General features: G+C 43.3%; 3 protein-coding genes across 3 annotated transcripts; 2 read left to right on the top strand and 1 right to left on the bottom strand.

The window, feature by feature from the left end:
* The first annotated feature begins 4,507 nt into the window (after positions 1-4,507).
* Positions 4,508-14,954, top strand: C14H15orf40 (chromosome 14 C15orf40 homolog). Its single transcript, XM_075897141.1, has 4 exons — positions 4,508-4,635; positions 5,862-5,988; positions 7,752-7,879; positions 13,539-14,954. Exons 1-4 carry the CDS (start codon positions 4,543-4,545, stop codon positions 13,629-13,631), a joined length of 441 nt encoding a protein of 146 aa, XP_075753256.1. The 5' UTR covers positions 4,508-4,542; the 3' UTR covers positions 13,632-14,954.
* Positions 14,955-56,179: 41,225 nt separating this feature from the next.
* RAMAC (RNA guanine-7 methyltransferase activating subunit) lies at positions 56,180-63,759 on the bottom strand. The gene is made up of 3 exons (XM_006139242.4): positions 63,608-63,759; positions 59,503-59,678; positions 56,180-57,737 (listed from the first exon to the last, which is right to left on the bottom strand). The coding sequence occupies exons 2-3, from the start codon at positions 59,667-59,669 to the stop codon at positions 57,554-57,556; spliced, it is 351 nt and encodes a 116-aa protein (XP_006139304.1). The 5' UTR covers positions 59,670-59,678; positions 63,608-63,759; the 3' UTR covers positions 56,180-57,553.
* Positions 63,760-96,829: 33,070 nt separating this feature from the next.
* Positions 96,830-226,089, top strand: HOMER2 (homer scaffold protein 2). The gene is made up of 9 exons (XM_075897142.1): positions 96,830-97,272; positions 161,015-161,171; positions 188,475-188,606; positions 201,966-202,058; positions 206,352-206,491; positions 210,176-210,332; positions 213,547-213,657; positions 218,810-218,890; positions 223,563-226,089. Exons 1-9 carry the CDS (start codon positions 97,184-97,186, stop codon positions 223,749-223,751), a joined length of 1,149 nt encoding a protein of 382 aa, XP_075753257.1. The 5' UTR covers positions 96,830-97,183; the 3' UTR covers positions 223,752-226,089.
* The last annotated feature ends 33,657 nt before the right edge of the window (positions 226,090-259,746 follow it).

Below are 259,746 nucleotides of genomic sequence, written 5' to 3' on the forward strand. Positions count from 1 at the left end.
CAATATAGTAATAAACAGTTGTACATGGCCATGCCCCCTGGTCGTGTACGTCAGCGTCCCGCCCCCTTCCCCTCGCTCCGTGGCAGCAAGCAGCTGCAGGGACCCCCGAAGGCCCCCCCCCCCGCCAGTGCAGCTTCCCTTCCTCCGGCCTCCCCCCATCCTCCCCTCCAGCCCCCAATCCCCCCCAGCTCTGCTTTCCACCCCCCCTGCCCCCTTCCGCTCCGGCCGGGCCCCGGAGGGGGAGCAAGCGGTGGCAAGCGGCCCTTTGGGGTCCGCGCTCCCCACGTGTGGGGAGCGCAGACCCCAAACGGCTGCTTGCCGCCCCGGGCCCAGGTGAGCGCCGCTCCCGCCAGGCCCACCTTTTGGGGCTGCTTGCCACTGCTTGCTCCCCCGCTGGGGCCCAACAGGAGTGCCACTCAGCTGGGACCAGCGTAGTGTGCCACGGATGGGAAGGAAGGGGGATGGGGCGCCACGCAGGGAGGGGAAGGGGGCGGGGTTGGCCGGAAAGGGGTGGGAAGAAGAGCTGGGGGATATCAGGGGCTGTAGGGCAGGATGGGGGGATCGGGGGCTGTGGGGCTGGAGGGGAGAACGGGGGTGGGAAGCAGACCTGGTTGGGGGGGGCGGTGTTGCAGCCACAGGCTGCTTGGTGCCGCTTGCTCCCCTGCCGGGGCCCAGCTGAGCGCTGCTCAGGTGGGCCTGGTGGGACAGGAAGGGGCGGGGCTGTGTACGTCACCACCCCCCTTCTGCTGCTGCTGCTGTGGCACTCAGCTGAGTGCTGTGCCTCTCAGCCACACTGCCAGGGGAGCCAGCAGCGTAAGGGGCTGTTTGGGCTCCCCCAGGTGGGAGGGGTAGGGAAGGCGGTGATGTACATGGCTACAGCCGTGTATGTCACTGTCCCCCCCCCCCCCCCCCACCCCCCCATGGCAGCCTGGCTGAGCAGGCAGCACTCAGCCAAGCACCACGGTGGGGGTAAGGGGAATGGGGGTGGGGAGAGACGGAGGCAGGAGGAGAAGAGAAAGGGAGAGTGAGAGGCAGGAGGGGGAGAAGAGAAAGAAAGACGGGGAGAGAGGCAGGAGGCAGAGGAGAACTGGGGGGGAGGGAGAGGCAGTAGGAAAAGAGAGAGACAGAGCGAGAGAGCTCAGGAGAAGAAGACCTGAAAATCCTTTCTTATGACGGGCTAATTGGCTAGTATCAGTATATATTAGGTGAAAAGAGAAATGCAACATTTACCATGTAAACCATGGCTTGTGTTAGCTTTGTGCTCTTGAATTTTCTTTTGGTACAACCTATATTTATAGGTGTGAAAGAGAGCTGGAGAGAGCATTTTACAGTTCTTACTTTCAAACTGTACTGTGTATTTTTGTTAAAATGGTGTACTGATAAATACACCTGAGCTGAGACTTACTATATTCAGTCCTTGATCCTCACCATAGAGCTCCACTGTGCCAATAGGCTGCTATTGGCCTGGTAGTTCTTTAGTTTGGTGTTAATAAGGGATCACATACATTTTCTTCCAGAGTTATTAGAGAATATAGAAAACCGTATCTAGATCTCCTTTTATTTCATAGAATCATAGAACTGGAAGAGACCTCAGAAGGTCATCAAGTCCAGCCCCCCGCTCTAGGCAGGACCAATTCCAACTAAATCAACCCAGCCAGGGCTTTGTCAAGCCGAGACTTAAACACCTCTAGGGATGGAGACTCCACTACTTCCCTAGGTAACCCATTCCAGTACTTTACCACCCTCCTAGTGAAATAGTTTTTCCTAATATCCAACCTGGACCTCTCCCACCACAACTTGAAACCATTGTTCTTTGTTCTGCCATCTGGCACTACTGAGAACAGCCTTTCTCCATCCTCTTTGGAACCTCCCTTCAGGAAGTTGAAGGCTGCTATCAAATCCCCCCTCACTCTTTTCTTCTGCAGACTAAACAGAGCCAATCCCTCAGCCTCTCCTCATAAGTCGTATGCTCCAGCCCCCTAATCATTTTGGTTGCCCTCCGCTGGACCCTCTCCAATGCATCCACATCCTTTTTGTAGTGGGGGGCCCAGAACTGGACACAATACTCCAGATGCGGCCTCACCAAAGCTGAATAAAGGGGAATGATGACATCTTTGGATCTGCTGGCAATGCTCCTTTTAATGCAACCTAATATGCCATTAGCCTTCTTGGCTACAAGAGCACACTGTTGACTCATATCTAGCTTCTCATCCACTGTAATCCCCAGGTCCTTTTCTGCAGAACTACTACTTAACCGGTTGGTCCCCAGCTTGTAACTATGCTTGGGATTCTTCCGTCCCAAGTGCAGGACTCTACACTTGTCCTTGTTGAACCTCATCAGATTTCTTGTGGCCCAATCCTCCAATTTGTCTAAGTCATTCTTTACCCTATCTCTGCCCTTAAGCGTATCTACCTCTCCCCCCAGCTTAGTGTCATCCGCAAACTTGCTGAGGGTGCAATCCATCCCCTCATCCAGATCATTAATAAAGATATTGAACAAAACCGGTCCTAGAACCGAACCTTGGGGCACTCCGCTAGAAACCGACCGCCATCCTGACATCGAGCCATTGATCACTACCCGCTGGGCCTGGCCTTCTAGCCATCTTTCTATCCATCTTACCGTCCATTTATCCAATCCACAATCCCTTAACTTGCAGGCAAGAATATTGTGGGAGACTGTATCAAAAGCCTTGCTAAAGTCACGGTATATAACATCCACTGACTTCCCCATGTCCACCGAGCCAGTTACCTCATCCTAGAAGCTAATCAGATTGGTCAGGCACGACTTGCCCTTTGTGAATCCATGCTGACTATTCCTAATCACTTTCCTCTCATCCGGGAGGAAGACAAACATGGCACATGCTGTGCAGGTAACAACAGCAGACCCATCACAAACCATCGCTACTGTCCTGGAAAAGGGATTTTAAAAAGAAAGGCAAGAGAACCTGCCACCCTTCCCAACTCCCGGTTAGCACTCATCTGTTTGCAAGCTCCTTGGTTGCTTGCCCACTGTCTTATAAAGCCCCTCCCCCTACCAGGGCTCAGCCAATCTCAGCAGAGGTTTCTATAATTCAAACTTTAATTAGAACAGTTTCCACCTGCCAATCACAGCACAAACTCCTTGGGGGGGGGGGGGGAGCCTCACTCTCAAACACAGGGGAAAATAAATAAATAAACAAGAAAGAACACACACACAACCCTCACTCACAAACACAAGCTCAGCACACAGCAAGAAAGCCCCAAAAACAACACCCACTTCCCCCAAGACTCCTGTATCTGCTTCTCCTCTACCTCGAGAACTCCCTCTCTAAAGCCTCATTCAAACGGAAAGATCTTTTAATCTTAATTTTAGCAGAGGAAAATATAATTGAAAAGTGCAAGCAGCCAACCTGCTGTGTAGGGGCAGAGACATTAACAAAAACTGTTTCCTTCTCAGCTGTTTTATGGAAAACAATGTTACCACTATCTAGATGGGTATAGAACTTACAGAAACCTAATAATCAGGTTGGAAATTGCCTTTTCTCCTTAGTGTTACTTTTATCTATTTTTATTACCTCAAAGGATAAATCATTGATGTGTATACTGCACGACTAGAGAAAATTCATCTGCATAGAACCCTGGGATAATGTTGAATATTCCATACTAGTGTACCTTGAAATGTAGTAAGCTATTAAATCAGTGAAAAGTGGAAAGAAATATCTAGTTCTATCATGCTGACAAAGTAATGTATTTTCTTCAATGCCTATTTTTCTGATAATATATTAGAAATAGTTCTGCTCTCTTCCTGTCTGACAAGTGATAAATTACTTGAGTACATATTTGATACAGAAAATAGCAAATGTGGAAAGTCATTTCTCATATGAAAGTAATCAGTTATCTTTTTTTTTTTTTTTTTTTTTTTAAAAAAGGCCTGGCCAATCCTCTGCCCTTCACCATGCCCTAATTTTGCTGTTAAATATTTGATGACTGCTTTTTACAGCGGCTGGAGAGCTAAATGGAGGAGGCACCGGATGTGTGCACAGGTTGAAAATTGGTCAATGGGATCAAGCAGTTCGGGGTAGGGTTAAACGGGCTGAAGAGCATAATCGGCGACGGGGGAGAAGCAGGAGCTAAACTTTACACATACCAGGGTAGGAGAACTGCTGCATCAGGTAACGGTGTCTTATACTCCATAAATCCGTGCCTGTGGCAGGGCTGCTGTAGCCCGACCCCCGTGGCTTCCTGTCCACTCACCATTTGCTACATCAGGTAACAGCGTCTTATACCCCATAACATCGGTCACTGCTCCTCGTGCCACATCCCTACTGAAAACACGTTCTACGCTGCGACAGCGGGGAGTGGCCTCCAGCTAAGGTCGAGGCCAGACTAAGCCGCCACCACCAAGCGGAGCAACAGCACTTACAGCATCTTGCTTCGCTTGTTCGGTTTGCGCGTGCGCAGCACTCTGCCTGACCCCGGAAGCCGAATGGTTTTCAGGCAGGTCTCGCGGGGCACAGGCAAGGCCGGAAGTGCAGCTCGGAGCCGCCCACAGTTTGGTCTGGGATGCTGCTGGCCCTGATCGGACTCCGTCGGAGCGCCGGTTGGAGGCAGGGTGCCGCCAGTGCCTGCGTGCGGAGCGGGGCCATGCCACGGAGGGTCAGTCAGCAGGGGCGGCCCGGCCCGGGGCCTCCGCCGGGGACCTTCCTATTCGCTCAGTCTGCTACTCGGAGACCTGGCCGGGCGGCCTGGCTTCCTGTCTCGTAGGGCTGCCAGCTGTCTAATGGCGCCCCGACCCGTCCTTTCTCTTCAGGCCCCGCCTCACTTTCGCTGGGCAGGGCAGGGGGTGGCGTGGGGGAGGGGCTGCAGACGGGGAGAATGGGGACGTGAAGCTTGAGGTACAGGGGGTCTCGGGGCTGGGCTGCATGAGGGGGTGCAGCGTGAGGGTTCCAGAAGGGAGGTTGGGGGAGGGGTGGCATTAGGGATGTTAATGGTGAAACGGTTACCTAGTAAGCATCACCCTTAACCGATGATGCTTGCCAGCTAACGGTTGTTAACCGGTGCCCAGGAGCAGCCAGGCTGGAACAGCCCCTGCTTGTGGCAGGGCTTCTGTATCCCGACCCATCCACTCACAAATTAATTGGTTAAATGCAGTGTTGTTGCTCTGTTTAAACATTTAACTAATTAAATAGGATTTTACATCCCTAGTTAGCATGTGTGCTTTGGGAAGGAGTTATGGTGCAGGAGAAGGTTACATGCTGGTGCAAAGGTTGTGGCAGGGGGATTTGGACACAGATTCCAACTGGGTGGCAGTTAACCTCAGTAGCTCTAACTCAGTGGTTCAGTGGGGCTAAGGTAGGCTCCTGGTTCCATGCAGCTCCAGGAAGTGGGTGGCATATCTGGCTTCTAGGTGGAAGGTCAAAGGGGTCTGTGCACTTCAGGACCTCCACAGCTCTCATTGGCCTAAGGCACCTGGGATATGCCAGTGACTCCTGGGAGCTGTTTGGAGCTAGGACAAATAGGAGCCTGCCTTAGACCTGCTGTACTGCCAACTAAACTTTTAAGGGTTCTATCTAGAGCTGCCAGGATCCCTTTCTGACCCAGTGTTCCAATAAAAAAACGGACACCTGGCAACTCCAGCCAGGTGACATGGCTAGCTGTTTCCCTACTGGTAGTGGGGTTGATTACACAGCATCTGGAAGGAAGCCTCTTGGAAAACAAAAGCATATTAACAATTAAAAGCGTAATTGTTGTTTGGGAGCCAAGGGAAGACTCTGAAGCAGGAGTAGTGGCTGAAACTAATTTTAATCTCTGCATTGGTTGGCTGGATTTCCAATGTACAGTCTTGCTTTAACAGCTGCTGGTGTGTTTGTTTGTTTGATCAGGGAAAAGAAAAGTGTAAAGACTCAGTAAAACCGACTGTTCCTTCAGGTCCAGTTGTAACCGACAAAAGTGGTTCCATCACTATTGCTATTCATGCCAAACCTGGATCCAAACAAAATGCTATAACAGGTATACCCCCCCATGAAAATTGTAATTATGAGGGAAATAGTTCACTTAATTAAACAAATAAAGTTATTTAGGAAGGCAAGATTTTCCTCTTCTCCCTACACCCATTTCTTTGTACAAATTATTGTTCCTCTAAAGGTCTAAGTGATTGTGTAATGTGGCTTCATGACCAGTAAATTAATTGATGTTTCTTGCACTCCATTTGACTAGGTGTAGTGGATTGCATTGACAAAACTGGAAAGATGTGTTGGAGTAAATTAATCTTTTTAAAAGCACAAAGAGTAATTCCTGGTAATCACTTGATTTTAATTATATTCCAATATAACTCCTTAAACTGCATTATTGGAATATTTCACCTATCTTCAGAGGAGGGCAAAGGAAGAAAAAGACTAGTTATATTGGTAGGAATTAGAGGTTTTTTTGTTTTTGTTTTTTTTAAAGCTGATGTGTGTAAGCAAGTGTGTTAAATGAATAATGAAAATAAATTATATATAAAAATGTATAAAATAGACTAGTGCCATCTTATGAGCACTACAGGCATTTCTGGAACAACAAAGGAACATTTCTCTTGTTCTTTTTCTCTTCCGTTCAGCAGGGGGAGCCTACTTACCATTTATGACAAAACAAAACCAAAAAAAACCCAAAACTCAATCAAGCCTGATCTCTTTGTAGTGAACCATGCTTTGTTAAAAAACTACAAGCATTGTGATCTTTGTTGTTGTTGGTATACACACACATTCTCCTTTCTTTCCTTCTCTTCTCTCCCCCCCCCCCATTCTTTCCCTCCCTTCCCACTGTACATACAGGAAGAATCTGATAAAAATAAAGTAAAATTCAGCATGCCAGATGATGATCTTAATTGGAAAGTTCCCCAAAGTAGTCAAAACTTGAACTTCTGCAATGAAAAAAGCAAGGAATTAGAAACAACAGAAAATATGCTTCACATTTTCTTTAAAATAAACAATACAAGACAAATTACTTTCCTTTGCAGATCACCTTTGATGCCTGATGCATGCTTAGTTATGTTGACTAAATGCTCAAAATATGTTTTTAAAATCTTTAAATGCTTCAATCCAAGGAGCAACTAATAGAAGTCTGACTGGCCATCATCTTCATGCTTATAGGCAAACAAGAAGCATACTTACATAAAGAGTGCACACACTACACTCATTAGATAGGTCCATTATCTTTGGTAAAACATATGCTGATTATCCTACTTAGATGGACATTAGTAGGTATTGTCACAAAAAAGATGATAAAAATCAAAGCTTAATGCAATTATAAAAGCTACTGGAATATTAATATTTCAAAATCAAATTGTAGATTGAACTCAAGTTGGGAAGTAGGAATAGCAGTAGAAGTGGCTGTGAAGGGTCCAGTACCCCGCATTCACACTTGGAAGAAAATTATGCAGCGTCTGCAGCCTGGCTATGCCTCATTGTATCCTACAGACTCCTAGAATGGATTACAGATAACTGCAACAAGAAATTTGTCAATTCTTAGGACCATCAGATCACTCGCTCTTCCCTGTTTATAAGGACTGCTTATTAATACATTCTTCTGAGGAATTAACTAGGCTTGCTTGTAAAGGGAAAGAACAGGCAGTAGAATTAAGTGGTTGTTTCTGATACAATAGAAGTCGTAAGATCTATCATCAGCTGGAGTGTTCTAGGAGTTGTCTACTTGGTTTCAAATAAGCCTTTGTTTATAAATTACAAAAGTCTGTTAATGCTTTGAAGATAAAAATCCTAAAATATTTGTTATAGATGTGACAGCTGAGGCAGTAGGTGTAGCTATTGCTGCACCTCCATCAGAAGGGGAGGCAAATGCAGAGCTGTGTCGCTACCTTTCTAAGGTTCTAGAAGTGAAGAAGAGCGAAGTTGTTTTAGACAAGGTACAAAGCTTTTTTCTTTTCTGCTACAGTTAGATTTCTGAAACTTATGCATTGTAAGCTCCTTATTCCGGGTGTCCCTAATGGGAACACCCATGGTATGGACCCTGGTAGGCAGAGGTGGAAGTGGCTCTGCATGCTGCTGCTCTCTCCCCGTCTGGAAGAGCAGGATTGCAGTGAAGCCCCCTGCCAGAGGCTTTTCCCCACGGCTCCAATATCCATGGAGGGCTTATGCCTGGGGGCAATGGGATGTGGAGCACCAAGTACATGCCCTACTTCTGTCCCCCTCCCTAGCCCAGAAAAATCTTTTATTGGGCAAACCCTGTTTCCCAGAGTTGCTGGATTAAAGAGGTATTGTAATAGAGACGTTTCCACCTATAGCAGACCAAGTTTTTAGCTTTCAGAAAGCAAGCATGAGGACATTAAGGTATGTAACTCAGTTATGGAAAATAACCTATTTTAGTCTTTCTCAATCAGTTTTTCAGATCAAGCATGCTGCTACATGGTATTTTCTAAGTCAGTGTGTGGTTCATGTGATCTATGACCTTTAAAGTTTTCTTCAAACTTAGTCTAACTTCCTAGAAAATGAGGACATCTTGCACAGAACACCTTTGCAAATGATTTTTGTTCTCTTTATCTTAGAAAGATTTTTTTAAATATTTGAAGTAAAAGGTATCTACCAAGTCACTCAATTCCACAGTGGTCAGCATGTCAATTCTTTGATAGCTCTGCTTCTGTTGTGAAAATGATAGTAACATCAGAACTTCTATATTGATTTCTCTACATGATTAAACAGAAAATGCATTTGTTTCTACCACTGTAGCTTTTGTTTAAAGTCAGTTTTCTCCAGTATCTCTCTCTCTTTTATAGTTAAGATCAGATTTGGACAATGACGTCCTCTATGCCAGTGGTTCTGCCAACCACCGGTCTGTGGACAAGTGTCAGGCTATGAACTGCTGGCTCCCAGGCTGTGTCACACTGCCAGGTCATGCCCATGCCTTGACGGGCCCGTGCGCAGGGTGGGTGTGAACACGCCTTCCGTGGTCCCTGTGCTGGTCTCTCCCCTGACTTGATGGGAGTGCTAGGCCCTTGGCTACCTTACCCCCTTTGGTCAGGTCAACAGAGGGCAGGAACTGCTGGGGCGGAAACAAGCGAGAGGCCGGCTCGCAGTGCCTTGCCTGCACTGTGGAGCACTAGCTGCCACAGTTCTGCTCCTGTGGCCAAGTCTTTACTCCAGCAGCTCCTCCCCATGGAGATGTGAGACTTTCCCGCCTGCCCCATATATGTCCTTCGGTCCTGGAGGTGGGTGGGAGCATCCTGCCTTCTTATGTTGCAACTGCTCCTGCCTTCCTCAGGGGCATCAGGTAGGCTGGAGCCCCTCTGCCTGGTTCATGTGGGGCATGCAGGCTGAGGGGCCTCACTGTGCGCATCTCCCTCTCTCCAGGGGTGGGGACAGAGGGGAGTTTGGGGTGTCTAACTTGTTTCCCTGTGGGCTGCAGACACAGAACAAATGGCCTCACTCATGACATTTGCATGATTGCGTTTCACACAAAGTTTACATAGGTGTTAATGGCTCAAGATAAGAAAGGAAAGGATTCTTTTAACAAATTTTTTTTTAGTGTTGTAAGAGATCAGAGTTTGCAGATCTCTACAAGGACATATGTGTGTGTACAGATGTGACGTAAAACAACAAAAGGCCTCCTAAAATTACCATAATGGAAATACTATGTTACTGGTCTGCCAAAGTTTGTGAATGGGTTTGCCGGTACATGGTACAGTAAACTTCCGATAATCTGGCACCTTTAGGACCCAGGGGCTGCTGGATTATCAGATATGACGGACTATCAGAAGTGGGGGCTATAAGAGGTCTGGGGTGGAGTGGGGGGGATACAGTGCTATAGGACCAACCCCACAGCACCCCAGCTGCTCTGCCCCTAGCGTCCCCAATTCAGCTGCTGGTCAGTTTCAGCAGCGGCTGAATCGGGGAAGCCGGGCACAGAGCAGCTCCAATTGTCTGGCTGCCCGGAGCACCTCCAACTTCCCGATGGTGCCGGACCATCAGGAGTGCCGGAGCATTGGATGCCAGACCAATGCAGTTTTACTGTATAAAAAAGGTTGGGAACCACTACTCTATGAATTACATATTGATGTAGATGTTTGTGACTGAAAAGATTAAATTCATTATCTTTTGAAAACAACAAATATTGAATCTTAACCCATTGTAGGCAGTAGAACTTCAGTATACAAATAAATTAAGAAAATAGCAAATAGTAGAATTGAGGTTAACTTCTGTTGCAGTCATGCTAGGAAGATTATTGTTCTACCACCCAATAATGAACTGTTCAGTTAGGGTAGCAGCAACAGATAGGACATTGAGAGGAAATAGAAAAGTCTGTGTCCTGTTTTGAGAAGACTGCCAGTTAGTCTTGTATGAAAAGTGGATGGAGAATGAGCTATCAACTAAATGTATTCATTTATAGTGTCATGAAGATAAAGAGAGTGCCTGGAATGGATGCTTTTTTATGTTGTATTTAAACCTAAATACATAAGATTTTTTTTAAATAGCTATTAGAGGCTACATTGTCTAATGGACTGAGCACTACTTGGCTGATAGATAGAAACTCCAAGATTTATATCTTGGCTTTGCTGCAGGCTGGACAAGATACTTAACCTTTATTTCAGTTTATCCCATCCATAAAAGAGGATAACACTTGTTTATCTACCACAGAGCCATGTTGAGGATTAATTAGATTACACTTGAAAAGCACTATATAATTGCTAAGCAGCATCAGGCATAATGAGGAGCAGCACTGTTCAACCTTTTCCAGTCATCTCTGGTAATTCTAGTCTGGCCTGCAGCACTCAGGCTATTTTAAATTTGGACTTGTCAGCCACAGACCTTCAATCATTCTGAACTGTGTCTAAGTTATGAAGTGTGTTGGTCTTGTGACTTCAGCCAGATTTTCAACCTATGTGAACAGGCTAATGCCATATGAATACTGCTACCTAAGTACTGTTTTCTGAGCTGAAGGAAGGACGAAGAAGCGCTGGGGGCCAGAGGAAGCGATTTAAGGACATGTTGAAGGCAAACATGAAGCAGTATGGCATCGGTGTCAACACTTGGGAGAACGGTAAACTGTGAGGGGGGTGGAGCAATTTGAGAGGTCCCACCGCAGCACAGACGAGGAGAGGCAGAGAAGAAGAAAAGAGCAGCAAAAACTGCCCCATGTTTCTCCAATAGCCACCAGCACCTGCTCCTTCTGTGATGAGATGTGTGGCTCCAGAATCGGGCTGGTCAGCCATCAACGGATCCACAAATAGGAGGGTGACAGGAAGACATCCTACTCAATATTAAGTGATCGCCAAGAGAAGAAAAGAGAGAGATTGCTTCCTAGCATTCTCTTACCTCTCAGCTATTGTATAATCATTCTTAGCTGGAAAAGTAGGTCCAAGCTAAAATTGAAAATGCAGAAGTACATTTGTTGCCCTTATTTGTCTTACCTTAAACAGAACTTTTATCCTATAACTCCCCATGGCTAAGCCACAACTTGAGAAACTGCTTTCAGTTTCTCAACAGTGATTATCTTAACATACAGGAAGAAATTGTACTCAGTAGATTTGTGGGCAGTCTCTTTAAGATGGAAAACTGCTAATTTGTACTTTCAATTGAACTTTTATACAAGATTTAGAATCTTTATAAAAAATAAACATCTGTTGGCCAAACTATTAATACTGGGTCCTGCCATGAGGGCAGGGGACTGGACTCGAGGACCTTTCGAGGTCCCTTCCAGTCCTAGTGTTCTATGATTCTATTATTTAAATAATGCCTCATCAAAGTCAAAAGGACAAGCACCTTAGAAATGTAAAAACAAAATTTCATACTAAAGATGTCATGAGATTGTGTTCTTTTCGCATGGTTACTTTTTTAGTTGTTTACAAGATAGTGAAGAGAGCTCTATGTGTACACCTGTAATAAATTTTAACTTGGCATGAGCTATTCAATGCATTTGTACAGAAAGGATGTGAATAATGCACACAACTTAACTGCTCTGATTTAAGGCAGCAGTTACACACAAACAACCTAGCTTGTTTCTATATTTCATACAATGCAGTTCTTTTTTATATATCAAACTGAGAATTTAGATGCAAAGCAACAAGTATATGTGAAGTATATTCTCAAAGTAGGGTTTCTAGCTTTCTAATGGTACAAAACCAAACATTTGTCCTGTGCCTTCCCGGAGGCCCTCCCCCTTTCCTCTATCTTCCCTTTTGCTTCCTCACTTTCACCAGATTGGGACATGGAAGGGGGTAAGGCTCTGGCTGGAGGTGTGGGCTCTAGCATTGGGCCAGCGATGAAGGGTTTGGAGGCTCTCAGGGTTGGGGCAACGGGTTGAGATGCAGGGAGGTGAGGCATGAGAGCTTTGCCTAGGGCTGTGGTTTCCAGCCAGTGGGAGCTATGGAGCTGATGCTCGGGGTGGAGGCAGTGTGTGGAGTCTCTCTGGCCCCCATGTATGCCTAGGAGCTGCAGGGACCTGCTGGATGTTTAGTTGGAACTACACAAAGCCAGAGCAGCAGAGAGGGAGCTGGCCTTTAGGCAGCCCCACGGGGCCACCAACCAGACTTTTAATAGCCCAGTCAGCAATGCTGACCAGTCTCATCAGGTTCCATTTTTGACCAGGCATTCCAGTTGAATGCCATACATCTGGCCACCCTAGCCTCAGGGTAAAAATAAACTCAGGTATTTCAGTATATGCATCTGTAGGTGACATCTGCATAGTCCCACATGCAGGATGCATTGCTGAGCTTTTGGAGATCATCCTATTTCTCACTCTAAAAAGCCTGCCTGCTTGCTTCAAAATATGTAACAGATGCAGCAACTCTGCTCCTTCCCATCTTCGGAATAACTAACAATGACATTGGGTCCCTGTGCCTATTCAGCCCCCTTTACCCAGAAAGAAAATCTTCTCTCCCTGGATAAGCACATAAGTGGGTTTTTAAAGCCTGTCTTGAAGTTTGTTCTGCTAAGGCCAAGCTGGCATCCAAGGCCTGCTTCTGTAACATTAGAAAAATTTTAGACATTGCAGAGCTACTGCCTGCATGTCATTCACACATTTACTTAGAACACTTAGTCATCTAGATTCAATGTTTATTTCAGAAGAGAAGAGTAGTTCTGCCATTCTTGTTGAATTGCACACCCCAGTCTGCTGCTTGTTAGACTTGCATAAGTCAGGCAGCAGCACCTTGAAGAAGAAAAATGTTACTTAGCAATAAAATCTAGTACTTTGAGAGTGCTTTTTGTGGCGTTTTTTACTAACTGTCCATCATCCTCTGAGAGCTCTGGTGATGGAAGTTGTGGCTGCTGCAACTACATGGCCCTCCTATAACCCTCAACTTAGAAAGTGTGGTGTCACAAGAGGGTGCACACACTTTCCATAAAGTCTCTGAAGCCCTGTTGCACTAGAGAATGTTTCACAAATGTGACTATACCGAGGAAATAACTGACTAGAGTTACTGGTAAATAACCTTTTTTCACTATTGTTGGTTGGGTATAAGATTAGTACTGTTTACAAAGTACCCACTATTGTGACTGACTGGATAGTTTTAAACTGTGTACTTGGAAGCAAAGAAATAGTTCTCTGAATTCATTTTTGTGTTGAAACAGGGTGGTAAATCTCGGGAAAAAGTGGTGAAGATTTTGGTGTCGATGACTCCAGATGAGGTTTTAGAAAAACTGAAAAAAGAAGCTACCAGTTGAGACAAAACAAAAGCAGGCACTGGAAAAATGCTTTTCATGTAAAGAGGAGGAAGCACATCCTTAAATGAGGGCATACATTAAGAGAAACAAAGATTATTTTGTGTAAATGTATTGATACATTTAACTACATTGTAAATTATGAATCTCTTCCCTATTATTCCCTATTCTGAATTTTGGTTTAAATAATCCCACAAGAGTGAGGCCCAGACTAGAAGCTGAAGCAGGATTTATCACTGGATAGGAAAGCCATTTTACCCTGACTGATAGCTGAATCTACATCATGAATTCAGCATGACTTCATGGGCTCTTTGTCCAGAGTTATCTTCAAAATAGCATCTGACGCATAAATCCAGCCCTGATGAGTATTTGGGCAGTGTTTTTGAATGCAGGCATAATTATTTTTGGTTCACAAAGTAAAAGGCTTGGAGTGACAGGCTTATGATAAAGCACTGGAACAATGTCAAGAGAAATATGGTGCAGAATGAAAAATCAGTTTAGATGAGAGAGTCTAAAAGGGCAATCAGTGCAATGTATAGTGGCATGCCTAGGGTGCAGTTCTACTTGTATCTACACCACTGTAAATCCAGAATAATGCCTTTGATGCCAGTGGCATTGCCCTGGATTTACATAGGAGCAGAACTTTTTCCCCTTAAATAATCAGAATAATTTGAGCCTGCAATATGAGAAACTGATACAGTATTTAAGCTTGCTTTGAGTCACTAGGAATCTATAATCAAAGAATGCCTAATAAAGGTAGAACTTCTAATAGAATGGTCAAAAGTGGTATCTTTACCTTATGTGTGAAATTTAGCTATTTGTTTTGTTTTAATAAAAAAACACTGAGCATTAAACTTTATCAACTTTTTTTGTATTTTCAATAAGAGTGGATTTTTTTGGCTGTGACTTCATTAGTAAAACATAATTGTGTTTTTTAGACAGTCTTACCAAGAACAAAATAAAATTGATGATCTTGTGTTGATCTAAATAAATTAGATGTGTTCAAGAATCAGTTTCTAGCCCATAGAAATTAAGTCTTAACCTGGGATGATGGTACAGAGAGCAAAGATTGTACATGAGATGAAATGGGAAAAGTAGATGTAATGTCTTAATAACTCTTGACAAAGTACTGGACTGCAAGCTTGTGTTCCCCACTAATATATATGGTGTCACTGTATGGAGCTGCTTTAGCAATCCTTCTAGGTTGCAGCTGTAATGGGTTAGATTGTATTATTTTCTACTTTGTTTCTCTCCAACAGCTGTAACGTGTAAATGTGATTTTGTAATTTTAATGCCTAAAAGTCAATAAACAGGTCTAAAACCCTACTAATGTTCTGTGTTTTTCACTGGAAAAAATCCACATTTTAAATACAGTTCTATTATTTTAATAAGGTTTGCCTGCTGTGCATAATGCAACAAGCTACACATCTCAAGTTTCAATTTTCTATGATAAAAAACTGCTTTTCACCTTAACAGTCTCTCCCACCCCCTTCCATTTTTAGCAATGTAAAAGGATATTGCTAATGGTTCTGTCAGGATGTTTCTATGTATGTGCTACTAAGGTTAGTTGCTACAGGAATAAAGGCTGTAAATATGATATACTGCTGAGTTCATGTTTTGCTTCCTCAGGCTGCTGGCCATATATTTACTGTTCGACATACATCTCCTCATTTCCCACATTGCAGTCCTGTCACACTGTGTCATTTCAGCTGAGATCATTTGCTTTTTTCCTAGCCCAGTTGGCATTCTACTCCTTAGCTTTACATTGATGCTTCTTGTTGCTCCAACTACTTTGTCCATCACAGGCTTCTTCAAGGGGAAATTTAAAACAGATACATGTTTGCTTTCATCTGTAGTCCTCAGTGATACATACTTATGTTCTGGGTGCTGCTAAGTACTTGCTAGAGTGAAGTGGAAATGCCCTACCTAGAAAGAAATTAGGGAGTTCCCTCTGCATAACTCTCAGCTACTTATCTTGCTAAATGTATTATGTCTGAGTTTTCCATCAGAGAAAGAACTCTATCACAAAAAACTTTGCAGTAGTGATTTACATCTTGGTTATATGATTTTCTCCAGTTGCAGGTAGCTACATACATGCTGTTTTAAAAGAGGGACCAAATTCTCCCCAGGCAGCAGATCTACACCATTATTTCAAAATTCCACATTTAACATGTTACATTTTTTTTTTACCACTTTATGTCCCCAAAGGTATGTTTAGTCTTGGAAGGAGATCAAATCCATTAATATATACACGATTGATCTTTTAACAGATATCTCACTGCAGCTTTAGCCAACATAAGCCTCCATACTTTTTTTCTGAAAGATACATTTATTCTGTCCTAAGAGCGTCAGCAGCTTCTACTGTGGAGAATTAATGTGTCCTGAACTCCTCAAGCTGGCATTCTGCATTGTTTCTTCCCAATCATTCAGTCTCTGCCTTCTATGCCTTGAATACAGCAAAGGTGCCTTAGTTACCGCACTCCAGTTTATGTAATATGGGCCTGACACTTACTGACATGTTGATCACTGATGTTAGTCAGACTTGCCCTATCCAGCAGGGAAGATTATTAGTTCTTGGGAAATGAGCATTCTGCCCCGATCTTTGATCCATTTCCTCCTTTCCTTCTGAATCTCCTTGTTTGCGTGTACTTAACACCTACCAGGCTCTCAGCCCCACACAACTGCAGAATATTTGACAGCCTTGGTACAGGTCCTAGTGTCTCAGAGCCATGACAAATGACACCTCATCTCAGCAGAGGCATGGAAATTAAATTCACTTTTCCCTAACACTGCTGTCTTCTGCCGAAGATTGAGATGCCCATGATGAGGGTGTGGGAGAGCTTGCACTGTGGCTACCTACCCCGTACTTGTTCTGTAAATAGAAAATGTCTTTGGCATGAGTAAATGAAATTACATATTTTAGAAATCAGTATTATACATACTGTACATTGAAGTGTGGGTGCACCTTTTCTCATAGATGAAAGCCTCTTGCAGTATCAAAAGACACGGCTGCATCTCTATCACTATTCCCCTTGCAGTATCAAACTTTGTGTGTGAAAAAAGAGATGATACCCACTTTACCAAAATTAAACACCTTCCATTACCCTTGGGGGGCGGAGGAGTGGCAATCCTTCCCTAACCGTCCCTAAGCAGGGTAAATTCTTCAAAAGGGTAACACTTTACATTTCTATAAAATTGTTCATTCAAGGACTTTACAGACTTTATAAATACTGTCCCAACATGTCTTTGAAGCAGCTTGTAAAATTTGCACAGCTGCTACTATCCAGGATTAACCGTGTCTGTCCCCATTTCAGATGAGCATTTAAGCCATAAGACTGAATACCTGCTTAAAGTTAGGCATGCACTTGAGTAAATACCTGTCAACTAGTAGGAGAGAAAAAATGAGTATCAGATATGTCAGACAATCATGTGCCAAATAGTATTTTAGCAGTTACAGAGCTGGCCAGCTACTGCAGAACTGCATTTTCAAATAAGTTATTTAAACATGGATGTAACGCAAAGATTATATTCCCTGAGCGAGTGCCATGCCAGCAGTCCTGCTACATACAGCTGTCTTGTTTTTTTGCTAAGACTCTGTCTTCCAGGCCATGTACTCTCCGTTTTCTGATTTCATAAGATTTACTTTCTGAAATTTGACTTTGAAGGGGTTTGTGTGATTATATTACCCTGTTCTAACCTGCTAATTAAGGATATTTAATGATACACTAGCTAGCTGGCCTGTTTGCTCCTTTCCTTTGAAGTCCAGTCTATTTATCATCTGCAACTCATTTCTACCCTTCCCATAATCCCATGTGTCTCTAAATCCACATTCCCTCCACCTTCATCAATCTAAATAGTCTTGTATAATTGACAGCTTTGTCAATAACTGGCAGTGGCAATTTACCAGAAAGCACAGTTTAATATCTTCCTTCTTCTAGCCTCCAGGAAGATAGACACACCTGATATTTCTCCTCATTACTTCAGACTCCTCTTGCCCTCATTATTTCCCCTCTCCTGCTGTTTTGGTGTGCATGTAAAACCTGAACCAGCTGAGACCTGATTGTTATCCCAACCTACTGTATTTCTCCTCTTCATGTTTTTAACTTTTATTTCAGGCAGATGATCCATTGCCATATTAGCCAGTATGAAGATGCACCACTCAGTTTCCCTCTGGGAGCACAGTGCCTTCCTTGTTTGTAAAGCATATGTTGCTTATTATTACTCTCTGCTATAAAAGGCAGAAGCCTTTTATCAGAGTCCTTCACCGGGCCATTGTAAGCAACATTTAAGAAATGAAACACTTGCTGTATGTGGGAGTCTGATACTGCTGTTGTGAATTCCTTTCCTCTCCCTCCTTTGGTTTTTAGTCGTTTGAGGAGTCTTATATAGCTCTTTAATCTTCAAATACTGTATTTAAGTGGTGTTGATTTATATGTCTGTGTAAAAGCTGGGAGACCTTGAGTGAAATATTTTGAGAGGGAGATTCTTAAAGAAGCCCAACCATGGGCTATTTCTAAAAATGCCAGGCAGATGTAATTTGGGGCTACCTTTTTGGAACATTGCTTAAATGGTATATTAGCTTTTCATAGAATCCTAGACCCAAATAAGAGCCAGAAAGAGTAACAGAAATGTTTAGACTTTCCTCTGAGTAGTCAATCTCTACAGATGCAGTGAAGATAAATCACGGTAACAATAGATGAAGGTTTGTGGGGTGAGAGGGAGGTTTAAAAAAAATGGCCAAACCTTGTTTTGTGCTGCTGGGTAAGACAGCTGGAAAGTTAGTCTAAATAAAGGAACAATAAGGGACCCTAGTATAAACCTGACAGTTGTGTCTACCGCTCCCCCATTACTTACCATAGAGAGAGGGCCTGGAACACGGCACTCTGGCCCTGTGGGTGTGGTGAACCCTGAGCATTATTATAAGTCAGTAGGAAGTAGGGCACTAACAGAGGTTGTGCATTTCCTAGAGAAACAATGTCAATCAATGAGGTCCCAACCGTGCCTACTTTAAGGAAGCACATACCTGTTTATCACCTCTTCAGTTTTGCTCCTGTTCCTGTTGCTACAGGTAAAAGCACCCTCTGCCTTCTTATTGTATTGTAAGTGGCTGTAGCTCTTTCCATTGATTCTTTCCTGTTTCTTCAATATTACAGGTGATGCTCAGGCCCTCTAGATGTTTATATATTTTAAAGGTTATTTTTGCTATCCAGTGTTCTAGGCCCAACAGCATTTTGAAATGTTTTGCCTACGGGAAGATGAAGTCTCCATGCAACGTATTCATTACAAACACAGGGCAGCCTTATTCCTTCTGGCACCGTCTGGTCATGTAAAGGATCTGCAGCCCCCTTCGCATTTGTCCTTTTAATAAAATACCTCCTTCTGTCTTCAGTAATTCTCAGAGCCATAATCCTGAGCTCATGGGAGGTCAGTTTCCTGCAGTGAGAAAAATTGCTCTTAGCTACTATGATTAACTTCTCAGCAGAGATTTTCTTCAGTATTTTAGTTGGTTCTTGGTAGTCTTTTTACAGAGAAAATGCAAGTCTGCTCTTAATAAACTTGATGGATTTTCATTTCTTTTGAAGGCCATAAGTGAGCCCATCACAGATGGAAAAAGCATCAGCGCTAATATTCATATGGGACCAGTTAGGCAAATTGTACTTAGGTAGTTGTTGCTTAATAAGGATGTCTCATTCTGCTCAGTCACCTCATTGCCAAGTTTAGGTCAAGCTAGTGAAAGTAAAGCAGACCTAAGGAACCCCAGAGTTTTAAGAAGGACATTTTAAAGAGATAATTAGCAGATTATAATGATAGCTTTGGCCTGCCTGCTTCTCCAAGGTCATGATGTTTGTGACTCCTACAAATCAGAGTCACTGTCTATACATGGTGGTGCCATGCAATATTACTGGCAACCAGAGTCTCCGTTGTGAAATTAGAGCAGGGCTTCTCAAACTTCGTTGCACCATGGTGTCCTTCTGACAACAAAAGTTCTTCTTTGAGTAATGTCCCCGTGGGTGCTCCACTGTAGGTGCTGGGCTTGCCCCAGCGCGGCAGATCGGAGACTTTTCATAGCAGTAGTTGGCCAGACTGCGCATGTGTGGAGACGTCTCACAGCGTTTGCGCTCTTTTGCATCATGCGGTCCGGTTCTAGCCAGTTCCTCTCAACCACCTCAGGCTGCAGACTTAGTGAACTGCTCTTCTCAAGTCAACATTTTTGTGAGAGAATTCCAACTCTTTAGTCTGTTAATATCATTGTTTCTCTTGTTCTTTGTTCCCGACGGTTCTGAGTTATTTAAAATATATATGTGTATATATGTTAATTAGTCATTGTTAAGTCTTAAGTTCTCTTCCTTAGTGTACATAGTTGATCCCTACCAATAGATAACCTCATATTTAAAAAAAAAAAAAGGAAACCAACTTTTAAAAAATGCCTGGCTACCCCGGGTTTAAAAAGTGCGAGGCCTGCCGCGAGGCCATGCCCGCCTCAGACGGACACTTGGCATGTATATGTATGATCCTCTTTGACAAGACTCTTAAGCCAGAGGGATCAGCCTCCCCCTGCCCCCTACCCGGTCACATCAACAGGGTCAGAAGCATAGAACCTCATCCCAGACTGCTGCTTCGTCAAAAAAAATAAACCGTCTCCGGCGAGATCTCTGCCTGCTATTTCTCAGAGCAGATTGAGTATTGGCAGCAAGCAGGGGTGGCCCATGAGCCTAGGCAAACTAGGCAGTTGCCTAAAGCGCCGCTGGCCCGGGCACTCGATGATGACGTCACGGGGCGCTGGGGCACCCCATGATGATGTCACAGCCATTACTGGTTGTGCGGGGAGGCACCAATTGTGCCACCCGCCTGGGGCGCCAACTGCCGAAGCCAGCCTCGGGCCGCTCCTGGCAGCAAGCCTGGCATGTCTGGCATGGCCATTCCCCATACCAATTCAGTCGTGGCCTCCAAGTCAAAAAAGACGGACACAGAGGTGCCATCCGCATGCCTTTCACCGGCACTGACAAAGACTATGGCACCACTGGTTCCTGCACCAAAACTGCCGGCACCGTCATCAATATCGGTACCGCATAAACAGCCGGCACTGATACACACTGAATCGCCCTCACCGGCACTGACCTCGGCACCGGAACAGGCGACACTGAGGAAGGCACTTCCAAAAACGCATCGGCACTTGAGTCTTGCACAATGCTCCCCATCCCCGGTGTTCTCGCCAGCGCTGGCACTGTCACCTTTGCCACCGTCACTGATGTCACCAAGGATATCACCCCAGCTGACCAGACGGCACTGATCTCAAAGATTACCATCTCCCTTTTTCACTCCACTCAGGGAGCAGCCTCGCTATTCTCACCGACGTTTCTCTGTTTCTCCATCACCACCTCCAAGGAGGTCTTACACCCCCTCTCCTCCTCGCCATTATCACCGAGATCTGCTTATTGGGGGGAATAACAGACAATCTCACATGTTCAGATGTTCCCCCTCACATAGTTCATATTATCACCATGATGACCGTTATGACTGCCATGATCACCGCAGGTGCTATTCACCATACCACCACTCCTATCACTACACATCTCAGTGTGAATGCACATCTAGACATTCAATTGCTCCATCTCCACCCACTTTGGACCAGAACCCTGCATCCCCATAGCCTCCCCAATCCGAACCAGAGGAACCCTCTGTAGTGGAAGTACAGCCACCAGATGTATCTCCCACAGATCAATCATCCTCATCACCCGATGAAACTGTCATAGCAGGAAATATTCCTCCTTCTGATGACCTTAAACAGTTTCAGGAGTTATTTAATTGGGTGGCAGTGAACCAGGAGGTACAGCTCATGGAGATAAAGGAGAAACAACATCTCCTCCTTAAAAATATTCAGATATCACAGAGCTCTAAATTAGCCATCCCATTGGATGAGGCTATTCTCGAGGTCGCTGATGAGCTATGACAAACTTCAGCATCTGCTCTACCCACCAACAAAAGAGTGGATAAAAAGTACTTTGTGCCACCCAAAGGCTCTGAGTTCTTATTTATACACCCTCAGCCAAATTCTTTGGTAGTGGACATGGCGCAACAGAGAGCAAAAACGCCACAGTACAGAAACCACACAGCAGACAGGAATACTAAAAGTTTGGAGTTATTTGGTAGAAAAGTTTATACATCCTCCACATTCCTCCTCAGGATAGCTATTTACTTGGTGCATTTATCGAATCACAACTTCGATAACTATACAAAACTGACAACACTAATGGAGTCCCTGCCTGAGTCCAAGAGGCCCATCTTAAAAGCAGTTATACAAGAAGGCTACGCCTCCATGAGAGCTGGTTTGCAATAGCTGTGGATGTAGCAGAGACAGCAACACGAACTACAGCCACCACTGTAGTAATGAGACGGGTGTCCTATCTCCAGTCAGCGGGAGTTCCTAGGGACCTGCAAAAAAGATAAAGGATTTACCTTTTGATAAAGACAAGTTGTTTGCAGAGAAGAGAGATACAGTAGTTCACTCCAGCAAGGACTCAAGAACAACCTTACGCACCCTGGGAATGTACACCCCACCTTGCAGGAGAAGACATTACACCCCCTTTCAGAGATGTTACAACAGCAGGCAGCAGTGGCAGCAACAGCAGCGTCCTTTTGATCCGTCATGCTTGCGTCAGAGACTGCAGAGACGCTGCAACCAGAACAACCGCTCGCAGAACCAGCCCAATAACAAGCAGCAGATTTGACTCCTTGGTCGAGAGCACGCAAACAGTCACACATGCTCATCGAACCGATTCCCCCACCCACTTGTTCCATCACCGCCTCCGTCCATTCTACCATCAATGGGCTGCCATCACCACCGACAAGTGGATTTTGAAGATAATACAATTTGGCTATATGATACCCTTCCTCTCCATCCCTCAAGGCAAGGGGAGACAATGCCTTCCCAGGATCTTAGTGCTCAACCCCTTCCTATCCCTGTTCATAAAATTCTAGGGCTGGAAGAGACCTCAGGAAGTCATTGTGTCCAGCCCCCTGTCCAAAGCAGGACCAATTCCAACTAAATCATCCCAGCCAGGACTTTGTAAAGCTGAGACTTAAAAACCTCTAGGGATGGACATTCCACCACCTCCTTCGGTAACCCATTCTGGTATTTAACCATCCTCCTAGTGCAGTGGTCCCCAACGTTTTGGGGCTGCCGGGCGCCTGGGGGCGGGGCCGCTCACACGCTGCGCGTATGGGGGCGGAGCCGCTCACAGGCCACGTGGCTGGGGGCGTGGCCAAGCATGAGCCGCACGCCCAAGGTCGGCACTGTCATGTGCCGCGATCCCAGGCAGAGGCTGCCCAGGTTCCGCGTGGCACCCCCGGGGGCGGGGCCAAGGCCGGCACCAGGGCCGGCAAGGGCACGTGTGAGGGCCGGGGCTGGCGCAGCGCCCCCGGGGGCGGGGCCAAGGCCAATGCCAGGGCCGGCAAGGGCACGCGTGGGGGCTGGGCCCGGGGGTCAGGGTCGGCACCGGCACGCGCGGCGCACCCAGGGCCGGGGCCGGCCATGTGCCCGGGGCTGGCACCTGCCGCACGCTCAGGGGCGGGGCCAGCCCAGATTGCTCCGCGGGCGCATGTAAAGGGCCCGGCGGGTGCCATGGCACCCGCGGGCACCAGGTTGGGGACCACGGTCCTAGTGAAATAGTTTTTTCTAATATCCAACCTAGACCTCTCCCACTGTAACTTGAGACTGTGTTCTGCCATCCGTCACCACTGAGAACAGCCTTTCTCCATTCTCTCTGGAACCTCCCTTCAGGAAGTTGAAGGCTGCTATCAAATCCCCCCTCACTCTTCTCTTCTGCAGACTAAAGTCCAAATCCCTCAGCCTCTCCTCATAGGTCATGTGCTCCAGCCCCCTAATCATTTTGGTTGCCTTCCCCTTGAACCTTCTCCAATGTGTCTACATCCTATAGTGAGGGGCCCAGAACTGGATGCAGTACTCCTGATGTGGCCTCACCAATGCTGAATAAAGGGGAATAATAACTTATCTAGATCTGCTGGAAATGCTCCTCCTAATGCACCCTAATATGCCAGTAGCCTTCTTGGCTACGAGGGCACACTGTTGACTCATAGCCAGCTTCTCATACACTGTAATCCCCAGGTCCTTTTCTGCTGAACTGCTACTTAGCTATTCGGTCCACAACCTTTACTTGGGATTCTTCTGTCCCGAGTGTCGGACTCTGCACTTGTCCTTGTTGAACCTTATCAGATTTCTTTTGGCCCAATCCTCTAATCTGTCTAGGTCACTCTGGCCCCTATCTCTAGCCTCCAATGTACCTACCTCTCCCCGTAGCTTAGTGTCATGCGCAAAGTTGCTGAGGGTGTAATTCATCCCCTCATCTAGGTCATTAATAAAGATGTTGAACAAAACTGGTTCTAGAACTGATCCTTGGGGCACGCTGCTAGAAATCGACCGCCAACCTGACATCGAGCCATTGATCACTACTTGTTGGGCCCGACAGTTTAGCCAGCTTTCTATCCATCTTACAGTCCATTTATCCAATCCATACTCCCTTAACTTGCTGGCAAGAATACTGTGGGAGACCATACTGAAAGCTTTGCTAAAGTCAAGTTATATCACATCCACCAACTTCCCCATGTCCACAGAGCCAGTTTACCTCATCATAGAAGCTAATCAGATTGGTCAGGCATGGCTTGCCCTTGGTGAATCCATATTGACTATTCCTGATCACTGTCCCCTCTTCCAAGTGCTTCAAAATGGATTCCTGGAGGATCCCCATCATGATTTTTCCGGAGACTAAGGTGAGGCTGACCAGTCTATAGTTCTCTAGATTGTCCTTCTTCCCTTTTTTAAAGATGGGCACAACATTTGCCTTTTTCCAGTCATCCGGGATCTCTCCCGATCTCCATGAGTTTTCAAAGATAATGGCCAAAGGCTCTGCAATGACATCTGCCAACTCCCTCAGTACTGTCAGATGCATTAAATCCAGGCCCATAGCTTTATGTAGGTCTAGCTTTTCTAAATAGTTTTTAAACTGTTCTTTCTTCAGCAAGGCCTGCCCACCTCCTCCTCCACTGTTTTTCCTAGTGCATTAGTCTGGGAGCAGACCCTGTCTGTGAAGACAGAGGCAAAAAAAGCATTGAGTACTTCAGCTTTTCCCACATCATCTGTCACTAGGTTATCTCCTTCACTTAGTAAGGGCAAGGGCCCCACACTCTCCGTGGTCACCCTTTTATTGCTAACATGCCAGTAGAAACCTTTCTTATTACCCTTCACATCCCTTGCTAGCTGCATTTCTTATTGTGGTTTCACCTTCCTGATTACTCCCCTGCATTCTCGAGCAATATATTTATACTCCTCCCTAGTCATCAATCCAAGTTTCCACTTCTTGTAAGCTTCATTTTTGTATTTAAGCTCACCAAGGCTTTCACTGCTAAGCCAGCTGATCACCTACCACCTTTGTTTTTCTTACTGCGCATCGGGATGGTTTCTTCCTGTGACTATTTTAATAAGGCTTCTTTAAAATACTGCCAGTTCTCCTTTCCCCTTCATGTTAGCATCAGTTCTCTGAGGGAGTCAAAGTCTTCTGTTCTGACTGTTCCTGAAGGCTCCCATAGCAGGCTGCTGCAGACTAGGGTTGTAAGAGTTTAACTGGTTAACCATAAGCATCATCTGGCTCCTGGCATGCCCTGGCTGCTAGCCCCGCTCCTGGGATGCTAGCTGCACTGCAGGCTCACTTGCAGCTCATGTGATCATGTAACCACTAGGAATTTTAATGGCTACTTGGTTACTTTTTTAATGTTTTTTTTACATCCTTAGTGCAGACTGGTAGATATTTCCCAGAAGTGGATCTATTAACTTAAAAGTGAAGTCTTGCAGCTTGCCAGACTTACTAGCATAACACTGGACCTGTGAAAGAGCCATTAAGTGGTAATGAAGCCATTTATCAGGCATCTACCAACCCTGAAAGTATGGACAGAAACAGTTGTGCATTACTATGTCTACAGGACCTTCAGTTTAAAAATTGCTTTAATTATTCCATTAGTTTGTTGCTGAATATTATACAATCACATCTCTCAAAATCCTTGCATACATTTTTAGATACACAGTCTGAGTATTCATCTCTAGCCTTAAACATTTGGATCTTCAGACATATAATTTTTTTAATAAATTCTTCAAAACCCCATCCTTATCTAAAATACACATTTTAATTATTATAATACAAGAACTTGCTTCCAAAGTCTCTCTGTCCTTTCTATTCATCCTTTCTCTCCTTTCACCCTCCCTTTTGAAGAGAACTATTAAAGGGACAACATTCCTTTTTTTTCCGGATAGCTGGATGTGTTTCCCTTTCTTTACTTCTGATTATTTGATGACCTAGTTTCAAGAGAACCCTCCACCAAAATCAGTGCCTTATTAAGATAGAAAAGTCTTTGTCATGCCTAAACTCTTTGGAAACCCATTTTTAACATAAACAGATGGAGAATTTTCATGAACATGCTTATTGTTATGGAGATCACACAAAATAAGTTAGAATTACCTTTTTCTAAAAGCAACAAACTTTGTTATCACTAAATCACTCTAATTTAAAACAATGGTTTTGTTTCAGTTCATTAAATATATAGTAATCTGAAATGATTACTTTATGAAGGTTTAAGAGTATATTTAAAATCAGCTTAGAAATACTTTTAAGAAAATGTAAAACAGAGAAGAATGGCATCATGTATTCCATAATATTTAACATTGTATTCAGCAGGACAACTGACTTGCCCTTACTGCAAAGTTTTTGCAAATACATCTCTGACAAACTTCAGGATATATCAAAAACCCTGTGACTGACATTTTTTTTATTCCCAAAGTTAGTGCTTTTAATTAGATACCTTCTGCACATCCGGTCTTCACAATCTGGCATGCAGTGGAAAACATGCTCCATTTTCTTTAGAAAGAAATTATAGATGAGTGGTTTTTTTCAGATGTTATTTTCTACATTTGGGTTCAGGGATTTGTCTGCAAGAGGATGAGCAGGGAGGGTGAAGAAAGAGAAAAGCAAGAGAGTGGGAGGGGGCGGGGCCTGAGCAGAGCAGGGGTAAAGTATGAGCAGGGCCATAGGCTGGGGAGCTTGCTTCCCCAAACGGCAGCTTCATCAACTGCCCCTACCCAAGGACTTCAGTCTCAAGTAGGGGGCGTGTAGCCTCATCCTTGCCGGTCAGTGCTGAAGTTCTCAGACTTTGGCTTTTACTTGTGTGCCAGCAAGTCTAAGCCAGCCCTGTCAACCCCATTAAAATTGGGTTGCAACCCACTTTGAATCCTGACCCACAAGTTGAGATTTGCTAAATCAGAGCATTTGAAAACACTAATTTGATTATAGCTGTCAATTCAGTATGCTGTGTACATTGATAACAGTTAAGGCTGGTCATTCAGTATCCAAATATCTGTGTGCAATAAGCAAGGGAGAGCTCTAATATCTCCCCGAGCTGAGGAAATGCATCCCCAGCTTCAGAGACATCCAAGCTGAAATCCCGGACAAGCCCCCACTTGCAATACTGGTAGGCAGGACCAAACCTGAGACCTCTGGAGCTTAGTGCATGAACCTCTACTGCAGGGGTGGGAAACCTTTTTTGGGTCGGGGCAGCTGACCCACAGGAAAATCAGTCAGGGACCACACACAAGTAAGAAGCAAAATAATGATAATAGATAATAGATCATTATTAATTAATAACAACACAAAACAAACCTTGATTGACATAGCCCCTGACTGAAAAGGAGAAAGACACTCCCCACATTCCCCTCACACACCAGAGCCTGGGGGGCCCAGGCTAGTAGATTTTGTGCGCTCCAGCCCTATGGTGAAACGGTGTAGGAGTTGAAGCACCAAAATGGACTCCCCAGTGCTGGAATGGAGCCCTGAGCCTCAGGAGCCAGATCCAGGCAAACCTGGGGCTGCGTCCAGCCCCTGGGTTCCCCACCCCTGCTCTACCGCTTGAGCTAAAAGCCAGCTGGCTATTAGCTAAGGTTGTAAAGCCGACTCACTATTCTCTCTCTGTAAGGGTATGTCTACACTACAAAGTTAGTTTGAACTAACTTTGATAGGCGCTACACTAGCGCTCCGTTAGTTCGAATTTAATTCAAACTAACGGAGCGCTTAGTTCGAACTAGGTAATCCTCATTCCACGAGGATTAAGCCTAGTTCGAACTTACTAGTTCGAATTAAGGGCTCTGTAGCCCCTTAATTCGAACTAGTGGGAGGCTAGCCCTCCCCAGCTTTCCCTGGTGGCCACTCTGGCCAGCACCAGGGAAACTCTATTGCCCCCCTCCCGGCCCCGGACCCCTTAAAGGGGCACGGGCTGGCTACGGTGCCCGTGCCAGATGCAAGCCTGCCAGCACCCAGCCAGCAGACCCTGCACCTGGCACGGATCGAGCCACCCACCCGATGCCCCCCAGCCCTCCCCCTCTTCCCAGGACCAGGCTGGCGGCTCCTGGGAGCTTGCCCAGGACCGCAAGAGGCGGGCACCCGCCTGGGCTAGTGCAGACATCGTGGACCTCGTCCACGATCTCTGCACTAGGCACAGGAAAGTGGCCGGCTAGGTTAGGAGAGCTGCCAGCCTGGCCACCCAGGAGCAGGTGTGCAAGAGAATCAAGGGGGTCCACTGAGACCCCCGACCCTGAGCTCTGAGCTTACAATGGCCGTACTGGGTCAGACCAAAGGTCCATCTAGCCCAGTAGCCTGTCTACCGACAGCGGCCAACCCTAGGGACCCTGGAGGGGATGGACCGAAGACAGTGACCAAGCCATTTGTCTCATGCCATTCCTCTCCAGCCTTCCACAAACCTTGGGCAGGGACACCACTCCTACCCCCTGGCTAATACCACTCCATGGACCCAACCTCCATGACTTGATCTCACTTCCCTTTAAACTCTGTTCTAGTTCTAGCCTTCACAGCCTCCTGCAGCAAGAAGTTCCACAGGTTGACTCTTTGCTTTGTGAAGAACAACTTTCTGTTACTAGTTTGAAGCCTGCTACCCATTCCTTTCCTTTGGTGTCCTCTAGTCCTTCTTTATGGGAACTAATGAAGAACTTTTCTGTATGCACCCTCTCCACCCAACTCCTGCTTTTAGAGACCTCTATCCTGTCCCCCCTCCATCTCCTCTTTTCTAAGCTGAAAAGTCCCAGTCTCTTTAGCCTCTCTTCATATGGGACCTGTTCCCAACCCCTGATCATTTTAGTTGCCCTCCCCTCTCCTAGCCTCTCTTTTCCCCTCTCCCACCTCCTTTTCCCAGTCTCCCCCAATTTTGTTCAATAAAGACAGAGTCAATGTTGGAAGACACGTTATCTTTATTTTGTACATCAATAAGAAGGGGCTAGGGAAGGGTAAGTGGAAGGAGGTGAGGGAGGAATGGGGTACGAGCCCCCGATGGGGAGGACTGGGCTGGCTCTGCGGGCTTCTGGGGGTGGAAGCTCTCCTGCAGCCCCCCAATTGCCCCCTCTCCCCAGATGGCAGCCTGCGGCAAGTGCAGCCGGGCTGATGGCCGAGTGGTGTGATGTGCCCAGTGTGGGTACTCCGGGCACTCCAAGCCAGAACTTCTTTGCAAGCGGGGCACCCCTTAGAACTGTGTGTCCGGGGTGGGGGTCGGGATCCTTTAAGCGCAGCCCTCGGCTAGCCTGAGACAGCATCTCCATGCTCTAAGTCCTCCTCTTATGCCCTGCCGGCACTGCTTCCGGCCATCCTTAAGCCCTGGTCAGAGTCCACTCAATGTGGACTTGCTAGTTCGAATTAGCAAAACGCTAATTCGAACTAGTTTTTAGTTCTAGACGCGTTAGTTCGAATTAGCTTAGTTCGAATTAACTAATTCGAACTAAGTTAGTTCGAACTAGCGCTGTAGTGTAGACGTACCCAGAGAGACACTCAAACAACAGGGGAAACTGACTAACTCACTGAGGCCTAGTCTATACTAAAGGGGAAAGTTGTCTTAAAATATGCAACTCTTGCTACGATAATTACCTACTTGGAGTTGAATTATCTTAACTCCTGTTTTGGTGCCCTCCACACAGCAGGACTATCAGCACCGACAGGAGCACCCTCTCAGTTTGAATTAGCGAGTTTTCACTAGACCCGCTAATTTGAATCCCGGAAGATCAATTGCGGTTGTGTTGATTTTCTCCGTAGTATAGACAAGACCTGACTTTACAGCAGGACTGGCTGCAGTATAGCCACTGAAATCATTTTAGATGGAAAACTGGGTGTTTTTTGTGCACAATATTTTTTCTCGGAAAGTATCTCCTGTCCATGGAAAACACTTGCTTTTTAATTAAAAGGCGAAACACTTGAAAACAAACTTTTTTTCAGTGTGAAGCAGAAATTTTCTGCAGGAAAGGAACCATTTTCTGACCATCTCTACTATATAGCGAGAAGAGTAAAACTGAGCCTATGAAGTGTCAGTAAAGGAACGAAGTAGAGGGGTAAAAGACATTTTATTCTACTGTCCTTCATTTATAGTTACTTTAAACATTACGAACAGTTACAGGTTAAAAAAAAGTCTTTAGAACAATGTGATTTGAGGTTGAAAGGTACCCTTTGAAATATTTAAAATGAAAGCTAGGAAGCTTGGCTTTCACACAGATGTTCATTAGGTGGTGCTATGCTGAGATGTCATTAGACCATAACACTATATTCATCTGGGAATTTTAATCTTACGGTTGTTAACAGCCTTTTTAAAGCAGTTAGTGCAAAGGAAAGAAACTTGTGAAATGAACTAGTTACTAATGGTTACCCACACTGCTAGGGAACCACTCCCTTTGTGTCTGGGAAACCTTCATTTCTGTCTCTAGCATTCAACAAAGCAATGTTGTTATGTATTTTCTTTAGGAATTGGAACGGGGGAGAGGAGACCTACCCACTTTTACTTTAAAGAGCAAATATCAGTTTGCAAAAAGTTACATTTGAGATGCAGTAAAGACAGCTTATGCCAAGGCTACCATAATTGGGCAAAGATTTCCTGCAAAAGATAAAGCCCCTTTTTAAAGTTGGTCTGTTCTCAAATCTTCCTGGACATTGGAGCACATTTTAAAAAGTTGCTTCAGTTTCATGTGGAATACTTTCTGTCTTGCCCAGCAATGAAAGTAACTTAAAATTTCTTACAGGTACTGTCCTGTTGCAACCCAGGTCCCTGTCAGTTGTTTAAAGAGCTCCCTGCTGGCTTTTGCTGCAGCTCAACCTGCTCTTGCCAGAGCTGCGCAACTGGGCACACCTGCTTACTTTCACCTCTGCTCTTGCCAGAGGAACTGAAAGCCACCTTTGCTAAGAAACTTTACTCTTGTACAGTAGTTTGAGAAGGCAGTAGGAGCTCCTTAAAGTCCAGGTAATCTGAAAGAAAAACAGAGGGGCTGGGAGTTCTTCTCTGTCATTCATTGGCCTTCAGAATGATTTACGCTTAGATAGCCCTTGACAATGTTAGATTTCATTACACCTCTGCAAGACAGGTAAATATTACTATCTCCATGCTTAAAGATGGGGAAACAAAGTCAGAGCATTTGTGTGTGCCCAAGGTTCTTGTCAGAAAAAGGGTTAGTTCTGATTTTCATCCCTATACATGCTCCATTAGTGCTCCCTAGCCAAGGCAAATAATCTCCCTAAATCATGGTCTTCCCATCTGGAAAACGGGGATGATGAGATTTACCAGGGGTGAAATCTGGAAGAAGAAGGAAAAAAGCCACTGGATTTGAGATGTTAGCAGCCTCCGATAGGAGGTAACTATCATTCCCCTTTTACAGCTTTGAAGAGAGACTCCAGACTTTCAAATCCCTTTCTCAAGAGCTAAAATCCACTTTAAAACAATCAGGTATCAGCAAAACCATACACAGTTTTGAAATGTGGTGTTTGGAAATACTGCTCTGAAGACTGTCCAGATTTCAGACCAAGACTCTTAGTTCCAGTCTCAGGTGGTTTTATTTGCTATTCTAGTGTTTAACTAATTCTCACAAATTGGCAGCCTAAACATTGTGAAGGTAAATGATTCAGATTATATCCTACCAAAGCCATCTAAGAAGTGCTTATATATAATCATTTTTCCATAGTAAGTTGGATGTTTGACATCAATAACTAATAGAGTAGAATATTCATCTGGACATGGAGACATTTGCTCTGTCCATTGCATCTAGTCATGTTGCTAACACTAATAATGTAGGTTGAGAGCTGCAAACCTTTATTCAAAGAGCTCATTTAAGTAATCCCCAGGCATTAAGATGGCCAAATGATGACACTTTTTTGAGCAATAACTGCTCACAGGGATAAAAACATGCTGATCAAAGCTAATTAAAGATGCTAATATTTCTTCATTGTCTAGATAAAATCTTCAGGTACGTCTACACTGCACCCTAAGCTTGAAATAAGCTACGCATTTTGAGCTACACAAATTGCATAGCTTATTTCAAATTAATTTCGAAATAGTTTATTTAATAATTTGGTACTGTGTACACAGTGCCAAATTTCAAAATAAACTACTATTCGGAAACATCCCTTATTCCTTGTGGAATGAGATTTACAGGGAAGTCAGAATAGCGAGCCTGTTGTATTTCAAAACAACAGGCTTGTTCAAAAGATGTGGAATAGCTATTTCGGGTTACCAGAAGTATCCTGAAATAGCGCCGCAGTGTAGATGTACCCTGATTGATTTATGGGCTCTTGTTGCAGTATGTTGTACCCAGCAAGGGTTAACTTCATTAGGCTTTATAGCAAGAATCTGCTTTTGGATTGCTTGTGCTAGCTTAATGCAGGAGTGTGTGATTTAAAGAAATATAATAGCTTATTAGGGTGGATGGAATTCTCCCCAACTCCCAGGTGATTGAGCTGCTAACAGTTCTGGGTGTCTGGTTGGAGATAGCTTTGGCTGCATGTTGCTTTGGCTGCACTGTGCCAGAAGGAAATCTGCCCCATACAGATGACATGGTGGACAATAAAGTCAGAGTAGAAGAAAAAGAACGTGTCACAGGAATAACATGTTTCTAGTCATGTTTTCAGTGGCCTTGTAAGACTAGTAACTCAGTTCAGCATCAGGTAAGTTGCTTTTGTACATGTTCTCCATTTTAAAAGAATAATGATCAATTGTGTTGAAAAGTCAATTTTTTACTGCAGCTCAACTGGCTCTATGGATATGTGATTAAAATGCTAATATCCCATGTATATAGTCATTTGGATAGAACACTTTGCTCACACAATGTCATATCTCAATGCCCTTCACTTTCAAACAGTTGAATCACAGTGACCTCATAAATATGGGAAAACACTAATTTAACTTTTTGATTGGCAGATATTTGTTCAGGTGTATTATGGGATATAGGATCCTATTAGCAACTATTTTTATCACACTTCCAGGGTATTTATTTATTGCATACTGTGAGGGGGTGTACCAGCCCCACTCTGGGAAAGTCAGGCTCACCTGGCTGAATAAGCCCTGCCCCCCAGCCCTGCTGGGTATGCTCAGACTGCAGCCCAGGCATAAAAGCTTGGAGAAAAGCTCAGTCAGGGCTGGCTACTGAGGAGGCAGGACCAGGGCTGGGAACCAGCCAGCGAAACATGCATGTCCCTGGCGAGGATTAGGAGGAAGGAGGCACTGCTAGAACTCCTGCAGGTGAACCACCAGAGAGACCAGCCCTGGAATCCAGCCAGCAGGGCACCAGTGCTACGGAAGGGCTGGAGGAAGGACCCTGGAGGGCATTCAGCTGAGTACGGTAGGAAGTAGCCCAGGGCAGGAGAGTCCTGAGAAGGTCAGTGTGTTGTGGTAGGATTCTCCACTGAGTGAGCAGTGGCCTGCACTTCTGCTATTAGGGCCCTGGGTTTGGACGTGGTAGAATAGGGAGGGCCTGGGTCCCCCTACCCCCTTTGCCTCATTGCCCTAACCAGTGGGGCCTGCACCTGGTTTATACTGACTTTGGCTATGAGACCACACTGCCCCGTGAGAGGGGTGACTCTGGCTACTGGGCCGCACTGCTCCAGCAAGAGTGGTTTATTAGTGACTCCTGTTATTGGGACGCACTGCCCCAGCGAGACAGGTATTTGTTACTGACTTCAGCTACTAGGCCACACTGCCCCAGTGAGAAGGGTGTTAATTCGTGACTCTGACCTCTAGGACATGCTGCCCCAGTGAGCAGGTTGAGTACTAACTGCTGCAGTTAGGCCCTATGGTTGTAACAGGAGGGCTGGGGGTTGCGGTGTAACTTTAAGAGTCCTGGGAATCAAGTACTTCTCCCGGGGTGGGGTGAGTGTACAACCCTGTGACACATTCACAAAACAGCATAATCCCAAATTAAACCAGGACTTTTTGGCTCCAGGAAAAGGGCCTGACAGGCTGAGCAACAATGACAAGAACTGGCAGGAGATAGGGACATCACTTTTGGAGAATTTAAAGCTGTGATGTTCTGACAAGTCTCTACTGAGCAGGTGGAAACTGATTTTTTTTCAAAGGATGATACATTCGCTGGATTTGGGTAGATTTTCACAGGGACAACAAAAGGCCATGCCCTGCCAAATCTCGAGTCCCTGCTCCAATGCAGGATAGAGGTCCTAGAGCTTCTCAGAGAAGATCTCCATAACTGTTTAACCTGGACAAAACAATGTGTTTTAGCCTAGTCTTATTCTCAGAAATGGTTGCACCATTCAGGCTGAAATGTTCCAGAAGAAGTCAGCCTGAGGCAAACACCTGGCTTGGGAAATTTCAATGCAAACACTTAATATTTGGCTACATTATAAGCAACTGAAAACAGAGTATTATAAGGGGAAATGTTGGGCAGGGGCAGATAGGAGCACAATCTGGGGCAATGTAGCTGTACCAATAAAAGGCCATTTTCGTGTGTTGCCCTACTGTAGGAGAGAGTGTTTTACATGACAGGGGTTGGGGGAATGGTTTATGAACCCCTCAGAAATATTTCCCCCACCTGATCTAAGTTGCTTGAATCTTGCTATAACCTAAGGTTTTTCCCATTTTTTTTCCTGGCTGAACTGTTATCTTTCCCAGCGAGGCAAGTCTAAGCCCCTGTAATTGCTGTGAGACACTGGCACATCCCTCTGCTGCACAAGCTTGCCCTCTGCATCTCTCTCTAGGGTCCTGTCTCATCAGCAGAGCTGCCAGCAAAGTGTTGTGAAAGCTTCTGCAGATTCCCATTGTGCTAACTTGGCAACTCTGGGAAAAGCGCCCCAAGCCACTGGCAGAGGGAAGAGCTCCCTCCTGACATGCTGATTCCGTTCAGTGGACACTGGGAGAGCCTGTTCAGCAAAGGGCACATAGCCTTGGACAATGGTACAAATAAGTTGCTGTAGCATGGGAACACCCTTCATTTCAGGATCTGTGAAAAGACAGCTTTACAGCCCTACTCATAAAGCAGAGCACGGGGAATCTTACCACAAATCTGCCTTCAACCAATCAGTTTCAGATCCACCCTTTTTACTATATTAATCCGCCCTCCCCCATCACAAGAGTAAATAGCAAAAGGTGACTACGCTGCACAGTTAAGGTGAAGTCCCGGAGGAATGGTAACCTCAGGTTTTGGGATGAATTCGTGTCTCTAAATAATCCCAGGTGCCCAAGAGAAGATCAGAGACCATGTCTTTCACTCTGTTTTCCACTTAGACAGCAACAGAAATGACATTGGTTTAGTGCCCCATCCAAAATGCTGCTCAGCCCATAGTGCAGGCCCTGTCGTTCTGTGATTCAGCATGGTTCTGAGTAGGCATCCACATCTGTGTATGGGAAATTAAGCCAGGGTTTTTTGGCTCCAGGAAAAGGCTCAGACCGGCTGAGCTACAGTGACAATAGCAGGGAGAACTAGCAGTAGATAGTAAACTATGAGTCTATTGTAAACTGTTGATTGGCAGCAGCGCCAATTACTCTTTGTTTATGCATTTTGAAGGGGGGCTTGTTTTAAACCAGTAGTCAGCACCACTAGATGGGGATCTAGCCTCTGACAGGTTTAGGGTTGCCAGGTGTTCGGTATTGGACCGGACAGCCCAGTATTTGCCGCATGTGTCCAGTAAAACAAACAAACAAAAAACCCCCAGAAAATACTGGACATGTAAAATGTCTGGTATTGTCGGTTTTTCTCAGACGGAAGGTGCTTGGGATATTCTCCCCCGACTGAGTGTGGTGGGGGCTGGGTGAGTGTGGGAGTGTGTGGGGATTTAAAGGGGATGTGACTTCTTTTTTTGTGCGGGTTTTTTATTTTTTGTTCAACCAATTTTTTTCCCGCCATGTTCGGTATTTTTTGCGAAACTATCTGGCAACCCTACAGGTAATCCCGACTGGTTTGTCGGGAAGGCTCTGAGTGCTGGCTCTTCAGGTGCTCTTCCCTCCCCTCACTGCTGTGCTACTCCTGCTCTCTGCCTTAGAGCTGCCTCTTGGGAACTCCCTGCTTGCTGTGCAGGGTGGAAGAGGCAGAGAGGAGAGGGGAGCTGATGTTAGGTGTCCCCTCCCCATCCCTGTCCCCCATCTACACCAGGGGAGGGGGCATGACAGGACTTGGGATGGAGGGAGGTTGCTGGCAGTTGCTCCTATGTCTGAATGCCCCTTTTAAGTATGCTGAGCACAATGCGAATCTCTGTCATTCACACACATTGTGTATGTGTCTGTCACACACACACACTCTGTCTTTCACACTCACTTCCTGACCCAGTGTGAGCAGAGTGGGCCCTTGCAGAAAGAGTGGGGCGGGGGGGGGACAAGGATACGGGGTGGGAAAGGAGGCAAGGAAAGGATATTTGGTTTGAGGTAGATCCTGGGTTGCACTTAAATTCGAACGGTGATCTTGTGCTTTAAAAGATTGGAGACCACTGTTTAAACAATACATAGCAATCAGGTTTCAGAGACTGGTACTGTCGATCCGCTTTGTTTCCAACTTCATGAAGGATGGAATTGTTCCCAGAGAAGGGTTTAAAAAGTCAGCAGTGAGAGGATCAGAGGATATAAAATGGATGGCAACCCACTGTCCCCTTTGACTTCCTATCCCTGTTCCTCTCTAGAGTGTTATACCCCCTTATGTAATCACTTTGAGACATGCTGTTGTTCTTTTTGTGTACAGCATGGCTTTGAGGTCTTTCGGCACAAGTGTAATACAAATAATTATTAATAATGACACCATAATCAAGGCTGTATTAGTTTTGCGTGAATGCTGAACATTAGAGACTTACAGTAATTATAATGCCATTAAATAGAATGTGAAAATAAGTGAATGCAAATCATAGGACTCTAAGAAGGAGCTGAAATTCCTATTTGGCATTCTTCTATTACACGCACATTGGATGCATGGCCTGGAAAATAACCTTGAATCGTTTTCAAAAGGTTGGAGCCAAGATTAACTCTTCTGTATTCTGGGCCAAGGGGATTGAACAAAATACAGTTGGTTATTCACTTGGGAGATATTAATCTGTTCTGACAAGGAAGGATTACAGATGACTCAAAAATGCCTTCCTACTTCTTAGTATTCTGGGAGCAGTTGTCTCTGGCTGCATTTAGTAGTGCCCAGGGTAAAAATCATTTTGAAAATAGAAAGACTTCTGTGTAACTATTGACCTTACACAGCTGAGGCCATGTCTTCATTACAAAGTTTGACTGACTTGGCCGCTTTGATGTTGAAGACCATTGGTCCTGCGCCAGGTGTAAGCTAGCTGAAGGCTGTCACTGTGGTTGCTTTTCTCCCTATCCTTAAACAAGGTTTTTAAAATGTGCTTACTTTGCAAAAGCTATGTTGGGAATTAGAGACTCGTTGCATGTGTTGTGTGTAGAAAGGTAGGCACCTAGAAGCCAGGTACTTAAGGATTCTGATCCTGCCAAGGTCTAGTCTAAACAGGCTTGTGTAGAGTTTACTTCTATTTAGATTCTCTTGTGTTCATCTGCGATTGTCTCTTATACTTATACCAAGTTAGCCCATGGAATTCATGAACCCTGTGTTGTAGCCTTTCACACAACTCAGTTTTAGTTGCAGAGCTTGGGGCCTTTCCAGGTTGGTATTTATGCTGTAGAACTAGCAGGGAAAAGAAGTGAATCTAACAGAAAAATAATCCAATTGTTCAAATTGTTCGTGTGCAGTAAAGCATCAGATAGAACAAAATGTTCCTGCAGTTTATAACATCCTTCCTGATGTTCATCTTAATTCCTGTGGCAATTCAATGTCTCCTTCAATTTAGAGTGAATAAAACCATTCATGAGATTAGATTTTGGTTTGGAAATGACAAGAGTAACTGTTTCATTGTAGGCTAAAAATTAAATGGAGGCCACAAAATTATGCCGGCTTTTTTCAGTTGTAGGTTGACAGCTAATGTCCTGTTGCTGTCTGAGCTAAAAGCTGTGTCAAACACTGCTTTATGGAGTTGATATAGCCAGATCAAGACCATGAGGCTGCTGAGTTAAGAAAGAATCACAGATGTGAAACTGCTCCTTATTTCAAGATGCTGCTGTAGAGCAATAGATTAAATAGCTTCCTTATAATCCCTCTTTTAATATGATGGACTCCCTCCTTCTGCCTTAAGAACCAGATACGCTAGAGTCTCAATTATCTGACCTAAATGGGACCAGAGGATGGTCAGATATAGGAAATGTCAAATAATACGGAATACTAATAAAAAACATGGGTACAAATATGTATGAACTCAATGTGTTACTAATTCTAATGAAAAAATAAAATAGAATATTTCATCGAACAAAAATAGAATTTTCCACACTTTTGTGAATATAAAAAAGTTTAGTTTTTAAAGAAATGAGTGATCGGGAATTGTTTTTGGCCATCCTTACTTTTCTTCGCGGCAAGATCACGCCAGTGTCTGAACAGCAGTAAGTCTGTAGCGGTCGCTTCCCACTGTTGCTCAACGTAAATTAGTTTCCATTGAAACAACTACTCTCTTTTTCTTTTCACTTGCTATGCTGATAAAGAAATGTCAATCTACAGTATTTTGTAAGAATACAGTACTGGTGTCATCAAACAAAAGTATGATTGCGCTCACATGCGCGGTGTGGATGCATGGCACTGATTGTGATTGGCTATTGTACGTGTGGGGTTCTTTTTCGTCAATTTGTCACGTTGGCTAAAATGGAATGTTGGATAAGTGAAGGTCGGAAAATCGAGACTCTTCTGTATGTTTATTTGGAGTATCAGAAAGTCCCAGCCACTCCCTCAGTGCCTTAGGGGTGCTAACCTCCAGGATTGGCCTGGAGCATCTAGGAATTAATGATTGTCATGTGATTAAATCACCAGGAAAGCATCCAACCAACACTGGCAACTCTACAATGCCCTTATTAGAGGGGAGTTATTTATTAACTGCCTAAACAACTGTGTCAGGGAAACTCAGTTTTAGCCTGGCTGGGACATATGTGTCTCCCAACTCCAGAGAGAGGATGGAAGGGTCTGTCAAGCTGAATACCTGTCTGTTCCTCCTATAACATGAATCGCAAAGTCAGGAAGTGGTGCCTTCTGCACTACCTCTTGATAGATGGAACTGGTGACCATTCCTTTCCACAATAGAACTGCAGCTTCACCCAGCCCTCAATACAGGCAGTCCCCGGGTTACGTACAAGATAGGGACTGTAGGTTTGTTCTTAAGTTGAATCTGTATGTAAGTCGGAACTGGCGTCCAGATTCAGACACTGCTGAAACTGACCCCAGTTCTGACTTACATAGAGAATCAACTTAAGAACCCCAGGCGTCCCCAAGTCAGCTGCTGCTGAAACTGATCAGCAGCTGATTCCAGGAAGCCCGGGGCAGAGCAACTCTGCCTCGGGCTTCCTGTAGTCAGCGCTGGTCAGTTTCAGCAGAAGCTGACTTGGGGACGCCTGGGGCAGAGCAGCTGGGGTGCTACTGGACCAACCCAGCAGCACCCCATCTGCTCTGCCCCAGACGTCCTGATTCAGCCGCTGCTGAAACTGACCAGCAGCGGCTGAATCAGGACCTGGGGCAGAGCAGCTGGGGTGCTGCCGGGTTGGTCCAGTAGTGCCCACGGGCGCTGCAGGACCAATCGGCAGCGCCCCAGCTGCTCTGCCCCAGAGTCCAAAACAAAAGCCTGGTCTGCAGGGGGGGGGGCACACTAGCTGCGCCCCCCCCCCCAGCAGACCAGGGACACGGGGAGCAGAGCCGCAGCGGCAGCGGGGTGCCGCGCCTCTGAGGCTTTGCTCTGGCAAAGCCTCAGAGGCGAGGGACCCCGCCACGGCTGCGGCTTCAGTCTGGGTGCCTGTGGTCTGCTGGGGACGGCCCCCAGCAGACCACAGGCACCCGGACTGAAGCCGCAGCCGCGGGGGGGGGGTCCCGCGCCTCTGAGGCTTTGCCAGAGCAAAGCCTCAGAAGCGCGGGAACCTGCCCGCTGCTGCCGCTTGGGTCCCGGTGCCTGTGGTCTGCTGGGGACGGTCCCCAGCAGACCACAGGCACCGGCACCCAAGTGGCAGCAGCAGCGGTTCCCGCGCTTCCGAGGCTTTGCTCTGGCAAAGCCTCAGAAGCGCGGGAACCCGCCCGGTGCCCCTGGTCTGCTGGAGACGGTCTCCAGCAGACCAGGGGCACCGGAGCAGCTTACCAACGGGGCTTTCTCACCCCGACTTCCGGGGCGAGAAAGCTCCGTTCGTAAGTGCGGATCCGACGTAAGTCGGATCCGCGTAAGTCGGGGACTGCCTGTACTGACATGCTGGCATTCATGGATGAGAGAAGTCAGGTATTAAAATGGGTGGTTTCTAACTTGGAGGCTGGCTGGTTCAAGTGCTTGGTAATAGAATAAAAGCCTTGTAACTTGAGGCTCTGGTCATTCAAATACATCCCGAGCTGGTGGTAAAAAAAATCATTTCTCTCAGCAGCTGTTCATATGGGTCACTGCAATCGTTTGTTTTGGTCTTTGTCTACATTGGAAAACCTGCTGGTCCAGAAAAGAGGAATTAACTGGCACCCTTGATTGCAGTCTCACCAGAGGTGCCAAGGAATGGCTGGGGTATGCAGTTACTGAACTGCTTTTGGTCCCAGGGCTGTTCTTTCCATGGCAGCAGTTCAGTCTGGCAAGTCTGCCATGAGTTTAAAATTCACATGCACATGCAGAAAGGAGATTTCCCCCTTCTGTAAAATGAAAGAAACTACTTGCTGCAAGGCTTGCCAGGAAATACCCAGCATGCCACTCAGGCCTGTCAGGGACTGCTAGAGGTAGAGAAATTCCTGCAGGATATGGAGTGCCAGATTTGGTGCCAGGTGGCAGATACCTGAAAATAAGCAGTAGCATTGCTGCACCCTTCCTCTCTTCACCTCTTCTATGGGGGGGGGGGGGGTTCGCTGAGTGACATGTTCTAAGGATAAGATTTTCCTTGGACAGTTCAGTCATTTCAAAATTAGTATCATCCTAGGGGATTTCTTGAGTGGGCCACAGACCATCTGTCTTGTATAGCCTCAAATAGATCAGGCCCTTATTCTACAGCGTGTGTAAGGAAATACTTCCCATCTCCATCCCACGAGAAGGGTTTTTTGTAAGAACAAAGGTTTGGATCCCTGATCCTCTAATGCAGTGTTTCTGAAAGTGTTCCACGGAATCACTCTCAGAAACACATGGGCCAGGCCACCACTTCCTGCAGCTCCACTTGGCTGCAAAGGATGAAACAGAGCCAATGGGAGCCGCAAGGCTCCATGGCTGCGGCGCCAGTAAATAAACAAAGCGGGGCAGCCAGTTAATGTGTTTCTGAGAATGATTCTGCGGAACACTTTCAGAAACACTGTTCTAGTGCACAAGCTGAAACAAGCTCCACAGGATAGCAATAAGCATGTTAGAAATGTTGCACACACCTTGCACTGCACAGTTAAAAGAGCAGCCTCATGGCAAACATGGAAAATGCTATTTTATTTTCCTTCCGTTTTTTCTTTAAAGATTGTGCTGCTTCAGGGTTCATGGAGGTTACCTCTATTAATCAAAAATGTCCATTATTACGGCTTCTCCAAACATGCGGAGTAGGGTTGGGCTTTTTAGTTAATTTTATTTCCCCTTCTCTTCAATGTTTTACATTGGAGTTTTATGGCAGCAGGCCAGTGGAGAGGAATTATAAAGTTGTTTATTAATTTAACCCCATTTTAGCACTTGCCTGTATTCAGGTCTCTATCTCAGGTAATATAATAAAATGAAACTGAAGCTAGGTAAGTCAAGGATGCAAGATAAAAGATAATTCATTGGATTAAATCATAAAAATAAACACCATTCTATTCAAATGTTTTTCTGGCACACAAGCTTAAAATGTAAGTTTCCCATATTGTGCTGGAATTCTTCATTTAGCTTCATCTCACTGGTAATTGGCTCCATTATATAAGTCTCCAGTCAACAGTGCTGCTTCCAGGCCATCAGCATAAGACAGGTAAGCAGGGCAATCACTAGTCTAAGTAAGAAGGTATTGCCTGTGTGGTACTTCCCATCCCAAACTGTGATGCAGCCCTTACATGAAATACACAAGTGACTGCATATGAATGGAGTGGAAATTGTTTTGCCTGGACCCAAGAATGATGAACTATGTCAAAGTCTTGAACATATGTTTTGCAAGATGCTACTTTTACTTGTAGCCTCACTCCATGAGCCATGCCATTTTCCCTTCAATAATGTTCTCAAGATTGAATCCCTAGCTGCTCAGAGTGAATGGTCGTACAAGGTAACCTGACAGTGTGATTAAATAGTTTGCTGAAGGGCTGAGAATAGATGGTAGAGTAATGCAGCTAGCCTGGGTGTTGTCCTACAATTTCATGATGAAGTTGGGAGTGTAGCAATCTCAGGGGATCCTGGAAGCCAGGCAAGGCTGATGGCCCTAGAGCCCAATCAAGTGCATTGTAATGTTCATTTAGGTATCCAGGAGACTGTGTTGGGCTGATTGACTTAAGTATGGCTGTGTATAGTACTTACATATTCAAGATTCTAGTCTTACTGAAAAATTTCATTTAGCAATTTACAAATAATCAGAATTAAAATAATAAAATTCTGAACTTGGGACCCCTTCTAATCAGGGGAACCTCTTCAGATTTTGGTCGGGGGGGGGGGGAGAGAGAACTGTGCATTCAGTGATGGGGGAGGAGAAGAGAGCGAGAGCATGGGGGGCAGACTTAGGACAGAGGTTTTAGCAGTGTTACTGAGCATGCTCAGTACAAGCCGAGCACCAAATCGGGGTGGGGGAGAACCAACCCATCTTCCCTCCTTCCCCCTCCCACCCTACATACATAATCTTTATCAGGGGCTGCTAAGAAACCAGAAAGCTCAACTTTCTTGGGCAGACAACTTAGCAATTAACTGACAGGAGCACTGTATTTAATTCCTATATAAAAGAAAGAAAATTATATAAAAGACCCACTCAGCTTTAATACTAACATGTTCTGACATCGTGTGACAAGTCACTTGAGGGACAGTGGTTGGCCTTACATTTGTAATGTATATTCTTACTTTGATACTAACTCTCTGGAGAGACAGCGTCTCCGTCAGGACTCCTGCGCTCTATCTCAGCTCTGGAAGGGGAATGAAGTCTAGTGTGTTACAACTCAGATATATTTGGGCTCTATACAAGAACATCAGAATGGCCATACTGCATCAGACTAATGGTCCTTCTAGCCCTGTATTCTGTCTTCCAACAGTGGCCAATGCCAGTTGCTTCAGAAGGAATAAACAGAAGAGGCAATCATAATGATCCATCCCATCCCCCATTCCCAGCATCTGGTAAACAGAAGCTAGGGGCACCAACCCTGCCTGTTCTGGATAATAGCCATTCATGGACCTATCCTCCTTATTTTGTTCTTATTGAAACCCTGCTATGGTTTGAACCTGTCCATCCTCTCCTGGCAAAGAGTTCCACAAGTTGACTGAAAAAATCATGTAATGTATTTGTTTTAATTTTGCTGCCCATAAATGTAATTGGCTCAGCTTCTTGTGTTATGTTAGCAAAGGAATGAATAACATTTTCTTATTCTACTTTTCCACACCATTCATGATTATGTAGACCTCTAACATATTCCCCGGCCCTCATGCTTTAGTCATTTCTTTTCCAAACTGAAAAGTCCCAGTCTTGTTAATCTCTCCTCATATGAAAACTGTTCCTTAACCCTAATCATTTCTGTTGCCCTTTCTGTACCTTTTCCAAATCCAATATATCTTTTTTTAGGTGAAGTGACCAGATCTGCAGACAGTATTCAATATGTGGGCATACAATGACTTTATATAGAGGCAATATGGTATCTTGTCTTATTATCTATTCCTTTCCTAATGATTCCCAATAGTCTGTCAGCTTTTTAGTTTTTAGACTGCCACTGCACATTGAACAGATGTTTTCAGGGAACTATACACATGGGCTACGTCTACACTGGCCCCTTTTCCAGAAGGGGCATGTTAATTTCAGCTATCGTAGTAGGGAAATCCGCAGGGGATTTAAATATCCCCCGCGGCATTTAAATAAAAATGTCCGCCGCTTTTTTCCGGCTTTTAGAAAAGCCGGAAAAGAGCGTCTACACTGGCCCCGATCCTCCGGAAAAAGCGCCCTTTTCCGGAGGCTCTTATTCCTACTTTGAAGTAGGAATAAGAGCCTCCGGAAAAGGGCGCTTTTTCCGGAGGATCGGGGCCAGTGTAAACGCCCTTTTCCGGCTTTTCTAAAAGCCGGAAAAAAGCGGCGGACATTTTTATTTAAATGCCGCGGGGGATATTTAAATCCCCCGCGGATTTCCCTACTACGATAGCTGAAATAACATGCCCCTTCCGGAAAAGGGGCCAGTGTAGACGAGCCCAAGGATTCCAAGATCTTTCTTGAGTGGTAACAGCTAATTTAGACCCTATCATTTTTGTATCTATAGTTAAGATTGTATTTTCCCATCTGCATTACTTTGCATTTGTAAACACTGAATTCCATCTGCCCTTGTGCTGCACAATCACCCAATTTTGTGAAATCCCTTTGTAACTCTGCAGTCAGCTTTGGATTAGTCACCGTTTACCACTTTTTCAAGAGCGTTTATAAGTTTAACAGCAATGGTTCAAATGTAAATCCCAGCAGCAGAACACTCATTCCTACTCTATTTTTCCCCCTATCTTTTAAGTGGAGTACCCAGAAATGTTTTCATGATGATCTAACAATCCTTCAATAACTTGAATGCCCAGCATTTTGCTCTTCATAATCATCTGCCCTCCTCTTTTTATTAACAAACTCCCTGCCCCAAAGGCAAAGTTGCAAGCACCTCAAACTCTGTTGCATTTAGAAGAGGCCTCTGGAGTCAGGACATGGGCTTTAAGCAGACCTCCAATGTGAAATCCTGCTCCCTCCCCACCAAGTCCCCCATAAATAGCACCCTTGCTTCTAATATCTATCTTGCTGACACTGATAGCAAAAATAAGAGACAAAAAGAACCTTCCCTCTGAGGAAAGATTAAAGAAACTGGGAATGTGTCATGAGAAAAGAAATAGTCGGGAACATGAGCATAATGTTCCTGCAGTAATGGATATCATAGGGAAAACAAATTGGCCACTTTTGGGTTACTTAGACCACTCTGGGTTTTCTTAACACATAGACACCATTATAATAGGCACATTTGAAACAGGTGATTTCTCAGGTACCGCCAATGTGAAATCAGACAAATCTCATTGATGTGATAGTGACAGTTTCTTCAGACATTTTTATTTGTTTTTAAACAAACAACTTTAGACTCATAGAACTAAGGTGCTTAAGAACATTAAAAAGAGGGGGACATTTTAGGCAGAAGAGGCTTTTCTTTAAACGTCAGTAGATTCTTCAAGCTTCATTTAGTAACTTCAATTTTGTGTGTGTGTGTTTTTTAAATGTTATTGTGGTGCCCCACAACTTTAGATTTAGAGCTATACTCTTGTGAGGACCCATGAACACATGCTTCTTCCTTATCTGAGGAGATCTGCAATAGAGCCAGCCTGAGGTTAGGTCTACACCTCAAGCATGTTTTTGCGCAAGTAAAACGAAAGAACCGAGGTTTTTTTCTGGTGTAAGTATTCCTCCTACAAGGAGTAACTCCTTTTTACGCAAGAGTTCTTGTGCAAAAAGGTGTGTATGGATGGGCAACGGGGGTTTTGTGTAAAAACAGGAAAGAGGAAAAAGCGCTTTCTTTTGAGAGACCATCCGTGCAGTGTGGACGCTTTCTTGCGCAAGAAGTTTTTATGGAAGATCTCTTCCACAAAAAGCTTCTTACACAATAAGGCTGTAGTATAGACATAGCCTGAGATACAAAGAGTACTTTATTTCAGAGATGTCTTTTATTGCAGGGAATGCAAAAGGGAAGACCGGACCCAGCTACAGCAAACATAAATACAAAATAGATTTTAAAGCGGTATTTGATTATGTGTTAAGAAGACAACCATTCTACTTTCCTCTGGGAGGAGTGGTCAGATGGAGGTTGATTCTGTGTCATATCATGGCCCCTGTGCACTAGAAGGAAAAAAACCCAGAACTATGAAAATGCCTTTTTGCTCCCAAACAGTCCGCTGCAGGAACACCAGTAATTTATAACTCTGCAAGGAAGCTAACTCATTTTAAGAGTGAAATCCACTAGAGGACATGAGAAATTCGATTTAAATAAAAATAATAGCCTAAACTCAGCCGTTTGCAATAATTAAACTAAATTGTTTTGAAGTCACACCTATATACTGCCTTAAAAATTGTGTTTGCAAAGGAGCCCATTAGATCAGTCCATCACTGACCAGAAGTTACTGATTCATTAGTCCCTCTCTCTGGGTATATAAATCTTTCAAATATAAGCTTTAAAAAAAAATCCTGCACTATCATTGCCAAACTAAATGAAGACACCTGACATGTAGAGCTGGATTTTATTTCAGGTTAGAAGTTTTCTGAAAAGTTTGGACATAATTCGGGAGATGAGACTCCAAAATATTAGTTTGTTGGTTTCTTTTTTGTGTGCTTTTTCTAATAATTAATTATAGTGTTTGTGCAAACTCGAGGAGTCCCACTTGGGCCCGAGCAGCCTCCCTAGAACATGCACTGGGAGACTCACCTCCTAGCCAGGGAGCCCCAAGGAATATTTACAGGCTACTGCCTTTAAAAATGTGTATTGAGGTAGGGCCTGGAAATACAGAAATGGATACTTTGAGGTCATTTGAACAACTTGCACTCTGTCGTGTGTGTGTGTGTGTGTGTGTGTGTGTGTGTGTGTGTAAGTAATCAGTGGAATTGTGCCAAAGAGCAGCTGAATTTGTGGAAGGTTTTGAATCCAAATCACAGAGGGAATGGGTGGGAGGTCTAGGAACCTCCCCCAGAGCGTTCGTGAAAAACAGATGCAATCTGGAAGGATTTTTATGCCAAGGCAGCGTGACGCCATCCCTTTCTCTTCCAGTTCTCATTAAACATATCTGGCTTTTAAGCAGATTTGTATTTTATAGTCAATCAGACGATTCCGTATTCCCTACTGCTCCTGGCAACTCTTTGACCTTGCTATAGACTCTTCTAGAGACAGGACTTTTTTTATTTCTGGCAAGAGGCAGTTTTTCAGGCATGCTGGAGCTCCATCATCCCTCGCCCTCCCTTTCTTGTCCAGTTTTCACTTCCTTTCCCTTCCTCCTGGGCCAATTTTTCCCTCACCCATCAGATTAGCTCTTCTTTCTGCTTGCCAAGGAGACAAAGGTCAGTCTTAATTTTCACACCGCTGACACCTGAATGTGTAACTGTGCAAACTTAACATGTTGCATTTACATGCTTTCTTTGCATCCAATTATGTAAAATTGTCATAACTCATGCAATACAGATAAGAATCTTAGACACTGTTTTAGTCAAGGACTCCCTGCAACAAGCAGGAACTATACTCAGTGGTGAGGACTGTAGAGATTGCAGCAGCATCATATAACTTTTAAATTATTTAAAATAAAAATAAATAGTAGACTCAATGAAATAGTCTGTGTTATTTCCATTTATCTTAATTTCAGTTTGTTTATGTTGGTCACATTTCTAGTTTGCATTACGTCACATTTGTTTGTATTGACAATGCTGAGCTGAATTAGAGTGGCCACTATTCCATCTCCTCTTCATTGGAGGGAATGAAGATGCAAAGCTAAGAAAGAGGCATTGGTGACTCATGCTGGCACTTGGAAAGTGCATTGCTCCCGTATGCTCCCACCAAAATTTTAATTGCTAAATGGGGTATCCTTTCGTGCCCCCTCCCTGCCTCTCTGGGTAGTCCTCCCTGCATCCCCTTCTCCCACAGGCACCCACTCATCCCTGGATAGAGGTTTGGGACTTTTGGCACCTGGGGAGACAGTTTGGGTTTGTGGGATATTCACTGCTACAACAATATTTCTGCTTAAATGACTAGCATGAAATATAGTCAAGCTTTAGTTTTCAATTGACTGCCAATACGTCCATTCCTGCCTCTCTGCTACTGCTTAGGCTGTCTGCAGATGCCTCAAGACAGCCCCACCCTGACATACAGTATGGTAGTTAAGGTATTTTCATAGTTATTTTTAATGGAAGCCTGGTTCAGTGGTACAGTTCTGCAGGAGGGGATACATTTTGCAGTAAATTTACTGGCTACAGAATCATGGCTGCACAAAGCCTTATCTGCCATGCACATGCTATAAGTTACATGCCATACTGTTGTGTAAGACAGGCTGCATTTAGATCAAATCCTTGGTCTGCATTCAGTTAGGAGATGAGAAATACAGGGTAGTGATTTTCCTTTCCCCTCCCCCACCAAAATTTCCCTCCTGGTTTTATGGTGTAGCCTATAGACCCTAATTAGTATTAGGATCAGTTGTGGCAAACTCTGTACCTTTGGGACAGTTGCTGTCCCAAAGAGCTGACAATCTATAAGACAGACAAAGGGAGAAAGAAGGATTATCATCAGCATTTTACAGATGGGAAGCTGAGACACAAAGGCATTCCATGACCTGTCCAAGGTCACACAGGAAGACTGTGGCTGAAGTGGGAATTAAGCCCAGAGCCCCAGTCCAATGCTTTAATTACGTGACCAATATTCTGCTTAACCCTTTTATAGAATAGGGATAACTTGCCTTGTTATGAAGTCATCTTTTTAGAGTTTTAAAATCCTACATCTACAATAGAATCAGTTGAGCTGTTCTAATTTGTATAAACAAAAGACAGGACTATGCAGCACTAACAAGATGGTTTATTAGGTGATGAGCTTTCGTGGGCCAGACCCACTTCTTCACATCAAATTGTGGAAGAAAATCGGCATGACCATATATAAAATTGGTCATGCCAATTTTCTTCCACAATTTGATGTGAGGAAGTGGGTCTGGCCCACAAAAGCTCATCACCTAATAAACCATCTTGCTAGTTTTTAATGTGCTGCATAGTCCTGTATTTTGTTTCAGCAAGACCAGACTAACATGGCTACATCTCTATTACTAATTTGGATAAGGCATCATTGGGTTACAGAGAAAAAGAGTGACTGGCTCTATAGTCCAGTGATTCAAAGATCCAGTTCCAAATCAGGAAGAGCATGGCCTAGAACAGCTGACAGGCCGCATGCAAACCCCATGGGGTTTCATATGTGGTCCACACACCCCCTCTCTGCCTCCTTCCCCCATGCCTCACACTGGGGGCCCCTGCACTTACCTACTGACATTGCACTCTGGTAAAAGGCTCAGGATGCTGGAAGAAATGGCCATTTGATCCATGAAGCAGGGAGAACAAAGCAGTTGCATGAGGTTTAAAACTCCCCTTTATCACCACAGAGAAAAATTAATTGGGAAATGTTTAACTGGTTTTGTTGATACTGAAATTTTGTTGGAAGTCTCATATGTCCAGGATATGTTTGACAGAACAAACACACTTATCTCCAGAACAGCCAATAGCTCAGTGATTAGGGCACTGCCTCCAATTGGGAAACACACAAGTTTCTAGGCCCTGCACTTCCTGATTTGGAACTCAGGCTTGAACCTGTCTCTCTTTATTAGTTCCATTTATCCCATAGTTTGGCAAATTCTCTGGTTCAGCATCTGCCAGGTCCCGAGGGTGCCAGACTAGAGAGGATCAACTTGTACTGCAATTCTGTTGCAGGGAGTGCCCTCTGCAACCACAGGGAGAGAAATATAAGATTTGCCCTTGATAGCAATTCAAGGATAAGCCTCATAGGATGCATCTACCCAGCACCCTTAGCTCAAAATAGCTTATTTGGTAATTTGGCACTTTCTACACAGCGCCAAATTTTGAAATAACTCGCTATTCCAAAATGCCTCTTAACCTTCGTGGAACGAGGGTTACCGGGATGTCGGAATAAGCTGTCTGTTATTTCAAAATCTATTTTGAAATAATGGGCTGCTTCAATAGAAGCAGAATAGCTATTTTGGGATACTTCTGGGATCCTGAAATAGCTCCACAGTGTAGATGTACCCATAGAGAAGTCTAGCTGCAGCAATAGATTAGATCAATTCAAAGATACCCTATTTCACAGCCCCCAGTGTTTTAAATGATCTCGGGCACTGACTAGATCTAAGCACCTAAAGGTTTCCATTTGCTGAATGCAAATGTTCAAGCCATTAGAACTGCTGAAACAATATTCTTCAGACTTAATTTAGTTCATGCTATGAATCAAGTGAAATTGAAAAGAAATCAGATAGTAGACTTAAAATTATCAATACAGGCAGTCCCCGGGTTACGTACAAGATAGGGACTGTAGGTTTGTTCTTAAGTTGAATCTGTATGTAAGCCAGAACTGGCGTCCAGATTCAGCCGCTGCTGAAACTGATCAGTTTCAACAGCGGCTGAATCTGGACGCCAGTTCTGACTTACATACAGATTCAACTTAAGAACCCCAGGCATCCCCAAGTCAGCTGCTGGTCAGTTTCAAGCAGCGGCTGACTTGGGGATTTCCGGGGCAGAGCAGCTGGGGTGCTGCTGGGTTGGTCCAGTAGCGCCGCCGCTCCTCGGCACTACTGGACCAACCCAGCAGCACCCAAGCTGCTCTGTCCCAGGCGTCCTGATTCAGCTGCTGCTGAAACTGACCAGCAGTGGCTGAATCAGGACGCCTGGGGCAGAGCAGCTGGGGTGCTGCCGGGTTGGTCCAGTAGCACCCAGAGCGGCACTACAGGACCAACCAGCAGCTCCCCAGCTGCTGTATCACAGGTGTCTGGAGCAAAGCCGCAGAGCACGGGGGCAGCGGGACAGCCCAGACGCGCCGTGGCTGTCCTGCTGCCCTCGGACTCCACGGCTTTGCTCCCCGTCCCCCTGGTCTGTAGACCAGGGGGACGGGGAGCAAAGCAGAGCAAAGCGGCGGAACACGCAGGCAGCGGACAGCCTAGACGCGTCTGGGCTGTCCGCTGCCCGCGTGCTCTGCCGCTTTGCTTCCTCTCCCTGATCTGCTGGAGACCAGGGAGAGGGCCCCGTTCGTAACTGCGGATCCGACATAAGTCGGATCCGCGTAAGTCAGGGACTGCCTGTACTTAAAGATAATGCACCTTTAACAAATGCATCCAGAAAACACTTTCCAAAACCTGCACAGGCAAACTCATTTTGGATCAACAGCTTCCATTTTCCCTAATAAAGGACTTTTTTTAAAAATGGGGAGAGAGGGAAATTATATTAAATATTTTTAGCCTGTAAATTTATATTCCTTTTCCAAAAGAGGAATATAAAATAACATGTTGCCAGACAGGAAAAAATGCTGATATATACTAGTTTGTGTTATGAGCAGACTAAAGGCAAATGTGTTTGAAATTTTTTTCACCACCCTTTTTAGTACATTTGCATTTAATAAAACAGAGATATACTTAAGAGGTCAAAGGATCAGTTGTATAAAAATAGCATTTTGGTATCTACATTAAGCAGAACAAAATGAGCCCGACAATCAAGAGTCAGTGCTTTGGCATAAGTTTTATTCTGTGGAAAACATGAAAATAAATTCAGGTCTGCATGGAATAATGAAAAAATAATCCTGAGAGGAAAGAGACCATTATGCATCACTAACGTTACCATTGATAATACAGTATTGACAGTTCCAGAGACAGTGGCCCTTGTTTTGATCATTTGGATTTACGTGCATATGTCCTGGATCAAGCAGCATTTTTCCTAAGCACTCTGAAGGACTCCTAAGCTGTCCATAATCTTTCTTATTTGGTGAGTGGCAGAATACCAGATATGCCTAATTTAAATAGGGATTATACAGCTCTGCTTTAAACAGAGACATGAGGATATAGTACATATTGTTGATTGCCAGGGAACATTAAGTCATTATTCACTGAATTTCTATAGTTAGAACTGAACACAATACTAAAAATGTTAGTGGTGGGCTGATTTACATACTGCTTAATTTCAACAACAACTTTAAATATACAAAATAATGTTCATTTGTCTATTGGCCAGTCAAATTATTTCATAAACTATTCAGTTTTTTCACAATGAAGGTAATTTTGATGTCATTGTCAATTTCATAATTCAATTTTTAAACAGAGGTGTCCTCGCTTAACTTCTCGTTCTGAAGAATGATGCAAATTAAGGATTCCATTCACAAGAGAATTTCTTTTAATTATTGCTAGAAGTACTGCAACTTTTTCACAAAGACCAAACAGTCTACTATTTGTGGGTAGCTAGGAAACACCTAGAAAAACACCAGCACAATTTATCTTAAATTACTGTATTTGTTTATATGAAGTTGAAGTTATTCTTCCTCCCCACCTACTCTAATAAAGACCGTAAGACGTTGTTAGTAAGCTAATTAATAAATACATTAACAAGAGAACACTTAAACAGCAAACTAATGCTTCCACTGTATTACAATTCAAATACATTTTTCTGGGCTAGAAGTTGAAGTGCATCCTTACACAGAAATTGTATGGAACAAAAATGACTTCCATCATCCATATCTTTTAAGAGGCTCTTGTGCCTCTTAAAAGTAAGTCAGCTTTTAGCTAAATCTTCCAGGAATGTCTGCATATTACAACAGCCACTTGAAGAATTAAACCAAAGAATATAGAATCAACAAAGGCTAAATATCAAAGAATGCTTGTATAACTGTAACTCACAAAGCATAATGTGAACTCTGCATCTACAAGTGTTCTCATGTTTTTCAGTTTCTTCCAGCTTGGAAAAACTTTGAAGACATTTTTTATATTTAATATTACAGTCAAGAACTGACAGGTACAAAGAACAGAGAAGTCAACGTTATAGGTCTCTCAACATCTATAATAGGGCATCATGTCAGTTATACAATATTTTGGAGAATAAATGTTTTCCAGTTACTACATATGTGCAAAGGGGCAGTTAGAATTGGTGTAGGAGCCACAGTTGGATCTTCCAGTTGCCTATTGTAACTAAATCCTTTATAATATGGCATTAAGGCACTTGCACTAACAATAAAAAGTTATGTATAAGTGTTTTATTTTGAACATTTTTATTTAGTTTCCTCCCAGACATCTGAACAAAGGTCTATAGGGCAGGCATCTTTCAAAATCAGATTCCAGACACTGGTATTTCAGACTAACCCTATGGCATATTAAAGGCAAAGTGTTATATAAACACTAATCACTATGTATCTTTAGTATCTGAAGTTGCAAGACATGTTAAAAAATGCCAGACTCGAGTTTCATCAGCAGTAACAATAACCCCAAGCAGAGGAGAAATGCTTTTGTCACAGTGCACACTTCCTAGATGGATTTAACGTGATAGAGAACGAAAACGACGAGAGAGTGCAGTCTGTCAGAAACATTCACTCATGTTTGCAACCCTGGCTGCCAATAAACTAATCTCAAGATGCCACGGCCTAGATGAGGACCAATTATATTTCAGTTCAGTGTGAGGCTAGCTTAGATTTGTTTTGAAATGTTTTATTCATGCACAAAATTAGGTTTCAGCTCTATTAGTTTACAGAAGCTTTTCACAGCACGCAGACATTTACTCTCTACTCTGACTTTGGAGACGCAGCAAAAGCTTTAATGCTGAAGAAGGTTATATGAATAACACTATTCAGACTTGCAAGAACAAGGAGAAAACAGAGTCTAGGGGACTGGATTTTAGTCCTGTGCCTGGGAACTCCTGAGCTGTGCCAGTAGTTTGGGTGATCTTTAAACAAATCACATGGTCTCTGTTTCCCCATTTATAACATAGTGTAATAGCAGCTACCTACCTGCCTACTTAATAGGGAATATTGTGAGGGTTAACTGTTGGTATAGCTGTTTGACAAAGTAAAGTACTATCAGTTCAGAGCATTATATAGTGACAGTCTCTTCACTGGACCAAGGAGTTTACAATGTAGATGAACAATAGACAGTTCTGTATGTTTTAACTATTCAAGCACTTGAAGTTACGGATTGATACATTCAAATTATATTGAAATGAGTGTTGCATGAATTACGTCTAGCTGGCTACGTCTACACAACAACGCTATTTTGGGATACTGAAGTATCCTGAAATAGCTATCCCGCGTCTTCACAGCAGCGTAATTTTGGGCTCACTATTCTGACATCCCTGTAAACCTCATTCCATGACGAGTAAGGGACATTTCAGAATAACTCTTTACTTTGAAATTCAGTGCTGCGTAGACAGCACCAAATGACAAAATAAGCTATTTTGAAATAGCATTAAAATAAGTTATGCAATTTGCGTAGCTCAAACTGCATATATTATTTCGCATCACAGTACAGTGTAGATGCATCCTCTGAAATCAATCCATCTAATTCTTAGGGGGGAAGCACCAGAAAAAACAATGGAGACTTTATCAGCTCCCCTCAACAAATTTGCCTGCTGCTTACTCACAGAGCAGATCATAGTGTCAGGAGAGAATTGCATGGAATAGAAAAAGACTCTAGGCCTTGCTGGATTCTCTATACAGATTCCACAGCCAGAAGAGACCAAATTTTGAGCGTACGTTTTAGAAAAGCTTCCAGTCTCTTAAAGAGGAAGAGCTGCAAGCTAATTGGTGAGAGAGTACAAGGCTCAGAAGAGACCAGAGTTTGGTGGAAAGTACCTACCTTTTGCAGCAGGTTCAGCAGTTAGCTACTCTTTACTTTGTCAATGAGACAGAATCTAACCATGGTAAGTATCAGGACATCTATTCGCCTCCGATGCGACAGTTAGGGCTGAGGTCTTAGCTGGTGTGACAAACTTTGAAAAATTTAAACATGTTCAGGTTCATAGGGATTATGGGCAGAACTATTCTATAAATTGGAAAAAAGTTACTGGCACATGAATCCAGTTAAAGGGTTTATTAATAACATTTTTAACCAAGTAACTCCTGGCTTAAAAGTTATTACTAAAAGGATTGCTAAATCATTTAAAATCAAAACAGACTTCCACTAAAATGAAAGAATAAACACAATTAACAGTTGAACTAATTCCACCTACAACTGGGTCACAGCTATCTATTTTCCCCTACCCAAATCTTTTATTTACTATAGGTGAAATTGGGTAATTCCACCTAATAAAGTAGGTGGGCCTCAGACAAAGAACAGATGATGCATAATCCACTACCTCCACTCAGGCTGCAGTGTATCCTTTTTGACATGCCACACCAGCCTATGAAATAGAAGAGTAACCTGGCCCACAGTTGCACTATGGAGGCCTGATCCTTGCAGATGAGACACATCTTAGTTCCCATTAACTTTGAGTTCTGGATGTTAAGAATCTTGCACAAGGTGAATCTATACAACAGTGAATCCTATGGTACTGCTGGTGACTTCCAGAACAAATGCTGAGAATTTATCTGCAGCATGCAGAGAGCAAGGTGGTTCCATTTATTTTCCCAGCTTCCCCCTTTCCCATGCAACTGTTCCACTGACAGCTGTGATGATTTGATGTTTGAGGAGAATTTTCTGCAGGCCACATAGAGGTTAATTTTACCTTCTGAAATATTTTATGAATAGGACTGAGGTCTAAACTAAACTGGATGCTAGAGAACTGAATGGGTAAGAGATTACACAAGCAGAAATAAAATTCAAGATGATTATTATGGGAAATAGACTAATAGTTTGCACCAGAAAAGGAAAGGAAAAAGATAGAGGAATAAAATAGAAATAAAAATAAATGCTTACTAGTTAGGTGCTAGACATTTGAGGTCCATAGCTTCTTTCCATCCTTAATTTTATATAATTACCCACAGTTCAGATTTATAAAATTGTAGATAAAAATAAAATTACTTTTAAAATAATGTAAAAAGCATGACTTTTTTTGCTAGTATGAATTATGCATTTCCTCTATGTTCTATCAAGAGGCTTTAATATTTTTTCTTATTACTAAATATCACAATAGTTTAAAAGCAGTGTGTATCTTTGTATGATAAGAGTGGCCTGATTGGATTTGAACTCTGCAGAATAGCTCAGTGAAATGTTAAATAAAGAAAACCCACTCTTCTCCCAACACATGTGCTTATCAGATAAACTGAAGGGTTGTGACCCTAGTATAATACAGGGTAAGGTAGTAGATTAGCACTCCAGACTTCTAATCAATTACAATGTCTCATCCTCTTAATGGTAAGTCTGCCTTAATTAGTAAACCATTTCTTTCAATCAACCGCTGCCCAGTATGAAACATTCATCAGTAAATGTCACTTCTTGTGTAGCTGTCAATCTAAAATGCCAGTGTTATGACATAATAGTATTCTAAGAGCAGGTTTCATAAATATTATTCATAGCAATTCCTGAATCTTAAGTAATGTTTATTTTGTTGTTATAATCCATTTTTCAGCAAATACAAGAGTTCAATTAATAAAAAAGTGTAATAAGTATACTTCCTTGTATTGTACTTGCTTTTTTTTCTCATGCAAAAGACCATATGCATTCATAAAAGAAAACTACCAAGAACAGACAAAAGTGATAGGACAACCACACAGAAGGGAAAAAACTGTTTAAAATAGCCATCACAATCTCATAGTTGACATTAAAGGAAACAAGACTCCCAAAGAGACCTGTACACCTACTGAGTTTATTTTAAAAGTATGTCAACTCATTATTGATATGTCACTTTTAAGTAGGGATGTAAAAACTGCCTAAATTATTTAACCAGTTAACTGAGGGAGGCTGCTTTGGTAACCATGTCAGTAAGGCTAATGCTTACCAGGTAACTGTTTAAAAGTAAGGATGTAAAAGGTTAAAGTACATATAAAAATAGTTCAGTGATGATCTATTGGAACTAGAAAACAAATACATCCAAACTGAGTTATTTCATTTCACATTTTAGGCTGTTTTTAAAGAAAATACTTATGCCATTGAAAATATATAACAAAGGTTAAAATGGAGCTGAATTTTTAGGTCTATGTATTTTCTCCATCAGTGTGCCATAGGAAGCACTGTCATGCAGAAAAATATTGCAGAAAGGTAGTGCTTTAAAGAAATAGATGAGGAACACTGGATACAACTTTAAACTACGGATTCAGCAGGGAGAAATACATATCATATAAAGAGTCTTGTTTCACATCTTTTACAATTCTTCCTCTTCTTTGCTTTTTTGGTCAACATTAGTTAAAACACAAACAGCAATGTCTTCCTTGAACTTACATGAACTCCCACACTGTTAATTAGCTCAGTAGTACTAACAGTTGAAAAACAAATCCCACCCAGATTGCATGCTTGTCTTTTATTATGGATGACCATAATAAGCAATACTCCTCCAAAGCAAAGGACACAATATGCATCAGAATTTCAAGACCCCCCTGGTATGTATGCACAGTCATTGCCATGTCCTTTATGCACAAAGCAAACATCTGTTTATCTGAACTATTAATTTTAATAGATGTAATATAATGAGATGATGTTCAAAACAAGGTAGAGGAAGACACTGTTGTAATGTGCACCTACCCAAAAGAACTGGAGGAAAAATTTAATCATGTCTGTGGGCTCAACAGATTATTTATAGAATTTTTTTATTACTCACAACAAAGGTCACATCTGTGTTAATTTGAACTACAAAATGACATCAACAGGCTCTCTAAAACCAATAACCATTATTTAAAGTTACAGAGAAAATACAAGAAAATTGAGCAATCTGGCATTCAAATGAAATGGTTTCAATGAATATTAATAGCGACCATAATGAGGCCTTGGATTATAGGAGTTGTAGCCATATTCATACTGGGGGTAGTAAGACTGTCCTTGTCTGTGCTGTTGGTAGTTGTTACCCCAGCTTCTTCCCGGCCACTGATTATGTCTATTACCACTTTGCCAGTCCCCTCTGCCTCTAAATTGCCTGCCATCTTGAAACCTGTAAAAAAAAAAAAAAAAAAAAAAACTTGCATGAACACCAGCTCTGAGATTTTAAAGAGAGAGGATACTGAATTTCATAAACAAACTATTTCAGTGCATTTCTAAAATCTGGCTCCTGTTCTTTGCATCCACTAACAACTGCTAATTCTCTTTAGGACAAAACATATGTCTAAGATGTAATTATTCACAGCTATCCTAGTACCCAAGATAGGAAGACAGATCAACTACTTATACTACACAACAAATTACTGGCTGTCTTGTAGAGGAAAAAATATTAGCTTTCAAATAAACAATTAAAAAGAAAGTCTCAGAGGAGTAATGATTTACTAAAACTTAGCATAAAAGTTCACAAGTAATTCATAAGACAGATTTTGAAAAAGTAATTTCTTCAACAATCACTAGTTTGGGTAAAGTGTAATTTACGACTTAAATGTGAAGACAATGACAAATATGTAGAATAATGAAAATGTTGGATTTATTGTTAGAAAAATAAGGCTCCAATTCAGCAAACACTTAAGCACTTAATGCATATGAGAAATTTCACTGATGTGTCTAAGACTATGCCTAGACTACAGGCTTCTTTCAGAAGCTTTTCTGGAAGAGATCTTCCAAAAAACTTCTTCTGAAAGAGAGAATCGGCACAGCAAAAGCGCATCAAAAAAGTGATCTGCTTTTTCGAAAGCTAGCATCCATTCAGTGTGGAGACACTCTCACATTTAAGCTCTGATTACTATGGACAGAATGGCCACCAGGGCACGTGTGCTTTTTCTTCTTCTTTTGAAAGAACTCCCTGTTCACATGTCATTTTCCGAAAGAGCTCTTTCGGAAAAAGGCTTCCTCCTTGTAGAAAGAGTTTTACCAATGTTGGAAAACCCCCTCTGTTCTTTTGATTTTTTTTCGAAAGAATGCAATTGCAGTGTGTTACGTAAGTGAAGTTTTTTCAGAAAAGCGGCCATTTTTACGAAAAAAGCTCTGCAGTGTAGATATACTTAGGTCCCAGGTCTGCAAACACTTAGGGTAACTTAATATGAAATCCAATAGCAGCAGAACTTTAAAAAAATTGCCTGAACATCAAATGCAGGAATGTATACTTTTTTCAATACCCCAAATCATATGTCAGTATCCAAGATTAAGTTAAGAGTAAAAAGCAACTCTCGCAGCCTGAAGAAAAACAGTATAATTCAAAACATTTTTGGTAGGCATATAATATGACCTTCCAGTGCACTTGCAAGAGGGAGATGTCTATAGAATATATATACATGAAATGCAAGCTAGCCTAGTCACAATATTTCAACTATTATCTGGGTTGCAAATAATATTTTTGCTAGTTGTAGAAAGAGTTATCGTGTCTCTGGTGTGTTAGTTGGCAGACTGTTTTCTGTTGACAATTATACTTCCCAAAGACAAGCTGTTTGTGGTTGAGCAAACAAACCTCTGATCTTTCCTCTTAAAAAAAAATCAGTTTGTGGACAGTTTGTGGGCCCCAAGGGCAATGATTTAAGTGGTTCCAGCTCATTCCTTACAGAATAGCAGTCTGCTTCATACTCTTATATAGAATGAAAAAAACATAGTATCATTTTAGAAAAATCCTATCTGTTACCCTGGAGAGAGATGAATTTCTTTCAGATCAAGAAACCTGCCAAATAATAATCTGGTATATATAGCAAACCTGCTTTTTACTCAGAAGCAGATAAATATCTTAGAATTCTAGCTATGACATCAGAGTGGTTTGTGAAACTAACAAAAATTTTAAATATTAGTACCGATCTCTATTTCTCTGGTTACCACCAGATCTATTTTTCCATTCTTCTACTAAAGGAGGTGGATCTGCTGGGCGTTTCAGATACTCTTGATAGTCCTCATCATCCGGTGTGAATCGATGGGAAAACATCTCTTCAAAATTCAGAGGAACTTCGAGAGTGGAAGTCATTCTGAAATCCTATTAGACATAAAATGCAATTGCAGCAGCTTAAAAAACACATGAAATGGACAGCGACCAAATCCACTTAATGAAAATTGAAGTAATGAAATTTGTTAAATTTAAATTATTAGTTGTGTATTGGATTGACATTGTCTTAAGTATCTAAAATTCAGGTAAGTATTAATTTCCTTTCACTGCCTCAGCTTTGTATTGTACAGACCACTTCTAAGACGGAAAGAGTAGTCCAGTCTCCATGTGTTTACAATAGCAATGGGCAACCTAGATTAGTGAGTGGGGTACATGAATGTCCCTCCTTCATTTCAGTGGTGCAGAAGATTGTTGTAAAGAAGACAATCTCCAGGGCTAGGGTAGTTTTGTGTTCCTAGAATTTGCACGGTATGCCAACTGAGCCATAACAGTGCTTTGACTGGATGCAAAGGGAGCATATGGCTCTCATAGTCAATGTGTACAATCAGCTTTCACTTCACATGACTTGTTTTTTATGTGTGTGTCACTTTAGTAATATGAGTAGGGGAAAAAAAATGATGCGGACGGAATCCAGCAGAATTTGGCAACCTTTCACATGAGGAACAGTAAACAAAATGTTTCATGAGCTACACATGGAATCCCAATGGGTCACATGAGGCCTTCAGTCCATAGATTGCTCACTACTGGTTTATAAGCTTTGCCACTTACAGCGGGATTGCTACCAAACATTCCAACTATAATGAGAGGTTTTTGAGGGACAACAATCTACTAGAAACAGAACTGAAACCAACTTATTACACCTCAGCCACCTAATAGGAACAACTATTATATAGCAGTATGTTTAGTAGGTATGTCAAGGTATAGTTGACTATATGAATAACTGATAAGCCTAGGCTTATTGGCTAATCTTCTCGATTACATGCATCCCAAGGGAAGCAGGAGCCACCTTAAAAGCCGGTTCACCCCCACCACACTGGCTCCACAGTGCCTCCGTTGCTGCCTCTATCAGAGACAGCAGTGGTGAGTGGGAGGGCACCTGTTAAGGCTGCTGCTAAGCAGCCTTTGGCCGTGGGAGGTCTGAGCTCCCCGCGGATGGAGGTTGCTCCTCATCCTTCAGAGCAGCCTCTGTGTGGAACTCAGACCCTCCACGGACAGGGGCTGCTGCCACCCTGGCAGGCAGCCAGTCTGCATGGGGTGCTGGTTTTTAAACTAATTCCTGTGGTGGACCAGCTTCCCCTGCCACCATGCACTGCTGCCTCTGATACAGAGGGGCAGCACGGGATAGCAGGGGGCTCCCTGGATGTGGGCCAGGCAGTGCACTGGCTGCCAGACCCACCCTCAGGGACTATCAAATAGTTGTGTAACTGCAAAGATTTCTTGCAGTTACACAACTATTCAGTTACCCAATATCTAACCATAGAACCATAGAGCTGGAAGAGACCTCAGAAGGTCATCAAGTCCAGCCCCCTGCTCTAGGCAGGACCAATCCCAACTAAATCAACCCAGCCAGGGCTTTGTCAAGCCAAGACTTAAACACCTCTAGGGATGGAGACTCCACTACTTCCCTAGGTAACCCATTCCAGTGCTTCATTCCTAACGTTTAGATCACTTCTGACCTGGGTTGTATTCCAATCAGTCAAAGGCCTCAAAACTGGTGGGCTCCAAGCATCACTTCTGACCAGCCCACAGTAAGAAGTGTGGGGAGGGAAACAGGAGTCAAGCTGAGACAACCACAGCTAGCAATGCATGGAGTACATAAACCAATAGCAGATCTTAGGTAGAGATCCCTCTTCATGCCCCCCAGCATCCTCCCACCAGACCCCATGACACAGAACTGCCCACCCCCTCCAATCCCCATAGACATAATGCCCCTGCCAGTCCACAGCCTCCATATCCCCCCCTCCAGTATCCACACTAGGGATGCAATAGTGTAGTTGATTAAACGATTAACCAATAAGCAAAAGCTGATCAGTTAATACTATTGACTATATACATTTCTCCCTCCTCCTAACAGTAAATTTTTTGGATGGCTGTCCATCAGCCTGGCTCTATCCCAGCTTGTGTTGGGTCCCAGGAGCTACCCCTGCTGCAGCTGAACCGGGTTGCCTGTCTTCCGGCTCCTAAATTACTTTTACTGCAAAGCTGCAGTGGAGGTAGCTTAAGCCAGGACCAAATACTTTCAGTGCTAACCCTTATCGATTAATCGTGTAGTCCACAAAATTTGTTGACTACACAATTAACAAATTACATGCTTAACATCCCTACCGCACACACAACCTCCCCCTGCTCCCTCTAGAACCCCACAGCCACAGAATCCCCCATCAGGGGAAGTGAATTACATGGGCCCATGGTGCCCAGGCATCAGGAACATTCCTGGTCTGGGAGCTCTGCTCTACCAAAGTTCAGGGCTGGGTCTTTGCCCTGGGCCCACTTGCTGCCCTCACATGCTCTCGTAGTGCACCCCGCTGCCTCCTTGCCACCCTGAGGTGATTTAAAACAACCTGGCGGCCCCAGCCACGACTGTCAGCAGCACAGCGGGGCTAGAGCAGTGCTTGCTCTGCATGCCAGCCAACACATGCATCCTGCAGCCCCAATGGGGGGGTGTGTGTGTCTTTATGCGCTGTCCCCACCATGAGTATCCCTGCTGCCACTGGAAGCTGTGAGGGTGGTGCCTGTGGGCAGCAACATGTAGAAACCCTACCCCTACCTAGTAGCCACTTCCAGAGGGGGGTACTCCAGGTAAGTGCCACACCTCCCACAGACTGCCCCTTTCTCCCAGCTCCGTCACAGAGCCTGCCCCTCCCACTCTCTCCTGCATTCCTGCCATCTGCCCCAGCCAGAGCTTGCACCCAAACTCTCTCCCTGAGCCTGCAGGCCTCTTGCACCCCAATCCCCTGCACCCAAACTCCCTCCCAGAGCCCACAGGCCTCTTGCACCCCGATCCCCTGCACCCAAACTCCCTTCCAGAGCCCACAGGCCTCTTGCACCCCAATCCTCTGCGCCCCGATCCTCTGCACCCAAACTCCCTGCCTGAGCCCGCAGGCCTCTTGCACCCCGATCCCCTGCACCGAAACTCCCTCCCTGAGCCCACAGGCCTCTTGCACCCCAATTCCCTGCACCCAAACTCCCTCCCTGAGCCCGCAGGCCTCTTGCACCCCAATCCCCTGCACCCCGATCCCCTGCACCCAAACTCCCACCCAGAGCCCACAGGCCTCTTGCACCCCGATCCCTTGCACCCAAACTCCCTCCCTGAGCCCGCAGGCCTCTTGCACCCCAATCCCCTGTACCCCGATCCCCTGCACCCAAACTCCCTCCCAGAGCCCACAGGCCTCTTGCACCCCGATCCCCTGCACCCAAACTCCCTCCCAGAGCCCACAGGCCTCTTGCACCCCGATCCCCTGCACCCAAACTCCCTCCCAGAGCCCACAGGCCTCTTGCACCCCAATCCTCTGCACCCCGATCCACTGCTCCTAAACTCCCTGCCTGAGCCCGCAGGCCTCTTGCACCCCGATCTCCTGCACCCAAACTCCCTCCCTGAGCCCGCAGGCCTCTTGCACCCCGATCCCCTGCACCCAAACTCCCTCCCAGAGCCCACAGGCCTCTTGCACCCCGATCCCCTGCACCCAAACTCCCTCCCAGAGCCCACAGGCCTCTTGCACCCCAATCCTCTGCACCCCGATCCCCTGCACCCAAACTCCCACCCAGAGCCCACAGGCCTCTTGCACCCCGATCCCCTGCACCCAAACTCCCTCCCTGAGCCCGCAGGCCTCTTGCACCCCAATCCCCTGCACCCCGATCCCCTGCACCCAAACTCCCTCCCAGAGCCGTAGGCAGCTCTAGGCACCTTCAAATTTTCTGCAACCCTGCCCCCCCATTCCCGTTACAGCTTCCCCGCCTGCTCCAGTCCCCCCCAGCGCCCACAGACACAACGAGCGTCCCCCCGCCCAGCTCCCGCTCACCCGCCGGCCCTGCAGCCAGAGCGCGCAGCAACCCCCGTCCGAAGCCTTCCCGCAGCACGAGCCCTTCCTCTTCCGGGCCCGGCCTCGCCCCCGCCGCTTCCAGCTTCCGCCGCAGCGCGGGGAGGGGAGGGGAGGGGGGCGCGGCCGGGCGGGGCTGTCCGTGGCGCGCCCGGCTCAGGCCGCAAAGTGGAAAGGCCTTAGGGGCGCGCTGTGCGGTTCCTAACGCCCGTAGGCTGCAAACCCCGGTGCGGGTGGGGGTGGAGGCGCCGCAGCGGGCGTGGCTGCTCGCGACTTTCTCTGCACTCCCGTGACTTGGGTCATTATTCAGTTCTGCGGCACTTACACGGCTCGTCACCTACCTCTGCAGAGCTCGCGGGGCAGCCCCGGGATAGCCCCGTACAGACAGCGGCGTCTCCGCTTGGCTGTTGACTCTTCCCCTGGGTCTGTGTGATGTGGGACTTCTCATGCCAGTCCCGCCACCGTGTGAACTGTACGTGAAGGAGAGCGCTGATGTAGGCAGCTAGTTGCATGCGCTTAAGGAAGATAGTTTTCACGTCAGCATTCCTTGAGAATAGCAAGTGTAACCCCTATTTTAATGGCAAATGGAATTTAATGTGGATAAGTGTAAAGTAATGCACATCGGGAAAAATAACCCCAACTATACGTACAGTAGGATGGGGGCTAATTTGGCTACGACAAATCAGGAAAGGGATCTTGGAGTTATCGTGGACAGTTCTCTGAAAACTTCCATGCAGTGTGCAGCGGTGGTCAAAAAGGCAAATAGGATGCTAGGAATTATTAGGAAAGGGAAAGAAAATAAGACCCAGAATATCTTACTGCCCCTGTATAAAACTATGGTACGCCCACATCTAGAATACTGTGTACAGATGTGGTCTCCTCACCTCAAAAAAGATATTTTGGCCTTGGAAAGGGTTCAGAAAAGGGCAACTAAAATGATTAGGGGTTTGGAACGGGTCCCATATGAGGAGAGGTTAAAGCGACTGGGACTTTTCAGTTTAGAAAAAAGGAGACTGAGGGGGGAGATGATAGAGGTCTATAAAATCATGAGTGGTGTGGAGAGGGCCGATAAAGAAAAGTTATTTATTAGTTCCCTAAATAGAAGAACTAGAGGTCACCAAATGAAATTAATGGGTAGCAGGTTTTAAACGAATAAAAGAAAGTTCTTTTTCACACAGCGTGTAGTCAACCTGTGGAACTCCTTGCCAGAGGAGGCTGTGAAGGCTAGGACTATAATAGAGTTTAAAGAGAAGCTAGATAATTTCATGGAGGTTAGGTCCATAAAAGGCTATTAGCCAGGTGATAAAATGGTGTCCTTGGCCTCTGTTTGTCAGAGGCTGGAGAGAGATGGCAGGAGACAAATCGCTTGATCATTGTCTTCGGTCCACCCTCTCTGGGGCACCTGGTGCTGGCCACTGTCGGTAGACAGGATACTGGGCTAGAAGGACCTTTGGTCTGACCCAGTACGGCCGTTCTTATGTAATGGAAAACCTTCAAAAACAATGAATAGTCTAGTAGCACCTTAAAGACTCAAAACATGAAGGTGGTATCATGAGCTTTCAAGGGCAAAATCCACTTCTTCGGGTGTCTGGAGTATTAATCTGGACTTTTAATACTCCAGTCATCTGAAGAAGTGGGTTTTGCCCATGAAAGCTCATGGTAAGGTATAGATGTTTTGTTAGTATTTAAGGTACTACTAGACTATTAATTGTTTTTTAAGTTTTTCCAGTTACAGACTAACTCAGCTACCTCTCTGAACCATATGTTAATGTTTAGCTTTCATTTAGTGTACCCGTCTTACATCAGCATAGCAATAGTGCACGTGTCTGTCCATCTTCTGTAAAATAGTAAAAATGATTGAAACAAAAAGCAATGACTAAAACATTAGTATTTTCCAACTCTGTTTTGTAATTCTCTGAACTGAGAATTTGAGAGGCTAACCCCTTTTAGCAGCTTACATTATATCAAAGGACATTCATTACTACTTAGAGAATGAATATATATTTGAGGCTGAGGTGGGATGATGTAATTTATCATGTAAGGTCTAGAAGAAAGTGCAATATTTGTTGTCTTGGCATATTTTGAGATCGCGCTAAGAGATGGGAACAAATAACGGGGATCAAATTGTGAACAGTTATGCTTGTGGATAACACACATACCAACACGTGGAGACATATTGAAGTTAATGGAATTCTACATTGGAGTAACTACTCACAGGAGAAAATAGCCCCCAATCCTGCAAACATTTGTGCACTATGGGCCTGATCTGAAATACTGTGAAGTACAAATTACGGATGTTAACTAGCAGTTAATTGACTAGTCAAGAAGTCAATGGAATTTTCATCGACTTCAAACGACCGCTGGGGCTCTTGTAATTTCAAAGGAGGAATGTGGAAGTCCACGTGCAGCCCAGGGCCAGCAGGAAATCCTGCTGACTCTGGGCTGCACTCAAGTGCCAGCTTTGAAATGCATAAGAGTCCCCTGCTGACCCCAGGCTCCTTGCTGCGCTGCCTCTGTGAAATGCCACACAGAGCCGTGGTCAGCTGGGAACTCCATTTCTGCAGAACCCGCAGTCAGCTAGGGAGTCCCAAGCTGATCCCAGGAGCCACGGCATTTCAGCGGAACCCAGGATCAGCTGGGGATTCCTCAGCTGACCACGGGTTCCACGCAGCATTTCCCCAGAACCCAGGGTCAGCTGGGGAGTTCCCAGCTGATCCCGTATTCCGCGGAAATGCCACACTGGAGCCCGGGATCAGCTGAGGAGTCACCAGCTGATCCCAGACTCCACGTGTGCAGCACCACATAGCTGAGCCGGGGATCAGCTGTTTGGCACTGCCCCTTTGAATGCTGCCTCAGCATTTCAAAGCAGCAGTGCCGCACAACTGACCCCGGGTTCAGTTTGTCGTGCTGCCACTTTCAAGTACCCTTCACTCCCTCTGCTTCCTCTATGTGATAGAGGCAGCAAGGGGAGGAGGAATCAACTAATTGACTAGTCAACTGACTATCAAATAAGCATTTGCTTCTTGGATAGTTGACTAGTCTTTTACATCCCTAATACAAATAGGACTTGGAAATGTTGTTTTTTATGGACTATTTGAGTGTAATTTCTTTAAAGGGTAATATACAGTGCTTGATTTTAACCAGAAAAAAATATTCAGATTGATAAAATTAGCAAAACATACTTATAACAATTCTAATTGCATATCTTTAAAAGAACTGATCCTTTTGCTCAATCCTACAGAGTTCAAAGGGTTTATGTATAGAAATTTTTGAAATTGTGTGAAGCATGATTTGTGTTTGATGGCTAATTTTGTGTTAGCACAGTAGAATCTGTTTGTTGTGTACATGACCCTGCTTTAGCAAGCTACTTACGAAACAACCTAAAGTTAAGCATTGCGAGATGTCACATTGACTTCAGTGTACTTAAAGTTTGGCACATGCTTAAGTATGTTCCTGACTTTAGTCCTAATTGCATAAATACTTCAGGCAGAGAACTAATCCTTCTCTTATTTAGAAGCTGCAGCTCAAGTAAAGTTATTGTTACTAATGTATGAAGTGTTGTACGTTGACACTGGACTGTACAACAGTAAGTTAGTGCCACAATGACCACAGCTTCCTACCCCCCTAAGGGTTTGCAATATAGGGGTTTGATTTTGCTCCCACCTTCTAAGCAGGAATGTTAAAGTGTGTTTAAGCAATCATGTAACTGCTGAAAAGTTCAGTGGTTACACAAGGTGAGCAGGCAGCTCCCCCTTGCCACCTCATGCTGCTGTCTCTTATACAGAGCCGGCGGGGGGGGGGGCCGGCTCTGCGGGAGCTGGTGTGTGCAGGGAGCCAGCTTAAAAGCCTGATCCCCATGTGCATAGGCTCCCGCCTACCTCCCTGCACTGCTGCCTCTGATACAGAGGCAGCGAGGGGGCCTGTGTGTAACTGCATGTTAACTGATGAGCCTGGGCTTATTGATTAACCAGGTACAGGGTTACACTTTCACTTCCCTATTTCTAAATGTATGATTTAACCGAGACTGTAAGACAGAAGAATAGGGTTGCCAGGTGTCCGGTATTCACTGGACAGTCTGATATTTTCACCTCCTGTCCAGTAAAAAAAATTCAGAAAATACCAGACACCTACGATGTCTGGTATTTTCTGATTTTTTTTCCCCCCGGCCAGGAGGCAAAAATGCTGGGCACCTGGCAACCCTACAAACACTCAGCACCTGGCCTCTCCCTCCCTGGCCCCTAACACCTCCAATCACCAGACCCTATGCTTACCTGATTCCACAAGGCTGCCAGCACAAAATGGCTGCCGGATAAAAGACCAAGGGGAAGCAATGACTCCCATGAATCTTAGTGCTCAACCTTTCCCCTGTTCCTATCCCTCACTCACTCTTAAAGGGGACATGCTGTTTTATTTTAATTTTTTTTTTACTTAAGTCTTGGAGTCTTCTTTTCTTCAACAGAATTTTTCCCCGGTGTTTTTTTTTGGGGGGGGGGGGGGGCGGGTCTTCGGTATTTTTGTTTCAGCCATCTGGCAACCCTACAGAAGAAACTGTGCCCATGCCACAGGTGTCCACATCACTCTGATCTACTATTACTCTTTTTCCCAGATTCTTTCCCCCTCCACTCTCTCAAGCTCCATTTGAGAAAGTGTTGGGGGATTAGAAAATCCCCTCAATGATTTCTATAAGTTCATAGTCCCAAGAGTGTTACACTTGAGACTTTTCTTTATTGCTCCCACAGTAATAAAGCACAAAAATTTATAACAACATATAGTATCTAAAAAGTCTCCACCAACAATGATATTAGCCACCTGTCCTCCAGAAAGATAAGACTGCAGTAAAACTGTTTGTGGTTTAATATAAACAGAAATGTCATATGTTGCTGTCCTGCAGGAATCAAAATAGTATTGCTCACTCAGTCATAGAATAAAGAGGATGACCAGGATCCAAATAGCCTGTAGGTCTGTGGCTCTAAGCAAGGATGAATTTTAATTTGAAAGATTATATCCTTACTTCTGTGGCTGCCCTTTTAATTGAACAGAAAGCACTGAGGCTTTTATTTCCTCTCTGCACATCTTTCACTTGAACCAACAGGTATTATAATTGCAAGTATAAATAGAGGCCATTTTGTGTAGAAAAATAATGAAATGGTCTTTAATAACAAGCAACAATAATAACAAAAAAGACTATACCTTCAGAAGGACTGTGTCTAGACTGGCCAGTTTTTCCGGAAAATCAGCCGCTTTTCCGGAAAAACTTGCCAGCTATCTAAACTGGCATCCTGAATTTCTGCAAAAGCACTGACTTCCTACTGTAAGAAATCAGTGCTTTTTGCGGAAATACTATGCTGCTCCCGTTCGTGCAAAAGTCCCTTTTGTGCAAAACTTTTGCGCAAAAGGGCCAGTGTAGACAGCTGAGATTTATTTTCCACAAAAAAGTCCCGATCGCGAAAATGGTGATCAGGGCTATTTTGTGCAAAAGTGCGTCTAGATTGGCCACAGACACTTTTCCGCAAAAAGTGCTTTTGCGGAAAAGTGTCCATGCCAATCTAGATGCTCTGTTCTGAAAATGCTTTTAACAGAAAACTTTTCTGTTAAAAGCATTTCCGGAAAATCATGCCAGTCTAGACGTAGCCAAGCTGTTTAGGGAGTTACCATATCAAGTTGAAGATAAGTTCTAGTTAGGTAACACCTTTCTTGTCATGTACTAGTATATTTATGCCTGCCTCTGTAATTTCCAATACATGCATCTGATGAAGTGGGTTTTTGCTCAGAAAGCTAATACCCCAAAAAATCTGCTAGTCTTTAAAGTGCCACAGGACTCCTTATTGTTTATGTGATTTTATAAGGCTCTCATTTTTCAATTAAAGAAAAAGTAAGTTTTTAACTCTCATGTCATGCCCATGTTGAAAATCTGGAAAATGTGATCTAAACATGCCCTGATGACTCAAATGCTACAAAGGCAAATAAAAAAAACCCTGAAATATGATTTTAAAATGTTACTTGTTTAAAATATCATGGTTTTTATGCCAATCTTATATGAGTTCTGACTCATGATATTGGAATAGTTAGTATGTTTAGAACAGGCATTCTAATGAAATGTCAACTTGGTACCAGGAAAAAGGAAATTGCCATTTTTGTATACTTCTGTAACTTCCAGCAGGAGGAATCCTTTTAATCAAGAATAACATGTACTTTGAGAAATCAATTAAAAATTAATATCACTGGCAATTGTGTCCTCTTTGATCAAAGGAGAATTTCCTTATATATGAGCAAATCCATGTAAGTAGAGATTTCTACAAGGAAAGTGTAATAGATCATTATGGTATGAGAAGAAAGAAGCAGCATTTTCTTCTATCAAATATTTTTGTATTGTATGTTTATTTATTATAAAAACTAAGATTTCCTTTTGTTTTCCAAATCTTTTCACAGATTTCATGTTAATTGTTTAAATGCTTGTATTTTCTTTGCTTTTTTTCTGTTGTCTATTTGACGTTAAAAGTTTATCTCTTTTGTAACATCAAAAGTGGACTCATTAAATTATTTTACTGTGAGAAACGGCAGTGTCTGACATGTAAGAGAATGTGATCTTGTGCTTTGGCGATGCAAGTAGAAGAGGTAAGAGTGAAACTTCTTGCTGATTATGAGCTAAGAGAGTCTGGGGTTTCTGCATGAGATGCCATAAGAAGACTAAGTGAATAAATGACCATAAGTTATTGATTAAAATGATATAACTACACTGAAAGATATCAGTAGTAATGCAACTCTGTAGTCCAATACCAGAAAAGTATTCAGAATTGTTTTCTTTAGAGCCTTTTGCACTTACAAGATGGGTTCTCATTGTTGGATATTATTCCCTTGGTTAGAAAAGATCTTTGCCTGGATGATTCTCATTTAAGTAACAAGAAAAGTTGAAATATGGTAGATATTGACTGATGTGTCAAAGGTTGTATAGTTATTCTATTAGATCACTCTGTTGTCTGTGCCATTATCTTGTATTACCAGTGAGCTTAAAATGTCCTTCCCAAACCTCCATATGATATTGTAATGTGGAGCATCCAAAGGAACGGAATGCATGGTTCCCAACTATGCTCAGCACAAGAACATTTCTAAAAGGGCACTTCCTTCCCGTAACAATGACCTTTAAATGTTAACTGCCTTAAAAAAGTTGCCTTTGTAGTAAAACAAACATATGCACAGACACACACACAAAGCAATTCCTGATGTCAGCTTTTGTTACAAAGAACCCATTTAGGCTTTTGGAGAAACTGATTCCTTTTCCACAAGTTTTACACTTATTATTTATACTATAATTCTTGACTTTCAGTGAAGTTACTCTTGATTTACCCTTGATTTCAGAAGGGCTGGGTTTTTTTTTCATCAGTTTCTTCACATGATGGTAATTTAGAATTGGTATTGTTGGATCTTGTTTCTGGTATTACCCTGCTGTCAGTTTTTTATGAATATCACCAAAGTCTTGCTGCCTTCTCTTATTTTCAGTTTTTAAAATGACTAAGCCAGCTGTGCCCTCCTAGTTCTTTAAGAATGATTCATTTTTATTATTTTTGCTTTCTGAGACAGTAATTACACACTGTAGCACACTGCCTTATTTTTTCTTAATATTATGGTGCCAGTTTAATCTCTGATGCAATACAGTGACTTCAGCAGAGTTACACTACAGATGAATTTGCCCCTATGAGACTTTTCCAAATGTTAAATTCCTCATCATTACTCAGTGGAGCTGTGAAGACCAGGGCAAGAAGATGAGTTTTTGACAGAAAGAAAGTAGTTCAGTGGAGCTGTGAAGACCAGGGCAAGAAGATGAGTTTTTGACAGAAAGAAAGTAGTTCAAAAAGCCTCCCTGTTGCTGCCACTCATGCTGCTCCATATGTTGCTCATATGAGAGGGAGGTAGATTAGCTCCAGTGCAGCTGGTGCTGATATGCATGCTGTGTCTCTGAAGGATAAGAAAAAGCATTCACCATAGAAAATCTGTAGAGCCCTGTGTGAATATAAAATTTGTATCGGCGCCTGTATCCGCAACAATGAGCTGAGGATGCAGAAACCTATCGATATAAAGCAGATATGTGCAAATTTGCAGGGTTCTTCAAATCTGGTGCATACTTCATGAAATGTAGACAGTCCAAAGGAAACTGAGCAGGAGTAGTATTCAGATATTCATGTAAGCACTATGCAGAATTTGTTTGAAAGTTAGGAAATATGGTAGCATGTCTACAAGCCAGACTTACCATATTTGTCAGAGATTTGCTCAGGTTCCAAAAATCAAGTTCCAATTGCAGTTTAGATTTTGGGGAAACCCAAGGTTGGGCTGACTTGTTTTTTTATTTTTTGATGATATTGGATCAGCGTGGGAGACATTTGCAAAGGTATCTGGATTCAGATGTTGTTCTTGCCCAATTTTTGTTTTTATTTGGAGTGCTGATTTTAGTTTGGGCTTATGCCTAATATCCATATCCAAACAATTTAATAATATAATAATTCAGCAGCTCTGTTAGAATATGGAAATATTGACATTCCTGTTAGAGCCAGGTTGATGGTATCAATCTACATCTGTGAGTATTAAAAGAAAATTCCCCCTCATACTTGAAGAAGGTTTCTGGTGTACTTGAATGAGAAACTGTGTGGGAGAGCTCATGAGCACAATTCTGTGGGTCTACTAGTAGGTCACAGACTATAGCCATGAGGGAGTGTGGAATGGTGGATCCTACCTCAGCACAGACAATGCCCACAAAGCTACCAATTGTAGGAGACATCCAACTTCTCCATTTGGTTCAGGCTTGCTATTTTACAGAGGCATAGCCATGGGTTGGCCTGAGCAGGCCGTGGCCCACACTTTGCTTCCAGCCCCCTCCCCTCAGCCTGCCTAGTGCTTCCAGTCGGATAGCGGTGTTGGGGCACTGGAGTTTACTCTGCTCCAGTATGGTGCTCCGGCCAGGGCATCAGGGCTCATCCTGCCCTGCTTGAAGCTCCAACCCAGGATCTGGGGCAGGTGGTAAGGCTTACCCTACTCCAATAAGGGCTCCAGATGGGGTGTGGGGCTGGGGCCAAGGCTTGCCCTGGTCCACCTGGCGCTGTAGCCATGGAGCAAGGTTAGGGGCTTACTCTGTTCTGCAGCTGGGGAGCACGGTTTGGGACCTAGGGCTTAACCCTGACCTCCAGCATCGCCTTTCCATTGAAGGCAGGGCCTGCCCAAGCGAGCCCTTCTTGCTACACCACTGCTATTCAGAAAGAGGCACAGGAAGTTTTCTGAGAAACTAGCTGAATTCTTGGTTGGCTGCCCCGTTGGACCCTGCTTTCTCACCTGACTCCTTATTGCTCTGGTCCAGTCCTGATCCAGGTTCCTCCCATGTTCCATATCTCTCCATTAAGGCTCCACCCTTGGCTACTGACTCTTCCCTGATCCCTGACTATGGCTCTGACCTTTGACTCTGACTCTGTCTCCCTATTTGATCTCTGTTTCCTAGCTCCTGCTCTGCCCCCTAGACCTGACCATCTATGTTTTGGTCTGTGTTACTTAGGTCCTACCAAAAAATCCTAACTATCTGTTTTAGGATATAGGAACTTTCAGATTACTATAACCATACTTCACATTATTATTTTAATAAATCATAGAGGAGTTCACCCATATTCAATTAATTTATTAAACCTGAAAGCAGAACTGAGCATGGTTAAAATGACCTTTCCAGCAACTCACAATGAGCCAATGATAGGACCAAAAATATAACCCAAGAGATCCGGGTTCCAGTCATGTACTACATGGCCAGACTGTGCTTCCTGTGGCATGACAGAGAAATATCTGCCATGTGCACTTGAATTTAGTTGCTTTTTCTTTTATAGTAAAATTACAGTACAGGCAGTCCCCGAGTTATGCGGATCCGACTTACGTCGGATCCGCAGTTACGAACGGGGTTCCTCTCCCTGGTCTCCAGCAGACCAGGGAGAGGAAGCAAAGCGGCGGAACACGTGGGCAGCGGACAGGGCTGTCCGCTGCCCACACGCTCCGAGGCTTGGCTCTGCTTTGCCCTCCCCCTCCCCCTGGTCTGCAGACCAGGGGGAGGAGGGGGGGCAAAGCAGAGCCAAGCCGCGGAGCGCCCGGCCAGCTGACAGCCCAGACGCTTCTGGGCTGTCAGCTGATCGCGCGCTCCGGCTTGGCTCTGCTTTGCCCCCCCCCCGTCCCCCTGGTCTGCAGACCAGGGGAAAGGGGGGGGGCAAAGCAGAGCCAAACAGAGCCAAGCCGCGGAGCGCGCGATCAGCTGACAGCCCAGAAGCGTCTGGGCTGTCAGCTGGCCGGGCGCTCCGCAGCTTGGCTCTGCTTTGCCCCCCCCATCCCCCTGGTCTGCAGACCAGGGGGAGGGGGGGGGGCAAAGCAGAGCAAAGCCGCAGAGCACGCAGGCAGCGGACAGCCCAGACGCGTCTGGGCTGTCCGCTGCCCGCGTGTTCCGCCACTTTGCTCCCCGTCCCCCTGGTCTGCAGACCAGGGGGACGGGGAGCAAAGCAGAGCAAAGCCACGGAGCCCGAGGGCAGCAGGACAGCCACGGCGCGTCTGGGCTGTCCCGCTGCCCCCGTGCTCCACGGCTTTGCTCCAGACACCTGTGGTACAGCAGCTGGGGCGCTGCCAGTTGGTCCCGTAGCGCCACTCTGGGCGTTACTGGACCAACCGGGCAGCACCCCAGCTGTTCTGCCCCAGGCGTCCTGATTCAGCCACTGCTGGTCAGATTCAGCAGCGGCTGAATCAGGACGCCTGGGGCAGAGCAGCTTGGGTGCTGCTGGGTTGGTCCAGTAGCGCCGAGGAGCGGCGGCGCTACTGGACCAACCCAGCAGCACCCCAGCTGCTCTGCCCCAGGCGTCCCCAAGTCAGCCGCTGCTGAAACTGACCAGTGGCTGACTACAGGAAGCTCCTGCCCCGGGCTTCAGCCGCTGATCAGTTTCAGCAGCAGCTGACTTGGGGATGCCTGGGGTTCTTAAGTTGAATCTGTATGTAAGTCAGAACTGGCGTCCAGATTCAGCCGCTGTTGAAACTGATCAGTTTCAGCAGCGGCTGAATCTGGACGCCAGTTCCGACTTACATACAGATTCAACTTAAGAACAAACCTACAGTCCCTATCTTGTACGTAACCCGGGGACTGCCTGTAATTATTCTCACTTTGATATTTTAGTGTCCCAGTGACATTTATAATCCATTTCTTTTTGTGTCAGCTGAAATTACATTTGCTTAATAAACAGGATCCTTTATAAATTCCTGTTCTTGTTCCTAGTTCAGATACATTAGAAATTTGTGTGCTGGACATCGAACAGTCCCCTCAGACACTCATCCTGCATTTTAGTCACCCAGTTCACCTTCAGATTTTCACTGCTTAAACACATTTTTATCCACCAAGATGTTGATCTGAGGATTTAAATGTGGGACTTGATCATTTTATTAACAGAACCCCTGCTACAAATAGGCCCTGCAGGCGGATGAGTAGCAAGATTAGTTATGGACCTGCTTCAAACTGCTATAGACTCTAACCCCACCAAGTGCTTAATCACGTAAGATGAAGACAGTGGGACTTCAGCACGTTCTTAAGAGTTTAACCGAACCAGGGCCTTAAATGGGAGAACAATTGTGAACTAGGGATGTAAGTGAGTAGTCGAGTTGACTACTTGCTTCCCCATTTAAACAGCAGAACCACAGCCAAGGTAGCTCCTGGACTGGCGCAAGCGGGGACAGAGCACCTTCCCTTATTGGCTAATCCAAATTGGATCAACTACACAGTCAGTCAGTTATCCGCCTCTTAAAATCCTTATTGTGAACTCAATATGTCTGAATGAAGCTGCCTACACAGACAAGTAAACATTGCCCTCTCCAGCAGACTTCACTGGCAAATACTGTTGGCATTAAAATTTGAGTTTCTTTTTGCTCATCCCTTTGTATGTATTTGAGGGAGACTTCCTAAGCATTCTTATGCAGTCCTAATTTTTATAAGAATAGTAAGAGGGCTAAAGTTGACCTGGTGTAGCTAAGGAGAGCTACATGCCTTCTGAATCTGAAATAGTTCCATTTAAAAAAAATCATATTTGTATTACAGTACTCTCCAGAGGGACCAATCAGGACTGAAATCTCTCCGTGTTAGGAATTATATAAATATACCAGCTGAGCTGCAGAGAAGCCCAGGAGGCTTCCTTTGGACTGCAGAGCACCATTTCCATTTTGTACTGAGTACTAAGTTTTTCAAAAGATGAAACTTTACATTTGAGCACAAGTGGTGAAGTCCTGATGGAGCTGACTTCATTAAAAAACAAGCAGACAAAAGAGCACACACATACAAAATATATATACCAGGGTTTTGGTGATGCTTTGAGTGTGATTGCTCCTTTGGACCATGCTGTAGCTGCTTATTCTAAAAATAATACAGGAACTTTTATTTTAAATGCTGCTTTGGGAATACTGCAAACTTCCTGAGTAACCACTTCAGTTAGAAAGCAAATCTCAGAGCACTAGAATCTACACAGCATATTACAAAGACAAGACTTTGCTAACCTGAACAATGAAGTAAGATTCTAATTAAAGTGGGGGGGAAAGTTATAAAATGTTATAAACTAGTTATAAATATTATTTAAGGATCTCAGTTACTAAAAAAATGACAAAGATCTCACAGTCATGAGAAAAGTCACTGTCAGATCCAACAAGTTTCATGCTGCAGGTGAAAATCTTGCCTTATTGAAGTCAATGAGAGTTTTGCCATGGACTTTAATGAAGCCAGGAATTCACTCGGGCATTGGACTTGGATAAGAGCAAAGAACACTTAGATGTCACTGGAAGTGATGTTCGTAATTCAGCAGTAAAATGATGCAATAGCAGGGTGTGAGCAGATGCTTTACTGCTAGCAGTGTCATCTCTCCTATTGGAGAGAAAAAGCAAGGTCTTGACCATTTTAGGGATGTAAAGTCCTGGTTACAAAGTAAACTGGTTAAACAGAATTTCTGCCTTCTAAATATTGGGGGAATGTCAGATCTGTCCCAAATAGTTTTTAATCCTGACATTGCTCTGAATACCTGTAAAGAAATTGTGGGGGAATCGACCTTACCTGATATCATTGTTTTGCATTCACATGGATGGATTTTGCTTTCAGTTATATGTAAAGGTGGGCATAAAGCACCATAGGCAGGGACTCTGGCAATATAAAATACTCAAAAGAAAAAAGCACTCCTGTTGCATGCCATAGCTTGGGCAAAAAAAATTGAGACGAGGCTATTTGTACTGATGGATGCTTTGGATTCTGTACATAGTTTTAGCCAAAGTAAATAGTGAAACCATATTTCTCCAAGCTGATGAAAAGGAAGTCCTAGCTCGCTTTACTGAGTGTATCTTCGGCATCAAATGATTTACTAATGAATGAGGTCAACAGAGTCTTTGTAGAGAGTCATTAGAGCAATGAGATTGGAGTTAGGTTGCTTGAATTACACATGTTGTGGACTGATCGCTCTTGGTTAGAGTGAGTGATATTAAGTAGAGTACTGTAGTTTCTAGCCTTTATAGCAAGACTTTTACTAGTGTTTTGCAGAGTTACCTGGCTTTAAAAAGACAGTAATCAGGGCCATTTAGAACATAGGAAGCAGTTTTCTCCTAGTCTTAGTTTCTGCTTATCACCTTAAGTAACAAAAGAGTGTATTTGGTCTACACATGTTTGGTATAATTCAGCAAGGAAGCCATATAAGGCAAGGTCTTTATGAGGTTTTGTGTTCTTAATAGCATCTTTGGCTTCTTCTGTATCACATATGTCTCTAAAAATTATTTTGATGATATGTTGTTCAGAAATCCAGTGAAGCTGCTAGTTGAAGAGGGAAGTCAGTTGCATGGTTCTCTACAGAATTTTCTAAAAGTAGTGCATTTCTGTTGAAGCATGTAAAATAGTTCCATGTGATTGTGATGTTTGTATCTTTATTGTGCTTTTGTCTATAACAACTTTCCTGTTTTTCCCTGGATTCGACTGGTGAAGTCTAAGTAGTGCAAATTCTGCATGGGCTGCACGTAACTTAATGGCTTTGTAACTATTATTATTATTATTATTATTATTAACTAGCCAATTAGTCCGTCATAAGACGGGATTTTCAGGTCTTCTCTCCTGAGCGCTCTCGTGCCATCTCTCTCTCTCTCTCTCTCTCTCTCTCTCCCTCTCTCCTCCTACTGCCTATCCCCCTCTCTCTCAGCTCTCCTCCGCCTCCTGCCTCTCTCTCCGTCTCTTTCTTTCTCTTCTCCTTCTCCTGCCTCTCACTCTCCCTTTCTCTTCTCCTCCTGCCTCATTCTCCCCTCCGTCTCTCCCTGCCCCCCTTCCCCTTCCCTCCCACCGTGGCGCTTGGCTGAGTGCTGCCTGCTCAGCCGGGCTGCCGCGAGGGAGGGGGGCGGGGTGGTGACGTACACGGCCAGGGGGTCGGGCCGTGTATGTCACCGCTCCCCCTTCCCCTCTCTCGCGGTGGCCCGGCTGAGGGGTGCATCACTCAGCGCCATGGCAGGAGGAGGAAGGGGGGTGGTGACGTACATGGCACCACCCCCTGGCTGTGTACGTCAGCGCCCCACCCTCCCACTGGGGCTCAGCTGAGCGTCGCAGCGCCAGTGCCACTCAGCTGCACCACCATGCATGGGGAGCGCGGACCCCAAATGGCCACTTGCTGCCCGGGGCCCAGCTGAGCGGCGTTCCCGCTGGGGCTAGGGTTGCCAGGTGTCCGGTTTTCTACTGGATAGTCTGGTATTTGCACCGTATGTCCAGTAGAAAAATTCAGAAAATACCAGACATATGCAATATCCGGTATTTTGTGAATTTCCAGCCAGGCACCGGAGGGAAGCCTGGCGTGGGCGGGGGAGTGACTGGGAGGCGGAGCGCGATTGGCTTTGGGAGCCCTGTGGTCGCACGCAAAAGCCGGGTGGGGCGGGGGCCAGGACTCCCAGCCACCCCCGACCCCAGGCCCGGCTTTTGCACGGGACCAGAGGCTCCCAGTGCCAGTCGTGGCCCATCTCTCAGCTGGGAGCCTCTGGTTGGGAGCCTTCTGCTGGCAAGTAAAGGGAACGCCTGCCAGGGGTGCGGCTGGAAGGACTCTGGCTGCGGCCAGTGGCTGCACACCCCCCCACCAGGTCAGCTTCCCGCCCCCCTGCCTCTGTCCCCCTCCTCCCGTCCAGCCCCATGGCCCCCAATCCCCCCCAGCTCTGCTTCCCGCCCCCTCTTCCTGCCGGACACCCCCCCCGCCAGCGCTGCTTCCTGCCCCCCTTCCTCCAGGCCCTGCCATCCTCCCCTCCAGCCCCACAGCCCCTGATCTCCCCCCCCAGCTCTGCTTCCCGCCCCCCTCCCGGACAGCCCCGCCCCCCTTCCCCTCCCTCTGTGGTGCACTCAGCTGGGAGCGCTCAGCTGGGCCCTGGCGGAGGAGCAAGTGGCAGCAAGTGGCCGTTTGGGGTCTGCGCTCCCCACGTGTGGGGAATGCAGACCCCAAATGGCCACTTGCCGCCCGGGGACCAGCTGAGTGGTGCTCCCGCCAGGGCCCAGCTTGCCGCTTGCCTCCGCTTGCTCCCCCACCGGAGCCCAGCTGAGTGGCGCAGCGCGCCATGGAGGGAGGGGAAGGGGGATGGGGTGCTGACATACATGGCCAGGGGGCGTAGCCGTGTACGTCAGCATTACAGACAATGGGCTACTATATATATGATAATTAATTGTAGTTAGGCAGAGGATGGCCTCAAAGAATTGTTTAAGTCAAAGGTTTTAATTTTATTTGACTGATGTGTAAGTCAGCTGAGCAATGTTTTTTTTTTTTCCAACTATATTTTATTGGAGGCATGAAATATTCTGCCTCTCAAACAGGTCTATATTGGTTTCCATCCAACTACCTGTGAGCGAAGAGTAGGCGCATGAGTCATCAAAGAAAATCAAGCCCCTTTTCACAGAATGGTGCACAAAAGTGTGGATCCTATAGTAAGCAGGCCTGCTGACGGGGAGGGCGGGGGGGGGGGGGAAGGGGCAACTGCCCTGGGGCCCAGCAATTCAAAAGGCCCAGGGGCTCCCAGCCACCATTGCCACTAGTGTGGCAGTGGCACCAGTGGTTGGAGCCCCAGGTCCTTTAGATCGCCACCAGAGCCTTGAGTACTATACAGGCAGTCCCCGGGTTACATGGATCCGACTTACATCGGATCCCTACTTACAAACGGGGTGAGGCAACCCCGCACTAGCTGCTTCCCCCCAGCAGACCAGGGAGACGCGGAGCGGCTTTTCTCAGCAGACACCTCAGCTTGAGAATAAAGGACTGAGGGAAGTGAGGTGTGGGAGAAAAAAACTGAGCTCTGGAGAAATGTTTGGCTAGAGTTTCCCCTACAGTATGTACCAGTTCTGACTTACATACAAATTCAACTTAAGAACAAACCTACAGTCCCTATCTTGTACATAACCCGGGGACTGCCTGTAATCCTGGTGATGCTAAGGGCTGACTTGGGGGGGACAAAGTTTGGTCCAGGCGGCGCTGAAGGATGGCTCCCCTGACCCCCCCTCTTCTGCCAGAGGCCTTGCTCTTTTGAGGAATGTGGAGCTGTGCCTCCCCCTCAACTTGCTCAGGGGTGGGGCAATTCTGTCAGCCCCCCTAAGAGTAAGGCAGTACTTAGCTTTACAAATCAAAGTTATTTCTATTCATGGAGAGTACTAACCTGCAGATATTCCTGGACTTGATGTGCCCTACCCCACATTTGTTTTCTTCGTCTTTGCCAGGAGGGGAAAGTCACATCCCCACTGATTTTAAATGTGAGCTGTTGGATGCTGACTATCTTTGAAAAACAGGCCGGTGTCTTCATATGAATTTTGAAGCTAACATTGAAAATCTGACCCTTGTGTCACTTTTCCCATGGCACTTACGCATGCATCACCCAGTCCTGCAGGGCATCCACTCAGGAGTTAATACAGACTGGTTCCTTTAGTGGAGGGTTATTCCAGGTGCTATTGCCCAAAAACATGGTAACATTGGCAGAGAGTCTGGATCAGGGGTGGGCAAGAGGCTGCCAGCAGGCTGGATCCGGCTTACCAAGCCACTGGATCCAGCCCACGCCTGCCTCACTGGGACCCTTAAACACAGCTTTTATGAACTGGACTTATGGACATGAATATACATATCTCAAAAGTGTTTAGAGCAAATTGTTTTGTGTAACCCATCAATCTCCATGTCATGATCCACTGTTTCTCTTTAGCTTACTCTGTTATATGTATCATTTGTGTGTGTAAAATTAGACCCAGAGAGTGGGGAATAATTTGTGTGTTTCAAATGTATGAATGAGAGAGATGGAGGAGGGTGTTACCCTCAACTGTTAAATTATCTCTTTTGTCTTCAGCCTGAGCAGTGGTTGGTAGGGAGTGGCCTCAATCCTTTAACAAAAAGGAGAGGAGAGGTCTGGGCCTTTTGGCTGGGCTGCACCTGAAGGAAGGAGCCAGGGGCCCCGGGGGGTAGAGAGCCCTGGTTTGGAGGGGCAGCTGGAAAAGAGGTTTTAGGGTGAGTTGGATTAAGTTTGTACTGAGGTTCCAGCGTAGAATTAGCCAAGCAGTTTTGTTTCTTTTGATTTGTAACCTGCTTTGCTCTGCCTACTTTCTCTTATTACTACTTAAATCCTACTGCTTCAACTTAATAAAACCATTTTTATTTTCTATCAAACCCAGTGTAAGCGATTGTTACCGGGGGGGGGGGGGGGGGGGGGGGGGGCAACCAGTGTGCACATTCCCCCTTTCATTGCTAAAGGTAGCTTACCTAATTCTTTGGGGTTTGATCCCATCCGGGGAGTGCTCTCTTAGGAGGCTGGGCCCTAAACTGCACTCTCCTTGGACCTGGAGTGGTTCAGTGTCAGTACTGCTTCTCAGTGGGGGCAGGGACCTCAGCTCAGGGCCTTGGCTGGGGAGACCAGCGGACTTGGCCCAGCAGGACCGGGAGGTGAGGAGCCCCAGAGAGCGGGAAGGCGAGTGGCAGTGGCCATCTCAGCACCCCGGGAGGCACCCCCGAGGGGTCATCTGTGACCGTACCCCATCACATAGGGATTCCGGTTTTTTTTCTGTGTGGGAGGCAGGGAAGAGAATTGGGTCTTATTCCCACTCTCCACTAATGGAAGAACTGAAAAGAAACTCTGTAGGGAGAACCTAACAGAATATGTTTTTCCATCAACATGGGTGAGATTATAGATTATCTCCACCGATGCAGCCGGTCACTATAGCGTAGATTTGAGCAAATTAATGACCTTTAAGAAAACAGACTGACTGTTTAAAGCTGTGAACCAAAAATGTGACTGTTCCACTCTGAACATCTCAGTGTTAAAAAAATTAAAAGAATGACTTGACTGTTCCATTAAATATTAATATTTGATATCAATTAGACAATGGCTAATGTAGTGTGGAGTGCAGTTCAGCCAATCCAACAGAATTTTAAATGCCAGTCTCCCATGGTTGCCTGGAAATGTAACCCAACTTTGGTATTATTTTAGAGATCAGTTTCTGAATCAGATATTCTGTGTGAAGGAAGAGATGGGTATTTAAACAGATGTCTGTAATTTTTTAAGAAATAGAGTTACAGATGGTGGTGAGGATCTGAGAATTTAAAACATCTGAACTACATGAAAATTTACATGCGAGAAAAATGTTTTATTGAAATGAATGATCCTGAAATTCAATGTGTCTGAAAACTAAACTGCTTGCATCAAAAATGTGAACATCTTTCTCTTTCCATAGTCTTCACTATCTCATTGTTTCAGTAAAGTCTTTAAAACTTCAAGACTTCACTAAAATCTTGACTTTAGTAAGGATTTTCATATGGTCTCACATGGCCTCCTTATGAACAAACTAGGGAAATACATCCTTGATGGTGCTACCATGAGCTTGGTGAATAGTTGGTTGGAAAACCATTCCCAGAGAGCAGAGCTTGTTTTAGGGGTGGGCCATTTTGAAGGGGCCACCGACTGAGCGGGTGTTAGCTGCGACCACATTTCAGCGGGACCTTTTTTTTTTTTTTTTTTTTTTACTTGGCCCGGGGCTGCCAATTGGTTAGGACTGGCCCTACCAGAGAGTACTTATCAGTGGTTCCCACTCAAGCTGAGAGGGCACATTGAATGGAGTCCCTCAGGGATCAGTTCTGGGTCCAGCTCTGGTCAATATTTTCATCAGTGATTCAGATAATGGCATAGAGATTTTGTTTATAAAGTTTGAGGATGATACCAAGCTGGAAGGAGATGCAAGTACTTTGGAGGATAGAACTAAAATTCAAAATAATCTGGCAAATTGGAGTATTGGTCTGAAGTAAACAGGATGAAATGCAGTAAGGACAAATGCAAAGTACTCCATCTAGGAAAGAACAATCAGTTGCACACATACACAATGGGAAATACCTGCATATGATGGACTACTCTGGATAGGAGTATGGGGATCACAGTGCTAAATATGAGTCAACCGTATAATACTATTGCAGAAAAAGCAAACATAATTTCGGGATGTATTAGCAGAAGTGTTGTCAGCAAGACACAAAAAGTAATTCTTCCACTCCACTCTACACTTCTTAGGCCTCAACCAGAATATTGTGCCCTGTTCTGAATACCACATTTCAGGAAGGATGTGGACAAATTAGAGAAGGTCCAGAGATGAGCAAGAGGAGGAGTAAAAGTCTAGAAAACATGATCGATGGAGGAAAGAACTGAATGGAAAGAATTGGGTTTAGTCTGGAGAAGAGAAGACTGAGAAGGGATGTGATAACAGTACATAAGTACATAAAAGGTAGTTACAAGGGGGAGAGGGAAACATTGTTTTCTTTAACCTCTAAGGATAGGATAAGAAGCGATAGGTGTAAACTGCAGCAAAGGCAGTTTAAGTTGGACATTTTAACTTTCCTGTCAGGGTGGTTAAGCACTGGAATAAGCTGCCTAGGGAATTTGTGGATTCTCCATCACCTGTCAGGAATGGAGGCTAATACTTAGTCCTGCAATGAGCCCATGGAACTGAACTAGATGATCTCCTGAGATCCCTTCTAGTCCTATGATTCTATTTGTAACCTCGACTCTCGTGCCACCACAGTTATTCCACTATACTAGGGTATATCTACAATACAGACTACCAGAATTTAATGGCTGTTACATTTTGCTTTTGACTTATAATAGTTTGTTCTGACAGGGAAAAAATGTTAGTTCAGCTAAGTAAAGAAGAAAACTATTGCACTAGCTGAGGAACTAGTTTCTAACTCTGCTCTAATTTACATTGGTGTAAATGGGAGTCACATGAGTATAAAACTGGAATTGAACTCAAAAGGCTAACTCTCCCCCCCCTTTTTTGTTGCTATTTCAGTGGATTTGAAAATAAACTCACCCAAACAACTGTAGAGTTAAAATGCTGCCAGCCTAAAAATGACAAATGTTATGAAATGAGAAATAATTCATGTTGGGAAGGAAAACATGAAACTACTCAGACTCCTTACAGGATTCTAAATTAATTGTATCAACTCAGGAGAAGGACCTGGGCATCTTTGTGGATAGCTCAATGACAACCACTGACACATAGTTTCAACAAAAATACTGGACACGCTTGACATTACACCACAATCTACATTTACACACTATTTAGAAAATACTGGACATTTATATTTTCTCATTTATGTTTTCTCAATTTGTTTCCCGAACAGAAAGCTAAAATACTGGACTGTCCAGTTCAAAACTAAGTCCACTGCCCAATGTGAAGTAGTGATCAAAAAAGCAAGCAAGATGTTAGCATGTATAAGGAACAGATGGAGAATAATATGGAAAATATAATGCCATTATGTAGATCAATGTTGCAGCCTCATCTGGCATACTGTGTGCAGTATTAGTTACCTCATCTAAAAAAGAATGTAGCAGAATTAGAGAGAGGACAGAGAAGGGCAACAAGTAAGGTCATGGACAATCTGTCATATGAAGAGAAATTGAAAAGTTTGGGATTCTTTACTTCCCAAAGGAGACTCATAAGAGTGGCTATGATGCAAATATAAAAAATAATGAATGGTATAGAGAAGATAGATCAGGAATTTCTGTTCACACAGGGACATTCAATGAAATCAAAAGTTGGAAATTTCAAAACTGATACAAGGAAATACCTTTACACAACGTATGATTAGACTTTGCAGCTCATTGCCACATGATGTTCACATTTAGCAAGATTTAGGGAGGAATTGGACATTTATATGGATTGAACACTTTAGACTTCTAATAGTTAATAACGTTAACAATATTTTGTGGATGGTTATTATACCACATGTCAGATCTCAATCATCTTTATTGAGGGTCAGGAGGAGTTCATGGAAGCAGATTATCCCACATCTACTTGCTGTAAGGGAAGTGTTTTTTGCACCTTCCCCAGAAGCAGCTTGTGCTGGCCACTAACAGAGAAAGAATACTGGATTAATTGGACCATCGATCTGAGCCATAATGGCAATTCCTGTGTTACTAAAGAAATAACAGATGCTGCATCAGTCATTTTATCAGGGCTGCATGGGTCATTTCAAATACAAAGCATTCAGACTAATACAGTACCTTGAATCAAAATCCTTGGAGAGCAACAGCTGAAGATGGACCAAGTAATTTGGGAAACACTATGTACTTTCAAATGATACTTCAGATTCTGAACAAAGAGCTGCATTTGATAGCTAATATAATGATTACTACCCTTGCCTAGAGGCTCTTCAAGATAGCCAGGGAGAAGAGTTCATTTACTCCCCTGTTTTTTAATCAAATACAGGAGTATATTTTAAAACAGGGTTTAAAACTGTCTATTGCTTTTGCCTACTCACTTTCAGATGCCATAGCTTCCTCTGCTGTCCTTGGTAAATAGCATAATAGTAACATTTATACACTTCTTTTTTTTTATTGTACATGCCCTAGAAAGAAGTGAGTTGATAAAAAACTTGGAAACTCTCTCTGACCTCATCAATCTGTATTATAGTGCACCCCATTTCTGGCATGTGAGCATAAACCACATGGAGAGAAAGACAGTCAAGTGCAAAGCACAATGCTCTCTCTAAGTATTGAACCGCCTTTTAAATGCTCTTTGTTGATTTTTCAGCACTAGGAACAATGTTTTGTAGACCTGTTTTATACAGTATGCATTGCATGTCCATGTTTTGTCAGGAAGTTTGATCAGAAGAACTAGTCCTTTGCCTCCCCCAATGTTAAATGGTAAAACTTAAGCAATGTCTATGTTCTCTCAAAAGAGGATACATTTCACAGAGATAAAAACTCATATTGAAAATATTGCATCTGTATCATTTTAATGTCATTTTTAAGTAAAAGAGTAGAAAGAATTGTGGCATTCAGCTTTCAGATCTACCAAGTTCAGCATGTTCTCTGTAATATGATTCAGTCTGGATTTTTCTTTTAGGCCAAAGGATGGACGATGCCTGGAAGACCTGTATTGAATTGTTTATTAATGCTGATTGGAAGACTCTTACATTTTGCATCCTCTAACACTTTATTGTGTAGTTACACTCCAGGGATTAAAGACCTGTGTCGGACAATCTGCATTATTCTGGAGTTAGTGGGTTATTTTGTGTGTGTCATTTTTGTTTTGAAGATCTCTTTTTTTTTATCATAGATTTGCCTTCACAGCTAATGCATAGGGTCCCGTGGGGTGATTGCAGTTCTTTATATTTACATAAAATTGCTTTGAGCTGATATTTGCATATTTGTACATTTTCCAACATTAGCTTTTGCACAGAGCTGGAAACCACTTTGTATTAGCGCTCTGAATCAGGAAATGGCTGGTGCCAAACCATTTTATATACAGGATAAGATTTGAAGAATAATGAAAATCTTCTCAATTAATAATCTCCCTGTATCCCAGGTTCTTTGAACTCTAACAAAAAAACTCCCCCCTGAGACTAAATGTTACACCACAATTAATCTTTAACTTGCTCTTTTAAGGATAACCTGCAAAGAGCTTTTAAAAAACAGGATTGTCCTTTATTTATTTATTTATTTATTTTGCTTTGATAGTAGGCCTGAATAATTGGTTTTTTAAAGTGTGTTGTTTAGTGCTTGTTTTTACCTTAGAAATCTCAGGAATGTCAAGTCTGGTTTTCTGTACTTTGGCTGTTGAAGGTCTCAGCTGTTTATTATGGGCTCTGACATTTTAATTGAAAGGATAAGGCTGTTGAATCCTTAACAAATACATCCTTTCTCCAAAATATTTGTAGCTAGTGGATTAAATAGATATTGACAAAACCAACAAAGCATGCATATATATATATATATATATATATATATATATATATATATATATATATATATATAAACAAATTCAATCATAAATCAAAATGTGTAAAACTATCTGATTTAAAATTCCTTCTTTTCTCAGTTGTTTAACTTTCAGTCAGTCTTCTTTTATTTTGTGGTGTTCAAATTTCAGTTGTTCTCCATTCACCCAAGAATCTTTTCTATAGGAGACAAAAACTCAATTTCTGCAATAAAAAACAAACTCCCCACCAAAACCTTTTACTAAATCTTTCAGGTCATATTTATACATCATAATAAGGTTGGTTATTTGACATGGTGAAAAATGCAAACCTTATAAAACTCTAGTTTAGAAAGTCAAAGCACACCTTAATTTATGTAGTATTAAGTTGTTTGTCTTGGAAAATAATGAGAAAATTTGTTGCCAAATACATAGATAGGTTGAAAAGATCCAACAGCATATTTTATGGCATAAAATATACATGAGAAGTAAAATAAAGTAAAGCAAAAGAGTTAAATACGACAATAGTAAAAGTTAAACAAACAGGAGGATAAAACAAATATTGAGAGGTCAGAAGGGATAAGCAATCTCTGAGCTCATGCAAAACAGACTGACTACATAGACTTATTTTTGCAGACAGTTTTGTATGAAGCACATGTTTATCTTGGTTGACAGAATCAGAAAGAATATATTTTGCAGGCTCCAAGGAACAACAGAAATTAGTCCTCTAAAAAGTACTTTCCTTTTGTAAAATGTGGATTAATTTATTTCACAGTTTGTATAGTGCAGGGTGCTTCTCCACTTTTTAGCACTGAGTTTTCTTGAATCTTGCCACAGTAGTAAGGGCACTCTTATGAATAATATTTCATTCCTGAATTATCTTCATCCTGTATAGGAGCCATATCATTCTATGTGAAAGTTGAGGAACTAATTAATTATGATAGCAGATTTATAGTGTTTATTTCAAGAGATCCCAAAGTGCTTTAAGAACTATGGGCCTGATTCTGCAGACTTCTCCTCATGCAAGTGGTCTTTAATTAGGAAAGTAATTTGCCAATAGAATTACATGCGGGTAAACACCATATGGATGAGTAAAGAGATGCAGAATTGGCTCAATATTGAGAAATTACCTAATTCATCCCTGACAGGTAGCCACCTCTACCTTAAATATTCCAGGTGAAATACTGGCCCCACTGAAAAAAGTGGCAGTTTTGTCATTTACTTCAACAGAGGCTGGATTTTACCCTGTCTGTTTTACAGTGCAAAGCTATATAGTTTGACTGTCTAAGACTAGAAAGCAGGAATATCTTATTCAGTTTGAGTGGGAGAAGGAATTTCAGGGGAAGATAATGCCATTTCCCAAACTAAAATTTGGGCAGAATGTTGGAGTTAACTTCCCTTCTCAACTACAGTAATATGTAAAAACTTAAAAAACAATGAATTGTCCTGCAGCACCTTCAGGTGCATCTACACAGCACCTTAAACTCGAACACAGCTCTATGCAAATTGCATATCTTATCCTGAATCTATTTTGAAATAGCTTATTTTGAAATTTGGCGCATCCACACAGTGCCAAGTTTCAAAATAACGCACTATTTTGAGCCATCCCTTAACCTTCCTGCAACGAGATTTACCAGGATGGCAAAATAGCATGCCTGTTATTTCGAGAATTATTTTGAAATAATGGGAGGCTTGCCCATTAGATGCAGGGTATCCAGAGGTATCCCAAAATAGCCGTGCAGTGTAGATATTATCTTAGAGTAAATCTAAACTACATCTCTTTTTTGATAAAGGGATGTAAATTAGACATTTCAAAATTGTAAATGAAGCCGGGATTTGAATTTCCCGTGCTTCATTTACATAATGGTGGCCATAGCTTTTTTCAAAAAGCTGCTTTTTGGAAAGAAAAAAAAACATGGTCAAGACAGGGATCTTTCGACAGAAATGCCCCGTTTTGAAAAATCCTGTAACCTTCATTTTTTAAAGTGCAGGAAATTCAAATCCCGGCTTCATTTACAATTTTGATACATCTAATTTACATCCCTTTATCGAAAAAGGGATGTAGTTTAGATGTACCCTTAGAGACTAACAAAAATGTAGATGGTATCATGAGTTTTCGTGGGCACAATCCACTTCTTCAGATGAATGGAATTTAAGGGGTCCAGTTTTCACATGAATAGCATAGAGAGAGGAGGATGGGGAGAGAAGGAAAAAGAAGGGGGGGGGGGGAGAAGAAATTGTCAATTAGAGCTGGCTTTTGACATCCAATGAGTGCCAGGGATCAGATCTCAAAGTTACCATATTATTTCAAACCAATTTCAAAAGCCAGCTCAGCAGGGAAGCTACAGAACTTAATTTCATTTACAAGTTTGATACCTACAACAGAAGTCTAATCATATATATTGGCTGGATGGCCTACTATATTCCACATCTAATGACATAAAAAAACAACCAAAGGGTGCTTAGAGTGGATACTAAGTACTCTTATCAGCTTTCTTTAGCATGGACACTCTAAAGGTACAGCTACACTTTTTTTTTCGGAAGAGGTATGCAAATAGCGCTTGCATTTGCATACCTTCTTCCGTTGTTTTTTTTCCCCTGGAAGAGGCTTTCCTGCCATTTGGCCCCGTCTACAGCAGAGTTAATCTGACCTGAGGCCTTGAACCTCAGTCCACCCTGCCCTTCCTCTTCCATAGGGCTGGAGTACCATGGGAGTGAGGTGTCTCAGTTGGGGACACATTAATGAAGATTGAAGGTTTTTGGAGGAATTGTTTTAATTTAATTAAATTTATTTATTTATTTTTTTGCTTCTCACTTGTGTGTTCCCTGACTGATTTTTTTTCTGTTGCATAGTGGACGCTGACCCAAAAAAGGTTCCCTACCCCTGCCATAAATAATGACAATGTTGAAACCTTTTGTGTTGGACATAATTAATTTATTAAAAAATGAAGCCTGGCCAACAAGTGGGCCCAGTCCCCATCTGGCTGCAGCACCATAATACTCCTGCACCCCCCCACAAACCCCAACCCGGAACCCATCATACACCTGAACCCCCTGCCCTGAGCGCCTCATACACCCTCCTCCCTAAACTCCTGCACTCTCATATCTCCAGACTACTGCACCCCTACTTCCCCAGCCCCCTGCCATAACACTCCTGTACCCCCCTCCACCTTGTGCCCTGAGTGTATCACACACCCGACCCCCCTGCCCTGAGCCCCTCAAACACTCCAACCCAAACTCCTACACCCCCACATCCTCAGCCCCTGCTATAATATTGACAGAAGACAAGGGAGTGCATGAAGCTGGATTTGACCAGTTACAATGTAAACGTCAAAGAAATGTGCAAAAAAGATGGAGCAGCAGAATCCAATTAAATAAAGTCTGTGAGTACAGTATTTCATTTATGCTCTCATTAATCATTAGTCAATTATCAATACTACTAAGTTGTATATTTTCAGTCATGCAAATAGGCATTCTTATACAACTCTTTGTGGACCACTTGTTCTAAATTTTGATGTAGTTTAGCTCTGGTTTGAAAAGGTTGTTGACCCCGGGACTAGATGATCTCCTGAGGTCTGTACCAACCCTAATCTTTTATGATTCTATAATGATGTTGCAATGGTAGCCCGATTGGCTAACACACTAGAGTTCCTCTGCAGATTGGACCCTGTAACACATGCTGAATAGTCAATTATGTTGTCACATCTTTTGCTAAATTTGCTTGTGTGACCTTGCCTTTTTTGTTTTGTTTTATTTGTTACTGTAGTGCAGCACTACCTGATTCATGCCTTATATTGCATTAGATGACGGGTTAGAAAAGGTGAAAATTTTACAGTAAGACAAATGCAATTCCAATTGCCTTTTGATAGTAAAACACTTACTCTACTTAGAAAAGTAAGCCTTAATAAAGGCTTGCTTTACTATATTAAATTCGAATTCCATTGGAAATCTGTAAAAGTTCCCATTGAGCCACCTGTAACAGTAGCTCATAAAATGTAACTGTTCACTGAAACAAACTCTTTGAATAGGGAGAATGTGACAGCATTGCTTCATCTGCAGGATTGTTCATAGCAGAAAGGATATGAGCTGAAGATATAAAAAATAAACTGAGAAAAGAATCTCAAATTGAACCTTGAATTGTGGTGAAATCTGAATACCAGGATGAATTTAAATTTATACTGTCTTCATGATCACCCAGGAGGAACTAGAGAGTTTCTCTTAATCTGAGTTTGGGAATGAAGGGTTAAAGAGAGAATGCAGAAAAGGATCTATGAAGTTTTTAGGCTTTAGCTGTCAAATCTCCTTCAAGTAAGTTTAATTTCTGGCCCTTACAAAACAATAAGAGTTAAAATCTGTGGTAGCACATTTGGCTGTCGTTATTATAAACCTCATGACAGTGAGCAAATCCTTTGGTGCACAGCCATCCCAAAATTTAGATTGATACAGCTACTTATCTTCACGACATTTTAAAAATTTGCTTTTAATTTTTTAAAATGTCCTTTTCCATTTTTTTTAATGCTGGAAATATCTTAAAACTTCTTAGGCTCATACGGCTGTAATTCCATCTCAGGGTTTTAATGACATTAGTAAATGACTCAAGTTTCACTTGAGTGGCTTATATTACCAGAACACCTAGATGGAATGTCAGCCTTATTTTGCACAGTTGAGACATTGTCCTTTAAGTCATTGGTTAAGTTTTTTTTCTTTGCTTGGTTCTGAGTTAATGCCAGATCACATTTACAAAACAACCATCAGGCAGAGCACTAAAATAAGTAAATTTAAATAATTTACCTACACCTCTAATATCTAGGTTTTTGGGGGGAGATTTAAATATAAAATTAATGTTCAATAATAAAATATTGAAGGTAGCCATTCTTAACAAGAGTATGTATCTAAGCTGTCCAATCAATTGTAATTTGGAATGGGAGGGGAAATTAAAATCTTATATAATGACTGGGTATCTTTTCCCAGCATAACAACATGTGTGCACAACACAGTAACAACAAATGAATGTGTGTGTGGGGGGAAGGGTAAAACAGAGAAAATTAGCTTTAGAACATATCTGCAAACTTACATTTGCAAAGGGAACATTTATTTTTAGAATTAATAGACAGTAGTGTCTATATGTGGCGAGGGGAGGTAAGGACAGGAGAGTAGAAGTCACAGTATGACCACAATGACAGGACCAGGTAACTGAAATATCTAGTATAATGTAATTAACAAATGATAATGCAAGCAGGATTATGTATTTTTGGGACTGTCTTGATTTTAACAAGGTGATTGTGTATCCCACAAGCCATCCCAAATCTGTTAAGGGGCTGCAAGAGATCATCACATTGTCAAACCATAATTAAGATGCAAAATCACAATTTCATGAGCCCAAAACAAACTCACAACAGAAGCACTCTGAAAGGAGGGGATACACACTACTAAAACTCTGCAAAACTCAGAAAGATGGGGAGGCCAAGTGTAAATGAGTGCAATGCCACAGAAGAATCAATTTAGAACCTGGTGTCAACTCCTGTCACTCACTGACTAATTAATAAGCACTTAGCTTATATGTGCTTTAACTTCTCCATTCAAAAAAAGAATGCTATTGTTATTTCTTTGTATTAGAGTAGCAGCAGGTTTGACCCCAATAATGCCTCATTGTGTCAAACACTGTACAGACAAATAACCAGGAGTCAGTCCCTGCCCCAGACAGCTTTCTGTCCAGAAAATAAAAATAAATACCAACCTTTGTAAAACATTGAGCTTTTTGGATGGAAAATTCTATTCCAATGTAAATCCATGATATATATGGGGGTTAACTCAAACTTCTTTTCTTTCATTTTGTGATTTAAGTTCAGGGGCACTGGCAGCCTATGCAAGCCTGGGCAAGGGAGGTGGGGAACCTGGTTCTATACTCCCGGAAAGGGGTGGGATCTCAGGCAGAAGGGGCTGGGCCAGAGGCAGGTAGCCCTCTTTGCCACCTGGAGCATGCCACGCTGTCTCCTCTCCTCCAGCCCTTAGAGCAGGGCTCATCAACCTTTTCAAACCAAAGAGCCAAACTACATCACATTTCAGAACAAGTGGTCAACAAAGAGCGAGTATAAGAATGCCCATTTGCAGACTGAAAATATACAACTTAATATTACTGACAATTGACCTGATTAATAATAGCATAAATGAAACATTGTACTCAAGGACTTTGTTTAATGGGACTTCTGCTGCTGCATGTTTTCGCACATTTCTTTGAAGTTTACATCATAACTGGTCAAATTCAGCTGCAAGCATGTATTCATGTTGTCTTCTGTCAATCTTGAGTGCAAATTACCTTTGATATACGTGAAAGCTGCTCACTCATATAGGTTGAGACAAACATTGAAAGTAAGGCCAAGGTGACATTCTGCACGGTGTTGTACGTGAAAGGAAGTTATTTCCAAGTTTGCAGAATCAGATTATCATTGTGCTCCAATTTCTTCATGTCAGACCATTTGTGCAGTTTTGCCAATTCTGCACATTGTCGAGCAAGGCATTCTAAATCAGAATTCAGCTTGATGAACTTTTCTACCTAGATATCTGACTCCTTGAAATCTGCTATTTCCATTTCCAAATCTCTGACTGAGATGCCTGGAATGAATGTTAAATCCACTAATTCAACAGATTCTTTATGTGAACAAATCATAAACTTAAACAGAGCACCATGTTTACAAAAGTCAACAAAACAAGATTTGAATGTCTTCAGGATCTCAGAAACAAATCCAGCAAACTGCTGCAAATCAAAGCTGTTATTTGGATTCTCCCTCTGATAAGAATCATAAAACATTCATAATCTTTCAAAATGTGCCAATCTGCCCATCTCGATATCTTTGATAACAGTCAATTTTGACTCAAATCCAAACACTGTCTGCTGCAGAGACAGGACTGTGTTCCCTTGCCCTTGTAGCTTAACTCATTCAAACGACGGGTAATGTTGAGGAGATGGTAAAACTTGAACTACCAGTCACAGTCTGAAAGCTTGGTGTGTTTGTCATTTTTTTTTAATATGAAGGGTGTCAATCTCATTAATGCAGGCAGCAAAATGAGACAAAACGTTGCCACAAGATAACATTTCATTAGAAGATTGTGCATTAGTAGATCGGGGTATTTCGAATCTACTTCCTTGAGCTGTGACTGAAATTGACGGTGATTAATGGCTCAGGCAAGAATCCAATTAACAATGTGATGGACCAGACCCATTACACTTCCAGGTTTGGTTCCACAAGATTGTGCACAAGTGCCTCCTGATGCACAATGCAATGAAAGTTCAAAAGCGGGCAGTTCAGCTGTTCTGACAAGAGTAAGGAATCCCCTATATTCGCAAACCATTCTAGGTGCACCGTCCATACACAAACAAGATTATCCAACTGTATTTCTTTCTTGTTTACAAAGTTCATCACAGTTTTAAGGATGTCTTTGCCCCGTTTGATTTTTCATTGGTAATATCCCAATCATTTCTTTGTGCACAGCTTTTCCACAAATATATCACTCCAGAATACACAACTGATTAACGTCACATATGTTGGTTGTCTCGTCCAAAGCAAATGAAAAATAAGTAGCTTTGTATTCAAATTTTGCATTTATCCCTTGTCGATTTGATGGGACATTTTCATGCCTGTTTTTGCTGAAAATGGCATATCTTGAATTTTTTGTAAAATGTTGTCCATGTTATGAAACTTATCTAATAGTTCATGACCAATTTTTAGCATGCATCTCTTCAAGTAATCCCCATCTGTGAAAGCCTTTCCCTCTCAAATAATGCTGTATGAACCTACAAAACTTGCAGAGTTTAAACTCCCACCTTTTTTTGAGCATGCCTGCAGGCTATTTTATCCAAAAATATTTTTTTGCTGCAGCTCCTCACAGTTTTTTTTTTTTTATGCATCACCCTTGGGGTATTTTGTAGCAAATGCTGCATGTTTTGTCATGAAATTCACTTTTTTGTTTGTTTGAGGACAGTCTCTCACTACAAATGAGACCTATCTACAAATGCATACAAGTTTGTCCACTCCTTTTGAAAATGTTGGTACTTGCCATTTTTCTTTCTCACCGTCATTTTTACTGTTAGGGGGTTACAGAATTCACCATCACATATGATGGCTGGAAAATTTTCTTGACCAATAAAATAAAAAGAGACTATACAGACCCCCAATGAGTTGGAGAATGGATGGTTGTTAAAATGAACAGTTGAAGGTGAAATAAGACAAAAATTATCATGACATGAGTAATTATGCATTTTTTAAATTTAATTTAAAAAGTTGTTTGTATTTTGAGAATGACAAAAGAATCATATTTGACTCAAGAGTCATAGGTTGCATACCTTTGCCTTAGAGCTTAGATTTAAAGGGCTGGGGCCTCTGGCTGATCCTGATGCTGCAGGAGCAGTAGCAGCGACCAGGAGCCATGGGCTCCTTTGGATGGCTGGGCTCCAGGGCAATTGTCTCCTTTGCCTCCCCAGTTGGTGCACCTGTTCAAGTGGGTTCGTCCTTGATGAGTTTTGATTAAAATGGGTGGCTCAGTGAAAACTGGTAATTTTAATCTGGTTTCTCAGATGAAACTGAATAGAACTATAAACTGATCCCAGTATTGCTATGGAAGGGCCCAAGATCACTTGGAAAATATCTAGATCTATGAAGTTTGTAACAAAACCCCAAACTGTCAAGTATGGGTTCTCTTGGCCAGGCCTCACTGGTATAGCCAGATCTACCTCAGCAACCTCCCCACCTCACATGGATAGCAACAAGGCTTATCTACCAATAAAATGGACCTTGTTAGAGTCCAGCACTCAACACCATATATGGGCCTCACACCACACCCAGACCACACCCATGCCACTCCCAGAGCACAAACAACACCAAATATGACAATAGGCAAGAACATAAAAACCTCTCTGCCCTTAGCTCAGGAAGGACTCCTGGATATTGGAAGACAGAATTTTATTCTGGTTTAGGACTGATCACCCAAAGGCCACCTTCCACCCACCGATCTAAAAAGGGATATACGAATCTCATGCTCTGTTTCCTTGTGTGTCTTTGTATTGTTGTTGCTGCTGCTGAGTTTGTAAGTATTTAATTTACCCCCACTGTTGTTAAGTTGTTTAAAAGAGCCAGGTTAGAAAAAATATTGCTCTGTGGTTTTACCCTTGCTATTGTCAGTGTTAAATAAACAATTTTTTAAGTGTGCAGATATTTGACTTAGGGTTTAAAAGTTGTTGTATGGTAAATATTAGGTAGTTCATTATATTAGGTAAATGTTAAGTAAATATTAGGAAGTTGTTCAGCTTAATAAATCACTCCTTCTTTAGTAAAACTTGTTGTCTTGCCATCGTTCTGTATTTTCACTGGGTATTTGGCCTTAAGCCTCTAGGACTCCTGCCATTTTATCGAACCAAGAACCAACACAAACCACCACATTTCTCGGGTTCAGGTCCAGTCTTCACAGCACATTCCCTGAAGGTAGAGGTCAACTTGCTCAGCAATGGAGCTGAAACTTCCAAAATCTGTGGTGTTTGACTACAGGCGTTTCCTTTGTCCAGTGGTACCATCTGTGCAAAGGCCAAAACGTTCAAATCCAGAAGGGATCTTCCCAAACGCTGGGATGTACAACCTGGGATCCAAGGGAGAGTGGTGCCAGGTGGCATTGTTGGGGGCTTGATTCTCCCCGACCCCCAAATCCTGGGCGCAGAGATCAGAAGTTGGCTCATATGGCGGAGCTGGGGTGTCAGGCTGCTGAGTAGATCTCTCTCTCTGAGTCTTGGGATGCTGGGGCCAGTGCTGCGCTCCCTCCGCAAAGCGAGGCTCTGGACGGGATTGGCTCCAGGTTCCTTTGATCCAAGCCCTCCTAGCGCAAAGCAAGTAGGGTGAGCGCTCAGGGCAGGACCTTATGTGGCGGCAGGGGGCGCTGCCTCCTGGGGAGGGCGCCCCGGCCAGCCGCTGCAGGGGGAGCATGGCCAGCAGCGTGTGGCTCTGCCCGCCGCCCCGCCTGTGGTGGGAGGCGGCTGCGCCAACCAGGTGGGGACTCGCCTCCGCCCCCGGCTTCGCGGTGCGAGGGAGCTTCCCGGCGAACCCCCCGGCTCCCGGCGCAGTGTCGGCGGGAGGCTGGTCGCTGCCCCCGCCGCCGGGAGAGGAGGTTATGTAAGGGGAGGAGGAGGAGCAGGACGGCTGCTGCCGCTGCCGAGCAGGCACAGGGAGAAGCCGCCGCCGCCGCACGCCCGGCTCTCGGGAGACTCGCTGCAGCCGCCGCCGGGGCCGGCCCGGGATGCGCAGGAGCTGAGCGCGCGGGCAGCCGGCGGCCGCATGTGTGAAGTTGGGACTCGCCCCGCGCCCGCCGGGGACAGAGGCGAGAACCCCGCGGGCGCCGCCGGGGACAAGTGCCGAGACATGGGGTGAGTGTCCCCGGGAGCCCGCCGCGGCCGCTGCCTCCCGCTTCGCCCCGCGGGCGCACGGGCTGCCCTCACCTGCCGCCCTCCCTGGGGGGGTGTGTGTGTCCCGCCACCCGCGGTTGGGGGTGAACTTCAGCCCGGGGCGCGGCCGAGCGCTGTACCGCGTGGGTCAGTGTCAGGCGCCCGTGGCTGGCTCCCAGCTCCCCTGCTCGGCTAACCTGGGGCAGCGCTGCTCCGAGCTCGCCTCCCTCAGGGGGGCTGAGTCACTGCACAGCACGGGGCTCGCCAGGGACAGAGCCCGGCTCTGCCACGGACAGTGCTGTTCGCACCCGCGGCGCTTCCAGAGGAGCGTGGAGCTGGGGGCAGGCGCTCGGGCGCCAGCTGCGAGGGCGGGGAAAGGCGCAGCCCGAGAAACGCCGGAGCCAGCTGAACCGTGGGAGAGGGCTTGGGGCTGGCTGGAGCCCGAGCGGGTCCCGAGTACTTTGTGCGCTCTGCCTTTGGGGCTTCGTAGTTGTGGTTGAAGTAGCGCAGCAGAGATTCATTTCTGGCTGTCGGCTGCCTGGTGGATTTCATTGGGTCCGGGGGCGTTTTCACTAGCTCCAAGACTTGGCTTGGATCATGGGTTCTTTTGGGTTCCTTGTTTGTTGTATTTGTTAATGTTCTCGAGATCTTTGTGTTCGAGTTCCCAATTAAACAGGTGTCTGCAATGTGGCTGGTGCTGTGTTGATCCCAGGATGTGACTCCGGATCTGATGTCATTTGTTATGTTTTTAAGACTCTTATTTTAAAGCCTTCTTGTTCATTAAAACACTTTCATGAAGTGGTTTGAGATCCTCACATGTGTAAAGTATGATTATTCAATTTAACGTTTTAAAGTTGTAATTGATTTTCATGCTGTAAGTGATAAAATAGGATCTCATACAAATAATGTGGATAACCAAAATAAGCATACATTTAAGAAAAGAAGCCAATGTGAAGACTTTAACTTTGCTGTAGAATAAAACTGGAAGAGTGTTGTGTCACTGTAGCAGATAAACACCAGGGTATAATTTAAATGGCTAAAATGACTGAACAAGTGCTTGAGATACAATGTGAAAGATTCTGATCTTGAAATGAGTAATATGTTCATATAGCTAAACTCACTTCAAAGCAGAGGCTTTTGTCATTTAGACAAAGCACTGAGTCAGAAAGTACACAATTAACGTATCCAAACATTATTGGGTGTTCTATTTAGATAATTGTTTATTGAAAGTTTTCTCTGTTTAAATGCACAAGGTTTTGGTCTGAGAACATCAACTGGACAACTTAGTTTGCTATTTCAAAAAACAAACAAACTAGTAGTAATTTTTGTTTTCATATCTTGTAACTTGAACAGGAGGATAGAAGGTAAATACTGTGGTTTAGGGAAACTGTAAACCAAAACTTTAGCTATCAAGAATAATTTTCATTTAGAAAAGCATTTATTTTCAGTGTGAACTATGCAGACTTCTAATCTTCTTAACAGGACTGGAAGGTGATATTATTGGGAGATTCCAAAACTCTCACACAACATAATTTGCTGTGTGTGTGCTGTATGTTCTCTTTCATTTTTCCTCTTTTCACCCCTCTATGATGGGGAAATCATTCTTTAATTTCTGATGCCATTTTGTAACTCTGCAAGCTCCCAGTATAGACTGTATTAGTGTCACTGAAGTGGCATAATTTGCAACAGTTATGCTAGAGGTAAATACTATAAACATGATCAAATTAAAAATGCAGTCAATGTGACGGAATTTGATGCAGAGAACTTTTGGAAAGAAAGTGTGGGGGCAGGGTTTGGGGTATAGGGTGATAAAGTCGATATTAACCAGCATGCCACACCATAGGTTCATCAGTTTCTTCATTAAATAAACATTAATATAAAAACAAGATAGCATCTTGCATCAATTCACATTCTGAACCTTAGGTTTATAATTTGAAAAGCAATGCTGTCTCATTCAGTGTAGAGATGGATTAAAAAATGTGTCTGAGGAGCTGTCCTGTTTGTGAGTTGAATGGGTGACCAAACAATATTTTTTCAATGTCATCCTTGTTAACTAACTTTAGCAGAATATTTTAGCTATTCTGAGATGAGATCTTGAGTAGAAGTTAGATTTAAAAAACCTGTCTTTAAAAAAACTACTCTGGTTGGGGGAAGTCATATTCCAACCCTCTCCACCCTTATTATAAATTCCAAAGGATTATTTGAAGTTTGCTGATCCACTTGCGGAGTTCTTTTTGTATTATTTGTGCGTAATCTTACCTGGGATATTTTGCTGTAGGCAAGCCTATATAAATACAAGGTGTCTTCAGTGGTTTGCCTTATTCTCTACCCAATCTTATACCACTGCAAGTCAGAAGTAAATCTGAAATAACTTCTAATAGTATAATTGAGAAATGACTCATGCCCCGAATTTTACATTTTCATGGTGTTTATGGACTGAGGATTCCTTCTATATTATCAAAACCCATGGTCTCGGATATAGTTATCTCTTAGTAGGGACTGGCACAGTTAAACTTCAGTTTACTTCTGTAGTGTAGACAGGGTTGAACCATGTTACAAATAATGCCAAGGCAGCTGTGGCATAATGCAGTGGTTCCCAAACTTGTAAATGGTGCAGCGCCCTTTGGTTTGGGTTGGAATGGAGTGCTGTCCCCAAGTTCTGGAAGGCTCATGAGAGTGCGGGATTGCAAACTGAGCTCACCTTGCATTCACTCTGCAGTGACACTTGTCCTGAAGGGCTGGCTGAGCTCAGCTCTGTCCTCTGGGCATTGCAACTTGGCAACTGGCCTCTCAGATTTGAGGATAAGGTTTTGTTGCTCAAAGTGGGATGGTCTTGTGTATCACAACTCACATTCTGGGAAATACAGGTCTTGTGACATAAACACAGACTTGGGAGTGAAGACACTTTGATTTTATTCCCAGTTCTGACACTGGCATATTGGGTGATCTTGAGCAAATCACTTAGCAGCTTTGTGTCTCAGTTTCTCTATATGGAAAATTGACATATTAATGCTTATCCATTTTTGTACAATGCTTTGAGACATACTTTGCAATTTTGTATTGGAAAAATGTATTTCCTTGCTGTTTATCAGGGTGATAGTCTGGCTTGAGAACTCTATTCAGTTCTGTCTGTGGTGCCAGAACAAGCTTTGAGTGCTTAGAACACTACTTGTTCCAGCTAGATCCAGTAACATGGCAGATTTTACACAGGACCTCCGGATTGTGTGGAGGTTCCATACAGCAAGTGGAAGCTTTCTGTGAATGTGGGAGAGGAGAATTAAGAGAGCTATTGAGACTTGACGGAACTTGGGTGTGGAGGAACTAGGGATGTTAAATATCAGTTAACTGAATAATCGATTAACTTCAAGAATTCTTATTGGTTACTTGACTATTCTGTAGTCCCCATGGTGGGGCCAGTAGACAATGCTCTCCGGCCCCACTCCCGAGGAGCTTCCTGCCACTCTGTGCTGCTGCCTCTGTATTGATGTAGGGTACCAGGCAGGACCTAGTTTAAAAACTAGCTCCAGTCAGAGGCAGCAGTGTGGTTTGGCAGCTACCCCTGTGGTGGGGAGCGGGAGGAGGGCTAAGCTTCCCGGACCTGGTACGAGCCGGAACTGAACCTGGATGCTTGGCCGCCTGGCTCCTAATATGCTTTAAATGCCTAATCAGTTAATTGACTACTCTATTACATCCCTAGGAGGAAGCTGGCTGGGAAGGGGCATCCTGGTAGTTTCTGCTGCTGCTTCTATAGCAGGTTTTTTTTGGTTGCTGTTGCCCACTGCTCTGTGCTTCCTCTCTGCCCAGGTGCTGTGCCTTGTCCACTGACCTGGTGGCTGGTGCATGTGCTTCTGTCCCACCCCTGATCCAGTGTCTTGCCAGAGTGGCTGGAAGGTTAATAGTGGAGAGTTGCTACGGCTGCCTCCTTTCCTGCCAGCCTGATATCACATTCCGCCATCAGCCACTCCAATCCTTCCTCTGGGTCCTACTCTCACCTCTGTGAAATATTGTGGGGGGCCAAAACATAGGGAAGGGAGAGGTGGAAACACACATTGCTCCCCTCCCCGTTGTATTTTAATTGTGTAGGTGCTAACCCATCTCCCCAGCTGTGTCCTCCACGTTGGTTCCTTATGTGTAAAGCATGGGAAGAATTTGGCTCATAACATTTAACATAGCTTTTGTGTGGCTGGCCATTACTAATAGATACTGTCCCTGGGTTTGGCATTGAGTAGCACTACAGAAGTATGAAAACTGACAGCTACCTGAACTGTGCAAAACTTGTTATTTAGCTCATTAGTGTAAATCTCCTGTGAAGTGAGAGATCTAAAGAAGCATGTGGTGATTAATTCAGTTTACTATATAGCAAGATTTTTTTCAAATTCTTAAACAAAATTACTGAAAATGTATATTCAACTAGTCATGAGAATGCTATTGTATAAAATGTCCCCTAAATAAAGAAAGCTTGACTCCAAAGTCCAGAGAAGTCAGTGCAAAGTCAAGTCTTGTTGCTTTCTTTGGGCTTTGGGTCTAGCCCTAAAGTTGCTTGCTTTGGAGAAAAAATGTTCTCTTTTCCACAAGCCAAATTCCAAGTCGTTGAAATCCTACAGCTGAGATACTATTATTTCAATATTCAGACCAATAAACTTTCCAAAAACATTGTATATCAGGCTTCCAATTTCCAAGACCTTTTTTTAAAAAAATCTAAATTCTTGAGTTATCTTTTCATACGTTAGCAAAGAAAACTAACAAAACAAATAAAGTGGCTAGCTCATTTGTTGCTCAGATTTGTGAGCTATATCTGCTAATAATCTAATGAAGAATACCTGTTTCAATGTGATGTCCATTTTTAATAACAAAAGCTAACATTCTCTGGTAAAGATGACACCATTTTAGTTATTCACATTATTTTAAAAGGGATTAGGCCACATTTTTGCCTTTCTGTGATCTTAGACTCTTTTTACCATTTTAATTTCTGCAGTACAATAGCAGTTTCCTTTAATTTTCCGTATCCCTAAGTTACAAAATGTTGCTTGTTATTAGGGAAGTGGCAGGTACCCAGTTTGGATTAGTTGTACATCAAGTTCTTTGTGACTGAATATGGCCTGTTCAGATTTGTTCGATTAAAATTCAACTCAACACCTATTTTCAATATAAAACAAAAGTTTAAAGCCCTTTTAAATACATCATTTATATCAAAATGAAAACTGATCACCCAAATACTAAAACATACTGCAAGAAAACACCATACGAATTAAATACAAAACATTTATATCTGCTATATATTTGTGAGAGTTTGTGTGCCTGCCTATTTGTGAGTCTGTTCAAGAACTCCTCCTAAATGGTAAGAGCTAGGACCACCAAATTTGGTATGTAGCTTGTTCTTCTTATAATTTAAAGCAAGGTCAGGGTTTGGTTGTGCCAGGACAATGGGATTTGCCTGGAATATTATTTTCTCATAAAACACGAAGGGAGAGGTCTGCTAGCAGGAACAGTTATACTGCAGAATGATCACGGGGGCAGGCACACTGGTAAAAGAATGGGTGACTGGGATTGGGGCTCTGGAAGTGGCTGACTGTCATACATAGGTAAGGTTCCTCTGTTGGTGGGCTGGCGGGTAGGCAGCATGGCCCTTATTACCCTGGGGAGCCAGCAGCTGGGCAGCATGGCCCCCCTTGCTCTGGCCTGCCCCAGGGATCAGCCAGCCTCCTGCACACACCACTCCTTGCAATAAGCCCCTCCTTGCCCCCCAAACTGAGTCCTGAGCCCCTGCCCTGACTCCTGCACCCCCTTCAGCTCCTTCCCTGAGGCCCTCCTTAATGACCCAAGGAATGCCAGGTAAATGTACTAGTACAAAATAAATGATGAATTAATATAGTTTAGTTAATATAGGGCCACTTGTTAAACCTGCTTCTGCAGACTGATGGGCTGGATTTTGCATAGGGTAAAGCAGGAAGCAAGAGTGGCAGCCCTTTTTTCTTCCTCCAGTCTCTGGAACCTCGTGGAAGTCCCTTTGCTGAAATTCTATGGTCTGAGATTAGTCAGGTGAGTGAAGGTCAGGTTGCATTTATGCGGGGAGGAGCTATTCTCCAAAGTTCACTCCTCCCCAAACTCCACTGATATTCAAGCAGATATCTGTGTCTGAGTAATGCATTTGAATCTCTATTAATGTGGGCTCCATGTCTTCACCCATCTGAGAGAAGGCCCGGGATGTTTGGCTAGCAGGGAGTGCCATACTGCCATGACTGATGGAGAAGTCAGAGGATTAAGGGGGTTGAGTATAGAGCTGCATGAAAATTTTCAGCCAGTTTTTTGTGCATAAAATATACAGATTTGGGTCAACCAAAACATTTTGTGATTTTTTTTTGTGTGTCAATTTCACTAAATTGTTTTGGTCAGGAAAAAGTACTTAAAAAAAAAAAAAAAACCTTAGAAAAAAAATCAAAGCTTTTTGTTTCTACATTTTGAAATGAAACTTTGACATTTTAAATTTAAGAAAACTTTTCATTTGAAATTTCCTTCAGTTGTATTAAAATGTAATGCATAAAAATCCTCAGTCTAATTAAAATGTTTTATTTAACCGCAAACTATTTTTGATTCTTAATTACCAAATGCTTTGATTTTTGTTGTTTTGTTTTGGGTCAACCTGAAACAATTATTTCTGGAATGGCTAGACAACCATAAAACTAGTTATTTCCTCATATCTCCTTTGGCCTACCATTAGTGGAACTTAATGTAAATTCTGGTTCCCTGAAAATCCCTGCTGTGTGATATTGTGAACCTGGCACCCTCTAGCCCTTTTCCTGCTCCTCAAAAGCCCTCTTCCACTTCAGAGGATAGCTAGCTGGAAACTCCAAGAAGCAAACCTCATCTAGTTTTTTACATTTCTCCCTCTTCTGTTACATCTGAAAGAGGGTACAATTTGGCCCTGTTGTATTTTTTTCATTATGTGATGACATTTAAGAACACTGATCTGCATTTTCCCCCTCTGCAAGCAATATGCTCTTACATCTTTCCTCTAAATTGTTCTTTAGCCGATTAAAGGAAAAAATCTAACACATGGAAGGGGAGAAGAAAGAAGAGGAGGAAAAAACCTAAAGCAAGTGGAGGCAGACAGATACGGGGCAAGTGGTATAATCACCAGGGCATATGAAGTTAGGATACAGTTCAACTTCTTCCCAAGACATTAGTAGCTGAGAAAAAGTGCTCAGATGCTTCAGTGATGAGCTTCAGATAAGAATCTATTGTGGCAGACCAGAGGCAGTAGGGCTGCAGGAGTTTAGTGGAGTTATGTTGGATGAGTGGGTTCCTGTTCACTGAGTAGGCTACCAGAGACTACTCTTAGCAATTTAGACAAGTGGGCACCTGGGACTCATTAAGAGCTGGCCTGCAGGAGCAGGCTAATTGGACACTGAAGCCAGTTAGGGCCTGCTGGTCCACCATAAAAGGCTTCCCCCTCAGGTAAGGCAGGGGAAAGGAGAAGAGGGATTGACTGACAAGGAGGAAGTGCAGAGTGAAGACAAACCAGAGATTGCAAGCAGGAGAGGTTTTCTCCTAGATGCCTGGAAGAGAGTACCAGGGGAGCGTTTGGAGAAGTGGGGATAAGGGCAAAAGCCCCACTAAGGGCTGCTACCTAGGGCCCAGGGCCAGAAGACGGAGTAAATGAGTAGGACCAGGTTCCCCTTATAACCAGTGGGCTGCCACCAGAGAGAGGGGACTTTTTGGTTCATAGAAGGATTTTCCCCTTTTAACTAGTGACTTGCCTATGATGAAATTGACTCATTAAGGGTGTGCCTAGACTACAGGGTTTTGTTGACAAAAGTGGACTTTTGTCGACAAAACTATACCTGCGTCCACACTGCCTTTGAGTTATGTCGACATAATGTAGACAAAACTCAGGAGTTTTGTCGACGTCTGTAAACCTCATTCTACGAGGAATAACGCCTTTTGTTGGCAGAGTTCTGTTGATAGAAGGCATTATTGCATCTACACTGTCCTTTGCGTCCACACTGTTATGTCGAAAAGTGGCTTGCTTTGTCGACAGAACTGGATGTAGTCTAGATGCTCTTTGTCGACAGAAGCTTTGTCGACAGTATCTGTTGACAAAACTTCTGTCAACAAAACCCTGTAGTCTAGACATACCCTAAGAGGCGAACTCTTGCCTCTGAGAGAAGCAAGAAGCAGAGTAGAAGGGTCACCATGAGCCTGAGGCATACCAAAAATCCGCCAGGCAGCGCAGGACCCAGGGGTATGACCGGAGCTCTGCCATACTATATAGAATTCATTGGCCCCCCCCCAAAAAAAAAGGGACCTAGGGCTATGTCTACATTGGCATTATCTTGTGTAAATACTCTTTAACGCAAGAGTTCTTGTTTTAAAGTATTTGCAGAAGAGAGCATCTACACTGGCATGTGCTTTTGCGCAAGAGCATCCGTGCCAGTGTAGACGCTCTCTTGCGCAAGAAAGCTCTGATGGCCATTTTAGGCATCGGGCTTTCTTGCGCAAGAAATTCATGTTGCCTGTCTACATTGGCCTCTTGCGCAAGAACAGTTGCGCAAGAGAGATTATTTCTGAGCGGGAGCATCATAGTTCTTGCGCAAGAAGCACTGATTTCACACATTAGAACGTCAGTGTTCTTGCGCAAGAACTCCCCGCCAGTGTAGTCAGGCAGCATGTTTTTGCGCGAAAGTGGCTGCTTTGGCACAAGATCGCGCCAGTGTAGACACAGCCTCACAGTTTAGAGTTGCTTGGTGTGGCACGCTATTCCTTTATGGAATGCTGAGCTGAGCAAAACTCAGTCTTCTGAAAACTATGCAATGCAGTGAAGATTGCCCAGGCAACCTTATAATTCTGCCCTTTTTCAAGCAATGCCCCGTTATGCCCTGTTTTTTCTTTCTCTCTCTCTCTCTCTCTCTCTCTCTCTCTCACACACACACACACACACACACACACACACACACACACACCCCCACCCACCCACCCACCCACCCCTTCATTCTGCCAATCCTACAATTGTTGAAAGGCACAAGCTCTTTATCGCCTTTTACAAAACACTTCTTGCCCACGTAATTCCATCTAACACCACTAAAGCAGTGTTTCCCAATTTTATTTGGCTGAGGAACCCTTTTCAGCTTTTCAGAATTTCAAGGAACCCCTAGGTTTGTCAAGCAAAAAAAAGGGGGGGGGAGAAAGGGACCCACCAATTCATGAAAATCATATTCTTTCCCCGAGACCCGCCTCCAACTCCCTTCCATGAGGCCGCATCTGCTCTGTTCCCCTCCTCTCCATCACTGGCTATCCCCAGCCCTTATACCTGTCTCAACCTAGTAAGAGTGAGGTGTGGGGTGGGAATGAGGGATTTGGATGTGGAAAGAGGTGAGAAGTACAAGCTCTGGGAGGGAATTTGGATGCAGGAGAAGGGGCTGTTGGCTGGGGAGTGTTGAGCTCAGGTGGAAGGTTGGGGTGCTGAGCAAGCCAGGGCTTGTGGATGTGAGGGTGCAGGAGTTTGGGCTGGATATGTGAGGGACTCAGGGCAAGGAGGCTGTGAGTATGATGGGATCAGGACACAGATTTGTGATGTGTGGATCGTGCAGGAGTGTTGTGGCAGAAGACTGAGGATGTGGGATGCAGGAGTTTGGGGATGTAAGAGGCTCAGGACAGGGGGTTCCAGTGTATGATAGGCTCAGATTTGGGGTCAGGTGGTGCAGGAGTGTTATGATGCTGCAGTGAAATGGGGGTTTGGTCCCAATTGGGGGCTTCATTTTTAAAATAAAATATGTCAAACTCAAAAGGTTTTAGCATTGTCTTTATTTATGAGAGCGGTGAGGAACCTGTTTTGAGTCAAAGGTCACTGACCCACAGAAAAGTCAGTTGGGGCCACACAAGTGAGATGCGAAAAACAAAAAAAACTCCTCCAAAAACGCCTAAGCCTCACCAATGTAGTCCCAAATGCGCTGGTAGGGGTAGGGGACAGAGTGCTAATGGGTGCTGGAGCTGGGGCTGGGGAGAAGGTGCTGCTGGGTGGAAGGATGCTGGCTCAGGTTGCAGGGTGCTGGGGCAAGGTGCTAGGGCAGGCAGGTGGCAGGGTGCTGTGGTCAGGGACATGGTCCTGCTGGGCACTAGGGTGACTGGCAGGGTGCTGGGACAAGGAACAGGGTGCTGCTGGGTGCTAGAGTGGATGGCAGAGTGCTGGGGCCAGAGCCAGGGTGGTGCTGAGTCCTGGGGTGTGAGGCAAGGTGCTGGGGCCAGGGTGGTGCTAGGGTGGATGGCAGGGCTGCCAAGGAGCGGGATAGGGATGGGGGTGCAGGATCTGGGAAGGAGGTGGGAGGCGGAAGGGGTCAAGGTCTGGGTGGTGGTAGGGTGCCAGAAGCAGGCTGGATGTAGGGTGTCTGGCCAGGGGGAGGGACCAGGAGCAGATTGGGGGTAGGGTGCAAGAAGCGGACTTGAGTAGGAGTTGGACCTCCTTGATCTGGCACCCTCTGGATCTGACTGGTCCCAGATGAGGAATTTTTGGACCAGGGGAGGTCATTTCAGGGCTCCTGGTTTCCCCCTCTTCCCCACTAGGCTTCTTTGCACCTCTATCCCCTGCAACCCAACTGAGCTGCCCACCCCTGCTGGTTCCCTGCACCTTCCCCAAAACCATCCCCCACAATCCAAGGGAGTGCAGCACCAGTTTCCTGCAGCCCCTCACAGCCCAGCTGAGCTGCCCGTCTGTTCTGTATGCCCTCCCCCATCCACCTCAGCCCAGCTGAGCCCTGCACTGGTTCCATGCATGCCTCCCCCACAGCACAGCTGAGCCCTGTTTCCCTGCACCTCCTCCAAGCTCCCAAAACTGCTGAACCAGGCTGTCTCTCCACTGGCACGATCTTGCGCCAAAGCGGCCGCTCTTGAGCCAAAATTTGCTGCCTGTCTAAACTGGCCGTGTGTTCTTGCGCAAGAACACTGATGTTCTAATGTAAGAAATCAGGGCTTCTTGCGCAAGAACTACGATGGTCCTGCTCAGGATTAAGCCCTTTTGCGCAACTATTCTTGCACAAGAGGCCAGTGTAGACAGGCAACATGAATTTCTTGAGCAAGAAAGCCCTATGGCTAAAATGGCCATTGGCACTTTCTCGGGGAAGAGAGCGTCCACACTGCCATAGATGCTCTTGTGCAAAAGCACAGCTCGCACATGGCAGTGTGGATGTGTTCTTGCACAAGAACTCTTGCACAAGATGTTCTTGAGCAAGAAACAACCAGTGTATACATAGCCTAAGAGTTTCCTCCCATGAGCAAAATGAATTTTGTGTTGTGCACCAGTACTAAGTTAATGTGGCTTGTTTGGATGTGCCGCCCAAGTTATTAATAAATATTTTTAAACCTCTACCTTCTCCCTCTGCTGCCATGTCAGCTCCCCTGGTGCCTGCTGCTCCCCCCCCCCCACTCCTCACCATCCTCTGCTGTCCTGACTCCTGCCCTTCTCACTGTCCTCAGCCCTCCTGCAACCTACCCCCCTCCACCAGCCCTTCTCTCCTCCTTGTGCCCACTCCTCCAGTAGCCCCACTCTGATCATGTGAGCTACTCCTCCTCATCCCCTCTAACACCTCCCTCTATAAACCTGCCCTGCGTCTCTCCTCTGGTGCTGGTCCCTCCCCTGCAGGTGTCTGCCCTTCTGCTTCACCCCCAGAATCCCTTGGCACCTGCACCTTCTCTTACCCCTGCACCCTCCTGGTGCCTCCCCCTTCCCTCACTTCCCCTGTTCCCTTTGCCCCCTTTTTCCCTGATGCCCATCCCTCACCACCCTCTGCCCCCATTCCCCTCATGCCCCTGTGCCCTCTCACATGACTTGCTCCATCCCGGCCTTCCTCATGCCCACCCCTTCTTTCAAGCCTTCTCCCAGCACCTCCCCCTCCTCCCTCTAGTCCCCAATACCCTTACCCTCTCCCCCTCCCATTGACACCTCCCCTCCTGCCTTTTTCCTCATTGTCTGCACTTGGTCCCCTGCCATTTGTCTCTCCTCCACCTCTGTCCCTTTGGTGCCTTCCCCGTCCCCTCCGCCTCTGCACAAGCACCTTCCTCACCCAGCCCTTCCCCTCTGCACAAGCCCCTACCCTCCCTCTCCCGTACCTTCTGCCTTCCACTTTGCGGGGCCAGAGTCTGTGCTCTGTCCCCGGACTCGGAACCAGCAACTCAGCGCCCAGCAGATTTAAAATCCTGGGCCGTGACGTTATGTCACGTCCGGGCGTCTCCCCACCCGCTGATTTGAGCGCGCTGCACAGGGCAGTAGCAGGCAGCAAGGGGGAGCTCAGAAAAGGTTGCGCACGGCAGGGACGGGACCGGGATGGGGACGGGGATGGGGGAGAGACGCACAGGGGTGGGACCCGCTCCAGCTCCAAATATTTCTGGAGCATGGGCACCACGAGCCCACACAACTCGCTGCCCATGCCTCTGCTCGCTCGCTAGCTGGCTGGCTGGCTCTCTTTTTCAGAGGGGTCAGGGGAGTGCCGGCTCCTCGCAGAACCCCTAGTTTTGCTCCGCGGAACCCCAGGTTTCCCCAGAGCACCAATTGGGAAACACTGCACTAAAGGATAAAAAAGAAGGGGAGGGAGAGAAGGTTTCCCACACCATCTTCCTTCTACCCTCCTTAAGCAATATGCAGATAGTACATATGCCAAAAGCCAGTGTGAACTGAAAAGTTCAGGAGGGTCAAAGATCCTGGAGCTCACTCTCATACTTAGCTAACTTCCCAGAAAGACTAACGTGTGAAATTTAAGAACCACTTAACAGCCTTTAACAACTCCCTTACATCTACTCACAGGTTACCATTTCAACCTACTCTTTCACTGAACTGTCATTAAAGCATTACAGTCCTCTCATATTCTACCTCACTGCTGACAATATCCTTTGTAATGAAAGTCCTATGCCCTGCTACCAACGTAACCTGCTCACTTCTCCGTAGAAGTGATGCATACTGGATCCTGAAGTTACTCATGCACTATTTCCCCTTCCTCACTCAATGAGAGGATGAAAAACATAGATCACACATCACAGTCATTGCTTTGTCATGCATCTCCAAGTAATCTGCAGATCTTGCCAAAACACCTCTGCCATACAGAGATAATTACTGCTTCAACCATTCAGTATAGCTGACACCGACCACAGTCACTTTTCCTGGAGTGCATGGAAACTATAAGTGATTAGACTACTCTCGTATCCCAGCTCACTAGTGACAATACCCTTTGTAATAAAACCTCTGTGCCTAGTGCACAAATCTGCATTATAATGAGGTATACTGGATCCTGAAGGTATGCATGGAGTTCTTGCTTTTGCTCACAGCCCTCTGATGGTGCAAAACCTAGATCTCCTCATATTCTAATCATGGGTCTGTCACACACTTCCAAGTAATCCACACATGACCTCATATCACCAATCAGTACACCTTTCCTAAACAGGCCTAACTACTGCCTCCACTGTTTAGTGTATGTACACTTAAAACCTAAAATACTGATTGACCCTTAAGGGCATGCAGTTAATTTCCATTGGCAAGTGGCATAGACAGCCTTTTTTTTCTTTCCTTTTTGTCCTTTAGTAGTGATGGACAAACTTCTGTGTGTGTGTGTGAGAGAGAGAGAGAGAGTGTGAATGGGTTGTACAAAAGATGCATTAGAAATGGAAAAGATATAGAAGATACAGAAATGATTAGGGATGGCTTCTGTACGAGGAGAGCTTTTAAAAAAAGGGAGACTTTTGAGTTTGGACAAGAGACAATGGAGGGGGCAGATGATAGTGGTCTAAAATCATGAATGCTGTGGAGAGAATGAGTAAGGAAGTGCAGGCTCATACATGGGGGGGGGAGTGTGCGTGAAAGCACCCCCCCCTCCATTGCTCCCACTAGTAAGCATGCTCTGTCCGGCCATGGGAAGGCAGGAGTGGCAAGCTGACTGAGCCTCCCTTCCCCATGCTCTGGCTTGCTGGGTAAGGCTGGGGCTGATTTCCCTGCTTACTTGGGGGACCGTAGGCTGTGCATTCACACCCTTGTGGTTCACATTTACAAAAAAAGCAACCCCCCCCCCAAATTCCTGTGTACGGGCCTGAAGTGTTGTTTACTCTTTCACATAACACAAAAACCAGGGGTCACCTAATGAAATTAATAGGCAGCAAGTTTAGAGTAAACAAAAGGATATGCTACTTCTCACAACACACGGTCAATCTATGGAACTCGTTGCAGTGGATGTTGTGAGGGCCAAAACTAAAAACTGGGTTCAAAAAATAACTTGATAACTTCATGGAGGATAGATCCATTAATCGCTATTAGTCAAGAGATGGTCAGGGATGTGAACCCATACTCAGGGTGTTCCTCACTTCTGACTGCCAGTAGGTGAGAATGGACAGCAGAGGATGGATTGCTCCCTAATTGCCTGTTGTGATGTTTTCCTCTGAAGCACCTGGCATTGGCCACTCAGAAGACAGGACACTGGGCTAGAAGGACCATTGGTCTGGCCTGTATGGCCATTCTTACGTTCTGATGTTTGAAGGGTAATGTTTGTAGCAGGGCGGGTGAGAGATATCACAAACAGCCTCTCTGTTTCAAAATGCTGATGGTTTCATGTTTGAGAGAAAGATCCTTTGATGTACCCCACTTCCAAGAAACAGTGGTGTCAGACCTTGTTTTTATGCCATGCAGTAAAATTGCTGGTGAGGCAGACCAGAACCCTCCAATGAATTCTCCTCTGATTAATGTTCTTCCAGCACTTATTAATAGCTTTCATATTGTTGCTGTAGCAGTTAGATACGCTGCCAAATCCAAGAACACTCTCTGTTCCTGGATACAGATCTCTTATGCAGTCCAAATCTGTACGAGATGTATGCTCAAATTATTTCCAGCCAAGTGAATCACTACCATGTCAACATCTCAAGTCACCTGGTGAGACGCTGCAGAGTGGACAAATGTGATGTCAGTGCAGGCCACCTCTCTCCACCCAGACATCCCTGTAGTAAGCAGTCTCCATGTCATGGTGTACGCTTTGCTCTCCCACAATCTTTTGTATCCTTTTGATCTAAAAATCCACATGTTGATAACGTTGGCATTACACGTATTTCTTTTCCCTCACTAGTCAGGGTATCTGTGCTGTCAGTTCCAAAATGTTCCACCAAATCTCTGGAAACACTGCATAAATCTGAGGTAAAAAGGGAGCCATTTTCCCTTTTCTTCTCAGCTAGAGGCTAGTAAAACACAGATTTTTCTCAAACAAGCAATTCAAGGCTTGCCCTACAAATTGTCCTCATTTCCTGTCTCTTCCGCCCCCTCCCCCCCGGGCCTTCCACCCCCTCTTCTCCACAGCGTCATCTGTTTCTGGCTCCTATCCACCTAACAGAAAATAAATTTTGGTTACACTGCCTGCTCATCAGTCCATGTTCACAGTAAACCTCCCCCTAAATAACAACACGTTGCAACAGAGACAACTTGAAGCAAGCAATATGAGTTTCTGAATCTTTAATGCAGTGGTCCCCAACCTTTCAAGGTTGTTGGGCGCCAGGGGGCGTGGCCGTTCGCCCGCTGGGCGCCAGGGGGCGGGGACACTTGCGCCCCGGGGGCGGCCCCCGCCATGCGCCGCGCGCCCGGGGCCGGCGCTCCCCCCGCCATGCGCCGCGCGCCCGGGGCCGGCGCTCCCCCCGCCATGCGCCGCGCGCCCGGGGCCGGGCGAGCCCCGAGCACCTGGCGGGCGCATGGAAATGCGCATGCCCCGCGGGCACCGTGTTAGGGACCACGGCTTTAATGCATAGTCACTAGGGGGCTGTGCCTCCTGCTCGCTACACTCACAAACCTCCTTCTCTCTAGAGGTAGGCAGCCCCAGCTCGCCCTCCGGCCATCGGGCTGGGCCAGCCCTGGCTCTGCCCCCCGCCGCTCCCAGTCTTCAGGCAGGACCAAAGCCACACCAGCCCTGGCTCTTCCCATTCCCTCCAGCCTCAGCAGTCCCAACTCTCTCCCTCCGGCTGCTGGGAGGGGCCGGGCCCAAGCCTTGTTGGCCCTGGCTTTCCCTTCCTTGGCCACCAGAGGGGACTGGACCTAAGCCGCGCTGGGCTTGGCTCTCCCCATGGCTGCCGAAGGATTGGATCAGACCCATCTATGGTTGCCAGATGGTTTAACCAAAAATACTGAACACGCACACACCCACTGTTGAGGGGAAAAAAGGGGGGGATACCAAAATTGTTGAGTGCAAAAAAAAAAAAAAAAGACAGTTATTAAGCAAAAAACAAAAATACAAGAAAACAAACATGTCCCCTTTAAGCATGTCCCCTTTAAAGCCTTTGGGGTTTTTTGTTGCCGGCAGCCATCTTGTTTTCTTACTCTGTGCGGGAAGAGAGTTTCCCTGCGGAACCAGGTAAGTGGAGAGGAGGGGAGGTTTGGGGGAGGAAGGTCCGGGAGGGGCCCTGGGGCTGGGTTGGGGGGAAGGGCCTGGGAGCTGGGCCCGGTTGCTGAGTGTCATAGGGTTGCCAGGTATCTGGTATTTTCACCTCCTGGCAGGGAAAAAAAATCAGAAAATACCGGACATTTTAGGTGTCCAGTATCTTCTGATTTTTTTAAAAACTGGACAGGAGGCGAAAATACCAGACTGTCTGGGTCAATACCGGACACCTGGCAACCCTAGGTCCAGCCAAAGGCTGCATGGTTCTTCCCCCGGCTCCGAGCACAGGAGAGGGGTGAAGGGGGAAGCCACAGCTCCCTGGAGCATGGGATGGGGGGAGGCTCCCTGGAGCACGGTTCCCGGCTCCCTGGAGCACGGGGATGCGGGGAGGCCACATGGCTGAGGGTGGAGGGAGGTGCTGCAGGACACAGAATGATTCATGATGTCACTATGTCATTCCGCGGAAAAAAGAAAGTGGCTGCCTAGAAAAACCCTCCTATGAGTATATTTTCCCTTATTGGTACATGGGAGCTGTAATCCTTCCAGACTGCACATCTGTGCAAGAGTAGAAGTGTGTGTGTTCTTAAATTCCATTCTCAGTTTGGGTCCTCCAAAGATTGAATGGGTGCCTGGGGATGTTCAATCGCAGTTATCTGGCTAATCGTGTAGTTGACACAAATTGCATTGACTACATGATTAGTTGATAAGGACTACTCTGCAAAGCCACAGCAGGGGTAGCTTGTGGAGCAGGCTCAAGCTAGGACTGAGTATTCCCAGCTCGTGCTGGCTCCAGGAGCCACCTGCGCTATGGCTCAGGCTCTTCCTGTATTTAAAATGCAAAGGTGCAGAGTCCTGGACCAGCACGAGCTGAGACTGCTCAGTCCCAGGTTGCACTGAGTTCAGCAGCCCCTGTTTGCTGAGGCCACCCCTGTCTACCGCGAACAGAGTCTGCTCCAGCACCAACCCGTTTGTGGTGGCCAGAACTGGCCACAGACAGGAGCTACTGCTGGAACAGCCTCTGTGCATGCCTCGCCCTGTCTGCTGGGAACAGAGGCTGCTTGGCGGCAGCAGCCCCTGTACATGGGGTTGGGAGCAGCTCCCTGCTGCGACCCCTGCGGACGGGGGTTGCTGCTGGAGCAGCCTCAGCCCGCTGTGGTCAGAGACTGTTTTGCAGCAGCCTCCCCTATACCCATCTGCTGCCTCTGATAGAGGCAGCGCGCGAGGGGGAGGAGAGGGATGGGGATGGTGGACAGGTGGCATCGCACAGCCATTGCTTGGGGAAAACCGGCTTTTAAGCCTGCTCCCACCAGCTCCTGTTCCCCCCTTCCTCTCTCTTGCTGCCTCAGATTTTTCTGTGGGTCTGGGCTCCCCACTCCTGGTCTAAAACTACTGCTGTTCTAATATGGAGTATTTTACACACACTTTGCACACACATAAATAACTACACAAACTGCAGGCCAAAGGAGAACTGTAATATCTAGGGGTAAAATCCTGCCTTCATTGAAGGGAATGAGAAAAATCCCATTGTCTTGATTGGGGCCCAGAATTTCACCCAAGGATTATACAACTTTCAGGAGCATTACAATTGCTTTAAAAATAATCGGTAGAGCAGGAAAGTCTTAGCAAGGGCTTGTCTACGTTTGGGATTTTGGCACTGATGTTATTACCTGAAGGTAGCTGCATTTATCTGTTCCCTAATGCAGATCCACTGCACCAAAAGTGAAAGCTGACTTGCACTGGTGTGGTTTACTCTTCTTTCAAGCGCAGGCTATTCTTTGCACCAGTGCAACATATCTAACATTAGTAGTTTGTGATTGTGCAGCTACATTGTTGTTACCACACCAGTGTAAAAACCCTCAGTTTAGGTAAGCCCTAAATGGAGAAACCTGAAATGGGTAAGATGTTGAAATAAAAAAGCATAAAATGAGCAGAAAAAAAATGAAAGGGAGTGAGTGCATGCTATTCAGACATGCAAGTGGGGGAGGAGGGACTGTGAGGGCAGAGTAGAATGAACCATAGGCAGTGTCTGCAGTACAGAATTTCAGCAAAACACTCCCACCGCTGATACCACTAATTCCGCTGCATTGGTGGGGATTTTAGCAAATATTCCCACTAGTGTAGATAAAGCCATAGAAAAAAATGAAGACGGAGAAGAAAGCAATTGAGAAATAATTTAATTTGAGAGTGAGATCATAGCTGAGTTTTTTAGCTACCAGGCTAATTAATTACCACTTTTAATATGATTGTCATCTGACAGTAGCTCCTAAATAAAATATTCTCCAAAAGACGGAATATCCCTCAAATCCTTCCCCTAGTGTAAAAGGATGAAAGTGAGAGGGTCCCTGGGCAAAAATGAAACCCCGAAAGAAATGCTGAAGGCAAGTGGCCATTTAAAATATTAAAGCACTCCTTTCAGCACAAAACAGTCTTAAACTAGGTCAAGCTTTGACAATGTCACTTTAATTTCTCAAAATATAGTCTCTCTATTTCAAAGTTGGGCAAAGAGCAGCAATTAGTTTGGAGAGAAATCAGGATAAGAGGACATTATAGTGTCTCTGTTTATGGATTTTCGTTATCATTTTATATTATGTTCAGATAATCACATTTATTGTAATACCTCGACTAAATAGCCTTAGCCAGGAAATTAAATTTATGAAATATACATATTTTTTGAAACAGCTGCTGTGTTTTGTTTTTGGTAGGAAGCATGCTGTGTGGGAAGTTCTTCAATTTTTATGAAGGCTGCTAAATATATGATCACATCTCCCACTGTTTTTCACCCTTGAGTATTGTCAGTCATGTTTGTAGATATGTGTGTCCTTTCTGCAGCTACAGTATGTGGTTTGAATTATATTTTGGAATCAGACTTTTAGGATGTACACGTGCTTGAGGAATGCAGGCTATTAGTCCCAAGAAGGGTTATTGAAGTGCTATCATTGCATATCATTCAGAATGGGTTAGCTAAGGCATGAGGAGGGATTACATGTAATGCTTCTGCAAACTGGCGATGATTACATTGGACGATGCAGTTGGTCTTGTCTAATATTTCTATGATTTACGCTAGCTGTCCTCTAGCTTCTGTAGAATGAATGTCTCTTCAGTGCTGCCAGCTGGCATGTCACACTGCTTAGCATTTGTGATGCTAGGGCAGGGGTGGCCAACCTGTTACAGATGAAGAGCCAAAATAGTGGTGGATACAGCGCAAAGAGCTGAGGGAAAGAAGTTGTTGAGCAAAAAAAAAAAAAAGTGCTCCCCCTCCCCGCCTTTCAGAGCCGCATGTGGCCCAAGCAGGCTTCCGTCGGCCACAGCGTCAAATCTTGTTGCGCCAAGCGACGTCCTGCCCAAACAAGGCAAAAAAGGCAGAGCAGGGGACAGTGAGAAGAGCCGTGGGTGCGGGAGCTGCAGTTTTTCCTTTGAAGAGCCACTCCTGTGCTAGGGCCTTCCATTTATCTCTGACCTTCTCACAGAAACTACTAGGGACCACTATGCCCACTGCATCACTCAGAGTTACTTTGTACAGTTAATATGACCACTAGAATCAGGAGTAAAAGGAAGCAAGCTATTTGCAATAATCCACAGTTAAGGATAGTGCTCTGTGTGTGTGTGTGTGTGTGTGTGTGTGTGTTTTTTTTATTTTATTTTTTTTAAAGAGATGTTGGGGGATGACGTTGCTGTTGCTGGTCTGCTTTGATGACTCAGACAAGAGCACCAGCTCTGCTGTGTAGGTGTATAGGATTTGCAGGTTTGATGGTAATTTTATCCTTTCATGCTTTAAGCTGGCAGGACTGGGAGTGTTAGCTGGAAAACAGTGGCATGGAGAAGAGGGAATGGATTTTAAACAGAGAAAAGCAGTGTCCGGTAATAAAGGCAGGCGTAAAAGGGGCTACTGCTTAGTAGGGATGTTAAATATCAGTTAATTGAATAGTCAGTTAACCTCATGAATTCTTATCGGTTACTTGACTATTCTATAGTCCCGGGGGTGGGGCCAGCAGCCAGTACAATCTGGCCTCACTGCCAGGGAGCTCCCTGCCACTCTGTGCTGCTGTCTCTGTATCAGAGGCAGCAGTGCAGGGTACCAGGTGGGAGCTGATCTGCAAGGGGAGCCAGTTTAAAAATCAGTTCTCCTCGTGGAACAGTTGCCTGATGCCCCGCGCTGCTGCCTCTGCCGGAAATGAGCCAGGCTGCCTGCCCGCCTGGCTACTAATACACTTTAAATGCAGAGTTGCAGAGGGAGTAAGTCCCAGTGTGAGCCAGGCCTGAGTCAGGCTGCTAGCCAATCTGCTAAAAAATTTACTGGTGCGGGCAGGGAGAAATGTGTGTAGTCTATAGCATTCACCTATAAGCATTTGCTTATTGATTAATCAGTTAGTCAACTTCACTATTACATCCCTACAGCTTACCATGCAAAACTCACTCGTTTTGCTGTTAACTTATCTTTCTCTTCCCTTTTTGAATCCCTCCCAGTCTAAGTCTGATTGCTTTCAGCCATTTGTTTGACAAAATAGAAGAGTGTAAGCTTTTTTGCAGGGGAACTTTTTTATTGTTTTTATTTTTCAAAGGAGGCTAAAGGAATTAGGGGCTGTTGGGATAAATGGGCCTACAAATGTACTCTGTTGCGAGGTTGTGAATTCAACTGCAAGGCGTGAGTCAAATGTTATAAAATGTCACAATAGCCTATAAGAAAAAATTGGTGGGGAAAAGGGAAACTGGTTGGATTAGTCCAATCCAAAAGGCCCACTGATATAACTCAAGGATTGTGTTAAGATCATGCCTGGTAATGAGAGAAACGAGATCTGAAATCACTGATTCAAAATTGGTGTGTTTGGAATTATGCTTCAGTGATGGACAAAATGACAAGGAGATGTGCTATTTTGCCCTTCACTCCCTTAAAGGAAGAGTGTTTGGGGAGAAATTTTGGCTATGGGAGTAAGCTCCTCCATTAGCTTACCCCCTAGCTTGTATTTGACCAGCCTGGCCATTTTTTATGGATTTACCAGATGCCAGAAAAATTATTCAATCTTCCAGGGTTTTTTTACGTGGCTCTGAAGATTTTCATGATTATCACAATACACTGGGAAAGCTAGTGTTAAAAATTGTTGTGTCCAGCTAAAGATGCTGCTGCATTCTCACTTTTGTAGTTTGTGGTGATAGATCAAAAAGGTTGAAAATACAGCAGCTGTTTGCCCATGAATATGCAAGTGCAGTGTGCGTGTGTGTGTGTGTTGGGGGACTGAGTCACTCTAGAGTGAGGAGACATACAATGTGATCAATATTGTCTATGTGTGTAATCTCTCTAGATGCTATAAATGGCTGTTGAAAGGCTCAGGCTGCAGAGTTGCTTTGTAGTTGGGGATGGGGAGCTATGCTGAGCTGATCTTGTTGGAGAGGAGCTTCAGGGGGTAGCGGAGTTGGTATGTTACAGAAAAAAACAACAAATGGTCTGGTAAACATCTACATGTTTTGTTAGTCTATAAAGTGCTACCAGACCATTTGTTGTTGTTGGTTTTTTTTGTTGGAGAGGGTGTGTGTGTGCTGGCTGTTTCAAAGGTGTTTATTCTACTGGCATCCCCACCCCAGACCTTCTTCAGCTTAATCCTGAGAGAGGTCCTGACCAGAGAGAGGGACCCAGATGCTGCCTTTGTTAGCTCTGGCTGAATCCCGAACATCACTGGGGATGAGAGGCTTTGTTTTCTTCCATTCCCCCTCATGCATTCTTTTCCTTCCCCAATCTTATTTCTTCTCTTTCCAAGCTCTCCTTTTCCCTTTGGTCTAATAAAGAGTCTGGTTTAGCTGTCCAAGACTATATTTTGCAACACTGTTGTAAGCCTGTGACCAGACACAGGCAGCTAAAAGCAATGGCCTAAACAGCACGGTGCTGGTATGAAGTTTGCCAGGTCTTCAAGTGGCTGATAAGACAGTGTGCTTTTTCCTGTGTTTTTCCAGCTGTGAGGTTGCAAATGAGAGTGAAAAGCAGACAGAAATTGCATTTTCTATATTCGCTATTATTTTCTTTCATGCTTTGTGTGTGTGTTCTCTTCCAGGAAATGGAATCAGACTTTAGCAACAGCAATTCCAGATCTAACTTTCTCTTTTCCCCAGCATGGACAGTTATTAGCATCTGTAGTTCTCTCTCTAGCTAAAAAGAACAAATGGTGCAGTTAAAATCAAAGCTTCATTTAAAATATTAAATTTCCAAGGCTTTAATTACTTTTCTTTCTTCTCTGTATGCTTAATAAAAAGTTGAAAGGATTTTTAATGCTGTGTTTAGAATCATAGAATACTAGGACTGGAAGGGACCTCGAGAGGTCATCGAGTCTAGTCCCCTGCCCTCATGGCAGGACCAAATACTGTCAAGACCATCCCTGATAGACATTTATCTAACCTACTCTTAAATATCTCCAGAGATGGGGATTCCACAACCTCCCTGGGCAATTTATTCCAGTGTTTGACTACCCTGACAGTTAGGAACTTTTTCCTAATGTCCAACCTAAACCTCCCTTGTGCAGTTAAGCCCCCGAGGCCAAGATGAACATGTTTTCTCCCACCTACTTATGACACCATTTTAGATATCTGAAAACTGCTATCATGTCCCCCCACAATCTTCTCTTTTCTAAACTAAACAAACCCAATTCCTTCAGCCTTCCCTCATAAGTCATGTTCTCTAAACCTTTAATCATTCTTGCTGCTCTTCTCTGGACTCTCTCCAGTTTCTCCACATCTTTCTTGAAATGCGGTGCCCAGAACTGAACACAATACTCTAATTGAGGCCTAACCAGCGCAGAGTAGAGCGGAAGAATGACTTCTCGTGTCTTGCTCATAATGCACTTGTTAATACATCCCAGAATCATGTTTGTTTTCTTTGCAACAGCATCACACTGCTGACTCATATTTAACTTGTGGTCCACTATAACCCCTAGATCCCTTTCTGCCGTACTCCTTTCCAGACTGTCGCTTCCCATTCTGTATGTATGAAACTGATTGTTCCTTCCTAAGTGGAGCACTTTGCATTTGTCTTTATTAAACTTCATCCTATTTATCTCAGACCATTTCTCCAATTTGTCCAGGTCATTTTGAATTATGACCCTATCCTCCAGATGAGTCGCAACCCCTCCCAGCTTGGTATCATTTGCAAACTTAATAAGCGTACTTTCTATACCAATATCTAAATCGAGATATTGAACAGAGCCGGTCCCAAAACAGACGTCTGCGGAACCCCATTTGTTAATGCCTTTCCAGCAGGATTGTGAACCATTAATAACTACTTTCTGAGTACGGTTATCTAGCCAGTTTACACCCACCTTACAGTATCCCCATCTAAGTTGTATTTACCTAGTTTATTGATAAGAATATCATGCGAGACCGTATCAAACGCCTTACTAAAATCTAGGTATACCACATCCACTGCTTCTCCCTTATCCACAAGACTCGTTATCCTATTAAAGAAAGCTATCAGAGTGGTAGGACATGATTTGTTCTTTACAAATCCATGCTGGCTGTTCCCTATCACCTTGCCACTTTGTTAGTGTTTACAGATGATTTCCTTAGTTACTTGCTCCATTATCTTCCCTGGCACAGAAGTTAAACTAACTGGTCTGTAATTTCCTGGGTTGTTCTTATTTCCCTTTCTATAGATGGGCACTATATTTGCCCTTTTCCAGTCCTCTGGAATCTCTCCTGTCTCCCATGATTTTCCAAAGTTGATAGCTAGAGGCTCAGATACCTCCTCTATAAGCTCCTTGAATATTCTAGGATGCATTTCATCGAGCCCTGGTGACTTGCAGGCATCTAACTTTTCTAGGTGATTTTTAACTTGTTCTTTTTTATTTTACCTTCTAAAATTACCCCCTTTCCACTAGCATTCATTATTTTAGGCATTCCTACAGACTTCTTGGTAAAGATGGAAACAAGTCATTGAGCATCTCTGTCATTTCCAAATTTCCTGTTACTGTTTCTCCCTCTTCACTGACCAGTGGGCCTACCCTCTCCTTGGTCTTCCTCTTGCTTCTTTGTTATGGTCCAAAGCTGGCTGAAGTTTCTGTCTACCAAGCCATGTTTAATACTGTTGAACTTTGGACAGTGATTGGCTTATGCTGCCACCTTTGGCTCTTTGGCCTATTTATGCCATGTAAATTAATACAACAGAGCTCAAACCCCATTGAAATTCATTGAGAGTTGGGTGCATAACTCACTTCAAAATCCCAACTTTTATGTCTGTCCATGACTTAGCATAGAAAGGCCCTGCTTACTGACTGGGGCTGTTAGATGTTTCTATAATATGTAAGCAAGGTCTGAATCAATGCTTCCATTACAGCCAACTGAAATGATAAAGAAATCCTGGGTGTGGTTATGTAAATACAGTCCACTCAGTTTGCTTAGGCTGCTAGATATTCAACTGTTAGAATGGTGTTTTTCCCATTGTAACCAATTTGTCTGTTGCGGGTCACAAACAGCGTTAACACTAAATGCAGGAATTCTAAGATATGACCACCATTGCTTGCAGTTATTGGGGGAATGAATAATGTCAGACTGTGTTTAACTCAGTTCAAAGGAGAGAAAGTGTCAGGCTATGTCTACGCTGCATTCCTCTCTCGAAAGAGGAATGCAAATGAAGCAGATCGAAAATTCAAATGAAGCATGGATTTGCATATCTTGGACTTCATTTGCATAATTGCGTGAGCGCTTTTTCGAAAACCATTTTTTGGAAAAAAACAAAAACAACCCGCAGTCTAGACAGAGTTCTTTCAGGGAAAAACACTTTTTCAAAAGGACCCATACTCCTCATGTTTTCAGGAGTACGGGTTCTTTCAAAAAGGGTTGTTGTTTTTTTTTTCTCAAAAGAACCCTGTCTAGACTAAATTAAGGTCTTGTTCAAATAGCATCTGATGGCTCTCCAGATGTTGGAACACAATACTCAGCTTTCCCCAAGCCTCTTTTGGAAACTATCCAGCTTTCCGAGCTTTTAGCATTAGCTATTTCAGAGTTGGGGTACTTTAACTTCTTTCATAAAGATTGTTGTAAAAAAAACTTGTTGAGATCTAGCATTTCCTCTTCCATGCCATCATGGACTCCGGTGCTGAGTGGGCCTGTTAAGCGTTTTTACCTCTTAATGCATCATGCTTGCATGACTGTATTTTCAATTGATCATTTCTTGGAAGTTTTCTCTCTGACATTTTAGAGAAGAAAAATTCAGATTCTTTTGGAGGAATAGTTTCTATTTCAAACTTCATATTAGGGCACTCAAGTCAGAAGCTGAAATGAAATGTTTCGTTCATTTTGCATTTCCTGCCAAACCTCCTTCCCCTAAGTTTTTAATTGCAATCTTTGTCTGAAGGAAGTATATAGAAACTCTGTGTAACCCATAATATACTTCTATTGTGAACTGTAAATATTATCTTGCAGTGCTTAGCAACAAATTTTCAGATACCCATTTCACAGCATAAGTGATCGTGTGACTCAGGACTGTAACGAAAAGAGGTTGAGATGCTGTACTGCATAACCTTTAAATTATTTTCCAGAAAAACTATTAGAAATGATTTAAGATGAATTAGTAAATATCTGCTTAAAATGTTGCCTGTTGTTTTATGATGTAATGAATAGGTTCCATAAATTAATATACTACAGGATTCTAAAATAAGGTTTCATATATGTGATATTCTAAACACATTGATTGCAAAGACATTCCTGATGGAGGCAGACCAGTATAATATGGTCTAAAATACTAGAAAGCTTTTCTTTTCCAATTTGGGTCTTTCTGCAGGGCTGCCTTGCTGTGCTTTTATTATTATTCTAGCAGAAGATCTTAGAAGGTAGTTTTCGGTAATTGCTTTTCCTCCCCTAGACATTCTCCTGCACAAGATTCCAACTGATCACTCCTTCTTTCCAAAGTGTATAACATGGTCTAAAATACTAGAAAGCTTTTCTATTCCAATTTGTCTCTTTCTGCAGGGCTGCCTTGCTGTGCTTTTATTATTATTCTAGCAGAAGATCTTAGAAGGTAGTTTTTGGTAATTGCTTTTCCTCCCCTAGACATTCTCCTGCACAAGATCCCACTGATCACTCCTTCTTTCCAAAGTGTATGTGGGCCATTGGAAGGGTCAGTTAGGAGCTATGGGTTGCAATATTTTTATTATGCTAATGACATAAGGTATGTTTCATTTGTCCTGTGTCATGGAACCCAGAACACATGTCTGATGAAAACAACTAGGGTGTGGAGTAGAACTTGTTTGGAGCTTGTTGGTATGTGAGGAAGAAAGTCAGAAAATGTAGCAAACATTATATTTCTCCCCTCTGAGGCCATGTGCTCACTACTGGCTGGTTAAGTACTCTGTATGAGGACCTAGTTAGACTCAGATCTGCTGTTGGATAACTGGGATAGATTCTTTGGTCCAGAAAAAGGGGTCGTTTTGCTTGTGCTGTTTATCTGCCTTGAATAATTTTAAATTACTTGTCAAGAGTACTGAGAGTGTGGGATAGGAATTCTTATTATGTTGAAATCAAAATAAATAATAAAACGTTAATGGAGAAGGATAGTATGGTTTTAAAAATGTGAAATCTGTACTTCTTAGATTGCAAGTACAGTATTCTTTATTAAAACTCTAACTTCCCAAAAGTCTACTTAAGTTCATATGTTTACGAGGTAGAATACTTATATTTTTTATACATTTTAATTGCTGTGGAAACTCATAGGGTTGCCAGATGGTTTCAACAAAAATACCGACCCCTCTCCCCCTGAAAAAAAACACTGGGGAAAAAATTCTGTTGGGGGGGCACCAAAGTTTTTGAGGGGGGAGGGAAAAAGACCCCAAGAGTTAAGCATTAAATAAATAAATTAAGTATAAACAGCATTAAAATAGTATGGCCTCTTTAATTGCATGCAGAGTCAGAATAGGGATAGGATGAGGAGAGGTTGAGCACTAAGACCCAGGGAAGGCATTGTTTCCCCTTGCTCAGGTCTTGAGGTTTTGACAGCAGGCATCTTGATTTTTTTTTGGTCGAGCCAGAAGGGAGTTTCCCTGCGGAACCAGGAGGGTGGTTTCCGGGGGCTGGGCCCAGTTGCTGAGTGTGTTGTAGGGTTGTCAGGTGTCCGGTATTTTTGCCTCCTGGCCAGGAAAAAACAGAAAATACTGAGACATTTCAGGTGTCCGGTATTTTCTGAATTTTTTTTTACCAGACAGGAGGCAAAAATACCGGACTGTCCAGGTCAATACTGGCCACCTGGCAAGCGTGCACCGTGCTGGGTGGTTTTGCTGTTTGTGAGCCCCATGTCTTAACTAATGTTCCCAGGGACGGATTAAGATCTTTAGAGGCCCTATGCACTGAAAAGATTATGGTGCCTCCCCATATGTAATTCAAAACAAAAACAATACTATACCATAAAATCTCTTTTTTTGGTGCCTCTGCTTTGCTGGTGCCCTAAGCACGTGCTTAGTCTGCCTATTGGGTAATCCAGCCTTGTTCCCTGTAAGCAGTCAGGAGAGATTCAGATTCTGCCCTGCATCTTAGCAAAGTGTTCCCAGCTAGATTTTTTTTGTTTCTACTGGTCGTGCACATTCACACATACCTTGGTGCACATAAACATGTGTTCTGTACATGGATGGAAAAAATCTACACAAGGATGGAAAAGATTAGAGGGAATATTATTCTTAACTTGACTTTGTCTTCTAATTTTTAAGTCTTATCATTAGAAGAAAGACCAGATGGTGGTGGTTGATTTTGAAGCTGATCAAGATGTGATAAAATATCACATTTTAAAAGGATTTGATTATGTACAGTATTTGATTAGAGAAAATGTACATTATGGGCGGTTCTAAGTTATGTGTAAGACATTATGAGTTGGCCTGGGACAACATTGGGCTATGTCTGTTTAACCTGAAAAACTCCAGCAAAGACATTATTTTATTAGACCGTTTTCTTTTAAATAAAATGCTATATTTTAAAATGTGAATCAAAATGTTGTAGGTATGGCATAGGAATAAAACCTCTGTTATTTTGGTGGTGGTGATCTGCATAAAATCTTTGCAGATGCCACTCAATGGTATTTCAAATAATCTTGGGAATGTGAAGAAATGATGGCTATTAAAACACATTTTTTGCAATGTTTTATTGCCAGCTCTAAGAAGGAGGGCGGCACAGGACAGTCATTAAGACTGATCAGTTCTCAGAAAAACAGGAGGAGGACTGTACTGGATTTCTGTTAATAGCAGAAGTTGGTACTAAGGATGTAAGAGTTTTAACTGTTTAACCCATTGCAACCGGAACCAGTAAGATGATGCTAGTTAAACTCTTCTGCCAACACGAGCCAGCTGCTGCTTTGCGCTGTGGGCTCTGCAGTATAAGGCTAATACTTCAGAGCCCACAGCAGGGCTAGAAGCCAGGAGCCAGTGCGTGTAAACTGGCTCCCGGCGTGCACTGGCTGCCAGCCCTGTTCCCGGGGAGCTGGCTGAATTGCGGGCTTTGCAGTATAAGTCGTATGCTGCAGAGCTTGCAGCACATGTAACTGCTAAGATTTTTGTTGTGCTATACAGAACACAAAGGAAGTGCTGGTCTTTTGCCCAAATAACTGAAAACCTATCTCATACCAGTGGTATTCAGATCGTTGTCCTACCATCCTGTAGTATTGAAGTAATCCCAGATGTTAACTACAAAGTTAACGAAGTGACAGACTGTGCTTGCAATCATTTTACTAACAACATCAGTGGCCTGATTCGCCTCTCACTTAATGCAAATGTTGTGACAGCATAAATCCATTCATTTAACTGGAATTACCCCTGACAGGTGCTGATGTAACTGAAATTTGAATTTGGTGCTCAGCATGCTCTGCTAAATTGTCAACAAGCAAAGTTGAGGCCACAGGGATGGTGAGCCACAAATACACCCAAAATCTCTGCTAATTCGGAGAGTAGGCAGCTTGAGGAAGGAGAGCTATACGGAGAAAGTGTTACAAATATTTTAATCTCAGTTCATTAAAAAAAATCTCTGTAACCCCCTGGAGTGTTACTAGTGACCACTGCAAATACATTAACATATTTGTAGTAGGCTGGTGCCCAGATAGCTCTGAGGATTTTGGGCCTATGTAGCTTCTTAGTTCTAGGTCAGGGGTGTCCAAACTTTTTTCAAAGAGGGCCAGATTTGATGAAGTGAACATGCGTGAGGGCCGACCATTTTGCCTGACATTCTTTGAACCATTAAAATTAAATGCAAATTAACTATTTTATGCAAAGTTTATTGCAAACGGCAAACGACATAACACCAACTATACATGTTGTGTCCAAATATATTTATAACTGATTTAGACCAACTGACATTAACTGAGATTTTACAATGTATTCATCTCAATTGAAAAAAAAACTTGCCTACACTAATGTGAAGGGTGAAACTGAGATCTGGACTGCAGTACATAGGCTAGGTCTGGTTCAAAGGCAGTCCCTGATCTCAGCAGCTGCGGAGTCCGTCCCTGCACTCTCAGCCCCAAGGTAGAGGGCTTGCAGGGTCAGAGGCGGGCGGAGAGCGCAGGGCACGCTGGCCTCACGGCGGCCCGGGGGCAGGGCGAACCCGTAGCCAAGCGGGGGAGCGGGGCTGCGGACGTGCCCTACACGGAGGACTTTAGGACCGCAGCGGCCGCCATGGACGGCGGCGGCGCGGCCGGAAGCGGCGCCAGTCAGAGGAGCGCCGGGGAGCCAGGGGAGGGGGAGGAAGCGGGGGCTGTCCCTGCACTCTCAGCCCCAAAGCGGAGTGCAGGGGCAGGGTTTGGGACCGCCGCGGCGGCGGCGGCCCGAAGCGGCGCGCTGAGCGCGCTAGTTAAAAAAAGCACCGGGGAGCCAGGAGAAGTGGGGGGCCGTATTAAATCCGACCGCGGGCCGCATTTGGCCCGCGGGCCGGACTTTGGACATGCCTGTTCTAGGTGATCTGGTGTAAATGTGGCTCCGATTGGTAATGGGTGAGAACGGCCACCATCTGCCAATTTTTCAGTGGTGTGCAAACACTAGGATGTTGATGTATTAAGGAGAAAGGAGATGTATTAAGGATGTTGAAGGAGAAAGTTGAACTAAGATATGCAACTCCAGCTATGTGAATAGTGTATTTGCAGCTGACATACCTTAGTTCAACTTACCACAGTGTCCCCACTGCAGGAGGACAACAGGAGAAACTCTCCTGTCAACTTCCCTTACTACTCATGGCCCCATGGAGCACCAGGGTCATCAGGGATGCCATCAGTGGTAGATTTAATGGGTCCTTACTAGACATGCTTAATCAAACCCTGGGAGATTGATCTCTAGGTAAGTATAGACAAGGAATTAGTTAATTTCCTAATGGATATAGCCACATCATAACTGCTAATTCTAGGTAGCAATTCCAGCAGAGAAACCAAGACTAAATGAGCCACAAACCACCCTCCTATTTGTGGAGGTGAGCTATCTATAGAGGACAGGACTGAGAGATATCATTAATATGGCTTGGGGAAACAGTCCTTGCTACTGCCCGTGTTGTATGAATCCAGTGGTGGGAAAGAGGCTATTGAATATTTGAGTCTGTGGGTTGACAACTTTCAAAGTACTGCAATCCACCTGAAAGGTAGATGATGATTTGTAATACTGCACTAAAAGTCTGAATGTATGGGACCATCCAGTTCCATGTTTCTTGTCTTGTTTTAATTTTTAATTTTGGTACTAAAGTCTGACTTTGCAAAAAGCACAGTCAGACTGTCTCTCCAATTGGTGTTTCATCCGTAGTGACTGTGTAGCTGCATTCTAACACCAGGCAGTAATTTTAGATCATAGTGACTATCATGGGCACAGATTTTTAGCTTGCGGTTTACTAGAATCCACTCATGGGAAATGAGGAAAATGGTGCATAAAACTTTGCTCTTTTGACAAAGGAAAACATCTGCTGCCACTTGTTAAGTAGCAAGAACTCTTGTATATGTTTAGCACTGTCCAAACACATCATTGCTGTTGCACAGGACTTGCTGAATTTCCAAATCTGTTTCAGAAGAATGAAGCAAGCAAAAGTTTGTTCTGAAACGTTACATGTAAATTCTCTTATATTATATAATGTAGCATTACTGTTTTAGCATAAAGCATGCCCTATATAGAATTTGCAGGCCTGACTCTGCCTGCATGTACACTGGTGTGAATAACAATTAACTGTAGTGAACAGAGTTACAACTGTGTAAAGCTGATGTGAGAGGAGAATCAGGCACTGTTTGTTTAGCGCTCTTGTGTTTAGGGGTTAAATTCATTCCAGTGCATGAGGCATATAATATATCCTATGTATTATATAAGCCCCACAATAAAAGCATAAAATTGTAGATAAGGTCTTATTCGTTCCAAAGGAGATGACCTGAATATCATCCTGATGTATTATCCAGGAAAAACGTTACTCTTGGTAGTACGATAAGAAAAACACTTAAGGCTGAATTAAGTTCTATGGCTTATCAATTCTGCTGTGTACAGATACTGAGATGTGCCTGAACTGCACTTGAAGAAGAGAGGCAGGTGTAAGCTGCTTTTTGCTACCATTCTGGCCTCCTGAATGTAAATGCCCCCAGGTGCTAGTTTGATCCCCCATAGTGGCCAATTTAGCATATGCTGGCAGTAACACCCAATTATAGGCTCTTTCAGTGGTCTGGGCTTACTAGAACAACAGTCCCCCACCTTGTTACTTGGCTCTTGTGCTGGAGGTGAGGGCAGGGACAGATGAAGTGGAGATCCCCATGCAAGAGGAATTTCCAGCTGGCTTTCCATCACGTTTGCCCTGCTGATGTAGCTCATCAGAACTGACAATTTGGCCCTTAGCACATTTAAAAATAGAAACAGGACTGAAATAATTTGGTTGAGTTTAAAATCCAGTTCAAGATGAGAGGATTTAGAAAGAATTCTCAGGAAGAGAAAATAAATTTAAATGAGGACGGCATACGTATCTTGTAGTAAATGTGGCAACTAAACCAAAGAAAACGTATCCCTGTTAAAAACAAGGCAACATTATCCTCAACACTGGGGCTGGGCAATAATTTTTTGCCACTTCGGAAATTTTTGAAGTGGCCCCGGGCTGCACAGGAAGGGGCGGGACATCAAGAGGAGGGGGGGCATCAAATGGAAGGGGTGGGGCCAAGATCCTTCCGGGTTCCCCACCCGCAAACAAGGATTTGTCTGGGGATGAGGGAGTGCCTTTGTCCCCTCCCCCACCATGTTCCCCCTACGTGCCCATGCCCTTGGCATGGGAAGAGACTTCCCACGCACCCCTGCCTCTAGGCCAAATATGGCCTGGGGGCAAAGGAGTGTGCAAAGCCTTCTCCGCTCTGCCCCCACCCTTCGAGCAGCGAGTGGTGCTTCAAAGCATTGTGTGCTCCTGGCAGGACGGGAGGAGGCTTTGTGTGCTCCCCAGGCCCTAATTGGCCTAGGGGGCGGGGGAGCAGCAGGGCCTCTGAAGACTGGATCCACCTGCTTGGCGGGCCTGATTTGGCCCGCGGAGGCCCTTTTGCCCACCGCTGCTCTACACCAACCCCGTTGTACTGCTGCTGAGGACCCAGTCCACAAAGCTAGTAGCCTAGTTGGATCAATAACAGTTTTTTGTTCTAAGGCCATGGAGTCTACACTAAACAGGATTCCTGGCGAAAATCCGTCCTTTCTAATGTGCAGGTTAGCACCTCAGTTTTTCATTTATTCTGGGCATCCTAGAAAAAATTATTTTAGATAATTTCACTTTAAACATTTTGGGGTAAGTGTTAATATACTTTCAACAGGATAGAAATAATTACCATATGGCTATAAAATTTGCCATCTGTCCAAGCACATTAAGACAATTAGTCTGTGTAGTCTGTCAATCTGTAAGTGACAATGTTCATAGTCCTAGTATTGCTGATGGCTGTATTAATGTTCTCATTGATCTACCTGCCTGTCCCTATTGGAATCAATATGTAAATGAAATGTAAAACATTTCTGAAGTGTCCCTTACCTTAGCCAGAAGAAAAAAAAATCTGCATACATGTAAAAGGGCTTGAGGTAATATTTGAATGTAGACTTGTATCGATCTTTGTATGTACTAATGCATTTCTAATTTTATAAAAGAAATCCTAATTTTATTTTCAACTTAAAATTCACTGCCATGTAGTATCAACAGGCCTCTGTGCTATGTAGAACAGTAGAATTTAGTTTCAGCCATGTTAATTGAGTGAATAAAATTGGAAAATCTGCTGGTTGGAAATGTGTGGTCAATACCACCATGAATGTAGGGCTGTATTTAAGTTTGTTGTAGCCCTTGTTCAAGGGGTCTTGTTTGGGTTTTAAAAACTGTGAACAGATTCTTTCTTTTCTTAGGGCTTGTCTGTTTTATAGGATAGCTCAATGTTGCAGTGATCCGTCCACTGGCGGTTACTTTATCATGTCTGTGTGCTCATATTTACATTGCTCTTTTCAGTGGACTAGCTGGAGCTAAGCTGGTAAGTATCTATCTATCCATGCAGGGTATCTCACCACCAAGCTTAGAGTGTAGATCAGGGGTGGCCAACCTAAACCTGAGAAGGAGCCAGAATTTACCAATGCACTTTGCCAAAGAGCAACAGTTCTAGGTCACCAGCCCTGATCATTTCCCCACCAATAGTCTCAGCACATCCCGCCCACTGGCAGTCCCACCCGTCAGTGGCTCCTTCTCCTTTTCCTCCTGTCCATTGGGATCAGCTCTCTCTCAGTGGGAGACACTAGAGGGGGAAGCAAGGATGTGACAGGCTCAGTGGAGAGGGTAAGAAGTGGCAGGATCCTAGGGGGAAAGGGTGGAAGGGGACAGTGCCTACGGCGGAGCTGGGGGTTGAACAGTGAGCACCCTCTGGCCCAGTGGAAAGTTGGCACCTGTAGCTCCAGCCCTGGATTTGGTACCTAATTAAGGAGTCACATATTAACTTCTGAAGAGCTGCATGTGGCTCTGGAGCCACAGGTTGGCCACCCCTGAAATAGATGTATCCTATAAGGCAGGGGTGGGGAACCTAAGGCCTGGGGTCTGGGTGTGGCCCCAGGCTTGCCTGGATCTCGCCCTCAGGGCTCCCCTCCTAGCATTGGGGAGCCTGCGCTGGTGTTCCACACCCCTGCTGCCTGTCCCCTACCCCACGGGACTGGAGCACACAAAATATACTAGCTTGGGATCCCCAAGGTTCTGGTGTGTGGAGGGAATGTGTAGATTGTCTTTCTTCTTTTTAGTTAGGGGCCACATCAGTGAGGGTTTTGTTTTTTGTTTTGCTTCTCACTTGAATGCTACTCCTGACTGATTTTTTTTCTGTGAATCAGCAGCCCCAGACCCAAAAAAAGGTTCCCAACCCCCTGCTTTGAGGTGTTTTAGTTTGGTGCTCAAAATCACACAAGGTGGTTTTTTTTTAATCTCTGATGAATAAAATGATTTCTGGTAATAACTTGAGTTCTCAGTTTTCTCCTTGATGCACCTAACTCCATTGGTAAGTATACAAATTAATTATTTCTTTTTTTCCTGTTAATTTTCCATTATGTCACACTGGGATTCTATCAGCAAAGGCATGGAGATCTTGGATCTCTGACAGCCCACCCTTTCTGGAGATCAGGAGAATTCTAGAGGCTCCTCAGTTATGTGCAAATGCTGTTGGCAATCCTTATAAATAAATCACATTTCAGAAATTTCCAGTGCAGATCTGATGGGACCAGATGGTCTTACATTTTTAAAGTTTATCATCCTTTGATGAGTAAACTAATGTCTAACTGCTTGAAGTTTCGAGTTGTTTTTAATATGTAATGGGAAGAAAGAGAGTGAAATGTTGTTGTAAGTTGCTTTTTTTTTTTTTTTTTTTTGCTGCATGGACGGGAAGTCTGTGTCTATGGGTGGTTCTTCTTTCTCTCAGATCTCCACATGGTACAATACCCTATAAAATGCTGTAGGGATGTGAATGGTTAACTGGTAAGGACCAGGTGAGGTTTACTAAGTCTGGTCAAATGATGGGGGCTGGAGCAGCCCCCCTGTTCATGGGCGTGGCTCCCCACCCATCTCCCCTTTAATTGGTTAACCAATTAAACGGGATTTTACATCACTAGTATGCCATTTCATGTACTGTTAGTTCCACTGATCTCTGTCCCTGAGGCACTTGAGGATTGTTGCCCAGATTTTCCTAGAAAGCATTGATGCAAGTGCAATTGGGCAGCATTGTCAATGCAGCTGCACAAATTTTGTGTGTGTGTGTGTGTGTGTGTGTGTGTGTGTGTTTGTGTTGGGGGAACTATTTTGAGGACTTAGCCGTGTGTGTGTTTTGGGGACATAGCCATGCATTTTGTAACCAGGTGAGTGCGGTGAGCTGGCTACAGAAGCATGGCTGTAAGTGTTGTGTACCTTTGGCCTTGCTCTCTCCTCCCCCTTAGGTTGGTTTTGTGTACATTATTTTTAGGGATTTTTGTCCTCTAAATAAGCTGTGCTGGAAGACTCCTGTTACTTTCAGCCATGCATAAATAGGCTGCACTGTAACTATCCTGGTTCTGCTTTCAGCAGTCATGTGCCCTGAAAATTCATTCTGGCCATCAGTTTCCTCATCAGTAGAATCCTGAATATCTGCAGATATCCACTTCATATTAGGAATGTTAAATGGCCGGTAATGGCGGCGTCAGGCTCCTCCTGGTGTTTCAAAGCGGCAGTGCCGTGTGGAGCCCAGGATCAGCTGGGGAGTGCCCAGCTAATTCCAGGCTCCGTGTGGCACTGCCGCTTTGAAATGCCGCCGCGGGAGACCAGCGTTAGGCTCCTCCCAGTGTTTCAAAGCAGCAGTGCTGCATGGTGCTGCCGCTTTGAATTACCTCCTTCTTTCCACCCCTTCTACCTCTTTTTGATAGAGGCACCAAAGTGGTGGTGGGGGGGGGGGGGACTAGTTGACAAGTTTGTTGATTATCCGATAAGCAGGGCTCGACAAACTATGTAATCTACTTGCCTGTGGCGAGTAGATTACAACCCGGAAGAGCTGGGTTCGGGCGATCTGTGCATGCGCGGATCGCTGGATAGCGCGGCTGGCGAGTGGGGCTCGCCGCGGTTCGGCGAGCCCTGCCAATAAGGACTTGCTTATTGGATAGTTGACTAGTCCTTCACATCCCTACTTCATGTCCACAGATAGTGGAGCAGATACCAATGCAGGGCTCTTCACCACCCCATCTCCCCCCATCCAGCCACCAGGTAGAGATCGGGGGCACTAGAGCAGGTCCCTGCACTGCTGGCAGGGAAAGCACACCACAAACTTCATCCTAAATCTCCCTGCAAGAGTAGACGAATGCTGGCCCTGCCCGGCCTCCCTCCTCCTCTGGTAAGCACTAACCTGCAGAGTCCCAGCTCCTGCTCTCTGCTGCCTCTTACTCCCAGTCCCTGCTTTCTAGCTGTTTACCTTCTCCCATGACCCTGCCGCTCCTTGCTGGTCTGTGCTCCCTGCCCGGTCCCAGATGGTTTGCTGGTGGATGGAAGTAAAATCTGGATTGCAAATCAGATGATGAGTTGAGCCTTGTGGATGCGGATTGGATGCAGATCCACACTTTTGTATTCGCACAGAGCTCTACTCATCAGAGACCACCAAAAAGAGGAATTCCATATAATGGTCTTTTAAATTATGGTTGATAGAATTCTTTATGTTGTGCTTTAGGCAGCAATTCAAAAAGAGCTACCTAGCTTGTTCTTTAAACTGTAAGCTGGATGAGTTATTCAGTCATTTTTAAAAATATAAGTGGAAGACAAGCCTTGAGGGAGAATATTTGAATAATGTATGGAAAAGTATATCAGTAATTACATGCATGGATTAATGCACAAAAGTACATCTTTTTTTCAAGGCTCTGTTTAGTTTCATGGCATTTGAAATTGTTGAACATTTGATTATATTGTTTTGCAGTAGCAGTACTTTGATTGTATTACTGATTTGAAGTCAAGTTTTCAGATTCACTTATGCAAAGGTAACATCTTCTAACGTTTTAACTTTTAACAACCAAAGGTACTAAAACACTCCAGACATCATCAGTATGTGGCATTAGGGAATATCAGTGGATTTGGCTTCTCTCAATTTCCCTACTCACATCTTAATTTTTCAGGCTTCCAAATGTTAATAACTGTTTTGGGTTCTGTTCTGAAGTTTAATCTGGATTTTATTTGGTTTTTAATAAACACCAAACAGTAACTGTACCTACAACCTGCAAATATTCCCTGTCTTTCTGCATAGCAATGAGCATTCATCAGATTGACTCACCAAGCCTGCAAAAGGACATTCCTGCTGTTTAATGGTGGCCAGGCATAGAATGCTGTGCCTTTTCATATGTGTTCATTTTTTTTTAATTGTATCTTTTGGTATATATGGTTGTGACTATTTTCTTCCACTATTTGATCTGAGGAAGTGGGTCTGGCCCACGAAAGCTCATCATCTAATAAACCATCTTGTTAGTCTTTAAAGTGCTACATAGTCCTGTATTTTGCTTCTCTAGAATAGTGATAGAAATGTAGCCGTGTTAGTCTGGTGTAGCTGAAGCAAAATACAGGACTATGTAGCACTTTAAAGACTAACAAGATGGTTTATTAGTCTTGTTAGTTTTTAAAGTGCTACATAGTGCTGTACTGTGCCTCTTTTAGTCTTTTTGTTTAAAAGTTTTCTATCACGGCAAATGCCAATGCAGCTCCACCCATGTTAGTAATGGTGAGTGTGTGGCTAAGGGTCTAGGTGTTTTTGTCTGAGCTTGCTCTGAGCTGGTCTATACAAGGTTGTGGTAAATATACCGACAGTCACTGTCACCTTGTCTACACCAGTGCTTCCACCATAGTTAACAACTCTGGGAAAATTTCAGATTAAGTGTACGGTAATTGGAAGGACTTTGAACTTCTAATTATCACTATACTTAGTGGAGAGGAAGTGGAAAGTGCTGTGAGAGATTCTAGATGCGCATATCGGGCTGTTCAGCCCCTGTGTTTGTGCCTAAGTAAAATCTAGATGTGCCTGCATCCTAAAGAGTCCATGAGGGATGAGAGCCTAAAAATGTAGATGGATCTGGTTACCTTGTTTGGCTAGGGTGACCTTGACATGCCATGCCTCAGCCTAAGGAGATGTGAGTGAGCTATGTTTCAGGAACTTAGCAAGCTAGTTTGTAGCTTTGTGATTTACTATTGGTCTATTTTTTTTGTTTGGTTTGGGGAGGATATTACCAAGGGAAATTACTTGCTCACTTGTCAAGTGAGGTTTATTGCAGCTCTGAAGTATAGTCCCAGATTCTCTCCCCAGTTTTGGTCTCTTTGACCTGCTCCAACAGTATAAAGAGTTGGAATGTGGCTGTCTGGTTAACTAGCATAACACTGTTCCCAGCTGGCATGAAGTTGGTATAATCTGCTTGACTCAGACAGCTATAATTGACTCCCTTGTGGACCTTCCTCTACCGCCCAACTGGACCTGAGCTGCAGCAAAGAACAAGGCTTAGCGCATTACAGAACAGTCTGCAAGGTGGAGAGTTCAAGGGAATAATGTATCCTCATCCCACATATTAATAGTCTTGACAGCTCGTGGCTTTTATTTGATGTATGTGACAAGATTGCTGAGCCAAACAGTCGTGGAATGTAGCAAGGAGGATGTTGTCTCGATTCTCTTTGACTAGGGTGGTCTTGACATCATAGCACCAATTACAATTAAAAGCTAGGTTCCATTCTTTTACCTCCTTGTGATGTCAGGTCAAGATGATACATTTCTAATTTAAAGACAAAATACCCTGCAATGAAATGTGACAATAGGAATAGTAACTTCAACATCACAGTGCCACAGATGAGACTATACTCTCAGGATTGAGACCATCTAATAGACATGGTTGCCGACTTAACAAGGAATTGCAGATATTCCTTACCATCCCTAACGTGTTAACAGGCATCAGTTGCCATATAAGACAGTCTTGGTAGAATATTCTGTATCTGCACTAATAAAGAGGAAAGACAAATACAGTTGCCAGGTGTTCGGTTTTGAACCAGACAGTCCAGTATTTGAGCTTTCGTTTTGGGAAACAAATTGAGAAAATATAAATGTTCAGTATTTTCTAAATAAGATGTAATATAGATTGTGATGTAATGTCAAGTGTGTCCAGTATTTTTGTCGGGACCATCTGGCAACCCTAAAGACAAAAGTAAAGCCTAATCCCTTCTTCATTGGCTGTTTGGAGTTTGAGTTTGTCTCCCATGTCAATAGACTGCTGTGTGAATACTCCACAGATCTGTATCAATAAACCAAAGGATAGAGCTTTTAAAGAAGTAGTTTCTCTTCTCAAGATTATGAATCTATTGTGTCTGTAAGAATTTTCAAAGGTACACACAATTTCACACACACGTTCACCAAGTAATAAAAATATTTTAAAATTTTTTTGCTGTCTCAAACTAGTTTATTTTTTATGACAGGGAATCATATCTTTAGAAAAGACTGCTTTAGTTTCCTGCCTCTGACTTTTATATATATGTATAATTTCTTGAAAAAATGGATCACTGTATTGGAAATAGCCTGCTAGGCAAAGTGAGGAGTTTTCATAATTAAGCCAGTATATGAATTGAGATGTTTACATTTAGCTATGTGTTTGAAGCAGCAGTAGTAAGATCAGATGCAGCAGTGATTTTTCACTCTGCAGTGATTTTTCACCCTGATTTTTATCCTGAAGAACTGTGCTTGCTGATTTTTTTTTTTTTTTTTTTTTTTTTTTTTTTATAAGCTGCTAATTTAAAATGCATTTGGTTATCATTGCTTGCGTTAGCAGTAAATGCCTCTAGCTGATCTGGCTTTTCTCTTTCTATATTATTTCTTGTTTCTACCTCAGTGTCAGCTGGAGCTATTATAGATACTGCACGTGCAAGTAGCTCCTATCCTAATGGTCCTCCCTCTGTTACAATAATACTGTCTGCTAAAAATATGGAGCTGTGTAAATTGGCTTTTTGCATGGGTTTAATATCGTCAGCTTGCTAGTTAATAGCAATGACAATATTATAAAATGGATTCTAAAGAATTCTGGACTGTGGTTATTTTGAACCAGTCATATGACTGTGCAATTAATTAATGCTATTACTATGTTCATAACTTCTTTTCAGTTAAGTAACCCTATTGCCATCATTAATAAGCATATAGACCACTGTAGCAGATTCACTTGAATGTGAGCAGCTGAAAAAATCACGAATAGGGACTTTCAAATAAGCTTGATTAAAATAATGAAAAACTAGGATTCTCCCCTTATTGTTCTTTTCTGTGTATGCAGTACCCTCTGCTTGTGGCCTTGATTTTTTTCAAAAGCACCTCAATGTGCCCTTCAGTTCTGCACTATTTGTGCAAAATGACTCCTTGTGGGCACACTTTGTAGTACATAGATGTCTAAGAACTTGCATTCACAGATCGTGTACTTGCATGTCTAGGTGCGATTAATGCATTTTCAATATTGAGTTTACATTCAACTTAGTTGGTTGACACACAGAGCCTTCCGCTTCTTCTGGTTTCTTCCGGTTGCACAGATATAGAGTACTTTCTTCCCCTTTTCATTCTCATTCTCCCTGCTTACCTCTCCTTCCTTCTCTTCTTTTCCATGCTCGAGTCTCTCTCTCTCAGGCTTTTCTTTTTGTTAAATGGAAGGCTAGTCAACTTTTCAGACCAAATAGAAGCTAATTGGGTCAGGAGAAGAGCTTGGTTCAGAAGCACTGGAGGGAACTGCAGCCTGATAAGAAAACTTGAAGCAAATCTAAAAAGGTTGTCTAAGAATACAAGTGTGCATAGTTAAAAGTTTCCCCTCTCCGCTTCCCCTCTGCCTTGTCTGTTTCTTTGCTTTGAGTAAATCATGCTGAAGTACTCAATAAAGCTGCTGATTAGTAAGTCTTATTTGTAAAAATTTTTAGTTGTTTGGGCGGGGAATATTTTAATGATGCGCTGGCCTCTGTTAAATTAACTCAGACCAACATTTTCCCGGTTTAGGGAAACTTGTTAAATTTCCTGTAGCCTTAGCAATAGTAAATATTACCAAGGAATTGGGAGACCTGAGTTGTATTTCCAGTTTTGCCATTGATTCTCTGTTACCCTTGGCAGGTAATTTCACTACGTTGCATCCGTTTTCCCAGATGTACAATGGAGATATTAGCAACATGTAAGAGCTTTGGAGTGAAATTAAAGGTGTGTTTATTTGTCCCACCCATCTGATATTCTTGACTGTTCTTATTCTGTGCCATAGAATATTTTGCAATCTTACAGGCTTAAACGTGTATTTCACATTTGATTGTTAAACATGCTGGCAGCAGATTTATGTAACTTGCATGAAGTGTCTGATGGAATCTGAACTGACTTAATTGGCGTGTGTTAGTTTAGAGATGGTAACAAACTGTTGACTTGCATTCCTGATGTGAAGGGTATAGATTTCATTATGCTGTTGCATTTTGTATTCTGGAATTTTAAAACAAATCTTGGGCTGAATTCTAGAGACTTTTTTCATATTATTTAACTTGAAATATTGAATGTATAAAATAGGAATGTTAAGAAACTGCCTGCCCGGCTCTTACTACATTTAAACTGCAGAGATGCAACAGGGGCACAAGCCATGACTGAGCAAGTCTGGGTCAATCCTGGCTCATGCCGGATCCAGCAGCCCCTGTCCATGGGCTGTTGTGGACAGGGGCTGCTTTGTGGCAGCCTCCCATTCCCCACCCTGTCACAATGCTGCCTCTGAGACAGCAAGGGGGGGGCGGGGAATGCAAGTAGTCAACTCGACTACCCGATAAGCCTACGCTTATTGGGTAGTTGACTACTCCAGGCTGTATGCGGGTGGGGGGGGGGGGGGTGAAGGGTGCAAAAGCAACCCCTATGGTCCCCCAAGTGAGCATGCTCTGGCCAGCCAGAGGCAGGCAGGAGCAGCATGCTGCCCGAGCCTCCCTCCCCCATGGTCTGAGCAGCCAGGGGGAAGGCTGGGGCTGTTTCCCCCATTTACTTAGGGAACTATGGGGGGGGGGGGGTGCATTCAAACCCTTGTGGTCCACATTTACAAAAAAAAAAAAAACCCACAGAAATTCTTGCATACAGGCCTGTACTCTCTTAAATCTCTAGTGTAAAATACAATTCGGTTAAGATTGTCAGATATTCTTAAAAAGCAAAAGGCTCCCAAATCTGTCTTAATAAATAGTCAAGTTAAGCAAGACATCTTTCTTTCTGCATTTAAGAGCTCTGTGGTAGATTTATGAATTTCAAGAAGGAGCAGCCATGTTTTCCCACATATCCCTTCCAATATATCTCCATACTGACCTGACACACTTCCTGCTTTGCTAGTCTTTGGCAGCAAACAGACAGTTTTGGAACCATGCTGGTGTGTTGCATTCATAATGTCCAGAAAAAGTAGGTTGAGACCATTAAACCTATTTAATTCATGGCCAGTGTCATAGGTTGATCTTGTCTTAGAAAGCAAATAGTAGATTGACTAATGATTTCTGTAAAATTAGAGCTGGGCTCTTGAACCCTGGCTCCCAGAGATGAAAGACTACACCATACGAATCAGTAAAAAGACTTGCACCATTTCTTAATCATAGTCAGTGATTGGAAGATGATGGATTATCTCTTCTTTTTAATCTTTGTTCAAGTTTTAGAAAAACCTGTGATTTAGAAAAAAGAGTTGTAGTTCTCTTCTAAAGCAACTGTGTTAGGGTAGTGCTTTGATCTTCAAAAAATTACTACTACTGATAGCAGACCTTGTGTATGTGAGTATCAGAACATCCCTCTGCATTATTGTGCCTGGGTGAAATATGGATGAAAGAGTCATGAAAATAAGAACATAAGAATGGCCATACTGGGTCAGACCAAAGGTCATTCCAGCCCAGTATCCTGTCTGCTGATGGTGGCCAATGCCAGGTGTTCCAGAGGGAGTGAGCCTAACAGGTGATGATAAAGCGATCTCTCTCCTGCCATCCATCTCCACCCTCTGACAAACAGAAGCTAGGGACACCATTCCTTACCCATACTGGCTAATAGCCATCAATGGACTTAACCTCCATGAATTTATCTAGTTCTCTTTTTAACCCTGTTATAGTCCTAGCCTTCACAACCTCCTTAGGCAAGGAGTTCCACAGACTGACTATGTGCTGTGTGAAGAAGAACTTCCTTTTATTTGTTTTAAACCCGTTTATTTGTTTTATTTGTTTTAAATACATCATTCTGTGTGTGGATATTTGTCCAACTTAGCATTTGATATAAGGAGATTGAAGTAGCCAAAGATACAGAAGAGACTTTTGTTGAACAGTTGTTCACCAGCTGAACAGGCATGTAAGGCAGTCAGCGTGCAGAGCTGGATAACAGAGGTCTCCTATTTATTTTGGGTATACACATCCTAAACTCATAACTCAAGTCATCTGAAGAAGTGGGCTGTGCCCACGAAAGCTCATGATACCATCTACAGGTTTTGTTAGTCTATAAAGTGCTACCAGGCCATTTGTTGGGTTTTTTTTCCTTTTTAATCGATTGGTTCTGAAAAATAGGTTATTTCTGGGATTGTCTTAGTCACCACAGGATCCCATGTAATGCTGTGGCAATCTTTGCTTATCCAGGACTCTGTTTCAGCAAAATAAAGGAGTTCCCCCATTTAAAACATGTTCTTAAGAAAATAACATTTCTTGAATACTCCATAATGCTTTTCTAGTTTTATATTGAGCATAGCACAGCAAATGGTTGTTTCTTGCAATCTGCCTTTTATTTAAAAGACTCCTCAGCAGCACAATAACTGTTTTGCCAGAATGGCAAATGGAAAAATTGATTCTTGATTCAGGTGCCAGAAATCATTACTCGGAAGAAAAAATGTGGGTTGTGAAATGTGGTATGAGTTCATTTTATTTGTTGTGGTTATGGCTATACATATGACTATTTGGTATGTATGCTGTTAGCTTCCGGGCCCCTTTAATGCAGTCGCTAGATATGACACAGGGAAATTTTTTTTTCTGATGCTTCTAGAGTTGTTGCATCTGTCACTTTGCCATGTGAGGAACAATGTGTGAATCTTATTACCTCATGGGAGTTCTGTATGTCCACAGTTAGCTAAGTGTTTACAACATTCAAACACAATTTTTCTTTTTAGTCTTTTTGCTTCATATTAGATTGCCATAAATGTATGTCATTTCAGATGCCACAAAACACATGGATGTTGATTTGTTCTTTGTGTTTGTTATACAATCAATAAGTCAGTGGTAGTAGTACGTGAATCCGGTTAATTATTTATATCAAATTTATTATGTCATATTTATCAAAAGGAAATAATTGCAAAGCACAAAGCAGCAGTAGCAGTGAAGGTTTACATTGTATTAGGTGGCTCTTTATTACTATTGATTTTTTTTCATAGAAAATTCTCTTTATCTAGTACTTCTATTGTGTATCATTGCAAATCTTTTGTGGTTATCAGCAAATATAAGTAACCTGTGTATGTAGATGGCCTGTAGCAGCAAGCAATATATTAACAAAAATCCTGAGCTTACATGCTCTCTCTAGATGTGCAAATTCTGTACCAAGTGCAAATTCTGTACCAAATGCAAATTATACTTTAATAGTATAATTTAGCAATTGAAATAATGGAAAACTAGATTGATGGTATACTAGTGAGTATTACCAATGCAGGTTCAAACTCATGAAGTACTGAAAGAAACCTCAGATGTCCAAGCTTGATTGGCATTTATTAATTATTAGTATAGTGCACAGTGCAAGGCAGATGCATTACCAAGCCTGTGGAACTGAAGTTTGCAGCTCATGGCATATACAACACACTGGTTCCGATTGCCCGCTGTTTACAGTGTCTCACAATTATACTCCTAATTTCTTAGAATGTGTGCAGTTTCTGTTACTAGTCATTTTCTTTTTACCCAAATATATCTTGTTTTTAATACATCTTCGGACTGTCATTTCATAAATGTCCCAACTGCAGAATTAATATCTGCTGCTTACTCATTGATTTGGTGTTGGCTCAATATATACATTCCTTTCTACTGCAATTAAGACATTGCTTTCTTAGTCAAAAGACCAGGGCTCTATGTTAAAAGAAGACTGTCTTTAACAAATTTAGCAAGTTTATGCTTTTCCCTTCTTAGCATGACCATAAGCAGGTATGGGAATCTGGTTCATGATTGAGCTCTAGGCCTTATGAAAGCCTGGCTCATAGCTGAACATGAATCTCCAGATAATGTTTTCTGTGTCAGTGCAGATAAAATGAAAGTGACTAGAGACCACTAAAGGGCACATTTTCTTGCTGTAAGAAGTTGACCAACTATCTGATCCATAGGAAACATTAGATTGGAACCCTTTTGCCAAATGTTCTTTTATACATGTTATGCATTTTATGAACCTGAGCCCTGATGCTACAATCAAACCTACTCCAGGTGAATCAGAGAATCATAGATACTAGAACTGGAAGGGACATCAAGAAATTACAAAGTCCAGTCATATGCACTCTTTGCAGGACCAAACAGCACCTGGCTCATCCCTAAAAGATGCTTGTCTAACTGGCTCTTAAAAATCTCCAGTGATGGAGATTCCACAACCTCCCTAGGAATTTATTCCAGAGCTTAGCCACCCTGACAATTTCAAAATTGTTCCTAGTGTCCAACCTAAACCTCTTAGGCTATAATTTAAGCCCATTCGATGGCCTTATTGAGCTGTCTGTAAGTGTTTGCATGATCAAGGGTGTGGTACCTTAATTCCTGAACCTGAAGTTGATTCCCGGCAACCATGCAAGTCACTGCAACTACCTGTGGGTACAGTAGTTTGTTGTCCCCACATGTAATCAACTGATGGAGCAGGACTTGGTTTTCAGCTTCTGTGCCTGGAATAAAACCACAGTTGACGTTATTTCAGGATTAGCATTAAGAAAGGGGTATATAAGACAAAATATTATATTGCCACTATATAAATCCATAGTACACCCAGTCCTGAACATTGCATGCAGTTCTGGTCACCCTCTCTCTCTCAAAAAAATACATTAGAATCGGATAAGGAGCACAGAAAGGCAAGTAAAATGACTAGAGGTATGGAATAGCATCCTCATGAGAGATAAGAGACGATTAACGGGGATATGACAGAGGTCAATAAAATCATGAATGGTATAGGGAAGTTTTATTTATCTTTTCACACAAGACAATAAAATGAATGGGCAGCCAGTTTAAAACAAACATAAGGAAGTCGGTCATACAATGCAGTCCATCTCAGGACCTTGTTACCAGGGGATATTGTTAAAGTCAAAAGTATAACTGGAGGATAGAGTTTGTGGAGGATAGATCCATTGATGGCTATTAGCCAAGATGGTCAGGAACACACAAGGCTGCCAGTGGGGGTAGGGGGAGATGGAATGGGGTCAATTGCCCTATGACCTGGTAATTTAAAAAGACCCTCTGCTCCGGGCTGCTGCCACCACTACTGCAGCAGCAGCTGGAGCCCTGGACCCTTTACATTGCCCCCAGAGCCCTGCATTGCACAGACCAGGGGTTGTTGAGGGCTGACTTGGGGAGGCACAGCATAGCCTGGGCAGTGCTGAGGGTAGTTGCTCCTAGCCCTGCCTCTTCTGCCCAAGGCCCCGCCCCTTTCCAGAGGCCCAGAGGGGAGCCCTCCCCACATTTGCCCAGCACTGGGGGGACAGCCCCATGCTCTCTGAGTGCTAAAGGAGCACTCAGAGATGATAAAGTCATTGTGGATAAACTAAATGATTTTTGTTGTTGTTGTTCTTTCCTGGCTGAGGATGTTCGGGAGAGTCCCAAACCTGAGCCATTCTTTTTAGGTGACAAATCTGAGGAATTGTCCCAGATTGAGGTGTCATTAGAGGCAGGAGCGGCCCAAGGCCGGCTGCAGCAGTTGGCGCCCTAGGCAGGGCGGTGCAATCGGTGCTCCTGCCTGAATGGCTGTCAATGGCTGTGATGTCATCGGGCGCCCCGGTGCCCTGTGACTTCATCATCGGGCACCTAGGCCAGCAGCGCCCTAGGCAGCTGCCTCGCTCGCCTAGGCTCACGGCCGCCCCTGATCAGAGGAGATTTTGGAATAAATTCATAAACTTAACAGTAGCAAGTCAGTGGGACCAGATGGCATTCACCCAAGAGTTCTGAAAGAACCAAATGTGAAATTGTGGAACTATTACCTGTGGTTTGTAACCTATCCTTTAAACCAGCTTCTGTACCTAGTGACTGAAAGATGTTGCACTTCCTCAGATCTGCCGAGGAACAAACCCAGACAAAGAGTGGGTGGAGCACTACTGCTTTTGGGGTTGTTTATTGGTACAGATTCTTAAGAGTAAAGTGACTCTCGCTCGCTCGTAGTTTGGAGGCAGGCTGCAAGTGCGATGTAGATTACTTTTGATTTTGCAGGTGGCCAGAGTGCTGGCTAGGCATCAGCTTCTCCGAGACTTGACCATGATGTTCCTTGGGAGTGGGGTTGCCAGGTGTTCAGTTTTGAACTGGACAGTCCGGTATTTCAGCTTTCTGTCCGCGAAACAAATTGTGAAAACACCAGACACATAAATATCTGGTATTTTCTAATTACGTTTTATTATTATCATGAGTATCAGTACGTAGTTGCATATTGCCTGGCTGGTAGACACGCTCATGCTGCATGAGCATGTCTACCAGCCAGGCAGTACACAACTACACCGTGGAGAGAGGGGTGGGGGTAGCAGTGGGATGGAATCCCCGGGGCCATACTCGCCCGTGTGCTCTGCCGGGACTGTGCACGGGATGGGCAGCACCTTGGGATCTGCGTGCGCCTGGGCCAGCCCTGCTGGCTGGTTTCCCCCAACCCTCTCCCGACCAGCCCTGCTTCCCACTGGCCGGTTCTCTCCCCCTCCCCCCCCGCCCTCATCTGGCCAGCCCCGCTCCCCCTGACCCCTTCACAACCAGCCCTGCTCCCCGCTAGCTGGTTCCCCCCCCCCGATCTCCCCTGGCCAGCTCTGATCCCCCCGAACCCCCCCCAGCCAGCCATGCTCCATCGCCATCTGGTTCCTTCCCCCGATCTCCCCTGGCCAGTACCTCCCCCCCTGGAATCTGAGATCAAGTGTGTCTGGTATTTTTTTGAAATCATCTGGTAACCCTGCTTGGAAGATTTTCGGATCTGCAGAAGGCTTTACTTTCTCTGGGTTGGTTCCAGGTTTCTGCTGTGATGTTACATTTTGTCAGAGTGAGAGAGATTTTCTGGCCATTTCTCAGTTAATTTATCTGCTTGCGGGGTCTTTGTTTGCCTTAAAAGGTCAGGGATCCTAAACTGCCTTTGATTGGGTATTTCTCATTTACACGTCACACATTCCACAGGTTACATACATATACATAAGCAACATGGTTTCTAGGCAAAATTGGGCCTCGTGGCCTTGACCACAAGAACGAGAAAAAAGACCTTTACATAGAGTGTAACTAAGAGAGTCAAGGTCAGGGAAGAGGGAGAAGCAGAGGAGTATATTCAGTCAGCTAGATAAGTGGTTCTCAAACTTTTTGGGCTCCGGAGCCCTTTACATGTGTAAAAATTTATGCAGAGCCCCAGCGGTCCACTGATTGTATGTGCTGTACCTATTGATGTTTCCAGTTTGTCAACCTCGCGGAGCCCCTGGAGCTGTCTCTCAGAGCCCTGGGGCTTCGCAGAGCACAGTTTGAGAAACACTGAGCTAGATGCTAGTGGAGAGGAGGGAGGGTGGTCACATCCAACTGGTTACAGAAGATAGCTAATGTGACGCCAATATTTAAAAGGGTTGTAGAGGTGATCCTGGCGATTACAGACTGATAAGTCTAATATCAGTACTGGACAAATTAGTTGAAACTATAGTAAAGAATAAAATTGTCAGACACATAGATGAACATAATTTGTTGGGAAAAGTCAACATGGTTTCTGTAAAGGAAAATCATGCCTTACTAATCTACTTAGAAGTCCTGTCATCTGAAGAAGTGGGCGATGCCCACAAAAGCTCATGATTCCATCTACATGTTTTGTTAGTCTTTAAAGTGCTTCCAGACTATTTGTTGTTTTTAAGTTTTTCCTATTACAGACTAACTCGGCTACCCCTCTGAAGCTTTTAATCTACTAGAGTTCTTTGAGGGGGTCAACAAACGTGGACAAGGGGAGAAGTGGATATAGTGTACTTAGATTTCCAGAAAACCTTTGACAAGTCCCTTACCAAAGGCTCTTAAGTAAGTTGTCATGGGATAAGAGGGAAGGTCCTGATGGGCAGGATTCCCTGGGATGCTTACATGAAGGGAAAGGAGTCCAGGAGAGCTGGCAGCATTTTAAAGAAGCCTTATTGAAGGCACAGGAAGAAACCATCCCGATGCACAGCAAGAAAAGCAAATATGGTAGGCGATCAGACTGGCTTATCGGGGAAATCCTTGGTGAGCTTAAACACAAAAAGGAAGCTTACAAAAAGTGGAAACTCGGATAGATGACTAGGGAGGAGTATAAATAATATTGCTCAAGAATGCAGGGGTGTTATCAGGAAGGTGAAAGCACAATTGGAATTGCAGCTAGCAAGGGATGTGAAGGGTAACAAGAAAGATTTCTACAGGCATGTTAGCAATAAGAGGGTGATCAGAGAGGGTGTGGGGCCCTTACTGGATGATGGAGGTAACCTAGTGACAGATGATGTGGGAAAAGCTGAAGTACTCAATGCTTTCTTTGCCTATGTCTTCACAGACAAAGTCAGCTCTTAGACTAATGTACTATGCAACGCAGTATGGGAAGGATGTGGACAGCACTTGGTGGGGAAAGAACAAGTTAGGAACTATTCAGAAAAGCTAAACATACACAAATCCCTGGGCCCGGATTTAATGCATCCAAGGGTGCTGAGGGAATTGGCAAATGTCATTGCGGAGCCTTTGGCCATTATCTTTGAAAACTCATGGAGATCCCAGAAGACTGGAAAAAGGCAAATGTTGTGCCCATCTTTAAAAAAGGGAAGGACAATCTAGGGAACTACAGACCAGTCAGCCTTACCTCAGTCCTGGAAAAATCATGGAGGGGATCCTCAAGAAATCCATTTTGAAGCACTCGGAAGAGGGGAAAGTGATCAGGAATAGTCAACATGGATTCACGAAGGGCAAGTCATGCCTGACCAATCTGATTAGCTTCTATGATGAGGTAACTGGCTCTGAGGACATGGGAAAGTCAGTGGATGCGATATACCTTGACTTTAGCAAAGCTTTTGATATGGTCTCCCACAATATTCTTGCCAGCAAGTTAAGGGAGTATGGATTGGATAAATGGACTGTAAGATGGATAGAAAGCTGGCTAGACTGTCTGGCCCAAGGGGTAGTGATCAACAGCTCGATGTCAGGTTGGTGGTCGGTTTCTAGCGGTGTGCCCAACAATCTGTTCTAGGACCATATTTGTTCAACATCTTTATTTGACGTGGATGAAGGGATGGATTGCACCCTCAGCAAGTTTGCAGATGACACTAAGCTAGGGAGAGAGGTAGATACACTGAAGGGCAGGTATAGGGTCCAGAGTGACTTAGGCAGATTAGAGGTTTGGGCCAAAAGAACTCTGATGAGGTTCAACAATGACAAGTGCAGAGTCCTGCATTTGGGACAGAAGAATCCCAAGCATTCTTACAGGCTGGGGACCAACTGGCTAAGTAGCAGTTCTGTAGAAAAGGACTTGGGGATTACAGTGGATGAGAAGTTGGATGGGAGTCAACAGTGTGCCCTTGTAGCCAAGAAGGCTAATGGTATATTAGGATGCATGAGGAGGAACATTGCTAGCAGATTCAGAGAAGTGATTATTCCCCTTTATTTGGCTCTGATGAGGCCACATCTGGAGTATTGTGTCTAGTTCTGGGCCCCACTACAGAAAGGATGTAGATGCATCCTCATTCCAGGAGGCATACCTGGGAGGTCGACAAATGCCTTTGATGTTGACCGCGGAGCGTCCAGTCTACTGCGCTGAGCTGACAAACAGCTGATCGGCTCAGCGCGGCAGCTATTTAAATTTAAATGAAGCAGCGATTATTTAAATCGCTGCTTCATTTTCCGATGCTGGGTAGTCTAATCTACATGCCTCTGTCGCCAGAGGCATGTAGTCTAGACGTACCCTAAAGGAGGATATGATAGAGGTCTATACAATCATGACTGGTATGGAAAAAGCGAATAAGGAAAAATTATTTACTTGTTCCCATAACATAAGAATTAGGTAGGGGTTACCAAATGAAATTGAAATTAATAGGTAGCAGGTTTAAAACAAACAAAAGGAAATTTTTCTTCACTCAGCGCAGAGTCCACCTGTGGAACCCCTTGCCAGAGGATGTTGTGAAGACCATGACTTTAACAGGGTTCCAAAAAGAGCTAGATAGGTTAATGGAGGTTAGGTCCCTCAATGGCTATTAGCCAGGATGGGTAGGAATGGTGTCCCTAGCTTCTGTTTGCCTGGAAATGGATGACAGGAGAGGGATCATGTAATAATTGCCTGTTGTGTTTCCTCCCTTTGGGGCATCTGGAATTGGCCACTGTTGGCAGACAGGATACTGGGCTAGATGGACCTTTGGTCTGACCCAGTGTGGCCATTCTTATGGGTGTTGCTAAACCTTTGACTACCAGAAACTGCGAGTGGACAACAGGCCATTCTTGTGGTCTTACCCACCCCAACCATTTAAGTTCATGAGACACTTAAAATTTTACCATCTTTTTGTTGTCTTTTTTTTTTTAAATTTTTTAGATTTTAACATTTGGATTCTTCAGGCTTTTCTCCCTGACTGTGATAGCTAGAATGTATTTTTTTAATTAAAATGGACATTTGTCCATAATGAGATTATTTCATGTACAGGGGCTATAAGAAATACACCAAATATCACAGGACTCTATAGAATCATGAGATGATGATGCTGTTGCTCATATTGAAATTTTTATTTAACTCTTCTGAAAGGAAACAGAACCAGTCTTGATAATGAAATAAATGATCCATGACTATAGAATCCCCAAACCAATACACACACACTATTTTTGCACTTACTTGTTCATTTATAGTTCATGAACAAAGGATACAGTTACAGTGATCATAGTTATCTGTCACACAAGAATGCTTACTCTCCTGGCAGAGCAATTTATCATGAATTGTTTGCGTTATTCCTCTACAGGATTCACAACTGTTTTATTTTATTTGATTGCAAACAAAGCCATCTTTGGGATTCTTTCTTTCTTCAAACACTAGCAGAGACTTGATAACTCTGGGTATGTCTACACTACAAAGTTAGTTCGAACTAACTTTCATAGGCGCTACACTAGCGCTCCGTTAGTTCGAATTTAATTCGAACTAACGGAGCGCTTAGTTCGAACTAGGTAATCCTCATTCCACGAGGATTAAGCCTAGTTCGAATTTACTAGTTCGAATTAAGGGCTGTGTAGACCCTTAATTCGAACTAGTGGGAGGCTAGCCCTTCCCAGCTTGCCCTGGTGGCCACTCTGGCCAACACCAGGCAAACTCTACTGCCCCCCTCCTGGCCCCAGAGCCCTTAAAGGGCCACAGGCTGGCTACACAGTTTGTGCCAGTTGCAAGGCTGCCAGCACCCGTGCCAGCACACCCAGCAGCTGACACCCATGAGCCAGCCACCCGATGACACCCAGCCCTTCCCCTCTTCCCGGGACCAACCTGGAGGCTCCCAGGACCCTGCCCGGGGCCGCAAGAGGCGGGCGCCCGCGTGGTCTAGTGCGGAGATCGTGGACCTCATCGAGGTTCGGGGGGAAGCCTCCAATGTCCACGATCTCCGCACTAGCCACAGGAACGCAGCAGTCTATGGTCGCATGGCTGCCAGCCTGGCCGCCAGCGGCCACCAGCGCAGCCGGGAGCAGGTGCGCTGGAAAATAAAGGACCTGCGGCAGTCCTACTCCCGGGCTTGCCTGCCAGGGGCCAACCTGGAGGCGTGCCCCCACTTCCAGGCTCTGGACTGCCTCCTGGGGGCTCATTCCGTCCCTGCCCCCCGGGACGTGATAGACCCCGGGGCAGAGGGACCGCTCCAAGAGATGGAGGAGGAGGAGAGCTCCGAGAGCCAGGAGCCTGCCCAGGACCCCCGAGGCACCCCACAGAGCCGCTCGCCTGTGTCGTCCGAGGCCGGGGAGGCATCCACTTGTGAGTACCATCATGCTCCCCTTATGTGTACGGGGGGCTGGGGCGAGAGGGAGCCCCGGGACCATGCGCCTGGGCCTTGCCCACCACGGAGCAGCAGCTGGGGATTCTGCAGGGGCCCTGGCCTTGCAGAGGGGAGCTAGGTTTCACACACCTGGGCCCCTGGGGAAATTGACCGCTGTTCTTGTTTCACCACAGCCACAGCACCTGGGACTGCAGGGCGCACCACCCCGCCTGCAGCAGCCGCCCGCGCCCGGGCAAGCAGGAGAGCCAGGAACCAGGAGGAGTACCAGAGGTGGCACCTCCGGTTCCTGGAGCAACAGCTCTGTCTCCAGGACCACTGGGTCCAGGAGGACCTGAGGCTGCGCCGGAGGAGCTTGGAGGCACTGGAGGAGCAGGGCTGTGCCCTGCGAGGCCACCTCCGGAGCCTGCTTGACCGCTTCCCAATTCCCCCTGCTCCCCCGCTCCCCCTCCTGCTCCCCCTGCTCCTCCTCCTCCTCCCCCTGCTACCCCTCCTGCTCCCGCTCCTGCTTCCTCCACACCCCCCGTCCCTCCTGCCCCACCCTCCACAACCATTCCCCACCAACGCCCCCGGACCCGCAGTGTTGTGAGACAGGAGAGGCAGCCGGACCCCCACCCCTGAGCTTTCCTTTCCCTTCCTCCCTTCCCTCCCCTTCCAGCTCCCTCGTCCCAGGTTTCCCCCTCCCCTCTCCCACTCTCCTTCCTCCCTCCCTCCCCCCACCCCAGTTATGTAAAATAAAAAGATGTTTTTGTTTGAAAAACAGGTGTCTTTATTTGACAGTAGGTAGGAAGGGGAAAGGGGAAGGAGGTAGGGTGGAAGAAGGCCACAGTGGGGCATGCAGGGAGAGGTCAGTCCTCCTCCTCCACCAGGAAGCTCTCCCGCAGGGCTTCCCGGATCCGGACTGCCCCCCGCTGGGCTTCCCGGACAGCGGCGGTGCGGGGCTGACCGTAGTGGCCAGCCATGCGGTCAGCCTCAGCTATCCAGGCTGGCAGGAAAGCCTCCCCCTTTCTCTCACATAAATTGTGGAGCACACAACATGCTGCCACCACGGGAGGGATGTTGTGCTCGGCCAGGTCCAGACAGGTGAGGAGGCATCGAAAGCAGGCTTTCAGTCGCCCGAAGGCCCCCTCCACCACGATGCGGGCCCTGGTCAGCCTGGCATTGAAGGCCTGGCGGGAGGGATTGAGGTGCCCTGTGTAGGGCTTCATCAGCCACGGCTGCAGTGGGTAGGCAGCATCCCCCACCAGGCACACGGGCATGTCCACGTCCCCGACCCTGATGTGGCGGTTGGGGAAGAAGGTCCCGGCCTGCAGCCGCTGGCACACGGAGGAGTTGCGGTACACCCGGGCGTCGTGTGCTTTGCCGGACCAGCCCACATTAATGTCCGTGAACTGTCCCCGGTGGTCACACACGGCCTGCAGGAGGATGGAGAAGTACCCCTTGCGGTTGACGTACCGGGACACCTGGTGTTCCGGGGCACGGATGGGTATGTGCGTCCCGTCGATGGCCCCCCCGCAGTTGGGGAAGCTGAGGGCGCCGAATCCCTGGATGACGGCGTCCGGGTCAGCAAGGCGGACCACCCTGCAGAGCAGCACCTGGTTGATGGCCTTGACCGCCTGCGGAGAGAGACACAGCAAAGCGCCAATCAGTGGGGCGCCCGGGTGGCTGGGAGCATTCGTGCCCTGGCAGTGCCCCGCGCCTCACTCCCGGAAGCAACCCCCCTGGCGGCGTGTAGTACTGCCGGGACAGACCGACCCCTCCGGTGCGGGGCACTTTTGCCTCCTCCCGCCCCCCCCCTTTGTCCCTGGAGCGGCCCATCCCCTCCTTGCAGCCCCCCTCTCCCCCGGTGCAGTGGCCGACGAGTGCCTTACCTGCATGAGCACCGCTCCGACGGTGGATCTCCCCACGCCGAACTGGTTCCCGACGGATCAGTAGCTGTCCGGCGTGGAGAGCTTCCAGAGGGCGATGGCCACCCGCTTCTGGAGGGGGATGGCGGGCCTCATGCGAGTGTCCCTTCTGCGCAGAGCAGGGGCGAGCCACTCACAGAGCTCCAGGAAGGTGTTCCTCCTCATCCTGAAGTTCTGGGTCCACTGTCGGTCTTCCCAGCGCTCCAGGACGATGCGGTCCCACCAGTCGCTGCTGGTGTCCAGACGCCAGATGCGGCGGGGCACGCCAGTGCCGGGGCGCCACCGCGGCTCCTCCACGGCCCCCAGGGCGGCCAGGTGGAGAGGCAGGTGGCTGACGTGCACCAGGTGGTGCCAGGCAGCCTCGAGCCATTGCTGGCAGGCTTGCAGCAACAAGTCCAGAAAGTGCACCAGAAGGTGCAGGGCAAGCTCTGGCTCCATGTTGCCACCTGCGGCGGCGTCCCCGAAGGTGCAGGGCGAGCTCTGGCTCCATGTTGCCACCTGCGGCAGCGGCCCCGAAGGGAAGCACCGACACAGACGGGCACAGAGACCAACGCTTTGCTGTCCCTCAGCGAGGTTGGCAAGCAAGCAGGAAAAGCTGAGAACCGGCTGTCCAGGGGGGTCCCTTTAAGCACGAGCCTCAGATAGCCTCAGACAGCAGCCACACAACGCAACTACTGACCTGATGCCCTGCCAGAACCAGTTTCAGCCACCCTTAAATGCGCCCCTGCGTCCAATCAGTGTGGACGCGCAAGTTCGAATTAGCAAAACACTAATTCGAACTAGTTTTTAGTTCTAGATGCGTTAGTTCGAATTAGCTTAGTTCGAATTAACTAATTCGAACTAAGTTAGTTCGAATTAGCGCTGTAGTGTAGACGTACCCTCTGACTGGACTGAGGCTAGAGTAATGGTCAAATCTGTGTCCAGAAAGTATTTGAAAAATACCAATTATTTAACACAGATTTGGTAATTTTATTGATCTGATCTGATTCTGCTTCCACAGTGTTCATAATTTCCTGGAGTATGTTCAGTTACATTTTAACCTTGTTCTGAATGCCATTATTTTGCCTATGCTTATGTTGTTCCAAATATGCAGTGTACATGAATGGAGTGTTTGTTCCATCACTGTATATTTGTACAGTATATGCAACTGTGCTTGTAAATAAACAAAATATGCAGTAAGCACACTTATCAGATTTCATGGAATATGGACAGAGACCTTTTTTTAAAATATCCAACAGTGCAATACAGGCAGTCCCCGGGTTACGTACAAGATAGGGACTGTAGGTTTGTTCTTAAGTTGAATTTGTATGTAAGTCGGAACTGGTACATATTGTAGGGAAACTCTAGCCAAGCATTTCTCCAGAGCTCAGTTTTATTCTCCCACACCTCACTTCCCTCAGTCCTTTATTCTCAAGCTGAGGTGTCTGCTGAGAAAAGCTGCTCTGCGTCTCCTTGGTTTGCTGCGGGGGGGCGCTAGCTTCGCGTCTCCCTGGTCTGCTGGGGGGAAGCAGCTAGTGCGGGGTTGCCTCACCCCGTTTGTAAGTAGGGATCCGATGTAAGTCGGATCCATGTAACCCGGGGACTGCCTGTATTAAAAAACAACAACAAGAAGTTTTTTTTATCTCCGAGGTATATGAGAGTTAATTTAAATTACAGTGTGCGCTTCAGAAATTGAAATTTGAAAGTATATTTAGTCTTGAGTGTATTTAATTTACACATAATAAAAGTGTAGTTGTGTTGGAATTGAAAACTCTTAAAGCTGTGCAAAATTCAAGTGGCGAGAGAGTGAAGATATGGTGTAGCTTTTTCTGTCTGGTAGTCCTATGACTGGACCTGAGTATTGTTGTGTTTTCACTACTTTTAATAGGGATCTGTCTTGTGAAATGAAAACTCTGTCACTTTGATATAGAAATAAGTTTGGCTGAGGTGATTGAGACAGAGCAGGATAGGTGGATTGTATCTGGCTTTTTTTCCCTTCCCTCCTGCCCAGTGATCTGAGCAAACCTGGAAGTGAGACAAAAAGGAGAACATCAGAAGGAAAGCGTAAAGCCCCAATGAAAAGAGCTGTATGACTCGGGGTTTTCCTATGCTTTCAGATGTCAACAGCCCCTACTGGAGTTTGGAGAGATGCCACATCTTGGTTTAACATACACATTCCATTTTTAACAATCAGGAGCCAAAGATGCCAAATCAACACTTAATCACATCTTAGTCTGTATCTACACTATTGCAGTGATTGACGCTCTGAAATCAATATACCCGTGATAATTCAGTGGGTCTAGTGAAGACTAGGGGTGTTAAATATCGGTTAATTGAATAGTCGAGTAACTGCATGAATTCCTGTGGGTTACTTGACTATTCTATACTCTCTGGAGGCAAGTGACGGCCAGTGTGCTCCAGGCCCACTCTCAGGGAGCCCCCTACCACTCTGCACTGCTGCGTCTGTATTGGAGGCAGCAGTGCAGGATGCCATGTGGGAGCGGTCCATGAAGGGAGCCAGTTTAAAAACCGGCTCCCTGTGCAGACTGGCTGCCTGCTGCCCCAGAGGCAGCAGTGTGGGGTGGTGGTAGCCTCTGTTTGTGGGATGCGGAGCAGCCTCTGTCCACAATGAGCCTGGGCCTGCTGCAAGGTAGAAGATGCTTTTCAGCAGCCTCTGCCTCTCTCCCTCCCCTCCACTGCTACCTCTAATAGAGGCAGCAGCATGGGGGGGGACAAGGCAGCTCCCCCCAGCACTGGCTCCTGCTTCCCCCCCCCCTTTGCTGCCTCTGATACAGAAGCAGCAAGGTGAGGGCAGGGGGAGGGAATGTGAGTAGTAGACTAGATTAACTGAATAAATCTAGGCTTATCAGTTAATTGTATAGTCAACTACTTGTTTACATCCCTAGTGAAGACCTGCCAAACTGATTGCAGATGGCTCTCCAATCGACCCTGTTACTCTGCCCTGGATGAGAAGAGTAAGGGAAGTCAGTGGGAGAGTTTCTCCTGTTGATCCCCCTAACCAGAGTGTAGACTCCATGGTAATTTGATTTAAGGTATGTCTACTCCAGCTACATGAATAACATAGAAAGAGGTATCTGAGCCTCTATCTTTCATCTTTGGAAAATCATGGGAGACAGGAGAGATTCCAGAGGACTGGAAAAGGGCAAATATAGTGCCCACCTCTAAAAAGAGAAATAAGAACAACTCAGGAAACTACAGACCAGTTAGTTTAACTTCTGTGCCAGGGAAGATAATGGAGCAAGTAATTAAGGAAATCATCTGTAAACACTTGGAAAGTGGCAAGGTGATAGGGAACAGCCAGCATGGATTTGTAAAGAACAAATTATGTCAAACCAATCTGATAGCTTTCTTTAATAGAATAACGAGTCTTGTGGATAAGGGAGAAGCAGTGGATGTAGTATACTTAGACTTTAGTAAGGCATTTGATATGGTCTCACATGACGTTCTTATCAATAAACTAGGTAAATACAGCTTAGGTGGGTGCATAACTGGCTGGATAACCGTACTCAGAGAGTAGTTATTAATGGTTCACAATCCTGCTGGAAAGGCATAACAAGTGGGGTACCGCAGGGGTCTGTTTTGGGACCAGCTCTGTTCAATATCTTCATCAACGATTTAGATATTGGTATAGAAAGTACGCTTATTAAGTTTGCAGATGATACCAAGCTGGGAGGGGCTGTGACTAATCTGGAGGATAGGGCCATAATTCAAAATGACCTGGACAAATTGGAGAAATGGTCTGAGGTAAATAGGATGAAGTTTAATAAAGAGAAATGCAAAGTGCTCCACTTAGGAAGGAACAATCAGTTTCATACATACAGAATGGAAAGAGACTGTCTGGGAAGGAGTATGGCAGAAAGGAATCTAGGGGTCATAGTGGACCACAAGCTGAATATAAGTCAGCAGTGTGAGGCTGTTGCAAAAAATGCAAACATGATTCTGGGATGCATTAACTGGTGTGTTGTGAGCAAGACACGAGAAGTCATTCTTCCGCTCTTCTCTGCGCTGGTTAGGCCCCAATTGGAGTATTGTGTTCAGTTCTGGGCACCGCAATTCAAGAAAGATGTGGAGAAATTGGAGAGGGTGCAGAGAAGAACAACAAGAATGATTAAAGGTCTAGAGAACATGACCTCTGAGGGAAGGCTGAAGGAATTGAGTTTGTTTAGTTTAGAAAAGAGAAGATTGTGGGGGGACATGATAGCAGTTTTCAGATATCTAAAAGGGTTTCATAAGGAGGAGGGAGAAAACTTGTTCATCTTGGCCTCTGAGGATAGAACAAGAAGCAATGGGCTTAAACTGCAGCAAGGGAGGTTTAGGTTGGGAAAAAGTTCCTAACTGTCAGGGTAGTCAAACACTGGAATAAATTACCCAGGGTGGTTGTGGATCCTCCATCTGTGGAGATATTTAAGAGTAGGTTAGATAAATGTCTATCAGGGATGGTTTAGACAGTATTTGTTCCTGCCATGAGGGCAGGGGGCTGGACTCGATGACCTCTCGAGGTCTCTTCCAGTCCTAGTATTCTATGATTCTGTGATAGTCAACTTAAAGTATGCACTTGCAGCTTTCTGCTGTAGTGTAGATGTAGCCTCTGTGACTTGTCTTCCTCATACCATATAGTAGTGAGTGCCAATGCTATACTATGCTGTTGTAGGCATTTTGTAGGGCACATAAAATAACTACATTTCACTCCATTCAGGTGTTTGGTACAATGGTGGCTCTATATGGTGTACCAAGTACAAACTACGGTATGTTTAAATAAAACAGATCTTGGTTTTGCAGATTCAAATTCTGTGTTAGTTGCAGGGCACTTGCACATGAAATGTGTCTAATACGTATTATCTATGCATGAAAAATCTTCAAGACCTTAATTTGTAATGGGATTGAATTATTCCCTTACATCCATGACAGTTTCAAAAGTTGTAAGTGAGAGCAGAATTTGGCTCTTGTGGAAGTGCAAATCAGTCCTTGCACCTCTATATCTCCTTTTTCCCCCTTTTCTTTCATTGTATGCTTTATCTACATAACAAAATTCAAGGGTCACCTGATGAAATTAATAGGCAGCAGATTTAACACAGACAAGAGGAAGTACTTTTTTATGCAACACACAATCGACCTGTGGAACTCATTGCGTTGGGATACTGCAAAGGCTAAAAGTAAATTCAGGTTCACCAAAGATGTTGTTATATACCTGGAGGACATTATCAGAAATTAGCAAAGAGGGTCAGCATGCAACCCCTTTCCCAAGGCAGCTCTTAACCTCTGCAAGAAGCTAGAGGTAGAAGCTAGGGTTGGATCACTCCAGAACTGCCCTGTTTTGTATGCTCTCCCTGAAGCTCTGTTGGAGACAGGATATGAGATTAGATGGATCATTGGTCTAAGACAGCATGGACATTCTTATGTATAAAGTCCTACAAGGATACAAAATTTTGTATCCGCATCTACATTTTTATTCACAAAAATGAGCTATCCACACCCACGGCTATAAAGCAGATATATGCAAATTTGCAGGGTTCTAGATACTAATTGGTATTTGCATCCATATCCGTGTATGCTGATACCTGCAGATATCTGTGGATTTGCAGGGTTCTACTTATGTACTCCTCTTTATTTCTTTATGGTCCAAGTCGTTCCCCAGTATCTTTTCTAATCCTGTTTTCTAAATTGGCCCATCAATCTGTTCCTCCCTACACACCCAACATCCACCTTCTTACACACCTTCCACCTTGACTTCATGTTGCATACGCACCTTCTTCAGTGGAGTGCATGGAGCATCTTAATATACAGAGACCTAAACTTCAGTGAGGGGTCCCAGTGTTCAGAAATCAGTGCTACTTGAAAAGGCAAGACCTTACTCATCACCCCAGCTGCTGGGATTTCTACCAGGTTGCTGCCCCTAAACATTTTTTGGCTGCTCCATGTTATTTTTGTAGATACCGGAAGGTGTTTTTAAATGACTGAAATGCTCCCTGCCACCCACACACACAGAGCACCCTAGGCACCAGGGAAGGATCTTTCTCTCTAGGCTTTCCTCCTTCACCCCCAAATTTCCAGGTACCTGAATACTGGAGATGATTGGGGCTATGACCCTCTGTTTTGGGTATTTACCTTATCAGTAAACAACTCCAGTGTCTATTTGTCTGATCTAGGCTTTCTCAACCTGCAACACAATTGTTGCTAGTCTGATTACTCCCCAGAGATTTCTGAATCGCGATAGGTAAGAATGGCAAAATGACCAACAGCAGCAGTAGAGATACTGAAGCTGTCAATGTGCAGACTAAAGGTGACAGTGTTATGTTTGTGATGCCTACAAAAAATAGAGCCAGGCAAAGGGGAAAATATTTTTCCCTGTCTGCTGAGCTATTTTTAATATTTTTGAAAAGTCAAAAAGCAGTATTTTAAAGGGGAAATTTCTGACTTCCTCTTTTACAGATAAAACTTAGCTGCTTACTCAGGTGGTATTCTCACATATTTTTACGAAAGTGATTATTGGTGTGGCTGAGAATAGACACGCTTGTATTTGCATAATAAAACCTTGACAACTGAGTAGGCTTTAGGCCTCTGAACTTGAGTATTTTATGGTTGAAGTAAGCTATGTATAGTACAGAGAAATATCCCCTTTTTCTCGCTAAGCACTGCACAAATATTAGCATATGAAATGAGAGCCAAATTCACACGTCTAGGATTGCATATAACATTAGTCTCATAGAGCTACCGATAAGAAATAACTGGAATAAATTATAATCCTTCACTGACATGAGAGAGTTCGATTTTATTTGAAGTGTCTTCCTCATGAGTATTAAATTTATTGAATTTGGCACAGCCATCCATCCAGTTACTTCCTCAACAACTCCTAAAAAATTTAAAACTTTGCCTATGTGTTACAAGGATAAAACTTTACTTCTGAATCTGCACTCTCTTCACCCCCTTCCCGATTTTTGGGGTCTCAATGGTCTTTTCATCAGCAAACCATCTTTGCTAAGTTAATTCTACAAGTAGAGGATCATATTTGCCCAGTGTCATTACATGTACAGCCAGATTATTCAAACAGAGCAGAAAGTGCCTGTCCTGGAGATCTTACAGCCTAGAGATAGGTCTACCTTTGAGCTGGAGGTGTAATTTCCAACCCAAGGACACACACCCTAGTTCTGATGGAGCTAGTGCACAAAAAATATAGAAAGGTAGCTGCAGCAGTAGGAGGGGCTGTGCTTCTGAAAGCTCATGATACCAGTACATGTTTTGTTAGTCTTTAAAGTGCTCCCAGACTATTTGTTATTTTTTAAGTTTTTGCTAGTTGTGTAGTCAGTGTTGTTAACTCCTCCTACATTTCTCACAATGGCAGCTATATTTCTACTTTTACTATGATGGGCTATGTCTCCTTGTAGAAATCTTTCTTCCAGGTTTTTTATATAACCTATTAATCTGTTAGTGTTCAGAGTCAAAGAATAAAAGATTATACAAATGCAGCTGAGTTTGCTTTACAATTTAAAATTTAACTTGGATGGAAAGGTACATTTGAATTTGAAATAGAATATTTACTGACACTATTCCCTTAATAAAGCCTCACTTTTTAGTCTTCAATCCAAATAGCTTCCTGTGTATCACATATACTGTTCTTCCAACACTACTGTCGTCCTTTAAAACAAAGCAGCCTGTACTGTGTGTTGGGTAAAACCAACAGTGTTATAGTTAGGAAATGAAGTTGTGGAGTGCTACACCAGATACATCACCCATAAATCCAGCTTTTTGAACTAAAATGTAATATTTTTTTTTTCATCGTGGTTGGCTATTTTTGCGTCTGATGAAATTTTCATGCACAGCTCTAGAACAGAACAAACCAAAGGGCTGAGATTTTAGTATGTAAATAGTGATATTGGGCACTTGCTTTGATAACATTCTAAGGAGAATAGACAGTGAGTTGAAGTAATGATTCATATAGTGGTATGAGGAAAGAAAGCCATGTGTTTTTAGAAAAAGCAGATCATTCTGGCAAAGACATTTGTCAGTGTAATTTAATTGAAATGATGTGCTAATTTGCAGAAAAAGGTGCTGATGTTTTTAATAGTGTCCAGTTATAGGAACATGGGAACTAAAATTGCATTTGTACTAGTGGCACAAGAAAGGATCAAGGTCAGTAAGTTCAGAGAGCTAAATGTCACACTGTAAGGCTAAGAATAGGCATAGAACACTAGAGTGCTGATTCAGATAGTAATTTTAGTGCAGTCTTTTTTTTTCCATTTAGAATTCCAGAGTTATCTCATTTGAACTGTAAGGTTAGGCCTTCTGTTTTCAACATGGTTGATCAAGAGTGGACTTCTGCAACATTTCATCTTCCACAAACTCATGCATCCATTTCTCCTGTCCCTCCCTATTCCAGAGAACAGCCCATCTTCACCACCAGAGCACATGTCTTCCAAATTGACCCCAGCACCAAGAAGAACTGGGTTCCTGCAAGCAAGCAGGCTGTAACTGTTTCCTACTTCTATGACAGCACAAGAAACAGCTATCGGATTATCAGTGTGGATGGAGCCAAGGTAGGAGGTTGACAGATACATCTGGCATGTTTATTGATTGGAGAGCATCGTGTGATGCTGCTCAGCATTAACTGGTAATAGATATGGAGGGGCCAGCCTACAGAGACAATTGAATAAATACTTAATTTGTATGTAATTCACTCTGTTTGTTTCTACTGTTAAAGCTTTGAGTGCAGAAATGTAAGGGGGTGTGTGGAATAATAAGTGGCTTTCTGAACACAATCGTATTTGTGGAGGCAAGTCTATGGCAATTAAAATAGCTTAACACTATTGACATCTTGGCAGGCCAATAGTTTAGTGTGATATTCTGGCTAGTATTTGGCAGAGCCAGGGCCCTCTGATTGTGCCTTAAAATATCATCTATTAAAGATGCATCTGAATTTTTGTGGCAAACCCCTATTTTTAAAGGGCACAGTGAGAGGCACACACTCAGACTGGAGCGATTAGCTTTGAAGGGAAAGGATTGCTCACCCTGAGGATAAAATAATAGAACTTCAGTGAGAAATTATGCCCTCCAGCCTTTCCTTGATAAACTTGTCACACTGCTGGTTATTTTTTTTTCCTGTTTGCAAGACATAGTCTGCTGTTGTAATTCTCAGCCCCATGCAACATTCCTCCTAGCACAGTGTGAAAAACTGAAGAAACTACACAATGCAGCAGCTCTTCTCTTCCCCTTTCTTTTGTAATAAATAGGTAGGGATTTATTGTGTCCTTACAAAAATATCGATATCTTCTCGGTGGGAGCCTCAATGTGCATTTGACACTAGAATTTAACCCCTTGCAAGTATCCTTAGAAAGGTCTAAACTTGAACAGCTAGCATTTACCACCTAATTCAGTGGCCAGTGTTAGCAAAACATAGGTTGTATTCTAAGTTGTATTTTTCCCCCTTCTTCATTTTTATATTAGTCTTGCTAAAAGTGGAATAACTTCAGTGACCATTTTATTTAAAATATTTATCTCTTTAAAATAGATTATGGGGTGAAGTTTTATTTTGGCATTAATAGAAGCCCACATACATTTCAGTTACTGTAGTTGGGGCAGGATACATCTCTTGATGCTTGTGTGCTTCCCCGTGGTGCTTTGTGTCTTTTGAAAGAACCTGGGCATAGTTCACCAAAAGACACTAAAAAGAGAGTGAAAAACCTGTTGGTGTTAGCGTGCACCAAATTAATCTGAGTTTTTTAAAACTAAAAATCTCCAGAGACATGTTCAGCAGGTTCACCAACCTCTGGATTATCCTTTCTCTTTCCAGAATAGTGGGCCTGTGCTGGCTGAGGAGCAGCATAGTGTTCACCCTGGCCTGCCTTGAGAATCCTTCGTTATCCCTTCTGCAGAGTCTTTCCATGCTGGGGTTCACCCTGTTTGGGAATGTAGGCTGGAAATGTAAGCGCTGGTGTTGTGCTGCTAGATTCAGCCAGTATGTTTCATTTTTATAGCAACTTTTTTCCATCCAAGGATCTCAGCACATTTACTGATATCAGTTAATTTAACTTTATAACATCCCAGTGCATAAGTGCTGTTATCCCCATTTTAAAGACAGGTAAACTGAGGTATGGCTAGATTCATCTAGTTGAGTAAGGAAGTCTGTGATGAAAAGAACTTAGATTTTATGACCCCCCAACCTTATGCCTTAACTGCAAGATCTCAGAGACCCCTGTTCTACTTAGACAATCCAGTCCAGAATGTGCTATATAAAAAGTATTGAAATTCCACTTCAGCACATTTGCTGTGGTTTTGCTCCATCACACTAACATTATGTAGGAATAAAAAAATATTATGGAAACTCTAGAGTGCCGTGCAACTCATTCAACGTTGTTTGTTACTTGGGTTGTTAAAACTCATTTTACTTTTTTAAAGCCTTTAATGTTCCTGTGAGGCTGCATGTTGAATTGCAAATATGGAAAACGATGTAGGGTCACTTTAACCCCATTATTATTGTTGTCATTCATAAAGTCGGGCTGGTTGCATAATGCTAACTTAATGAATATTTGTTACCCTTCTGACATGCCTCCAGTCTCACAGGTCATGCTCCTTGAATGGCTTGTTAAGAAAATCATGGTTTTTTTTCTTTTAATAATTACCCAGTGTTTATGGGGTGCACAGTTTGTCTGTAGAGGGCTCTGCAGTTTTCTCTATATGGAAGTGCATCGTACATTCATAGGGAACACAAGTAGTTAAATGATGTAAAACAGGCTTGAAAATGAATTGTGAATAGTAGGCCTCTCCAGCTGTCTGACCAGTATCTGTCCCTTCCAGCAGAATGTTCACTAGTGGTAATGCGTCATCTATAAGTATGGCATAGATGAGTTAAACTACATGGTGGATCCTAGGGTGACCAGGTTTCTGGTTTTAAACCGGAACACACGGTCAAAAAGGGATCCTAGTGGCTCTGGTCAGCACCACTGACTAGGCTGTTGAGTGTCCGGTTAGCAGTAGGGTCTGTTAGATTTCCTGCTAGCCACTGTGCTGTGTGGCTCCTATGAAGCAGCTGACATGTCCCCCCTCCCACAGCTTGTAAGTGTAGGGGTTCAGCATACTGCTCCCACTGCAAGCACCGCCGGCACAGCCCCCATTGACTGGGAACCATGGCCAATAGGAGCTGAGGGGGCAACATCTGTGGACAGGGCAGCATACACGGCAGAGCTGCCTGGCTGCACTTCAGTGTAGAATCTGGTGGGGGTCATGACACTGCTTTCAGGAGCTGCTTGAGGTTAGCCTCCCTTGGAGCCTGCACCCTGATCCCCTCCCATGTCCTGACCCCCTGTCCCAGCCCTGATCCCCCTCCTGCCCTCTGAACCCCTCAGTCCCAGCCCAGAGCTCCCTCCTGCATTCCAAATCCCTCATCCCTGGCCTCACATTAGAGTCCTTGCCCCACCCTGGAGCCCACACCCGAGCTGGACTCCTCACCCCCTCTCATACCCAAGCCCCCTGAGCTAGCCCAGTGAAAATGAGGGAGGGAGAGAAAAGTGATCGATATAGGGAGGAGGATAGAGTGAGCGAGCTGCAGGGCCTTAGAGAATGGACGGGGCAGGGGTGCGGGTGTTTGGTTTTGTGCGACTTTAAAGTTGGCAGTCCTATGGATCACAACACTTACAGCCATGCTTCTGTAGCCAGCTCACCGCACTCACCTGGTTACAAAATGCATGCTTATGTCCCCAAAACAGCGCTCGCTTGCTCACTCGCTCACTCACACACACTCCTACCTTAGTCATTGGAGACCAGGATGGTGCCTTGGCTGTATCCTCTCATAGAAAAAATAGCTGACCTATTTTCCTTTCTGGATAGGCTCTTAGTATTTATATCATGGACTGTGCAAGTGTGAACCTAGGAATCTTATTGAACACACCATTACCAAGCAAAGGAGTAGAGCTCCATGTATCTGTTTTAAGAAAGTAATTTCATCATAATTCTTGAAGGAATCGTTCACCATAGGGAAGATACAGAAAGCCAAAGGAAGTGATAGTGTGGATACTTGGAATGTTCCATACTCAATGAGAGAACCCCCGTTGTCTCTGCCATATAAAAGCCCCTAATGTTATAGGCAAAAGTCAAACCCCTCAGAGTGTAACTTAAATTGAGGAAAAAGCATGAGCTCATAAAAGCAGCTATTTACTGTACAGTGGACAGAAGAAACCATACACCAGACTCCTCATTAAAATCAACCTACATTATTTTATCTATAGAAAAATAGAGATCTAAAAGAATGAAAATCAAATAGAACAGTACCTTTCATTGCCTTAATTATGCGTGGTATTACTGGGATTGATTTCAAAACAAAACAAAAACCAAAAGGAAATATTTGTTCAACAAGGAAAACTGAGGTTGGAAAAGTAGGAACTTAAGTATTTGCATAGAGAAGCTGAGAATTAAAGTTGTCATTTTTAACCCCTATACAACTATGGAAGCAAAGCAGTCATGACTATAAGTGAGGGCTAAAGCTCCACCCAACCTGAAAGGAAAAACAAATATTGCACTTCAATCTGCTGGTACTACATCAGTTAAGTTAATCTTTTGAGAAACAATTCCATTCTGTACTTCAAGAAAAAAAATTACAGGGAGGATTAACATAGTGATAGTTTGGGATGGAACAGATATTTTGAGACCAGTCCAATGGAGAAATCTGACATCTCCTGTTGTGATTGTGACAAACTGGAGAAGGTATTTCTATAAGGATGATTAGACAGATGGGAGGAAAGAAGAGCAATGAAGCAAGATCACAGAGGGAAAAGACCTGCATGTTGCAAGACTGGCTCTTGTAAATATATGCTACAGAATGATAACCTTCTGTGCTTTTAGGACAGCTTTCATTCCAACTACAGATTGGCTGTTCATTTGCAGAGCCCAAGTTTTTGTTTCCACCCTTTATAAAACAATATGCAGCATAAGTTACCTTGAAAAATAACTGGCAATGGCCAAGTTGGTGATAACTTCGTTAAAATACTATATATAGGAAGAAAAAGTCCCAGGTACAGTGTTTTGTCAGCTGCCAGACCTGGGGATGAAAGTCAGTGGGCCTACTTGGAGTAATGTGCAACTCAGAATGAATAAAGGTGACAGAACCAGGTCCTTGAGGTATATTCCTCAGAATGAATGAGCCTCTCTGCAAAACACTTTGCCTAAATTTCATATCCTGTCATATGAGAGATTAGTAAGTAACATATGTTGAAAAGGAGATTTCTACTTCTGGAGATAGTAGAAGGATGTTTGTCTTCCTGAGCCTTGCACCAGTCTGCATTGCTAGCTAATGTAATATCTCTGCACAGAACACACATTTCTTTATTGAATGTTTACACACTGAAAAGGGGGTGGATTTAGGAAACTGAACTCTAGAGTTACCATTCAAGTAAACCATCCGCATACTTTTCTTTGTGGATGAAAGTAAACTGGTTGTGAAAGCCTCGAGACTTTTAACATTTTGGGATGACCTGCCAAAAGGTGTGTATTCGGATTTGAGGAATTTCCGGTTAATGCTATCAGAGGATCGGAGAGAAACATGCCTTCCTCTAGGTTTTGTTTTGGCTTGTACCTCTCTTTTTTCTTTAAAGTTCTGAAATTAGGGAATTCAGTCTTTTTAAGAAAAATATTTAGAGTGAAGATGAGAAGTGGTTCTGTACTGCTACATTTTTTTGGTACCTAATAAAGCCTTCAGACCACATGATATGAAATTACTTTGCTAGATGCTTGCACATTCATCATAACACTTAACTTTACATCTAAGAATTGGTGGGTCTGATCTGTAGCATGATTTGGTTGCAATTATTTATATTTTTATGAGCATATTTCAAGTGAACATATATTGATACTCTGTTTTAACAGATTAATTAGCTGGGGATATGTATAATATGGTTGAACATAACTGTGAGAATTGCTAATGGATTCCTCCTCCCTTGCTACTTCCTGCTGCTGTGACTATGACAGTGCTGACATGCATAAAGCCCTACTTTTTCATACCCTTTATAGATTTCACAGCATTTAACTCCATTGTGAACAGATTGCTGAGAGGCAAATGGCTTCCCACCCCTGCTTTTGCTCCTGCTGGCTTATGGACCCTAAGGGAAATGTGTGTTAGCTGCAATTATATATTGTACAGTGACTGTACATTTTGTCAAAGTTTTTGGTCATGTAACCTACTAAAAATAAAATGTATATGCTTATAATAGGCGATTCCCCTTTGTTCCAAACTACATTTCTGTTCTGTTTGCTGGTCATTCAACTGTAAAGCTGATATTTTATTGTCATGAAATGCAAAGAGGAGGCAGAAGAAGCTCAAGAGACTTTAAAAATGATCTGAAAAAATGTGGTGCTTTGCCCTTTTTTGCTTGTATAAAAAAGGCCTGGAACATATTCAAAAAGAGAGAGGGTAGGAGGCATCTGCAAGGAAAGGGTTCTGTTTCCATAGTTTTTTTACATTTAGAAATTGATATTTTGTCTAGATGAATTTTATTTGCTGTCATTTGTTGTTGTTGTCAGTTGTTTGTACTGAGATAACATCCAGAGTCAAGGTCCTATTGTGCAGTATACTCTGCAGACATGGAGGATGACATGGGTCCCTGCCCTGTATATCCATTAGTGACAGCAAAACCAGTCAGATTGTAACATCCAGAGATCTTGTGCCAGTGAAACCTGATCAAATGAGCAGAAGATGATTCAGACTTTTGGAAATATATATTTATATTTATATTTTTGGTCCAACAACTCAAATTTCTGAATCAATAGTTTGGTGGGTGGGAATGTTTTCTTCAGCATTTCTTCTCACCTATTTGCATAGGAGCTGAACTTGAGAGAGATTCTCCACATGTGAGTCCTCCAATAAAGAACTCCAGCAAAAAAGGGAAGAATTGACTTACATTTTTAACATAAAAAAACAAATACAAATTCAATGGGAAGAAAACATTTCTGTTCTTCTTTACATTGCATGAACCTCTTTGAAGGTTAACTGTAAGGTGAATCAAGGTTGGCCACCTTAGTGGTAAGATCAGTAGCTTTTCCCTCTGAACACCTAAGTTCAAATGAAGGTTGACTTGCTTTCCTAGACTCCTGTGCAGATTTGTTCACAATGAAGAAACTTCAGCACAGTTCTTTTGAGCCAAACCCCTCAGTACTGGAGTAGTTGGGAGTGCTGCAGTAGGAAGTTGAACGTATTTGATAACCTTAATCTCTTTACCCATGAAATATCAAAACTGCTAAATCTGGCATGGTTATAGACCCAGAATTTAGTCTGCTTTATGATTCTAATACTGTTGTGTCCAGCCAATTCTGAAGAAGTAGCCACTAGCCACATTCAACCAGCCAAATAGCCACATTGTTCAAGCCAAGCAGCCATACTCGTATGGCCAAATAGCCACAAGTGGCTAGTGTGTTGGACACAAAATTTGTAACTAAGGACAAGATTAGCATAGGGTGAAAATAGCAATATCTGAACTTATATAATGTGTAACTGTAGAACTCATTTCTGTCCTCCAATGTGTATTGTGCATCCCTATATCTATTGTTGTTAACATTTTGTTTCTAGATTGGAGAAACACATTAATGCATGCCTATTACCTGAAGTTTTCTTATGTATGTAGTGATGCATGCACTCTAAATACTGTTTGGGTTTAGAAACTGATATGTTAAGCTTCTGGAAACCCACTCTTTCTCTTATAATTGTAATCAGCCTTTTGTCAGACTCATCAGAACAAGCAGTTTGAGCTTTGAGACAGCTGTAACTTAGACTGTCATAGCTTGAGACTTCCATAGCATATGTTAAAGAAAAATGCTTGAATAGAAAGATCTGTCTTAGTAGTAGTGTCTTTAAACAATGTACTTTAAACGCTCACTGAAAAATCTGGAGTTGCTGCTTGTCGTCTTTTTGCTTTGGGTTTTTTTCCCCTCTTTGTAAACAATGAAAATGGATTGGGCTTCACAGCCTGAGAGGCAGCTGCTGGTTTTGTTGTGAAGTTCTTTATTTTGCATGATGAACAAATTGAGCTTAGGGGAACATTTGTCCTACATCTGAATTGGTCTGTTACCACCATCAAAAAAATGGACCTTGCTGTTTCTTAGCATTATTTTCTGATTAAATTGGAATACTGGAATAAGATACAATGAATGAAATCTACAGAATAATAATCATTTTGTGAGGTCAGTGGAAGACATTGCTGAATAGTTGTGAGGTGCACACTACTTGTAAAAAGATATTGAAAATTGGAAAGGGCTCAGAAGAGTCACAAGAATGATGCAAGTTATTAAGAACCTACCTTCCTGTGAGAGGTTTAAGAAGCTCAATCTATTTAGATTATCAAGAGAGGTTAAGAGGTGACTCTGAGTACCTGCACAGGAGAAGATCCCTGATTGTATGCTAGATTAAAGAGCCCTCTACTAGGCATAACAAAGTTGGCAATGGCTAGAAGTTGAAGCTGGACAAATTGAAATGGGAAATAAAGCACCAATTTTCAGCAGGGAGGGCAATTAAGCATTGAAACTACCTATCAAAAGATGTATTAGATTCTCTATCACATGAGGTCTTTAAATCAAGATACGATGTTGTGCTAAATTTCAACCAGAAGCTTGATACAGGAGTCACTGGGTGAAAATCTTTGGCCTCTGTTATGCAGGAGGTCAGATCAGACGATTGTACGGATCCCTTCTGGCCTTAAAATCTATTAACCTCGTTCTGCCTTGGGTTAGTAGTAACTTAAAGTTATTAGTATTTGTGGTACAAAGTGGTCTGGTGACCTCAAATAATTTGAGCATTTGTTTATCTCTAGCTATTAAAAGTTTAGCATATCTACTACAGATCCTTGGCCACTACCACCTATTGGGGCTTGAAATAGCTGCAGCAGCCTATTTATACTAGGGTTACCAGAATTGCTGGTTGAGTGGAACTAGTCTGGGGAATGGAGGGAAAACTTTGAACAATGCTTTTGTCCTAGACAAGACCTGAGGATGTGAAGGGAACATTAAATTGGTTAGAACCTGGGAAATGAAACAGTGAGCTCTGTTGTGTCCTGATTTGGCTTCAGAAAATTTGATAGCTCCTTTGAGACTATGTATGTGCTAACTAAGAGTTCTGACATCTGTCCAAGACATGTTATATTTCAGAGTAAAATGCCATTGTGTGGAGAGCTCTGTGGTTTGAACAAATACATCAAATCTCTTTTTACCTTACTGAAATTCAAGAGCAAGATCCAACATCCCTCCCTTTGACTTGTAGGATACAAGTTCTTCAAAAGCAACCTGGTAAACCTAGTCTGATATTGGTGACAAATACAGGCAGTCCCCGGGTTACGTACAAGATAGGGACTGTAGGTTTGTTCTTAAGTTGAATCTGTATGTAAGTCGGAACTGGCGTCCAGATTCAGCTGCTGCTGAAACTGACCAGCGGCTGACTACAGGAAGCCCGAGGCAGAGTTGCTCTGCCCCGGGCTTCCTGGAATCAGCCTCTGATCAGTTTCAACAGGCTGAATCTGGACGCCAGTTCCGACTTACATACCGATTCAACTTACAAACCCCAGGCATCCATAAGTCAGCTGCTGCTGAAACTGATCAGCGGCTGATTCCAGGAAGCCCGGGGCAGAGCAACTCTGCCTCGGGCTTCCTGTAGTCAGCACTGGTCAGTTTCAGCTCCTCGGTGCTACTGGACCAACCCAACCCACCAGCACCCCAGCTGCTCTGCCCCAGGCGTCCTGATTCAGCCCCTGCTGAAACTGATCAGCAGTGGCTGAATCAGGACGCCTGGGGCAGAGCAGCTGGGGTGCTGCCGGGTTGGTCCAGTAGCGCCCAGAGCGGTGCTGCGGGACCAACCGGCAGTGCCCCAGCTGCTCTACCACAGGCGTCCGGAGAAAAGCCCCCCCCTCCCCCCCGCAGACCAGGGAGACGCGGGCAGCGGACCGAAATGCACCGCGGTCCCGCCGCCCGGGTCCTCCGCGGCTTTGATCCCCGTCCCCCTGGTCTGTTGGAGACCAGCAGACCAGGGAGACGGGGAGCAAAGCCAGGGAGCACGCGGGCAGCGGACAGCCCAGACACGCTGCGGCTGTCCCGCTGCCGGCGTCCTCAGAGGCTCTGCTCCCCGTCTCAGCAGACCAGGGAGACAGGCAGCAAACCCCGTTCGTAACTGCGGATCCGACATAAGTCAGATCCGCGTAACTTGGGCACTGCCTGTAGTTGGCAGCAGCAGCATGGTGGGAAAATGAGCTGGACCAGCCCTGCTGTTGATTATGTTCCTCTGCAGCTTGTACCTCTATCCCTGTGACCAGCACAGCTGCTTCTTGCTGATTTGGTGAAAAGAGCACTGCATTTAGTAGTTCGATGCTGCAAAAATCACTTTTCAGATTGTTTGTGGAGTGTGTTGGTCCTAAAGCATAGAGCCCTGCAGATACATTTTAACTGCACCATTTCCTAGGGAATAAGAAAATTGTTTCTTCAAGCTGAAGATCACATTTAAGTTGGTGAGAACACCTATGGTTTAATAAAGAAAAAATAATCAGAGTTCATAATCACCTCTTATAGAGATTGATCACTAGATTCAAGTGTTACCCTGGTCATTGGAATCTTCCGAGACTGCTAGTACCAGGTGGTTAGCCAAACTGTGAGTTTCCAATAATAAAACCTGAAACCAGGAGAAGCACATCTGATTTCTGGAGTTTGTTTTAAAAAAAATCTAAACAAAGAGCTGGTGGGAGGAGAGGCAGGAGCGTGGCACGTTCCAGGTAGGATACTTCTTCTAGGGGCCGTAGCATGTGTCACGCTTCTTCTAGCATGTGTCACGCTCTGGATGGTTCTGAGACCCAGTGGTTCCCAGCTTCACCCTTCCAAGAGCATAGAGTCCTGGGGCCCCCTGTCTTGCCCAAGGGCCTGGCAAGTCTGTTGGCCCTCCAGTCTGTCAGATACCAACTATCTACCCACCAGAACAGCTTTCCCAACACAGATAGGGTATTTCTACACTACACCCCTAGTTCAAACTAGGGGGGTAATGTAGTCATTCGGAGTTGCAAATGAAGCCCGGGATTTGAATTTCCCGGGCTTCATTTGCATGATGCCGGCCGGCGCCATTTTTAAATGCCGGCTAGTTCGGACCCCGTGCCGCGGACTAGCTAGTTCGGATTAGGCTTCCTATTCCGAACTAGCTGTACGCCTAGAACGAGGCATACAGCTAGTTCGGTATAGGAAGCCTAATCCGAACTAGCTAGTCCATGCCGCGTGTAGCCGCGCGGCATGGGGTCTGAACTAGCCGGCATTTAAAAATGGTGCCGGCCGGCATCATGCAAATGAAGCCCGGGAAATTCAAATCCCGGGCTTCATTTGCAACTCCAAATGACTATATTACCCCCCTAGTTTGAACGGGGGGGGGGGGGGGGGGGGGAGTGTAGACATACCCATAGTCTTTTTAGTTGAATGGGATTACAAGTTCAGCCTTTGAGAGCTGCATTGATACCTCTGTTAATGGATTCAAGGAGTGGCCTTGACTTGCTTCAAAAGAAGCTCCAGCTGATCTTGCTCTAACAGGTGTCATGAGTTTGTGGGTGGGTCAGGGCAGGGGAAGAACTAGCAACCTACATACAGTTAAAAAAAATTAAGTGTAAGTGCTCAAAATAGGATTTTTTAAATAAGTGCAGTGGAGATGTGCAGTGTCAAGCCACACTAGAGCAGACTTCACTCAGCAGTGATGACTAAATCAGCTCATGCCCTCTAATGGTACCTCCTCCCCCTTTCATATTTCCATCCGTGTGATCATTATTAAAAGTTTGACTGTAAAACAAACCACTAGAGAGCCTCTGTGGACTGGGCTCTCTGTAGAACCTACCTGGTCAAGTCCGTCCCAAGTCAGGGGAATATTTAGGACAGCAACACGACGCCTTCATCCTGAGGCTGGGTGTAGAACAGAAGTGGGCATAATTTTTGGTGGGGATGGGGGGGGGTGAGGCACTCCAAGATTTCGGAAAGTGGTCAGGGCAGCACTTTCCATGGAGGAGGTGCGGGATCTAGGATGGAGTCTGAGTGTAGAAGAGTGCACGGAGTAAGGGACTGGGGTGAAGGAGGTGGTGTTAAGTCTGAGGGCAGTTTGTGTGGTGGGGGTAGTGACCTGAGGCAGGGGATTGGGGTGCAGGGTCTGAGAGGGTGTTTGGGTGTTGGAGAGGATTCTGGCCTGGGGGAGGAATATAGGAGGAGGTACACATTCTGGGAGGGATTTGTGACCTGGGGCAGGGGGTACAGAGGGTTTGGATGGTGACCTGGGGGAAGGAGTTGGTGTATGGGAGGGGCAGAGGTGCCAGAGGCAGGCTCTGGCTAGGAGGCACTTACCTAAGTGTCTCCTGGCTAGCACCCCCCCCCAAAACAGGCTGGGTTCCCTGCCTGCCACAGCATATTTTCTCCATGTGGCTTTCAGCTCCTGGAGGGAGAAGAAGCCTGCACTGTTCCTATCCCCCAGACCAATCTCTCAGCTCCTATTGGCTGCTTGTTTCCAGCCAATTGGAGCTGAGGATTGGGCTGAGGGAGGGGAGATCACATGAAGCCTCCTCCTCCCTCCAGATCAGAGAGCAGCTGCGCTGTGCTTTAAACTCATGGCAGCTGTGTGCCTGAGGGTCCCAGCTGGGTGGTCCGTGGGCTGAATCTGGCCCCTGGACCATATTTTGCCCAACCCTAGTGTAGAAGATATTAGAGATTTTATAAGACCATATTCCAGTATTTGTCTGTAATATGGTGGTTGCACAAAATACAATCTGCTTTTATTAGGTACAGAAAATGTGGGCATTATGTAATCATGAACTATTTTTGTGACATAATTACAGTGTTTTCATATGCTCATTTCCAGTCACCAGGAAATCCTAAAAGGGTTAGATCCACAAAGCAAAGTCAGGCTCAGTGCTTCAATGCTGAATTCTAGATGACGAGTGGAATCTGCAGCCCCAAGCTGGTGACCCAGGCTCCCTATACAATGCATGGGAAGAGGTAGACACCTAAGAATGAGATCCACAAAAGACTGTGTCCTGAGCTGCCAGAGCTAGTTAGCTAGGATTTAGGTGCCTGTCTTCACCTGGGATTCCCAGCCATGAACCCACAGACACTTAAGCCAGATCAGGCCTCTTCCTCTTCCCCCCCCCCCCTGCAGAAGCCACACAGCTGACCTGTAGTCTAGTTTTTAGGGCATTTCCTCACAGGTGGGAGATCTGGATTCAAATCCCTGCTGCTCTCAGGCAGAGTGGAACCTGGGTCCACCACCTTCTTCATAACAGGGCTATAGAATATATGGCTGTGACATTCCTAGTTTGTGAATCTCACTGAGGTTTAGGCTTTGCCTATGCGCGCCAGCAGAAATTTAAGTATCTTTGGGACTTTATTTGTGAGACTGCAGGTGCCTACAAGATTAGGTGGGAGCTGAGTGAGAGTTTTTTGAGTTCTAGATTTTTGATTTAAGCATATCAATTCCTTTACAAAGCTAGCCCCAAGAATCTGCCTTGAACCACTTGCAGACAGATTAGAAGGCCCCCTTCTCTGCAGGTTAAAAGAGCAACAGAAACCTTTTTTTTATATTTCTGTTTAAAAATATTATGTTAAATGGATAAGTAACAGTTCATTTCAGTAATTAACAATGACATGTTGTTGATTTCTTACATGAAACAGGATTGAGCTTTTGAATAGTGTGGGGTGGCTGGATATGTACACTTAGCTTGTGTGGGGGAAAAAATTTAATCAGATGTCAAAGCAGAATGGAGATTTAGGAGGAAATCTTCCTTTCCCCCCAAACCAACAAACAAACCTTGCAAAACCATTGAAGATGTTAATTACTTGGAAAAGTATTGCATTTGGTATAAGTGTCACTGCCAAATTACTAGCAGAATTTGCATAGACCAGAAATGTTTGTCATTGAATTTAGACTTGTGTCTCAGTAAGAAATTCATAACAAAAGTATTTTCTAAGGGGAACTGCAGGGTTTGTTTTTTTTCTTTGATTTGTTTTTGTTTTTTGATTAGTACTTCAGGAAATGGGTTAGGAGCTATTTCCAGATGTAAATCATATGTGGGTTTTGTTTGTTTTATTTAACTCCGGGTTAAAAACTCACCTCCATCACTCGACTAATTTGACTGGATGTGAGGTAGATCTTTAGGGCAAAGTCATGTGAAAATGATCAGTATTGAAATACCAAACCTGCTGGTTCAGTTGCATGTTCAAGAGAAGTCTGCATGTCCAAATAACCAGCCTTGTCAGATACACGGGGCTAAAATGTGGGTCTTTTGTTCAGCACCTGTAACTACTTATCTGGTGATAAAATAAGGTCTGGTCTCAAGTATTATCCCAATAATGCTCTCAGCACCTCAGACATTTGTAAATGATGGAGAGGCGCAAAGAGGAATGTGAAGAGAGAGGAATTACAAAGTACATCCTTGAATTAGAGCATATCTCTAATCTTCAGTTCATTCAAATTAAAAAAAAAAAAACCAAACATTGTGTGGGGCAAGATTTGCAGATGAAGCAAAACTAATGCATGCAGAAAGCTGCTACATCCAACTTTCAGTGAATGGGTGTGTCAGATTGTATTTCTCAGGGTGTTGCAGAAATTTTTAGACGTGTCTCCCATAAAGACTTTACAGAACAGGTGGGGGGAAAAAAACTTGATCACATTCACTGGCAGCAAGTATAACAACTATAATTAATTCTCCTGCCTTACAGACTCACTGCTTGAGTTGGAGTACTGCTCCCAATTTCTGACTCCTTAGTTGCTATTGCATTGTGTTTCTTTGCTCTACTCCTCTGTTCTGTGTTTCTTTTTAATAGCCATCTTCCACTAACATGTATATTTAAAAAAAAGCTTTAAGAATCACAGTAAGGAATAATACTCTGGATATTCAATATGACTGGCTTTCTAAGACTGTCAAGGAGATGAACCGTATTGCTTAGCTATTGATAAGCTACTTATTGATGGCACTCAGTAGGCATGTGCCAAAACGGATTTGTTTGCTTTTTAGTTGAAAAGCATGAGAGAGTTCTAGGGTTAGATGCCCTGCAAAGATAGGCAACATTCCTCACCTTTGAAGTCTGAATTTTTGGAACATTTTGCCAATACCATGGGCAAGTCATAGCCTCCTTTCCCCATGCTTCTCCTTACTACTTTGTGCAGGAATATCTTTTAACATTTTTTGTTTCTTGTGTGAAGTACCCAGCACCATATTTCTCTAGCCAGTGGTTTACTGGTGAAATTCCTAGGGAAAAGACATTTATAGGTCTTGAAGCAGCCAACCAAATTAAATGATGTAACATTTTTAGAAAATAGTAATACAAATTGCGGAAATATGGGACGGGGGGGGGGGGGGGGGAAAGCATAAGAAAGTTTTGAACATTTGAAGGGAGAAGGGGAATTTCCCCCTGTATATCAATTCCTGGCTCCTCTTCACATTCAGGATAGCAAGTACCTCCAGTTCTAATTTCCTTGATGAAACAGAAGACTCTAGCTATGTCCAGAGGAATGGCTGTTTATTTCCCTTTCTCATTTGATTTTTAAACTGAGGGCTTGTCTAGCTGGTGAGGTAAAGCGCTTTACTGGGGAGTGATTTCTAAAGTGCAGTAACATGTTGTGCATTAATTAGTTATCATAGATCTTACTTGTGTTCACTATAGTTACTTTAGTGCACTTCAGCATAGTACAGGCAGTCCCCGGGTTACATGGATCCGACTTACATCGGATCCCTACTTACAAACGGGGTGAGGCAACCCCACACTAGCTGCTTCCCCTCAGCAGACTAGGGAGACGCGAAGCTAGTGCCCCCCCCAGCAGACCAGGGAGTCATGGAGCGGCTTTTCTCAGCAGACACCTCAGCTTGAGAATAAAGGACTGAGGGAAGTGAGGTGTGGGAGAATAAAACTGAGCTCTGGAGAAATGTTTGGCTAGAGTTTCCCCTACAGTATGTACCAGTTCCGACTTACATACAAATTCAACTTAAGAACAAACCTACAGTCCCTATCTTGTACGTAACCCGGGGACTGCCTGTACTGTGTTTCACATAGCACTGTGTTAAAAATGCACCATCAGCTAGAACACAGACCAGTTAATGCACAACCATGTGCTTTAGAATCATACTCTGGTAGAGAGTGTTTCCCCATGATTTAGACAAGCCCTGAGACTTGTCCTTATTACAGATTTGGAGCTGAGTGCTGGGGAAATGAAATTTTAGTGGAAGGGACACTCACAGGTGTGAATCTGAAATTGAGAAATTATTAACAGCATGTTTAAGTAACCTTAGTGATGTACTTAATGTTCAGTTACTGCAGTTTCATTATGTAGGGCTTTGCCATATTAGGGTCATCTGAGATATCTTCCACCTTTCCAAGAGCTCAGTTTGACTCCAGTCTCATTAGGCTCCTTTATTTGGCATATGTGAAAGTTATGCTAAGTTGGTCAGGCTCAAGTATAAGGGGCAGTACAAGACAAACCACACATCTAAATTTATACAGCAGACCTTTCCCTTTATATATATTTAAACATAATATTGTATTATCTATACATTGCATCACATGTTCTGGATGGAGTTGGTCAATTTGAGGGAACCTGTACAGCAGGTTCTGTCCACCCACAGCTTAATCTTCACCTTAATTTATGTTCCACTCTTATCTTATCCATTATTATTTTAGCCATTGTAAATTATTCCCTGGGTGTTACCTGTTATCATATCTTTTACAGACATTCTATTTTCAGGCTGCTGAACCATTTCCTTGCCTAATCTTGTCTCTCAAAAAATTAGTCTTCCCCCATATCCAATTACTCCTGTCAAGACAGGCCTGAAGTCCACGTGCAGAAGTTATTCCAGACTAAGGATATGAATTTAAAATGCAGTAGCTATTCTGGGATAACTCCCATGTGGATAAAGTACTCTTAATGCCTTTTTCCAGTTTAGCTTAATGAACTTCCAAAATACACTGGCTAAAGTAGAAGATCTTTGCAGTTCTTATTCCATTTAATTTCCATATGTAGAAAATCCCTTGGTTGGAACAGGTGAATTGGATGTTATTCAGACCTGGCAGATATAGAATTATTTATCCTTTGTTTAGATAGGAGCAATGGGGAATGCTCATCTGGCAAAGAGTGGCTAATGCCACCAGGGCATATGTTCAACATGAAGCCAACCTAAAAATGGAACTCAGATCCCAAAGGGAACATCTACACAGCAGGGCTTAACACGAAATAAGGTAAACACATTGAGCTACTCACTGCTGCAGGTATTTTTTGCAGTATAGACATAATGCCCTAGGCAACAACTCAAGCTGTGCTGAGCTCTTTAAGGGTGTATCTACACAGCCGGGCTTAACTTGAAATAAGCTACACAAACTGAGCTATGTCAATTGTGTAGCTTATTTCAATTCAAAATAGCTTATTTTAGTTTTGGTGTTGTTTACACAGCACTTATTTTGAAATAAAACACTCTTCCTCCAACTTTCCTTTAAAATGAGGGTTATAGGAGTCGAGTAATAAGTCCTCCAGCTTGACAGTATTTCAACGTTTATGTTGAAATAACTGCCTGCTGTGTAGACGTGTGGACTACGTTGTTTTGAAATAACGTTGCTGTGTAGACATAGCCAAAGATACCTTAGCTCCACTCTGTTGATATTCAGCTAACTGACATTAGCTTGTTTTTAAATTCCCTGCCTTATTCCCATTTTTGTGAGAGTGACAATACAGAAGGTAATGAATGAACCTGAAATATCTGTATTTATTTGTTCTCTTTAGCCTTGCTTTCAAGAAGTGTGTTGACATTTTTCAATTGATTCTACAAGTTGGACTGTTAATATACCTATAAATCAAGAGATAGTACTATGCATTAGTATTACACAGATCTCAGACTTCTTAAATGTAAAGTCCTACAACTTCAAATTTCTCCATGCATCTCACAAACATGTTAACAACTTACATCACCCACAGTTTCTCTCTTTTTCTACAGGTTTATTCATTCTTGTACGCTATACTGTTTACTCAATTGGTGGAGTCTGTCTGCATTACCATGAATGTCATCTATTATTTGTGTGTTCATAGCTTCCAACATATTTGTTAAATTTTATCCAGCAAACATTCCCTTTTTCAGCCACCCTGTTAAAATATCTAGAGTCAAATATAACTTTGAGAACTTGCTATTTGGGCAGTGTAGCACTAAGCTGTTATCAAAACAGATTGTATCATGTGTTTTAAATTATTTTTATTATAGAGTATACATTAGTGTTTTCTCTCTTGCTAAAGAGGCACAGTTGTTATATATAGACTTTTCAGGAGCAATAACTGTTGATACACTCAGTATAGATGACAGTAAAACGAGATTTTCTTTTACCACACGTACAGAACTTAATTTGTGTGACAAATGAGTTTATGCTTCTATAAGGTGCTGATTATATTATTTTCTGTCCTGCCCATGTCTCTAAGGAAAACTCCCTAAATATCTCTGGTCTTGATCATATTTGATTAGATTATTCTGCCAAGAGCTGTATGTTCATTGAACCTTCAATTCTGGATTAAAGGACAAAAAAGATGATATTCAAGTTTCTGGCATGGTCATAATTGCTTGTATTATAATTTGCAGCCCAGATCTAAAATTATTACACATGTCTGATGGATTTGCCAGGTCATCTTTTTTTTTTATTATTTTTTTTACAGAATTAGAGTAACATATCCAGGAAGTTACAGATGGAAAAGACCTGTCAGATTATACTGCCTATGCAGATTTTATTTAAATAGAAATGAATTTGCTAATCTAGTGGGTAATTTAGCTCTGAATCCCAAGTAATGATGTTCCCATCACTTCCCTTTCGGAGAGTGTTCTGCAAACTAATGGAGCTAATGGTCAGAAAGATGTTCACGATTTTCAACCTAAATTTTCTCTTTTTAATGTGCACCTTTTATTCTTATAACTTGTCCTTTCTACTCTTATTGGTTATAGCTTTTAAATATTTATAGGCTACCGAAACACAGAAATTAGGGATGTTTTTCATCTCTAAATATTAAATGACAGGATATTCCAGGATTGTGGGGGGTTGTTTGCTTCTTGTTTAACTATGTGATGCTGAAATGTCTGGATTTAAGAAATTTATTCTCCGTCTTCTAACTATCCTGCTCGCTGCAAAAGAATGGAATTAGTGATATTTGGGATTGTCTCTTTGGAATTGCATCCTATGATATACTGTATTGTACTCATAGACTTTAAGGTCAGAAGGAACCATTATGATCATCTAGTCTGACCCCATGCACAGTGCAGGCCACAGAATCTCACCCACCCACTCCTAGAATAATCCAAGCAGTAATGTTGAGCACTAATACATGGCTGCTGTTCCTTTGGGAACCACATAAAAACAACATGGATATCTCAGGAGGTTACCTCAGTGAGCACTAGCATAAGTAAACACAATTTCCCTCCTGCATGTCACATTCGAATTCCAGTTCTCACTTTTCTTTCAAAACCAAATAAAATTAACTGCCTTTTAAATCTGTTTTTCCAAGAGATAAATAATATGCAAAATGTTGCTCCTAGCTGTGCATTGCATGCTGTAAGTGTACTGCCAGAACAGTTTCGACACAACCACTCTTGCTGTAACTAAGCTAGTAATGCAGAGACACTGAGCTGGAGCTGTTAGGAGTAGCTGTGAATACATAATAAGGCCTCATGCCTCCTTCCTCTCCAATGTGTTGGGTTTTTTTTAAGAACACTCCAATCATATCCATAGTTGACTGGATAATTCATTACCTCAGGGCTACTCAACTTTGGAAGCCCCGGGGGCTGCAATGATACTCACAGTACATGCCAAGGGTTGCAACTTTAGTGTGGTTGCATTTACAGGCAAATATATATGGAAATACATGCAAATAGCTTCTTTCACACTGACGGGTATGAATATAAAGATTAAGGCAAGACTACACAACACACAGGCCCCATTTAAGTTGGTTCTGCTGATATTAATAAAATGCAATATTTCCACCCATTTAACAGCACTTTTAATGAGCAATGACAGTCAAGGAATTTAACTACTAAAACATATATCAGCAGAAGACCATTACATTGACCATTATGGAGTGTGTTCCCAGTGGAGGCTATGTTCAAAGGATCCCACCCGCGGACCATGTGTTGAGCCCTGTGTAAACCCAGACTGCACCACGGTCCACATGTTGAGTAGTCCTGCATCACAGTAATAACATCTCTGCTTTCAAAAACACAGATGGAAATCTGTTCAGATAATGGAGTGAACCTGTAGGCTGAATTCTTATGTTCTTTAACACAGCAATCTCTTTTAAAGTGGACTTTTCCTCATTGTTTTTCTATTGGAATCCTGACCACTGTTTATCCAGCTACTTGACTAGAAGGAGATGGATAGGAAGAATAGGCAGGTAGTAAAATATTGTAGATCTGGTTAAAATGGCACCCTAACTTCTCTGAACCAACCTTTTCTCTTTTTTTCTGAAGAACAAAAGGAAAGCAATTTATTGGCAGTTGGTTAGTTGTTGTCTACTATATATTTGAGAGAGTCTGCAACAGACATGGCGAGGCGCTTCTCACCTGGCACCAAACTGCTGCAGTGAGAGAGGGCTACATAGTCCTCTCTCCCCGGAGCAGCCTGGATATGAGTCCCTTATCACCAGCCCCACCCCAGAGCAATGATTTACATGAAACATGTACATTTTCATTTTATTCTCAAAAAAAGCAAAAATTAATTAAGTTAATTACTATTCCCTGGTAGTATCTTAATTGTAATTTATAAGAAATAGATGAACTGTCAGTTTCTTGAAGATAGCTGATTGCTGAGCAACATTTTCTTATGTTTTGGCTACAGAAAAAACTAACCTTTACAATGTTTAACAGATAGCACCTAATGTTTTTCCTTTCCTTTCCTAGGAAGGTGGTGTTACTTGTCTACAACTCATAGTCTTAGTCCATTTATAGTTTATTACATATTATCATACAAGATACATCTAGCTTTCTAGTTCTAGGAAATTTAAATATATATTGAAGAACGTTTTCATTTATTGCACTTTCAGTTTCTGTCTGATGAATGGGGCTTTTGTCTGCCAGTAGGGGCTGCCATCATATATATAGAGAGTAGCCCAGTGTCTGAGTCTGTAACGCCGAAATGCTGTCTGTTCCCTCTGGAGGGTGCTGTTGCCTGAAATGCTGGCTGTTCTCTCTGGGTGGCCCGTGCTGCATGGGGAGTGCGGGGCCCAAACAGCCGCTTGTGCCGCTTGCTCCCCCGTGGCGGTCCGACTGAGTGGCGCAGAAGTCAGCCGAGAGCCACGGTGGGAAGCGAAGGGGGGCAGGGCAGTGACGTACATGGCCAGGCCCCTCCCCCCTTTGCGCCCCCCTTCGCCTCCCGCTGTGGTGCTTAGCTGGGCCACTGCGGGGGAGCCCAAACGGCTGCTTGCTCCCCCGTGGCGGCCTGGCTGAGTGGAGCAGAAGTCAACCGAGCATCACGGCGGAAAGCGAAGGGGGGTGGGGCGGTGACGTGCGGCGTGACAGGGGCTCCAGGCCCTGCCCCCTGGCTGTGAACATCACCGCCCCACCTCCCGCAGTGGAACTCGGCTGACTTCTGCGCCTCTCAGCCAGGCCGCAGTGTGGGAGCAAGTGGCGCAAGCGACCATTTGGGCTCCGTGCTCCCCATGCAATACGGGGAGCGCGGTGCCCAAACGGCTGTTTGGGCTCCGCAATCCACCGAGTGAGAGGTGGGAGAGGGAGGAGAAGAGAAAGAGAGAGAGAAGAGAGGCAGGAGGCGGAGGAGAGCTGAGAGAGAGAGGGAGAGAGGAAGGGGAAGGGAGAGGGGGAGGAGGGAAGCAGTAGGAGAGGGAGAAGGAGAAGGAGAAACCAGAAACCAGAGGCGCAGGAGAAAAGACTGATGTGGAGGAGAGACCTGAAAATCCCATCTTATGACGGGCTAATTGGCTAGTTTTATTAATACTTTCTTATGGGAGCCCAGTTTGAGGTACAGAGTAGATGAGAGAGAAGAGTTTTAATCACTTGAAGCCTTGGAAATGTTGAGCTTTTCTGAATTCTGAAATAAATTCTATAACTTAAAAAACTTTCATTTTATTTCATTTGCAGTTTGTTTAATCACTTACCTTAAATGTTTTATGTTTAAAAATACAGTATTTCCCATAAGCAATTTAAAAATGGTGGTTTTCATGGCTTTCAGATGGTTCTAATGGTTCTTTCAGTCCTTTTCAGAATTATCATCTCATCTAGATGGCATATTTTTATTGCACTGGCAATTAGTGATACAAGTCTCAGAGGTTATAGCTGTGGTAGTCTGTTACTTTTTAAGGTGCAACTATTTGTTTTACAGTTACAGATGAGTTGTCATGGAAATTGCAGAATTTGGGGTATATTTAAGAGCAGAAGAAGTTGCCTGTCAATTGTAGGACCAGTGTTAGTGACACTAATTAAGTCAGGGTGGACTGGATATGTCTCATTCACAGTGTTTGGTGTGGAGGTGCAAATATCAAAGGCGGGAAAATTGCCTTTGTAGTGCGTTAGTTATTAGTTATATAGATCACTTAACTAAAATCTTTAGGGTTTTGCTCTCCTTTGAATTTAAATGAAGTTGCTTGAATATTTCACATTACTCTTGGATTTTCTTTTGAATTGCAGCATCTATTTCCTTGTACTACTTCTGTGATAGAGTATATCTGGACATCTTTGTTTATATTTGGACCTATGAGTCAGCCATTCAAAAATGTTTGTAGAGTTAAAGAGCAGCTATGTACTTACTATGTGTGTCAGCCATGGCCTCTGCCATCCTGATTCTTTTAAAACAAACAAAAAGCCTCAGAAGAGTAGCCTTTCCCTGCTCCTTCTCTAGTTTACTCCATTTGCCAAAATGTTGTAGGAAATGTTTAGTGGCTATTTGGAGCTGTATTGCTGTGCACTGCTTTTTAAGAAGTAATTTTGTTACAAATCACATGACATGAAGGAAGGTAATAAATATATCTATGCATACTACAATGCATTATGGTGTGTATTCAGAAGAGGAAACTACGAGGAATAAAATTTAATGGATTATAAGAAAAAAAATTGGAGCACTAATGGCAAGGCCATAAAAGTTAAGAAAGGAGGGAGGGAAGGAAAAATTGTGAATTGCATTTCTAGGATAAACTACTTCTTGCAAAATGTAAATTATAGTTTAGAAAAAAAATTCTGCTTGAAATACATCGTAAATGGTGTTGCCAGGATACTTCCTGATTGTATTAATTAAACTGTCCTGCAGATATAGATTAATTAGTGTATAATTTGCATTTTGGACACAATGGTGTATGTTGCTAAAGAAAGCTCCTCTTTACTAGTAGGCATTTTACACAGATCCATTTTCAAAGGAAAATGTCTTTAGACATAACTGTTGTGGGGATTTTTTTTGCCACCAAATGATTAAGATCTGTGCTAATGAAATGATGTATGTCTAAACCTCTGTAGTAAGATGGTATTTTTGCTAGCTTCAGCACATTCTTCACCAGATCCTCCTTTGAGGCCTGAGTCTGATAACTTTCCTTTTGTCAAACAGTGCCTTATTTCATGAGATGCACCATTGTTTACAATGGTACTACTTGTGGAGTAAGGTACTAATCAAACTGAACAACGGAGGCAGACTCCGGCTCTTGAAAATATGATTACAGACAGTACTAATGCTACAGCTTACAACTCTTCCAGATCTGATAGGACAGTTATACAATTAAGCATGGTTGTGCTGCTCATTTGGGGCTCCCTCCTCTGCGGTTAACAACCCTCTGGATCATAGGGTTGACAAGTGTTTAATCTCACAGACCCAAACTCGCTTGTTCTGCCCTTGCCCACGCCTCCATTCCATCCTTCCTCCCTCCTTTGTTTGCTCTCCCCCAACCTCACTCACTATCACTGGAATGTGTGTTGCATAAATTGCTGGTTTCGTCCCCTTGGAGGCTAGTCTGATTTACCCCAAGAAGAGAGTCACACTTTCAGGCTGGGTCCAACTCAAGTTTATTGGTTGCAACCAAGGTACGGCTAAGGAACTCAATGTTCAAAGCAGAGCCGACCCCCAACATCTCATATGCAGGGGTTCTTATAGGGTTAACATCCTTCCTGGTTGAGGTGCCTTAACATGATAGGTTACTTCATTTTTGACATTTAGCGTTCCTATAGGTCAGGTTAATTTTCCAAATGAGGTTAAATACAGTGCCTACTTGCTGACTTTGCGGTTACAGCTGTGATACATTCATTCACTTTTGCTGAACAATGGGCGAGCCATACTTCCCTTTTTCCTTTCCTGCTTGAGCCGGTCACAAGTTTAAAGGATGTGGAATCTATCCATATCTCTACTTAACAGAAGACTGGTTTCACTTCCCCTCGTCTCCTTATTATAAGTTATTACTTGTGACAGGCCTTGACCTTTGTCATGTCTTACTCCTATACAAATAGCAAATATATCTAAGCATTAGCAATGTATGTATATTGTACGTGCCCCTCATAGGGGAATCAATGGCTCCGGGAGATTTGACTTCCCTTTTACACATCATGTGGGAGGGGGCTTTGGGCTGAGCCTGTGGCAGGGAGGTAGTTGGTGTGCAGAAGGGGGTGCAGACTGCAAGTCCTGGGTGGGGGCTCGCAGCTGTGGCAAAGGGTTGGGGTGCACAAGTGGGTGAGGAATGTGGGCTCCGGTTGGGTGACATTTACCTTGGTCAGCTGCCAGTCACCAGTGCAGGGAGGCTAAAGCAGACTCCCTGCTTCCTCTAACCCTGTGCCACTCCCAGAAGCGGCTGGGGATGAAGAGTCAGATGACTCTGCACTCTGTCCTTACCCACAGGCATGGCCCCCGCAGCTCTCATATGATGCAGTCCCTGGCCAAGGGGAGCTGCAGTATTAGTGCTCAGGATGTGAGCAGTGCATGGAGGCCTTCTGCCCTCTTCCACTTTCCAGGGCCCACAGATGTGCTGGCCACTGTGTTGCCTGACTTTTTAGAACCTCATATCTCTCAGTTTGGCTGCAGTAACCTCTGAGAGATTGAGCCTGATTCCAGGAGACTTGCGATGAAACCGGGAGGACTAGCAACCTTGCTGGATTGGCTTGCATGTCTGCCTGAAGTGACAGAGTGAGGCGCAGAGCACTGATCAGAAGAAAGCTCCTTGCTCTGCCTACTTGTGGAGAATGCTTTTTGGATCGGCTTTCTGTGGCCAGATGCTTTAGCAGCAGGGATCAAATGCTGCAAGAGCTGTTCCACTGCAATGACAGAGGCAGCCAGGACAAAGGAGAAAAGAGAAAAGAGCCAGTGGAGCAGTGAGCGTGCATGCCTATGGAGGAAAAAGGGACAAGGGAGTCATTGAGAAGAAGGAAACAAAGGACAGGGGACAGGAGGGAAGACAGATAGTGTCTGAGAAAAGAGGTTAAAAAATGGTGGGGAGGAGAAAAATGTGAAGATGGGAAAAGAGAGAGAAATGACAACCAAAATATTTTTTTTATTATCGTGTGTGTGTGTGCGTGTGTGTGTAAGTAAGTAAAATCTCTCTAAGTACATTCTTCCCAACCTTAGTGCCTGACTTTCCACTGGCTGACTCCTCGTATAGTCAATTATATATATGCTGAGTAGATACATGCCCATACAAGGTACTAAACAGCAGAGAATTAGGTCCCTACTGCCTACGAAATGTTAAAAATACTCTGCCCGTCAGCTCAGAACTCTTGGCCTTGGATGCGCCTGGCCCTCACACCAGATATTGGAAGCTGTTAATAGTGTATGTTGAGGTGTTTTGATTGGCTATTTATTATAATGCTTCCTGAAGGTTCTATGAAAGCATCTAATAAATGCGTTTGGAAACAGATGTTACCATTTACCAAAGAAATGATAAAATATGGCAAAATACTTAGGTCAAAAGAAATTCCTGGAAATCAGAATATTGCGGAAAATATTCAAACAAAATGAAGGTAGGAAAAGAAGAAAGTAGGAAAAAGAAATTGCTGTAAGGAGTCTGTAACATTCCTGTAGAAATTGCGGGGACTAGTCTTATAGCTCTTCCTTGTCTGAATTAGACCTTGACTATGCTGACACGTTTTTGTCACCAAATCTGCCTTTTGGCAACAAAACAGTGTGAGCCTTTACACTGCAATGCAACTTTCGTCAGGAAAAACACCCAGTTTTGGTGACACAAAAAAAAATTCCAGCCCTGCTCAAGACTTTTTTTTTTCTTTTTCCATCCCTTTACTGTTGACAGAGCCGGTGTGGACTATGGATGTTAAATATCAGTTAATTGAATAGTCAGTTAACCTCATGAATTCTTATCGGTTACTCAACTATTCTATAGACCCTAGAGGTGGGGCCCCACTCCCAAGGAACCCCATGCCACTCTACTATATCAGAGGCAGCAGTGTTGGGTGCCAGGCAGGAGCTGGTCTGCCAGGGGAGCCAGTTTAAAAACCAGCTCCCCTCACAGGCCAGCTGCCTGTTGCCCTGCGCTGCTGCCTCTGATACAGAGATGGCAGTAGCCCCTCTTTGAGGGGTGGTCTGAGCTCCTGGACCCAGTGTGAGACAGAACTGAGCCAGGCTGCTGGCCAGCCTGCTAAAAAAAATTACTAGCAGGAGTGTGGGGGGTGGGGAAATGCATATAGTCTATAGCATTAATCTATAAGCTTTTGCTTATTGGTTAATCAGTTAATCGACTACACTATTACATCCCTAGTGTGGACTCTGCTGTTTGTTTTGTCAAGAAAACTGGCTTCTGCCAGTATCTCTCAATGCTTGCCCTGATGGCTGTGCTCAGTGTCTTGAGATCTCTGTTGCCCTGCAGGCATGCACCCTTTCCCTTTCAAAGCTCTGGGAAGTATCTGACAGCTGAGTGAGCTTTTCAGTTTGGGGAACAAACAGAACAAATCATTGGAATGTTCTTGTTCTGCTCTGCTAGGAACACAGAAGCAGGCAGACTGCTGCTGCAGGGGGAGGGCTGGAAAGATTGCTGTGCTTTTTTGACATTTCTCAACACAGAGAGCTCACGGAGCTACAATGGAATCCCAAGAAGCACAGTGATCAGCAGGGCTCGCCAAGCGGCGGCATGCCCCGTTCGCCAGCTGCGCTGTTTCACGCCGTTCTGCGCATGCGCGGATTGTTCTGCTCCGGCTCTTCCGGGTCGTAATCTACTCGCCTGTGGCGAGTAGATTACATTATTTGTCTAGCCCTGTTGATCAGCTATGTTTTCCTGCAACACTGCACTATGGGATGCTTACCCACATTGCTTTGATGACAGCAGGGTATTAGCAATGTGGCCATGAAATGTCGATAACGGAAGGCAAAAAACCAGGTTTGACCAGTTTCCACTTATGGCAACTTTTGCATATTAACAGTACTTTTGTCACCAAATCTTCCCAGTGTAGTCATAGCCTAAATTTTATGTCCAAAGATTCTTTCCTGTAACTCTCAATACTGCTAGGCCAGCATTCAATCAGTATATAAGTTCCTCAAAGGAAGCATTTTCCTGGTGCTCCATGATCTCTCTTTTAATAGTAGTGGATTTGGATTCTGCCATCTACAGAGGAATAACATTTTCACTCAAATCATTGCTAAAGTAATCTATTTTTTTGATTATGGTAGAATTCTAATTTCAAATAAATAGTGCAGAAATATTAAACCTCTGGACCACAGTGGGCTTTTTAAAATAAAAAGTTATTGAGCATTTGAATCAAGTTACAGACAGGATATTAAAATATTTCATTAGTAGGTAAAATCCTTTATGCCTATAGCAAACTCCAAATTTAGACTGGGAATGTGTTGATCATGCTGGATAATGCTGTTGCTAGAATAAACATTTCAGATTTTGCTTCTGTAACTAATTATTTTTTTAAACTTCTTTTAAACAGGTGATTATAAACAGCACAATCACACCTAATATGACCTTTACTAAAACATCGCAGAAGTTTGGTCAGTGGGCGGACAGCAGAGCAAACACTGTGTTTGGTTTGGGTTTTTCCTCCGAACAGCATCTAACAAAGGTAACTGGGCCCATTTTATTTCTGAAACAGCACAAGTGGTTCCTCTGAATTAAGGGACTGTGCTGCACTGATAGTATCAATCTGGTAGGAGTTTCACAATTTGAATTCTTTGCAGTTTATTAATTATCTCTTCTCATGTATATGCAAGTTGTTTACTCCCTTAACTATCCAGTAGTTATTTATGCAGCCTTAATGGAAGTTGCAAAGTTCATTGATAAAAGGACATATTTTAATTTGATCACTTGTGGCCCTATATAAAAACTAAGGGATATAAGATTTTTGACGCTCAGTGTTTTTAGATGTTTTCAGGTACAGCCTAAGCAGTTTCTTTGCATCTCTTTTCCTGGATAACATGTTAGTTTTATACAAAAACTACATTAAAAGAACATTAAGAATGCACGGTGAAGTACTAAAATGCCAGGAAATGCCAAAGTTAAGGATGCCGATGCATGCTTAATCCTGCATCTACATTGCAATGAAGTCTCTCTCATTTTAGTAGTGATATTCAACTACAGTAAAACTCCAATAGTCCGGCACTCCTGATAGTCCGGCATCAAAATGGCAAGAGCCTAGTGAGTGAGCTTCGGCAAAAAATGAGTCACAAGGTAGCAGCAGCAGCAGCTGAACTGAGCAAAAAGGGTAAAAAAGGCTTTAAAAAACTAAAACATTACAGTATACTGTATACAGTATGTACAATAAAAAGGGTTAAGAACACTTTATATACAGTATATAATGTATACATTGTATATATATATATAACCATTTTATAGTACCTTCTGATAGTCCGACATATCTGATAATCCGGCACCACCTAGGTCCCATAGGTTCCGGATTATTGGAAGTCTACTGTATTAGGCTTGTGCTATAATGCAAAATTGCTGTCCTGTGAAGTAAATATGACTGGATGTAGTGTAGTGATGGACTGGTTTGTGGGTTGAGTGAATTTGACCCATAGTGCAGGCCCTCTGGTAGGGTGAACGGCATCCCAATTTTATAGGGACAGTCCCAATATTTCCATCTTTTTCTTACATAGTTTTGTTACTCCCACACCTTATCCTGATTTTTCATATTTATCTGAGCATCTTACCTTCTGATGTTAAAGCAACTATTACTACAAGTAACTATAAAGAAGAGGTCTCCTTTATCTCACTTTAAAGTACAAGCCTGTCTTTTGGAACTAAAGGCTGAGGACTGTAGTTCTATCTCTCCCTTGTCTCTTGTTTGTAGAATAGGGATTGGATACAGCGGAGGCTGTAAAATATCCAGTCAACTCTGGTAATGAGTAGCCAATAGTGTAAATAATATGTTCTCACAGTGATTGGATTAATACTTTTCAAACACAAGTCAAGCAATGAGAATGTTTGCTCACAAAATAAAAGAAGGTACTTATCTAGCACCTAGTTGACATTTTAAGCATGAACACTCTGCCCTTATTGGCACTATGTTTTATCAGTTTACAGATATTATGACCTTGGACATTCCAAAAAGTCTCCATTAATCTCACTCTGTCTTCTTGCATGTTTTTCTCTGAGCGGTACTAGCAAACAGCAAAGACCATTGCAGTGGGAAAAAAAAGTCTGTTGAGTGTTTACTTTGTCAGTTGGCTGATTGAATTCTCTGTGAACTTATTTTTATTACATTGGGCCTTACTGAGCTCATGTATTTCCCAGAACATTGCATTCTTTGCAAATATTTCACATCTCCACAAATGTTCATGAAAAATTGTTTCTGCAATTGGGATGACTAGAAAAACGTCCTGGTCACAATCTGATTCTCCTGAAATGTTCCCAGGACTAAGCCATCCTGTAAAACAAAACAAAAAGTTTCCTGCTTAAAAAAAGGACAACATGTCTGTGGTAATTCTTTAGGAAACATATCTCAAAACAGAAGAATCAATATTAAAAGGTATGTGTTTTAGTAAGTAGCATGGGAATGCAAAAGGATTAAAACCAATGCAGGAGGCAGCTGAGTTTGTTGTTGGGTGTGCAGAGAGCAAACCTGTAATAATTATGGACTGTGACAATATCTTTTTTTCAGAAATAATTATTGAGTGATTACAATGGTCCAGAATTCCAAAGTGATCGTAGCAGCTTACTTTTCATGGTGTGAGTTAAATGACTGATGAGAGAAAGTCCGTCTAAAGAAGCACAAATACTAGAACAAGCATATAAAGAATGGAGCACAATGGATATTTTGGATTTTGGTTTTTTTTCTATGAAACTGAGAAAAAACAGATTTGATTTATCTTTTTATATCAAAAGGTTTCCTACATGAAATCTTAATGTTAGAATGAAATATCTCTGACTGCATTCCTGTTTTCATGAAAATAAAGTACAGTTCAGGACTAATAAAAGTTGGAAACTGAATTAAATGAAAATAAAAACCTTGTTGATAATTATATGAAGGACAATAGCTTACAGGATATACCCTAGGAACTAAACAAAGAGGCAGCAGCATGGGGGGCACAGAGGGGCAGGCAGGAGACAATACACATGGGATGTGGCTTTAAAGCCAGCTTTCCCCACTGATTGGCTTCTGCAGAGTTACCTACCACCCTTCCTTCCCCCCCAAGCTGCTGTCTCTTTATCAGAGAGAGGTGGAGGCAGGCGGGAATTGGCTTAAAAGATGGCTCCCCCAGAGCACTGGCTCCCACTTCTCCTCCCCCCACCCCCCAGTGTGTAAATGAATAACCATTAAATTTTCCAGCAGTTACACATTTACGCATATAAACGATAGTTATATTCTCTACTCCACAGCCACCTTGCCTCTTCCCCTGAGTGTCCCCATCCCTACTCTTCCTCCTCTCTCCCTGAACTTGAGCATGGTGAATGAGCTATTTGCGGTGCTCTAAAAGTTCTGGGAGAGCAGAGGAGGAGTTTCTGAGCTCCAGGCTCAGCTTTTCCCCATGAATGCTCCAATCTGGGAGCACCCTTGGAATCCTTGGAGTTGGACCACAGATGTTGCAAGTCCAAACTATAAAGGTCCAGCCTGTAAACATGCTATGCAAATGCTGAATGTACTCACGCGCAAAATGCCTGTTTTGTGGATCACAGAAGTGTTAATGTGCAGATATACTCCTCCCAAGCCTGTATACTTTTTACTTGTGGACCTTATAATAAAGAAAGAAACCTTTTTATTTCTTGGCCCTAGTCTCCTGACACTAGGCCACAGTTACAAAAGTTTTTAATAAACTTGTAACATGACAGGGGTTAGTGTCAACTGACTTAGATCAGCTGTCTAAAAACAGAGTTGTTGTCTTCTGCTTTTGTTTAGCTATCTTTTGTTCCTCCTTGTGAGGCCGACCTTCAGCTGTGGATTATGTTATCTGAGCTTGCTGTGGGTAGCATAGCTGTTACTTGGTGCAAATTGCCAGCTACTTTGTTTAGAATCAGATATTCTTGCTATCTACATAACTTTATTGTTCTTATCAGAGGGCAGTTTCAGTTTCCTCACATACAGTTCTTTTGTAACTATTTCAGGATTGTTTGCCTAAGAAGCTTATTGGATATTGGCAGCAAGTTTTTTACTTCAGCCCATTAGTTTCTAAGCTGGTGATCTTCATAAAGAACCATAGTGAGGTGTGTTGTATTAATGGCTTCCTTCCATCCACAAGAACTTTTTTTATCAAGTTCTTTTCTGGTTTGCCTAACTTCTCTGCCAGTCCATTTGATGATGGACATGTAACATGCCATGATTAAACTGGCACATCAAAGAGAATCGCCAGAATGAGCCTCTCATGAATTGTGGACTATTATCTTAATTCATTCACAAAACATAAATGGCAAAATTCATGCAGCCTAGTTTCCAAGAGCATTCTGCAAAATGAGCTGGTAATTAAATATAAATGAGTCTGGTTGGGGAACTGCTTTACAGCTCTGGCACCAGTATGATTTGTGTTCAGGAGGAATAAAACATAACATTACAAATTTAAAACCTAAACAAGTAAAATGTAGGCTCTATAAAATATATATTTCCGTGGATAACTATCTGCAGATTCAAATGACTTTCAAATAATTCCTATTATGTGACACCCATTAGTGTCTCAAATTCCCCATTAAATATCAGCAAGGAAGATTCATCACCAAAAATGCATCTCCATCCCAAGACCAAGATTTGGTAGCAACAATTTTTTCCTTTTATGCAGCCTGTGCCCACAATTTGCTGGAGTACTGAGATGTGTCATACATAATTCATAACTGACTACAGAAGCTGGTGCTGGCTCTGAAATGTACTTTCAAAGCTATGCCAATGGCTAGTTGCTGCTTTCCCTTCCTTTCATCACCTCCCCTTTCTCTCTTTCTTTGTTAGTTTTGTTTGGGTTTGTCAGCCCAAAAAAGTTAATGTGAAATAGCCTGAGAAGTGGACATAGGGCAAAAAGAGAGAGAGGCTGGCAGTGAGAGAACTTTCTGGAAAACTTTAAATAATTAAACATGCCTCCTACCGCAAGAAAATCCCACTGCTTACATTTATTTTAAAAATATTTAAGTAGGATCTTGCTAAGTTTACAATTAACTATTTGAATTCTAACATACACATTACAAGCAACCAGTGGTTATGCTGGTTTAATGACTTGTGGCATGCCCAGATCACAGAAATGATGTACAGGTTTTAATGCCAATGGGGGACACCGATCGCGTGGGAGCACAAGATATTAAGTTATTAGAAAAAGTCCCCATGATTCTACAACGAACAGTGAATTGTATATACATACGTTACCAATGCCACAGACATGCCATTGACTCTCTATAACCTTCCTCAAAATACCTTATTTGTGGCTAAGTGGTGCAGAAATTTGGTCTGCCACTACAATGGCTATGTAGTTAGAAGAACAATCAGGTATACATCTTTCATTTCTCACAAGAGCTAAGTGCACCTATATGTGTGAAAATCAGAGATTGTTTAGTGAAATCTTACAGGTGTAAATTAAGCTATATATATATATATATATATATATATATATATATATATAGTGTAAACAACAAATGCATAAAGTAAACAAATTGGAAAAATAGCAAATATTTATTTTTCATTATAATTTCAGTTGCAGTAACCTTTAATAGTAGTTACAGTAGTGGATAAAAATAATTCAGAAATATGACCATTTTAAAGTGAAGATCTCCCTTTATGTTGGTGGACAATGCCTTTGTCTTTGCAGCTAGAAACATATTTATTTAAATAAAATATATTTGTATGCTACATAACTGGACTAAGATTGTTGGAAATATTTGAAAGAATGGGGGAGGAGTTTCATATATTCACCTATAATGTGTTTTATATGGAACTCTGGAAAATGTTCTCTTCACAGCACATACTTTTCAGATACTTATTTTCCCATTATTAGGATAGTTTCAGAAATCAAATTTGAAAGATTACTTTTTTCCAGATTTTAACATTTTTTTCCTAGTTCACTTAGACTCATAAGAATTTTGATACATAAGATTCATTGTAAGAGCGTGTCTCAGTATAACATTAATATAAACTGCATGCTGACTTCAGCAAACACACTTGTGGAGCCTATTTTTGACTCAATAGATTAGAAATAATCTGGTTGGCATAGATGTTCTGGTCTAACAGTTGCTACAGAAAATGTATTTTACCTAGACAGGCCAGGTTTTCAAAACTCAAGGACAAAATAAAGTGCAATTGTAGTCAGTGAGTTTTATATGTATACAGATATGCTACTTGTACATTCCCATAAAGAGCTACTGGACTATTTGTTGTTTTTTAAGTTTATATGTTTAATGGTAATTTCCACTATGTGTGCATGCACACTTTTATATAATATATTGAGTACAGGTACAGTTTTATCTAGACTTCTTATTATAGATGGCATACAGTGCAACACATATAGTTAAGACCACCTACTTGGTTCTGTTCTAAAAAGGGTCATTGTGTGCTTACTTATTCATGTTCTCAGAGATTTATGTTTGATAGGCGTTAAGAGTTGAATTATGGTAATTGATAAAACTAATGGTCTTCTAATGTTCTAGCAGCAATCTGCACGTTTGTCTGAGTGTACGTATAATACAATAAATGTATGTAATGTTGTCCAGTATAGTCTGGTATCCTGTCTCTGACGATGGCTGGTACCAGAAAAAAGTGTAAGAACCCCAGTTAGGAATGTTAAAGGTTAACCAGTTAACTGGTAAGCATATGCCTTATTGGACTACTTACCACCTAACTGGTTCACCAGTGCCTCCCTACCCATGGTGTCCTGGCTGGAGGATACCCACACTCACACTCATACTCACAATCCCAGGCAGTGGTTAACCAGTTAAACCATTTATGGGGATGTAAAAACTGCCCAGAATTGTTAACTGGTTAAACCATTTAATCAATAGTTTAACCAGTTAACAATTTTGGGCAGTTTTTACATCCTCACAGTAAATCTGTCAGCTGCTGAAGCATGCATTGAATCACTGTGTGATTTTGATCAAGCTGCTTAACTTCTCTCTCTCTGCATCAGCTACCATGTTTGTAAATTTGAGGTGACAGTAGGTGCTTACCTGATAGAGTTGTCATAGGACTGAGTTCATGGATATCTGCAAGAGCTTTGAGGTCTTCACATGGAATCTGTGATGTAAGTGCTGAGTGTTAGCCATTGTAATGTCTTTTAATATACAGATTGGAAAGGCCGTGTGTTCAGGCTGGCAGTTGGAAGCTGTGAGCCTTAATTAGGATTTGAAATCTAAAACTCTCTGCTCATTGGTTGAGCTGTAGCCAGAGGGAGGAGCTATCAGGAAGGCCAGAGCTTTATAAACCCTATGAGGAGGCGACCAGGGAGCTTGCGAACAGGAGGGAGTTTTGAGAGGGGGCGCTTAGAAGTAACTAGTGCCCTCTGACGTTCTTTAAACGTAAAACTTTTATGATCTATATCCCAAACATTTAAATAAAAACCCCATCTATAATCAAACTTATTCATAGGAGAAAATGCAGACAGAGGCCCAGCAGCAGAGCAGGAGCTATCCTGTTTATTGCGTCGAGTGTAACATGTATGATTACTTGCCCTGTGGGCGGGTGGCATATGTGTGCACCCGGTGCAAGGAGCTCCTGACCCTCAGAGACCGAGTTCGAGCTTTGGAGGCCAGGGTGGCTGAACTGGAGGAGCTGAGGGAGGCAGAGAAGTATGTTGATGAGGCTTTCAGGGACACTGTAGTACCGTCTCACCTCCAGTCTGACAGCCCCAGTGCTGTTAAGGAGGATGAAGGGTTCAGGGGAAGAGAGCCGTCAATGGGAGCAGAAGGAAGCCATCCCATAGTTGGGACCCTCCTTCCAAAGGATGTTATGGCAACCTCTCACACTGAGGATACCTCTCCAGAGGAGGGAACGTCAGTTGTTAGGAAGAGGCAGGTGTTAGTAGTGGGTGATTTGATCATTAGAAACATAGATAGTTGGGTTTGTGATGACTGGGAGAATCATATGGTAACTTGCCTGCCTGGTGCGAAGGTTGCGGATCTCTCGAAGCATCTAGACTTATGTGGAGTGCTGGGGAGGAGCTGGTGGTCGTGGTATATGAGGTTACCAATTGTGACGGCGTGTTGGGGGTCCCCCGTCTCCTGCACCCCGAAATGGCACAAACAGACTGCACCAGCCTGTGGAATAGAGGAAGTTTATTGCCTCTCCAGGATACAGTACAGCACAGATGTCATCTGGTCACAGAGCTGGGCTAGGATGCCTCAGGCCCCCTTGAGATGGGGGAGACTGGGCCCCTAAACTCCAGCCCCTTTCCCTAGGCTGTCTCCTCCATGCTCTCCGACAGCAACTAACTAACTCTCTTCCAGCCCTGCCCCCCAGCCAGGGCAGCATTCCACCTTCCTTTGTTCCTCTCCATGGGGGGTGTCTGGCCATACTGGTTTGCATAGTGACTCATCCTGTTTTGCTGGGTCCTGGTACCCACGGCAGCCAGTGGGGGTTACCCTAGAGCCAGCAGCATAGAAACCAGCCAGGTACCTCCACTACGTCACACCAATAACACAGGGAAGGGTAGGAGAGATGTCCTGGAGGCCAAATTTAGGCTGCTAGGAAAGAGACTGAATTCCAGGACCTCTATGGTGGCATTCTCATAAATGCTTCCAGTTCCATGTGCAGAGCCAGGTAGGCAGGCAGAGCTTCAGAGTTTCAATGCATGGATGAGACGATGGTGTAGGGAGGAGGGGTTTAGATTTATTAGGAACTGGGGACAATTTTGGGAGAGGGGGAGAGGGGGAGCCTATACAGGAAGGATGGTCTCCACTTAAACCAAGGTAGATCCAGACTGCTGTCACTAAACATTAAAAAGGTTGTAGAGCAGTTTTAAACTAAGAGTTGGGGGAAAGCCTAATGGTGCGGAGGAGCACATGGATCGGACAGAGACTACTCTTAGAGGAGAGTCCATTGATGGAGATTCTCTAGGTTTTAGTCAGAAAGAGAGGAGGGAAGATGATAAAGTATGGGCCAGATCAGACAAGAAACAATCACATATACAAGAATCTAATACATCAGGGAAGGGCAGACAAATAAACAGTGAAAATTTGTTAAAGTGCTTCTACACAAATGCTAGAAGTCTAAATAAGAAGATGGGTAAACTAGAGTACCTTGTATTAAAGGAAGGGATTGACATAATAGGCATCACAGAAACCTGGTGGAATGCGGACAATTAATGTGACACAATCATACCGGGATATAAAATATATCGGAAGGACAGAGTAGGTTGTGCGGGTGGCAGAGTGGCACTATATGTGAAAGATAATGTAGACTCAAATGAAGTAAAAATCTTAACTCAATCAACATGTTCAATAGAATCGCTATGGATAGTAATTCCATGCTCCAATAATAAGAAATTAGCAATAGGGATATATTACCGACCACCTGACCAGGACAGCGATACTGACATTGAAATGCTAAGGGAGATTAGAGAGGCTACCAAAATAAAGAACTCTATAATAATGGGGGATTTCAATTATCCTCATATTGACTGGATACATGTCACCTCAGGATGAGATGCAGAGATAAAATTTCTTGATGCCTTAAATGACTGCTTCTTGGAGCAGCTGGTAATGGAACCCACAAGAGGAGAGGCAATTCTCGATTTCATCCTGAGTGGAGTGCAGGATCTGGTCCAGGAGGTAACTATTACAGGACCGCTTGGGAATAGTGACCATAATATAATAACATTTAACATTCCTGTGCTGGGAAGAACACCTCAGCACATTTAATTTAAAAAAGGGGAATTATGCAAAAATGAGGAGGTTAGTTAAACAGAAATTAAAAGGTACAGTGACTAGAGTAAAATCCCTGCAAGCTGCATGGAAACTTTTCAGACACCATAATAGAGGCCCAACTTACATGTATACCCCAAATTTAAAAACATAGTAAGAGACCTAAAAAAGAGCCACCGTGGCTTAACAGCCATGTAAAAGAAGCAGTGAGAGATAAGAAGGCATCTTTTAAAAAGTGGAAGTCCAATCCTAGTGAGGTAAATAGAAAGGAACATAAACACTGCCAAATTAAGTGTAAAAATGTAATAAGAAAAGCCAAAAAAAGATTTTGAGGAACAGCTAGCCAAAAACTCAAAAAGTAATAGCAAAATGTTGAAGTACATTAGAAGCAGGAAGCCTGCTAAAAAGCCACAGGGACCCTTGGACGATCGAGATACAAAGCAATCAAGGACAATAAAGCCATTGCGGAGAGACTAAATGATTTTTTTGCTTCAGTCTTCACAGCTAAGGATGTTAGGGAGATTCCCAAACCTGCACTGTCCTTTGTGGGTGATGAATCTGAGGAACTGTCCCAGATTGAAGGGTCGTCAGAGGAGGTTTTGGAACAAATTGAAAAACTTAACAGTAACAAATCACCGGGACCAGATGGCATTCACCCAAGGGTTCTGAAGAACTCAAATGTGAAATTGAGAAACTGTGGTTTGTAGCCTATCCTTTAAATCAGCTTCTGTACCCAAAGACTGGAAGACAGCTAACATAACGCCAATATTTAAAAAGGGCTTTAGAGGCGACCCTGGCAATTACAGACCAATAAGTCTAACGTCGAGGAGTGGCCTGAGGCCGACTGCGGCAGCTGGCGCCCCAGGCGGAACGCGCGATCGGCGCCCCTGCCTGCAGGGCTGTCAATGGACTGACGTCATCATCGGGCGCCCCGGCCGCCCCGTGACGTCGTCATCAGGTGCCCCGGGCGGCGGCGCCCTAGGCGGTGGCCGAGTCCGCCTATAACAGGCCGCCCTGCTAACATCAGTGCCGGGCAAATTAGTTGAAACAATAGTAAAGAATAAAATTGTCAGACATTAGAAGAACATAATTTGTTGGGCAAAAGTCAACATGGTTTCTGTAAAGGGAAATCATGTCTTACTAATCTATTAGAGTTCTTTGAAGGAGTTAACAAACATGTGGACAAGGGGGAATCCAGTAGATATAGCATACTTAGATTTCCAGAAAGCCTTTAACAAGGTCTCTCAGCAAAGGCTCTTGTGTAAATTAGGTTGTCATGGGATAAGAGGGAAGATTCTTTCATGGATTGAGAACTGGTTAAAAGACAGGAAACAAAGGGTAGGAATAAATGGTACATTTTCAGAATGGAGAGGTGTAACTAGTGGTGTTCCCCAAGGGTTAGTCCTAGGATCAATCCTATTCAACTTATTCATAAACGATCTAGAGAAAGGGGTAAGCACTGTGGTGGCAAAGTTTGCGGACAATACTAAACTGTTCAAGATAATCAAGACGAAAGCAGACTCTGAAGAACTTCAAGAAGATCTCACGAAACTGAGTGATTGGACAATAAAATGGCAAATTAAATTTAATGTGGATAAGTGTAAAGTAATGCACATTGGAAAAATAACCCCAACTATACTTACAATATGATGGGGGCTAATTTAGCTGCAACAAATCAGGAAAGAGATCTTGGATTTATCGTGGATAGTTCTCTGAAAACATCCATTCAGTGTGCAGCGGCAGTGAAAAAAGCGAATAGAACGTCAGAAGTTATTAAAAAAGGGATAGAGAATAAGACAGAAAATACCTTATTGCCCCTATATAAAACTATAGTACACCCACATCTTGAATACTACGTACAGATGTGGTCTCACCTCAAAAAAGATATTTTGGCATTAGCAAAGGGTCAGAAAAGAGCAACTAAAATGATTAGGGATTTGGAACGGGTCCCATATGAGGAGAGGTTAAAGAGACTGGGACTTTTAAGTTTAGAAAAGAGGAGACTGAGGGGGGTTATGATAGAGATATATAAAATCATGAGTGATGTGAAGAGGGTGAATCAAGAAAAGCTGTTTACTTGTTCCCATAATATAAGAACAAGAGGACACCAAATGAAATTAATGGGTAGCAGGTTTAAAACTAATAAAAGAAAGTTCTTCTTCACACAGTGCACAGTGAACGTGTGGAACTCCTTGCCTGAGGAGGCTGTGAAGGCTAGGACTATAACAGAGTTTAAAAAAGAGCTAGATAAATTCATGGAGGTTAGGTCAATAAAAGGCCAGGGGGTAAGGAATGGTGCCCTTGGCCTCTGTCAAAGGCTGGAGAAGGATGGTAGGAGACAAATTGCTTGATCATTGTCTTTGGTCCACCCCCTATGGGGCACCTGGCACTGGCCACTGTCGGCAGACAGGATACTGGGCTGGATAGACCTTTGGTCTGACCCAGTCTGGTCGTTCTTCTGTCCTCCAAAAACCAGGACTCCCTCCAGCAACATCAAGGGTCCAGCAGGACCACAGATGTTCCGGGACCAGGGAGTCCTGGCTGGGAGCCCCAGTGGCAAGAAGGTTAGTGGCTTGAAGCCTGGCAGTGCTGAAGCTGTGCTACCGGAGCCGTAGTAGCATAGCCGGGGCTATGGAAGCTCCAATAGCAGGGCTGGTGATGCAGCAGCTGCAGTAGCAGGGCCAGGGCCAGGGACACAGCAGTCCTGGTAGTGGGGATGGGAATGTGACAGCCCTGGTAGCGGGGCTGGGGATGTGGTAGTCTGGGCCGCCAGGGCTGCAGTAGCGTGGCAGCCCGGCAGTGGGGGTGGCCAGGGCTGGCAGCGGGGTGGGGGAGGTGGGCCAGGGGACTGGTAGCATGGGACCTCCCCTGGTCCAGCAAATTCCCTTGTTTGGGACCGGTCAGGTCCTGAGGGTGCTGGATGAGAAAGGGCCAACCTGTACTTGATGATAATATAATTGATAGGATTTTAAAGAGTTGAATAATTTGATTTTATTAGTCTTGTGTTCTATGACTATATTTGAGCCTCTTTTGACCTTCATTCTGAGGGGTGCTTTTGTTCTGACATGCAATTTTTAGGCATTTCACCATTACGCTTCACAGAAGACTGAGATTTCCTTTTGGTACTCCCTCTTTATAATCCATCTCACCCCTTCTTTAAGCAATATTGTTTTTATTGAGACTCCTCTCTCTTCTCCCCCTCCCTCCCATTCTTCCTTTGTACCTTTCATGCATATAGTTCCTCTTTCTGTTCTTGGCTTTTAATTTAAGTGCAGCTTTTATCACATTTGAACGTGTGTTGTAGTGTTTTAATTCTATTCTGAACCATTAGACTCTGCCATGCCCAATTGTTTTAGTCAAGAGGTGCTTAATACATTGATGTATTCAGATTTTTTTTTTAAACAATATTTTACCACATTGGAAGTAGTGGGAATGCATGTACGTGAGCTCCGGGGCAGATGACCGTTTTGCGGGGCCCCGGGCAGCATAATTCCGCGGGGCCCCCCCTTTGCCACGTCGCATGCGCAGTGACGCCACGGCACATGCGCGGTGGTGCCACGGCGCATGTGCGGGGCTTTTTGAAGCGCGGGGCCCGGGGCGGCTGCCCCATTCGCCCTGCCCTATATCCACCCCTGTGTGAGCTATACTGAAGTAATAAAATGTGGGTTCTGCATCTTAGATGCCATTCAGGATGGGGAATATAGCTGTCTGGAAGCATGAGCAAGTTTCATGTTGTCTTCCTTTTCCAATATTAGAAGTTTTCCCACGATGAATCTATGTAAATTTGAATTGCCTTTGGCAGAAGTGAGGGATTCAGTCAGGGTGTTAGACACCTTCCCTTTTACTGAATACTTTTTATTTAACTGCCTTTTGCCTGCCCCTTGAAACTGCTTTTGGAGTAGAACCCACCAAATGAAATGGTTGTGTTAATGAGTGGGGTTTGCACATAAAAGATCAAAATTACCATCCCTTCTGAGGAAATCTGTTTTTAATTCAAATCATACACACGTTTAATGTTTCATATCTAAAATTTAAAAATTGCCATAAGTGATTGTATGGTCATGGTGTTTTGTGAACTACAAAGAAGCCATATAAAGGCAACATTCTACACAATTAATGTGTCCTAAATAATTTTAGTAAACATCCTTCATACATTTGGCAGTTTGCAGAGAAATTCCAGGAAGTAAAAGAAGCTGCACAACTAGCAAGAGACAGATCTCAAGAGAAAATTGAGACTTCAAGCAATCATTCCCAAGTAAGTCACTTATCTGTAAATTATGTATACACACATGCAGAAAAAAATTATTTGAGACTAGATTTGACACTGGAATGTACCTACTTCTGGCGGCCAGTTTAAAGTGACAACAAAGAAGATGGTGATATAGCATTGTTAGCTAGTGGCCATTCACATTGCCCGAGGAATATTCTTTTTCTTTTTTTCTCTCTACACCTTTCTTTCATTTAAATATAATAGTCTGTAAAGCTGTTCTTGACTTACAATAGTTATTTAAAAATAGCAAGGCCCTCTTTGATATAGTGATAGAAATGTAGCCGTGTTACTCTGGTGTAGCTGAAACAAAATACAGGACTATGTAGCACTTTAAAGACTAACAAGATGGTTTATTAGGTGATGAGCTTTCGTGGGCCAGACCCACTTCCTCAGATCACATAGTGGAAGAAAATTGTCACAACCATATATACCAAAGGATACATTTTTTTAATTGTGTCCTTTGGTTACAATTAAACCAAAGGACTAAATAATGGTTTTTAGTCTTTAAAGTGCTACATAGTCCTGTATTCTCTTTGATATAGTTCTTCATTGTGTTGGTCACTGGGGACTTTGCCTCACTGCAGTATTTCAGCAGTAAATAAATGGAATCTGATGTAACACTTGCTAGTGCCACTTGCCCAGCCTATTTTTATATGTGGTTGGGGCTGTGTTGGAGATGAGTTTGTACAACGTCACATAGCTTGCTTGGTTTTAAAGTTCTCGTATGTTTCGTTGTCTAAACTTGGTGATCCATAGATGCTATAGTTCATTGTTTTTCAACCTTTTTTTTTTATAAAGTACCCCTTTAAAAAAAATAGTACCCCCCATACCTACAGTTTTCAGACACACCATTTTTTTTTTCTACCATTGCAACACATTTGTTTAAACAACTTAATCGTAGCCAGGTGGATGATGAAATTTTTGGATGTAAAAAGTACAAAAATAATAAAGCGCTGTAAAACTTAAAACAAAAATTCACTGTTCTCCAAATTTCAGTTGTGTTGATATAATCCCTAGACATCTCTCGACTACCCCTAAGGGTACTCGTACCACTGGTTGAGAAACACTGCTATAGTTTGTAGACAAGGCTTTATCATTCCTTGCTCTCAGGTAACTAGCGGGAAGGGAGTTTACAATGTATGTCCATATAATACAGCTGTCTAGGACACTTTAGTTTAGAAAAATGCCATTATACCCAGTTTTTTTCAGAACATACTGAAATCAAGTTTTATCACAAGCTTTGTCATCGTCCTTTACAGTAATTCATTATAATTCCATAAAGTCTACAGCTAGCTAAGAATTAATCCTCGTTTAATGCAAACTCATTCATTGTGTGTTGCATAAAAGTGTTGGCATTTGGAGGAAAAGGTATTCTATTTAGAGATGAATTCAGCTGCATGATCAGAAAAACCTTTGACATCAGTGAGAACTGCTGAGTGCTAGATCCCTAAACTAGGGATGTAATAGTGTAGTCGATTAACTGATAAGCAAAAGCTTATAAGTTAATGTTATAGACTACCCTTCCCCCAGTAAATGTTTTAACAGGCTGGCTAACAGCTCGTCTCACTCCTGGCTTGCGATGGGTCTGGGATCTACCCTGCTGCAGTTCTACATTTAAAGTGTATTAGGAGCTGGACAGGCAGGCATCCTAGCTCAGTTCTGCTTCACACTGGGTCCGGGACCTACCCCCCGCCGTAGCTGTACGTTTGAAGTATATTAGGAGCAGCATGGGCAAGCAGCCAAGCTCAGTTTTGGCTCACACCAAGTCCGAAAGTTCTGACGTCCCCTAGACAGGAGCTGCTGCCACCCTGTGCTGCTGCTGCTTTATCAGAGGTAGCAGCACTGGGCGACAGGCAGCCTGCCTGCAAGGAGAACTGGTTTTCAAACTGGGTTCCCTTGCGGACCAGCTCCTGCCTGGCACCCCACACTACTGCCTCTGTATCAGAAGCAGCAGCGCAGAGTGGCAGAGAGCTTCTTAAGAGTGAGGCCGGAATGCACTGGGTGCTGGCCTTGCCCCCGGGGCCTACAGAATAGTTGACTAACCAATAAGAATTCATGAGGTTACTTGACTATTCAGTTAACCAATATTTAACATCCCTACCCTAAACCAGACTTGGAAGCCTGATTTTAGAGACTTAAACAAAATCTTGGCTATTGACTCTAATGAAAAGCGAAGGAAGCTAACTGACCACTGCTGAAAAGTAAGAAAGTCTTTTTGCTTCACAACTTCTGCTCATGTTTCTTTGCTCCAGTGTCTTAAACTGATTTTAAAACATTCTTCTGGAAAATTTTGCAGACTTCAATTAAGAAAATCATAATTTTTCTCTTTGAGAAGAGACTACATTTTTATTACTGTTACATGTTTTCAGTGTTTCTTTCTAAGTATTCTCTCTACGTTGCAATCTGTATATAGTTTGTTATGCCATAAAGGTGAGATGCACGTGAGAACTGGTAAGAGACTGGTCTCTATTTCCTGGTCTCACTGACTTGACATGGGACAAGGTTACAAAAAGCGTGAATGTCAGGAGTCACTATTGACTAGTTTGAGTGGTTACTAGAGCACACTGATGGTATTTCTAGCTCAGATAAGGCACTATCTGTCATTATTTAAAGGAAATCAGAAATGTTTTTGCATAGTGCAAATACATAACATGACATGGTATATAATGTGACCTCTTATGATGCTTATATTTGGCTTTACTGGAAATGTGCTGATACAGATAGGAGTACATTTTGATTGATAAGAAGAGTTTTTGGTGGGTTTTTTTGTTTTTGTTTTTGTTTTTTTACTCCTTTGGCTGGGCTGCAACCAGCAACATTACTTAACTAAGCCATTGCATTTTCTGCCACATATCTAGTATGTCAGGGGTGAGCAAACCACAGCTCATGAGCCGCATGTGGCTCTTCAACGAAAAATTGCGGCTTTGATTGAAGCAATTGAGGCGGAATTGCTTCAAAAGGGCCCAGGGCTCCCAGCTGTTGGCAGTGGTTGGAGGCACAGCATGTTCCAGGCCATGCTGGGGGCTTAAAGACTTAAGTTAGTTACTGAGATAGGAGTGGGCAATAATTTTTGTGCGGTATTCACCCGGACAGTCCAGTATTTTCGTCTCCTGTCCGGTAAAAAAAATTCAGAGAATACCGGACACTTGAGATGTCCAGTATTTTCTGAATTTTTCCCCGGCCCGGAGTTGAAAATGCCGGGCACCTGGCAACCCTACAAACACTCAGCACCCGGCCTCTCCCCCTCCCCCCCAAGCCTCCTCCTGGCCCCCAACACCTCCAGCACCCCGACCCCAGCCCCCATGCTTACCTGGTTCCCCAAGGCTGCCGGCACAAAATGGCTGCCGGCCAAAAGACCTAGGGGAAGCAATGCTTTCCCCTGGGTCTTACTGCTCAATCGCTCCCCTGTTCCTATCCCTGCACTCAATCTTAAACATGCTCTTTTAATGCTGTTTGTTTTATTTATTTATTATTTTGGCGCTTTTTTTTGTCTTTTTTTTTTTCCCTCAACAACTTTGGTCTCCCCCCCCCCTTTTTCCCTTCAGCATTTTTTCCCGGTGTTTTGTTTTGGGGGGGAGGGGTGTTTGGTATTTTTGTTTCAACCATCTGGCAACCCTAGTTGTGTGTGCTGGTTGAGAGAAGCTGCATTCTGTGTCTTTAAGGGAAATCTGTCTTGCTCTGTTGTCGCCTCATCCCCCTACTCCCATTCTGCACTCCCCTGAGTCATGTGCTTCAGATTGGAGCAGCTCTCCTTACTGTGTTTCTCTCAAACCCCTGATCTGTAAAGATAGGGGCAGGGGAACATCTGAACTTGAACCCTCCCCTTTCCCTCTCATCCTGTTGCACAGCTGGCAGGAAGCTCCTGAAAGCAGCTGGGCTTGCAGGATGGAGCAAGGTGCAAGGAGGGGTAGCTAAACACACCATGCTGGTGGCCAGCTTTAAGCATGCACTTCTGCTAATCAGTGGGGTTGTCCAGAGAAATGCCTGATGGGCCAGATCCAGCCACTGGGCCTGAGTTTGCCCAGTCCTGTACTAGGACAAACTTTCTAACTAAGAGGGTAGTTAAGCTCTGGAATAAGCTTCCCAGGAGGTTGTGGAATCATTGCAGATTTTTAAGAATAGGTTGAACAAACACCTGCCCATTAGGGACAGTCTGTATCTATGTAGTCCTGCCACAGCCCAGAGGCTGGACTTGATAAACTCTCAAGTTCCCCTCCAGCCCTACATTTCTATAATTTTAAATTTTATGTTAATACTAATCTGTGGATTGTGCTGCAGGAATCTGGACGTGAAACACCATCTTCTACTCGGGCATCCAGCGTGAATGGAACAGACGATGAGAAGGCATCTCATGGTGGCCCTGCTGATGCGCATCTTAAAAGCGAGAATGACAAACTGAAAATTGCTTTAGCCCAAAGGTGAATATTTAAATTGCACTGAATGCCTGTGTGGTAATGCTTCGCTAGTGGGTACATATACATATACATATTCAGGGATCGTTCAGTAAGGAAACAGCTAGCTGACCTAATAGTTACTATACTTTTTAAAAGGCAGACCAAGATAGATAAAAACAGCTTATATTAAAAAAAGTGAAGAGGATAAAAAAAGTGGTAATAGGATCCATGTTGTTGCCTGCCTGAGAGTTATTGTAAACTGAAATAAAAATAATTGGTGTCCTAGCACTAAGGTGCTTACGTACACAAGAATGTACTGCATGTATCTCTTAAACCTTTTCCTGAATTTCTAATGTACTTGTGTTCCTAAAAAAAAACCAGCTGTTTCACATGTGAACTTTAACTGCTGACAGTTTAGGAGGAATTCTGATTCACTGCTAAAATGTGTCCTCTTTAAAGTTTTAAAATATATATATATATATATATATATATATATATATATATATATATATATATATCTCTTAATAAATCACCAAAGGTTCACTTATACAATTTAGATCACTGACTATTGAATAGGCATAGTTATTATAGCTTACTATATGTACATTATAATAGTATTAGCAATAATTATTCAAATGTTGTTGCATTCATTTAAAACAGGGGTCTCAAACTCCCAGCCTGCAGGCCATCCCTGGCTGGAGCGATTGTGCAAGCCCTATCCCTTCCATTCATCATCCCACCCTCTTCCCCTGCGGTGAGTGTGGGGGAGGGATGGCATAAGAACAGCCATACTGGGTCAGACCAAAGGTCCATCTAGCCCAGTATCTTGTCTGCTGACAGTGGCCAGTACCAGATGCCCCAGAGGGAGGGAGCACAAAAGGCAGTCATCATGTGATCCCTCTCCTGTCATCCATTTCCAGACAAACAGAGGCTATGGACACCATTCCTACTCATCCTGGCTAATGGCCATTGATGGACCTAATCTCCATGAATCTATTTAGCTATTTTTGAGCCCTGTTAAAGTCCTCGTCTTCATAACATCCTCTGGCAAGGAGTTCCACAGGTTGACTCTTCACTGAGTAAAGAAAAACTTCTCTTTGTTTTAAACCTGCTGCCTATTAATTTCATTTGGTGACCCCTAGGTCTTGTGTTGTGGGAATAAAAAAATAATGTTTCCTTATTCACTTTTTCCATACCAGTCGTGATTTTATAAACTTCTATCATATCCCCCCTTTGTCTCCTCTTTTCTAAGATGAAAAGTCCAAGTCTTTTAAATCTTTCTTCATATGGGACCTGTTCCAAAACCCTAATAATTTTTGTTCCCTTTTTCTGAACCTTTTCCATTGCTAATATTTTTTTTTTAAGATGAGGAGACCACATCTGTACACAGTATTCAAGAAGTGGGCAACCATGGTTTTATATAGAGGCAATAAGATATTCTCTGTCTTATTCTCGATCCCTTTTTAATGATTCCTAACATTCTATTTGCTTTTTTGACTGTCACTGCATACTGAGTGGATGTTTTCAGAGAACTGTCCACAATGACTTCAAGATCTCTCTCTTGAATAACTGTATCTAAGTTAGTCCCCATCATATTGAATGTACAGCTGGGATTATTTTTTCCAATGTGCATTACTTTACATTTTATCAACATAAATTTCATTTGCCAATTTGTTGCCCAATCCCTTAGTTTTGTGAGTTCTTTTTGAAGCTCTTCACAGTCTGCTTTTGTCTTAACTGTCTTGAGCATGTTGGTATCATCTGTAAATTTTGCCACGTCACTGTTTACCCCTTTCTTGAGATCATTTATAAATAAGTTGAATAGGATTGGTTCCAGGACAGACCTTTGGAGGACCCCACTAGTTACCTCTCTCTACTCAGAAAACTTACTGTCCTTTGTTTTCTGTCTTTTAACCAGTTTTCAAGTCATGAAAGGACCTTCCCTTTTATCCCATGCCAACTTACTTTACTTAAGAGCCTTTGGTGAGGGACCTTGTTAAAGACTTTTTGGAAATCTAAGTATACTGCATCCACTGGATCCTCTTTGTCTACTCTAGTAAATTAGTAAGGCATGATTTTTGTTTACAGAAACCATGTTGACTTTTCCCCAACAAATTATGTTTATCCATGCGTCTTACAATTTTATTCTTGCCTGGTACTGCTGTTAGGCACGACCTTGAGGACAGGGGAAAGGGTATCGTGATGGCAGGAAGGGGCATGGCTTGAGGGCCTGTAACGCATAGGCCCCTCCCACCCCTTACCCCCCGTGGCTTGCTGGGAGTCCTGGGCTGGATTGCACAATCACTCCGTGAAGGATGGGTGAATGAGCCGACTTTAGTAGATACTTCTGTTGTGAAATTGGGAGATTTACCACTTAGTTTCTTTCTGATTTGGTGTATGATGAAGTAAACTCTCATTTACTCTAGCAATACCAGATCACATTGTTGACCGTGGATGTGTGGTTCTATGAATGCAGAAATAACATTTAGGCCATCAGGGAGCAATTACTGCTGTTGATGTATGAAGCCAATCTTCTCTTCTGTTTTTGGTTTCAATGTGTGTTCTTTATCTGCAAAAACAGGTGAGGGTATGTAAAATCACAAAAGCGAATTATTAGCTCACCATAAAATATTAATGGAAAAAAGGTAACTTTATGTAGCATTCTAAAAATTTTTGTGCACCACTTGAAAAATATACTTATATGCTTTGAAATCACATTGTGTACCATTGATTTAATAAATTATTTGACAAGGCAAATCCCTATAATTTGTAGCCATAGTAAAATAAAAAGTTGGAATGTTCTAAGCTGCGACATTAAAATACCATAGTTCTTTTCTTGGAACTTATTTGCCATCTCTACCTCCAGCATTTGAATACGCCCATGAGTAGAAAGGAAAATAACATCAGTGTCATGAATGCCTTTTTAAGGGTTTTTTCAAAAGCTATATAAGCCATAGGATACAATAAGCAATCCTGAGGAGAATATCAAACTCTCCTTTTAATTTTAATGGGGTAATTCTTTATTTTTACTGGCTGAGGTCACTTTTACTGGCTAGTAACATGTAGTAACTGAGATACCAGGAGCTTTCAGTTTCTTCCATCCGTTGTCCCTCACCTCCTTAAAAGGCACATCACTCACCCTTTACTTCAGGAGCTTGTAAGGTCCTGGAATGTTTATTTCTTCAGTAGTAGTATCCTGATATCTTTATAGAGTTTAAAACAGAACAAAAGAAGTGAAAGTGTATTTTACCTAAAGAGTGTATATATATATATGTTTCTTGGCTTAATATTATGGTATTTTATATAATATTTTTCATCCTGAAAGATCCCAATATGCTTTATACATACATGATGTGCAAGTACCATCTGAAATGCAGCCACTGTTTTAACAATTCACAGCTACCTTTCAATACAGTTTAGGACAGGAAGTAAAGAATGCAGTAAAAATTCATGACTGCAGACAGCACACATCGCAGTTATCAACTAAACATCACATCTGGCACCGACAATAGTAGTTTTGTCTTTGGGCAGTTCATTGAAGATGAGTGATCATGTACTCTTAGGACAGAGGGTCAGTGTGGAATGGTCATTCCACTGGGATGCTCTATTTAATTCAGCTTCCCATCCACCTCTGCAATCAGGTGTTTTCATAGAGAAATAAACGGAACTAAAGCATTAGTAAATCTAACTCTAGCCTGTTGTTTTCAGTTCTTCCAATGTAAAGAAATGGGAAACAGAATTGCAGACTCTGAGGGAGAGCAATGCTAGGCTGACCTCTGCGCTCCAAGAATCTGCTGCCAGTGTAGAGAATTGGAAAAAGCAGTTTTCAGAATGCAAGGAAGAAAATGATCAACTCAGGAACAAGGTAACACCAGTGGGCTGGATAGAATAAAATAAACCCCCCAAGCACCATTTGAAATGTCAGATTACCCTGGCCTGGAGACTCCTCTCCTATTTCTCTTTCCTTACCCCAAGCTACTGTTCCCACAAAAAGCTGGTGCTGTATGAGATTTACAAACATAACTAGCAGTAAGTTGTTCAAATACTAACCAAAAGCTACTGAAGAATCTGCAGCCAAGCACTGAACAAAGTAGAGGAAGTCAGTCAGCAGCTGCAGCAAAGGTGAGAAGAAAAAAAACAAAGTTCAGTCATACCATACCCAAATTTATATAAAATCCAGAGCCAAACTTTTTTGAATTATTATTTTAAAACATGAATTCAATATAATATTACGAAATTAAGCTTTTAAAAAAATCTATAATATTTCTAAATCTTTTCCAATGCCCCTCTTCTCACAGCTGAGGAAGAGACAGCAGTGGCATCTTTTTTTGTACTCATGTGATGTTCTCTATGTATCCTGGCTTCTCTGCTGGTTTGTCTTTTTCTTGTGCTAGAGAGGAAGTACGGTGTAGAGGAGACTGAAGCTACATGAATACTTACATGCCAAAGATCAATCTTCTGATGTTCAATTTAGCGGGTCTTGTAAGACCCGCTAAATCGAATACCAATGGCTCCCTGGTTGGTGTGGTATTCCTCTGTCGCAAGGAGTAAAGGAAGCCAACAGAACATTTGCTCCCATCAACCTCCCACTGTAAAGTCAGCACCAAGCTCGGCTTAAGGTATGTTGACTCTAGCTACATTGTTTACATAGCTGGAGTAGCGTACCTTAAGCCGACTTTCTGGGTTTGTGTATAGATTGGCCTGAGAGAGTTGCTACTCCTTGCCTCCAGCATGCAGGAGGTAAAGAACTGGAAGTCAGTAGGTGACCAGGGACTTTCATATCATCCAAGATTCCATGCTACCTGGTTGGGGGAGCTGCAATACTGTCTGTGCTGTTGGGTAGGATGAAGGGAAAGAGAACATCAACCAAGATGATTACTATAGCGTGCTCTTCTCCTAATTTATTTCACTATAGTATATCAATGCCCTGTGCTCATACCTTGTGATGAGGTGGCTGGTTTAAAAACTCAATAATGCTAATCGGATCTCAAAATCAGACAGCTATGTAATAACACAAGTTGTATGCTCAATACTGTAAGCACTAAAAGGGGGAGGAGGAGGAGGAGGAGAAGCCAGGCTGAGAATCAGACCCACCAGCTTCAAAGCAGCATGTTTCAACTCCGTAAGCCTGTTGGAGATTGTTGCCAAAAGCCTTTTCCCATTCTTACCGAACGTGTAATTTCACAGTACTGCAGTATAGGAATTGAATGTGAACCACAAGAGAGAACACTTGGGAGATGTAAATTTAGATTTTTAAAAAGCCCAGCTTAGAATAGTAGCTTACACTGTCACTGAAATAATATGGTGCTATCTATCAAAAGCTTGTAATTGGCCCATGCACTGGTACAAGTCTGTTGAATACAGTGGAATTCTGTTTCTGAGAATGCTGCTTGTAGGGATAATTTCAGCTTATTGATCTTAAGCAACTTTCCAAAAAGCTGGGTCCCGTTGTTGCTGCTGTTTTTGCCTTTCACACATTCAGCTCACTGGGGCAGTCCATGTATAAAGCTCATTGCAAGTAATTTTTAATTTTCTATTGTTTTCAGGAGTTAGGTATGCCTTTCTTTCATTTTTGCATGCCACTTCTGTCCGGGTGAATAATATAGCTTGTGGGAATGCTGCTGATAGACAGATATTTCCTAACTTCCCTGTCTGTCAGGGCACTAAAATACCTAATGGAATTCTCTTTGTCTTTGCAAGATGAAGATTTTATATCTGTTTGTGTACAGTTTGGGGACATCACTCTCAGAATATAAAGATAATTCCAGTAGAGCAAATCAGTGCTTCTCAACATGCTTCCTCTGTATTTAGAGGACTGCTTAATCCATGCTGTGTGTCAAGATTTCCTGGCACTAATTGTTAGTGTCAAGGTAACATTAGGTTGTTAGATAAATCTGGTTCCTAGAGCAAAGAGTTAATAGTTCTTTATAAAGGCTAGCAGTGAAGGTTTCTTTCATGTATAAGGGAGAAATGACTTGTTGAAATAGTAAATTACAGCTAAACAGCATAGTGCGCAACATACATTATTTACTCCTGGTTTGTTTTTGTGTAATGTTGCATTGAAAAGTTGCTTTCATTGACATGATCAGGTGTAAATGTGCCACTTTTCTCTGTGTTGTCCAAAATGAACAGGTTCACAAAACACTTCCTTATTCTGGCTCAGTGGTTAAGGTACCTATAGTGAAACACATGCTTTCTGTGGTTTGTATTGCTGCACTGCCTGCATATGGCGTTGTGATGTTCCTGTAGAGAAAGAGATTTTTCTATGTTTCCTCTTTCAAATAGGTTTCTCAATAGGCATTGGTGCTGCACCAGAATGGGCTGCTGGGAAGGTCCCTCTCCTGTGTTAATTTGGTTATAAAAATTTGTGCATGTTGATCTACATAGCATGGTGACAAGTACAGTTTCAGAGTAGCCAAACACTGAGAATGAAATAACACAAGTTAAGGAGAGAGCCTGGTAGCCTAGGAGCAGCACACGCACACAAGATCTGAGTCCAGAGATGGATGGAAGAAGTGTGGAATCAGTAAGCACATTCCCTGTGTGAGGAAACAAAGCACCATCTGTCACTCTGTACTAATCCTTCTGGCTAAGTTTTAATGCTGTATCCAACCCTCTTATTCCTTCTGGAATAATAGATAGGTCTTGAGGAGACAATGTTGGGATCTCCAGAGAGCTTTCTTCCCCATACCATATTTTTTTAAAACCCCCTCCTTGTAGATTACTGGCTCAGACTTGCATAAAAATGGGAGTGCAAATTTGTCCCCATTCATTTCTCATCGTTACTAATTATAACATTCCAGTGCTTTGCACAGTCCCATGTAATTGCATAACACACTATGTGAGCTACAATAAACACATCCTGTGAGGCTCCCTAGAGTGTCTGTAAATGGGTTACTTTGTTCTTAATTTCAAATATGACAGTGGTAACTTTGACCTGTTGTACTAACTGATACACTCTAATGGGCAAATCCTCAGCGGATGAGAATTGTCATACCTCCATTGAGCTGGGATAATTTACACCTGCTGAGGATCTCCCCTGGCTTTGCAGAGAACTGGAGCTTGATTTTTTTTTAAAGATTGAAGAGCTAGAAGAACAATGCAATGAAATAAATAAAGAGAGAGAGAGAAATGCACAGCTGAGCAGGCGCCTCCAGGAACTGGAATCAGAACTTCAAGACAAAGAACTAGTAAGTAAAATAAACTTAGAAATGGCACAAATTCTTCAAAGTCAGAGTGGGCCTGCTTGCTTTTCTCTGTATGTGTTGCTTTGCATAATGTGTCACCCATAGTCAAAGGGAGCCCAGCATTTTAGGTTTCTGCTCTTTCTAGCTGTTGTAAGACAATTTTGACCACCTAGCTCAGTTGTGCTCCCTAAGCACTCATTTACAACATGTAGATTCTGACTTTTTAATTTGATGTGGCATTTGAGTGTGATAATAGTTCATAAAAATGATACTTTATACTTCCAAGGATCTCAATGCCTCTTAAAACCATTGGTTAGTTAAGCAGCGTAATACCTGATGAGATAGGTAAACAGTGGTGTCCTCATTTTACAGGTGGGTGAAATGGGCTGAAGAAGTTATTTGCCTTGCCCAACTTCACACAGCAAATTGAGAACAGAATCTCAGAATCACTACTCTCAGTCCCTTGCTCTTATCGCTTTACTATTTGAAAGGAGGGGAGTGGTTGACTTTCAGATGCTCGTCTGTAAAAAGGCATCCTTTACAAGAGTATTTAATATCTTTATGAAGGCAAGTGAGGCTGTCTTTCAGTGGGATCTTATATTTTACTATTTTGCCAGCCATACCTTCTGATTTTAATAATTAAGTCCAAGATTGATATTAACATTAGAAAATGTTACTTAAAGATTCATTCATGGTTCCTAAATCTGTCATCTTAGCTCAGGGCTTATCTCCACTACACGGTAGATTGACGCTGCAGTGATTGATCCACCAATGGTCGATCCACCTATTGTCTCTGCTTAGACGTGATAAATCGACTTCCAAATGCTCTCTCGTAAGCTCCAGTACTCCATTGGGACAGGAAGGTTAGGCAGAGTCGTCGGGAGAGCATCAGCCACTGACCTGATTGCATGAAAGACACTGTGGTTAAAAACATCAACTTCAGCTATGCTTTTCAGGTAGCTGAAGCTGCGTATCATGGTAGATGGATGGGGGATGTAGATTAGACCTACTGCAAATGCTGTTGAAAACTTATAGCCCTTGAATGGGGGAAAAGTCATGGTATCTTTGGGTTTCCCCACCACCACTGTAGAAAGCAAATGTTTGTGCCCATTCAAGAGCAAACACAAACAGAAGGTGTAGTGAAACTTACCTAGTACCACTATAACGTCTCAGTTGATGCTCTTAAAAAGCAGTGCTATTAAGGAGTTTTTAAGATGGTACAAGAAACTGGTTAGGGAGATGGATTTTGGTGCGCAGTTAAAAATATAATACAGTTTTCAGCACTGAGTTTCAAAGGAAATATCATGCTTTCTTCCTAACCTTTCTATTCTAATAGCATAGGTAATAACACCTATTTTGTGCTAGTATTTTCCTTGAGGTTCACATTCTCCAGACACCAAATCAGCCAGAAAATTGATTGACTCATGAATATTACAGGCCTAGCTTCCATTCCTTTTTGAGAATGAACTATATCAGCTTGATTTCAGACTTTCGTACATTAGTGGATTTCTGATTATCTCTAAACCACCATACATAAGCTGCTCTTGGCTTTGTAAGGCAAACCAGCATGAAGCCTGCTCACAAATGCAGCCGCAAAAAAAGCAAAAAAATTTTGTGCATTTGAGGAACAGAAAAGGGAAGAGAGCAAAATGAAGGGTTGGACAGTGGCACAGAGGCATTTGGACAAAAAAAATATAAGCCACAGACGTATATAATAGCACCTGAATGCTTAAAGATGAATGGGGGTTTCATTTCTCAAAATAAATGTAGTGGGTTACTCTGAGTTCTGGGGTGTAATCCAGACCAATAAGATACTGTGTCACTGTTTGCCATGCAATGTTGGATGCCTCACAGTGCTTTGCTGCTGTAGCTTCCAACTGCACATGCTCACAGCCAACTTACAAGTAGGCAGGTTACACCGTGAGGGTAGGTCTACACTTGAGTCCATCGAGTGATAGATGCTAAAGATGGCTTCTGTCTTGGCTTATAAACTCCAAAGTTCAACAGTCTTGTTTAAAGAGGCAGGATGACCTCATACTGTGGGACTTCCCATCCTTGGTGTATATCTAAGGCTTTCATTGTTTTGATTCCATCATACTTAATTTACGTAGGAGGCAGATAAATAGCTGCTATGTTCCTTCCTGTACAAGAGACACTTGTTCCTTCCTTTTGAAATACTCTAATGCCTAATTTCCATAGGTATACAAAACTCCTTATATAGTGTTAATGCAAACATTTTATGATATTATCACCAGTGTATCATAGACTTTTCTAAAATACCTCTCAATCAATTGATTCAGTTGCTTATCACATGCGGTTCAGACCCCTTGTCTTTATAAACCAGTAGTCTTTGAAAAATAAACCAAGCTTTTCTCTCTTGATGGATGTAAATGCCCTGCTGTCTTTTCCCCTATTTGTTACTTGATAGCTTTGTTTACTTCATATGTAAATTGATCTTCATTGTCTTGGTTTGATGGTGGGGCTGGTCAGAGAAACAAACATTCCTTTGGCCTTATCTATACTTATTGAGAAATTGATACTGCGGAGATCAATCTCCCAGGGGCTGATTTAGCAGGTCTAGTAAAGACCCAGTAAATCAATTTCTGATTGAGTTCTCATTGCCTTGGGTCTCAAGGAGTAAGGTGAGTCTATGGAGGAGTTTCTCCCATCAACTCCTTACAGTGGGGATGCTGTGGTAAGACAAGTTAAGGTATGTTGACTCCAACTATGCTTTTCACATAGCTGGAATTGCGTACCTTAGTTCGACTTTACACCCTAGTGAGTGACTTTGCACCCTAGCCTTTGCCTAGGATAGACTTGTTTATCAACTCCCCCTGACATGCCTGGCTTAAACATATTTTTGAAATCATTCTATCATTTATACTTAACTCTTAATACATGTTCATGCATACATAATAAGTATTTTAATGATCAGTGAGTTATTAGTTTTCCAATGACCTATTTCTTGACATGTATTAGATACTGTTTATAACCATATTAGAGGAACACTGATTTGGTCAGGACAACTGAAATTCATTTCCTAATACCAACACACATTCTTACCCTCTGTACTGAGGTGCTCTTTGGGTCAAAGCTTCCCGCTTACAAAATTGCAGGAGGATTAGTCACTGGCTGACCCAGAGCCAGCAAGTCAGAGTCCTCTTCCTGACAGAGCATCTTCTGCAATATTTTCATTATCTTGTATATTTAAAAAAAACCTGTTTTGTCATCTTTGCCTGTTTACAGTTTCTAGGCCATAATATCAGAGAGTATCCATAATTTCATCTACAGAGTTATTACAAAGCGTTTGCAGTAACATTAATGACCATTAGACAGGACTATGCAGCACTAACAAGATGGTTTATTAGGCGATGAGCTTTCGTGGGCCAGACCCACTTCCTCAGATCAAATTGTGGTAGAAAATTGGCATGACCATATATACCAATTTTCTTCCACAATTTGATCTGAGGAAGTGGGTCTGGCCCACGAAAGCTCATCGCCTAATAAACCATCTTGTTAGTCTTTAAAGTGCTGCATAGTCCTGTCTTTTGTTTCAACTAGACCAGACTAACACGGCTACATCTCTATTACTTAATAACCATTGTGCTATTAGAGTTCAATCAATCTGTTATGTGTCACTTTTAAATCAATATCATGACTCTTTCTCCCTCTCCCCCCACATTCCCCATGGGAGGTGTAGTGAATATGTCAGGCCTGACAAGACTTGCTGACACAGAGTAGTAGAGTCTCTGTGTCAGTTAACATCTTTTTTGCATATCTGGGTCCGTGCCTGGTACCCTTGCATTAAATGCTGATTTTAATTGATTTCAACATGGTGGTCAGAAACAGTCCATGCTAACAAGCAATTTGACCCTTTACGTTAATCCTGTGAAATAATGGTCACAAAGTTGGAGAAGAACACACAATCTTGGAGATGTCCTGGATGATATAATTGCTCATCGAGAATGCTCAGTTTTTGGGTGGAGTGGTATTTTTGGCAAAAATTTTGGAAGCAAATATAAACCCATTGTGAAATAGACCGGATTCTTTTGAAAGTTGGGTTATAACTGAAATATGAGACATGGTATTGTATCTGGAGAAATGGAATCTGGAGACATAGAGACTTTTTATTGCGTAATTTTATAACAGAGTATGAGGTACTATTCCTATATATTCTTATTCTGCTGTGAAATCACAGGTAGCTGGAACAGAATACGTCACATATCCCACAACTTTACTTGCTAGCCTATATCAGACTAGATTGAGGACTGATAAGGCTGGATACAACAGTATTTTATTTATTTAGTCTGTCTAGCCAAAAAAATAATAATCCCACGTTTTGAGACAGATCCTATGGCTTGCGCCACAGATCACAGCCTGCCTCCTCCTGGATCCTAGGGGAAATCACTAGGAGCAAATCTCTGTGGATGTTTTCATCCAGAAAACCCCTTTCTGCAGCTTTAAATGAGGCTGCAGGGAATTATTTGGCCCTTGGTAATTTACAGTTTTCAAATACGTTCTCCAAGTCACCACTGCCTTTGCTATTAGCAGAACTACAAACTTTTTAAAGCTTTCCTCTTAAATCCAGCCATCTATTTGTCTCATTGCTCATTTCTAACTCCCTTCTGTTTGTTCATACCATTTTGGGAATGTGACGCTGAGAATTGAATACGGCATCCCAGGTGGTGTTGCTCAAAGTCTGTTATTTCTGTGCTGTGAGATATTATAGATGCAGCTAAAAAATCCAGTGACCTTTTTTGCTGCCATGTATCATTGCTAACTTGTATCTAATTTGCTGTGTGCTATCACCCATAGGTCTCTCTAGCATTACTGTGTTTCAGATGTGTCTCTCTCATTGAATGTGTCCATGTGTAGTGAGAATTCTTAAATATAACTAGCTGGAGATTAGATTATGCTTGGGTGTATAACCATGTAGTCAAGCAATAATTAATTCAGTGTAGTGCAAAAATGAATATTATTTTATTTAATTTACTAAATTAAAAACTGCCTATTATAAAGTCAAAACATTTTCAGTTCTTTTAAATCCCAGTGGTGTGTGGCATATGATGTACTTGTACAAAGTTATTTCACAGTTTCAAATTACTTTATTTTAAAACTGAAGCTTGTTTTAATTTTCATGTTGGCTTTTTTATAGGAATTGGAGGATCTTCGAAAACAGGGTGAAATTATACCCCAGCTAATGTCAGAATGTGAATCTGTATCTCAGAAATTACAGGTACTGTTCAGCAAATAAATTAATCTCAACACTGTGGAAAGGAAATATATATTTCTCATGTTTATATATTTTTTCCTGTTTGTACCTTTACTGATAAAGATAAGAGACCCCCAATTAATAAAAGTGAGTGCTGATTACATGCAAAATGTACTGTGGCTGCTCCCAAATTAGAAGTAATTATAGATCCTTCCTGTCTCTGCCTGGTTATCTGAAGAAGTTGTTACTGGGATCATATTGCAACTGTCACCTGGCAGATTCCAGCATAGTCTATATCCAGCATTTATGCTGCCCTTTCTTTGCCTTGTTTCATATGCAATGCTACTAGAAGTGACTGCTTCACATACAGAGTTTGCCAAACATTTACCAGTCTCCTTTCAAGTGGCCTTCTTGAGTATTCAACTCAGTTTAACATTATGATGAAAGCTAAAGCTAATTGTTATAAAAGAGAGAAAAGAAGAAAAAGTACTAGTTGAAAAAAAAGCTAGTTACATAATATGGGTGAGAAGTTTAAACAAAAAGGTGGGTCATCTTATTAAATACAATATGTTGTCTATATTTTTAGGCTAATATTTACTAAATATCACCAAAATATTTTAATCTGGTTGGTTTTAAAGCTTTAGAACTCTGTATATATCAAAATGACTCATTCAAGAATTTGGACGTGAGGGTGGTCCCTGTCATGGATCAGTCTTCACCGAGGTATCTACTTTACTAACAAAGAACACAGAGATAGTCCCTACCCTGTGCAATAAAAGTATGAATTCAGACAACAGGTGTATAAGAACTGCAATGGCTTTTCTAGCTCTGTACATGGTCTCCAACAATGGTCAGTTCTGGCGTTTCAGGGAATGTGCACAGAACAGGCCAGCAGGAATTATCTAACTGTCGTCCTCTTCCAACAGAGGTTTAGGATTGCCCAAATATGGGGTTGCATCCCTGAACATCTTGGCTAATGGCCATTGATGGACACACACTCCTTGAACTTACCTGTTTCTTTTTTGAATGCAGCTATGAGTTCCACAGGTTAATTGTGTGAGGAACGGGGAGTACTTCCTCCCTTGTTTGTATTGCATTGTTTATAGATGACACTATGGCTATGTCTACACACTTCCCTCTTCCACAAAAGCCTATGCAAATGAAGCATGGATTAGCATATTGCTACATTTCATTTGCATAATTAGGAGCTGTTTTTGCATAAAAAGGCGCTGTCTATACAATGCCTTTTTGCACAAAAACCTCTTGCACAAAATTGACTTAATTAATTATGCAAATGAAGCGTGGCAATATGCTAATCTGCACTTCCTTTCAATAAGCTTTTGCAGAAGAGGGAAGCTGTGTAGATGTAGCCTCTGTTTTGCATTGTGGGAAGGGGATAAATAACCTTCTCTATTCACTTTTTCCACATTATTCATTTTTATAGGCCTCCTAGTCATTTTTTTTTTTTTTTTTTTTTTTTTTTTTTTTTTAAAGCTGAACAGTCTTAATTTGTTTAGTTTTTCCTCATATGGAAGCTTCTCCATATGCTTCATCATCTTTGTTGCCCTTCTCTGAAATTTTTCCAGTCCCACTATATCCTTTATGAAATTGGACAAACAGAACTGGACACAGTCCACAAGTTGTGGACTCACCATAGATTTGGATAGTGGCACTATGATATTTTCTGCCATGTTTTCTATCAGTTTCCTAATATAGGTAAATCCTAATATTTTATTAGCCTTTTTGACCACTGTTGCTCATTGAATGGAAATTTTCAGTGACTCCAAGATTTTTCTTAAGTGTGACCACTAATTTAGGACTTATTTATGTACAGTTGAGATTATATTTTTCATTGTGCATTACTTTTCATTTATTAGAGTTGATTTTCATCTGCAGCTTTGTTGTCCACTCACCCAGTTTTGTGAAATCTTCCTGTAGCTCTTCACAGTCTGCTTTGGACTTAACTATCTTGAATAATTTTGTATCCTCTATGAAATTTGTCATATCCTTGTTCACCCCTTTTTCCAGGTCACCAATGGTTATGTGGAGCAGCACAAGTCCCAGGACAGATCCTTTAGGGACCCTGTTGTTTACCTTTCTCCACTGTGAAAACTTACTCTTATTCCTACCCTTTGCTTCTTGTCTTTTAATCAGTTACTGATCCATGATAATTTCCTGTAAGGGACCTTGTCAATGGCTTTATGATAATTCAAGTACATTATATTCATTGTATCAGCCTTGTCCACATGCTTGTTGATTCCCTCTAAGAGCTCTATTATATTGGTGAGGCATGTCTTCACTTTTTTTAAAAAAAAAGAAAAAGCCGTGTGGATTCTTCCCTAACAAATCTTGTTAATCTGCTTGTCTGGTAATTCTGTTCTTTACTGTAGATTCAGCTGATTTCCCTGGAATTGAAGTTAGGCTGCCTAGCCTATAATTGTAAACGTTGACTCCGGAACCCTGTGTAATAATTGATGTTACAATACCTACTTCCCAGTTATCTGGTACAGAGGCCTTTTTTCAGCAATAAGTTATATACTACTATTAGTAGATCTGCAATTTCATATTCGAGTTCCTTCCAAACTCTTGGATGAATACCATCTAGTCCTGGTGACTTATTACTATTCAATGTATCAGTTTGTTTTAAAATCTCTTCTACTAACACATCAGTGTGGGACAGTTCTTCAAATCTGTTCCAAAAAGGATAGCTCTGGTGTGAGTGTCTCCCCCACATCCTGTGCAGCAAAGATGGACTAAAAGCATTCATTTAGCTTCTCTTCAGTGACCTTGTTTTCCCTGAGTGCTCTATTAACACCTTGATTGTCCAGTGGCCCCAGGCTTCCTATTTCTGATGTACTTAAAAAATTCTTACTCTTTTTGCATCTTTTGCAAATTGTTCCTCAAATGCTTTCTTGACCTGCCTTTTTATACTCTTGCCCTTCTCCTGCCTTCCTGTTACCCTCAGTAGGATTTGACTTCCAAATTTTAAAGGATGTCTTTTTGCAGCCTCCATTACTGTGCTTTGAGCCCTGGTGGCATCCTTTTGATCCTTTTATTGTCGTCTTTTGATTTGTACATGTTGTCAGAGTCGCTAATGTAGTGTTTTTAAATAGTCCCCGTGCTGCTTGCAGGCATTTAAAGCGTGTGACAGCTTCCTTTTAATTTATATCTCACAAGCGTACTAATTTTGTGTCATTTCCTTTTATAATTAAATGTTACTGTAGTGAGATTTTGCAGGTTTTTTTCCATCCTACAAGGACAGTGTCATTAGAAAAGTTTTTATAGTAGGCATGCTGAAAGCCACTGAACAAAACTGTAAATTTTGTATATGCTACTACACCCCCTGAACTCCTAGTTTCTGTGTCCTTGTACAAGGATGTTAAGTTTGGTTGTAGTATGATGACTATTAGTGATTTAGCGATCATTGTCTCTTGAACCAAATCACATGCTCCACACATGACTAACCAAAGGATGCCACTAACACATGGGGTAAACACAAGGAAACAGTGAGATAACAGTCAGTCTGATAAGCAAAAGTAAGCCTGTCTAACCATTGTCATTTACACTATTGTGAAATGAAGAAAAACAGAAGAAAAACTCATGAAATGAGAAATGGGTTTCTAAGAAAATACACTTACTAGAGCAAACTGCAGTGGGGGGACTAGGGGTGTCAGTGTGTAGTTGACTATACAAATAACTGATAAGCCTGAGCTTATGTTAATCTTGTCGACTACACACACTCTTCCCACCTCCCCTGCCCCACTTCTGTATCAGAGGCAGCAAGGCGGAGAGTGGGTAACTGGTGCTCGTGAGGAGCTGGCTTTAAGCAGGCTCCCCACAAGCACCAGATCTGCCTGTCCCTCCAACCCCCGTGCTGCTGCCTCTGATAGAGGCAGCATCGCAGATGGTGAGGGGGACAGATGGGAGCAGATATGCACAGAGAGCCCTCTTTCAAGCCAGCTCTCTGCACGTGCTGGCTCCGCAGACCTGCCTGCTCCCTGCTTGCTAGCTCCTACAGAGGCAGCAGAGTGGGAGAAGGGTAGGCAGAAGCTGGTGCCAGGGGCTCCCTGGGAGTAGTGCTGGAAACGCACAGGCCCTGCCCCTTGAGACTATCAAATAGTCATGTAACCACTAAAATTTCATGAGGTTACACGACTATTCAATTACATGATAGCTCACATCCCAAGTGGGGAACATTGTTTTCAACTATGACAATATGCTTAAATATTCAGCCAAAGTATAACTCAAGTAGTTCAAAAGAGATCTTGCAGAACTTAATAAAGCAATGTTATGTCTCAGGCAATGTTTTGTAAAAGCTTACTTTTCAAAGCTACACTACCAGAGAGAACGTGGCAGAGAAACTAAATTCAGCTGGATTTAAATTATGCATATATGGCTGTGCATATATTGCTAGAGTTACAAAATTAAAGATATCAACCAAATGACAAAATCTAATGCAAAGCATCTTTTCTACTTAATCTGTATTCTTCCCTGCATTAGTCAGATTAAAACAAATGTAGCCCTATCATGTCAAAATTGCTTCTAGAGGTGCTTGTATTAGGCAGACTAATAAGTCAAAGCAAAATGTTTGAAGTCTGTGAGACATTCTTGCTTTGCCCTAGTAAATATTGTTCATTTGTCTTATAGATTCATGCTATTTTTTCTTTTTCTTTTCTTTTCAATTTTTTTTTTTAAGACTGCTGAAAGAAAGAACAGAGAGCTTGAGGAGAAAGTGAGAACGCTAAGGACAAATGTTGAAGAGAACAAACAGAGACAGAACAACCTTAAAACTGAATTAAAGAATTTTTTAGACGTACTAGATGGGAAGATAGATGAACTACATGATTTCCGACAAGGACTGTCTAAACTGGGAGCTGACAACTAGATGACGACATAGTTTTGTAATCTAGGGCCTGAATGTTTGGTGTTCCATTGATCCCAAATGTGTGTTTACAAAATATGACTAGAATGTTCCACTTGTTTGCATTGTGTTTGTATATACAGGCTGAAAATTTGCTGTGTTTTTTTTCAAACCAGTTGTGCTGCTCATTGAATTCTGTTGAGAAGAGAAATGATTTGTATGCAGCTCTGGCTTTGTGGGTTAGTGAACAGGTGGAGGATTCTGGCTCAGGAATCTGGAACTAGATCTACCTTAAATGAATATGCAGTTAGTTGTTGCAGGGAAATTTATATCTTTCTTAAGGGCTGTTGCAACCATAGAAACAGAAAACAAGTATTTTCTAGTCCTGACTATCAATATTCCTAGCAACATGCAATTGTATTTTTGTTGTTGAGTATAGTGAAGTTAAGATTAGAGGGGGCTTCTGCCGTGTGCAATGCAATTTGGTAAAATGTGTCTGAGCTGCAGTCAAGTGTAGCGAATCGTTCTAAGTAGATATTAGGAACAAATCAATAAAGCCTAAATCAAATCAAATTTGCAGAAAGAAACCAACATGTTTATACTCCTGTGACCTTTGATATGGGGTTTACCATGTAAATGTATGTGCACATATAGCACTTTGACTGCAACATTACAGATTCTCAGCTCTCTTATTTATTGATTTGAAATACAACAGCTGATGACAACTTGTCTCATTTAACAAGAGCATCTTTTTCCTCACCCCTAGAGTTTACATTCATATAATTAAGTAAATCATTACATATTTGAAAAAAAAACCCACACTTTTCCTGGGATCAGATCTACGTCAATAAGGATAGGTTATTGTTGCACATTTACATCTGTGCCCTCTAATTATCTGTGTAACTTAATATGTGCTGTGATATCTGCTGAAGTGATTTCAGAGAAGTTAATCTAAAAAACCATGAGTTCATTTCACAGAACCACTGGGGATGGTTTTGTACAAATGCAAGTTTCTGTTCAGGAGACATCCAGGGTTGAGTTAACATGAAAGCAAAACCCTTTTCTTTGAAGTATACATGTCGATTTTACAACCTGTTCAAGGGCATGAGTTAGACACCAAATTGCCCACTTAGACTAACAAGAAGAAAGGCATTGCAGAAACACATTGTAACTTGTATTTGATTATTCAGCAGCTCTAAACACATTCTGAGTAAAGCAAGAGAATGGATGCGATTCTAGGACCACAAGAATAAGAAGCAAGCTTACTTCACTACAGGCAGTGACATACACAGCAACAGCAGAATTCAGTCACTCAGCTTTTGTCTATATAACTACCTTCAAGAGTTTTTTGTTTTTAAAAAACTAAGAGACAACCTGCTATAAAGTTATTCTGAATTCCCATGCAAATAGAATTTAGGCAAGAAGTTCTGTTTATGTCTGACATATTGATGGTATTACTTTTTTTTTTTTTAAATATGGCAAAGGCCACTGAAGTGGGAAATTATTGTGTTCCAACAGGATGAAATAATATGACCATGTCATAACATTAATTTCACATATTTCTAATCCTTAGTAAAGCTATAATCAAGGATTTTTTAAAATCATTTTAATAAGGTAAGTGAATAGTACATTGAATACCTTTGCATACATATTATAATCAGACGCTGGAAGTCTGTAGAGATACTCTATCTGCAATAATTCTTTAATTTTAGATCTCCTCTTCTGCTGAAATATTGTCTATCTAGCCTTGCCTTTTTTGTACTTATGCTTTATAATCCTTTTATACAACTGACATTATGAAGCTGGGCCATTTAGGTTTATGATGGTCTTTATAAAAATTGTTGCAGAGTGCCTGTATTATATTAAAAAAAAATCAGGTATCTAGACACATAATATAGAATGTTGGCATGTGAAAATAAGCTTTTGCCAGTGTAGAATATACACATGGTACGTAATGTGGGCTTAGATAATGTGATCACACTACACAAAAGTGAGAATGATAAAGGAAACAGAGTATTTTCTAAACAAATAATTTTAGTATTTGGTTTGCATCTACATAGTTCACTGTACTCTTAAGGTTAGCAGCACCAACTGGGAAAGCAGGGAACTAAAACAACTGTCAATCACAAACAGCATACATTGCCAGGTTCCCCATGGTACTTTCCAATACAGGCAGTCCCCGAGTTACAAACGGGGTTTGCTGCCCGTCTCCCTGGTCTGCTGGAGACCAGCAGACCAGGGAGACGGGAAGCAAAGCCTCTGAGGACGCTGGCAGCGGGACAGCAGCGGCGCGTCTGGGCTGTCCCGCTGCCCCCGTGCTCCGCGGCTTTGCTCCAGACGCCTGTGGTACAGCAGCTGGGGCGCTGCCGGTTGGTCCCGTAGCGTTGCTCTGGGCGCTACTGGACCAACCCAGCAGCACCCCAGCTGCTCTACCCCAGGCGTCCTGATTCAGCCACTGCTGGTCAGTTTCAGCAGCGGCTGAATCAGGACGCCTGGGGCAGAGCACCCAAGCTGCTCTGCCCCAGGCATCCCCATGTCAGCTGCTGCTGAAACTGACCAGCGCTGACTACAGGAAGCCCGAGGCAGAGTTGCTCTGCCCCAGTCTTCCTGGAATCAGCCGCTGATCAGTTTCAGCAGCAGCTGACTTGGGGACGCCTGGGGTTCTTAAATTGAATCTGTATGTAAGAACTGGCGTCCAGATTCAGCCTGTTGAAACTGATCAGAGGCTGATTCCAGGAAGCCTGGGGCAGAGCAACTCTGCCTCGGGCTTCCTGTAGTCAGCCGCTGGTCAGTTTCAGCAGTGGCTGAATCTGGACGCCAGTTCCGACTTACATACAGATTCAACTTAAGAACAAACCTACAGTCCCTATCTTGTACGTAACCCGGGGACTGCCTGTAATGTGTTTACCTCAGTCACACTGAGAACCTTGCTTAATCTTCTGTTTCTTTTGCTTTTCTTCCCACTTCTCCCTCTTTCCTCCCCATTTTTACTTAGACCTTGTCTGCATGAGAGTTGTATCAATTTGCCTAAGGTGTGATTTTGAAAAATAGGTGCAGAGGGCTGTGCAAACACTTATTTTGGTTTAATCCAGATTTATTTTGGTTAATCTGGTTATTTCAGTTTATTTTAAACCATTTAGGAATCAGATTAAGATAAATGAAATAAGCTACCCTTTAAACTAAAATAAAAGGGTCCACACACAGGTTTGCATTTTTTAAACTAAATTTAGTTTAAAAACTGACTAAGTAAAACTTGGGCAATTTTCTGATCTACACAAGGCCTCCTAAAGAAGAAATAAGGATAAGAGGAAAAGGTGTGGCGGCAGAGTCTAGAAAGGAAAGTATTTATTTTTGGACCTTCCATTTATTCTGCACAAGTCTTAGCAACCAGAGGAATAAGGTGGATACTCTTCAAGCAATCCCTGTTCTCTCTCCTGTAGTCAGGACTGCAGTGTTCATGTTCCTTCCTTCCTGTGGCAGGTGTAGTCAATTCTTAAGTGGTTGAGACTCGAGGAACCTCCACATACAACTTGCAGGCTCAGGGATTCTGACTGCCTCCCTCCTGCACTAAAGTGAAAACCCAGTCTAATTAATGTCTTCTCTCTTAATTCTCTGTAACAAAATGGAAATACTAGGCCCTGGACTTCAGAGCCCTGTTTATCTGTAAGGGTTATGCAGCACATTGGTCTTCTCTCACCTTTGCCACTTGTCTTCTCTTAGAAATTAGAGGAGATGATTGGAAGAAATGTTGCAGGCTCCCAGTCCAAAGAAAGTGAATACCTCTGTCTCTTGCATACCTACAAGCTTTTCTGCTTTGTGTCTTGATCCCTACCAGGCAGGTTCTGTCATTGAGTGGTTGACACATACCTATGTCACAGGATGGCTGTGAGGATAAATCCATGTTGGTAAACTGCATTGAGTTCCTAGCATGAAAAATGATAGTAAAAATTATTTTATTTATAACTGAAGCTCTGTTGCAGCCCACCAGTCAGCTCACAATGTCAGATATGTAAATCTTATTTAGCTCTTGAGGGACTTGATGTGGTACAAAAACCTTTCCTCTCTCCCCTTCCTCCAGCAAACTGTGAATGCAGGACCTTGGGAAACCAAGCACTCTCTTTGTGGGCATGGTGGTAGTAAAGATTAAGCAATGCTTTCTCTAGTCACCTTCATCCTTCAGTAGGTATTGGGCCCTTAGAAGTCAGGCCCTCTATTTCTGGAGTGACAACTGCTGAATTCTCCCTCAAGTTGTAATTGGTTTTCCCCTTGCATGGTCTTCAGTAACAGGTTTACACTCAGCTTTTTCTGTTTCATTTCTGCCATGCTATCTGAGCTACTTGGAGAGCTCTCAGTGGTCTTTCTGCCATAGAGATTCCTCCTTAGCTCTTAAGCTTGACTGGTTACCATAAGAGACTTGTTCATAATCCTTCACCCATTATCTGATGTCCTTTTAGTGCCTGCCTGCCTTAGACAGAATACGCTGCCCAGTCAGTCCTGCATCTTATTTTCTTTTCACGACCACAGCCATTCCTTCTGCCCTCCTTGATTCTCGGCTCAGTCCAACTTCTAAGCATCCCTTCCAGCCCTTTGCCCCATGCTTCACTTTGTTTTGGGGGAAAGATGATTCTGTGGCTCTGCTCTTGCAGGATGAAAACTTGATGATACGCGAGGGTGAATTCCTGCATAGGGAACGTGACTAGAGAGTCTTATTCAGAATCTCTGAAATCTATAACTTCCTGGAGGCTGCCTTCCATTGAAAAAAACATGTCACTGTCAGGGTACAAGGTGGATATTTTGAAGAGATTACCTGAACACAACAGTGCGACCTTCGATCATGTTTTTTCAAGGTGTTTGCATCTTGAGAATGGGTTTGTTTGTCAATGGCCTAGTCATATCTCAATTATGCCTAGAGTATTTCATATTAAAGTTGCAATGGAAATATGGGAGTTCTCAAAGATGGTGATCTCTTATGATTCCCTGACTACTCTTTTTACTTTTGTATGCTGTTTACAGGAAAGTGCTACTAATGCAGCACTTAAAAAAAAAACAACCAATGCTGTTCCATTAGTGCTGGTCCATCTCTCCTGATTTTTATATCTTCAGCGCTCGGCTCCATAAATAGCAAAGTTACTGTCCATCTCAGTGATGCCCCTTCTGATTGCTGAGCTATATATGGGGATAGCCATGGAAGGTCAAACATGGTTTTTATTCAAGGGGTGAATCTTGCACAAACAGAATTGACTTTTATACCCTGCCCCTCCAGGGCTCTAATTTGTTCCAGGACAATCCCAATGTGGCCAAAGAGGGACCAGAGTCCAAACAGTCCTGAAACCAGAATTTCAGCCTCCATACCTTAGTCTGCAGATTTGGTTTTGCTTATTAGTAATAGTTTCCAAACATGAATTCTCCACATCCATCTGATTTGGTTAGTTATCTTTGATTAGGTTTACATTGGAAAATACATGGTTTTTCTCCAGCAAGTGTACTCAATCTTAGCTCAGAAAGTGTAAGGGTTCAGTTTGTAGACATGGGTTTCTCCCCTAAAGTGGCTAATGGTAGGAAATATCCTGCCAAAATCACTTGATCTTTTATGTGGAATATCTTGTTAATAGCGTCTTGTGCTCATCCCTCTGAGTGCGAGTGGCTGCCTTTTCCACTTCCTGAAGTCCTATGGAGAGTGCCTTTCCACCAGATCCCTTTCCTGTTAGGGTTTTGTTTATGGAGCATTTGGTTTGTAGACTTTACTTTCAGAACAATGTTTCATCCACTGTTTAAAGATGATATATTGGCCTTCTCTAAGACCCAGGGGAAGAGTCTTTCTTTTGTTTTCTGCCATTGTAGCCTTTTATATTGGCATCTCCTTTGCCACCTGAATCAGAGATTTCGCTAGAATAGAACTGCCTTCTGTGTAAAGATTTCAGATTTCATTTCTCCCGTGCACAGCTTCTTATCATTCAAAATTTCTTATTTTTCTTAATCTCTCACTTTCCTCCTATGCCCAGAAAATAAAGTCTGGAGATGGAGGGTTACTACATTTTATTTAGCCTGGGTAATGCCTTCTGACTGTATTTTAAAAATATATACTTTTGATTCCATGTCTAAAATTTAGAATAAAGCTCCTTAAGCCACCATTGTTCAGTGGATTAAAAGGAATATAAAGAGTTTTTACAGTTCTTCACTGCTGTCTGTTTGAAATATTGCCATTATTTATGGAGAGGTCCTAAGAATTAACTGCTGTACTATATTGGGGCTGCTGCTTGCCCTTACACTCAATCCTTTATTGTTCAATACAGGCAGATACAAAAGTAGATCTTGGTCAGCATTCTTGCTGGATTGAGGTTCACTCGCTCAGCAGATGTGTCTAACAAATACTGAGGCAAAACCTGCGTAACAATCAGTTATGAGTGGGAAGTCCATCAGGACAATTTCATCAGTCACACTCAACATGAAATGATGCAGCTTCAACCTCCCTTTGTTACACAAATGCATTTATAACTTTTTGTTCTCTGTCCGTCGCATTTTCAAACAATCTCTCCACCCCCATCAGTACAGGCTTAGTGTTCGTTCTCAACAGGCTTTTCTAGCTTTTCAGTTACTTTTTCTTATTTTTACAAACATGATTGCTCTGCAGTTTCTCACACATACAAAGCACTAAACATGATTGTTCTGCAGTTTTTTTCACATACACAATTCTATTTATGCTTACGCTGTTAAATGGTATCAGAACAGATTCTTAAAATCCACAGAGGGCTTCTGTCAGGCCTAAATATGCCTTTGCTCCCAACACTCTTAACTGCTAGTCAAAGTAAGCCCATGTCTACTTTTTCCATATGGCTGCACAAGTTGCACTTCTGGAATCTTATAGATGGAAGCAGGACTGCATAGGAAGGTAACGTTGTTGACTAGTAATTCTGTTCATTGTATACATTCTCTGTGTTTACCCTGAATTCCTGGATTTTTGCCGTCATGACTGTTTATTGTCTTCACTATCCAGGAAACCTGGTGGAGTCTGCCTACTTATTCTCAAAGCAGCTCTGTGCTCCATGATTCCACAGCTGTGGATTTTTCCCCTGGGTTTCAGAATTGTGCTTCAGAATTCAAGCTCTTTTTTCCCCTTAAACTGTTTCTAGCCCTTATGGTTGCAAAAGCCTGGAAACCAGGAATGATTTGTAAAGTTATGCCATATTGTCTTCCTGAGTCTGCAGTCAGCCTGAAACAAAATCTTTCAAGGGGTTGAACTACTCCATTCATCTCAATGAGTTGTTGTTGGTGAATTTTACAGATGACAATTTAGATGTTAACATGAACTATTCCATTGCTGACTGTTTTAGCAGAAATGTGAACTAACATGATCGTCCCACAATCTCAAACAAGTCTTCCATACCTACTTATGGGCCCAAAGTCTCAGTTATCCCCTACACAACTGCCAAAACATCTGACTTTGTCCCTGTTTGTGTGATAGTTATGAATTATAAATACAAAAATATCTGGCATACTGTAAACTGAATGTGCGGACAGAGGAAAATAAAATGAATTTTATATCCACATAAATAACAGTGGGGTTACTGTACTGATTGAATTGTACATTTTCCCATTTATTAACAAATTGCAGATAAATTTAAATGAAGCTGCCTCTAAATTTGTAGTCTGTCACAACAGAAATCATGCAGCATAATTTAGGTCCAGCTTGCCAGGGAAAAACACTAGGCTTTGCTTATGCTGCCTGTGTTGGCAATTATTTTTGCCTCTACTTCCTACTAGGTGGGAGAAAGAACATGTAATCTTATTATAGGCATGACATAGAGGCTGAAACACACACACAGAGCCGCAAAGTAACTCCCTCTTTGTGAATAGTGTGAAACAATCCACTAAAAAAAAAAAAGTCATCCACAGCATAGTAAGTCCACAAGCTACTGATCCAGATACACCTTAAAATGGAGAGAACCACCATTTACTGATACAGAAATGAACTGCACATTTTCAGAGTCTTGCAATTTGAGGCTTGTGTCCACATTTCCTATTCCTTTCAGGATATAAATGACAGTTATCTGGAAAGTTTGAATGTCTTAAATGTCATGTTCTGTACTCAGTAACAACGCACTTGGAGTGAAATATACAGTAACGAATGTATTGCAGAATTTTAGGTATATTTCCCAAAACTGTTCTCTTGCAGACTGAAGAATATTTGGAGTCTGATGCTGCTAGATTAAGAAAAATGTTCTTATGTAATTGGAATATTTTGTGATGTCTAAGCAATTTGACTTTATACTTTTTGTGTTAGCACTAGTTTTTGAAAAACAGTTTAAATTAAGAATACTTTCAAATGATGGTGCCTATACATCCAAAAATTTTATATGCATGTTTTTAAATACTGTTTTCCTTTTCTGATCATTTAGTTAATTAAAAAATGCTGATGGCACATAAAATCTAGGCACTCAAGAGAAAAATCTATCTGCTGTTGTATTTTCTGTTTTTAGCCACTATTCAGCAATAATTATTTTAGCCATATACCAGCCAAGAAGACTGATATTGAAAAAGAATTGTGAATAGGTCTGTTAAAGGTGCAGTACATTGTGTGGGCTGAAAGCAGAGATATGCTCAACAACAACAACAAAAGTATCTTGCAGCATTTAGATGTTTTTTATTTTATTTGCCTAATAGTGATAAATACAGAATCTGTTATAAAATTCATGTATGATAGAGCACATTATTTTAAACTCAAATTTAAATATATCCCTTATTTGTAGTTAACAGTTATGGAAGTGTTTTAGTGTGGTCTAATATACCAAAATATTTAGAATTTGAGTCTTCAGTAATAAGGATAAACACACAATCTGTTTTTACTGATTCAAGTAAGGTTTAGTGAATGGCAATTCTATTGATATACAACTGTGGGAAAACACTGCAATGCTTTAAATGTATATTTTTATCCTGATTTAATATATGATGAATGGAGCTGAAGTGTTTACTACAGTTTGTTGTAAAAATGTCTCTGACCTCGTCATTCTGTCTACTGTGAACAAGTACTTTTTAAAATGACAGGTAAATCGTAAATGTTAACATTTGGACTCTCTCCTGTTAGCAGTCTATGCTGTTTTTTATATATTAAAATTAATTTTTCTTTATGAAATTATACCTTTGTGATTTTTATCTGATTTTACTGTATCATATACATTTGGTTTATGTAAAAATATATAGTTTAAGTAAAAAAGCCTCTTGTCTCGCTTTAACTTATAATAATGAGTGTCCTTTGTTTCAGTTGCATAATCTTGTCATTAAGAATTTAAATGCAGGGAAGTTTTTCATTCAAAATAGTTTATTTGGATTTATGAATCTGTGTGTTTCTGTTTCATAAGATGAGATGATGGCAAAAACACCTGAGCTCTATCTCCACTGCAGCTTCTACCATTACTATCTCAAGTGGATTTGCACCACTGGTGAATTTTAGCTATGAAATATTCCATAGCACGTGATCATATAAAACTCTGATTCTGCAAACTCTTACATGCTTGCTTAATTTTACTACAATGACTAGTATCACTGATATTGGTAAAATTAAGTAGGTCTATATATGTATGCAGGACTAGGTCCTAAATGTATTCATTAAATTTGAAAAACACCACCTAGACATCTTTCTGTATGGCCCTGATTCTACAGACACATACACCTATGCTTAAAGCTAAGCCAATATGTAGATACTTGTAGAATTGGGATCTTCAGCTGTGCTTATTGCTCTGTAGGAGGAAAGGCCTTTTTTAGAGGAAGACTTAAGAATTGTCTTCAGGTTCTTGGCTTGTTTTCCATGTCTTTCCAGAATAAAAAAAAAACTACATGTAATGTTCACAACTGATAGAGCATCCCCTGGTGGCAGTTAGGGTAACTCTGAATTTCTTCTTGAAGATGCAGTCAAGGACTCAAAAATAACTGTTTTGAAATTAGAGCTGTTTTGGATAAACATGACAGTTGTTAATAATAGTCCCCTATTTTGACAGTCTTCTGAATGTCAGTTTCACCTGACAGAGTCTTTACTAGAATTACTCTAAGCATCATTAGTTTTGGGGTAACCTTATATGGAAAAACATTTCTCTAACAACTTTTCAGAATGTGGGATATAAACACATTCAAAAACAAAGAATTTGACTTGATAGAAACAACACATGCATAATATAAATAAGGAACTTTCATCTTGAAAGGTGTGCCTAATACCTTAATCTTATATTCTAATGGATTTTTGTTAGAACAATTCAATGGAATTATCAGCATGTTTTGTATTTCTGTAGTTGCTTATTTTTCTAATTATTAATCCATTTTTATCCAGTTGTACAATATAAAATATCCCCCAGGATTTCTAGTGATCATATAGACTAAAAATGGAGGGGAAACATATTTTTAAAGTGTAATCAGAAGTTCCAAAGGAAACTACCATATATGTAGTTCATTTTATAATACTCTGTTAAAAAAGGAACAGCTAAATTCTAATTCCTTGCCCTTTCCATTAAAGCGAGGGAGTGTGTGTGTGTGTGTGTGAGAGATGTGCATATATGTATATACTCTTTTTTCTGTTTAATTCCCATCGTTGGTGACATAATTGAGCTTTATAAAGTTTAACGTTGCTCTATTCCCATGTATACCAAGCACTTTTATATACTGTCATCTAAAAGCAAATCTGCTCTAAAGACAATCGGAGACCAAAATACATATTTTAATTATATACAATGGTGAATCTCTTAGCTTTATCTTCATTTGTTAGGAGATCTGATAACCAAGAACTTAATCATAAGTTCTCCTTTCTGTCCGTATTTGAAAACAAAAAATGTCATAAGTAAAATCCTTTATTCTTTCTAGCCTAAATACTGGTCTGGGTGAAATACACTGAAGTTTTGCTATTGATTTAGGTCCAAACACAGGCTGCATTAATCTTTGATGTGTAGAGGAATCTGTGTGCATATATTTATTTTTCCGCTCTTAAAAGTACTTTGCTCAACTATAGAAGCTTGTAAATAAATATTAAAAATTACAAGGGATGTGAAATATCCTTTCTAGAACAGCCATTATAGCCCAGAACCTCTGCGCATATCAGCTACACAAATTGGACCAATACAAAAAATAGCATATGGAAATGCTAGTTGCACATATCTGATCTTTGAATGCAAGGAGGCAGGAAACGGTAAAGTGTTGACCCTATTCAGAGCCCATAGTGGTGGTCCTGTTATACCTCAGATACAGGATTAATAGAGTGAAAATGTACATGTCTTTCATGAGGAACCATCTACAAACCACCAAGCCAAATTGTGCTCAATTATACTGTCAAAAGTTGCCTTTAAACAACTCCTATGCTAGCTCTATGAAAGCCCAATGCAGCTGCTCAAAGGTGTGTTTTGATTTTATTATTTAGCACTTATCAGAGTAGTACAGCTGTGTGGCCTTCTTAGGAAGTAAAGATCTTAGTAATGGTACATTACAAAAAGCCGACATATCTTTCCAAGACAACCCCACTACTGTTAATAACATAATGCCTTGCAGGGAACATTTTACAAATCATCACATGCCACTACAGTTAAGCTTGTTGTGAATTTTTTAGCAAGAAATTCTACGTTTGGTGGGTTCTCTTGTCTTTGATGTCTGGTGCTTGTGTTTTCAAGTTCTGCAGAACACATTCCTCTTGAAATTAATGAGATTTCAATAGGTTTTTAGGAGAAGTGTTACGGGGTACCGAGGCTCACCCCGCCCTGGGCAGCCCCGCTGCCCCGGTTGCCATCCCGGATGCTCCCGGTCTTCATAAAGTGGCGCCCGGTCAACCCTCCCTTCGGTCGCCCAGACAATCCCTCGAGCGAGGAGGTGAGGGGGGTCCGGGCCCTCCCTCTCTCCAGACCCCAGCCCAGGGCCCTAAGGCGGGGGAGATGCTCCTCTCTCCCCCAACCTGGCTGATGGGGCACGGAGCCTCAACACATCAGCCCCCGGGCTCCAGTACACCCGCCCTGGGCTGCTTCCTCACGCCCTCGCTCGTCCGTTCACCAGCCAGCTTGTCCTGCTGCCTTCTCGTGCCTCTCAGTCCCTTCCTCTGACGTCCTCCTCCTCGCCTCCCCCTCTTCCTCTGACTCTGTTGGCTTTATACCTGGGGAGGGTGCTGCCCCTGCCCATCCAGAGCACCCGCACCTGCATTCACCTGCAGCTCCCCAGCTGTTTCTACTCACCCCCGGCATCCTCCTTGCCTCCAGCAGCAGTGGAGAATAGGGCTGGCTGGGGGCGTCTGCGGGGCCGCCCGCCCCGAGGCTGGTGGGGTAGCGTTCCTCCCCCGTTGCCCCTGCCGCCCTTAGCACGGGGGGTCCTTCTCCCGCGGTGCTCGGGACCACGTTCGTGAAGCCGTCTGCTGGGCGGCGCGTCCCGGCTACCCCGCCGACCGCGTCCTCGGCAGCGGCGGGAAAAGCCACGGCGCTCCTTTCTGCCCCGCTGGGGGGGGCACCCTCAGTGCGGGGTTGCCTCAGCCCGTCACTCCCCCCCGCTGCTCGGGGCCGCGCCGGCTAAACCGCCTGCCGAGCGATGCGTCCCGGCTACCCCGCCGGCTGCGTCCTCAGCGGCGGCGAGAAAAGCCGCGCCGCTTTTCCCTGCCTCGCTGGGGGGGGGGCCCTTTAGTGCGGGGTTGCCTCACCCCGTCACAAGAAGTATCAAATCAAATAATCCCCATTTGCTTACCTGTGTGGACTGAAAGCAATGGGATGAAAAAGATGCATGAATTCACTGTACATTTCTTCTAGTGCTTCTCTATGGTGTCAGTCAAGGGCCAAGACATCTGTTCAGTCCACTGACTTCAATAGGCTTTGGATCGAACCCTTATGACATAGCAGTGCCAGCTACATATATTGTACTGAGTCCTGTTCAAGCTAAAGTTTTATGGTTTGTCCTTCTGTTGACACAAAGAGCTTCTGCATATAAACACTTGGATCCTTGTAGCCATTTATTAAATCTCTATACTCAGTAATACACAGCATTAAATGTCATATAGCTCTTCAGTTCTATTTCCCCCATATGACTAAATTACAACAGGAACCGGTTCTCAGAAGTTAAATGTCCTCAAAAAATTTCCTGACTCTACTCTAGTATCAGAGGGGTAGTCATGTTAGTCTGGATCTGCAAAAGCGACAAGGAGTCTTGTGGCACCTTATACAGATGTATTGGAGCATAAGTTTTCGTGGGCAAAGACCCACTTCATCAGATGCATCTGACAAAGTGGGTCTTTGCCCATGAAAGTTTATGCTCCAATACATCTGTTAGTTTATAACGTGCCACACGACTCCTTGTCGCCTAACTCTACTGTGCAGGTAATAAATTAAATTTGTAAGTAGGCACAACCATTGGTACAAGGAACACATAAAATCAAATCTTTTTAATTCTATTACTGGGGTGTGTTTCTCTTTCCTTGTGACCTTTTATTAACACTGGCAGATGGTGAAAAAACTAAATCTGAGCTGTGCTTTTTTTGTGATCAAAAAACAATGAAGACTCACCTTTTCCCAAATTGCTATCATTGGGTTTAGTTAGTTGTATGTCTTCTGGATTGGGTTTGTTTGATATATTAAGGGATTTTGAACAGTCAGGGAAATACAAATAGAACTGTTGCATATAGCCCTATTTACGGTACTGTGTAATTCAGTTTTTTGTAAATGTGTCCAGTTTTCAGCTCTTGATGTTTCTTACCACCCTCATTAGTAATAGGCTTCCCTTCTCTAAGGGCTCATGTTAGCATGGTTTGCTGGCTTAAAGATGAACTGCAAAAGTTTGCTGGACTTTTTTATTTAAATAGAATACAAGAGACCAAAAGAGGAACACAGACTGTGCCTGATTTTTGAAATATAGTTGTCACCACTATCTGAATCTTTCCCTGTGCCTTCCTGTGCTAAAGGCACAAATAAGTCTCTGACATTTCTGTCTGTTCAGGACTTCTCTCTGAGTGCTCTCTAAGTTAAGTCCATATATTTTTCTCCCGGACTACTGTTCTATGGGGGAGGGGGGGAGAGGGATTCTTTTTACATGTCCCTCCAGTTGCGGAATGGCATGGCCCATGGCAGATGCTTTGGCTTCATTCCTTACGCATGTCCCAAATAATTCCATCATCTTTTCTGAATAACTTGGGAGATAAGACATTGTTGAACTCATTATTGAATCTCAGAATTTATAATTAACTCATTTTATTTTTCCTGGAGGATTTGCTTTCAAAATCATTTAGCTGTCCCTCTTCATCTTTGATGGATTTCCAGCTTTCACATCCATGTGATCTGATGAAAATAACATTTGAGTTGAAGATTTCTAGTTTGGTCTTTAACTTGTATATATTTGAAGACCAAATGTGGTTTAAGCTGGCAAATGAAGCTGCCTCTTTAGCAGTTCCTGACATTATTTTCTGGTGGATTTCCCTATTTGCATGTTATTGCCAGGGTATACTAACTTATTCACTTATTGCATTCCTGGGATTGTCATTAGATTTATTTTCATACTGATTATTACCTCATCGTTTTTGGAATGCTGGATATTGTCTTTCAGTCTTTGCTTGCATATTGGTCAAACTGACACTTAGACATGCTATGTGTCATTAGGACTATTGTTAAACCAGGCAATGTTTGTGTGTTGTATCAGATTACACTTTTTCTCATAATGAATGCAATGGCAAAGAGGAGAGGTGACAGAATGAATCCTTCTGTGACACTACTATTTGTTAAACCATTCACTCAAGTCTACATTTATTATGCAAAATGCACCTTGATACACAGCCTTGATGTTCATTATTTTTATGGGCATATCATAATACTTCAATATGTGCCAAGGTGAATCACAATGGAAGCTGTCAGATGCTTTTTTAAAATCAGTTCATGAAGATTTTTGTCATTCTCTCTCTCTCTCATTGATAACTGTTCTCAGGATGAAAATCTGTTTGATGTGCTCTTCTGAGCTGAAATCCATCCTTAGCTTTGCCTCAATTGTTTCCTTTCATTCTGCTTAAGATGGTACTGCAGAAGACATTTCCTGTCACCAAAAGGAGTGTTACCATTGCGATCAACTAAATCTGCTGAATTAATTAAAATGGGATGTAATGACCAGTCATTGAGCTGCATTAAACAGTTTTAACAAAGTATTTGAGGTTGGCACACGGAGACTTCAGTCTGCTTGACAATGGTAAACCACTAAAATACTTTAAACCTATAATAAAAGATATAGAAAAGAAGGAAAACCATAAAGATTTGAAATATAAAATATTAAGAATGGCTTTCATTTTAATAGCACTCCTTGTTTTCTTTCTCTTTAGCTGAACAGAGTTTTCAGAAGGGGAAAAAAACCCTTGTTGTTTCACAGTCTTTTAAATGGTATCAAATATGGTAATAATAATTATTCTTTTGGGGGAAAGAGGAAATTACTTATGATGAGCTGGAGCTGTCTTTACTGCTAAAGTCATTTCTGTTTTCTAAAGGATAAAATAAGACAAATACACACCAAAGGGGAGAGAAAAGAAGAGCAAAGCATAGTTATTGCAGAATCGGTGATACTGTCATGCCTAGAGGAACATCACATGTCAATTTTGACTTCCTGTGGTGGATCTAAGTCTTGTATCACCTGAAATCTGTTCTTCAGGCCAAGTTGTAATTGTTGCTGTAATATTCTATCTGTTATCCTTTTTTCATCAATTTTCTCCATGCTTTGTGGGGCTTTGTTTTTCTTAAGTTGAATCTTCTAGCTAGCCATGCATTATGGGTCACTTCTTATGTCAGCGCTTCTACATGCTCTGACCTCCTGGAAGCTTCCTTGCAGTACTTAGTTTGGTTCCTGGTGACTCCACCTGTAGAACTCTAAGTTACTTTTTATGGGCATGTTTGTGCAGGAATATTGTTCCACCAATTAGGTGTTCTGATACTGAATGGTTCTCTGTGTCTTTTACCATTCTTATTCTGGGAAACAAAGCACTGTTGGCCATTGCTTTTCCTCTTCTATTGTTGTCATTCCCAATCTTGATATTCAAATCCCCCATTACTAAGCAAATGTCATGCTTTGAAACACACCCAATCAAAATTTGTAGTCAATCATAGAATTGATCTATGGTCTCATCATAATTGTCTGTTGCTGTAATTTTTATTGTCATGTATTCTATATTGAATGTATACTTGCAGTAAGTTGGTTCCAGTTTATAAGTGATTTTTTCACTTTGGAAGTAATGATTAATGCTGCTCCATCTGAGTGGTAGCCATCTTGCATATGAATATATTATTACTTTAATTTTCATTTTTAATTTCTTTTTATCAGCTTGTGGATGTCAACATTCACTTACTCAAAAGATGGCAGCATTATATATGTCTATATATTTTATCACTTGCACAGCTTTTGTTGTATGCATTGTTCTGATGTTTTAAAAACATACTTTTATAGTTTTTTACCTTTAGTAAAGAACTTTTCACAGTCTTTGCTTCCTGGTGGCTTTGACCCAGACTCATAATTTCTGCTGACAAAGTCTACACAGTGAGTTCAACCCAACTTCTGTAAACAAAACATTTTCTTCACAGGGAGTAGTATTAGTAGACACTAAGAATTATCACAGGGGCCATAAACAAAGGCTGTATTATACTATAGGTTGGCTCCTACAAACCATTGTTTCCTGGAGTCAGAATATAGTCATCTGTAGCTTGAGTTTTGCACCTTCCAGAGAGACTGAGAAAAAAAATCTTGCTTTTTCAACCAATGGTTCTGTACAATTGTTCTTGCCTTAGTAATTTACATGAATGGGTTTGAGATTAAAGAGAAATAATTGCACTTAGTTTTCAGTAAGCTAGTTTTCTTGCAGATATTTTCCACCTGCCTATGTTGGCTGAATGGCTTTGACTTGAAAATATTAAAAAACAACAAATAGTCTAGCAGCACCTTAAAGACTAACAAAACATGTAGATGATATCATGAATTTTTGTGAGCACAGCCTACTTCTTCAGATGAATGGAGTTATTAAAGGTCCAGTTCCAAAATAAATAGGGAATGGGGGCGGGGAAGAAAGAAAGGAAAAGGGGGGGGGGAATCATTTAGAGTGTTCATGTTACATGATGCTGATAGAGAAGGTATAAATTGTTCTTAAGTACCCATTGTTCGTTTTTAAGTCATTAGGATGTGGAAGTAGTGTGCTAGCTAGGTAATATTTTTATTCATACCTTTGAGATGGGTCCCAAACCTGTAAATGAAGTTAAGTTCCAAGGCTTCCCTGTGTATTTGGCTTGTAGAGTTGGCCTAAAACAACACTGTGACTTTGAGATCCATTAATGAGTGCCTGGGCAGGTTAAAGTGTTCTCCAACAGGATTCTGTGTGTTGCCTTTTCGGATATCTGATTTGTGTCCATTGATTCTTTCCTGTAGACTGTCCAGTTTGGCAATATACATGGCAGTGGGACATTGCCGGCATTTGATGGCATAGCTCACATTAGTGGATGTGCAGTTAAATGAGCCTCTGATGTGGTGGCTGATGTGATTGGACCCAGTGATGAAATCGCTTGTGCGGATGTGTGGACAAAGTTGGCACAGGGCTGATTGCAGGGGTGGGTTCCTGGATAATTATAATGGAGGTGTGCTACATGGTTAGTGGAAAGAATTCAGTTGAGGTTGGGGCAGGATTGCCTTACCCCCAATGCCTGTGAAAGTGAAGGGTCATTTTCCAGGATGGGTTGTAGATTGTTGATAATGTGTTGGAGGGGTTTAAGTTGTGGGCTGTAGGTGATGACAAGTGGAATTCTGTTGTTTTCTCTTCTTGGCCCGTCTTGGAGTAGTTCATGTCTGGGTACTCTTCTGGCTCTGTCGATCTGTGTTTTCACTTCACCGGGTGGGTATTTCAGTTTTGAGAATGCTCTATATATAGATCCTGCAGGTGTTTGTCTCTCTCTTGGGATTGGAGCAAATCCAGTTGTATCTTAGGGCTTGGCTGTAAACAATAGAATGAGCAATGTGTCTGGGATGGAAGCTAGAGATATGAAGGTAAGTGTGGCAGTCGGTAGGTTTCTGGTATAAGGTGGTGGAAATATGTCCATCATGTAATTGTACTGTAGTGTCAAGGAAGTGGATCTCTCATATGGACAGATCCAGGCTGAGGTTGATGGTGGGGTGGAAGTTGTTGAAATCCCTGTGAAATTCTTCAAGGGTCTCATTCCTGTGGGTCTATATGATGAAGATGTCATCAATGTAGAGTAAGAGTGCCAGAGGGTGAGAGCTGAGGAAACATTGTTCAAGGTCAGCCATAAAGACATTGGCATATTGTGGGGCCATAGACCTTTAATAACTCCATTCATCTGAAGAAGTGGGTTGTGCCTACGAAAGCTCATGATACCATCTACATGTCTTGTTAGTCTTTAAGGTGCTGCAGGACTATTTGGGTTTTTTAAAGTTCTTCCAGTTACAGACTAACTCGGCTACCCCTCTGATGACTTTGACTTGTTCCTCAAGAGTTTCGGCATGCATTCAAAATTACAGAACACATACATATTGGCTTTCCCTTAAAGCAGAAAATGCAAAATGTATGCAGACCCTTACATACCTATATACATTTGTATGTATGTATATGATCTCTTATCTGCACACAGATACAGGCAGTCCCCGGGTTACATGGATCCGACTTACATCGGATCCCTACTTACAAACGGGGTGAGGCAACCCCGCACTAGCTGCTTCCCCCCAGCAGACCAGGGAGATGTGAAGCTAGCGCCCCCCCCCCACCCACCCGCCCCAGCAGACCAGGGAGACGCAGAGTGGCTTTTCTCAGCAGACACCTCAGCTTGAGAATAAAGGACTGAGGGAAGTGAGGTGTGGGAGAATAAAACTGAGCTCTGGAGAAATGTTTGGCTAGAGTTTCCCCTACAGTATGTACCAGTTCCGACTTACATACAAATTCAACTTAAGAACAAACCTACAGTCCCTATCTTGTACGTAACCCGGGGACTGCCTGTAGTTCATACTTACCTGTTCTGCTGAGATGACATGCTATTTAGTGTCACAGGTTGCCAAATACGCCAGAAATCTAACATCTTCCTAATGCAATAGCAGTGTTTTATGAACCATGGAAAGAACCTTTGAGGAATGTAAATGGAAACATCAGAAAGTGGACCCTAATCACAGATACAACTGGCAGAGTTGAAGGAATCCTTGCAACCGGTGTTACCATGGATACAACAGTGTACTGTAGGCGACAGTAACATCTTTGTAACACATACCTGATGGCATTATACCAAATCACCCACTCAAAATAAAGACAGCTTGAAATGGTGTGACAGAATTGGGCTTCCAGATAACTTTGAGAGTGAGCCAAAGCATTCTGTTAGCACATACACTCTTCACACCCATCTCTAGTCTTTATTTTCCTCTATGTACAGGCAGTCCCCGGGTTACGTACAAGATAGGGACTGTAGGTTTGTTCTTAAGTTGAATTTATATGTAAGTCGGAACTGGTACATATTGTAGGGGAAACTCTAGCCAAACATTTCTCCAGAGCTCAGTTTTATTCTCCCACACCTCACTTCCCTCAGTCCTTTATTCTCAAGCTGAGGTGTCTGCTGAGAAAAGCCGCTCCGTGTCTCCCTAGTCTGCTGGGGGGGAGGGCGCTAGCTTCGCGTCTCCCTGGTCTGCTGGGGGGAAGCAGCTAGTGCGGGGTTGCCTCACCCCGTTTGTAAGTAGGGATCTGATGTAAGTTGGATCCATGTAACCCGGGGACTGCCTGTATTGTTGTTTCTCGCTGTATGTATCCTACATGAGTTTGAATGCTAGTTTAGCTGAGCGCTGTCTGTAGGACAAAGGCAGTGAGGGTTTTCTTTAAAGGTGAAAACAAACCTAGGTGCTAGCAGCTGATCTATCCTTTTCTAAGCCACCTGGGTCTAGCGAGTAGAGACCTAGGAAATGGCTGAGACTCATTCCCAAATGAATATTAGCATAGGTTCCCTCTATAAACCTGTAACTATGTTTCTAGGAGCAGAACAAATTGGTTTCCCCATCTAGCTATTCATATGCTTTACATCCACACGGAGCTATGGCATAAAGTTTCTGGGGGCTGGTTTCTTTCCCTCCCTACCAGTTTGAAGTGGGTTTTAATTATTCTGCCCAAATAATTCTGTGGGGGAAAGATGGAGAACATACAATTTTTGTTTGGAGTATAATCAAGAGATCAGTATATGGTCTCCTATTAATTAACAAAATAAAAAATAACCTTACACTGGAAGAGAAGAGGAAAAGGGTCTGTGGATACCTTCTTCCAGTAACTGTGTAACAGTAGTTGGTAGCCTGGGTGCAATTACATTTGTCCAGAATGCAAAGATGTCAATAGAGCGGGAGTGCTGTGTGTAGAACTAAATCTTCTCTTGCTATTTCCATGGGTTTGAGCTCACTAAAGGGTTCAGAAGTGGAGCCAATTTTCAAAATGCTGTGATAACATTTTGTCCATTCTTTCCCCCTTCTCTGTTTATAGGATGACTATGGATTTTGCTGCCAGTGCTTTTTTTCATGTTGCTCTTTTTTGTAATTTGGAGCGAGGCTAGTTTTGGCTAGTCACATGTGAGTGGTTCGAGTTCCCTGATTGGTTGAACCTACCCGTATGTTGATTGGGCTGATTAGTAGAACCCATTTGGACGTATTTTCTCAGCTTGTGGATCCACATCCTGAGTTCCCTTTCTGAGCCAGTCAGAACAAACAAAGAAACCAACCTGGCAGCAACAGCAAGGAATGGTTTTGTGTCATGTTTCTAGAGAGCAGGAGCATTGTTTATCAGTCACTTCAGTCTCCTTCCAGGGGAGCTTAGGGGGGCGTTAGCCATTCCTAACAGTTGAAGGTACCAGACTGTGGCAAATGGACCACTCCCAATGCCAACAGAAATAACATGCAACCAGGACTTTCTGGAAGATCCCTCCAAGTAAGGTGTTGGAGGAGAATCTGATATAGGGTTAGTTGGGAAGAAGGGAGCTATGAAAGAAGATGACATCATGTGGGGGGGGGGGGTCTACATAGTTTTGGATAAATATTCAAGCTCTGTATCTTTCTCAGTTTCCATCACCATCAATTTCTGTAGTTTATGGCCAAGGTGCTTTCACAGATGTTCAGCTGGGTTGTGTGAATGCCCAGCACGCACCCTTTCTTCACTAGCTGAATAAACTTCTTTCATATGTTTGCTCTAGGGATTCTTCACATATTGTGCTAAATTTGTACTTGTTACCAGTGACTGCAAGTGGTATTTAAAAACAGATTCCCACAATACCCTTCACCTTCCTTAGTAACGCTGGATTTAGTAGAAATAATATGCAACTTCTTCTGCACAATGTATTATCAGGATATCCAGTGTACAGTTGTTCCCTCTGTTTTTTAAAAAAGGAAACCTTTGGAACAAAAAGTGCTATTCCAAGCTAGAGAATACGAAATCTTAAGTGTCCTTTTTCTCAAACATGGGTGTGCATATCTATTGATCTCCTATTTATAGTGTAGGTCTAAACCCCCCTCCTGCAAAAAACAACACACCATCTCTTTTTTAGTTTTATCACTTTAATGAATAAATTCATTTTGATCATCTTTGTCTCTGTTGCTTCTAGTCTTCTAGGATAGAAGACCAGACACACTGCATTTTTAAAAAGAAACAATGAATTGAGGTGGCAGAAGGAAGAAAATCCAAAAGAGGCTGTGAGACAGAACAGGGATGGACATACGGAACTGATGGCACACAAATCTGTCACCTCCAGCTCTGCAGTTCAAATTCAGCCCAGTTTAATTATCTTCAATGCTGACTGCAATCTCATAGGTGGTCAGTGACCTCCCTGAAATAAGCTGGAGGTCTCAGTCCTGTTCTCATTGACAGGTGCTGCGGGTTGGTGCCACTTGATGACCTTGATTTACTGGCAATCTCAGCACAGAGGCCAGAGATTGAAAGAACATAAAGTACAACACGTCCTCTAGGGGTGGAGAACTTTTTTGTGCCTGGGGGCCACTGACACACAGAAAAATCAGTCAGGGGCCACATACAAGTGAGAAGGAGGGGGGAAGCCTCACTGTGGCCCCCAAGTGAGGAGAACACAGACACTCCCCACATTCCCTTTGCACATAAGAGCCTGAAGGGCCCCAGCCAAGTAGATATCATGCGGTAAAGGTCCCGGGGGCGCAACAGGAAGGCTAGAGCACCAGTATTGGCTCCCCAGTGCTGGGGGGGAGGGGAGGATCCTGAGCCTCAGGAGGCGGATCCGGCCCCTAGGCCTGAGGTTCCCCACCCCTGCTCTAGCTCATAGTAATCTGCTTTGTTACATGCTCAACCCGTCCTGTGGGTACTTCTGTCTCGTTCAAGCCTATGAATCAGCCACCTGAATAAGCTCTAAATAGCCTTTCTCTTGCAGTTTACCACCGGAGGCAGGGGGAGAGCAAGTATATTTGTGCCCCTTGCTGGATTTTCTTTTGGTCAGTTGCCCACCCCTTCAGATTTGTGTCTGAGATGGCAGCCCTGGCCTCCTCCCTCACTTCCACCCCATCCTGCCCTGCCTCCTTCACAATTGGGGGGTTTTTCAGAGAAGAAGGGAGAGGGAAGAGGTTTCTAGTCTGTGCCAGGTTGGGAAAAATATTACCTGGCTGACTTCCCTTTCCCAATGACAGATAAATGACAGATATGCAAATGAGGTGATTTTACATGTCATTAATATGCAGGCAGATGGGGAAGGCATTGCCAGTGTGCACAGTGCAGCATGTGTTAATGCAAACCACAAACACCAGCTATTGTTAAAGGAGCTTACAAACAGGGCCTATTAGTTCCCGCTTGGCTTTCCTATGTATTTATATACATGTTCCCTAAAAAAATTTCCATGTATTTATATGTTCCCTAAAAAAAATTCCTTTCCTCTCAAAGTTTAGTTGTAGGCAAATGGGACTCAGATGACATTACCATGACACACAGGCTGCAAAAGCCAAATGAAATCCTGGATTCTGTCAAACCTTACAGTTGTTTATTTTTTTCCATTTCTGTTGGGTATTTTATTACTGAGATATGGCATTGCCACCAGACACACTACTGAATATGGCAACACATGGGAAAGTAACAGCCTCTGGACATCCTATAACACAGGGGTTCCCAAACTTTTTGACATGGGGACCAGTAAATCCATTCACAAGCTTTTGGAGGACTGGTAACATTCATTTGCATATTTGCATATTCATTAAGCAAATGATGAATATTCAAATAAGTTGTTTCTGTTCCTTCCAAAGCTCCAGTGCCAGCTTTAGCAAAGCTTTTGATATGGTCACCCACAATATTCTTGCCAGCAAGTTAAGGGAATATGGATTGGATTAAATGGACTGTAAGATAGAAAGCTGGCTAGACCAGGATTTCCCAAACTTTTTACTTTAGTTGGAACCTGTTTTTTTTCCAGTACTGTTTTTTATAGCCCAAAAATATAAATTCATATAAAAAAAGAATTAAAAATGAATACATTTTCAGTGATTCACCTGGCTGCATATTCCGCCTTGCCTGGGCCAGGACTTGGGGGGGACCGGGTGCTGCATGGGCACTCCAGGAGGCAGGAGCAGATTGGGGGTAGGGTATCTGGCTAGGAGGGAGGGTGCAATGAGGGGTAGGGTTGCCAGGTGTCCGGTTTTGTACCGGACAGTCTGGTATTTGAGGGTTCTGTCCGGGAAACAAATTGAGAAAATACCAGACATATAAAATATCTGGTATTTTCTAATTAGGCAAGTTTTTTTATTAGGTGTATCAGTCCGTAGCTGCGAACTGCCTGGCTAGTAGATGTGCTCAGGCTGTGTGTGTGTGTCTACCAGCCAGGCAGTTCGCACCTACTCGAGAGAGGGTATGGGGAGGGGGGGGCAAAATGGAATCCCTGGGGCCGGACTCACCAGTGTGCCCGGGTCTGCATGTGCCCGGGTCAGTCCCGCTCCCCACCGGCCGAGTCGCTCCCCCCCCCCAACACTTCTCCTCCCGATCTCCACCATCCAGCCCTGCTACCCTGTCCAGCCCTGCTTCTGGAGGTCGGATCCCCACATCCCCCACCAATCTCCCCTGGCCAGCCCCGCTGCCCCCGTCTAGCCCTGCTTCCGGTGGCTGGTTCTCCCGTCCTCCTCCCTCAATCTCTCCCAGCCAGTCCCCTCCCATCCCCCCGTCCAGCCCTGCTTCCACTGGCCGCCTCCCCCCGATCTCCGCCGGACAGCCCCGCTGCCCCCACCCTCCTTCCCGGCGACCAGTTTCCCCCACACACCCATCTCCTCTAGCCCGCCCCGCTCCCCTCCCAGCAGCCACACTGAGGCCCGGTATTTTTTCCCCACAGCCTGGTACTGGGCTGCAGCCCATAATTTGGGAAACGCTGCTATAACACCTACTACAACCCTCACAATCACTAGTAGATGGTAATTGGCCTGGGGCAGGTGAGTGCAGGAAACCTCCTCCCACCCTGGCAGGAGCATGAGGCACTTTGAAGCACTGCATACTGCTCACAGGGTGGGGTGGATGAGCGGAGGAGGCTTCGCGTGCTCCCCACCCCCAGACTTATCAGGGCCTGGGGGTGGGGGAGCTGCGTGAAGCTTCTTTTGCCCTGCGCCAGCCCTGTGAGGAGCCTGCAGCACTTCAAAGTGCCATGTGCTTCTCACAGGGCAGGAGGAGGCTTCCTGCACTCCCCCGCCCCCATGCTCTGACTGGCTTGGGGGTGGGGGAGCATGCCAAGCCTCTTCCAGGCATGCCTCTTCCAGGGCATGGCTGCCTAGTGGGAAGGGGGAGCAAAGGGGCCAATTATGGTCTAGGAGTGGGTAGCTCTGCCCCTTCCTATTTTAGGCCCCCCCATTCCAGGGTAGCCTGGGGCTACTTCAAAAATTTTTGAAGTGGGCCCCGGGCAAAAATTATTGCCCACCCCTGATCTAGACCATCCCCAGACACGTGTTTGGCCAGCTCTGCTCTTATAAATCTCTAACAATGAAGATTCCACAACCTCTCTGGCAATTTATTCCAGTGCTTTTAGCTACTCTGACAGGAAGATTTTCCTAACGTCCAACCTAAACTGCCCTTGCTGCAATTTAGACCCATTGGTTCTTGTTCAATACGCAGAGGTTGAGTATTGAACAAATTTTTCTCTCCTCCTTGCAACGACCTTTTGTGTGCCCAAAAACTGTTATTTCCCTTCTCAGTCATTGTTTTTCCAGACAAAACAAATCCAGATTGTTTAATCTTCCCTTATAAGAATGACATTCATGTTTTCTAATCATTTTGTTGCTTGTCTCTGGACTTCTTCCAATTTATCCACATCTTTCCTGAAATGTGGCTTCCAGAACTGGAGACAATACATCATCTGAGGCCTAATCAGTGCCAAGTAGAGCAGAAGAATTATTTCTCATGTCTTATTTACCACACTCCTGCTAATACAACCCAGAATGATGGTTTGGTTGGTGTGGTGTTTTTTTTTCCAACAGTGTTACACAGTCGACTCAGTCATCTTATTGGTCTGCTATGACCCCCAGATTTCTTTCCAAAGTGTTCCTTCCAATGCAGTCATTTCACATTTTGTATGTGTGTAACTGATTTTTCCTTCCTAAGTGAGGTGGTTTGCATATGTACTAATTGAATTTAATCTTGTTTTCTTCAGATCATTTCTCAGGTTTGCCCCGATCATTTTTAATTTTAACCCAATTCTCCAAAGAACTTGCAATCCCTCCTAGCTTGATATTGTCCTCCAACTTTGTAAGTTTACTTTTTGTGGCATTGTCTAAATCATTGATGAAGATCATTGCTAAGTATACTTGATCAAGTTTGTTCATTGCATATTTCTTTTAAGTGAACCTGGTTGGCTGGCTGAAGGTCTTGGCATGTCACAGCTCTTTATGTTGCAGATCCATTTGTGAGAATGAGCCAAAGGTGGGCAATCTATGACCCACGGGCCACATGTGGTCCATTGGAGGTCTATGTGTGGCCCACAAGACATTTTGATTACCATTGCACATGCATAGTGTTGCCAGATTCTGTTGGCTTATGTCTGCGTAATTTTTTCCTACCAGTAGCACAAAAGTAACATATTTAAAGCAAGAGCATGTGAAGCGAGGTGCATGCTGAGTTCACGCAACATTGTGAGAACCACTCACTGCATCTTCATCCAATCAAAGTGCTGCTATGGTTCAATTGGCACGCCCCGCAAATGTTAGGTACACAAGTGCTGTTAGCAAAACCATCCCAGGAGACCATCTTGGTTACGAAAATCTTGCAGTCCACTGAAACAAAGGAGGTCCGCTCATGCTGCCCACTCACTAACCTAGGTTGCCCCTCATTGGAGTGAGCCATAGCTTCATTAATATGTAGGTAATTTGGGAAGCACTATTCAGAAAATTATCATAGAATATGATAAGAATATCACAGCAGTGCAAGTATAATAACAAGGCTGCATAGATTGACAGTAGAGCTAAACCTAGGGCTTTCTACTCCAAAACACCTCTACAACTTGAACCAAAGAGGTAAGAATTATCTATACCAGGCTGTTATTTTCTATGTTGGCTGACCACTAATAGCAGATCCAATATACATTGTGCAAATATATTCAATAGCAACTTTTAAATGGTAGAACTTAGACATTCACAGCAAACGTTTAAGAACATGCTTAATGGCATTTCAAGTCAATGGGCCTACATGCAAGAGTAAAATTATTCAGGTAATTGTATTTGCAGGCTCCTGGGCTGCATTACTTTTATTTGCTGGTACTCCGACTTTTTTTCTCTCTCAAAAAAGTGCAATCTGAGTCAATTACATTTTGCATCAAAACATTGGTATGCAGCCTGTGAATTAGTTCTGTTGATTGAACTATGGATACATTTACTGTAGATTTTTAGTACGGCCTGAAAATGCGAGTTGATTACGGAAATGGTGACAAATCTGCATTCATGCTCATGTTGCTGTACCAGGAACTGCTACAATCCCCATTGTGTCAGCTAAAGCTGTTGTGAGTCTCCCCAGCTGCAATCAAAGCATTCAGATTTCAAAGTGAAATTATCTCCGTGACAGTCAAACCACACTCTGTGAATACATTAACCTTAAGCCTTCCCCCTACCCCAAATACTATCAGCTAAAGCTTGTACTGCCCACTCCTTGTTAGAGGGATCGAAAGCAAAGAGTGCAGATGCTGAAACAGAAATTGGCCTTTTTAACCTCATTACTTGGTAAACCAGAGATTTTTGTGTACAGTATTCACACTGTAATCCTGTGTGGTTAGGTTTTCCTTGTGTTAAAAAAAGCAAGTGCAAATGCACAGCCTGGGCAAAGATCCATTCATGTAAAAGGGTTCATTTACAAGACCTGGTTGTAATACATTGATGGGTTTTAAACTACAAAAAGGTCCCACATAGAAGCTATGGAAATTAATATTAAGGTGCTCCCACAGAGATGTTCCTTAGCAATGCAGCCAGCTGCTCAGACTCTTTGTCGATTGTCCCCCTTTGTCGATTGTCCAGACTCGCAATACAGAAAACAAAAAATCCTGCTCCTGAGCATCCCAAACCACCAACATCTGTCAGACAACACTGCTGTTGAATCCATTGTTGAGCAGGTGTTTAATGGTCAGACACTGGAAAATTTCAGATGGCAATTTTTTGAAGTGTTGGATGAATCCCTTTTTGGGTGCTCACCCATTGCAGTTCCCATTGCTGTCAGTTGGCTTTGCAATTCACACACAAATCAATTGATAAGGCTATTAGATAGATTTTACCATGAAATAGTATTAGTCCGCATACATATAGGTGTCAGTACATTTTCATATGGGAATCTTCTTGCCAATGGGTGACCAGCAAATGAGAAATGAGCTTGGAATAGATCATATGTGTGTGTTAGTTTTCTGAATAATTTTTTAAAAAAAAATGGATTGGTGTGGACCTCTGCTATATTTAGGTTGTTGATGTTTTTTAGTAGCATTTTTGGTCAGAGAATGCTCAGGACTACACTAACTAGCCAATAACTTTATTTCTCTGGCCTCTGTTACTGGGTACAGTTGCAGATGTTCAACCTGTGAATGGGTTGTCTATAGGGGGTAACTGAAGTCAGGTTGCCCCATGTGCATTTTAAATAGCCATGTTATTTCCTACTGTGACATCATCTGTTGAAATATTAGACATCTGATTAAAAAGTGGCAAATGGCCGTAAAGGGTTAACCAGCTCATAGGCTGACTGACCCAAGGCTGACATTTGAAGACATGTTGGGCAGATCTTTAGATGATAGTTGAGCTATTTCATTGTTACAATAGAACTCTGAAATGCAAATTTGCATTGTTAGAGCAATAGAATGGTAGGTATTTGCTCAGGTCTTGGGATATGAACAAACAGTTCTTGTGTGTTACTATCACTTTGATTCAAGATCAAAAAGGAATATTAACATTTATGATGAAACTTGATTGAAACAGTATTATTGTTTATATGTCTCTGTGAGAATTGTGGTGAACTGTTTAATGGATACATTACCTTGTGCTATTTGCCTGATGTTTGGGAGACAGAAGGTTATGTCAAAGCCTATCGTGTTCTCCCAGGCCTACAGGCTGCTGCAAAGGTATAAAGTCCTTTGGAAGAGGCTCCTTTTCCATCTCCAATCTCTTTGAGGTTTCATACGGGGGAAACCTAAGCCATATGGATTGAGATCTTGGATCCTGACTGAAAACACCCTGAATATGATGTTGGATTTTGGACTAGAACCATAGACTAAATTCTAAAAGAACTTTTTGCAACTACAAGCTTTCCATCTTTATTATGTATCTGAACTTTGAAAATTGAACTCATGTCTGTGTGTATATGGATCTTTTAACCAATACTCTCTATTTTTAAATAGATTTTAGTTTAGGTAATGAGAATTGGCTATAAGTGTGCATTTGGGATAAGATCTGAAATATTTATTGACTTGGAAGTTAATGTGTCTGATTCTTTGGGATTGTAGAACTTTATCTGACTTGGGTGTCTGGGTGGAAGTCTGAGGCTGGTACTTTAAGGGAACTGCATTGTTTGGACTTCCGATTAATCAATAAGACAATACATTAACATTTATGTGCCTTGTGCTGGTGTGGTAAATATAAATATTGGACTAACCACCATCTTTGGGGATTGGTCATCCTATTTCTTGTAGTGCACCCTAATTGAGTGACCTCAGCTGGCTTCCCTGGGACTCTGATTATCACACCCACCATGACAGCTGACAGGTAAGACTCTGACATTGTTCTGGAATTAACCCTTGGCAAATCATGCCTTTTAAAAGTGCAGTTATTTAAGCAATAGTGTGACAGAACATTCAGCAAACAGGCGTAGCAGAGCCTCGTGGCTTGAATGTGCACACTGCATCCCAAGATGGGGTGATCTCATACATTAGAACCCAACTCATAGTCACTCAGTCACTTTGCTTAACTCACAATATCTTGATACACCAGGTACTTGCAGGCACAGAACACTTACAGCCTGGGTGGGAATACAGAAAGCAAGGGGATAATCAGGGCATGGAAATCCTAGGAAAATGAAACAAAAAGTAAATGAGGAGGGGCACATTGAAAGGGGGAAAGTTGTGGGGGGTGGCAGGGAGAGAGAGAGTATGTAATCGGACAGGCAAAGGAGACTTTGTACTGTTGACAACCAGCATGGGCTGAATGCAGCCCTACTTTAAGAGGAGGAAGCAAGTTAAACAAAGCTGCAGCTGTTGTTAGCAGGGCTTCATAAACCCAGAGTTACTGCTGCCACCTTGGGACAGGCCTGCCTGCCCTTGCATGGCTAGATTTGCTAAATGGAGGAAAGCTTTTATGGTTTATCCAATGAAAGGATGAAATAGCAGCATACATTGAGCATAGCATGTTCTGGCTCTGCATAGTAAGTGGGACCAGCAGTTAAGTGGAGGCACGCAAGAGATTATGTATAAATGGCACGCCAGAGGTTTTTGGGTTAAGGTGGAGCTCACATTGTGCCTAGCTGCATGTGTGCTACTATACCAGGCAACAGGGTGACACACTATTAACTTTTATTGCTGTCAAGTGGCACAAGGCCCTGCAGCAGCTGGCTGTGGAACAGCTGGTCAGATGCATTGGGAACCACATATTGGTGCAAGGCAATCACACCAGCAAAGCCCTTTCCCAGCTGTGCAAAGGCTTGTACACAATGTGGAGGTTAAAACACAGTTATTCCAATGGCAATATTTTGTGTGATAAGGGAACAGGAGGAGCCGATGAAGCAGCAGAAATGTGGCCTTCAGTGCAGGACTGCGAGGTGGGGTTGGAGGGCAGGGCGTGTCATCAGACTGCTCAAATTGAACTGGGACACTCAGTTGATATATGAAACCGCCAACCTTAAGTAGCTGCTCTGCATAGGTTCTCATGTCATTGCTGTGTGATCAGCACTCCCTCCTGTAGTGCGCCAGGCAAAGTGATGAACATCTACTCACAGTGGCTCGTTCACTCTATCAGCAGAGTGACCAGACATCCTGCTTTTAAAGGGAAAGGCTCATATTTATGCCTTTCTGAAGGCATCCTGACTGTCTCTTAAAACAGAGCAAATGGTCTCATATTTGCTTTCTTCCCCATCAGTACTGGCAGGTCATGTTGCAGGCCAGATCCCTGCTCAGGGGGATTCAGCCTGTAGCTGGGGAGACAGAAGGTGGCTGGGTTATGTTCTGGGGCAGGCAAAATATGGCCCACAGGCTGGATGCAACCCACCACGATCCTCTGGGCTACCAATGTCTTGCAACCCAGCGGGACCCTCAGGTAGGGCTGCTGCACCTCCACACTCCACTCAAAGTGGCTGGCTGCTGGGACCAGTGTATGCATCTCTGCACAGCGCGCTCTTTGGAGGGGAAGGGAACTCTGTGCGCTGCTCCCGCCCTCAGTACAGGGTCTGGCTGGGCTGCTGGCCGGGAGCTGCCTACCGTGGTAAGCACCTCCCTGCCAGAGCCTACACCTAGCACCCCCCTCCCTCCCTCACCCAGATCACGATCCAAACGCTCTGCATCCCTGCCCCAGGTAACACCCCAACCTCTTGCATCCTCTTTTGCACCCCTGCCCGTAGTCACAGCTCTCTCCAAGACCCTGCACACCTCCCCCAGGTCAGAATCCTCTCCTGCACCCATACCCTCTTCCCTCACTCCCTCCCCCCCCAACACCAATTCCCTGCCCTATGTCATAACCCCTCTTAGTCCAAATTCCTTCCCAAATCCCACACCACCTCCTGCACCCAGAACCTCTATTGCAAGCCCCCTTTTGTACCCAACCTCTCTCCAAGACCCCGCATCTCCTCTGTTAATATCATAGAAAAGTATGGCCCTTGACCACATACCAAATTCTTGTAGTCCCCCATCAAAAATTATTACCGCCCCGGATTATGTCGGTGGCCTGGAGGTAATAGCTGCCTTTTGATGCTATGTGGGCGGGACGGAACAAACTGCTTCCAGCCAGGGGGAGAAGAGATGAGCGCTGGAAAGACACAGGCCAGGACATTTCCCTGCAGCTTGAAGCAGCTCCCATCCCTACCCTCTGACACGGTGCCAGAAGACGGCTGCTGGCCAAATTCCAATGTGAACCCTGCCTGGTAGAGAATAGGGGGAGGGGCAAAGTCACGCGACCTTATATGTCCCCCCCACCCATTTAAGAAACTCACTTTGAGCAGGTGTGGAGAGGTTTGTACTGGCCCTGAATGGGACAGACACTATGTAAGAGGATTAGCAATGCTGAGGGGCCAGCAAGGGGACATGCCTGTCTATTGGGTCATAAGAATGTCTTGTATGCTTGGTCTTCCAACAGCCCCCATGCAACAGCTCAGTGCTAACAGGAAACAACCCCATTGCCAAGACCATCCCAACCCGCACTTGAAAGCCACAGTGTGAAGCTGCTAGTGTCATGCCCCTTGTGGCTGGTTGCCAATAGAGAACAACCTTGTTGCTAAAGCTGCAGAAGCTAGAGGTCAAAAAAGCAGTAACACAGTGAAAAGCCTTTCCCAGGGACCTAGGATGTGGGGTCCCTTTGCACAGTGGTTCCCAGTCTGTGGACCAGTGCTGGGCCGCGGCACACTGCCAGGCCATGCTTATGCCTTAACAGGCCCATACATGGGGGGGAGGGAAGGGGAACACAAATGTCCTCCCCCAGGGTCCCTGTGCTGATCTCACCCACGGCTTTATGGGGGTGCCAAGCCCTTCGCCACCTTCCCTCCTTTTCCCAGCTCAGCGGAGGGCAGGGGCTGCCAGGGGGGAACAAGCAGGAGACCACCTTGCCTGCTGCACAGAGCACTAGCTGCCACAGGTCTGCTCCTGCGGCCGAGTGTTTACTCTAGCTCCTCTCCCCCGGCACAGAGCAGCGGCGTGGCCAGGTCAGGATGGGACCCCACTGTTGCTGAGGGAGCCGCAGAGGGACCACCAGGGGGCCATGGCTGCTGACAGCGGAGTTGTGAGACCTTCCTGCTTCCTCATGAGCATCCCCCAGTCCTAAAGGTGGGTGGGAGCATCCTGCCTTCCTCAGGGGCACCAGACACGAGCCACTCTGCCCAGTTCACGTGTAGGACATGCAGGCTGGGAGGGGCCTCACTGTGAGCATCTCCCTTGCTCCAGGGGTGGGCACTGGTGCAGTGAGGTGAGGACAGAGGGGAGTCTGGGGTGTCGAACTTGTTTCCCTCCAGGGTGCAGGTGCGGAACAAAAGGCCTAGCTCATAACATTTGCATGATTACATTTCCAACGAAGTTTCATAGGTGTTAATAGCTCAAGATAAGAAAGGAAAGGATTCTTTTAACAGAATTTTTTAAGTGTGTAGATACTGACAGTCTGATCTGTTACAAAGACACCTGTTGTGTGATGTACAGACAAGATGTAAAACATGTTTCCTCTTAAAATTAATTAATATAATGAATAGGCAAATGTTACTGGTCTGCCAAAAGTCTGTGAATGGGTTTGCTGAAAAAGATTGGGAACCACTGTTTTAGCACAGAGAAAGGTAACTCAGAGAGACTGCAGCAGGCCTTTGACCAGTTGGGTTTTTCCCAAGCAGGTGACTGATAAGCCACCAATAAATGCTAGATTCAGTCTGGTTTATTATTTGCAGAGTTTTCATGGAAATCTTTTTGTTCTAAATAATGCCTAGCTTGTATCTAGCGCTTCTCAGCTGTAGATTGTGACGCAGCCACCACCTTGTTTTAAGGAGCAGTTTGATTACTACCGCGATTGCTCCCTGGAAAAAACAGAATTGCAGAGTCTGAACATGATACACAAGGGATTGCAAAGTAGGGCCCAGTCCAACAGTTGGCAAACAGTATGAGAGGTGACCACTCGAATGAATGAATGGCCACTATGAAATGAAACAGTCATGAAAATGAACAGTCATTGTGCTAGGAAAGATTCAGAGAATCATAGGATCATCTGGTGCATATAACACTCACCTAGGATGTGGGAGATTCAAGTCCAAATCTGTGCTTTAGTGAATATTTATACAAAATGGAACTGCTTTAACAGGATAGACAAAGGGTGCACCTCCCCCCACCAAAGCTAGCCCATAGGCCAGTGGTCTGAGTCTTCTCCTTGAACATGGGAGATCCAAGTTCCCCTCCCTTTTACAGATGATGGGGAGGAGGGACTTGAACCCAGTTTTCTGACAGTGAGAGTCAACCACTGAGATACCATTTACAAAACTTCTAGCAAAGTGCCCCCTCCCACCCCACAATTTGTTTTTTTGCAAGTTTTAGTAAATAAACTATGTGACTGAAAAACTTGGCTTTGTTCTTACTATTGCATTACTGTAGTCATGGATTTCTGTGACATGTTTTATTCTTGAGGTGGGTTTTTAGTGCTGGGTAGTCTATGGAACAGAGCTGGCCTGTAAGGCCATAATCACATAGGCAGGCCCTTGTGCCTGATGTACCAGATGAGGACTGAGGTGTTCTAGTGAAGCTGAAATACACTCTTGGAAGAGATCAAATGACCATGAACCTCAGCACTTCTAGACAAAAATGATACGGCCCTTGCTTCACTCTGGCCTTTTCATAACACAGACATCAACCATCTGCTCACTGGATAGTTGCTCCTAAATCAGCAGCAACTTGACTGACCTATCTAATGCTCCACTAGAGTTCAGTTGGCAGCAGACCTGCCAACCTGGGGAAGAAAAGGAGCCAACTTTGTGGCACACTCCGGGTGGCTATGAGGGCTGGCTGGGGGAGGGTGGGGTGGAGGGCTCATTGCTCTAGCCCTGCACCTTTCTCCTCATGCCCCCTTGCAGAAAGGCCCAGTTTTGTCAGATCCTCTAGTTGCCAGTTCTGCCACTTTTGACATCAGTGGAATGATTCGTGATTTACACTTGCAAAACTCACCTCAGGATTTGGCCTATGAAACAAATGCTTGGCTTTGTAACATAGGACTCGTTTTTATTTTAGAAACACATAGCCTCACCTGCCCACGGAATTCTAGCCATGCCCATTATAAAAAAGTAACTGAGGTTTCTCTCTCTCCCAGATAGGAATGTCCCCTAAGTGGAAATTTAATCACAAGCGGGTGATAGATGTTTTGAATGTGTTTTGGGTACTATGGTCCATCACTTCAGAATAGAAGAGTTGCTACTATGTTTCATTGCAGTCAGTCTTTGTGACTTCAGGGATAAAACTTTCCAAAGTGCCTAAAATTGACTGTGGAACCTAAACCCCATTGTGTTTCAAAGATATATAAGTGATGTCTACAAACACACAAGTTGTACCAGTGTAGTTATACTGCGAAGTCTCACTAGTGCAGGTGCAGTTGTATCAGAATAGCTTCTCCTGCTTCCCATAAGGAACTACACTAAAAATAAAGCACAGGGCAAGAGATGAAAGTGCTAAAGCAGCATCAAACACTAGTGTGGGATACAAGTCTTAGTGAAGCACCACCTTTAATATAAGCTGAGATTGTGCTTGCTATAATAGAGTGAAGGAAGAAGGCTAAGACAAGAATATATGATTAACCACTGACTAAAGCAACTTTCACAGTTGTTAGTTTAATAAGAAAAGCAAAAGACAAGTTCCCTGCAAATCGATGAGCTCTCTGAAATCAAGTGGTGTGACATCAGCTCACACGAGCTAAATCTATGACCTGAAGCGTGTAAGTGACTTAGGTGAAAGAAGCTCTCCAGCAGGGGAGTTTCAGGTGCTCCTAACAATGCCTCTAATATTAAGCTGAAGCTGGTACCTTTTTGTCTAGCGTAATAGGAATTTAAAAAAGCCCACTCATCTGCATACATGTGACATGCCAATATTTTCGTCAGCTAAAGATTCATGACCAATTGCTTTTTGCACAGTTCCCCCATCACCACTAAGGTGTTGTACTTTGCTGCATTATATACACAGACCAGGGCTAGGTTTCACAGAGCCAGCCTCTCTTGCAGTCGCATGATGCCGGATGAAAATATACCAATCCATACCCACAAGACTCCAAAGACTGGCTGTACCACGATTTTAGATCTTAACAAATCTTCTGTCAAAGAGGAAACCCAGATTTAGACCGTTCTAATTCAAAAACTTGTAACTTTTTAATAAGGGGGAGTTGTTATGTAAATTGCTTCTCAAAAAACCACCTAGACCAGGGTTTCCCAACCTATGGGTCGGGACCCAAATAAGGGTCACCATTACATTTCAAAAGGATGGCCAAGTATTTCCCCAGGTGGCTCTACCCTCCCTCCTCCCCCCCGTTTTTGAATTGCCTTGGGTCACCAAGTCTTCCTGACTTGTCACAATGGGTCCCCATCTGGAAAAGGTTGGGAACAGCTGACCTAGACTCTTAAGAACTTTTTGAAAAAATGCAAGAGATTTGTGAAACTTCACACTTCTTCCGCTTTCTCCCTCCCTTAACATTCTGGTTGATGCATCTAGTCCCACACTTTCAATCCCACTTTCATTAGTCTTGCCCTGCTGAATCAACAGCTTTCATTAATGTGATGTTCTGTGGCACTTGTTCAGATCTACATCACCACGCTCCACCATAGAAGAACAAGGAGTTAAAGCTACCATCCTTTCACGTTTGCTACCAAATTACAATATAAAAATCTTTGAGAAAGCAAGGTCCC

This window comes from Pelodiscus sinensis, chromosome 14 (genome assembly GCF_049634645.1).
Source record: "Pelodiscus sinensis isolate JC-2024 chromosome 14, ASM4963464v1, whole genome shotgun sequence".
Lineage (NCBI taxonomy): Eukaryota > Metazoa > Chordata > Testudines > Trionychidae > Pelodiscus > Pelodiscus sinensis.

Coding starts and splice junctions, on each gene's coding strand:
- RAMAC (XM_006139242.4), bottom strand. CDS start 59,669: ATGACTTCCACTCTCGAAGTTCCTCTGAATTTTGAAGAGATGTTTTCC. Junction 57,738..59,502: donor AACCAGAGAAATAGAGATCG/GTACTAATATTT, acceptor TTTTTTTTACAG/GTTTCAAGATGGCAGGCAAT.
- HOMER2 (XM_075897142.1), top strand. CDS start 97,184: ATGTGTGAAGTTGGGACTCGCCCCGCGCCCGCCGGGGACAGAGGCGAG. Junction 161,172..188,474: donor TCAGTGTGGATGGAGCCAAG/GTAGGAGGTTGA, acceptor TCTTTTAAACAG/GTGATTATAAACAGCACAAT. Junction 188,607..201,965: donor CCGAACAGCATCTAACAAAG/GTAACTGGGCCC, acceptor TACATTTGGCAG/TTTGCAGAGAAATTCCAGGA.
- C14H15orf40 (XM_075897141.1), top strand. CDS start 4,543: ATGCTGCTGGCCCTGATCGGACTCCGTCGGAGCGCCGGTTGGAGGCAG. Junction 4,636..5,861: donor GCGGGGCCATGCCACGGAGG/GTCAGTCAGCAG, acceptor TTGTTTGATCAG/GGAAAAGAAAAGTGTAAAGA. Junction 5,989..7,751: donor CAAACAAAATGCTATAACAG/GTATACCCCCCC, acceptor TATTTGTTATAG/ATGTGACAGCTGAGGCAGTA.